The sequence below is a fragment of the Podarcis gaigeae genome (genome assembly GCF_964106915.1).
Source record: "Podarcis gaigeae genome assembly, chromosome: 16".
Lineage (NCBI taxonomy): Eukaryota > Metazoa > Chordata > Lepidosauria > Squamata > Lacertidae > Podarcis > Podarcis gaigeae.
Window position 1 is genome coordinate 21,596,106 of NC_139693.1, and position 237,231 is coordinate 21,833,336.

A 237,231-nucleotide genomic window follows, 5' to 3' on the forward strand; every position below is an offset into this window, starting at 1 on the left:
AATCCTGAAGTGGAGCCTGAGATGAATATTTGCTGCAAGGTAGGGTACATATCTAGGGATGCGGGTGGCGCTGTGAGTTAAACCACAGAGCCTAGGGCTTGCCGGTCAGAAGGTTCGAATCCCCATGGCAGGGTGAGCTCCCGTTGCTCAGTCCCTGCTCCTGCCAGCCTAGCAGTTCAAAAGCACATCAAAGTGCAAGTAGATAAATACCGTATTTTTTGCAAGATAACACTCACTTTTTTCCTTCTAAAAAGTAAGGGGAAATGTCTGTGCGTGTTATGGAGGGAATGCCTACGGGTGGCATGCCTACAGATTTTCCTCCTCTAAAAACTATGTGTGTGTTATGGTCGAGTGTGTGTTATAGAGCGAAAAATACGGTAGGTACCGCTCTGGCAGGAAGGTAAACAGCGTTTCCGTGCGCTGCTCTGGTTTGCCAGAAGTGGCTTAGTCATGCTGGCCACATGACCCCGAAGCTGTACGCCGGCTCCCTCGGCCAATAAAGCAAGATGAGCGCCGCAAACCCAGAGTCGGCCATGACTGGACCTAATGGTCAGGGGTCCCTTTACCTTTACAGTACATATCTATTATGGAAATGGGGAATCTCAGCCCCAGGAGCTGGATTGGGCCCTTGAAACTCTCACCTGGCCACACCTTCTCTCGCCAGGCCACACACCCTCACCAGTCCTGCTTCACAATGTCATTGAGTGTTATTTTTTGCCTGACTTGCCCAAGCCTACAGCCAGTAAGCTTCATGGCTGAGTGGAGGGATGTGAACCCTGGTCTCTCCCAGGCCTTCATTCAGTGCTCTAACCACTACACCACACAGCCTCTCCTGTTTTTAAATGTTAGAAGCTGCCTTGAATCCCAGCTTGGGAGAAAGGCAGTATTTTAAATATATATATATCAAATAAATGACTACCTAAATCCCCAGCTAGGTGTGGCAAGGAGAAATCTGGAATCAGAAACTGACGCAGGGGAGGAGAGAGGCCAAGAGGCAGAGTTAAGTCAGGCTGTTAAAGAAGTCAGGGTGTCTCCCCCTCCTGTTGGAACAAGCTCCCCTCTCCCCGGATCTCCTAGGACTAGGGGAGGTATGAAGTGAGAGGAGCAAAGACAGGCATGCCGGCATAGTCTCAGATTGCTTGGGAAGGATCTGGGAGAGGAACAGATGTAGGCAGCTATGGGAAGGTGGGGACCTTCAGCCTCCGCAACTGCCTCATGGGGCAAGACCTACCGAGAGAGTTGCTGGGCTCAATAGACCTGGCACAACTGAGAGACCTTGTTTCTTCTAATAAAGAGTTAACTTCACTTCCTCTGTGTGATTTATTGCTGGCTTGCTCCTGACACTAGGGCTGAGAAAGATGATTTCCCTTAAATTCTGGACAGCTGCTGTCAGTCAGTGTAGGCAATACTGAGATATCAAGTATCAAGGATCTGGGACTGTGTAATGCAGTTTCCTTTATTCCTGTGGCAGGGAAGCTTCTAGGAATGATGCGCTAATGTTCCTCCTTTTTTTCCAGAGAGAAAAACGAGACCTAGGGTGGACAGCAGCCCCCAACTCGTATTGAAAATGCAGGACCATTCCAGTAAAAAAGAAATAAACAGACCAAATTGCTTTTCCCTAAGTGGATTATCGGACAACCAGTCTCCTGACTGGAATGTTAACTTCCCAACCCACTCTGTGGCATTGTAAACCACTGGGTTTATGAAAACCTGGCTGCTGTTTTGAATATTAACTCTGTCCCTATGAAAAACTGCTTTTTACTGGGCCTAAGCCATCAGTCTAGCTCAGTCAGCGCTGTCCAGTTTGAATGGAAGACAGCACGGTGTAGTGGCTAGAGCAGCCTTCTGCAACCGCTGTGATGGGCTGAACTGATTGTAGTCCAAAACATCTGGAGGACACTAGGCTATGAAAGGCTGGGTTCCAGTAGGGTTTGCCAACCTTGATTCTGCTACTCCACCCCAAGAAAGTGAGAACAGGCCAGTACACAAGCTTTACTTTTTTATGTGGTGTCTGTGTAAAAGTCAGATCCAGTAGAATTAATCAGGGTCTTGGAAAGCACATAGAGCTGAAAGAGGAAATGGGAAAGAGCGGCACTCTTTCAACTTCCTTCTTCAGCTCAATGGACCTTTCAAGGGGAAAAGGGTTAACTACTCTGACCACCTCGCCACCAAATGGGCAGGGAGCAGGGAGAAGGACTGAAGGCTTTGTGGGCCTCAAGTGCGCCTTGAGATTCACAAGTGCCGTGCTGGGAAACGCCCTGAGGTAGAATCATAGAATTGTAAAGTTGGAAGTGTTCCTAAGGATCATTTAATACAACTCCTTGCAATGCAGGAATATGCAGCTGTCCAATACAAGGATCAAACATGTATGAAGGACAGAATACAAATTTCATTAATAATAATAATGACAGTGCTGGCAAACCCTGGGTTGCAGTGTTGGTCGAAAACTGAGGAAACCAAGACTTGTTTATTGTGAAGCTACAGGTTCTGAAGACGTGTAGGCTAAACATATAGTTACCCTTGAGTAGTTCCATTTCAGGTTACAGGCAGAGGACTGAGAGTCTGCAGTCCCTTCTTCCCTATGCGATGGTGTCAGTGGGGGGGGTTGTCAAATAACTGCTACTATTTCTGCAGCAGGGTCCCTTTCTCCAGCATGTTAGAGCCGCCCAATAAGCAAGGAAGTGGGGGGGGGGGTTTAGCCACTGAGAAGAAATCTTTCCACCCTTTGTGCTGACTGGTGCAAATCAGGTTGAAAGGAGGTGAGTCAGCCATTGAGGATCAGCACTGGAAGAACACCGAGTCGTTCTGTATGCTCCAAAGCTAAGCATTTAGGAACACAGAAAAGCACAAGGCACTTTGGTTTCAAGAGAATGGTGTGCAAGTTCTGTTTCGTACAATGGAATGTAATGGAAAACACAATTTAAGTCCCTCCAATATAAGATATTGGAGCACTCTGAATCATTTGCCCATGTATGCCTTCTTAGTAGTGGTGCCTGCCCTGTGGAACGCTCTCCCATCAGATTTCAAGGAAATAAACAACTATCTGACTTTTAGAAGACACCTGAAGGCAGCCCTGTATAGGGAAGTCTTTAATGTTTAATCTTTTATTGCTATGATGATGATGATGTTGGGAGCTGCCCGGAGTGGCTGGGGAAACCCAGCCAATGGAAAGGGTATAAATAATAAATTATTATTATTATTATTACACACGTAGAAAATAGTAGATCTAGCTGAAATGCAACACCTCAATATCTGCACTGAACATTGCAATGCATCTATTATTATTATTATTATTATTATTATTAAATAATAATAATTGTATCATCTTAGAATATTGTGGGACGCAGGTGGCGCTGTGGGTTAAAGCCTCAGCGCCTAGGACTTGCCGATCGAAAGCTCGGCGGTTCGAATCCCTGCGGTGGGGTGAGCTCCCGCTGCTCGGTCCCAGCGCCTGCCAACCTAGCAGTTCGAAAGCACCTCCGGGTGCAAGTAGATAAATAGGGACCGCTTACCAGCGGGAAGGTAAACGGCGTTTCCGTGTGCGGCTCTGGCCCTGGCCAGAGCAGCGATGTCACGCTGGCCACGTGACCCGGAAGTGTCTCCGGACAGCGCTGGCCCCTGGCCTCTTAAGTGAGATGGGCGCACAACCCCAGTCTGTCAAGACTGGCCCGTACGGGCAGGGGTACCTTTACCTTTACCTTTAGAATATTGTAATATATTAGAAGCAGATGTTTACTGTGTCTATCATGAAGGCTGCACTTCTGAAATTGCTGCTACACCACTACCCCCACATCAAAAACTACCCTGCCGTTTGAAAGCTAGCAATTCAGGGGTTAAAGATCCTGTGCCTAGCTGTCCTCCTGACACCCTAGTTTTCCATATACAATGAGTTTTTGACACAGGGTGGAGGGAAGCAATCAATCAAACCTGGAATCTCGTCCCTGTCCCCCTCTTGCATTCTGAAATGGTACAGCCCCAAAAGACTTTGTCGCATGCTTTCACCCGATCATGAAGATCTGTGCGGCTCAGCCTGAGCTTTCCCCCCTTGGCAACTCTTTCCCTTTTCTAAGTCTGGTGTTGCTTTATTCTTTCGAAGGTGAAGGGGTGGCGGAAGGCGGAAAGTAATCAGTTTTGAGACTTAAGATAAAAAATGGTCCAGACTATGTTCGGCTGACTGCCTTATAATTAATGGAGTTCGAGTAATAGGGTTCAGCAGCCCCCAACACTTCTTGGGAGTGCCTTTTTCTTTTTTAGGAACTGGGGGTGGATTGCCCAGAGTTTTGATTTATGAGATTCCATCTTCCTGAAAACATCTCCTGGGGTGGTTTGGCCACTGCAATTCATCAAGAACCAAAGAAAAAGAAAAACCCAAAGCGGCAGGAGGAAAATGTCCCTGGATGGACTTTGCCGCTTTCCCAAGATCACCCATAGAAAGGCTATTGTCAGCACATGGAGTCTGCCACTTGTGCCTTTGGCTTTCTTGGGAGGGGATTGGCTGGCCCATTGATCCTTTCTTGGTTCACAATACAGGGTGGTAACTTCTTCCAAACTGGAGCAGGCCCATAGCGTTTAAGGGTGCTCCTGGATCCTGGGTTGCTTCGAAAAACAATGCTAGCTCAGAGCAATAACCCTTCACCCCAGAAAGAAATAATATCGTCACGTTTTTATCAATCATAAGCAGGATTTTAAGAACTGTGTGGGGATGGATTACAACAGGAGAGAAGACTGGTGAACGGTGAGAAAGAGGAATTTTTTTATAACGCAGTTAAAAAATGGCGTCTCGCCAAGACAGGCTTGCCGGAGAAAGAAGGATAGGGGGGAGGAGAATCAGGATCGTTCAAAAGAGAAGGAGTGCTGGAATGCAAGTTTGACCTGACAGAGCCCCCTGATTTGTTTGATATATCTGGCTAGCCTGAGGAAAAATAAAGGACAGACCAAAGGTTAACTTTGTTTTTGGAAGCGTTGAACAGAGGCTGTCCCGGAGAGAGATAGTTTTTGAAGAGTACAAAACCCACACAGAGACGCCAGTTTTCAGTCTGCTTGTGAGAACCATCAGAGATCGCAAAGAAAGGAATATATGATAACAACAAGATGAGAAAGAAAGTAATAAAGGACTATCTGGATCGAACTGGATAGAACTGTCTAATTAAAGCAGTAAAATATGTGATGCCTGGAGTTATCCGGAATTTTGGACTCGTGCTGAGCTTGATGTATGGGTACCCTCAACAAAAAATTAAAATTTGGCTGTATAATTTGGAACTAATGTGATTTGACTAATGTGATGTGATTGGCCTGTTAATAAAAATTATTTATATTAAGAAAACAATGCTAGCTCACAGCAGCTCCTTCTCCTTTCAGTCTGAGGCTGAGGCAATGTCTCCTGCACATTCCTTGGGGCCACTTTCATCGTCTCGGATTGACCACTGCAATGCACTTCAAGTAGGGCTGCCCTTGGAGACTGCTTGGAAGCTGCCGCCAGCATGGAATGAAGGAAGAACATACAGGGCAAGGTTATATTTCACCACTAAAGCAGTGGCTGTGCTGGTTGGCAGTTTGCTTCCAGACTCAATTCAAGGTGGTGGTTTTAGTCTTTAAAGTGTGTGTGGGGGGGGGGGGTCATTCGTGGGTAATTTGACAAGGGCCACCCATTGGTGGTTGGCTCAAAATGGGCAGGGAACCCTCTTTTTCTCTCTTTCTGATACTCCTTCTCCCTCCTTGCCGCTTGCATGACATTAAGACAAAGGCCTGCATGTGCCCATAGGCTGCCCATACCTGCTTTATAACCTCAGAGGCCACCTCTCCTTTTAATTAGCATCTTCCCTCTGGTCTGGCACAATTAGTGTTTATTATTGCCTTTATATCTCACCTCTCCTCCAAAGACACGGCTTTCACCTGCTAGCCTTGCCATATTTCAAAAAGTGAACACCAGGACACAAAACTTGTTGAGCAGTCTTTTCTTTTTTTCTTTTTTTGGGGGGCCAAAGTTGTTGAGATGTGTTTTTTGGGGGGGTAAAGTTGTTGAGGGACGCGGGTGGCACTGTGAGTTAAACCACAGAGCCTAGGACTTGCCGATCAGAAGGTTGGCGGTTCGAATCCCCATGACGGGGTGAACTCCCATTGTTCGGTCCCTGCTCCTGCCAACCTAGCAGTTCGAAAGCACGTCAAAGTGCAAGTAGATAAATAGGTACCACTCCGGCAGGAAGGTAAACAGTATTTCCGTGTGTTGCTCTGATTCGCCAGAAGCGGCTTAGTCATGCTGGCCACATGACCCGGAAGCTGTACGCCGGCTCCCTCAGCCAATAAAGCGAGTTGAGCGCCGCAACCCTAGAGTCGGTCACACCTGGACCTAATGGTCAGGGGTCCCTTTACCTTTTAAAGTTGTTGAGCTTTTTCTAGTTTTGCCCAAAGTTGTTGATATTTCTTTGCAAACCCCCCCATTTTTTTGCCGTTTTTGACATATTTTAGGAATATTGGGGAAAAGCAACACGCTCAACATGGCTTGCCATACATCTGGATTTTCCAGAACATTTTTTCCCCATTTCTGACCAGACACTACTTCCAGGGTAGGTCAGGCTGTCAGGCCAAGACACACAGTGAACTCCATGGCCAAGTAGTAATTTGAACCCTGGTCTCCCTGGTCCTAGATCAACATGATAACCATAACAGCACCACTGATACTCACACTATCTGCAGGCCACACCTTTCCCCTAGCCACGCCCCCTCTCCCAGGCCCCTCCTCCTCCAGCCAGTCCCTGACACCCAATGAATAAGGCAAAAATACTGTGCAAAGGTAACATTTACATTTGTTGCTCCACCTACTTTTGCCTCTGGCCCCACCCACTGCTGGCATGTGGTCCATGGAAGGTTGTCCCAGAAGGAATGTGACTCTGGGGCTGAAGAAGGTTACTTACCACCAGAAGCATTTTTATTGGGCATTGTGGGGAGTGATATAAATAGAAAGGAATGTAAGCTTTTTTTATATGCAATAACAGCAGCAAGAATATTATTGGCCCAAAAATGGAAGCAAGAAGAGTTACCAAAGATTGAAGAATGGAGGATGAAGTTAATGGACTATGCAGAACTAGATAAACTAACAGGAAGGATTCGAAACCGGCGGGACCAGAAATTCACGGAAGACTGGAGTAAATTTATGGACTATTTGAAAAGTATTTGTGAAGATCAGACAACGTTTGTAGGGTTGCAAGAAGTTTTGTTAGGAGTATTATTGGAAGTATTGCAAAAATGGATAAGGGGAAGGATGATTTGTTAAGAGATGTAAAGGCAATATAAAGTTAAGAAATGCATAAGAAGTGGTTAAAACAGTGGATCATCAGAGGTGCTGACAGAAGTCCAAAAAGACTGTATAAGCGATAAGTTTTCGTGGTACATTTTATAATTTATATGTTAAAACCAATAAAAATTATTCTAAAAAAAGAAGGTTCCTTACCTGTGGTTTGTTTGTTTTTTATTGCAAACATTCTTGAGCACTAGAAGAAAGGCGGACTACAATACTACAAACCCAGTGTTTAAAATTAGCTGCCAGCCCATCACCACACAGCTCTAAACAGGGAGTATATGCCTGACAAAAGGAAGATTCTTTGCTTTCCATCGCTCTTCTAAGCAGGCGTGTGGGTTTGGAGTGCTTCCCTTACGACCCAGCGCCGAACGCAACAGCCGGCGGCGGAGGAGGACGGGCCGTAATTAAAAGTAATTATGACAATAATGCATGAAGACAGTAGCAAAGAAACAAGCCCGAGAAGGCGCGCTTGCTAATTAAAGCGCAGAGTTGCAGTCAAAACAATCTGACTGTGGATAAATATTGATGGGGATAAACAATAATAATATTCGCACCAGTGCATGAGCCAGGGGGCTGGCAGAACCGCTGGGACAGCGCATCAATTTAAATAAATAGAAATAAATGTAAATAGAAATTTCATTAAGTAAATAGGAAGGCGGGCTCATTTGGAAAGCACTGCATGGACCACCTCCGCTACTGTTGTCTCCTGAGTTTTCTTCAACTCAGGTCCCTCAAACTCACCCATCCAAATTCTCCCTGGCAGAGAATTTGGTCCTTTTGCCCCTTGATCTTTGACATCACCAAGAGCCACCCTTTTTATCTGCATCTGGTAGCAGATCCAGTGTCGCTGTTTACATAAAATTCACCTAGGGCTGTGCACCGGCACTCTGGCTGAATCCCAGATCCTGAACTGAAATGGACCCATTTGGTTTGACTTGGAGCAGGTTGAAGCAGACCTGAATTGCCATGGGTTGGCTCGGAGCTACCTGGGGGCAATATGGGGCTGGCAAAACAGTGGGCAGAAGAGAGCAGGGGAGAAGCAGATGGAGGCAAGAAACCTGTTGAGTCTCCTGTTTCTCGCCGCCTCCCACCCACAGGTTTTATTAGAGTTTTAAACCTTAATTAAAGACTGTGCAAGGCTCCCGATTCAGTTGGGGGCTCTGATTTAGGTCAGGGTTACCCTGGGTCATCCTGTATCAGAGTGCGGTGGATCAGGGCTTTAACTGGATTGGGGGAGCAGTAGGCAAAACGAAACAACAAAATTCAAACTTCCCTGAATTTTGAAATCCAGTTCTCTAACAAAGTACCGGTAATGTGTACAAAATTGCATACACTGTAACTAGGGCAATTGTTCTTTCTCTCTTTTTCCTATCTCTCTGGGTCACACTTTCAGAACAAAAGTTTGCTTGTGCCACACCAATTTCTTTTATTGATAAGAAATACCATATTTTTCGCTCTATAAGACGCACCAGACCACAAGACGCAACTAGTTTTTGGAGGAGGAAAACAAGAAAAAAAATATTCTGAATCTCAGAAGCCAGAACAGCAAGAGGGATCGCTGCGCAGTGAAAGCAGCAATCCCTTTTGAGTTCTGGCTTCTGGGATAGCTGCGCAGCCTGCATTCGCTCCATAAGACGCATACACATTCCCTCTTACTTTTTAGGAGGGAAAAAGTGAGTCTTATAGAGCAAAAAATACGGTATATCGGAAAACCAAACGAAACAACAACTAGCAGTGCTGGCTTTATAACACAGAACACAACTACTTTATAATATACTCATGGGACTTCCGGAAAGTATACAACAACGAAGAGCATGAATCGTTCCCAAAATGTAATTATAAGCGAGCCTCTTACACATGTACCTTAAGTATCTATAAAAACTCAAAGGGAGGCGTGAATTTGCTTTCCCCAGTTAATCTCATTTATATTAGGTCTAACTGGAGACAGACACACTCTCATCTCCTCATTAACACAAGAAGCCTTTCTCTTTTCTGCTCTTTCATATTTGTCAGAGCTTAAAATCCCTTTTGAGGGGACGCAGGTGGCGCTGTGGGTTAAAGCCTCAGCGCCTAGGACTTGCCGATCGAAAGGTCGGCGGTTCGAATCCCTGCGGCGGGGTGAGCTCCCGCTGCTCGGTCCCAGCGCCTGCCAACCTAGCAGTTCGAAAGCACCTCCGGGTGCAAGTAGATAAATAGGGACCGCTTACCAGCGGGAAGGTAAACGGCGTTTCCGTGTGCGGCTCTGGCCCTGGCCAGAGCAGCAATGTCACTCTGGCCACGTGACCCGGAAGTGTCTCCGGACAGCGCTGGCCCCTGGCCTCTTAAGTGAGATGGGCGCACAACCCCAGAGTCTGTCAAGACTGGCCCGTACGGGCAGGGGTACCTTTACCTTTACCTTTTAAAATCCCTTTTGACAACAATATGTCATGGAAAACTGCAGGAGAAAAGCCAACGGTCTTGAAGAGAGGCATGGATACTGTTTCTGGTTGTGTGTGTGTGTGTATACACATACACACACCATATTTTTTCGTGTATAACACACCCCCGTGTATAAGATGCCTCCTATTTGGGGGGAGATTGCCCAGAGTTGTTGAACTTTTGTGGGGGGTGCCGAAAAACGCTCAAACGCATGACCAGCGCTGCCACTTGCACACGCCGCAAAACCAGCCTGTCATCTGTCCCCTCGCCGGCAGAAGCCACCAATCACCTGGCCACCTGACACAGCGACAGCCAATCAACACCAGCCCTTGCCACCGCAAACAATAACACAGCCAATAGCCACTGACAATCTCCGGCTTGCAACAGCAACCAATCCCACGTCCTCCCTATGCCCTATCCATGTATAAGACGATCCCCAATTTTTAAATAAATTTTTTAAAATAAGAAATCCTCATCTAATACATAGGAAAGTACGGTGTGGGGGGTGAGTGGGGGTATGGGTGTATACTATATTATACTATACTGAAATGTTTATATGTTCCTTTCACTGTCCTTGAATCTTCCAGCTACACTTGCTCTCCTCTCCTGCCACACCAGTGTAGTGCATCACACCCTTCGAGAACAATGTCTGCATATGAACGTAAATATTAGGGAAACAGACATTTTAGCTATTCCTGAAGACTCACCCCTTTGACACTTGAAATGTATATTTTTGGTCCCATCTTATTTCTGTCATTGTAAGGTGCTTTAAACACACACATATAAACGCACATTGCTCTTCACCCTCACAGGCCTTCCAAGTGTCCCTATTTTCCAGGGATGTCCCTGGTTTACAGAAGCCATCCCAATTTCTAATTTGATCCAGGAATGTCCCACTCTTCCTTAGGATGTCCCTATTTTCATTGGAGAAATGTTGGAGGGTATGGAGTTATCCAACCCCCAAGTCATCTGAAGGCAATCCTGTATAGGGACAGGGTTTTTTTTTAATGTTTAATGTGTTCTTATGTTTTAATGTACAGTGGTACCTTGGGTTATGAACTTAATTCATTCTGGAGGTCTGTTCTTAACCTGAAATCATTCTTAACCTGAGGCGCATTTTTGCTAATGAGACCTCCCGCTGCAGGCGCACGATTTCCGTTCTCATCCTGGGGCAAAGTTTGCAACCCAGAGCAACTACTTCTGGGTTAGCGGAGTTTGTAACCCGAAGCTTTTTTAACCTGAGATACCACTGTATGTTGAAAGCTGCCCAGAGCGGCTGGGGCAACCCAGTCAGAGGGGTGGAGTATAAATAGTAAATTATCATTATAGAATGGGACATCCCTAGTTTCATTAGAGAAATGCTGAACTCAGCACTTGAGAGGGTCTGTAAGGGAAGGAAGGGATCTTTCAGATATTAGGGTCCTGAGTGACTTGGGGCTTTAAACACTAACAATGTGAGCACCTTGAACTAGGGTTGCATCTAGACACATCAAAGAAGCATGTTGCAAACTTTGTATGATAAATCAGGTTGGCAAAAATGGAACTCCACAGCGCCTTCTGGTGTCACAGTGTTATAATGCATATACAATGCATATAAAGTGTTTTTTCTTTGCCAATGTAGCTGAGGCTTGGGGCTGGGAACAAACTGGCAGCTGTGCTTTAATCATTTTGTAATTATTGTTGTAATTACTGGGACCTTAGGGTGAAGGGTGAGTTGTTGCTGTTGCGGCTGTTATCCTTGTTGTCGTTATTTTAGGGGGCAATTGCCTTGCAAAAAAATAAATGTGCATATTTGGCAACATTACACATACAAATGCAACTATCAGGAGAAATTTGCACTAAAAGCTTGATGTATTTCCACGAGGCCTTTTAAAATAAATAAATAAATAAATAAATAAATAAATAAATAAATTTGAAACTTAAGGTGCAAATGTGGAGAACTGAATTTAAGGCTGGGGAAATAAGAGGCGGAGAGAAATCGAAATGGACTGACTGACCCCTGGATGCGGCACGTTCTTTCTCCCTTGTTGCGCGCAAACACACACACATGCACTTTGTGTGCTTTTCCCTGCTAGCCTGTGTGAAAATGACATCTGCCTGGCCAAGCATGGCGCAACGAGGAACAACACCCGCCCGCCACCCCACGAGCTCTGCACCGAATGCGACGGGACGCAGCTGCTGGGCGGAGATCAGTTTCACACCCCTACACAATGGAGGGCTTGCAAACAGGTGAGAGTGAGCAAGCTGTGATTCATCCAGGGGAGGCAAAGATCCGGAAGGCAAGAGGGGAGGGGGAAGAGGAGCCGACCGAGCTTTCCTTGGAACAATGGGGAGCCCTGATGCTTCAACCTGAGAGGCTCTTCAGGGGTTCCTAATAAGAGGCACCTTATAGCAAAATTGTGCAGGTGTAGGGGTGAATTCCCCCCATGAAAGACAGCGAAGGAAAGAATTAATCAACCCAGAAACAGGGAGATGGCTTTCCTGAGTTGGTCCATCTGGCTCAGTGCTGTCTACACTGACTGGCAGAGTCAGTTTCAGGCAGGGAGTCTCAGTTCTACCTGGCGATGCCTGGAATGGGAACTTCTGCATGCAAAACAGAGAAGCTCCGATACTAAGCTTCCTTTAAAGGTAAAGGTACCCCTGACCATTAGGTCCAGTCGTGACCAACTCTGGGGTTGCGGCGCTCATCTCGCTCTATGGGCCGAGGGAGCCAGCATTTGTCCGCAGACAGCTTCTGGGTCACGTGGCCAGCATGACTAAGCCGCTTCTGGTGAACCAGAGCAGCGCACGGAAATGCTGTTTACCTTCCCGCCAGAGTGGTACCTATTTATCTACTTGCACTTTGGCGTGCTTTCAAACAGCTAGGTTGGCTGGAGCAGGGACTGAGCAACGGGAGCTCACCCCGTCACGGGGATTTAAACCACCGACCTTCTGATCGGCAAGTCCTAGGCTCTGTGGTTTAACCCACAGCACCACCCACGTCCCTAAGCTTCCTTTGGAAGCTGCCTTATACAGAGCCAGGCCACTGATTCATCTAGCTCAGTATTGTCTACTCTGACTGGCAGGAGCTCTCCAGGCTTTTCAGACAGGAGATGCTGCAGATTGAATTTGGGAATTTCTGCATGCAAGGCAGATGCTCTGCTAATGTGCCTCAGCCCTTCCCTTAAGGGAAGCCCTTGAAATAGGAAGCTAGCATAGCCAGGGAATTATTAGAATCACAGAATTGTAGTGTTGGAAGGGACCCTGCACATCGTCTAGTCCAACCCCTTGAACACAGGACTATGTAGCTGCCCCATACGAGGATCAAACATGTAACCTTGGTGTTTTCAAGCAGAAAGTTAGCACAGCTGCCTGGATGAAAATCCCCCTCTCTCTAACGTGTTGCAGTAAAGAAAGTAGTGCTAAGGGATGGCCTAAGATGTTTTGCTGCCTGAGGCACACAATACAGAAATTCACTGGACTGGAAGCTGACTCCAGCACTGGCAATGGGAGATCATCAGCCACCTCTATGCCTGAGGGCAGCAGGCTAGCTTAGGGGGTGCAAGGCACACACAATGGAAGAGAATGGGCAAGGGGTTGAGGAGGAACAGAGGACTGCAGTCCCCTGCTCACTAGGATATGCTGCCTGAGGCTAATGCCTCACTTTGCCTAATAGTTGAGCCGACCCTGATAAGGATAGTGGTAGTAGCAGTTTGGGTTATTGGGTTGTTATTTTTATTCTGATTATATATTTTGATTTTGTTCTGTGAACTGTTCTGAGACCTCCAGGTATAGGGTGGTATACAAATTCTAACAACAACAACAACAATTTGCAGGGAGCTTTGTCAAATCTCCCCACCCTGCCACACTCATGCAGTCTGAAGGGATCCAGAACGCCAGTGCTTCATTTTGCTGCATGTGGAGAGTGCATCTATACCCTGTTCAAACCATGCAAAAAGAAATTGTTACACCCCCCCCAAAAAAAAGGTCACATGCAGGACAGATTAGAAGTAGCTGGTTTTTATTTGCAGCAATGGTTTCTACAACATCTGGTCACCTTCTTCATCCTCACCCCAACCCTGCAAGGTAAGTCACTGGAATCATATACTTATGAAATAATTGTCAAGATGGAAGGGAGCCCTGCGGTGAGCTGGTCCACACACACACCAGCCCAATGCAGGGTCTGTGACGCAAGAAGCCACAACAGCAACTCTAACAGATCGCTTCCCAACCTCTTGAGCATGGATAGGCAAACTAAGGCCCACAGGCCGGATCCGGCCCAATCGCCTTCTAAATCCAGCCTGCAGATGGTCCAGGAATCAGCGTGTTTTTACATGAGCAGAATGTGTCCTTTTATTTCAAATGCATCTCTGGGTTATTTGTGGAGCCTGCCTGGTGTTTTTACATGAGTAGAATGTGTGTACTTTTATTTAAAATGCATGTCTGGGTTATTTGTGGGGCATAGGGATTTGTTCATATTTCCCCCCCCCCCAAAAAAAATATAGTCTGGCCCCCCACAAGGTCTGAGGGACAGTGGACCAGCCCCCTGCTGAAAAGGTTTGCTGACCCATGCTCTTGAGGCAAGCTGTTATACTTCTGCACATTTCCTACTGTTAAGGAAGCCTCCCCCAACGTTTAGCCAATATCTGCCATTTTGAACCATTCATGGGCATCCTCGGGAAGATTTATGGTGGGGTAGGTAGTGGGGGACTTAGAACACTGAAAGAGGGGAGCTGGCTGGTTTCTCACCTACACAGAGAATTGAAAAGAATGGTACTTGTACATTTTGCCTCTCAAGAGTCTGCACTAAAAGTAAAGGTAAAAGGTAAAGGACCCCAGGACAGTTAAGTCCGCTCAAAGGCGACTATGGGGTTGCAGCCATAGCTGTCAACTTTCAGATTTGAAAATAAGGGATCAGCAGCCTTGAAAATAAGGGATCAGCAGCCTCACCTGTCCTGGGGACAGTCTACGGGATATCTAACAATCTGGGATAACAGCGGGAAGCAGCAGGAAATGGCGCTAGAATAAGGGAATTTCTCGCAAAAAAAGGGAAGGTTGACAGCTATGGTTGCGGCACTCAACCAAGCCAAGGCAGCCGGCTTTTGTCCACAGACAGTTTTCCAGGTCATGTGGCCAGCATGACTAAACTACTACTGGCACACGGAGGACTGTGACGAGTGCCAGAGTGCACAGAAATGCCATTTACCTTCCCGCCGCAGCGGTACCTATTTATCTACTTGCACTGGTATGCTTTCGAACTGCTAGGTTGGCAGGAGCAGGGACAGAGCAATGGGAGCTCACCCCATTGTGGGGATTTGAACTGCCGACCTTCCTATCAGCAAACCCAAGAGGCTTGTCTGCACTATACATATAAAGGCAGGACCATACTGCTTTAAACAGTCAGGGCTTCCCCAGTCCTAAAGAATAATGGGAACTGTAGTTTGTTAAGGATGCCAAGAATTGTGAGAAGACCTCTATTGCTTTGTGTGGTTGTACAAACAAATCCTGCTTCACAGGGAACTCTAGGGATTGTAGCTCTGGGAGAGGGAAGACCACCACCCAATATACTTGGCATTGGTGGAAAATGCATTTGAGCACTAATAATGCCTTTTCCCTGCATGCCTGGATGGAGGATAGAGGTGTGTGTGTGTGCGTGTGCGTGCGTGCGTGTGTGTGTTTGTGTGCGTGTGCGTGTGTGTAGAAAATAGCCCCCTGTGCAAAGGGAACGTTTGCTTCCCTTGCTCTCCCCGATTTTGACTCTGCCACCACCACTGCTACGTGGCCCCTGCGAGGCTGCCCAGAAGGAAAGGTGGCCCTCAGGCTGGAAAAGCTTCCCCACTCCTGCTCTAAGCACACTAAAAAATATATCCTGGCCAGCGATATGTTCATTTGCCAGCATGTCAAGAGCTGTCCTCCTTCACTCCATCCCTAGCTTGTTCTTCAAGGCCCGGAGCTCCTTGGCGTGGATGGCACTCCCACCGCAGACAATAACGACAATGGAGTCCAGTTGCCGGCTCAGCCGCCCCTCTTCCTGCAGCTGCTGGAGGCAGCCTGAGTAGAGGAAAGCCAGGGTGGCAGCACAGGCAGGCTCCACCAACATGCGCTCGTCATCTGGAAAGGGATGAGAAATAAGGGAGCAAGTGAAAATGATGTATCGTTGGTATTTAACCCCCAGTAAATTAACAAAAATGTATAAAACAAGGTCAAATGTATGCTGGTAGAGTGAGGAAAAATAAGGCACCTTTTAGCATATGTGGTGGAAATGTAAGAATTTTGGGAAAAGATATACAGTGGTACCTCGGGATGCGAACGGGATCCGTTCCGGAGCACCATTCACATCCCGAATGGAACACAAGACAGGGGGTCTGCGCGTGCGTGGCTCGCATTTCGCCGCTTCCGCGCATGCGCACGATGTCTGCGCATGCGCGAGCGGCGAAACCCAGAAGTAACGTGCTCTGTTACTTCCGGGTTGCCGCGGAGCGCAACTCGATTGCGCTCAACCCGAAGCACATTCAACTCGAGGTATGACTGTATAATGAGTTGGAAAAAATGTTTAAAATAACCTTTTCTATAAAAAAAAAACCCGAAGGAATACTAGGTGCTGAAATCCCACGGGAGCAGAAAAGACTATTTATGTATGTGACCACAGCTGCGTGGATGTTATTGGCCCAGAGATGGAAAGAAGATAAACTCCCTTCCAGAGAAGAATAGCAGATGAAAATAATGGATTATGCCGAAATGGCTAAAATGACCGGAAGAATCAGAGACCAGGAAGACCAACATTTTAATAAGGAAAGGGGGGAAATTATAATTTATCTTAAAAACCATCGTAAACAGTTAAAATCATTAGTAGGATTGGAATGACACTTGTAGTTTAATTGTGAATTTTGGACACAATGGAGAGGTAAAAGATTTGGATTATCATAAAAGATGCAGGAGGAAATGATTAACAATAGAACTCACAAAGGGGAGGAAAGAAGTCCAGGAGATTCTTTGGAATCTTGTTTTTATGTTGTATGTTGAATATGTGACTGTAAAATTTTAATCTGAAAAACCAAATAAATAGCAGAAGCAGCTCCTGACCAGCTGCCCTGATCCCAAATCCCAGGAGGATCTGTTAATTGGTTTTATTTATTGTTATATCCATGAACATGAGTTTGACCAAACTGTGGGAGGCAGTGGAAGACAGGAGTGCCTGACGTGCTCTGGTCCATGGGGTCACGAAGAGTTGGACACGACTAAACGACTAAACAACAAAATTGTTATATCCACTCATTCTGTTCTGAATAATGCCTTTTTGTAGGGGAAGGTTGGGGGGCACTGGGGATGAGTTTATGAAAGCAAAGGGACAGTGGCCTGAAAAGGTTTGGGAACCTATGAATTATCTCTATGATCTTTACTGACAGAACAAAAAAAATTCCTTCCAGTAGCACCTTAAAGACCAACTAAGTTAGTTCTTGGTATGAGCTTTCGTGTGCATGCACACTTCTTCAGATAATTTTTTTTGTTTTAACTATGGCAGACCAACACTGACTATCTCTAATGACAGACTGTCTGATGCAGTATAAAATGAGAACTCCTACAAGCCACTAGAGGGAGCTGTCTGCCTACCAGTTGCCTGCCTTCACCACAGCTCTATGCTTCCAGTGTTTCAGGGTTAGCATTGCATTAAATGTGGAGCGTGCAAGTGTGGTCAGTGATTTAAAAATAAAATAAAGTTAATATGAATTGTCTGGGGTGGCAACTTTCATCAGAACCACAGGGGGGGGAATCACTGTCTGCGACACCCTTGAAAACTCACCCAGGAACTGCTCAATGGCTTTCACCGCTTCCACATCATCTAGCACATGAGAGACGATGCAACACTCGCGGGCACAATCCAGAGCCCTCTGTGCCACTGTCTTGGCTCCCAGGCACATGGCCACACTGCAGAATGGACAGTAAAGAGCAAGGTAGGTTTGCACCCATGCCCAGGGAAGGTGGGAGGGTAGGAGTCATGAGTTAGTCGGGGGGGGGGGGAGACTCTATGAATTGAAATTTGAGACACAATATGTACTTTCCCTTGTTTATTTGTTTGTACGTATTGTATCACAAAAAGCTTTAATAAAAACTTCTCAGGCCCTGAGATCATCATCTGAAGCCTGTCCTCGTGTGCCTCCTCCTCGAGAGGTCCAGAGGGTGGCAACACGAGAACAGGGCCTTTTCTGCAGTGGCTCCCTGTCTGTGGAATGCTCTCCCCAGGGAGGTCTGCCTGGCGCCTTCATTATACAACTTTAGGTGCCTGTCAGGCAAAAATGTTCCTCTTTGGTTGATTGGCATCCAATGTCCTTTAAAAATGTGTTGGTGAGGGGTTATTGGGTTGTTTTTGTTTCTGTTTTGATTATGTGTTTTGTGTTTTTATGTTGTGATTTTATGTTGTAACCACCCTGAGACCTACAGGTATGAGTGGTATACAAATCATTGCCATCACCACCACCATCATCATCATCTGTGATGTGACAGTGTGACGAGCCAGTGTAGTATAGTTAAGAGCAGTGGACTCGTAATCTGGTGAACCGGGTTCGCTTCCTCGCTCCTCCACATGCAGCTGCTGGGTGACCTTGGGCCAGTCACACTTCTTTGAAGTCTCTCAGCCCCACTCACCTCACAGAGTGTTTGTTGTGGGGGAGGAAGGGAAAGGAGATTGTTAGCCACTTTGAGACTCCTTCAGGTAGTGATAAAGCGGGATATCAAATCCAAACTCTTCTGACAGACCACTGGGACTCCAATCCCCTCAGCTGCCAGCTGAAGGCAGGCATTCCCTCATGCTGCCTCAGTGGGAAATGTGGGAAGTGGGGCTCATCCTATCAGCTTCACTAAAAGACCTGCTGCATTGGGTACCTCCTGCCCCTGAACTGCATCAGTTGCTCATTATAACAGGGGTCACCAAACTTTTTCAGCCATGGGCAGGTCCACCATCCCTCAGACCTTGTGGGGGGAGGCGGACTATATTTTGAAAAAATATATGAACAAATTCCTATGCCTCACAAATAACCCAGAGACGCATTTTAAATAAAAGCACACATTCTACTCATGTAAAACATGCTGATTCCCGGACCATCCATGGGCCAAACTGAGAAGGCGATTGGGCTGGATCCATTCCCCAGGCCTTAGTTTGCCTAAGGTAAAGGTAAAGGTACCCCTGCCTGTACGGGCCAGTCTTGCCAGACTCTGGGGTTGTGCGCCCATCTCACTCAAGAGGCCAGGGGCCAGCGCTGTCCGGAGACACTTCCGGGTCACGTGGCCAGCGTGACATCGCTGCTCTGGCCAGGGCCAGAGCCAGAGCCAGGGCCAGAGCCAGAGCCGCACACGGAAACGCCGTTTACCTTCCCGCTAGTAAGCAGTCCCTATTTATCTACTTGCACCCAGGGGTGCTTTCGAACTGCTAGGTTGGCAGGCGCTGGGACCGAACGACGGGAGCGCACCCCGCCACAGGGATTCGAACCACCGACCTTTCGATCGGCAAGCCCTAGGCGCTGAGGTTTTACCCACAGCGCCACCTGCGTCCCCCTTTAGTTTGCCTACCCATACATTATAACAACTGTTCAAGAATTGTTGCCCAAGTTTGATTCCAGCCCCCTCTCCACACACCCTGCCCCTTTCCCCTTGTGTGATGTGGGTTGTTGTTGTTTTAATTGTAAGTTTGTGGGCAGAGAGAGCTGTCTCGTTTAACTGATTGTCATATAGCTCAGTTGGTAGAGCACAAGACTCTTAAACTGAGGATCATGGGTTCGAACCCCACACTGGGCAAAAGATTCCTGCATTGCAGGGAGTTGGACTAGATGACCCCTGTGGTCCCTTCCAACTTTGCAGCTCTGTGATTCTACATTCTGGGAGACTTTTTGGCTGGGTATGGATGCTAGAAACAAACAAGCAAGCAAGCAAACAAACAAACAAACAAACAAACAACCCTTTTCCAGGATGGAACTCTAGATAGTATAACAAGGGTTTCCAGGAGGTCTCCACTGAGGCACTGAAGAGACACAGATCCTGCTTTGCTTCAGCAAGGTAACTTATTGGAACCAGCTCTACATTTTGTACCACAGCTAGAAAAACAGGAGGAGGTAGAGGAGGAAGATTAGCTTAGATAGCTCAGTTGGTTAGAGCATGGTGCTGAGAATGCCAAGATTGCAGGTTTGATCCCTGTACGGGACAACTGCATATTCCTGCATTGCAGGGGGCTAGACTAGATGATCCTCAGGGACCCTTCCAACTCTGAAATTCTATGAAGTGAGATGGAGAAGTCCCTTTACTGGCAAACTTAGGTGGGGAGTGCTAACAGGTAAACCCAAAACAGGGACCCCGGGGGACAACAAGGAAGCACCAGCATGCTCAGGATAACCCTGAAGTTTTCAGGAGTCCAAACTCATTTTTTTTAAGGGAGGAGAAGAAAGAAGGAGAACATTTCGTCTCAATACCGAAGCTCTTTCCTTCAAGCTGGGGTTGCTGCCATCTCCAGTGCACACAACTCACCTGGTTATGTCAGGCAGAGTGACGAGCCGTCCTGCTTTGAGGGCTGCGTTGTAGCTGTCAGCACCTCTTGTCTCCACGGCGATGACGGGCACATCCTGCCAGCCCACCTCTTGCAGACCAGACACCACCCCACACAGCAGCCCACCTCCGCCCACAGCGAGCACAATAGCTCCTGGCTTGGAATCCAGGGAGTCCTTCAGCTCCTTGATAATAGTGCTATGGCCCTTCCTGTGTGGAGAAGAGACATCTTTGAGAGACTGACATTTGTGGGAAGGATGCTCTGAGTCATGGGCGGCCCAAGACATTTTGCTGTTGGAGGCAAGGAGAAGAGGGCTTTGTGCAGGCAGAAGCTGACTAGACTGGTAGATAAATCTTGTTTGGTGATGGGACAGCTAAGAACAAAAGAGGAGCCTACTGGATGAAGCCAATGAGCCATCTTGTCTAGCATCCTGTTCTCAGAGTGGCCAACCAGATGTCTGTGAGAATCCCACAAGACAGGTTTGAGCACAAGAATACTCTCATCTCCTGTGGTTTCAAGCAACTGATATTCAGAAGCATTATTGTCTCTGACAGTAGAGACAAAGCACACCACCAACACTAATACCCATTTATAGCCTTCTCCATTAACTGGTCCAATCCTCTTTTAAAACCATCCAAGTTGATGGCCATCACTGCTTCTGTGTGAGCCAGCTCCATAGCTTAACTATGCTCTACATAAAGAGGTACTATCCTGAATCTTCCAACATTCAGTTTCATTGGATGTCCAGGAGTTCTAGTGTTATGAGACAGGCAGAAAAATTCTCTGTCCACTTTCTATCTTCTAACATGTTGCATCTTACTTGCCTTTCCTTCAAACTAAAAAGTCCTAAAGGCTTCATAGGGGACTTGCTGCATCCCTGAGGACAGAAACGTATTTAAGGGAGTGCAGTGGAATCCACATGGCACACACAGTTCCATCCTCAGACACCTTGCCACTGCTCCCTGTCCCCAAGTATCTTCCGCCCAAGGCAGGTTATAAAAATCTTCCTGGTGTTCCAGGGCAGTGCTGAGACAACTTGTATCTTGTACCTTAGCTTAAGGATCGCTGTCCATGGTCCTGAAACTTGCCCCTAGGTCCCTCTCCAAGGTGCTGATCACAACAAAATATAGCATTTAGGGGAAATGAAGAATGAATGAGCTCAAACAGCAAGGACATAAAGCACGACCCTTTCTACCCATTTGTTCCTCATTTGTTTTGGAACCAATGGAAATTGGACCAACTGGGCCCCAGCAGTAGGTGGAAAGGGCACAACTCTATGTCCCCAACAAGGACTCTTGAGTTAGATGGGTGTGGAGAGCCCCATCTACTTGACAGAGAGCCCAGTACACAACAACCTCTTATGGATTCTGAGGTGGAAATTCTGCAAAACACATTATCGGTGAGGTCAGTTTCAGGTACACAAGAGTGCATCCTAAATACAAAACGGGTAAGAACCAGTTTAGGAGGAACCTATCTGACAGAGTGAAAATCAAGTCCAAATAAGGTACAAGGAGGACTCTTCATGCAAAGCAAAAAACTTGGGTTGCGCAAGTGTTTTTAAGGACTGTGGTTGGATGAAGAGATGATGAGGTGCTGGGGTGGCAGAAGGGGATTGGCTAGAGAATAAACAGCCAATATGATGTATTTATTCCTATGCAGAGTGTGTGCTAATGGGACTGCTCTCACAGACTCCTTTGGACTCTTTCCAGGAATGAGTTACAGTGGTACCTTGGTTCTCAAACACCTTGGAACTCAAACAACTTGGAACCCACCCTCCCCACCCTCTCACTATATATAAGGGTCTGGTGACTTCTGTTTCAGTGCATTTGAAGAAGTGTGCACGCACACAAAAGCTCATACCAATAACAAACTTAGTTGATCTCTAAGGTGCTACTAGAAGGAATTTTTTTATTTTGTTTCGACTATAGCAGACCAACACGGCTACCTACCTGTAACTAGAACTTGGAACCCAAACACTGCAAACCAGGAAGTAAGCGTTCTGGTTTGCGAACTTTTTTGGGAAACCGAACGTGCTCCTTTTTGAGTGTTACACTTCCAATTTGAGTGCCACAATTCTGTTTTGAGTACCACACTTCCGTTTCAAGTGTTACGCTGGGGTCTGTCTGTTTTTGCTATTTATTTTGTGTTCTTGTTTTTGTGGCTCTTTTTTGTTTTGTTTTGTTTCTGTGACTGTGTGAAATCCAGTTGAGCTACTGATTGATTGATTGATTGATTGATTGATTGTGTGACTGCAATACATTGTTTATTGCTTTCATTTTATGGATCAATGGTCTCGTTAGATAGTAAACTTCATGTTAAATTGCTGTTTTAGGGGTTGTTTTTAAAAGTTTGGAACGGATTAATCCGTTTTGCATTACTTTCTACGGGAAAGCACACTTGGTTTTTGGAAAGCTTTGGTTTTCGAACGGACTTCCAGAACAGATTAAGTTTAGAACCAAGGGACCACTGTACTGAATAAAGTCTGACTAATTAGGAATCTGGCGTGAGCCTCTGTATTGGGCCCCCAAAGGGGATTTTCTCCCAAAATTTACTTCCCAAGGACCTTACCACACCAATGGGTGGTCAAAAGGGTGGATCTTGACCCAGCCGTCAGCTTCAGCAAGCTTCTTGGCTCTTTCTTCAGTATCATCCCACACCTGCTGGAACAAGAAACAGGAAGACCTCCACTGAAATGAGAGGAGACCTTGACCTGGCCACAGTGATCCATGCGACGGTCACCTCTAGGCTTGACTGCTGCAATTCGCTCTACGCGGGGCTGCCCTTAAAGCTGTCCCAGAAACTCCAGCGGGTGCAGAATGATGCAGCGAGGCTCCTCACGGGGTCTCTGCCATAGGAGCATATCCACCCAGTGCTTTTCCAGCTGCACTGACTCCCGGTGGAGTACAGGGTCAGATTTAAGGTGCTGGTTTTGACCTTTAAAGCCCTTCACGGCCTAGGACCCTCGTACCTCCGGGACCGCCTCTCCCGGTATGCCCCACGGAGGACCTTAAGGTCCATAAATAGCAACATCCTAGAGGTCCCGGGCCCTAAGGAAGTTAGATTAGCCTCAACCAGAGCCAGGGCCTTTTCAACTCTGGCTCTGGCCTGGTGGAACACTCTGTCTCATGAGACCAGGGCCCTGCAGGATCTGATTTCTTTCCGCAGGGCCTGTAAGACAGAGTTGTTCCACCTGGCCTTTGGCTTGGAGCCAATTTGATTCCCTCCCCCTCTTTCTTTTTTCTTTTCCTTTCTCCTCCTGCGATGAGGCTACATTTTAATATTTTAATGTTTCAATATTTTAATGTTGTATTTTAATTTTGTTTTTAAATTGTATTCATTCAACTTGTTTTTATTATTGCTTGTTAGCCGCCCTGAGCCCGGCCTTGGCTAGGGAGGGCGGGGTATAAATAAAAAATATTATTATTATCTTCATCATCATCATCCAATTCAGAACCAGCTCCGTGGATGAGGGGACCTATGGCCATTGTCCTGGATGGCTTCTTCCTTCACTGGGTCCCCCTGTCACCCAGGTTAGGCATCAGGGATGGGCCCTCTCAGTGTGCCTGGGCACTGGCAACTGCCCAAGTGTGCCCGGCGGTGGCACCAGGTCTGCTCCAACCTTATCCGTGATTCAGAAGCATTCGGCACACATTCCTCCACTCACCTTTCCAAAGATCTCCACCTCTGCACCAAACTTCTTTAGTTTATTCACCGTTGACAGTGGAGTACTTCCATGGACGATGATGGTGGCAGGTATGCCAAGTTTTTGGGCAGCATACGCTGCAGCAAGTCCAGCGTTGCCACCTGCGAGGAATGAGTGGCAGCAGGGAAGAGGAAAACATTTCTGCCAGAGTTGAAGTACAGTGCAACACAGGGTACCTTCAATACTGGCCACAGGAGAGAAGCCTATGTTGTCCCTGAGGACCCCAGACTAGCTTAGGGGGCATGTGGCACACACATTGCTGCCCATTCCTCACCCTTCATCATGCCAAGGGAGGATATGACCCCATTTTACACTAAGATATACCTCTTTTTTATTTTTTGACAAAGTAATAATAATAAATAAATAAATAAATAAGAATAAAAATGTGCACCCCGTCACCGAGACCATGCCATTGTAACTATCCAACCTCCCAAAATTTCAACACCTCTTGCGATGGTTTGACCCCTTTCCATTTTAACAGTACAAATTCTACAAACTCCTTCCATATCTCCTCAAAATCATTTCTCCTGCGTATTCCCCGTCTTACATCAATGGCACATGTTAATTTATCATTTACTAGCTATACCCCACACCTCTTTATACCATTCTTCCATTTTATATTCTGCTTGCCCCTTTGACTTCCTAGCTATCATAATTTGTGCAGCTGTCAATAAATTTGTGAGCAAGTCCTTCATAGGCTGCAAACCTTTCACCCCAATGTAAATTGATAATAATGCTACCTCTGGACTTTTGGTCCAGCTTTAACTCAGTGATTTCTGTTATAAGATCTCTCTTTGAATAGTGATGGCTTCCCTCAAAGAATTACGGGAACTCTCTCACGGAGCTGCAATTCCCAGAGTTCTCTGGGAAGAGGGATTGGCTGTTAAACCACTTTGGGAATTGTACCTCTGGGTGGGGAATATGGCTTCCTAATGACTCTCAGCGCACTTAACAAACTACAGTTCCCAGGATTCTTTGGGGGAAGCCATGACTGTTTATTGTGAGGTGATACTGCCTTAAATGTATAGTGCAGATGGGTCAGGGTGATTGGGAGGAATATACAGGGGGCTGCACAACCACCACCACATCTGCATCTGCCACCTGAGTTTGGAGTCATCTCATTTTGCCTAATGGCAGGGCAGGCCCTCTGAATACACCATACAAACTGAATCAAGGTCAAGAGGAATAACTAAGTCACACACAGGGCGTTGTTTGGGCTTTCCTGACAATTACAAGAAAAACATTGGAAGTTGAAAGAAGGACCGTGGACTATGCAGAATTAGATAAATTAACAGGAAGAATTCGAAACTGGTGGGATCAGAGATTCACAGAAGACTGGTGTAAATTTACAGACTATTTGAAAAGTAATTGTGATGATCAGATTACATTTGTAGGTTTGCAAGAAGTTTTGTGAGGTGAATTATTTGAATTATTGCAACAATGGATAAAAAGGAGAATTGTTAGTTAAGATAATTAAAGGCAATATGAATTTAAGAAATGATAAGAATGGTGGATCATCAGAAGTGCTGATGGAAGCCCAAAAAGATTGTATAAGATGTGAAGTTTTGTTGTATGTATGATAATTAATATGTTAAAATTAATAAAAATTATTATTAAAAAAAGGATGTTGAAAGAAGGACCGAAAAGGCACATGGATATTTACTTACCTGACGAACAAACCAGGTGTTGGCAGCCCTTTTTGGCAACCTGAAATGAACAGGAGAGGGAGTTCAGGCTGAGAGAGGGGAAGGTGTGAGAATGCATTGATCTGGAGGAGAATGCCATATGGAAACTTGGAGAGTATTATTAGAAGCACAGGGAGCTCCCTATTTAGATGAAATGACAGCAGTGATCCCTGCACTGCAGAGGGTTGGACTAGATGACCCTTGGGTCCCTTACAGCTCCACAGTTTCTGTGGTTCTAGGGCTGAGCCCAGTTTCTCCTCCTGGGTGACTTAAACGACCTTCCTCTGGTTTCTTTTTTCACCTTTCCCCCCTTTTTTTTCTTCCCCTGGTTTCTGAATGTTGCCATTTCTGAGCCAAAAATGTGTCCTTTTATTTTATTTTATTTTGGCATGTTCTGTTTGTGTTATGCAGATAGGACATTGTGTTACTGTGATAATATACATCAGGTTGGAAGATATGCTTGCAAATGAGCACAGTGTGCCGTGTGTTATTAAGCCCTGTAACAGTGTTGCCTGAGCAGATATGGGTCAGAGTTTGTTATCCTGGACCATTACAGGGTTAGATCCCCATATTTGTGACTCTCTTACGTAGTTTATTATTTATTTCTGCACTTATTTGGTACCTTTTTATCCCCTCTTTCCTGTGGCATGTGGTTCTCTACCTGCCAACACACAGTCCCCCATTTTATCCTGTTTAGGGAAGCTTTTAATGTTTGATGCATTATTGTATTTTAATATTTTGTTGGAAGCCGCCCAGAGTGGCTGGGGAAGTCCAGCCAGATGGGCGGGGTATAAATAATAAATGAGTTGTTCACCCAGTGAGCTTCATGGCTGAGTGAGAATTTGAACCCTGGTCTCCCAGCTTGTAGCCAAAAACTCTAACCACTACACCACATTGCCTTGTTGGTTGATTTTTTTAAAGATCAGCTGTTTTGTATTGGGGAGCTGCCCATGGTCCAAGCTGCTGTTCTTCCACAAAGGAACCTCCAGGGTACTTGGCAGCCACTCACCTGTTGGCAAAAGTAGCCAATGCCCCGGATTTTGAAGGAACCCGCGGGTTGGACATTCTCCATCTTCATATAGACTTTGGTGCCTGCAGCTTCGGAAAGGGCGATGCTCTCCAGGACAGGCGTCACAACGTGGAATGGTTTTCCATCCCTGCCACCAAAATGGTCCCCTGCTGCTGTCATGGAGATTGCCTAAAACACAGAAGTGGAGAGATGGAGGTTAGCTGGAATGTTTGGTGATGGAAATAAAAGACCTAGTGCATTGGTTCCCGGTACGTTTCCAAGCACAATTCAAAATGTTGGTGCTGACTTTTAAAGCCCTAAACGGCCTCGGCCCAGTATACCTGAAGGAGAATCTCCACCCCCATTGTTCAGCCCAGACACTGAGGTCCAGCTCCAAGGGCCTTCTGGAGGCTCCTTCACCGTGAGAAGCGAAGTTATAGGGAACCAGGCAGAGGGCCTTCTTGGTGGTGGCGTCTGCCCTGTGAAACGCCCTCCCATCAGATGTCAAGGAAATAAACAACTATCTGACTTTTAGAAGACATCTGAAGGCAGCCTTGTTTAGGGAAGTTTTTAATGCTTTATTTTTTATCATGTTTTTAATTTTAATATTCTGTTGGGAGCTGCCCAGAGTAGCTGGGGAAACCCAGCCAGATGGGCAGAGTATAAATAATAAATTGTTGTTGTTGTTGTTGTTTGCCAAGCACAGTTGAGTGTGTGACGATCTCCACCAATGGAGAGCTTACTACACCATTGGTGAATTGGACTCATTGTTGAAACTGCTCTGGCCTTCAAACATAAGATCAAAGGAAGATCCCTCCTGGATCAGGCCAGTGCCCACCTAGTCCAGCATCCTGTTCTCACAGGGGCCACCCAAATACCTCTTGGGAAGCCTGCAAGCAAGACCTGAGCACAAGAGCCCTCTCCCCTCCTGTGGCTTCTGATAACTGATGTTCAAAAGCGTTACTGCCTGCAACCGTGGAGGCAGAGCAAAACCACAGCAGCCGGGCTAAGGACTGTGAATAGATCTGCAAGCTCTTATCAAGGTCTGGTCTTTACGCACTGAGAGAGACACAGCTGTGTCAGCCTGTGCAACTAACAACCCAAGAAGAAATCCTGGAAAGCCAATGGCCTGGTTCAGTATAAGACACCTTCGGATTGTCCTAGCCAGAATTCCAATGCACTCCTTCCCAATATTGATTGATTTATTTTAAAAACTGAATTTAAATTTATTAAAACAACAAAACAATCCCTGTTATTTGCAAATTCAAAAGATCTAGATTACTAAAGGCAGGAAAGTAACTAAGGTCACATCTATGCAATATGTTTAAAGCACTATTTAATAGTCATGGTTCCCCACCACCACCCAAGAATTCTGGGATCTGTAGTTTGTTACGGGTGCTGACCTCACAGACCTTACAGTTCCCAGGACCTGCAACAAACTACAGTTCCCGGGATTCTCTGTGACTGTTAAAGTAGCCTAATAGTGCTTTAAATATATGGCATAGATCATGTGTCCTTAGATAGCGATGAAAGTAGCAGTGGCAATAAATCTTTCCCAAAAGACTTCTGGGACTCCAGAGGTATTAAATTGCCACTTTGTCTAACGCTAAATGTTATAAAAGGCTCCCAGGTTGCCATAAGGTTCTCATATCCTGCACCTCCTCCAAGCACTTTGCTGCATAAGCTTCTCAGCTGCTGCAATGAACCACTTTTGCCCACCAGCCTTCCATTGTCAACGAAGATGAAAGACAGTGATGGGAAAGTTCCCAGGTTAAATCCCAAGCATCTCCAGGAGAGACCCCCTTCTTGAAACCTTGGAGAACCACTGCCAGTCCGTGCAGGCAATACTAAGCTATCTGGACCAACGCTCAGGATCTGCATAGGACAGCTTCCCGTGTTCCGGCACTCTGCAAGCACACATCCAATGCAAATTTGGAAGGGGCCACCAATTTGGACAGCTTTAAAAGAGGACGCTGGTGGCACTGTGGTCTAAACCACAGAGCCTAAGGCTCGCCGATCAGAAGGTCGGCGGTTCGAATCCCCACAATGGGGTGAGCTACCGTTGTTTGGTCCCAGTTCCTGCCAACCTAGCAGTTCGAAAGCACGTCAAGTGCAAGTAGATAAATACAGTGGTACCTCAGGTTAAGAACTTAATTCGTTCCAGAGGTCCGTTCTTAACCTGAAACTGTTCTTAACCTGAGGTACCACTTTAGCTAATGGGGCCTCCTGCTGCTGTGCTGCACAGCCGCCGAGCGATTTCTGTTCTCATCCTGAAGCAAAGTTCTTAACCCGAGGTACTATTTCTGGGTTAGTGGAGTCTGTAACCTGAAGTGTCTGTAACCTGAAGCGTCTGTAACCTGAGGTACCACTGTGGGTACCGCTCCGGTGGGAAGGTCAACGGCATTTCAGTGGGCTGCTCTGGTTCACCAGAAGCGGCTTAGTCATGCTGGCCACATGACCCAGAAGCTGTACGCTGGCTCCCTTGGCCAATAAAGCGAGATGAGCGCCACAACCCCAGAGGCGTCCGCAATGGACCTAGCGGTCAGGGGTCCCTTTACCTTTACCTTAAAAGAGGATTAAACAAATGCATGGAGGACAAGGCTATTGACGGCTACTAGTCAAAGTGGCTCTGTTCTGCCTCCATGGTCAGAGGCAGCAATGCTTCTGAATGCCAGTTGCTGGCAGCCACAGGAGGGAAGAGGGCTATTGTACTCAGGTGCTGTTTACAGTTTCCCACAGGCGTCTGTTTGGCCACTGTGAGAACAGGATGCTGGACTAGATGAGCCATTGGCCTGATCCTGCAGGCCCTTCTTACAATCTCAAGTAAATGCTATAATTTAACAATACAGTGGTACCTCGGGTTAAGAACTTATTTCCTTCCAGAGGTCCGTTCTTAACCTGAGGACCACATTAGCTAATGGGGCCTCCCACTGCCATCATGCAATTTCTGTTCTCATCCTGAAGGAAAGTTCTTAACCGGAAGCACTATTTCTGGGTTAGTGGAGTCTGTAACCTGAAGCGTCTGTAACCTGAAGCGTCTGTAACCCGAGGTACCACTGTACATCACACCACAGTGGGGAAGACTTGTGACCAGATAGATGCCCCATGTGTCAGAGTGATGAGTCTGTTGCTCTGGTGGGGCTAACTATTGATGGGAGACATCAAGCAGGTCTACCCTGCCTGATCTCCTCCTAAGGGTTCTCTACCTTTAAACCAGCCTTGGACCACAGTCCTTCTAGCAAAGGACTCTTGCAAGTAGAGGACAGGCCTCTAAAAAGCCAGACACGCCACCACCTAATGTTAGACTCATACTGCGTACAAGTCATACGTTTCAAGCACATTACTTGCCCGTCTAAAGAATCCTGGGAACCGTAGCTTGCCCCAAACAGAGCTACAATTCCCCCAAGGCCCCAAGAAACTACAATTCCTAGGATTCTTTGGGGGAAGTCACATGCTTTAAATTTTATGGTTCATATGCAGCCTGGAACTTCTATCCTCACCTGGCACCCTGGACATAGCTGTCAACTTTTCCCTTTTTTAAGGGAAATTCCCTTATTCCGAACAGTGGCATAGCGTGGGGGGTGCAGGGGGGGCTGGGCGCACCGGGCGCAACATCTGGGGGTTAGGGTTAGGGGGCGCAAATCCATGGGTTAGGGGGCGCAAATCCACGGGTTAGGGGGTGCAAATTATTTGCCTTGCCCCGGGTGCTGACAACCCACGCTACGCCACTGATTCCGAATAAGATTCCTCGAAAGGAAAGGGAAAAGTTGACAGCTATGATCCTGGACCTTGGGGAACATAATTCCTTCCACAGCATTTAGTATCTGCCTGGCACTCCCTTTTCAAGCCAAACAACATTTCCCTGCAAATCTTTTGTTTCCCTACTAAGGAAATGAGTTCTCCACTTCTCTAAAATCAGTTGTTTTAAAATTCTGGCCACATCAGTACACAAATAACTAGAAGCACAGGCTATTCTTCCCTCACCCACTGCCCAGCTAGGAAATTCAGCCCATGAGGATCCCCCGTCCCCACATCCATCCCAAGTGGCCACGTCCACCACTGAAGAGGTACCTCACAATCTGGACTCCCCAGGAAACAATGAGCTTCTCTCTCCCGTTCCAGAGGAGTTTCTCTCTCGCAGAAAGTTCCTGCCACCCTCAGCTGTGCGAGCAAAGTTTATTTGGAGGAGGGAACCAGGAAGAGTGCCAAGGGGCAGTGCTCAAGGAACCTTAGCAACCGGCTCTCGTCAGTCCTGCGTTGCAAAGTTGCAGAGTTGCTCCTCAGAAGGCTGGGAATGATGACTGTTAGGATAGAGAGAGTGGGGGGAGAGCTTTATTGTCACCCCCAGCTTTCTTCAAAAGATGGCAACATTGAACATTGCCATCTCTTGCTTGGCCTTCAAGAATTTGCACTGCTCATTTCATTTATCACACTTGCAACTGTGAGTCTTGATCCCAGCCCCTTTGGAAAGCACTTTGAGCCTTGGAATCTAAGCAGATCTGGGGCTAGTAAGAGCCTTTTTAATATTTAACATACACACACACACCTACAATGTCACAGTCCATCCACAGAAACTGCAAGTCATCCATTTGAAGTGACAGAAATCATTAATAAGAATATTTTCTGGGGTGGGAGAGTGCTGTGTAGTTAATAAGAACATGCAGTGATACAAATATGATATATCAGTGATATAGTGATATTAGGGACGTGTGTAGCACTGTGGTCTAAACCACTGAGCCTCTTGGACATGCCAATCAGAAGGTTAGCAGTTTGAATCCCTGCAATGGGGTGAGCTCCCGTTGCTCAGTCCCAGCTCCTGCCAACCTAACAGTTCACAAGCATGCCAGTGCAACTAGATAAATAGGTACTACTGTGGCGGAAAAGTAAATGGTGTTTCTGTGCACTCTGGCTTCCGTCATGGCATTCTGTTGCACCAGAAACAGTTTAGTCAGATGGGCAGGGTAGAAATAAACCATTATTATTATTATTATTATTATTATTATTATTATTATTATTATTATTTAATTAGTCCTGTTGGCCACATGACCCAGAAAGCTGTCTGTGGACAAACAACAGCTCCCTCAGCCTGAAGCGAGATGAGCGCTGCAACCCCATAGTCGCCTTTGATTGGACTTAACCATCCAGGGATCCTTTACCTTTTACCTTTACCCGCTGTGATACAAGTGTTAGTTGCACCCTGCTTGGACTATTGTGATGTGCTCTGGGTGAGGCTACTTTTGAAAAATGGGACTTCAAAGTGCCATGTGGTGCTTGCAGATGCTTTAAAATGCTCAAGGTGCTTTTGGAGGCGTTGACGTTCCTGAGGTTTCAGTTTCATTGCCCATCAGTTGATAGAGCCAGCTCTTGCCAGTGCACAGCTAGGAGTGCACTTTAAGGCTCCTGCCTCTCTCCTGGCCCCACGCCTGACATCACCTATGACATGCAGGTGGGCATGATCTGGGCCAGAGGATCCCCATCCCTGCTCTGAACAAATGCATCCATCTAGCAAATGCGCATGAAGAGAAGAAATTGGGCTATCAGCCTGAGCCTGAGACATTTGGCAAGGGTTACACACACACACACACACACACACACACACAGGTCAGCCAAGTGGCAGGCTGTTGTGTAATGTCACGTTCCGCTCTGATTGCCCATGTGATGCACTCTCTTAGGCAATCCATCCAAAAGCAATTATGCGGCTTTTGGACTTGTCCGTGTTGCCGTCTCATTAAGCCTTTTCAAAGGGAAAGAACCGGGAGAAATATTTCCCGGAATCACAGGCACAGGGCTCGATCATTTGCATTCTGTTTCCGGACTTAGTACAGTAGCAATATTGATTATGCCTCTCTCTCTCTCTCTCTCTCTCTCTCTCTCTCTCTGTTTATCTCCCGGGTCTTAGATGAGGCAGCTATGGAGTGGAGGGAAGCAAGCTCAAAGAGGTCAGCTGAGTCATGAAAAGGGGCTCAGAAAAGGCGAGCCCAAACGATCGGGGGGTGCAAAGACCCTCCACATAAGGAAAGGTAGCAGCATTTGGGACTTTCTACCAAACTTTTAGAAGACATCTGAAGGCAGCCCTGTTAGGGATGCTTTTAATGTTTAATAGGTTATTGTATTTTAGTGTTCTGTTGGAAGCCGCCCAGAGTGGCTGGGGAAACCCAGCCAGATGGGCGGGGTATTATTATTATTATTATTATTATTATTATTATTATTTCTAGCTTAGAGAAAAGGCGGGGAAGAGGTGGCACCATAGTAGTGTATCAAATGAGGCATGGTGCAGAGAAATTGGATAGAGGAAGGCTCTTATCCCACAGCACTAGAACTTGTGGGTGTCCAACGAAGTTGAACGTTGGAAGAATCAGGACAGATAAAAGACAGGCTTCTGGCATATAGTTAAAGTATGAAACACTTTCCCACAGGAGGCAGGAATGGCCACCAATGTGGGTGGCTTTCAAAGAGGATTGGACAAATTCATGGAGGAGGGGGCTATTGAGGGCTACAAGGCAGCAATGCTTCTGAATATCAGTCGCTGGAAACCTCAAGAGGAGGGGAGAGGGCTCTCGTGCTCTGGCACTGCTCCTGCAAGTTTCCCACAGGCATTTGGTTGGCCACTGTGAGAACAGGATGCCGGACTAGATGGGCCACTGGCCTGATCCAGCAGGGTCTTATTATGTTCAAAAGAGGACCTCAAGGGCCAAGAAGCCCCAGCCTTCTAACGACAAAAAGGGACAACACAAAGGATGCTCATAATTACTTTCGGCCGCTTTTTGGCCAATGCAGGGAACTGTCTTGCATTCTGAGGACAATGTGGAGGGAATGACCCTGCTTCTAAGGGCAACTAAGTCTTTGCTCCAGTGATGCCAAGTTGAAGAAAGGATGCCCATTGGCACCAGCGGTCCATCCTCTTTCTTGCACCAGGCTGTGCTGGGACTCCTCCCACCGTGTGGCATCACGTGCCCCAGGTCCATGATGTCACACTCACACTCCAGGCCCCCTCAATGTTGGGCAGAACCCGACGTGCCTGCTGGTGCTGGAGGTATGGCCTCGGGAGAATCCCGAGAGCCAGAAAGAGAGACTTGGAGAGCCACATTTCACTCTTGGGCTTGAGGTTCTCCATACCTGACACGGGGGGGGGACCCCCCAATGTCAAGGAGAAAATGAGGATGCACTCATAGTCCTGGGCCTCGCTGCTGGATGAAGAACTCAAACTCAGATCTCTGTTTCTACCAGATTCTTTAATGCATACATAGATCTGAGCAACACAAGGTTAATTGCACCAGTAGCTAAGATGTTGATTCAACATGCTACACACACAAACCTCTTCCTTTTGAAAAGAGGGGCAGGCACAAGCCTCTGTGCTGCAAATGGCAGGCATTTCCGCTCTGGGCAGGAAAATGTGCCCTTCTCTGGGAGTGGGCTGGGCCTGTGAGGTTTGAGGGACTGGCCTCAGGATGGTCAGCAGTGGCCCTTTAGGAGGAACCTGTCTAGAAGTGTCCACCATCCCACCATCACAGGGGCAGGAGACCTCTCTGAATCTTCCCCAGGTTCCAGCCTGTGATTCTCCCAACCTCTGGCCACCTCTTCAAACTCTGACATTTCCTGAGGCCTCAATTCCGCCCCCTCATCTTGCAGGGACCCTCCTGCAAGGTGTCTAATGCCAGCTTCCTGATCTCTTCTCCCTCCCCCCCCCCCGCACCTCAGAATCTGCCCACCCCCTTCATGACATCTCCACAGAACTCATAATACAGTACCCATTATCCTGAAATGCTCAATTGTGTCCAGTGTTTGTTCCCTTGTGCTTGACCTGGAAGCTGCTGTTGGTGCAGAATGCTGCAGTGTGATTGCTGATAAGAGACCCTCTCAGAGTAGAACATTTGTGCTCAGAGGTTGCCAATTTGCTCCCAGGCCAAGTTCAAGGTGTTACCTTCTGCATGCATAATGCCCTAGGTTTAATCCCCAGCGACATTTCCCAGTAGGGTTGGGAATGTTCCCTGTCCCAACCACTCTGGGCGGCTTCCAACAGGATATTAAAAACACAATAAAACATCAAACATTAAAAAGTTCCCTAAACAGGGCTGCCTGAAGATGTCATCTAAAAGTCAGATAGATGTTTATTTTCTTGACGTCTGATGGGACGGTGTTCCACAGGGAGGGGATCACTACCGAGAAGGCCCTCTGCCTGGTTCCCTGTAACCTCACTTCACTACCGAGAAGGCCCTCTGCCTGGTTCCCTGTAACCTCACTTCTCGCAGTGAGTGAACTGCCAGAAAGCCCTCGGAGCTGGACCTCAGTGTCCGGGTTAGATGATGGGGGTGGAGACAATACAGAGCAAAATATTCCTATGAAAACTGGCTTAGAGGGGTCACAGGGCTCCCTAGATTGCTGATCTGGCTCCCCTGTGTGTGCCTGGCTCTGTTGCCTTGGTATCAGTGGATGTCACAATCTCTGGAGTTTGACCTTTCACCTCCAGCCAACCAGAAGTCAGGGGATTCTGGAATCTCCTTTGCAGTAACAGACACCTGAAGCCCAGAGACACTGGGAGTCTCTAGGGGCTCCTGCCTTATTCTCCTAGATGCACTAAGAACAGCCTCTGGGTGATCGTACTGTCCGTTCAGACCTCCAAGGGGACACTGCCCCGTCTCAGGTAATTCAAGTTTACAGCCTTTGCTAATCAACCTAAAGAAAGCCTCCTGGACTTTAGAAATGAATGTACTAAACTTGGGACAGCCACCACCACCGAACACCACAAGCACCCCCAAGTTTACAGCCTTGCAAAGAGCCAGCAGCTGGCTGTTCCATGATTCCACCAGGGCTGTGCGTAGACGTGATTCCACTGGATTCTGGAAACCCTATGAAAATTCAGTGTTTTCTGAGAACGGTAATGGCTGCCCTTTCCTAACCGGGAGAGGGAAGCTCCGCTGGAAAAGGGTCGTCCGCTACGGCGAAGCGGAGACCCATTCTGGAAAACCGCAGGCAGCGGAAGCCTGCGGTCTCGGGACCCGGCGGGCGCCAGGAGCTACCCCCGAAACGTTGAGGGAACCCCGTAAGGGGCTCCGGATCGCAGAGGGGGCAGCGGCGCTGTGGGTCTATGCGCATTCAGCGGAGCGAAGCCGCGCTGCCGTTGCCGGTGAGCGCCGACCTTTCTTCCTTCAACACAAGATTCTAAAACGCAACAACCCGTGAGTAATTGAGGACTTTACTAAATTTCGGGACTAAAAATATTGAAAATAAGCTGAAAGCGGAGAGACGAGGAAAAGGAAGTCCGTCTTCCGCAGCCATTGACTTTTAAAGCAAAGAGCAGGAGGAGTGGAGGCATAGAGAGAACTTTTGACAGCTCAGATTGAGCACCCGCAGAAATTACTTTTAATCCCTTTAAAGACTGTAAGCAATTGTTTTTTGGACTTTTATTAGGACTTATATACTCTCTTCTTTGTGGATTACAATTCTATTTAAGAAGCCCAGGTGTCAGAACTGCCTGAGCAGTAGAACTGTCAGACTGCAAATTTGGATACATTCTATTTAAACTTTGAGACAGTCTGAGGGAGTTCAGAATGGTTACGTTCTTGCATTATGGAACTCCAGTAAGCACAACTTGAAATATTGTGGCAAACCTAAAACCAACTCTGCTAAAACTACTTTTGTGAAGATCTCTAAGTATTGGTTCAGATTTCGTATGTGGAATGGACTCTTCTTCCTAGGACATTTTATGCTCCCCCTAGAGGATTGAGGATTTATAACAAAAACATTGTTTTACTTTCTATTTCCCGGCCCTCTGTTTGATTGCTACCACCTGGGCCGTAGCTTTCCCATGGGAACAACTCAGCTTGACCTTGACTGCTAGATAACTTTGGAATGAGTGGCGCAAAAAGAAAGGGATTAAGAACCAGACAAACAACTCTGACAACCGTAACTGCAGCCTCACAAGCACGCAGATCATCTGTGCCTACTTTGCCCTCGGAGGAAAAAGCTACCTCCCTGTCACAGACAGGGGAGGAAGAAACTGAGGATTTACAACTAGAAGAGATGGCCTCAGGAGGATCTGGTTCTGTATTAGAGAGAATTCTTGAGAAATTGGAGTCTTTGGACAGGAAAGTTGACCAACAAACTGCGAAAATTGACCTTAATACAGAAACTTTAAACAAATTATCTGGGCAAGTTGCACAGAATGCACAAGCAATCGGACAACTGAAGGAGGCTGCAGGTGAAAATCAGAAACTGGCCGAAGAGACCAGCCAAAGAGTGGGAGAGTTGGAAAAAGAAGTAAGGCCGCTCAGTAAGCAGGTTGGGGAACACCAGACCTACCTCTCCATGTTGGAACTTCGGAACAGGGAGATTAATTTAAGGATAAGATCGATACCAGAAGTGGAAGAAGGTAATCTAGCTGAGTTTCTGACCAAAGAATTCTCCAAGTTCTGGGGTCTAGAGGAGGAAGACTTTAAAATTGTGTCAGCCTTCAGACTTGGAAGACTCACAAAGAGAGAAAAGCCCAGAGACTGTTTGATTACGTTGAGATCAAAGGAGGAAAGGGACAAGATTTTGGGCCTGCACTACGGAAGCTCCCTGAACATTTCGGACAAAAGAATTGAGATTTTTAAGGACATTCCTAAACAGCTGTTGGATCTTAGATCTGAATATTTGGACTTAGTAAAACTGCTGAGAAGCAACTCAATCATCTTTAGGTGGGACTTTCCCCAAGGATTATCTTTTACCTTTAGAGGGAAGAAGATTAAAATTAGAACTTTGGAAGATAGGGATAAGTTTTTGACTGCCTACGGAGAGGACCTTCATAAAGGACTTGAACTACCCTCAGGGCCTGAACCACCACAGGTGCCTGTACCTCAGAACCCTGAAGACTCACAGAACAAAATACCACCCCAAGGAAACTAAACAGATCCATCCAGGATGTCTCTGCAACTTTTAAGCTGGAATATAAATGGCTGCAACAGCCCGGAAAAAAGGAAGAAAATCTTTCACATATTAAAAAAGGAGCAACTAGACATTACTTGCTTACAAGAAACACATGTGACTAGGCTCCACAGAAAAATATTGGTAAATAAAAGGTTAGGCCAAGAATTTATATCTTCGGACTCAGTTAAGAAGAGAGGAGTGGTGATATATGCAAAGGAGAGCCTCTCACCAAAATTTCTATTTAAAGATGAACATGGAAGAATTTTGGCAATTGAAATACAGCATCAAGGAGAGAAAATTTTGATATTAGGAATTTACGCTCCAAATGAAGGGAAATCAGAATTCTACAAGAAGTTGCATGAGATTATGCTGGATTATCTGGACTATGATAACATCATCATGATGGGAGATATGAATGGGATCGTTTCAACGAACATGGATAGGTCACAAAGCCAAAAGGTTACTAAAGATGGCAGACTACCAAAGACCTTTTTTGAAATGACAGACAACATGGACTGGATTGATATATGGAGGACAAAGAACCCCTTGGGGAAAGAAGGAACATTTTTCTCTGAAGCCCAACTGACTTGGACAAGAATTGACCAAATATGGATTTCTAGAGGTCTGGCTCCTAAGGTGAAGAAAGTGGAAATCTGCCCAAAGACCTGCTCCGATCATAACGCGTTGAAAATGGACATGACATTATTACCAACCGGCTCCTTTAGATGGAAGATGAATGACAACTTGTTTAGAGATCAGGAGATTATTAAGAAGGCCAAAAAAACAATAAAGGACTATTTTGAGATAAATTTGAACACTGCTGTGGAAAAAAGAACAATCTGGGACGCAAGCAAAGCTGTGATGAGAGGGTTCTTGATACAACAGAACGCTATAAAGAAAAGACTACAAAATGAGAAAAAGGATAAGATTTTGGGGAAAATTAAAGAGTTAGAGAAGAAACTAAGAGTAAACCCGAAGTCACAGCCGATCTTGAGAGAAATTAAACTTCATCAGGCACAATATTCCAAACTGATAAATCAGGAAATAGAATGGAAGATTAAATTAATGAAACAAAAAACATTTGAATCGGCTAATAAATGTGGGAAACTGCTGGCTTGGCAGTTGAAGAAGAGACAAAAGCTGAACATAGTAACAAATTTGGAAATAGAAGGAAGGAATATTCAGAACCCGGTGGAAATTAGAAAATGTTTCCAGAAATATTTTAAGAAATTATACACTCAAGGGCCACAAAATGAGGAAGAGATTGCAAAATTTTTGGAGAAAAATGGACTTAAAAAACTATCACAAGAAAATAGATCACTCCTGAATAGTAAAATAACACGATTAGAGATAGAACAGGCCATTCAGAATATGAAGTTGGGCAAGTCTCCAGGGCCAGATGGCTTGACCTCCAAGTACTATAAGATATTAAGTGACTATTTGATTCAACCACTGATGGAGGTCAGCAATGAAATTATGGAGGGAAAGAAGGCGCCTGAATCGTGGAAGGAAGCTTTCATCACATTGATACCAAAATCAGAAACTGAAAAGACACAACTTAAGAACTACCGTCCCATTTCCCTTTTAAATGTGGATTACAAAATATTTGCTGACGTTTTGGCAGGAAGACTCAAAAGGGTTTTAAATGAGACAATTCATAAAGACCAGGCAGGCTTTCTCCCAGGAAGATATTTGTTTGCTAATACAAGGAACATTATTGACATTTTGGAACTTTTGCAAACAAATATTAACACTAAAGCAGTTCTAATTTTTATAGACGCGGAGAAGGCCTTTGATAACATTTCTTGGAAATTTATGAAGGGGAATTTAAAAGAAATGGGAGTGGGGCGGGGTTTTGAAAATGGGATTGACGCGATTTACTCAGAACAAAAGGCAAAACTGATAGTCAACAATGTGGTTACAGAAGAGTTTAAGATTGAAAAAGGGACACGACAAGGCTGCCCGATTTCCCCCTTGCTGTTTATCTCTGTCCTGGAGGTGCTCTTGAACTTGATTAGAGGGGACCGGTTGGTGCAAGGGATTCAGATCGGAGCGAAACAATATAAACTTAAAGCTTTTGCAGATGACCTTGTTTTGACATTGCAAGAGCCAGAATCTAGCACAAAAAGAGTGTTACAATTGATTCAGGACTTTGGTCGGGTAGCGGGCTTTAAACTAAACAAACAGAAAACTAAGGTGTTGGGAAAAAACTTGACAGATGCAGAGTCAGAACGGTTTCAGAGAGAAACAGAACTAACTGTGGTTAAAAAAGTAAAGTACCTAGGGGTAAACATAACAGCAAAAAATCTGAGTCTATTTAAGGACAATTATGAAAAATGTTGGTCTGAAATTAAGAGAGACTTGGACAGTTGGTCAAAATTGAAGCTTTCTTTGTTAGGCCGAATTGCTGCTATTAAGATGAATGTATTGCCTAAGATGTTGTTTTTGTTTCAAACATTGCAAATTGTGGATAAGACGGAGTGCTTCAGGAAGTGGCAGAGAGATATTTCTAAATTTGTCTGGCAGGGCAAAAAGCCCAGAATTAAGTTTAAGATATTAACTGATGCGAAAGAAAGAGGGGGCTTTGCCCTGCCAGACTTAAGGTTGTACTATGAAGCCGCAGCTTTCTGCTGGCTAAAAGACTGGCTACTCCTAGAGGACACTGATGTGTTAGATTTAGAAGGTTTTAACAATGCATTTGGTTGGCATGCATACTTATGGTATGACAAAGTTAAGATCAATAAGGCCTTTAAGAACCATATTGTCAGGAAAGCAGTGTTTAATGTCTGGACAAAATATAAAGACCTATTGGAAAATAAAACTCCAAGATGGCTATCACCTCTGGAGGCTAAGGCCCGAAAAAGACCCAATATGGAGGCCAAATGGCCGAAATATTGGGAAATAATAGAGAAAGAGGGCAATAATTGGAAATTGCAGAGTTTGGAAAAAATGAAAGACAAAGTGCGAGACTGGTTACATTACGCTCAGATTCAAGAAATTTTTAAAAAGGATAAAAAGTTAGGATTCCAGGTGGAGAAATCGAAGTTGGAAACAGAATTGTTAGAACCTAAGACTAAAGTACTCTCAAGAATGTATAACTTGCTGTTGAAATGGAATACACAAGATGAAATGGTTAAGTCGGCCATGATAAAGTGGGCACAGGATATTGGGCATAATATTATGTTTGAGGATTGGGAAAGGTTGTGGACCACGGGGATGAACTTCACGGCATGTAATGCTCTGAAGGAAAATGTAATGAAAATGATATATAGGTGGTACATGACCCCAGTTAAACTTGCCAAAATATGCCATGTGCCAGACAATAAATGTTGGAAATGTAAGGAAAATGAAGGAACATTCTTTCACATCTGGTGGACTTGTCCCAGGGTGAAGGTCTTCTGGGAAATGATATATAATGAGCTGAAAAAGGTATTTAAGTATACCTTCCTTAAGAAACCAGAGGCCTTCCTCCTGGGCATTGTCGGCCAGATGGTGCCAAAGAAGGACCGAACATTCTTTTTGTACGCAACAGCAGCAGCAAGGATACTTATCGCCAAGAAGTGGAAAACTCAAGATCTACCCACTCTGGAAGAATGGCAGATGCAGCTGATGGACTATATGCAACTGGCTGAGATGACTGGCAGAATTCGAGACCTGGGAGAAGAGAGGGTTGAAGAAGATTGGAGGAAATTTAAGACTTATTTACAAAAATATTGTGATTTGGTGGAAAGTTAAGTAGGATGTTTGATCATAAATAATTGGCCACCACAAAATCGGATCGGAATGGGATGTAAAGTGAGATTAAGAGAAATTAATTTACAGAGGATTATATTTAAATAAGTGGTTATAAAATTTGCAAATTAGATGATAAATTGCATGGAAAAATCTATGATGATGAAAATGGCAGCGGGAGATGTGAGGAAGTCCAAAGAAGTTATGAAACTCTGTTGAGATAAAAGAAAGGTTGTTTATCTTTGTACTTTATTTTGTAAAAACCCCTAATAAAAATTTTATTAAAAAAAAAAAAAAATAGATTGCTGATCTGGCTCCCCTGTGTGTGCCTGGCTCTGTTGCCTTGGTATCAGTGGATGTCACAATCTCTGGAGTTTGACCTTTCACCTCCAGCCAACCAGAAGTCAGGGGATTCTGGAATCTCCTTTGCAGTAACAGACACCTGAAGCCCAGAGACACTGGGAGTCTCTAGGGGCTCCTGCCTTATTCTCCTAGATGCACTAAGAACAGCCTCTGGGTGATCGTACTGTCCGTTCAGACCTCCAAGGGGACACTGCCCCGTCTCAGGTAATTCAAGTTTACAGCCTTTGCTAATCAACCTAAAGAAAGCCTCCTGGACTTTAGAAATGAATGTACTAAACTTGGGACAGCCACCACCACCGAACACCACAAGCACCCCCAAGTTTACAGCCTTGCAAAGAGCCAGCAGCTGGCTGTTCCATGATTCCACCAGGGCTGTGCGTAGACGTGATTCCACTGGATTCTGGAAACCCTATGAAAATTCAGTGTTTTCTGAGAATCTGTGCTTTTCGTTTCAGTTTCAGTTTCCAGATCTCAAGGAGATGCACAATCATAGACTTGCAGAATTGGAAGGAGGGACCAAAAGGGTCATCTAGTCCAACAATCCTCAATGCAGGAATATTTTGCTCAGCGTGGGACTCAAACCCACAACACTGAGAGCTCTTTGATGTTGGGCGGGTGACCTCAGAAGGTGGTGGAACCTCTTTCACTGGAAGCTTTTAAGCAGATGTTGTAAGGCCATCTTTTGGGTATTCTTTAGCCGTGAGTGGGGGTTGGACTAGATGCCTCTGGGGTCCCTTCCAACTCTACAATTATTTGATCCGATGTCTGACTAATTAAGCACCGTGGTTAGCAGAACCAGAGAAGTTGTTCTGTGGCCATAGAAGAAATGGGTGGGCCTTCCCTCATCTCCAGCACCTAGTTGCTTGGTGGAAGTGTGAGAGAGTGGAATTGGAAGCAGGCTGGAAGCTGGAGACAAAAACCTGCTCGCTCTGTGCTGGATCCAAACTTGTAATGAACATAGACACAAGATCTGTCGGAGTATTAATGTTGTGAGCCCCCCGCCCCACCCCAGCAACATCTTATGCTCAGGTTGTACAGGTTAAGTACTTAATTCGTTCCAGAGATCCATACTTAACCTGAAACTGTTCTTAACCTGAAGCACCACTTTAGCTAATGGGGCCTCCTGCTGCCGCTGCACCACTGGAGCACAATTTCTGTTCTCATCCTGAAGCAAAGTTCTTAACCGGAAGCACTATTTCTGGGTTAGCGGAGTCTGTAACCTGAAGCGTATGTAACCTGAGGTACCACTGTATATAAGTGAAAATAGAACCATATTTCCTAAAGATACCTCAGTCTCTGCTGACCTTCATTCTAAGCAAACGTAACTCTGAGCATGAGCTGGAATCTCTCACTGCTTGGAGATTTCACTGCTTGGAGATATCTCATAACAGCCAAGTGTTGTTTCATAGGGGAAGCACCGAAACCAAGGAAAACGGGTGACCCAGCCAGTCAGTGGATGGAACATGAACAGAAGAGGCTTTTGCGGAGGGGGGGTCATGCTATACCCTGTGAACAAAGAGACCATTCTCCCTGGGGACTGGAACAGAAACCACACTTGCTTTATGGATGGGGATGGGGAGTCACAGAGAAAAGGCTGCAGCTCAGTGGGGAAGCATCTGCATTACATGCAGTGGGGTCCCAGGTTCAATCCTCAGCATCTCCTGTCTGAAACCGTGGGGAGCTCCTGCCAGTCAGAGTAGACAATACTGAACTAGATGGATCAGTGGCTTGGCTCCGTATAAGGCAGCTTCCAAAGGAAGGGCCATAGCTTAGTGGTGGAGCAACTGCTTTGCATGCAGAAATTCCCATTCCCGGCATCTCCAGGTAGAACTGAGACTCCCTGCCTGAAGCCTCTGCCAGTCAGTGTAGACAGCACTGAGCCGGATGGACCAACTCAGGAAAAGCCATCTCCCTGTGTTTCTGTGTTCGTGAATTCTCTCCCTTTCTCCCTTTCATAGTTCACTCTCCCTGCAGAAGCTGCAGCCCTTCATTCTGCTGATCCTACAAAATGCCCCTTATTAGGAGCTTGGAACGTCCCCCTCCCCCGAATCCTGGGAATTGTAGTTGACCCCCTCATAGAGCTACCATCGCCAGCAGCCTTTACAAAGTACAGTGGTACCTTGGATTACATATGCTTCAGGTTACAGACTCCGCTAACCCAGAAATAGTACCTCAGGTTAAGAACTTTGCTTCAGGATGAGAACAGAAATTGTGCTCTGGCAGCACGGCAGCAGCAGGAGGCCCCATTAGTTAAAGTGGTGCTTCAGGTTAAGAACAGTTTCAGGTTAAGAACGGACCTCCGGAACAAATTAAGTACTTAACCTGAGGTACCCAGGATTCTTTGGGTGTGAGGGAATTTGCTTGCAACGCCTGGTGTGTACACAGCTATCTGCTGGGTTCAATGTGTTTCCCTGCGCCTCACTCCTAATGCTGCCTCATCATCATTCCAGACCCAGCTCACCAACCTGGTTTGAGCCGGTTCTGGACCGTTTGAGTGAAGGGGCCCTTTGTCTGAAGCAGCCACCCCAGACTGTCCCCCCAGCCCCTCCTTCCTCCACCAGCTAGCCTTGTCTGTCTCTCATTTGCTCCTCTTCTTTTGGTAGTGGAGCGACTGAAATAGGCTTCCCCCCTTTTGCAACAAATCACACACACCCCTTCCCTGTTTCCCCTCGGGTTGACATCCTTTTAAGCATTGATTCTGCTCCTTTCCCTTAGGTCGGATCTCTGGTTGGAGGAGAGGAAGGGAGATGACCTCAGAGGCGAGGGCAGTGGTTATGGGGAGTGCACCACGCCTCCCATAAGTGGCCAGCACCAAGCCAAGACCACCGGCTTATAAAGTGGGGCCAAGAGAAACCAACATTCTCCCAATGAGACCAGAGTCGTGAAGATAAGCACAGCACCCAGGCAGCCCACCCCCAGGAGGAGGAGAGCCCCCCTCTGAGTCCACCAGCGGCTTCCTCCAAAACACCATCGCAAGCACCCAGCTCTGCTGTCCGACCACTTTGCAAGCCAAGCTCCAAAGCCTCTTCTAAGACCCTCGACAAGTAAGTGCGCCTCATTGTCTGGCTGGAGGTCTGCTAGACAATATGCATCGTGATGTAATGCACACCTTTAGCCTTCAAATAAGCAAGGTATAGGCCATTTGCACTGCAAATTTGGATCCTTGGGAGAGTTGGATAATTGAGGTTTAGGTAAAGACGGAAAATTTGCTTGCAGGGATAGTCTGTTTGTTTATATACTGCCCTATACTCAGAGGTCTTAGCAGTGCTGTAGACAGGAATGTTAAAGCACTGCCTTGGGTTGATTTGGAGCACAATGGGGTGCTAGGGAAAGATGGTTATCCAGTGGAGAGTCAGTGTGGCATAGTGGTTCAAGTGTCTGACTAGGACCTTGGAGACCAGGGTTCAAATCCCGACTTGGCCATGAAGCTCACTGGGTGATCTGGGGCCAGGCCCTGCCTCTCAGCCAAATCTACCTCACAGGGCTGTTGTGGGGAAGGGATGAGGAAAGGGAGCACCATGTACACTGCATCCCTTGAGTTCCTTGGAGAAAAAAATTGGGGTATAAATGCAATAAATTAAAAAAGGTTCCATGTAGGGATGGGAGGGGGACAAATTCAATTCATCCAAAGGCAAACGTATCTAATTCATTCTTTTTGAAACAATATGCCAGGCAAAAGGCAGCCATCCGTGGAAATTTGTCACTTCTCTGAATATTGTGATGCGTCTCCAAATGCACATGCTAAAGTGTGCCTATTAATAAAGCACGTATTAGAGGAACAATATACAAAATGCATTAGATTAGGGGAGATTTCTCTGCTGAAAAAGATATATGCACATGAAGTAAGTAAAATGGTATACAAATATTTAGATGAGGAGAAAATTAGCACTAAAATGCTGATGAATTTAAAAAGGACTTTTTTTAAAATGCAAAGTGTGGAGAGCTGAACTTATTACTGGAAAAATGAGAAACCAGGAGGAACAGATTTGCCCATCCCTAGTTCCAGGTTCAGTCTCTTGTCAACTCTGGTTAAAAGGGTCAAGTGATGGGAAAGACCACCTGATGCTGCCAGTCAGAGTGGACAATACTGGGTCAAGAGGAGCAAATCCTCTGACCTGATATAAGGCAACACCCTCTGCCCAGGGCTGCCTTCTCAAGCCTAGAATAACTTCCCAGGATTTCAACCAGACGTGTTTCTCAGCCTGGCTATGTAAGTCCGTTTCTGAACTAGAGAAGCCAGCTGGGAACTCCCAACGATGACTTCAAGCTATGGGAACGGAAGTACCCCTGGGCCGTGTGCTGAAGTTGCCTTGAATTCTTCTTGGTCATGGTTGGAATCCTGTGGCCAAATTGCAACCTGGAAAACCGACACGCACAGAGCACCCGGAGAGCTGCATGTGTCTGTAGCCTTTTAAATGTGAAAGACAAATAAAATCCACTGTCTGGCAGTGAAGGAAGGAAGGGGCTGATCACAGCTCCCCACTGTCCCCAAGCCTGAACAGCCGTGAAGGGTAGAATGTCAGCTTTCTTTAAAGAGCTATGCATGTGTGCAAACCCAGCTGTTAAGACAGGAAGCTTCAGGCACATCACCCATTAATATAGTATATATATCACCCATTAATATAGGTGATATGGGGAGCAGTAGAGAGCCTTCCCCTTACACCCTGCAGTTTCCCCACCTCAATCACCCAAAATGAGCTTGGCAGGGACCCAGACGGAGAGATGGGCACTGCCAGGGTGAAAGTGAGCAGAACGGGTAGGGAGAAGGGTGCGAAAAAGCAATTCACTAGCAGCAGGTTGAGAGTTCAGCTGTCTGTCTGCAGGGTTGTACACACTTTATTTAAATTAAAAGTAAAACCCCATCAAAATTTCAGATGAATTCTGAGACGCATCTAAATTATGCAAATTGATGATTTGCACAATGTCCCGTTTTGCCATAATCTTCCTCACTCCTGCCTTTAAAAAAAAGAAAGATTTTATTAAAGATTTTTCATAAGAAGATAAAATAAAGCAGCAAGATTATTGTACTCAGATGCTCAAACATATGTTTTTAGCCACAAGGCCCAGGAACATGCTTGTTTTCTTTTTTTAAAAAAATAATGAAACTTCAGTTTCTAAATTTGCAGCACTAAGAGCCAATCACAAAGAGGGGACAAGGAGTTAAGCAGTGAAGCTTCATTGCAGTCGCAGGACAGCTTACACCATGGGTAGGCAAACTATGGTCCGCGGGCCGGATCAGGCCCAATTGCCTTCTGGATCTGGCCCACTGAGGGTCCAGGAAAACGCGTGGATCGTCAGCGTGTGTGTGTTCTTTCCCTCTCCCTCACACGGCGGTGCCTCCTCCCTCCCTCCTCCTGGCTTCTCCCCGCCCTGCCTAGAGGAGGAAGGGGGCTGGGCTTTGTTGGTGCCAGCAGCAGCAGCAGTGCTCAAGCGGCCACCATTTTAAGCAGCCCCTCTCTGGAGCCCTTTTGAGCGCCGCTCATCATCCCCCCGCCGCCACCAGCCCCTGCGGTTGCAAGACACAGGTAAGCAGCTACCAGGGCTCGTGGTGCACTTGTATAATTTCCCGCCCCCTCCAAAATATAGTCCGGCCCCCCACAAGGGCTGAGGGCTGACCCCTGGCTTACCCCACCAGCAAGCTTGACTTGCCTGCACTAGCAGCCAGTTACAAAGAGGGACAAGGAATTAAGCAGTGAAGCCTTATCGCAGTTGCAGGACAGCTTACTGCATCAGCAACCATGACTGCCTGCACATTTGAGAATATATTTGTAGCATGAGGACTAGAAACTTGATTGATTTAAATAGAATGAGACTTGAGATTCTAAGATCTCAGCACTCACAGCCTTGGCTGTTTGTGACTGTATCAATGGACTTCAACTACACAGCCATGAAGAAAGAGTCAAAATGAGGTTTTGAGGAAGCAAAACAGTCTTTCCCCTCCTATTCTTCCACTGTGCTTATTCTGTACCTAATCCCCATTCTACCCTCAGCTTTCCGCAATGGCCTCCTCCAAGCCCTTCCATGTGGTCACTCCGCTGCGGGTCAGCGCCCACCTCTCCAAATTGGCTGGTACCAAGGTCTACCTGAAGCTCGAAAACTCCCAACCCACTGGCTCCTTTAAGATACGAGGCATAGGGAACTTCTGCAAAGCGGTAAGGAAAGGAGAAAGTTATATGGGGAAGGCTTGTAGCTCAGTGGCAGAGCAGCTGCCTTGAGTGCAAAAGGTCCCAGGTTCAATCCCCAGCCTGTTCAGGTGGGGCTGGCAGCAACTCCTGCCTAAAACCCTAGAGAGCTGTTGCCAGTCAGTGCAGAGAAAACACTGTAGACAGTGTAAACAACAAGCCAGTTCTCTGGCTTACTAGATGGTCCATTCCCATGGAAGACGAAAAAGAATGGCAAAAGTTATCACTGATTTTCTCTACTGCCCTAGGATATGCTGTAGCTCAGGTTAAGGCAGATTTCTGTGTTCCTATGATGGGAACCTTCTGGTGGGAAGTGATTTTGCACATAACGGATATTGTTTAATCAGCTTAGGGAACTCATTGCCACAAGCTTGAAGCCTCCTCCTCAGTCTGGCTGGTGCCATCTTTTTTATTTTTTTATTTTATTTATTTCTAATTTTTCATTTAGAGCAAATAAACATTTCGGCAATAATTTAACATTTCAAACCCCAACTCCCCCCCCCTCTTCCTGCGGTTCCATAAATTTATTTTCATCTTTACCTGCACATCCCAATTATCTTAAGTTATTCTTTTCTTCATCTATTTTCATATATGCTTTAGAAACTGTGAGGGGTTTTTTGTAATCCTTCTAATGTCTTAATCTGTTTACAATTTGTTTGTAAAAAAAATTTGATAAACCATTTCTATTCCTTAATAAAAAAATTGTTGTCTTGATTTCTTATTCTTCCTGTAAATTTTGCCATTTCTGCATAGTCCATTAATTTCTGTAGCCATTATTCTGTCGCCGGGACTTCTTCTTTCCATTTTTGGGCAAATATCATTCTTGCAGCTGTTGTTGCATACATAAATAAATTTCTATGTTATTTAGGTAACTCTGATCCCATAACCCCTAAAATGAAAGATTCTGGGTTGTTGTTTTTTACAAATGTTACCTTAAACATCTTTTTCATTTCATTATATATCATTTCCCAGTAAGTTTTAACCTTATTGCATGACCACCACATATGAGAAAAGGTACCTTCTTTCTCCTTACATTTCTAACACTTATTCAATTTTGATTTATACATTTTTGCCAATCTGCTTGGTGTTAAGTACCATCTGTATAACATTTTCAAATAATTTTCTCTTAAAGCATAACGTGCTGTAAATTTTATATCTGTAAATTTTATATCTATATTCCACAATCGTTCCCATGCCTCCATTTCTATGTTATGACCAATATCTATTGCCCAATGTATCATTGAAGATGTCACTTGTTCTTCTTTTGTCTCCCATTCCAATAACATCTTATGCATTTGAGACATCACTTTAACATTACAGTCTCTTTCTCTAACTGAGATACTTGTCTCCCAAATGCTCATTTCATATTTTTTTGAATACTTCATTCAAATGATGATATTGTATCCATGTTGTTACCATTTCTTGCTTTCTTTGAATTCTCTGAATTCTTTGAATCTTTCTTTGAATTTGAATTCTCCACCTTCCTCACTATAAATTACCCAATTTTCCACCACCTCCTTCTTCTTCACTGCTACGGCTTCCAGTGGCGAAAGCCAAAGTGGTGTTTTTGACTCAAATACATTTTTATAATTGTCCCATACTTTACACAATTTTTTCCTAATTGTATGATTTGTAAATACTTTATATACTTTCACCTTTTCATACCACAAGTACATGTGCCGGCCAAAATATATTATCATGACCTTCCAAGTTAAAAATATGTGGATTCTTCAGACAACCATTCCTTCAACCAGCACAGACAGGAAGCTTCATAATATGATCTCATACCTGGCAGGGAAAAACCTCCTCTCTCTTTCACATCTATCAATATTTTATATTGTATTCTCGGTTTTTTCCCCTGGCAAGATATATTTAGAAATATATTTTTGCCATTTATTGAAACAACCTGTCTTGCTGATCACCAGTATTTATTGAAACAAAAAAAAAAACATCATTGGTAATACATTCATTTTTATGGTTGACACTGCCCAACAATGAAAGTTTTGTTCTACCCGATATTTGAAAATTTCTTTTCATATCCTCCCAGGTGTTTTAAAATAATTATCTTTGTACAAATTTATATTTTTTGCTGTTAACCATACACCTAGATATCTAACTCCCCCCCCCAAAAAAAATCCTTAGGCCAGGTATATCGTGTCATGTGTTCTTCCTCTCATTATTCATATTTTTTACTAGGAGCTTGATTTTATCTTTGTTAATTTTAAGACCTGCTACTTCTCTATATTTTTTAATCTCTTCTAGTGCTTTTGGAATTGTCTCTATTGGTTCTTCTACAGATATCACCGCAGCCTCTGCAAATGTTTTTAATTTATATTGTCTTTGTCCCATCCTTATTCCTTTAATTTCTTGGTTACCTCTTATTCTTTGCGCCAAAACTTCTAAAACTAATATAAACGATAAAGGTGGCAGTGGACAGCCTTGTCTAGTTCCTTTGTTTATTTTGCAGTTCTCTGTTAACACATTCTTTACTATCAATTTTGCTGACTGCTCTATGTATATTGCCTTACCTCCTTTTATAAAAATGTCTCCACAGCTCATATATTCCAACATAAAGTCCCAGGAGACATTATCAAATGCTTTCTCTGCATCTAAAAACATTAAGGCCGCTTGCTTTTCATTTCATTTCTAAATATTCAATTACATCAATTATATTCAGGCAGGTGCCATCTTTGTTTGGGGGAAAGACTCCTTCTGGGAAGAATCAAATCGGGCACTAAACATGCATGATTCACCCTTCCTCAACTGCCTGACTTAAATGGGGGTTTTAAAAGCTGAGGTCTTCATGAAGAACTAACAGATTTATAGCATGCTTGGGGGGATCTTAGGGACCTAGTCAGTGCTGGAAGCAGGATGTTGGACTAGATGGGCCTTTGCTCTGATCTAGCAGAGTTCTTTGGGCATTCTGCAAAGGTTCATAATGAGGTCAGGAGGGCAGAATCTGGTCTAGACCTGCCTGGAAAGAACCGTGGGTGGTGGGGTTGTTTTTGCTGTGGGGTTAAGATGGCTTCTTTTTCACACATTCCTCTTCTTTTGCTTTCACAGATGGCCGAAAAAGGCAGCAAGGAGTTTGTCTCTGCCTCAGGTAATAGAGTTTTCTGTGGACAATGTCAGGGTTCCAGGGGTAGGGGGAGCCTTCGCCAGCTTTGTAGGATGATATTCTTGCAACACCCCTGCAAGCTAGCTCCAGGTTGGTGAATGGCGAGATGAGATGAGGGCTGGAGGAGAACTGCAACTGAGTTTGCATATAAAGGGGAATCTCCAAATTTCGCTTTCACTTTCCAAAATAATACGAGAACAAAACCAGAGCCACCCTCTGGAATTTGCACTTTTCTGAATTTTGCTACGCAGTTCTTAAGGAATGGGCATAAAAATGCATGTCTGTGTGTGTGAGAGTGAAAATAACATACAAAAATGCATTAGGCGAAAGTGCTTTGCAAAAAAAAAATAATGAAGCCACAATGGCTGTACTCTAGCTCCACAGTTAGAGGCAGCAATGTGCCTGAATTCCAGTTACTGGAAACCTCAGGTGGGGAGAGGGCTCAATTGCCTGTGCCCTGCTTGTGGGTTTCCCTTTGATGCATCTGATTGGCCACTGTGAGAACAGGATGCTGGACTAGAAGGGCTACTAGCCCGATTCAACCCTACTGTGCCTATACAGATGCGAACAACAGCCTTGGGGACCAAACTACTGGCATTCTAAATGCAAAAGTGGTGCAGGGAATTATTGGGTTGTTCTTATTTTTATTATGTATTTTGTGTTTTTAGATTGTGATTTTATATTGTGAACTGCCCTGAGACCTGTGGGTATAGGGCGGTATACAAATTTAATTAACAACAGTCTGGTGGCTTAGAGGCTGAGCTGCAAATCAGAAAGTCCCCAGTTCGGATTTTACCTCTCCCACAAACTAGATGACCTTAGGCAGGACGCCCTAGATTATATGCAGAAGTAGTCATACTCCAAGGAAACCCATTGAATTTAATGGACATGACTGACTTCATATTATTATAAATGCTGTTGCTCTGGGTCTCTTTATATTCCTGGGTTTTTTGCTCAAACACACATAAGGTGTTGTACGCCTTTGGTGGCTGAGGAATGGGGACAACCCTCATGAGGTCTAGCATCATGCGGTGTCAAATGGGCTTTCTTCCAGCGGGAAATGCCGGCCTCGCAACTGCCTACTGTGCCAAACTGTTGGAGATCCCGGCTACAATCTACGTGCCCCAATCCACGCCAGCTTTCACAGTGGAGCGCATGAAAGACGAGGGAGCCACGGTGTGCTTTGGGCAGGTAGGTCTGGGAGGTTATCACAGGAGAAAAAATGTTGGAAGCCTTAAGCAAACCCAACACCAAATCTGTCTTAGAATCCTAGTCTAATAACATGACTTCCTTTCCTCTAGACGCTGGACGAATGCAAGAACAAAGCCCAGGAGATGGTAAAGAGAAACTCTGATTGGACCTTTGTGCCTCCCTTCGGTGACCCTCTCATCAGGTATGTGATGTATGAGTGAGTGAGAGAGCTAGTGGACATCTGTTTAGGAAGATTCGGGAAGGATGAAAAAAAAGACTTGTTCACACTGCACTTAAATTATGGAACTCCATCCCTCAGGAAGCAGCCATGGCTGCCAGCATAGATGTCTTAAAAAGGGGATTAGACTTACATATACAGTGGTACCTCAGTTTTTGAATACCTCCGTAGTCGAACGTTTCAGAACTCAAAGGCTGAAAACCCAGAAGCAAATGCCTCGGTTTTCGAATGCGGCTTGGAAGTCGAACAAGAAACGCGGCTTCCGTTTTGAGTTTTCCGTATTGAGGCTTCTGCTTTCTGTTTTTGGTTTTTGAACGTTTCGGAACTTGAATGGACTCTAGAATGGATTACATTCTAGAACCAAAGTACCACTGAAAGCTATATAGTTTTGTTACCTTAATTTAATTTTACTGTCATTTCATTGTTATTGTTTTCCTCTGCTTTCTTTTGTGTTTTTTTTTAATAGACCTTATTTTCTTCTCTTTTTCATTCGAATTCCTTCAAAACTATCAATAAAATATAAATATGAAACAGTAAAAAATAAAATAAGGGATCAGGCAAATCCACAGAGGAGGAGCCTATCAGTGGCTACTATGCATTCTTCCTCTATGGCCAGAGGCATTAATGCTTCTGAATACTGGTTGCAGGAAACCACAGGAGCGAAGAGTTGCTGTTGAGCTCATGTCCCGTTTGTGGGTTTTTCACAGGCATCTGGTTGGCTGCTGTGAGAACAAGATGCTGAACTAAATGTGCCATTGGCTTGATCCAGCAAGCTCTTCTCATCTTATATTCTTTACCCTGAACTTTGACACTTTATATGTACCGTATTGGCCTGAATATAAGCTGCACCCTTAAAATTGGAGGGGGGGGAGAGAAAAAAAAAATACCTGAATATAAGCCGCTCCCTTCCTTGCTGCTCCTGGCTGCATCTCTCCCTTCCCGGCCTTTGGGGGAGAGGATGGGGGACCATGTACTGAGTGGGCACCGATTTGCCGTGCTTCTGGTCATTGTTTGCCCCACGCTCCTGGCTGCATACCGTAAGGTTGCAAATATAAACCACACTTTTGGGGGTTGGAATTTGGGCAGAAGGTGAGGCTTATATTCAGGCCAACAGTGTATATTTTCAGAACCCACCTTAGATTTTTGTTGTTGTAATTCAAATATTTAAACATTGTTTTTAATGTGCTTTATATTGTTGTAACCTGCCCAGACACCTTAGGGTGAAGGGCAGGTAATAAACTAAAATAATAATATTTTTTTAAATAAGAGACACACATCTTTTGTAAATAAGAGGAATATTAAGAAGGGGAAGAGAGGAGATAAGGGCTTTTAAAAACAAGAGACAGAAATATTCCCTTTCTGCCCTCAGCCACTTGGAATGGTGGAGAAATTCAGCTCCATTCAGCTTCAAAACAGTACCAAATTAGCAATTTTGAAGTAATACCTGAACCAAAGTCCAGCCATTTTGGCTACCTGGTGGCCATTTTTTTCCTCCCACAATGCCCTGAAATTTCAACTGGGGCCTGGGGGGCAGGGAGCAGAGAATATGGCAGGGATTTCCTGCAACAAAAGAAAAGACCAGATTTCTCCCTCTCCCCGCAAATAAAAATGATGAGACATTTTGAGTGCACTCTTCTCTCAGCGCCCCCCACCCCCCCAACTCTCTCTTTCCCACCCCTGACATTTGGTTTTGATATTCTGTGTCCCCTCTGCTTTGCAGTGAAGGGCACAAGACCATGGTCGCAGAGATAAAGGAGCAGATGGAGTCCAAACCTGGAGTGATAGTTCTCTCTGTCGGTGGGGGCGGCATGCTCTGTGGGGTGATCCAGGGCCTCCGCGAGGCAGGCTGGGACGACGTACCCATCATCGCCATGGAGACCTGGGGAGCTCACAGCTTCCATGCTGCCTTGAAACAGGGGGAGCTGGTGACACTTCCCAAAATTACCAGGTAAGCACATGGCACATTTGGTGGTGCTGTGGGTTAAACCACAGAGCCTAGGGCTTGCAGATCAGAAGGTCAGTGGTTCAAATCCCCGCGACGGGGTGAGCTCCTGTTGCTCGGTCCCTGCTCCTGCCAACCTAGCAGTTCGAAAGCACAAAGTCCAAGTAGATAAATAGGTACCACTCCGGCAGGAAGGTAAATGGCATTTCCATGCACTGCTCTGGTTCGCCAGAAGTGGCTTAGTCATGCTGGCCCCATGACCCGGAAGCTGTATGCTGGCTCCCTTGGCCAGTAAAGCGAGATGAGCGCCGCAACCCCAGAGTCGTCCGCGACTGGACCTAAAGGTCAGAGGTCCCTTTACCTTTACCTTTTAGGAGGGTAAAAGACTACCCCTTACCTCAGGGCAGGAGCCACTACTGGTAGCATGACAGCTGATGTGGACTGGTACCCATTGGGTCTGGTAGGGCGGAAGACAGGGAGCCCAACAGGAGGTGGCGCCAGAGCCAATGACAGGCAGAGCCAACCTTCTCCTAGTTTTGTCCCCATCCTCTTCCCTGTGGAGTTCTATAAGCAGCAACGCTGAGACGGAGGAGGAGGCTGATACTCCCTGGGTTGGTTAAAGCAAGCAAGCGAGGGCTGACTGAGGCCAGAGCAAATGACCAATATAATACTGGGAGCTAGTGCAGTGGTTAGAGTGTCAGACTTGGACCTGGGGCAGCAGAGTTCAAATCCCCACTTGACCATGAAGCACACTGGATGAGGCCAGTCACTGGCTGTCAGCCTAACATGCCTCACAGGGTTCTTTGGGGGATTCAGATAATAATAATAATAATAATAATAATAATAATAATAATAATAATAATAATAGATAAATAAAAATAATATAGCCTCATTGTCATTACACACTGTTCACCTGAGCCAAATCCAACCAACAAAATCCAGCCCACTGATCTTCCTTTTCCTGTTCTGGGTCCAGCATTGCTACCACGCTTGGGGCAGCTACTGTGGCAGAGGAAGCTTTGAAGCTGGCGCAGGAACACTGCGTCATATCACAGGTCGTCACCGACCCGGAGGCAGTGGCAGGCATTCCGAGGTTTTTGGGTATGTATTCACAGGACATACATCCTGTATGAATGCACTAACAGCGAATTCGTTCTCCAAGTCTGGATAGTCAATGCAGTTGAGTCTGTGATCTATATGAATTGTCTGCTGAATTTGTCTGTTCTGCCTTATACAACAGTGTTTTTGATATGATGGCATTTGTTGACATGTTTGCTAAGGTTTAATGCAGCTGCAAGATTAACCCGGGTGATGGGAGAAGCGGAATGCAAATAATTAAATTGAATCAAATCCATATGTATCCGGCATTATCCAGTCACAAGTGGGGAGGCACCAGCAGGTTTAGACGAATCCCTAGGTTCTCAGAAATACAACATTTTTAAATGTGTGGGGCAGGGGGAGATTAGGAGTAACTCCAGAAAACAGCCCACTTAGGACTGAACACGCTCAGTGGGCCTGGAATGTTGGTGGGGGACCTCACAGAACTACAATTCCCAGAATTCCCTTGGAAGAAGGGTTGTTTGTTAAACCACTCTAGGAACTAGGAGGGGGAAAGGGGTTTCCTAACAACCCTCAGCACCCTCAACAAAGTACAGCTCCTAGGATTCTTTGGGGGAAATCAAAGAATTGTAGAGTTGGAAGGGACCACGAGGATCATCTAGTCCAACCCCAATCAAAGCAGGAATCAAGCATGGGGTTCAGACCCATGACCCTGAGATAAAGAGTCTCATACTCTATCAATGGAGCTATCCCAAGTCATGACTGTTTAAAGGGAACATAGAAATCTAAGAAGAGGCTGTGGATCAGGCCAAAGGCCCATCTAGTCCAGCATCCTGTTCTCACTTTGGCCAACCAGATGCTCCAATGGGAAACCAGCAAGCTGGTCCCAAGCCCAAGAGCAGTCTCCTCTTCTGTGGCTCCCAGCAACTGGTATTCAGAAGCATTGCTTCCTCTGACCGAGGAGGCAGAGAATAGTCATTGTGGCAGGTAGTCATTGATTTGTTCAATCCTCTTATTTGTCCAATCCTCTTTTGAGGATCAAGTGGTATATTGCACTTCAAACACATGGTGTGAATTATTTCTACTACTGATTATTCATGCCCTAATGGTGAGAAGGAGAAATAGCTCAGTTGCTTAGAGCATGGTGCGATAATGCCAAGGTTGCAGGTTCGATTCCCGTAAGGGACAGCTGCATATTCTTGCATTACACAGGGTTGGACCAAATGATCCTCAGGGTCCCTTCCAGCTCTAGGATGCTATGATTCAACATCCAGGGAACTTAAATGACCCTTTTTGCCTGCAGACGCGGAGAAGATCCTGGTGGAGCCGGCCTGCGGGGCGACCTTGGCAGTCATCTACAGCGGGCTGATCAAAACGCTGCAAAAGGAGTGCAAACTCCCCCGCAATCTGGAGTCCATTGTCATCATTGTGTGCGGGGGCAACAACATCACCCTGGAGGAACTGGATCGCCTCAAGGATGACCTGTGCATGAACCATAGAATGAAAGAATATGTGGAGTGCAAGGTTACCCTGGCAAAATGGAACCATGCAAGCAACTCAGGCTCATTCACAGCTTCGCTCCAAAAATCCTTGGGGGCGTGTGGTCATTAAAACTCACGGCTGCTTCACACACCCTGCTGTCCCTGAGCTTTGTGTCACCCCCAGGTGGGAGCAGAGGAGTGGGCGGATGGGAAAACTGGGTTGCGTAGGCCCTGGTGCCTCGGGATTTGGTTGGATTGCACACAAATATCTGAGAGTGCTAGATCCCAGGGCTGGTGGGATTGCCAGGGGAAGGTGGGAGGGCTTTGGGTTTCTGTGCAGCTGCCCATTGTGGCCAGTCACTGAACTTTGAGGCCGTGTATGTTTGCTTTTACACTCAAGCGGCAGATAATATTTATAAAATAAATGTGGTAAAATAAATAAACGATCTAGAGGGCCCCGGACCCAAGGGATAGCTCAGTTGGTAGAGCATGACTCTTAACATCAGGATCCATCAGTTTGTGACCCACACTAGACGAAAAGATTCCTGCGTTACAGCTGGTTGGAGTTGATGATCCTCGTGGTCCCTCCCAACTCTATGATTCTATGATCGATTATCTAGGTTGGCAAAAGGGCCATAGCTCAGGGGTATAAGTATCTGCTCTGCATGCAGAAGGTCCCAGGTTTAATCCCTAGTGCCATCTCCCAGTAGGGTTGGGAACGTTCCCTGCATGAATCCCTGGAGAGCTGCTGCCAATCAGTGTAGACAATAATGAGCAAAATGGACCAATGGTCTGATTTAGTATAAGGTAGCTTCCTATATTCCTATGAAAACTGGTTTAGAGGGGTCAAGGGGCTCCCCAGGTTGCTGATCAGGCTCCCCTGTGTGTGCCTGGCTCTGTTGCCTTGGTGTCAGTGGATGTCACAATCCCTGGAGTTTGACCTTTGCCCTCCAGCCAACCAGAAGCCGGGGGATTCTGGAATCTCCTTTGCAGTAACAGACACCTGAAGCCCAGAGACACTGGGAGTCTCTAGGGGCTCCTGCCTTTTTCTCCTAGATGCACTAAGAACAGCCTCTGGGTGATTGTACTGTCGGTTCAGACCTCCAAGGGAACACTGCCCCCCTCCCAGGTAATTCAAACTTACAGCCTTTGCTAATCAACCTAAAAAAAGCCTCCTGGACTTTAGCAACAAGTTTCCTAAACTTGGGACCACCACCACCAAATACCACAAAGAAGTACCACCAATTCATAAAGTGCCTCGAGCCTTGGAAACAGCCAGCTGGCTGTTTGATTATTTCTCCAGGACTGTGCATAGATTATGGAAACTATGAAAACCCAGCTTTCTGAGAATCTGTGCTCTTTGTTTTAAGTTCCCAGACCCCAAGGAGGTGCAAAATATGCATATGTCTGGCCGACACCTGCTAAAATTCCAGCAGCTAGAACATCTTGGGCTTAATGAACTGTTCTCAGTGAGCTGATTCACTGGGAAAGGGAGGAGGGATACAAGATTTTGTTTCAGATCCCACCTTGTGTTTGTACACTGTTCCCCAGCCCCACCTCCCAGCATGAGACTTAAGAATGTAAGAAAAGTCCTGCTGGATCAGGCCTGTGGCCCATCTAGTCCAGCATCCTGTTCTCACACTGGCCAGCCAGATGTCCACAAGAAACCTATTGGTCTATGGCATGTGCCAAATGTGTGCAGCTCATAGCTGTCAACCTTCCTCTTTTTTGTGGGAAATTCCCAGCGCCATTTCCCGCTGCTTCCCACTTTGTTAGATATCCCGTAGACTGTCCACAGGACACGTGAGGCTGCTGATCCCTTATTTTTGAGGCTGCTGATCCCTTATTTTCAAATCTGAAAGGTGACAGCTACAGTGCAGCTCCCCAAGCATGTACATTCGTGGCAGTGCAGTTTTGTGCCAGAAGAAATTCAGTCAGACACTCAACTCTTCCGTCAGCTCAGCCCATTACTGACAGGTCCAAAGCATTAAGGCAGTTTCACTATATACAAGCTTCCATTAGATCCCTAGTAGAAGGTGCAGGCTTCAAATGCAAAGCAAGTACAACTCACAGCATACAAACAGCACAGAGTTCAGCATCAATTTGGCAGAGCTTCCTTGCAGCGAAGCAGAGGCAATGTGCAGCCCCCTCTTAATATACCCAAGAATGACCACACCTGTGGCCAGTTGCCAGGTCACAGTGACCTATTTGGCTGGTTGCCAGGTCACAGTCACCTTCAAACACTAATCACAAGACCTGCAGGTGCAAGATAAGAGAGGCACATGCACCAGATTTTCCTTAACAGCAATTAAAGGAACCTCAATACCCCTTCTTAATTCTAAGAAAAAACATGCATCAGAGCATGTGTGAAGTGTTTATAAAGTATGCTTCACTAATCCCAACTTTTCAACTATTACTTTGTGTCTTTCGAAGTTATTGGGTTTTCTCATTACATCAGCAATGTTTTGGCTTGACTCACAATATACAAGTTTCGTTAATCCTTGTTCCACATTGTCCCTGACATGTCTATATTTGATATCCACGTGTTTTGTCCTAGACTTGAATTGTTCAGGCCCTGCCATGGAAATGCAGGCCTGATTGTCCTCCATAAACTGTCACAGGTACCTTGGATTCAACATTCATATCAGTAAGAACCTGCATGAAATAGGGACGCTCGTTGCTCAATTCAGACAGAGCAGCATATTCCGCTTCGGATTTAGACACAGATACCAACCCCTGTTTCCGGGATTTCCAAACCACCAAAGACTATCCAAATTCTACTACTATTCCAGTAGTAGACCTTCTTGTTCGTACATCATTTCCAAAGTCTGAGTCACAGTAACATGTTAGCTCTTCTGCCCCAGAGGATGACTGTTTTAAACAGTAGTCCTGTGTTGCTTTTAAATAGTGAAACACTCTGCTGTGGTTGGCTTTGAAACTAACCTGCTAAGAACACCCACAGCATTGCTTACATCTGGTCTGGACCTACTGTGAACTGTACAACAAACTGCCAATGGCAGAGTGGCATAGCTCCTGGTGTTCAAACTCCACATTACTCTCTGTTTTTTGAAAGTCTGTCACCATAGGAGTTTGAACGCCTTTACAATTCTGCATACCAAAACATTCTAACAGTTGTGTAATTTTCTTTTTCTGGCTTAGTAGAAAAACTCCCATCATTTACTTTCTGTACTTCAACTCCCAGGTAACTCTTTATAGTAGCTCCTAAATCTTTGAGCTGGAACTCTTGCCCCAAGTGCTGGGCAAACTCCTGAATTTGTTTGTTTGTACCAAATGAGAAAAAAACATGACTTTTATTAGAGGCTTGAAGAAATCCTATTTGAATATATGAAAAAAAAAGATAATTTGATGGGAGATATGGACGGTGTAGCTTCCCTGGAATGGGATAGGACTATAAGAAGATGTGACACAAAAGCAAGGGAAGCTACCCAAGGCTTTTTTTCAGATGACAGAAAATTTCAGTTTAGTTGATATATGGAGAGAAAAACACCCACTGGATAGACAATTTACATTTTATTCACCCACAAATAATTAGGTGAGCTGAATGGACTCTGTATGGACCTTTAGAAATTTGTACATTAAGGTAAAAAATGTAGCAATAAAAAGGAAAGAAAAGGAATTGATAAATTCCTGTAGAAAAGAGATAGTTAAACAAGATATTAAATTATTGCAAACACAGTTTTTAATGATAATAAATCAAAAAATAGAGTGGTAAATTAAAGATTTAAAACATAAACAATTTGAGCAAGCTAATAAAACCAGGGAAAGTATTAGCATGGGAAATTTAAAAAAGGCAAGAGAAAGCCTGCATAAATACAATTAACATAGGAGGTAGAGTTGTGGAAAGAAATAGGAGATCAATTCATGAGGTTTTAAAAAATATATATAAGCCACCTCTTTTAACCCTGCATTTAAATATGCTGTCACAATATGCTGCAAGGGTTAAAAGCATTCTCATACTTAATCTAAACCCCTTCTCTGCATGAATCCTTTTGCAACAAAGCCTTGCTTTAAACTTTACTTCTCCAGATGCTATGGTTTTTCTTTTATGGACCCAAAGGTACCCTCAGATTTCTCCCCTTCAGGCAAATCAACAAGTGAGAAAAACTTGTGATCAGCTAGAGACTGCATTTCTTGTTCCACTGCAGCAAACCACAGCTCCTTCTGTTGTGGCGGCAGCTGCAGGATTTCCTCAAAAGTCTGAGGTTCATAATTTACGCTGCAAACCTTAACCTGCCCCACAGAGTATTCTTCGGACTATCTTAAGAGGTGGGATTTCCTGGGTAGCCCCTTCTGATCATCTTAGTCAGGGGTCAGCAAACCTTTTCAGTAGGGGATGGTCCACTGTCCCTCAGACCTTGTGGGAGGCTGGACTATATTTTGGGGGAGAAAATATGAACGAATTCCTATGCCCCACAAATAACCCAGAGACACATTTTAAATAAAAGCACATATTCTACTCATGTAAAAACACCAGGCAGGCCCCACAAATAACCCAGAGATGCATTTTAAATAAAAGGACACATTGTACTCATGTAAAAACATGCAGATTCCCGGACTGTTCGCGGGCCAGATTTAGAAGGTGATTGGGCCGGATCCAGCGCCCGGGCCTTAGTTTGCCTACCCATTGTCTTAGTTATGTAACTGCCTGTCCCTCTCTTCCTCCCCTTCAGCTTTGGCAGAAAGAGTCTCCTGTTTCACCGGACTTTGCAGTTGGTTGCCGTGGTAACGGCTGGGCCTGTGGTTCTGGGACTGGCTCAATGAGAGGCAAAGCTACTTCAGAATTCGCATGGATTCCGGACCAGTTATTTTGCTCTGAGAACACAGCGCTGCAGCTCAGGACCACTTTTCCATTGCCAAGAGAAAACCCGGAACTTTTACAGTCCGGCTGATAACCCACAAAAATCAGTTTCACTCTTTCTCTGTGCTTTGGGGATATTAACCCAGGCATAGCTGCCAAAAGTTCTCAAATGGGAGACGCTAGGCTTTTTACCATGGAGCAGATAGGAGTATTATTTACCACAGCCTATTTTGAATATAGCATGCTGCCAGCATGGCCTCCCCACCCCACACCCCCTGAATTTTACAGGCAAACCAGCATCATGAAGCAATGAATCTTTCATTGTCTGCAAAGTCCTACCTTCACAAACTACAGTGCTCAGGATTCTTTGGGTGTGAGGGAATTTCCTTTCAACGCCTGGTGTGTACACAGCTATCTGCTGGGGTCAATGTGTTTCCCTGCCCCTCACTCCCAGGGCCAGATTTAGGTTTAATGAGGCCCTAAGCTACTGAAGGTAATGGGGCCCTTTATATGTCCAGTCCATGCAGAATGTAGGCACCCTATATATAGAAATGAACAAACTAGTGATATTTTAGGGAGCAGGCTAGCGGACGGGGCCCATTACTTACATCATAGGTGTTATGTACTAAGGTTATCATCCTGGGCCAGCAGGGGAATACTGTAGATAGTTATGCAAATGAAGGATCGAAAGTGACATTCAGTGATTGGATAGTTTTAGAAAGTTGTTACAGTAACAAGGTACTGGAGCTCTATATAAGCAGGCTGACTGAGCCCTTCAGTTCAGTTCAGTTCTGGCCTCAGAATAAAGAAGAGCTGTTGAAGAATCGCTGTGTCGTCTGATATGTTTGCCCACAACTTAACAATAGGAGCCTACACAACACAAAACACGGTTGCTGTATGTAGGTTTTATTTTATTTGTTTTTTATCTTATATTTTGGAAATGTACATACATGTTTTTTCCTTTATTTTTTTGGGGGGGCCCCAACAGAGTGGGGCTCTAAACTATAGCTTGTTTGGCTTATACGTAAATCTGGCACTGCTCACTCCTAACACTGCCTCATCGTCATTCCAGGCCCAGCCTGCCAACCTGGTTTGAGCCTGCTTTGGACCATTTCAGTGAAGGGGCCCTTTGTCTGAAGCAGCCACCCCACACTGTCCCCCCACCCCTTCCTTCCTCCACCAGCTAGCCTTGTCAGTTCCTCGTTTGCTCCATCAGAGCGACTGAAATAGGTCGTCCCCCCCACTATTCCCTTTTCCCCCTCTCCTCTGCTTGACATCCTTTTAAGCATTGATTCTGCTCCTTTCCCTTAGGTCGGATCTCTGGTTGGAGGAAAGGAAGGGAGATGACCTCAGAGGCGAGGGCAGTGGTTGTGGGGAGTGCACCACGCCTCCCATAAGTGGCCAGCACCAAGCCAAGACTATCGGCTTATAAAGTGGGGCCAAGAGAAACCAACGTTCCCCCAATGAGACCAGAGTCGTGAAGATAAGCACAGCACCCAGGCAGCCCACCCCCAGGAGAAGGAGGAGAACCCCCTCTGAGTCCACCAGCGGCTTCCTCAGAAAAACCCCCGCAAACACCCAGCTCTGCCGTCCAACCGCTTTGCAAGCCAAGCTCCAAAGCCTCTTCTAAGACCCTCGACAAGTAAGTGGAGGTCTACTAGACAATGTGCATCATGATGTAATGCACACCTTTAGCCTTCAGATAAGCAAGGTATAGGCCGTTTGCATTGTAAATTTGGATCCTTTGGAGAGTTGGATAATTGAGGTTCAGGTAAAGACAGAAAATTCGCTTGCAGGGAGAGTCTGGTTTTTAATGCAATAAAATAAAGAAACTTTATTAAAGTTAATAAAGGATTACAGTACTGTACTCACATTTTCAAACATACATTTTTAGCCATGAGGCCCTGGAACCTGCTTGTTTTCTTTTCTTTTCTTTTAAATGAAACTTCATTCTTTTCTTTTCTTTTAAATGAAACTTCAGTTTCTAAATTCACATACTAGTAGCCAATTACAAAGAGGGACAAGGAATTAAGCAGTGAAGCCTTATTGAGGTCGCAGGACAGCTTACTGCATCAGCAACCATGACCGCCTGCACTTTCGAGAATGTATATGTAGCATGAGGACTAGAAACCTGATTGATTTAAATAGAATGAGACTTGAGATTCTAAGATCACAGCACTCACAGCCTTGGCTGTTTGTGACTGTATCAATGGACTTCAACTACACAGCCATGAAGAAAAAGTCAAAACGAAGTTTTGAGGAAGCAAAACAGTCTTTCCCCCCTTATTCTTCCACTGTGCTTATTCTGTACCTAATCCCCATTCTACCCGCAGCTTTCTACAATGGCCTCCTCCAAGCCCTTCCATGTGGTCACTCCGCTGCGGGTCAGCGCCCACCTCTCCAAATTGGCTGGTACCAAGGTCTACCTGAAGCTCGAAAATACCCAACCCACTTGCTCCTTTAAGATACGAGGCATAGGGAACTTCTGCAAATCGGTAAGAAGAAAGCTATATGGGGAAGGCTCGTAGCTCAGTGGCAGAGCAGCTGCCTTGAGTGCAGAAGGTCCCAGGTTCAATGCCCAGCCTGTCCAGGTGGGGCTGGTGGCGACTCCTGCCTAAAACCCTAGAGAGCTGCTGCCAGTGAGTGTAGGGAACACTGATCCTCTTGTCGGCTTACTATAAGGTACATTCCCATATAAGACAAGAAAGAATGGCGAAGGTTGCTTCTGGTTTTCTCTACTGCCCTAGGATAGGCTGTAGCTCAGGTTAAGGCAGCTTTCGGTGTTCCTACGATGGGAACCTTCTGGGGGGAAGTGATATTGCACGTAATGGATCTTGTTTAATCAGCTTAGGGAAAGAGCTTGAAGCAAGCTGCTCCTCAGTCTGGCAGGTGCCATCCTTGTTTGGGGGAAAGGCTCCTTCTGGGAAGAATCAAATCAGGCAGTGAGCAGGCACGAAGTATTCAACAGAAGTATAGTGACCAGATCAAAGGAAGTAATAGTACCTCTCTAGTCCGCCTTGGTCAGACCACACCTGGAATACTGTGTCCAGTTCTGGGCGCCACAATTTAAGAAGGATGTTGACAAGCTGAAATGTGTGCAGAGGAGGGTGACTAGGATGATCAAGGGTCTAGGAGCCTTATGAGGAATGGTTGAAGCAGCTAGGTATGTTTAGCCTGGAAAAGAGGAGATATGATAACCATCTTCAAACAACTAAAGGGCTGTCACATGGAAGATAGGGCTCGAACCCAACAGCTTCAAGTTACATGAAAGCAGATTCCAACCAAACATATGAAAAAAACTTCCTTAATGTAAGAGCTGTTCTTTGGGCATTCTGCAAAGGTTTCGTTATGAGGTCAAGAGGACAGAATCTGGTCCAGACCTGCCTGGAATGAACAGCGGGTGGTGGGGTTAAGATGGCTCCTGTTCACACATTCCTATTATTTTGCTTTCACAGTGGGCCGAAAAACACTGCCAGCAGTTTGTCTGTGCCTCAGGTAATGTGGTTTTCTGTGGACACTGTCAGTGTTCCAGGGGTGGGGGGGGGGGGAACCTGCTTGTGGAAGTTTCCCTTTGGGGCATCTTGGTTGGCCACTGTGAGAACAGGATGCTGGGCTGGAAGGACTACTAGCCTGATTCAGCAGGCTCATCTCATGTTCTTATGTGTACATCAGGGGAAAGAATTACACTAAAATGCTGGTAATTTTTGCTAGGATTTGGAAAAATGTTTCCACAAGCCAACATGGAAATAGAGCTGAATTTAAGTTTGGAAAAATGAGAGAAACTGAAGTAGTGCAGGGAATAATTTGTTTTTTCCCCTTATTTTTCTTATGTATTTTGTGTTTTTAGATTGTGATTTTATATTGTGAACTGCCCTGAGACCTGTGGGTATAGGGCAGTATACAAATTAAATTAACAACAACAATATGGTGGCTTAGAGGCTGAGCTGCAAATCAGAAAGTCCCCAGTTCAGATTTCACCTCTCCCACAAACTAGATGACCTTAGGTAGGACATCCTAGATTATATCCAGAAGTCTAGTATGACTTGGGTTGGCCTGGGAGGGAAGGCAACCGTCATAAGGTCTAGCATCATAGTGGTGTCAAATGGGCTTTCTTCCAGCGGGAAATGCCGGCCTCGCAGCTGCCTACTCTGCAAAACAGTTGGGGATCCCGGCTATCATTTTTGTGCCCCAATCCACACCAGCTATAACTATGGAGCGCATGGAAGATGAGGGAGCCACGGTATGCATGCAACAGGTAAGTTTGGAAGGAAGGTCAGCCTTAACCCTTTCCCTGGCTTATCACAGAAGAACAAAAGTTGGAAGCCTTTAAAAATCACCACCATCATCAAATAAATATTTCTTAGAATCCTAGCCTAATAACAAACTTCCTTTCCTCTAGACACTGGAGGAATGCCAAAACATAGCCAAGGAAATGACAAAGGGAAGCTGTAACTCGACCTACGTGCCTCCGTTCGATGACCCTCTTATCTGGTATGTGATGTAATTTTTCCTCTAGTAGAGAAATTCAGCTCCATTCAGCTTCGAAACAGTACCAAATTAGCAATTTTGAAGCAATACCTGAACTGAAGTGCGGCCATTTTGGCCACCTGGTGGCCATTTTATTTTTCCCCACAATGCCCCGGAATTTCAGCTGGGGCTTGGTGTGCAGGAAGCAGGGAATATGGCAGGGATTTCCTGCCAAAATGGACTTCTGCAAAGGAAAAAACCAGACCAGATTTCTCCCCCTCCCCACAAATGAAAATGAGAAGTTTTGAATGTGCTCTTCTCTCAGCACCCCCACCCCCAACTCTCTCTTTTCCACCCCTGAGATTTGGTTTTTATGTTCTGGGTCCCCTCTGCTTCACAGGGAAGGGCACAAGACCATGGTCACAGAGATGAAGGAGCAGATGGAGTCCAAACCTGGAGCAATTATTCTCTCTGTTGGAGGGGGCGGCATGCTCTGTGGGGTGATCCAGGGCCTCCGGGAGGTGGGCTGGGACATGGTACCCATCATCGCCATGGAGACCCGCGGAGCCCACAGTCTGAATGCTTCCTTGGAAGAAAAGAAGCTGGTGACACTGCCCGAAATTACCAGGTGAGCTCGCAGCACATTTGGTGGAGGACTAGGAGGGTAAAAGACTACCGCTTACCTCAGGGCAGAAGCCACTACTGGTAGTGTGACTGCTGATGCGGGCTGGTGCCCATTGGGTCTGGTAGGGCAGAAGACAGGGAGCCCAACAGTAGGGGGCGTGAGAGCCAATGACAGGCAGAGCCAACCTTCTCCTAGTTTTGTCCCCATCCTTCTCCCTTTGGAGTTCTATAAGCAGCAACACTGAGACGAAGGAGGAGGTGGCAGATAGCCAGGCAAGTGAGGGCTGATGGAGGGCAGAAGAAACAATGCAATGCAATGCAATGCAATGCAATGCAATGCAATGCAATGCAATGCAATGCAATGCAATACAATACAATACTGGGAGACAGTGCAGTGGTTATAGTGTCAGACAGCAGGATTCAAATTCCCACTTGATCATGAAGCTCAGTGGCTGAGACCAGTCACTGGCTGCCAGACTTATCTACCTCACAGGGTTGTTGTGGGGATTCAAGGAGGAAAGGGAGAACCACATGTCCCACCTTGAGGGGAAGACTGGAGGGGTATAAATGCAACAGATAAATAAAACGGCCTCATTGTTCGCCTGAGCCAAATCCAACAAGCAAAATCCAGCCCACTGATCTTCCTTTTCCTGTTCTGGGTCCAGCATTGCTACCACGCTTGGGGCAGCTACTGTGGCAGAGGAAGCTTTGAAGCTGGCGCAGGAACACCCCGTCATATCACAGGTTGTCAACGACTGTGACGCAGTGGCAGCCATCGGGAAGTTTCTGGGTATGTATTCGCAAGACAGCCGTCCTGTATTAATGCACTAATTGTGAACTCTTTCTCCATGTCTGGATAGTCAGTGCAATTACATGGTGAACTAGAGTTCCCATCTTCTCTGACCATCGGCCATACTGGCTGGGGCTGATGGGTGCTGGAGTCAAATAAACTCTACAAGGCGCCACACTGGCTCTTGTGCTCCAAGTGCTATTATGAGTTTGTGCAGAACTGTATTGCAGGGGATTGCACGAGATGAGCCTTTGTGTCCCTTCCAACTGTGCAATACCAGTAGTCATTGATTTGTCCAATTCTCTTATTTGTTCAATCCTCTTTTGAGGATCAAGTGGTATATTGCACTTCAAATGCATGGCATGAATTACTTCTACTACTGATTACGTGGATGGCACTGTAGTCTAAACCTAGGGCTTGCCGATCTGATGTTGGGCAGTTCGAATCCCTGCAACGGGGCGAGTTCCCATTGCTCAGTCCCTGCTCCTGCCAACCTAGCAGTTTGAAAGCACATCAAAGTGCAAGTAGATAATTAGGTACCGCTCCGGTAGGAAGGTAAACGGCGTTTCCATGCGCTGCTCTGGTTTCACCAAAAGTGGCTAAGCCATGCTGGCCACATGACCTGGAAAAACTGTCTGAGGACAAAATGTCTCCCTTGGCCAGTAAAGCAAGATGAGCGCCACAACCCCAGAATCGTTCCTGACTGGACTTAACTGTCAGGGGTCCTTTACCTTTTCTTTCTTTTTTTCCTACTGATTAAAAGGTAAAGGGACCCCTGACCATTAGGTCCAGTCGTGGCCGACTCTGGGGTTGCAGCGCTCATCTTGCTTTATTGGCCGAGGGAGCCGGCGTACAGCTTCCGGGTCATGTGGCCAGCATGACTAAGCCGCTTCTGGCGAACCAGAGCAGCGCATGGAAACGCCGTTTACCTTCCCGCCAGAGTGGTATCTATTTATCTATTTGCACTTTGATGTGCTTTCAAACTGCTAGCTTGGCAGGAGCAGGGACCGAGCAACGGGAGCTCACCCTGTCGCGGGGATTCGAATTTCCGACTTTCTGATCAACAAGTCCTAGGCTCTGTGGTTTAACCCACAGATTACTCTTGCCTTAATGGCAAGGAGAAACAGCACAGTTGGTTAGAGCATGGTGGTGATAATGCCAAAGTTGCAGGTTTGATCCCTGTATTGGATAGCTGCATATTTCTGCATTACAAAGGACTGGACCGTATGATCCTCAGGGTCCCTTCCAGCTCTAGGATGCTATGATTCAACATCTATAAAACTTAAACAACCCTTTTGCCTGCAGACGAGGAGAGGATGCTGGTGGAGCCGGCGTGCGGGGCATCCTTGGCAGCCATTTACTGCGAGCTGACCAAAACGCTGCAAAAGGATGGTAAACTCCCCAACGAGCTGGAATCCATAGTCATCATTGTGTGCGGCGGCAACAACATCACCATGGAGGAACTGGATTGCTTGAAGGAGCAGCTGTGCTCGGATAATGGTGATCTCGTGGAGTGCGAGCTTGCCATGGCAACATGGAACAATCCATGCAACATTTTTGCGGCTTCGCTCCAAAAATCCATGGGGGCGTGTGCTCATTAAAACTCACGGCTGCCTCACCCACCCTGCTCTCCCAGAGCCCTGTGTCACCCCCCAGGTGGGAGCAGAAGAGTTGGGTGGACGGGAAAACTGGGTTGCAATATACCTTGGTGCCTCAGGATTTGGTTGGATCGCAAGCAGATACCCGAGAGTACTAGATCCCAGGAGGGATCGCTAGATTTGCAGGAGGTGGTTTGGGTTTCTGTGCAGCTGCCCCTTGTGGCGAGTCACTGAACTGCACATTTTGGCCTCTACATGGGCGGTATGGGATGCCCAGGCTGTGTGTGGGCTGGCTCCTGAATAGGAAAGAGTGCCATGGAATCATAGAACTGTAGAGTTGGAAGACCGGGTAATCTAGTCAAACCACCTGCGATGCAGGAATCTTTTGCCCGATGTGGGGCTCCAAGCCACAATCCTGAGATTAAGAGTCTCATGATCTGTCAATTGATCTAAGGGCATAGAAAAAGAGGGCTTCAATGCAGTTTTGAGAAGTGTGGTCTTCCTCAGCTCTAAGTTTACTGCAGCATCTTTTGCTCCTGAATTCCACCACCTGGTTTGACCTTCATCCCTGACTTCTGGCTTATTCCTGCCTCCCGGTTTGACCTTTGTCCTTGATGCTACCTCCTAGCTTCTTTCCACAATGACTTCTGGCTTCCTCCTGTCTTGCCCTCATGTACCTTTCAACCCTAACTTCTGGCTTGCCTTTCAGCTTGCTCTACAGTCTTTCTAGAAAGCCAGTTCAGGTGACTTCTAGATAGCCAACGATGTTCAGCTGTGGGGATCTTGTACTTCTTTTTCTTTCAATGATTTATATCTTACAGGATTTATTATTTGAACTGTTATTCTCTGGGAGTGCTGTTCTATAACAGCTGATGTAGTTTTAACCAGTAAACCACCCTGGAGAACTTATCCAGTATGGTGGCATATAATTTTTAAATATTTTTTTAGTAATAATAAACTTATGTGGGTGGTTTTTAAAATGTTAAACAGCTGCTTCAAAGAGGGGGATGAATTTCAGTACAAAGGGATTAGCCCTCTTGTCCCCTACCATAGTCCTGACAAATATCACCCCACCCCCTGACCCCCAGCAACAGATTATCTCCATAAAGCAGGCATGTCCAAAGTGCGTTTCGGGGGCCTAATCTGGCCCACTGGTCGGTTTAAGCTGGCCCCTGCGGCAGTTCATTTCCTGGGGAAAATCCTTTTTAAAAAATCAACAACTTCAATCCTAAAAAAAAAAAGGTTAACAACTTTGGTTGGCCCTTTGGTCAGCTCTCATGGCCCTTCACTTCATCAAATCTGGCTCTCTTTGAAAAAAGTTTGGACAGCAATAATCCAGAGATTGGGAGGGTGCGCATGGCTCTCGCTGCCCTGGAATTCTTCGCAGCACCACTTCAGCCTTTCCAACTTCTAAACATTCTCCTAGGAAATCAGGACTGAAGTCAGTTCCCCAGTCAGCGTCAGGCAGCCGAGGAACCAACCCCCATGGCTGGTTGTCACAAATAGACAAGGAAAAGTTACTACCAACTGCTTTTTATTCAATATTCACAGAGGCCTGGGAATGCAGCATTGTGGAATAATGGTGTTGCCCTGAGTGAGTTTCCACCCCCTCCCTCTCTCCTCTTCATGTGTCATCACTATGCTTGCTGAAAAGTGCCCTCTGCCTTTGAGCTGTCTGCTCTCCTACTTTTAATGTCCGCCGGGTTCAGGGAGAGGTGAGGTCTGGAATGTTTTCTAAAGACACTGAGTCCGTCAGCTGGTGCTGCTTCTTCTTCATCTCCTATTATTTCCCAGCTTTTCCTATCATCTGCCTCTGAGCCGTGATCTCCCTCAAACCCCTGTTGTGATTCTGAACTGTCATCTTCTTCTTCTCTGGAAGGGTCAGGCTAGGGAGGCAGTCTCCACCATTCCTCCTCTGTTCAGTCCCTGACAGTCAGAATCGGATTGATGGGACAATGAAACAATACTACGAGATCCCAGCTCATGGAAACAAAAAGCTCTGATCCCGAGAATCTTAAAATTGCACAGTCAACTTCCTCTAGATTGGTGCACCTGTTTCTGCCAGCATAACCTGAGATGACACTGGCCTGAAGGTGTGTGAGTGATGGAAACAGGTAAAATGTGTGAGCAAAAGAGGGAAGCAAGGGTGTGTGTGAGAGAGAAGTGTGTGTGCATGTGTGTGTGATAGAGGGGATGTGACTGTATACACCTAACTGGTGATTTCAAACAATTCCCACCTTGTTTCCTCTGGGAAAATATCAAAGACCTTGAAGCAGAACATGGGATGTCAAGTTAGTGTTGATATTTATTAAAACCAAAAATAAATCATAACAATAACTTTTGATCATACAAGGCAAGACCGAATTCCCTTCATATAGCTGACCAATACACTCATATACCCTGATCCACAGGGACAGAGTTTATGCTACCAACAGACTGATTCATATCCTTTTTGGCTCAAGTATAAGGAAAAAAGGAGGAAAGACGTCCCTTGCAACTCCTAAGCATTGAAGGCAAATTGCTTTTTCGGGTTTTCCTTTGCGTTTTTCATGCTTGTAATTAGAATATAAAGCCCACATTGGCTCAAGCAGGGGGGTGGGCAAGCTTTGTTTAAATAGACACCCCTTCCCCCTTTCTAAACCACCAACTGGAGACTAGTGCAAAAGACAGAGACTGGGGGGAAATAAATTTGAGCCCTGGAAGTTTTTTGGGAGCATCCACACAGAACTGAATTTACAGTCCTTCCACACAAAAATGCAACTCCTGGTTGCTCCAAGCTTTCTTCAACTGAGCAATATATTTAGGGGAGGAAGGAGTTGTTTGGTTGTTGCTATGGTTAAACAACTGGAGAGGTGGAGATCCCTCAGTAGTTCCAGATCCACTTTCTTCTGCTCATCTTTGAGCTGGAACAAGTAAGCTCTACGTCAGCACTTTCTGCTCCCATGTTGCACTGTGCGCTGAAAAGCCTGCCCCCCCCCCCGATGCCCGTGCATAGAAAATACCAACTCTGTGCTTTATACGGAGAGAGGTCTCTGTACCCATACACTGCATTCACACAACGGGGGATTCTATTTTTCTGACATTTCCCTAAATGTTAATTCCTGCATTATTGTTCAGCTTCCACATGACATAAAAAGCACTTCCGGAGTGGTTTATACCATTTCCCCAACATTCCCATAACTGACAATTTCCATGTTATACCTTGAGTTTTCACATGACCTAGAAGCCCCTTCCTAGAATATATAGCACAAGTTTTCTTCCAGGGGAGAAAAAGAAATCCATCTGCAGATTAACATGAAAACAAGCTCCAAACTTGTGCTATATTTCACTACAGTTCTGAAAGCTCAAATATAATGCAGAAATTAACAGGGAAGTGTCTGGAAAACGGAACCAAAACTGCAGTGTGAATGCAGCCAGTTGGAAACAGCCAAGAGGCAGATTATCTATCAGAATGCCTGTTAATCGCCTACAGATATTTGGGTTGCGGGGGGAATTTGTGGCTACTCGATGATGATAGGAAAGGCACTTTGCGCATGCTCGGCAGAATTTGCTTCAATTCTGTAACAAGGTTGAGACACATGTGCCTCTCTGGAAGTCGCTGGGAGCGCCAGCCAGCATGGACAATGGGCAGGGTTGATAGGGAGCTGCAAATCAACAAGATCTTGGAGGATCCCTGCTCTGCAACGAAGTCCAAGGATTTGATAGAGGAAGCAGATTCAAGGCAACAGTAGCAAAACGAACCGTTAGCAAACGCTTCCTGTCATGCCAAGGGGTTGCTTTTAAGGCAGGAAGCCAACTACCTCGCTTTCACACATGCACGTAAACGCAGGAGAGAAATAGCAATACGAAGAAGGGCAGGATCTCATCGTTACAATGGTCTATGCAGCCGAGATCTACAGCAAGAAGCGAGCAGCTCTTTCTATACAAAGGACTGTATTCCCTCCTGGGCAATCTTCCGGGGGCCAGATGCTAGCGTTGGATGGGGCCAGAGGCAAGAGTGGGCAGGGCACAGAGTGTAGATTTTGCCCCTGGGCAGTGGGCTAGTTTCTACATGCTCTCAGATATACCCCTCTGTATCCAGGCAAACAAAAAAGGGGTATTATCAGACACTAAGGGCACATTCTGGCCAGGCAAAAACACAAAAGGAGGGCTGGTGAGGGATGTGTCCTGGGGACAGCTTAGGGGACATAAGGAGAGGTCCAGGGGCTACATTCAGGGCCCCCGTGGTGGCTTGAGGTTCTCCACCCTGACTTTCAACCATGTGTATGTACACACAACAATCAGAGAGAAATTGCAATATGAAAATCGGGAAGTCGTTCAGCATGGGAGAGAGATGCTTAGCCCAGGAAGAGCATCCATATAAATAGGTAACGGACTATATAAATAGGAAATGGCTTAGATTTTGCCCAGGTCTTCCCAGAACGATCCTGGGAATCCAAGCCTCTTGTGCGTGTGCCAGGGATCACAGGATAAATGGCTTTGTTCTGAATCACACCATTGGTCCATCTAGCTCATACTGTCTATGCTGACTGGAAGCAACTATTCATGGGTTTAGATGGAGGCGTTTCCTAGTCCTACTTGGGAGATGCCAGGAAGTGAACCTGAGGCCTTCTGCACACAAAGCACATGCTTCATCCGTGCCCCCCTTCCTGTTGTAGGAAGACAGGAAATGGCATTACACTGAGTCACACCATTGCTCCATGTAGCTCAGTATTGTCTGCACTGATTGGCAGCGGCTCTCTAGGGCTTCAGCCTGTTTTCTGCCAGCCCTACCTGGAGAGACCATTGGGGATTGAAGCTGGGCCCTTCTACATGCCAAGCATCTGCTTTACCACTAAGCTACAACCCTTCCCTGCTATGTCCATCTCTGCATGGGAGATTTCGGCGTTGTCTGGGAAAGCCATGCTGGTTGGAGTGAGTTAAGTGTGCAGACCTCAGGCACCCACACCTTTGGTATACGACCCGCAAAAGGAGGAAAATCCCCAGGAGTCAGGGCTGCACATCTTCCCTCTACAAAGCTCTTGTGAGCTCAAGACTCACCTATGAGTGTAACAACATCAGCAGCTGTGACCTCAAGATTCCCTCCCTATTATCTTACCCACACACTCAAGTCCTGAGCTGCAGTGTATCTTGTGCTAAAACAAGCTAAATATTCTTTAGCATGGCGAACAGAATCTTGCAACTAGCGCTGGTTATGATACAAGCTGTTCCACCTTAATCTTAGCGGCTGATGCTGCAATTTTGAGTAATTTTTGAAAGTTCTTATAGAAATAGCAAGGAATTATGCATGGTGTAATTAATGGAGGGGTACGAGATGGAATAATGCCCCCCTTTTACTTTTTGTGAAACTCCCTTATCTCTTATTTTTAGGCTGTTCTAGGGGGAAGTGTGATTTGGCTAAAACGGGGCGGGGGGGGAGTACAGTTCAGCAGGTGAGGTTTGTGGATTTCACACTCCCCTCCCTCTTCTTCCCCCCACCCCCAATAATTCACTTTACTCGCGAACACCAGCAATCTTAATTCAGCCACCCATCTGGCTGGAAGCAGGCGTTTGGCTGGACTCTTTCAAGGCTTATTGTTGCGTCCATATGGATTAGAAACTTTGAAAAGCAAACAAGCAAACTAACAGAAAGTTGGGATTTGCAGGCAGTCAAATCCAGCACTTCCCCCCCCCTCCCAGTGTCTCTGTGGAATCGAATAATCCCGATTGCATTCATTCATAATCAAGCACCTTTGCTCTTTCGAGAATAAAAAGCGACACGCCCACTCACAAAGCCCCACAGCACCAGCTGGGGTCTTGTCGAGCATGATGGGAAAAGTTTGAGACACACACACACAGAGCCCCTGAGGCATCAGCCCCAGCGGACCTGGATGGGCGAGAATTTCCAGAGGTCAGGATGGCCCATATGTATCAGATTGCAATAGGGAGAGGTGGTCCATTGGAAAGGAGGTAGGTTGTCCCAGGTTGGCCCGCTGGTGGCAATGAAACTGTAGTTCTTGGCCATCTCAAAGGAAGTGACCTGGCAAAAGGAAGAAGGTGAGGTAGAGTCAGGGACGCAATGACCTGTGCTAGCGTTTCCCAAAATTGCTGCCTCCAACCACCTGAAAACCAAATCTGGCAGGATGGTTCCTCAGATGAAGGAGCAGGATTTTGTCTACGTTTCAATACAATCCGCCGCCATCTTGATTCATGGTTTATTCTTATTGTGAACATGAGCAGACATTATTTTTTCCTTGCTGTTACATTTGCAATGGAAATATCTATCAAAGAATAGCTGTTTAAAACTGACTCCCCTGCAATTACCTTGGGGTGCCCCCAAACCATTTGGCCTTAACTATCACACTTTAACCTCAGTTATCTTAGCAACCAAGCCACCAGTGGGGGCTGCTGACATTCTTTTCCCATCTGTGTCCCTGGAACATCTCAAGGAGATGCTCGGCTTCACCCTGGTGTTAACTCAAAATACAGACATAGCAAAACATCCCAAAGGACCAGTTGTGCCAATTTCAGGGTCAGACAGGGAAGGAATGCAGCGTAGGAGTCATAAAAATGCAGGCACACAAAATCAAGCCTAATATATTCTATCCAAGGGTCCTTCTGGCAGTTCCCTCATTGTGAGAAGTGAAGTTACAGGGAACCAGGCAGAGGGCCTTCTCGGCAGTGGCACCCAACTTGTGGAACGCACTCCCATCAGATGTCAAGGAGATAAAGAACTACACAACTTTTAGAAGACATCTGAAGGCAGCCCTGTATTGGGAAGTTTTTAACGTTTTATGTTTTATTATGTTTATATGTGTGTTGGAAGCCCCCCAGGGTATGAATAATTAAAATATTGTTTGTTTGTTTGTTTGTTTGTTTGTTTGTTTGTTTGTTTATCAATCAATATCATAATCATCAAGGTTAAATTACTAGCTCGTACGCAGGCTGTGACCCTACCTGCCTGCAGACTGTCTCGTCAGAGTGGTGCATGCTCTGGTTACCTCCTGCTTGGACTACTGTAATGTGCTCTACGTGGGGCTGCCTTTGAAGTGACCTGGAAACTGCAACTAATCCAGAATGCGGCAGCTAGACTGGTGACTGGGAGTGGCTGCTGAGACCGTATAACACCGGTCCTGAAAGACCTACACTGGCTCCCAGTACGTTTCTGAGCACATTTCAAAGTGTTGGTGCTCACCTTTAAAGCCCTAAATGGCCTTGGCCCAGTGTACCTGAAGGAGTGTCTCCACCTCTATCGTTCTGCCCAGACACTGAGGTCCAGCTCCAAGGGCCTTCTGGTGGTTCCCTCACTGTGAGGAGTGAGGTTACAGGGAACCAGGCAGAGGGCCTTCTTGGCAGTGGCACCCAACCTGTGGATGCCAAGGAAATAAACAACTATCTGACTTTTAGAAGACATCTGAAGGCAGCCCTGTTTAGGGAAGGTTTTTAATGTTTGATGTTTTATCGTATTTTTAATATTCTGTTGTGGGCTGCGCAGAGTGGCTGGGGAAACCCAGCCAGATGGGTGGGGTATAAATAATACAGTGGTACCTCGCGTTAAGTACTTAATTCGTTCCGGAGGTCCGTATTTAACCTGAAACTGTTCTTAACCTGAAGCACCACTTTAGCTAATGGGGCCTCCTGCTGCTGCCACGCCATCAGAGCCCGATTTCTGTTCTTATCCTGAAACAAAGTTCTTAACCTGAAGCACTATTTCTGGGTTAGCGGAGTGTGTAACCTGAAACGTATGTAACCTGAAGCGTATGTAACCTGAGGTACCACTGTACAGTACTTTATTATTCTTATTAATAATAAAAAATATTGTTTGTTTGTCAATCAATCAATATCAACACCATCAACATTAAGTGTAATTAATATTGAAACATGATTAAAATCAAAAATTTCTACGTCAACTGTGAGAAGAGGATGCTGGACTAGATGGGACCATCGGCCTGATCCAACAGGCTCTTTTGATACAGTGGTGCCTTGCAAGACGAAATTAATTCGTTCTGCGAGTTTTTTCGTCTTGCGAAGCACCCAAAATCCAAAACCCCCCAAAAAAGTTTTACAAGTTTAACTTACCAAATGGCTGCAAAAGAAGTTTTGGAAAAGCTTCAAGAATCACCAAAGTCTTCAAAAACCTCAAAAAAGGCTTTTAAGAAAAAGGAAACAAACTTGCAAGACGTTTTCGTCTTGCGAAGCAAGCCCATAGGGAAATTTGTCTTGCGAAGCAACTCAAAAAACGAAAAACTCTTTCGTCTTGCGAGTTTTTCGTCTTACGAGGCATTCGTCTTGCGAGGTACCACTGTATTATGATATTCATAACCCCATACCTTCATATCGGTGCCTCCGTGTGGCCTCTGACGCAGGGCCCCAAAGGGGTAGGTGCCATTAGCAGGGTTCAGATCTGAGCGGGCGGCAATTGCGTTTTCGCCATTCTGTGGTGGATCACAGCCTTGGCACCGGGACAGTGGGTCCTTTGGGAAGTTGTTGTACCTGCACGGAGAGCACAGGGAGGATGTGAATAGGGACAGGGCAGTCAGGGCTTCAAGCGATGGCATAGTGGGAGATGCAGAAATGCAAGGGCTCACTGTGATGGTCCTCTTAGCTACTCACCCAAAACGTTGGCCACTATGTTGGTCCATATACACACATAGAGCTCCAAAGGAGATGGAGCAGGTGGAATTATACCAAATTCATTAGGATCAGCCTAAGGCCTGGATGGTTTTGGAAGATACTTAACTTGCAAAACACAGTGCAAAACACAAAAGGTTTTCGGCCCACTGAAACGCAACCTTTTGCTTTTAATTGGAAACGCAAGCCATCTTGTAAAGAAGGGTGAGCATCTATATACCACTAGCATGAAGCGGGAACCCTGTGCAAGAAAAAGAAAGAAGTACCTAGCCTCTGCTTGACTGTATTGCTTGTTCTCCTTATCAACTCCTTCAGTTGACAGAGCAAGGAGGAGACATCAATTATCCTGGCGTTCTAGCAAAAAAAAATGACAGGGCTGCTCCTTTTCTGAACATTTCCTGGAGCTGTGCTTCCCCACAGGATGAGTTTCGGGGTGAAAACCCCCCGTTTTTGTTGGGGGAAACACTTGTGTGGACTTGGAAGAGCAAACTAAGGAGCTGCTACAGCAGAGAGACCCGGCGTGAATCCGTATATGGACTAGTATAATATTGGAAGAGCATTATCTTTTTGGCATCTGAGCCAAAGGAAGTAGGGGTTGGTGGATTGGTCAATTTCCATTCTGTGTCAGTTTCACACGCACTCCATCACAGGCCCCTCCGCTCCCATTTTCCCCAATTTAAAAAGACAGAAAAATGCAACCTCCAACCACCAGTGACAGAACACCTGCTTTGCATGCAAAAGGTCCTGAGTTCAATCCCTGGTATTGCCGGCTATAGCTGGGAATGTCCTTTGTCCAAAACCCTGGAGAGCCTGGTCTGCTGGTCAGTGCAGTGAATACTGAGCTAGATAGAGCAATGGTCTGACTCATACAGTGGTACCTCGGGTTAAGAACTTTGCTTCAGGATGAGAACAGAAATCGTGCTCCGGCAGCGCAGCAGCAGCAGGAGGCCCCATTAGCTAAAGTGGTGCTTCAGGTTAAGAACAGTTTCAGGTTAAGTACGGACCTCCGGAACGAATTAAGTACTTAACCCGAGGTACAACTGTATAAGGCAGTTTCCTGTGGCTTCTAAAGCATTCATTTTGAATGCATTTTAAATACACATTCCTGCATGTTTTCAATGCCTTTCGCCTCTTCTAAAATATACATGTTTGTCTGCTTTTTCCTGATAAAGGCATTTAAAAAACAACAACCTGAAACTGCACTGCAGTAACTCGGAGCGGGGCTTTTAGTATAGCTGCCCCTGTTCTGTGGAATAGTATTCCTGTCACAATACTACCCCACAATCTGCACTTTCGGGAAAGAGTTGGTTTTTTCTTCTTCCGACAGGCTTCCCAGCTGGATAAATGGGCCTTTACCATGAAGGTTCAATCGTTATGGTTTTAGTCTGGTTTTAAATATGTTTTCATGTGTTTTTGTTTTCAATTACTTTATATGAAAATTGTGTTGAGATGGTGGTATAGAAGGCGATTAATAACAGCAACAGCAATAATAACAACAGCAATAACAGTAGCAATGGCAATAATATTGATATAATTAAATAAATAAATAAATAAATAAGTAGTAGTAGTAATAATAATAATAATAATAATAGAAAATTTGGGCAATCCAACCAATGGCTATGATTCGATTTGCAAATAAGCATGGGACTGACAAATTAAATGGATTCAATTTACAGTGCAGAGTGAGCAAAGATCTTCTCCATCCCAACCAGGGACAGTGTTTCACACGAGCCGGTGAACACCCAGTCCAATTTCTAAGTCAACGTTTTCTCCAATTCATGCCTTGCTCCAAAAAACGTGCTGTCCAGCTTGCAACCCAACCCCATTTCAACAGCAAGGAGACAGCCGTGTGGTATCCATTATTTGTTCATGCAACTCCCAGCCTGCAGGGGGCAGCACGGCTGGCGTCTTACCTCATGAGCTGGATCATTGAGCCCATGTCCCGGACCAGCGTCTGGTTGCGCCGGAAAATCTGGGCTCGGGGGTTCTTCTCATAGGTGAACCAGTCGCCATATTTCTGAACCAGCTGAGGAATGCCGCTGGTGTTGAAGATTTCTTTAAAATACCTGGGTGTGGGGAAAAAGCCATTGAGCAATGTTGGGGGGCTAGAGGGGAGTCTATTCTTTATTTGTTGCATTTACAGCCTGACTTTCCTCCAGGGAGTTCAAGGTGGCACACATAGTTCTCCTCCCCATTTAATCCTCACAACAACCCTGTGAGGTAGGTTAGGCTAAGAGAGAAAGCAACTGGCCCCAGGTCACCCAGTGAGCTTCACGGCCGAGTGGGGACCTGAATTCAGGTTTCTCCAAGTCCTAGTTTGGCACTATAACACATTGGCTGGTGTGGGACTAGATCATGGCTCAATCCAGAGGTTGTCACTTAGCTCCTGAAGGAGGGTTTCTCAGCGGCAGGACAAATTGTAAGGCAAAGCTTTCAGCCAGCATATACCATATTTTTCGCTCTATAAGACACAGCAGACCACAAGACGCACCTACTTTTTGGAGGAGGAAAACAAGAAAAAAAATATTCTGAATCTCAGAAGCCAGAACAGCCAGAGGGATCACTGCGCAGTGAGAGCAGCAATCCCTCTTACTGTTCTGGCTTCTGGGATAGCTGCGCAGCCTCCATTCGCTCCATAAGACGCACACACATTTCCCCTTACTTTTTAGGAGGGAAAAAGTGAGTCATAGAGCAAAAAATATGGTAAACCCTTGCTCATGGGATTTGTACTGGCTGTCAGATACCGGGCCAAATTAAAGGAGCTGGCACGGATCTAAGAGCCCCCATACAGCTTAGGACCAGGTTACCTGAGAGACCGCCTTATCCCTTACACACCCAGTAGATTCCTGTAGTCTGTGGGAGAGTCTCTGTTGCAATTTCAAAAGATCTCAGAAGTCCACTCTGCAGTAACTTAAAACGGCTCAGGACCTCAATACCTCAAGGACTGCCTCTTTCCATATGAACCTACGTGGACCCTGAGATCATCTTCTGAGGCCCTCCTTTGTGTGCCTCCTCCTCAAGAAGGGTGGCAACAAGAGAACGGGGCCTTCTCTGCAGTGGCTCTCCGTCTGTGGAATGCTCTCCCCAAGTAAGTTCGCCTGGCACCTTCATTATACATCCTGAGGCAAAAGCTTTCCTTTTTCACCAGGCCTTTGGCTGATTGACATCCAATGCCCTTTTAAAATGTGTTGTGGAAGGGGGGATTTATTGGGTTGTTTTTGGTTGTGAACCGCCCTGAGATCTACAGGTATTTAATAAATTAATAATAATAATAATAACAATATAAATAAACAAATCAGAGGAGTAGGGCTTTTAGCGTGGCTTGTGGAATAAGCCTTGTGGAATAAGCCAGGCACCTACTATCTGCACTGTCTTGAAACAACTGAAGATGTTTTTTTTCCAACAGGCTTTCTCAGCTTGCTGGATGTATCTTTTCCATTTGTCCCTGCTTATTAGGGTTTTAGTCTTGTTTTAAAGGCATTTGTCGTTTTCGACACAGATGCCTTTTGCCTCCCAAGGGAGCAAGACAGAGATCAGGCAGTGGAAGGAGCCAGGATAGCGAGAGGCAAAGAGAAACATGATTTTGCATGTATGTATAGTGGTCTTTTAAGCACTGTGACGTGCACTTGTTTTTATAAATCGTAGTTTAGCAATTATTTATTGCTAAGAGTTAATTTCTGTTTAATTATGATCTGCTGATATTTTGAGAGTTAATTTTATTGTGTGCTATTATATTCTAACAGATTATAGAATATTACTTCATTTGATATAAGTCGATCCATTGGATCGGATTATGACAAGGTGTGCGTTCTTTGTTGTATATTTTGCTGCTATAAACCGTGTCGTGTGTAGCAACAGAGAAAGGTGGTATACTAAATAAAAGTGAAATGAAAATGAAATGTAATCCTTACGGCACATTGTAGCTCGCCCAGTAGCCTTCTTGGTAAAGCAGTTCGGTCTTGTCATCAAAAACCACCATCCCCCTGGAGAGATCAAAATATTGTTATTTAGAGAACAGGGGGAAAGTCAGGCACTCAAGTCTCAGTGCTGGGAAGACCCCGCAAAGCTCTCATCTCCTCCCAGGTGCTGTGGGAAGCTGCCTTATACCAAATCAAATCACTGGTCCATCCAGTTCAGTATTGACAGGCAGCTGCCCTCCAGGATTTCAGGCAGGGGGTCTCGCCTATCTGGAGACCCCCCTGGGGATTGGCCTAAGGCTGTCTGCATGCAAAGCAAGTGCTGGAACCATTGAGCTACTGCCGAATTAAATAGTTGAATTAAATAGTAAACTGTCTAATAATAGTGAATCAAACGACTGCCCTATCTAGTTCAGTACTGTCTGCCCTGAGGGACGCGGTCTAAACCACTGAGCCTCTTGGGCCTGCTGATCAGGTCGGCGGTTCGAATCCCTGCAACGGGGTGAGCTCCTGTCTCTCTGTCCCAGCTCCTGCCAACCTAGCAGTTCGAAAGCACGCCAGTGCAAGTAGATAAATAGGTACTGCTCCGGCAGGAAGGTAAACGGCATTTCCGTGTGCTCTGGTTTCCATCACGGTGCTCCGTTGCGCCAGAAGTGGTTTAGTCATGCTGGCCACATGACTAGGAAAGCTGTCTGTAGACAAACACTGGCTCCCTCGGCCTGAAAGCGAGATGATCGCCACAACCCCATAGTTGCCTTTGACTGGACTTAACCGCCCAGGGGTCCTTTACCTTTACCTGTCTGCCCTGACTGGCAACAGCTCTCCAGGGCTTCAGCCAGGGTTTTCTCCCCTAGCCATACCTGGAATTCAACTAGGGGGCAAAGCAGATGTTCGCCCACTGAGCTATACTGAGTCAGACCACTGATTCATGTAGCTCAGTATTGTCTACTGACAGGCAAGGTTTCAGGCAGCAGGTCTGGAGGTCCTGGGAATTGAAACCTTCTGCATTCAAAGCAGATGATCTGCCACTGAGCTATGTTTTTTCATCTCCACTTTGTGACAAAGTGTGGGCTATAAAATCGATGCAAAGCTAATAATAATATAGTTTCTTGGTTCACAGCTGCTTGCACTTATCCTAGCTCAGTAAGCCAGGATGCTGGGCTCAGTGTTACCTGCGAACCTGGCCTCTATTAAGCAGGGAAAGCGCAATATTTAAAGGTGTGTGGAGATGAGGGCGAAGCTGGGCATCCCTGCTTGTCCAACGAGGTACAGTTTAGAGCACTTACGGGATCTGCTCCAGCACCGTGAGGACACCCTTCTGGAGGCTGGCCTTCCCTGGGACGAAAGATTTATAATCCACAATCATCCATTGGTTATTGTACCTGTGGCAAAGAAGCAGAACAGGTGAGTGCCAACATGCACAATGCTTTTGGAATTAAGAGTGGTGTGAAAGTTGCCTAGGGGCCCCTGAATCAAGCTGCTCCCTCTCAGCCTAATCCACATCTTCTATCTGCAAACAGGGATAACAGCACTAGTCTACCTTGCAGGATTGTTGTAAAGGTTTTAAAGATGAAACACGCATGAGCATGATTTGTCCATCTTGCTTCATTTCCCGTGGTCTATCCCGGGCAGCAAAAAGCTACTCCCACCAGCTTCTTCTCTCTTTTTCTTATAATATTTATTATTAATTTTCAATTACCATCCAATAGCCTCATTACAACAATTCCAAATTATAATACAATTACTAATACCTATCATTCAAATACTGAATTATATAATTTAGGTGCCCCCCACCGCGTGCTAGAATCGATGGTTTGATGTTTTTCTTTATTTCTGCGTTCCGAACTCTTATTAATTTCAATTACCTTCCTGTCAAAATAATAATCCCTTACGCAACAACTGCAATATTAATAACTTCTATTCGTGTTGACACATTAAATGATTTCTAGAAATACAAGTGAGGCACTCAGACTATATCCTTGTTCTTCCTGTGTGTGGCAATTATTCTGCCTGTGGTGTTTCTCCCTGTCCTTGTAAAATGTTATGTCTCTCTTTCCCCCAGTTGTTGCTGGTCTACACCATGCCTTGGACGGAACTGATAGCCCATTCTGGTTTCAGAAATATCTCCATTGCTCCATCCCATGCTTCGTTGTTTCGCAACTTTAACAACGCCAGCTTCTACCTGACCCCGTAAAACTGGAGACGCCATTGGGGCTTGAACCCGGGACCTTCTGCATGCAGGACCTGTGCTCTACCTACGGAGCTATGGCTCCTCCACTCACGTGCCGCTGTTGAACTTCTGGAAAATGGCCGCCCACTCCATTCCGCTTGTTGCCAGCCGGTTGGCCACGATGTTGCGCAGCCACTCTAAGACGCTCTCCTCGGGTTGGATGAACGTCCACAGGCTGCTGTTGCTGTTCCCAAGGGTGGTTTCCAGAGATACCTGCAGAGGGAAAAGGCCCTGAGCAAGCCTTGCATCTGGGAACCCCAAGATGTCTGATGGGGGGTTCCCAGATGCAAAGCTCAGTGGGAGGACACCTGCTTTGCATGCAGAAGGTGCCAGGTTCAACCCTTACGCCAGCCTTTCTCAACCTCTCAACCTCCCCAGATGTTGGACTACAACTCCCATCATCCCTCACCACTAGTCCTGCGAGCTAAGAATTATGGGAGTTGTAGGCCAACAACAACTTGGGACCCAAGGTTGAGAAAGGCTGCCCTATGGCATCTCCTAATAAGGCCAAGAGAAGACCCTGTGTGAAACCCTGGAGAGCCCCTGCCAGTCAGTGTTGACGATACTGAGTCAAATGGACTGATGGGTCTGACCCCATACAATACAGTTTCCTGTGTTCCTATGAGTTTATCTGCAAAAATTCAGTGATTTCCAGAAGCGCAGAAATAAAGCCATTTGCTTGATGTTTTCCTAAACAGGAGGAATTTTCAAAGGTCATCAAGGCAGCTTCTGTGCCCTTCAACAGGGCCAATGATAGCTCAGTTGGTTAAAGCATGGTGCTGATAATGCCAGAGTTGCAGGTTCGATCCCCGTATGGGGCAGCTGCATATTCCTGCATTGCAGAGGGTCGGACGCAATGATCCTCAGGGTCCCTTCCAACTCTGCAATTCTATGACTGTCCCAGTAGCACCAATTTGATTCTCGACCTGGGATCTGGAAGTGGGGATTGTGTCCATGGTTCAATCTCTAGCATTGAAGAAGAAGAAGAGGAGGAGGTTTGGATTTGATATCCTGCTTTATCAATACCCTAAGGAGTCTCAAAGCAGCTAACATTCTCCTTTCCCTTCCTTCCCCACAACAAACACTCTGTGAGGTGAGTGGGGCTGAGAGACTTCAGAGAAGTGTGACTAGCCCAAGGTCACCCAGCAGCTGCATGTGGAGGAGCGGGGAAGCGAACCCGGTTCACCAGATTACAAGTCTATTGCTCTTAACCACTACACCACACTGGCTCTCTTTGGGCTGGAAAAGACTCCCTGTCTGAAATCCTGGAAAGCTGCTGCCAGTCTGTGTAGAGAATACTGAGGTAGATAGACCAAAGGCCTGAATCAATAGATATTTTATATTCCTACTGAATTGTGTTTGCCCTGAGTGCAGGGCCTAATAATAATAATAATAATAATAATAATTTATTTGTATCCCGCCCTTCCCGGTTCAAAAACCGGGCTCTGGGCTGCTAACAACAAATTTAAAACACTTAATTGTAAAAGCAGCATAAAATACAGTATAAAAACATGAATAACAATAAAATTCAAAGTTCAGAAATCAATTTAGAGGAAATCCATCTAATAAGCATTAGATAATCCCCAGGGCTAGCTGGCTGAATTAGTCCTACAGGGGCCAGCGAGGAGGCCAGGGGAGAATTAGCTGTGGGGTCTCAGAGCGGGTAATCTTCATAAAAGGGGAAGGGGAGGGAAGAGAAGGGAAATAAAAGGTCAGGCTGAATTCAAATTAAAGGCCAGGCAGAATAGCTCTGTCTTACAGGCCCGACAGAAGGCAGATAAATCCTGAAGGGCCCTAGTCTCATGGGACAGAGCATTCCACCAGGTTGGAGTGCAGGACCTACTATTCTGCATGCTACTAGCTATATTTAGCCAAGTCTCTTTAGGTTCCAGTTTGAACCCATCTCAGATGACATCTGCATCAGAGGAAGGTTCTGTATGCTGGCTGTAGGTCAAACAACTCTTTATCTAGGACAGCAGTGGAAGAGACAGGGGCCACTCACCAAGCCGCTACTCAAGATGTAGAAGTCATCGCCAGAGAAGATGGCGCCTGGGTAGGAGGAGAAAGACTGGACGTACCCAGGGATCAAGCTGTCACCTGGGGAGCCCAATTGCAAGCAGTCGTCAGCGCTTCGATGGCAACAGACACCACCCCCCACCCCACTCCAGTAAAGACCTTCGATTCTTATAAGAATAAAAGATAATCATTATAAATTATTTGGAGATGGTATTGTTATAAGAATTCTAAGGTCCCAAATAGAAAATAAATGTTCATAAATGTACATGGCAAACACATACCTAAGTATATAAACCACGTGTCTGAAATAGTACAGGAGAGCAATCCTGAAGCCAGTTTGACTTCCCCAGTGACTTCAAATATTCCTCTGCAGTACGGGAGGCAAATGGGGAAAACCCCGCTATTGTCTCTTTGCTCACAAATCCTGTCTTAAGGGTGTATTTGTGTATGAATAGGGTGAGCCTGTGACTGGATTCAGGAACTGAGTATTTACCATCACAAAAGAATGGCCAGGCTGCCCCGGCGGAGCAATCAGTGGCCATTATCAGGTATCCCGACAAACAGGATTTTTGTTGGAGACCGCCTCCTTCTGTGATGTATGTATGATGTTTTGGGGGGTGGTCTAGAGCTACAGGGTGGGCAATTTCAAAAGTCTATTATAAGGGCTTGGACACGATTGTTTGCGGTTTCTCTCCTCCCTCCCTGTGTGTGGTGAGTGGGGACCCTGTTGCAATAGTTTAATAAAGATCAGGCTTATTAGCTGCTTTGATTCTCAATATTCTCTGGTTGGCCTCTGTTATTTTCTCCTACTTAAGGACTCTATATGGGCTCATGGATACTCCATATGGGCTCATGGATACTCCATAAGGGAAAAGGAACAGTTTTTCCCTATAACAGTATTTAACACCAGTTGGATTAAATCATATAAACAAGGAATATTTGGTGTTATGTTGGAGGGGATGCCAAGAAACTGGGAATTACATTCACATGTGGTGCAGGTGTAAATATGTACAATTTTTTCTGGCAAATATTGTAAATATTTGTAAATATGTACAATTTTTTCTGGCAAAGGAGATAACAAAATCATCGGATTAAAGCTGGACCGAAAGTCCAGAGGTAGCATTATTACCAATTTACATTGGGGTGGAAGGTTCGCAGGCTATGAAGGACTTGCTTACAAATTTATTGACAGCTGCAAGAATTATGATAGCTAGAAAGTGTTAGGGGCAAGCAGAATATAAAATGGAAGAATGGTATAAAGAGGCGCAGGATATAGCTATTAAATGATAAATTAACATGTGCCATTGAGGTAAGATGGGGAATACGCAGAAGAAATGATTTTGAGGAGATATGGAAGGCGTTTGTAGAATTTGTACTGTTAAAACGGAAAGGGGTCAAACCATCGCAAGAGGTGTTGACATTTTGGGAGGTTGGATAGTTACAATGGAACGGTCTCCATTATTCTTATTTATTTATGATTATTACTTTGTCACAAAAAAGAAAAAAAGAAAAGACATTTGAAAAGCCTGCTAGATCATCTCTGAACACTGGCCATGCTGACTGGGGCTTATGAGCACTGTAGTTCAACAACATCTGGAGGTCAATGGTCCCTTGCTCCACCCCACATCCTTTTCCTGCTACTCACTGCGGGCTGAAGTCCGGAATGGCAAAGTATACTTCTTGAGGATGCGTAGCATGGACTGGTATGTATTCCAGGTATCGTGGGAGACAAGGAGGTCCTGGTTGCCAGGCAACAGCTTGATGAATGCCGAGCAGGACCCAGAGCCAAGGACCCGGTGGTTTCCAGATTTGTTGAAGGCCGATTCCAGGTCTTCCAAATCACCCCCCAGCTGGAACAAACTAGCAGAGGCGATTCACATGACAATGATTTTAGTTGTTATTTATTTCACAAAATTTACATGCTGCTTGATTGTAAAAGAAAAAAAAGAATAACCTCAATGTGTTTTACAACAAGAATTTAAAAAATCATTTTTTTTTAAGAATTCAAGATAATTAAAAGCAACGACCAGACTAAATCACGTGTCAACGTTCCACACGTCTGCATAGGATGAACTAAACAGGTGCCGAAAATGAACGTGCCTGCCTTATGTCAGTATGCAAGGAGTTCCAAAATATGATGTTGATTATGTATTAGATTTCTTACCTGCCTTTTACCATAAGACCTGAGGGCAGGTTAAATCCTCTTTTAAAGCCATCTAAGTTGGTTGCCACCACTACCTCTTCCAGGAGGGCTTATTATTAAGGTGGGGCATCCCACACCCAAACCGTGTACGGTAGTTCTTTTTTGGGAAATAGGCAGCTTCAGCCAGCATGGCCAATGGCCAGGGATGATGGGAGTTGTAGTCCAACAACATCCAAATACAGTGGTACCTTGATTTATGAATTTAATCCGTTCCGGAAGTCCGTTCTTAAACCAAGGTGTGCTTTCTCATAGCAGGGGGACTCAATTTACCAATGGAACACACACAACAGGAAGCGGAACATGTTCTACTTCCAAGGCAAAGTTCACAAACCAAAACACCTACTTCCGGGTTTGCAGCGCTCTTAATCCAAGCTGTTCATAAACTAAGCTGTTCTTAAACCGGTACCACTGTACTGGGAATTGTTAAGTAGGGAGGGATGCAGTTGCACAAATCCTGCTTGCAGGGATGGGGCATCTGGTTGGCCACAGTGAGAACAGGAAGCTAAGTCACATGGTCATGTTGTGTGGATGCCTGACGATCGTCTTCCAAAGCAACTACTCTATTCTGAACTTAAAAAATGGAAAGCGTAATGCTGGTGGTCAACAAAAGAGGTTTAAAGACTGTCTCAAGGCAAATCTAAAAAAATGTAGTATCAACACTGACAACTGGGAAGCACTGGCCTGCGAGCGCTCCAGTTGGAGAACAGCCTTTATCAAAGGCGTCATGCGCTTTGAAGACACTCGAACTCAGGATGAAAGGGAGGAATGAGCTAAGAGGAAGGCACGCTTGGCAAACCCTCACCATTATTAACTCCCATCCAGAAACCTATGTCTCCGCAGTGGAAGGCTGTGTGGATTCAGAACTGGCCTCCACAGTCACTTATGGACTCACTGTTAAAACCGTGTTCATGGAAGACAATCTTACTCGGCTACGAGTGATCGCCAAAGAAGAAAGAAGAGGTCAGATGGGCTACTGACCTATGTTCCTATGTCTTTTTACCTATGCCTGTATTATTATTATTATTATTATTATTATTATTATTATTATTAATTATTATTATTACAATTAATTTACCAACCCCTTTCTTAACCCTAGTCTCAAGGATATTTACATGTCAGAAACAGTTAAAAACCTCAAAAGCAGCAAATACATTTAAAAACAAGACTTAAACCCTAATAACTTATGGTAAAGACCCAAACGGTTCCATTCCTTACACTCTAGCTGCTTCTTAATGAGGGATAGCGGCTTAAAATTCATCGTAGCCAATGAAACAAAAAAGAAACATGTCACACATTACACAGGAACAAACTCAAATATTCCCCAGCTGCAGTCTCCAGGAAAATCAGCTTGTCAAAAAAAGTAGGCTTCCCAACTGGTTGTTGTTTTTTAAAAAGCGAAAACTTTTTTTCTCAAAATGGAGTGTAGCCGATGGCTGTAGGACTTTATGTGTGTACTTGTATCTGTGTTGCGGGTGTGTTGCGTGCAGTTGTCGTGAGCGCATGTGTGCACACTAGTGATATGTCCACGGTGCCCAGGACAGTTTAAATATGGGCCCAAAAAGGTTGATGACCCCAGACTTAAACATCATGTGTCACTGTCAGTCCTGTGCGGAATCCGGGCACCCGTGAAATGTCCCCCCTCCTGCATTGTCTCACAGGTGCAAAAGAACCACAGACTTACAGAAAGCCAAAGGGTGCGATGGAGAACTTGCCGATCGGGAAGGCCACCCGGCCGTTATAGCCATCCTCAAGGCCCTTCAGCTGCAGCAGGGTGAGGCGTACCTGGGCATTTTGATGGAGAACACACAGGAATCACTCCCAGAGTCAAACCTTAAAAGCAGCCAAGAAACAATCCGAGACGTAGTTTGGTCCTCGGATCAGGAGAAAAGAAAAAGCTAAGAGCAATTACGCTGCCATATGGAAGGCAATGAACCCGCCAGCTTGCAGACTGAATATTAATTCATTCAAACAATTGCACAAGACCAAACTGACCAAAATTAGCAACCATTAATGTTCATGTTATAAGGTGTTATATCCCAGGGTCTTGGGACTTGAAGGAGGGACCCTGCAGCTGGATACTATGCGCTAAGCGACTGGTTTTTCCGGAGGTGGAAGGAGTCCTCAGGTAGCTGGTAGGACCCTTTCTTCTCATGCAGCATACAAAAAAAGGGACTTTTGCTCAGAGGTGCAAAGAGCACAATTATTCTGAGTTCTGGGGTTATTTGTGTGGTATGCATGTCATGTGAACTCCACTAGAGCCTTCCCAATGTCACAATTAAAATGTGCGCCTTGTACCCACCAGATGTCAGAGAGAAAAATAACTACCAAACTTTTAGAAAACATCTAAAGGCAGCCCTGTTTAGGGAAGCTTTTAATGTTTAATATGTTATCGTATTTTAGTGTTTTGTTGGAAGCCGCCCAGAGTGGCTGGGGAAACCCAGCCAGATGGGCGAGGTATAAATAAATTATTATTAATTATTATTATTATCTTTAAACCTAGTGTTAGTGGGTTGGCAACCCTAAAAAGAAGCACTTTTGGCAACCTAGTAAGTTACTGTTTGTTAAGAGGCATTTGTGCTTATGATATACAGTAGTCACACACAATGCTTGTAAAAACACAGCACCACATCTCTTTCTATTATATCCTTGTAAAAGTTAAGTTGCGTTTTTAAATCTGGCTTGTTGTTTAAAAGTTCACTGCACAGTTCCACCCACAAAGTGGGCCTTGAAACCACCACTCAACCCCCTCTCCTCCTTCTGATTCGTGGTTTTCATCACACAGTGCCTGCTTCTGCAAAATGGTATCAGAAACCGACACACTTTTGCTGGCATGTTTTCGTTTCCCTTTATTGTGGTTTAACCAGGGAATGATGGGAATTGTAGCCCAGTGAGGGGAACAGGGTGTGTGTGTGTGTGTGGATCTCCTAACAACTCTCAGCACTCTATAACAAACTACAGTTCCCAGGATGCTTTGGGGGAAGCCATGCCTGTTTATAAAGCGGAATGATACCGATTTAAAGGTACGATGCGGGTGGCACCCCAGCCTCAGAACAGAATGCCGCACCTGGTACCAGTATTCAGAATCGTCCGCTGCCTCCATCAGCTGCATCATCCAGGCGAGGTTGGCTTCAATGTATTTCTTCAGCTTTTGGCAGTAGTTGGTCTGGTACTTGAACGGCCCACAGTAGCCCACCATCGTGTTCATCCAGTGCATGTAGATGAGCTGCAAAGGCACAAACATTTAAGTCGGCTGAGCTAGATCCAGAGCGAAAGGCGGCTGTAGCTCAGCAGTAGGACATGCTTTGCATGCAGAAGGTCCCCGGTTCATGTCGGACTTGTGTTGGACCAAGCTCCTCCAATGTGATCAAAGACCTGAGCCTTTGAGGAGGCTCCAGGCACATTCCCCCATTACGCAGAGTATCCAGCATGCAGGGAAGGACGAGAAATATGACTCCAAGCACTGCACAGTGGCATAAACAGAAACTAACAGTTCAATCCCCAATGGCATCTCCAGGTAGGACAGGAAATGTCTGAAACCCTGAAGAGCTGCTGCCAGTCAGTGTAGACAATACTGAACTGGATAGACGAGTGGTATGACTCAGAGTAAGGCAGCTTCCTATGTTTAATTCACCCCCATTGGCCAGGATTGGGACCTATAACTTAAGTTAGGTACAGTGGTACCTCGGGTTACATACACTTCAGGTTACATACGCTTCAGGTTACAGACTCCGCTAATCCAGAAATAGTACCTCGAGTTAAGAACTTTGCTTCAGGATGAGAACGGAAATCGTGTGGTAGCAGTGGGAGGCCCCATTAGCTAAAGTGGTGCTTCAGGTTAAAAACAGTTTCAGGTTAAGAATGGACCTCCAGAACGAATTAAGTACGTAACCAGAGGTACCACTGTATGTTAATTTTAATATCCTCCCGAGTAAAACCTTCCATATTCGGTGGGAGTTTGGAAGCCCTTCCTGAATCTTTCAAATTCATTCAGAACAGGCAGGGGGTAGCTCCTTGCTGCTCCAGGTAACATGTAACAATGGCTTCCGGGTCCGGCACTCTGCCTGTGTTCAGAGACCACTGCATCTGTATTCATCCTCCATAAGTGCCATCATGGAAGGTGAATTTCTAGGTTAATGCTTGCCTCAAATGGTTTTGTCCTGAGAGAGCTGAAGCAATGGGATAAGGGTCTTCAATAAAGCTGGAAAACGTGGAGGGTGGAGGCCGTACGCCAACACTTACCTCCTGAGACACAGCTGCTTCTGCCAGCCCTGCCGCGTAGGCCTGGAGGCTGTCATTATACTTCTCATTGGTGGTTAGTTCCAGGGAGGCCCATCTATAAATGAGACAGAAAGAGAGAGAATAAAAAGTATTGAGAAGGCCAGCGAACGAATCCATCTGTCAAGTTTCCCCTCCTTGCACTACAGCACCCTTCTGCTTGAGTCCTTAAATGAGCTCCCCTGTCACACTTCAAATCAGCTTCAAGCTTCTAGTCCAGGCTTCCTCAACCTCGGCCCTCCAGATGTTTTGAGACTACAATTCCCATCATCCCTGACCACTGGTCCTGCTAGCTAGGGATCATGGGAGTTGTAGTCCCAAAGCATCTGGAGGGCTGAGGTTGAGGAAGCCTATTCTAGTCCTCAGTATGAAGGCTTCCTACCAACTCCATGACCCGGGGTCATCAGCTGTAAAGTTTGCCAAGTGTGGAAAATTCAAATGCAAACTCAAGACCCATCACGTGAACTTTAGTGTGAAAGAACTTCAGGCCTGGAGGAGCCCAATCCTGCCCTCTAGGAATCTCTAACTGGCCCTTGGGACTGTCCCCAGGTCATACCATCTTCACAAACACACCTTCTCTCCTCCGTCCCCAGGCTGCATCATCGCTCCCCAGATTTGCTTCACAACCTCCTGGAGTGTTTTGTTTTGCCCGCCTGGTATATGTCCTTAAAATCTGATTGTGCCTCTTGCTTGCCTGAATAGAGTGGGGTGTGTAAGCGTGCTGTGCCCGATTTGGCCTCCAGCACACGGTTTACAAACGCTTCAGGTTGTGTTTTTTTGGGTTATGGACGCACCAAAACCCGGAAGTACTGGAACGGGTACTTCCGAGTTTCGGCAGTCGCGCATGCGCAGAAGCGGTAAATCACGCTTTGCACATAAGCATCGAATCGCAACCTGCGCCTCCCGCACGGATCACGTTCGCAACCCAAGCGTCCACTGTACTGAAATTTAACCAGATGGTTTGGTACTCAATCCATCTTCCCAGGGAACTCTGGGAATTGGTAGTTCTGCGAGGGGAAGGGAGGGAGATGGTGTGTGTGTGTGTCCTAACAACTCTGAGACCTTAGCAAACAACCGTTTTTAAAAATAGCCAGGGATCTGGTAGAACAGTTCCAACTACATATTAAATGGTTTGGTCTTTTTTAAGGGGAAATAGGATCAACTGAAGAAGGGTGAGATGAATTAAGAAAAATGAAATGTGGATCTAGCTAATGGAGTCAGTTGTGTTGATAACAGGTTATTTAAAAAAATGAACACTGTAAAGGAAAAATTAGTCCATTATTATATATTATAGGAGACTGAAGAGTATGTTGAATAGAAGATTCTTAATCCCATTGTAACACAACTTGCCCTGTATTGAATTGGTGTGGGTGTTTATAGGAACAGTATGTTGTGTCGAATTCGAGGTAATCAATGTGTGCCAGCATAGCCAATAAGAGTTTCTCAGTAGTCCTACTGGGGTCAGCAAACCGCACTCCTCCCTGCTGCGTCCTGCTTTCGAATAAATGCTGCACATAACTTACTTAAGACTCTGGACTTCATGTTAAGTCCCTTCTGAGTCTTGTGACTGTTTACTTTGAAATGTCGCAATCCGACCCTTTCGCGTTAGTGGCGCCTCCCTGCTCATTCTACCCAACGCCGCCCTGGATTCCTGCCCCCGAGGGCACCGCTTTTTGCAGCGCAGCGTGGCACGCACGAACTTCAACCCCACTGCTTTCATTTTGCACCTGCTCCGGGTCTGCGCGCTTTTGCAACGCGGCCCCTTTGCGCGTTTACTCGGAAGTAACCCCCTCCAACAAAACAAAAACACCCGGTGTTCATTTGAGCTTGCACTCGGTAAAAACGTGCACGAGAATCGGACGCTTGCAATGCGCGTTTACTCGGAAGCAAACCCTACTGCCTTCCTCTGGGTTTGCTCATCACAACACGCGCGCCTTGCAAGGCAGTCCTAGCAGCCTGTTTACTCGCAAGTAAGCCCACCTACGCCCAACAGGGCGTGGTCCCAACAAGAAAGGAAACCGGTCTAGGACCGCAGCCTTGCCCCAGACACCGATTTGACCCGCTGCAGTGGGCGGACACCCGTCTGCCTGCCTACCTACCCGGTCTCCTTGATGCCCTCGGTCAGGTTAGCCCAGGCGACAGCCGCGGGGACCCAGCCAGTCACAGTCTCCAGCTGTCCGGATACGGGATCCAGCACTACGGAGCAGCTGCGGGTCGGTTCCGAGCCGGCGGCGGGGAAGAAGGGAGGCGGCCGGGCGGCCTGCTGCGCGATACCGGGCAGGATCAGGGTCAGCAAGAGCGCAAGTCGTGCCATGGTCGGATCGAGGGACGTCCCCACCGGCCCAGGACGGAGGCGCGTCCAAGTCCCACGTGAACCGCTGATGCAGCCGGAGGAGGAGGAGCGCCGAGGAGAGACGGCCCCTCGCCGCGACCGGCGCACTGTCCCCGCGACGGCCCCAGGGGGGAGCCCCAGGCCCGCGATGGCGAAGGATCGGAGCGCGCGTCTACATGCCTACCTCCCGTCCCAAGGTGAGTTGAGTGGAAACTTAGGCACTTGGTGACCTTAAGGTTGTGGCCGCTGAACCTGGGTGTCAATCCCGCGCAGGAAGCCGCCTTCGTTCTGAGCCAGCTTGGTATTGCCCGCACGGACCGGCAGCAGTTAGTCAGGGTTCCATACCCGGGCGTTTTCCCTAGAGCTTCCTGGAGATTGAACCCGGAGCCCTCTGCGTGCAAAGCAGGTGCTCTAACCAGGGCCGGATTTAGGTTTGATGAAGCCCTAAGCTACTGAAGGTAATGGGGTACTTTATAGGTCCAGTTGTCCTTTGTCAACAACAAATTGTCGCCGTTTTTTGTGTTGAATATATGCTCTATGGTAATTTATGGACCTAATAGGTATCTATTGGGTGCTGGAGGAGACTCTTGAGAGTCCCATGGACTGCAAGAAGATCAAACCTCTCCATTCTCAAGAAAATCAGCCCTGAGTGCTCACTGGAAGGACAGATTCTGAAGCTGAGGCTCCAATACTTTGGCCACCTCATGAGAAGAGAAGACTCCCTGGAAAAGACCCTGATGTTGGGAAAGATGGAGGGCAGAAGGAGAAGGGAACGACAGAGGACGAGATGGTTGGACAGTGTTCTCGAAGCTACCAGCATGACTTTGACCAAACTGCAGGAGGCAGTACTCTGGTCCATGGGGTCACGAAGAGTCGGATACCGACTAAACGACTAAACAACAAATATGTATCTAAAGCCATTTGCACATAACAAAATATGTACATCATAGGAGCCTACACAACACAAAACACTGTTTCTGTATGTAGGTTTTATTTTATTTGTTTTTTATCTTATATTTTGGAAATGTACATCCAGTGTTTTTTTACTTTAATTTTTTGGGGGGCCCCAAGAGAGTGGGGCCCTAAGCTATAGCCTGCTTAGCTTATACGTAAATCTGGCACTGGCTCTAACCACTGCACTACTGTGCTTCCCTTGTCATCATAGGACACTTCCTTATACTGAGTTGGGCCATTGGCCCATCTAGTTCAGGGCTTCCCAAACGTGGGTCTCCAGCTATTTTTTTTGGACTACAGTTCCCATCATCCCTGAACACTGGTCCTACTCGCTAGGGATGATGGGATTGTAGTCCAAAATACAGCTGGCGACCCAAGTTTGGAAACCCTGATCTAGTTCCTTACTGTCGACTCTACACTGACCAGCAGTGTCTCTCCAGGGTTTCAGACAGGCAGAGCAGATGCTCTAACCACTGAGCTGCAGCCTTCCCCCAAATTCACTGAGACTAGATGGCTTTTTGAGAACCCTTCTGTAAAGAGAGGGCTCTGAATTTAGGTGATTAAGCCCCTGCCTGGGAACAAACATTCTTGTCTTGTGCCTAACATATTTTTTCCATCTCAGTTCATTTCTCCTGGATTATTTTGAGAGAATTCAGACTTTGGGGATTAGGACTGTCTGAGGGGGATCTACTGGACTCTCTGACCCAAGTTGGCTGATGACCATTGGAACTGATGAAGCAGAAGGGTGGGAGGGCCAGCAGTAGGGAGTGCCAGAGCCAGGGACAAGGGGAGCCAGCCTGTTTCTGACCCCATCGTCCTCCCTGCTGAGTTCAACAAGGCCATCAAGTGAGATTTAGGACACATTCACACCATCCACTTAAGAGCTCCCTAGGAAGAGGGATTGCTTGTTAAACCACTCTGGAAATGGTAGCTCTGGGAGGGGGAAAAGGTTCTCTGACAAACTGCAACTCCCAGAATTCTTTGGGGGAAGCCCTAACTTCTCTGTTGTTGTTTAGTCGTTTAGTCATGTCCGACCAGAGCACGCCAGGCACTTCTGTCTTCCACTGCCTCCCACAGCTTGGTCAAACTCATGTTCGTAGCTTCGAGAACACTGTCCAACCATCTCATCCTCTGTCATCTCCTTCTCCTTGTACCCTCCATCTTTCCCAACAGCAGGGTCTTTTCTAGGGAGTCTTCTCTTCTCATGAGGTGGCCAAAGTATTGGAGCCTCAGCTTCAGGATCTGTCCTTCCAGTGAGCACTCAGGGCTGATTTCCTTCAGAATGGAGAGGTTTGATCTTCTTGCAGTCCATGGGACTCTCAAGAGTCTCCTCCAGCACCAGAATTCAAAAGCATCAATTCTTTGGCGATCAGCCTTCTTTCTAACTGCTCATAGTGCTTTAAATCTCTGGTGCGAAGTGGGGCTGGCAGAGGGTAAGCTGGGCTTGCATTGAGGCAGTGCGATGGCTGGCTTGGAGCTGACATTTAAATTTCCCATAATGCCTTGGAGAAACCCTACACCAGAGGCATTGTGGGAAACTTAAATGGTGTCTTTAAGCAGCATGGAGCAGTACAGTGGTACCTTGGTTCTCATACATAATCCATTCTGCAAGTCCGTAGGACTTCAAAAACATTAGAAAACCAAGGTGCGGCTTCCGATTGGCACAGGCTCCCCGAAAACAATAGCCGACAGCCACATTGGATGTTCGGCTTCCGAAAAACGTTAGAAAACCGGAACACTTCTGGGTATTTGCCGTTCGGGAGCTGAAATGATCGAGTACCAAGGCGTTCGAGAACCAAGGTTTCACTGTAGTTCCCATTTACAAGCAAGTTTTAGTTATTCTTTTTATATTTATCATTTTATATTTATTATTTTTTATATTTATTTGGGGGAGTGATGCTTTTTATATAAACAGCAAATCTTTATATGGTGACCATAGGAAAACTATGTTTAAGTGTGTGCACGTATTCCATTTCGAACTGATATGCTAGAATAAAAATTGATGTCTTACGATATGCTAGGATATTATGGTATCCAAAGTTGCGCCAAGTTGCTCATGCTATTGGCTCAAGGATTTCTGCTCCCACAACAGAACTTTTCCTGCTCTTTGGAACTCGCTCCCATAGGAGACAGTGATGGCCATCAACCTAGATGGCTGTAAGGGAGGACTGGGCAAATTCATGGCTGTCTACCAGCCATGATGGCTATGCTCTGCCTCCACAGTTGGCTTCTCAATAACAGTTGCTGGAAACTGCAGGAGGGGAGAGGGTTCTTGCTCATAGCTCCTGCTTGCAGACTTCCCATTGGGGCACCCGGGTGGCCACTGTGAGAACAAGATGCTGCCAATGAGACTGGATGAGCCAATGGCCCTGATCCAGCAGGCTCTCATGTCATTATGTGAAGGGGAGCTCCCGCTGTACAAGTGTAAATCCTTGCAGTAACAAGAGAGAGAGGAAAAACTTTATTTGCATTAGCCAATGGCTATAGCAACAGTAAAACATTACAGTATACACAGAAAATGAAATTTGATTTTTTTAAATAAATATTTATTAGAGTTTCCAATTTAATACAAAAAACTGAAATACAAAAATACAGAAATACAAAAAATACACAATCAAAAAAGAAAAAACAAAACAAGTATAGTTTCCAAAACTTATTTCTATTACTTTGTTTCTCAAACCTCCTCTCACCTCCCCCTTTTGTACAGTATTCCAGTTCGAATCTTAATTCAGCAAGTCCTTATTATAACTTATTTGTAACTTATTTTAGCTTATTACTCCACTTTTACTTTACAGCTGGTAACCACTTAATTTCTGTCCAACAACATTCTAACATTCATTAGTTTTGCAATATTTCTGCAAATAAACTTTAAATTTCCTCCAATCCTCTTCCGCCGACTCTTTTCCCTGGTCTCGGATTCTGCCAGTCATTTCTGCCAATCCCATATAGTCAATCATCTTCATCTGCCATTCTTCCTGAAAATGAAATTTGATATAAAAGCACAATTTAAAGTCCTGAATCAGCAGTCAGTTAGTGGCCCTTATTCTGATTGCCCCTGCTATAAACCTAGCAACCTTTGCTGTTATCTGCTCATTTTGAACTGATAGAAGAAAGGAGATTGTGACAGTGGTTGAGCGCCCTGGGATGCTTAGTACGAGTGGGGTGATGATCTCATTCCTCAGGTCTTTGTAGAGAGTACAGGGCAGGAGGACGTGTGCCGCTGTTTTGGTGCTACCATCACCACAGGGGCAAAGACGTTTTTCAGGTGGGATCTTTTGGAATCGACCCTCAAGTGCCGCAGATGGCAAAACATCCAGTCTTGCAAGTGTAAAAGCACGTCCGTATTTTGGGATAATGAGTTTGTGCAGATATGGGGCCGCAGAATCAAAATGGAGAGGTGGAAACTGAACATACGAAGGGCAGAATTTCCTTATAGTGGCCAGGTTGTTCTGATGCTTGATATCTTTTAGACGTTGACCAATTAGACTGTTTGCTTTAGTGGGGCCCATACTGAGTAGGTGTTGTGGGGATAGGCCACAAGAGTGAAGTTTTTGATAGACGGTTTTAAGCCAGGCACTTTTATGGGAGTCTTGAAGTACTAGGGATAGTAAACCGGGGGGATTTGAGTTTAGGCAGAGCCAGAAGTTAAGAGTTCTTTGCCAAGTCTGTACTTCTACTGAAGTGAGACTTGCCTCCAGTCTCAATGATGCGTTTGGGATGCATGGCGGTACAGAAAAAAATCTTGCAGTAACAAGGATTTGGATGCCACCCAATGACTTCAGATTCCCACCCACCCCCATCTACGTTAACTATAAGAGAGAGAGAAATAGCAGTTTTGACTCCAAAGTTCATGCTTTCAGGAAAAGAGTGACTTTTGTTCAGAGGAGGACGGATTTGCCGTTGCAGAGAGAAACTCTGTGGCCCACCCACGTGGCCCCAAGTGAACAGTACAGTTTCCAAAGGAGACCTGCACTCAGAGACCCCGGTCTTGCCAAAGTACACAGGACTCTTGAGTTTTGAAGGGGCCTTGGCTATTTCAGCAAAAAAATTAAAAAGTCTGCAGCTTTCCTGAGCTGTGATAGGCCACGGCGATGGGAACGTGGGTGGCTGAGTTCAGTGGGTCTCATGTGATCCTGGTGGGGCAATTTCACAAGATGCCGTGTTGATCTTTTAAGCTCTTAAGGCTGTTATGTCACCAGCCCCCAGGTAACAGGGCCCCTGCTCTCCCAGGAGTTTTTGGCCTATCAGGTGGAATGCAGCGTGGGAGAGACTGGTAGGATATAGCTGAACAGAGCAGGGCTTCCCCCGACGTCTGAGTTCATCCACCATTTTGATGGACTTATAAAGTTGACATTGAACCCCCCCCCCATCTTAATTCTTAAGAATGTGATGTAAAATTAAGAAATAAACAACGTTTATTAATCATCAATCACCATTACTAGGAATGGTAAAACATAAAAAAGGGAAATAAACAAGTGAAAATGGTTCCAAATTATTATTTTTTGTACTATGTCTGGTAAATTATTATTATTATTATTATTATTATTATTATTATTATTACCACCCCACCCTTTTCCCTGATGGGACTTAAGGCAGATTACAGATAAAACTAATAGCCATAATTAAAAAACATTGATAGAAATAAAACTATATACAGTGGAACCTCTGGCTGCAGACGTAATCCGTGACGGAGGAACGTTGGCAACCCGCAGCGTTCATAACCTGCAGTGCCCCATCTGTGCACGCACATGATGCGATTTGCTGCTGTGCATGCGCAAGCGGCGAAACCCGGAAGTAACCCTTTCCGGTACTTCCGGGTTTCCCTTGGTCCACAACCTGAAAATACGTAACCTGAAGCATTTGTAACCCGAGGTACCACTGTGGTACAGTGCTACCTTGGTTGTCGAACTTAATCCATTCCACAGTTCGAAAATCAAGGCACAGCTTCCGATTGGCTGCAGGAGCTTCCTGCACTCAATCGGAAGCCGCAGAAGCCATGTCGGACGTTCGGCTTCCAAAAAACGTTCACAAACCTGAACACTCACTTCCGGGTTTACAGCGTTCAGGAGCCAGTTGGGTCCGACTACCAAGGCATTCAACAACCAAGGTACAACTGTACACATGGTATTTAAAATCTATTAAAACTATACCAGTAATGACAATAAAAACAGCACGACACCAGTTCCCAAAAGTGTGTTGGAACAAATTTTCACCTGTTGAACGAAAGGCAACAAAGAGGGAGCCGGTATAATTTCCTAGGAGAGAGAGTTCCAAATTCTGGGAGCAACCGAGAAGGCCTTTCTTAGTTCCCTTTCAACCCCTGTACAGTGACTCCATGGGGGCCAGTATTCAGTGGCGTAGCGTGGGTTGTCAGCACCCGGGGCAAGGCAAGTAATTTGCGCCCCCTAACCTGTGGATTTGCGCCCCTAACCCTAAGCCCCAGGTGTTGTGCCCGGTGCGGCTGGCCCCCCCTGCACCCCCCACACTACGCCACTGCCAATATTGACCACTTTGGGAAACTGTGATATTAAAGCCATTTCTTTTACATCCACGATTTAACAGCTCCATTCAGTATGATGGATAGCCTTTATCTTCAGGGCCAGGGAGAGACTGTGTTCCGTGGGAACAGGGGTGTTTGGCCAATATAAACCGGATTAAGCTCAAGGCCTATCTAGTCCAGCCTCCTGTTCTCACAATGGTCCACCAGATGCTCTTAAAATTGTGCAAGTTGCTTGAAATTTCATATGTTGGCAAGGGACTAATGAATCGAAAGAACAACAAAAAAAGTTATTATAATTAAGATATTATAATAATTATACTAGTATTACTAAATATTATAATATTTATAATTGCAATAATCCCTCAGAGTCAATACAGCTAGTTAAGTTTTAACCAGCCCCGTTTAACTCCGAAAAAATTACATCTTGGTAAACACGAGATAGGGGCTGCCCAAGCGCTGCAACAAGACTGCTGGGATATGAGGCTCTCAATTTCAGGGGCCTGAGTTCGAGTCTTCGAGCTCCACGTTGGCCTGCTTTGCAGCGGACTGCGCTAGGCGTCCCTCGTGGTCCGGATTTTTGGACGCAAGAGAAATACGGCTGTTCGCCTTTAAGGGGGAAAGGCAAGTTGTCTCTTTAAGCCGCTGGCGAGGGAAGGAGGGCTGAGCTGGCAAGGGAGGGCGGAGTTGCGGCTTGTTTGGCCGGCTAAAGGCAGGGGATCGGCGGTGCTTCTGCTGCTGCCGAAGCGGGTGGGCTGTCTGCTTCTGCCACTGAGTTGCAGCGGAGGCCGGTGGCTTGAAGCGCACAGGTGCGGCGGGTAAGGGCTTTTGCAAGGGAGCAGCGCCTTCCGCGCCCGGCTGCAAAGGGCGATCGCCCGGGAGCGGGGGATCTTGCTAACCGAGCCTCGCAGCTTCTGGCGTGGAGACGGAGGGCGCGATCCCGCGCGGCGCTTCCTCGCCTCTTCGCTCCCCTTTTGCGCGCTCAGGTCGGAGGCGCCCCGCGCGTCGTGCCAAGGCGAGCGGAGCGGGAGGGAAGAGAAGACGGCGGGCAAAGGACTCCGCCTGGCTGCTACTTGGCAAGAGCCGGAGAAATGGATGCCAATCCGAATCGGGGCAGGGTTTGTTTACTTGCTGAGGCTGCGTGTTGGCCTTCCGGGACCGTGGAGATGGGCGCGGGTGGGCATTGAGAAGAAAACGGTGGGTGGGAAATTGCGCGCGCGCGCATGGCACTTGGCTTTGTTTGCAGGATCAGACCAACGGCCTCATCCCGTTAGGCTTTCTCTAGAGTAGAGGCCACTGGGTCGTTTGCTACTAGCTCTGCCTGTTTGGGGGAAGGGAAACAAAACAGATGGGGAATGCCCCCTTTGTGCCTGGGATCAGACATTCGGAAGAGGTAAACTGCTTTTGCCCATGGAGGTTCTATTGTGGCCAGATCGCTTTATTTATTTTCGTTTTGTAGCTCACCTTTCCTCTCTCCTCCCCAAAGGTACAGTTGGAATTTAGCTGGTATTTCAGGCCAGAGTGTTTGATATTTTGATGGTGGGAGAAAGTTCACAACCTAGGCAGTGGATGGGAGCTACTGCTGCCAGGAGACAAAAACTATAGGGAATATTGCTTTGTACCGAGTTAGATCCACCCTGCTCAATATTGTCTGCACTGACTGGCAGTGGTGGATGGTCTTACTATTGACCATTTTACCTCTCCCCACCCCAACTTGGCATCTCCCAGCTGTTTTGGGCCATAACTCCCTATTGCTGCCTGGGTCTGGTGAGTCCATATACCAAAACTTTTGGAAGACACCAAATTTGGGGAAGACTGAACTAGCCTATTATTAGAAGGGTTTAGGTGACCCCCCCCCCCCACTGCATGTTAAAAGCGGGTGCAAATGGTGGCAGCAAAGCAACATTAAGTCATTAAAAGCCTAATGGACCATGCCAAGTCCTGTGATTGTGAATTACGTAAAAGAATTATGGGGTGTGTTTAGAGATAATGCATTTCCTTTGTGTCGGGAAACCTACATTACTGCGGACTCAGGCTGCTGACCCATCAATGAATGGATGTATTTTTCCAGCCAATGGTATGAAGGGCGGTGATGCAAGCTTTGCAAGCTGCATAGGATTGTTTTTTGGCTTTCATGTCTCTGAGTTCTGTCTAACTTGAAGGGGGTTTGGTGGGTGTGAAGGTACATTGTCCTTCTAGTTGTAGAGGCAATTATAGATCATTTTCATTCTTTTATTTTGCAAAATAAAATATATACCACTTGATTGCAATAAAGCCCTGGAGCGGTTTGCAAAAAGAATAAAAATATTGGTTAAAAAAGAGAGAGAGAGTTTAAAATGTCTCTTTCAAACACTCAAAAAATAATTAAAGCAACAATCAGCCAAAAACCAGATTAAAATGCATTCTACATGTTAAGTACAGTGGTACCTCTGGTTACGTACTTAATTCGTTCCGGAGGTCCATTCTTAACCTGAAACTGTTCTTAACCTGAAGCACCACTTTAGCTAATGGGGCCTCCTGCTGCCGCCACACGATTTCTATTCTCATCCTGAAGCAAAGTTCTTAACCTGAGGTAATATTTCTGGGTTAGCAGAGTCTGTAACCTGAAGCGTATGTAACCCGAGGTACCACTGTATAGGTATGCCTGAATAAAAAAAGGTTTTTAGTAGGCACCAAAAAAATACAGTGAAGGTGCCAGCCTGGTGTCAACAGGCAGGGAGTTCCACAGTGTGGGTGCGGCTACACTGAAAGATCAATTTCTTGTATCTTTCTCCTTACCTGGTGTTTTCTCTTCTGCCTCTAGTAATTTAGGTGCAGCAGCCCACTAGTCCTCAGCCTTTTTAGGCCCAGGACCCACCATTAACCCCAACATGCATTTGGGGGGACCCAATTCTGATTTTTTGTTATTTAAATATACATGAAGGAGCATTTCCACCCCCATCTTTCAACCCGGACACTGAGGTCCAGTTCCGAGGGTCTTCTGGAGGTTCCATCACTGCGAGAAGTTACAGGGAACCAGGCAGAGGGCCTTCTCGATAGTGGTGCCCGCCCTGTGGAACGCCCTCCCATCAGATGTCAAGGAAATAAACAACTATCTGACTTTTAGAAGACATCTGAAGGCAGCCCTGTTGATGGAAGTTTTAATGTTTTATGGTGTTTTTGATATTCTGTTGGAAGCTGCCCAAAGTGGCTGGGGAGGCCCAGCCAGATAGACAGGGTATATGTAAATAATAATAATAATAATAATAGCAACTGCAATGCCTGCAGAATGATGGAAGGGAGGGCTAACCCTTTCTTCCCATATCGTGGTCCTGTCAGGAGCTGCTCCCCTCTGATGCAGTTTGCTCTGAGTATTTGGCCCCAATGGAAGATTCCCTGCCAGAACTCATTTCCTCGGGGGAGACTTTCATCAGGACAGCAGTATGGGAGGAAGTGGTTAAACCCACCACGACTTCCTGAAAGGGGTCATGTGATTCCAATTCTCTCTCCTCTTACAATCACACCTACACTGTCAAAATCAAACTTTGCACATGTGCATTTTAACCCATTACCTACTCCAGTCCTTGTTAACTGCTGCATTGAAAACCTAACATATAGGGTAACGGTCCTGGCTCAGTGGTAGAGCATCCTTGCAGGCAGAACGTGCTGGGTTCAATCTCCAGGTATGGCTAGGGAAAGACTCCTTATTTTGAATCCTAGAGAGCCACTGTCAGTCAGTGTAGACAGTACTGAGCTAGATACACCCACTAAGGTGGCACTGTGGTCTAAACCACTGAGCTGCTTGGGCTTGCTGAACGGTTCGAATCCCTGCGATGGGGTGAGCTCCCGTTGCTCTGTCCCAGCTCCTGCCAACCTAGCAGTTCGAAAGCACACCAGTGCAAGTAGATAAATAGGTACCTCTGCGACGAGAAGGTAAACAGCGTTTCCATGTGCTCTGGCACTCGTCACGGTTTCCCGTTGTGCCAGAAGCGGTTTAGTCATGCCGGCCACATGACCCGGAAAGCTGTCTTGGACAAACGCTGGCTCCCTCGGCCTGAAAGCGAAATGAGCACCACAACCCCAAAGGCAATTTTGACTGGACATAACTGTCCAGGGGTCCTTTATCTTTTACCTTTACCCATCCTGGATGGACTCAGTAGTCTGACTTTGTATGTAAGGCAGCTTCCAGCCAAATGTGGCCCTCATAAGCCTCTCTAGCAGGCCCCTGGGCATCTTTCCCCAGTCCACACACTTTTCTCCTTGCTTGAACACAGAGGGAAAATCCATATGAACTAAGGCAATCCCAACAGGTGGTGATAGGGGACCAGTGGCCTTTCTGATGTGTCTCTGTTCCAGTTCCCATCAGCCCCAGCCAGCATGACCAATAGTCAGGGGGCAACTGGGGCCGCTTCACATCACCAGGTGAAGATGGGTAGCTCAGTTGGTTAGAGCAGGGTGCTGGCAATGCCAAAGTTGCAGGTTTGATCCCCGTAGGCATATCCCTGCATTGCAGGGGTTTGGACCAGATGATCCTTAGGGTCCCTTTCGACTCTATATATCTATGATTCAATGAACTACCCCTGTTTTTATTAAAGCATTAGGAAGTTCTTTTGCATTTCCTTAATTCCTCAACAGGGGGGAAAACAACCAGCATTTCTACTGAGGTTTCAGCCATCTGCACATTTTATCTAAAAATATAATTGACCGGCTGGAGAAAAAGCAGATGTGATTCATCAACTCAAGAAATTGTTATAAAATCCAAGGTGTACACTCAGTGGCGTAGCGTGGGTTGTCAGCACCCGGGGCAAGGCAAGTAATTTGCGCCCCCTAACCCCTGGATTTGCGCCCCTAACCCCTGGATTTGCGCCCCCTAACCCCCAGATGTTGCGCCCGGTGCAGCCGGCCCCCCCTGCACCCCCCACGCTACGCCACTGTGTACACAGGACTCCTTGCCCCGGCTGTAAACAGAGGTCTGGGCAGAAGACGGTGTTTTAAAAATAGTGTTAGGAGCAGAAGGGCTGATGCGCTGAACTCCTTCTTCTGGGGAAAGGTTTTCAGGTTTTCAAATCCCCTCCCTTTGTTATCTTGGAACAGGCAGCCTGGGTAAACAAAGTGGCTGATAAGAATTCTCTCTCTCTTTTTAAAAAAAGAAATCCTCCAGAATTTCTAGGATCATTTGACTTTGTGACCTCTGTCACTCTGCTTCCACACCACCTGGTTTCATGCTAATTTGTACCTTGCTAGCTAGGTGGTGGTGAAAGGAATTCCCCGAGAAAAGATGCTTTTTAGTGTCAACAGAGTTTGATTGCATCTGGGTGAAATGTTGCAGCTAAACCTGTCTCACTGCATAGCGATGAGCTAGGTGGACCAATGATCTGATTCGGGACAATTCAACCTCCTGTGTTCCTTTTTAAATCAGCCCTTTTTATGAGGAACGATGAGGACTGGAATCTTTTTTTTTAGGGGAAGGGATAGGTTTTTCCACATTACCTGGCCCTCAGAACTGTCTGCAGGCCACGCCCCTCTCTCTCCTCAAGCCACACCCCTTTTAACCTCGCCCTCTTAGAGAAGCCAGCCTTCTGTGTTGGTTTACACCTGTTGCTCCTCCCACTTTTGCCTCTGGCCCCGCCCACCGCATGCATGCAGCCCCTGGCAGGTCACCCAGAAGAGAATGCGGCCCTTGGGCAGAACATTTTTTTAACCCTTCCTACTCCAGAGGGTGTCTCCTGATCCACCGGAGAAGAAGCTTTGTGCTAAAATAGCCTGTAAGCACCAGTTGGAACCGTGGAATGGTATTCACAGTGATGGAACAGAAAGGGCAATTCTTACTTGTAAGGAGTCCTTCCTTTGATGTTGTAGCACCTGCACTTTGGAACTCCCTGCCGATTGACATTAGGCAGACACCATCACCGTACTGTACACCTGCTGAAAGCTTTCCTGTTTCAGCAGGGCCTATCCAGACACCTGCTTTGGTTACATCTGTTTGTAAATTTGTTTTAGATGTTTTACTGTGTCCTTTAACAGCTTTCAGATGCATTTTTTATTTTTTTAAATCGCGTAGGTGTTTGCCATCCTGGCTCCTTTTGAAATGCACATTTACTAAAATAAATGAAATAGATGAGTTATTTATGCCTTGCTTTTCAGCAGAGGATTAGACCAGGAAGCAGCTCATAATTAAAATCCATATAAAGATATAATTAGGGGAATGGCAGTGTGTGTAGTGAGGGGCAGTTCCTTTTAGCCTCTGTTGACACCCTCCAAATTCCAGCCTCTTTGCTCCAGGGGGAGAAAGGTACAGGAACAAGTGGAACTGGCCACCTGCTGACCCTCAGAAACAGCCCTTCTGCGTAGTCTTCCTTCTGTAACTCCTATGATTTCTCTTTCTTCCTCTCCTTTTTCTCCCCAATTTTTAATTCATTCATTTTTTGAAATGTTCATATCTGTTCCACCCTGGTGGTTGAGAAGGAGCTTGAATCTCTTTTTAAAAAACAACAACAACAAAAACCCGACTCACTGTAATGTGAAAAAAGGGGTTTAGCTTTTCACCTTCTCTGATGAAATCGATTCTCCCCTTAGTAGTTGCGAAAACCTTTTTGGTGGTTTGATCTGCTGGTTTTAAAGCGGGTTTTTTTTGCCCTTTTGCTTCTCCCCAGGTCCCAGTTCTCTCCACAAAGGGAAACCGCTGCAAGAGAATTCTCCAGCCTGAACGGAGAGGGGGCTACTTCTCCATTTCCATCAACGGCTGCAGTTTGTGAAATTTCCTGCTGGTTGGAGCAGGGGGGCTTCTCTTACTCCCCTCCCCTCTCTCCGTACCCCCGGCTCCCGGACAGGTGATGCCGTAAAGCGTGGACAAAGTGTGGACATCTTCACTTTCTAAGGGGCTGGCCTCTTCGGTTCTGGGGGGAGACACATTTGGCCAGCTGCCATGTGGACTTTCTGGGTCTTTGGAGTGGCCTGCATGGCAGCCGAGGGGGCCAGCGCAGTAGGATATCCCAATAGCTCAGAGGACCCCAGGATCTCATCTTCTCTTCACTTGGACACCAGTGGGCAGCTCAACAGGATCCTGAGCTCAGGACGAGCTGTGGACGTGAGTAGCCGAAGGGGCAGAAAGAAGCCACCAAAATTGCTGTTTGGTTGACTATTTGCATTTATTAATTGCTTGCCCCCACAGGGAGTCTCCAAGCAAAAGGATCAGAGTTTCCTGGGAAGAGGCATTGATTGTTAAACCACTCTGGGAATTGTAGTTCTGTGAGGGGGGAATAGCCTCTTAACAACTCTCAGCGTGACTTTCCATAATTCTTTGGGGAAGCCGCAACTTTAAAGCACTGGTATTACCGTGGTTTAAAGGGAGGATGTGAATGTGACTTGGGTTTCTTCAGCAAGCCTCCCAGAAGTCTTCCAGATGCCAAGGAGATTGCCTTCCTTGCCATTGTGTTATGACTGGAATGGGGCTCAGCCCTTGCCTAGCAAGGACACCTAGATGAGCTCAAGCCTGCTCAGCCAGTGAAAATGCTTCTGAAGGGAGCCAAGAATGCCTGTTTGTGGCAGAGCCGGTTATTTCACTCTGCAGCAGGAGGGCCTGCCCCACAGATCTCCCTCCACCCTTATTTTGCAGCTGCTTTCAAGCCCAGATCCGAATTAGTCCTGACTCCTGGCCTCTCTCTACTCGGAGCCAAGCTGGGGGCTAGTTCTGCATGTGTATTATAGTAACCCTTTTCAGGGATGGTATGAGAAGGAATTCATTGAAGAAGACCTCTGTGGTCCTCTTTCATCCCAGGGCTGAACTACTGCATTGCACTTTTATGTGGGCGTCCCTTGGAGACTGTTTAGAAGCTTCAGCTGGTGTAGAATGCAGCAGCCTGCCTCATAATGGGGCTGGGCAGCCAGGAACACAGCATGCCAGCGTTCTGGGGTCTGGCAGCTGCTCCTCCTGTGCTCTCCTGGGAACAATCTGAGGTGGTGGTTTAGCTTTTTTGCAATACTGTGGGACCCAAATGCTAACTTGGTTTCCTAACTGTTGGTGCTCGCTGTTAACACCTTTCCCTCTGTTCCTAGTTCCTGTTGTAGTTTCATCTGGCATTCTTTTACAGCTCTGGCATTGAGTGGAGGGTTGGGCTGGATGGCCTCTAAGATCCCAAATGATCTAAAATTATCAAATCACCTGTGAAATGTGCAAAAGTCTTGGGGAAGAGAGGTTGGCACTCCCTTCATTTTCTTCCTTGAGAGCCTCTCCCAAGCAGGGCAAAAGGATCCTTTGATTTCTTATATAAGGGAGATTCAGATTCCCCTTTGTCTTAGGCCCTCCTATGGGCCTTTTTAATTTATTCGTTATTATTTTTTGATTGATTGATATCTCACCTTTTTCTCCAAGGAGCCCAAGATGGCATACATAGTTCTCCCCTTCCTCACTTAATCCCAACAATAACAACAACAACAGCCCTGTGCAGTAGATTTGGCTGAGAACACAGCAGGAGCGTAGGAAGCTGCTATAAACCGAGTCAGACCGTTGCTCCATCTACACCAGCTGTCAGCAGCTTCAGACAGGGTTCTCTCCCAGCCATACCTGGAGATGAGAGATTTAAACCTGGGACTTTCTGCCTGTAAGGCAGATTCCCTAACAAATATAAAATCAGACAACTTTTATTTATCTGTACGTTTACGTTTCCCGTTTTCCTCCAGCACACTCAAGGCAGTATGCATCCATCTCTCTCCCCTGTTATATCCTCACAGCAACTTTGTGAGGTAGGCTTGAGAGGCAGAGACGGGTCACTGAGTTAGCTTCACTTCCAAGTGGGGACTGGAAACCTGGTCTCCCAGGTCCAAAATCTGACTCTTCAACCACTGCACCATGTTGGCCCTCCATAAATAAATGATTGGCAGCGACTGGACCCCCACGGTGGGATTTCTGGTCTCTTAATTTTATTTATTTTTGTCCCTCCAGTGCAGAGAGGTGGGGAAGGAAAACATCTCCAGACGTTGCTTCTTCATCCGGAACAACCCAGACTGCCAGATGGATGGCGGGTTTCTCAACTACCTCAATGGAGCTTTCTGCGTTTTCCCTGCTGCTCTCCAACCTCTTGCAGTGACCCTCTATGTAAGGACCAAAGTAGAGGAATCTGGGTGGGTGGGAAGGAATTTTAGGAGCCCCCTTAATTGCGTTGCTGGTTGACTGCAGAGCCTGGGAGATGTCATGAGGGCCTCCTGACTCCTCTGAATACCAGTTGCCGCAGGAGGGGAGAGTGATCTTCTGCTCAATTCAAAAGTGTTGGTGCTCACCTTTAAAGTCCTAAACGACATCGGCCCAGTATATCTGAAGGAGCGTCTCCACCCCTGTTGTTCAGCGCAAACACTGAGGTTCAGAGCTGAGGGCCTTCTGGCAGTTCCCTCACTGAGAGAACTGAGGTTACAGGGAACCAGGCAGAGGGCCTTCTCAATAGTGGCACCCGCCCTGTGGAACGTCCTCCCATCAGGTGTCAAGGAAATACAGTGGTACTTTGGTTCTCAAACTTAATCCATTCTGGAAGTCCCTTCCAAACCAAAGCGTTCCAAAAGCAAGGCACGCTTTCCCATAGAAAGTAATGCAAAATGGATTAATGAATTTTACTCTCTAACGAGATCATTGAGCCATAAAATGAAAGCAATAAACAATGTACTGCAGTCACACAATCAATCAATCAATCAATCAATCAGTAGCTGAACTGGGTTTCACACAGTCACACAAAAAATGAGCCGCAAAAACAAAACACAAAATGAATAGCAAAACCAGACAGACCTCAGCGTAACACTCAAAATGGAAGTGTGGCACTCAAAACGAAGCACATTTGGCTTCCAAAAAATGTTCGCAAACCGGAACACTTATTTCCAGGTTTGAAGTGTTTGGGTTCCAAGTTGTTTGAGTACCAAGGCGTTTGAGAACCAAGGTACCACTGTAAGCAACTATCTGACTTTTAGAAGACATCTGAAGGCAGCCCTGTTTAGGGAAGTTTTTAATGTTTGATTCTATTTTTAATAATCTGTTGGGAGCCGCCCAGAGTGGCTGGGGAAACCCAGCCAGATGGGTGGGGTATAAATAATAAATTATTGTTATTAATAATAATTATTCCGGCTTTTGGTCTGATCCAGCAAGCATTGTATTAGCTGTATCTTGCACGTGGTGCTGACAGATTGCATGTGGCGCTGGGGGATTTTGAGCAAGAACAAGCAAACGTGAGCTGGTTCAGCTCGGCTGTGCAACAGGCGCCAGCTACTTAGGGGGAAGGAATGGCAGCCACATGTGGTGGAGCTGCGGGAAGGCAGATTGATCAAGCGCAAGGAACCGGCTCCATTTAAGAAAGAGGATCTGCCTTTTTTTTTCTGGGAAGAGGGACCAGGAAGGGATGACGCTGCAGCTAAGGGTGTTTGCTGGGTCAGGGCAAGGGCAGCTTTAGGAATGAGGAAGGTGGAGCAGGAGAACTTGCATTTTGGTATCTTTTCAGAGAATCTCCTCTTGTGAGTTTAGCCCAAGGCAAATTGCCTGATTTGCATTTGCCTTTGCAGGATCTGTACTGAGTTCTCCTCAGGCATCTTTGAATAAGGAAGTGAAAAGGCTGCGAAGTACGCAAGCCCCGTCTCTGCCCACCTGCTCTCTGCCCACCTGCGCACCCCAGAAGGTGCATATGTGGCTCCAGAGACCACAAGACTCTTAATCCCAGGGTCTGGGGTTCAAGCCCCACATTGCTCAAAAATATATATATCCTGTGTTGCAGGGGGTTGGATGAAACAATCCTTGGGGTCCTTTCTAACAAATCTATGATTCTATCTAATCAAGAATGGGAACTGTTATTGACCAGGATTCCTATCCCCATGGTGGGGATACATAGGCGCCCCTTTGGGCTAGTAATTGATCAGTTGTATGACAATTGGACAAGCCTGCCAAGATATGTAGAATGCATGCATGTTTTGATCTCTCTTCAGCTTTATCATTTTATTAAATAGTTATTTTATTTTTTTGTAAACCACTTTAAGGGGTCTCCCCCATTAAGTGGAGAGTGTGTGTATGTGTTGTGTGTGTATGTATGTATATATATTAAATAAATAAAAATCTGGAGGAGCATGCTGAGCACATTGGTCAACAGCTTAGCAGACAGAGTTAGCCTGCATATTCTTGGCATCTGCATGTTCAATACCAAATGTCTGAAGAAGGATCAGAAGTTGAGTTTATTTGTGATGACCACAGCTTGGTGCTTGGAACACCTGCTTTGCATGCAGAAGGTCCCAGATTTTAATTCCTGGCATCTCTAGGTAGGACTGGGGGAGAGTCACATCTAATCAGTGCAGATAATCCTGAGCTAGATGGCCTGATGGTCTGATTCTGTATAAAACAGCTTCCTGCACTCCCAGAAGTTGACCCAGGGCTGTAGGTTCTGCAACAAGTTAAATTAGTATTCTGCAATTAAATATAAGATAAAGGGAAAGGACTGACACCTGTTCTGAGAATTTAGGGTACAGCTGAGTTCTAAGAGTGTTTAAGTTCAGTAGCAGATTGATTGATTTATTGAGACTTTGGATTATCAGAACTATGTACAGTTTTTGGAAAAACATTTTGTTCAAGCCACAGAATGTTTTGGAGTCCTTCACTTTCCCTCCCCTTTTCACGACCGGAATTGTCTCTGGGTTTCCCGCAGGCTCTGTGGCTGGTTTATCTCTTTGTCATCCTTGGGGTCACAGCCGAGAAATTGTAAGTAACTATAATGCTAGGTGTCTCTCACTTCCTCTTCCGCCGCAAATTTTTAAAAGGTGGCTTCCTGGCCTTCAAATGGGGGGAAGGGCCATAACAGGATATAAGCTTGTTTGGAAATGGGATGCTGTCATTCAGAAATGGTTCTCTCTACTTCCTCTCCAGTTTGTCATTCATTCATATTTTATTATTATTAAGTGCATGCTGCTAAAAAATAGTCGCAAGACTCATCTGCACCGTGCATTTAAAAGCAGTCTTCTGCCACGTTAACAAGCATGGCTCCACCTGCAAAAAAATAATAAACCTGGGAACTGTAGTTTGCTGCTCATGTAGACTGCGCCTGACTGCCCTCCTGAACAGCAATTCCCCTTGTCACAGGAACATGACTCAGTGGCAAAAGTCCATTCCCCATGGCATCTCCAGGTTGTGTTGGGAGGGACCTCAGTCTGAAATCCTGCAGTGTAGACAATACAGAACCAATAATAGGGCTCTGAAAAAAAGCAGCTTCCTATATTCTTCATATGGGGGGAGGGGCAATGCATCAAACTTGTAACCTTTTTTTCTTTCCTTCCACCCTTAAGCTTCTGCCCCAACTTATCTGCCATCTCCACCAAGCTGAAGCTGGCGCACAATGTTGCAGTATCCTTTGCTGAATTTGTTCTGGGTCCTCAGAGGCACCAGAGAAGGGTGGAAAAGTGGGGAAGCTCATTGGGTCTTTTTCAGTCTCCTGTTATCTAACCCAGGGGTGGTCTGTTGCTAACAGGTGGAGGAACATGGTGAATTGAACCCCCCTCCCCGGCCCAGATTGCGATGGTTTAATCCAGAGGTGGAAGAATCCTTTTTTTCACATGGGCAACTTCCCAAGGGCCACATGCCAGGGGTGGGCGTGGCCAGAGGCAAAAAGAAGGCGGAGCATCAGGTGGGACCCTTAGCCCAAGGGTGTAGCCAACATGGTGCTCTGTAGTTTTTAAATTTGCACTACAACTCCCATCATCCCTGGTTATTGGCCATGCTGACCGAGGCTAATGGAAGCTGGAGTCCCAACAGCATCCAGAGGGGACCATGCTGGCTACCCCTGCTCCCAACCTTTCTACAGTATGCCCCATACCAGCCAGGGAGATTTCTACACCAGCACATTCTTCTCCATTCACCAGACAGACAGGCACCAAAGTTTTGGCCAGGCACAAAATCCTTTGGCAGGGAGGGTGGGGCACACAATAGAGCTGGTGGTGCGGTTCCTGGGAGAGTCCCGAAGGCCAGATGATGCCTGAAGGACTTCCTTTGCCCCCCTTGGCCTGAGATTTCCCACCCCAAGTTTAATCTTTTAGAAGGCGTTTTTTTAATCCACTGCAAAGCCCTGCGCTGGGTGCTGAAGGGCATCGCAACTGTGGCGTACAGTGGACGCTCGTGTTGCGAACGTGATCCGTGCGGGATGCACATTCTCAACCCGCATCTGCGCACGCGTGGGTTGCAATTCGGTGCTTCTGCGCAAAGCACGATATAGCGCTTCTGGCATGCACGACCGCCGAAACCTGGAAGTATGATGGACATTGGTTTGGGGCGAAACCGGGAAAGGGAGGGTGGGGTTTGGGAATCCAAAGGCTGTATAAATATTTTTTGATACTTTTTATTTCTGTTTTGGTATTAGTATAAAATTGGGAAATTCGTGGAAGGGAATCTGTGTCGACCTTAGAAAAAGGGTTTAAGTATAAGGATTGAGGTAAATAAGTTAAAATTTGATATATAAAATGAATTAAATATAATAATGAAATAAGGTTAAAAATTGGGGATAAGAACTTGTTGAATTAACATTTGGAATTGGAATACAAGAAGGGGAGGCGAGGGGAAGTCGTGGGAAATAAGGTACAAGAAAATAAGGACTGAAAGTATACTTGTTTTTGTTTTTTCTGTCTTTTTGTTTATCTGTCTTATTTGAAACTTCAATAAATATTATGTTTAAAAAAAAGAAAAAAGAAAGCTGGAAGTAACCCATTCCAGTACTTCTGGGTTTCGGCGGTCTGTAACCTGAAAAAACGCAACCTGAAGCGCCTGTAACCCAAGGTATGACTGTACAGTCATGCCTCGGGTTGAATGTGCTTCGGGATGAGCGTGTTCGAGTCGCACTCCACGGCAACCCGAAAGTAACGAAGCGTGTTACTTCCGGGTTTCACCGCATGCGCAGACGCTCAGAATGTCATCATGCACAGAAGCGCCGAAACATGACGCGCAGACACAGGTTACGTTTGCTTCTAGATGCGAACGGGGCTCTGGAACGGATCCCGTTCGCATCTAAAGGTACCACTGTACTGAGTTGAGCAGAACAAAAGGCGAGAGGCGTTGGCCACACCGAATTTTGGCCTCGCGCAAAATCTGAAAGAACAAAGCCACCGTCCTGGAATGAGGCCCATTCCCTCCACTGGGCCTGCTGTCTCCATTTCTTCCTTAGCCCTTTCCTTCATGGTGTCACCTTCCTGGCTTTTGGGAATGGCGCACCTGATGTCTTCAGCGCCGTCGTGGCTTTCTCCGACCCGCGGACAGCGGGCTTAGCTGTTGGAGCGCTCTTCGGTACGTGTCGCCAGGGTTTCCCCTCTGCAAACCCCCACGTGCCTTAGTGTGTGGGGCAAGGCCTGCTTCTGCTTGATGCCTCCCTTTCCAGGGAGGCGCAGGTTACAGCAACAGCCAAGGCGACATTTTTCCACCTTCACCGCATCAAGCAGTTGGTCCCTTACCTTTCCCGCCCCAACCTGTCCACAGTGATCCATGCAATGGTCACCTCCAGGCTTGACTACTGTAATTTGCTCTATGTGGGGCTGCCCTTGAAGCTGTCCCAGAAACTCCAGCGGGTGCAGAATGCTGCAGCGAGGCTCCTCACAGGGTCTCTGCCATGGGAGCATATTCACCCAGTGCTTTTCAAGCTGCACTGGCTCCCGGTGGAGTACAGGGTCAGATTTAAGGTGCTGCTTTTGACCTTTAAAGCCCTTCACGGCCTACGGAGGACCTTAAGATCCATAAATAGCAACACCCTAGTGGTCCCGGGCCTAAGGAAGTTAGATTAGCCTCAACCAGAGCCAGGGCCTTCCCTACACTGGCTCCGGTCTGGTGGAATGCTCTGTCTCATGAGACCAGGGCCCTGCGGGATTTGATTTCTTTCCGCAGGGCCTGTAAGACAGAGTTGTTCCGCCTGGCCTTTGGCTTGGAGCCAATTTGATTCCCTCCCCCTCTTTCTTTTTCCTTTCTCCTCCTGTGATGAGGCTGCATTTTAATATTTTAATGTTGTATTTTAATCTTGTTTTTAAGTTGTATTCATTCAACTTGTTTTTATTGTTGTTTGTTTGCCGCCCTGAGCCCGGCCTTGGCTGGGGAGGGCGGGAAATAAATAAAAATTATTATTATTCTGTGCCATCGCTGGATGGAAATCCGCCAGCAGACCAGCAGAGCCTTGTCCAACGATCATAAAGATTGCCTGGCTCTGTATGGCAGAAGGCCATTTACCAAGTATCTTGGCCCTAAGTGGTTCAGGGCTTTCTGTGCTAACAACAGACTCTGATCGTGGCTCCCTGATTGCTTGGCAGTCATGCCTTGCCAGTCTTCCAGCTATGTGGGAACTTACCCTTCCTTTCCTTTTCTCCAGGTGCCGGTATCTTTGTCACCACCGTCGTAGCCGGTGGCATAGCCCTGGTGAGGCCGTTCACTGCGGCCTCCAGGCCGTTCCTCAGGGATGCCATCTTCTACATGGTCGCTGTCTTCCTCACTTTCGTGGCCCTCTACTTTGAGGAGGTCAGCCTGGCAGAGGCCCTGAGTGAGTATATATGAAGGGCCAAGGGAAGCGAGTGCCATCATAGCTCGGGCAAAAGGTCCCTCTAAGTCCCAGGACGTTTGGGAACCTGTGGCTTTCTCCAGTGTCATCCCATCAGCCTGGCTGATAATCAGGAAATGACCGGAGTCTCAGGATTATATATGTACATCTAGGGGTTGGGCAGCATGTGGCTTGACAGCAGTACATGCGGAAAGGATCTAGGCGTCTTAATAGACCTCAAGCTTAACGTAAGTGAACAGTGTGATCCAACAGCAAAAAGCAGCTAAGGCAATTCTAGGTTGCATTAACATGTTTCTAGTGTCCAAGGGAAGTAATAGTCCTACTCTAGTCTGTTTTGGTCAGACTTACCTGGACTTCTCTGTCCAGTTCTGGGCACCCCATTTTAAGAAGGATATTGACAAGCTGGGACGTGTGCAGAGGAGGGCAACCAAGATGATCAAGGGTCTGGAAACTAAGCCTTATGAGGAACAGTTGAGGGAGTTGGGTATATTTAGCATAGAGAATAGAGGACTGAGAGGTGTTTTTTATATTGTGATTTTTTGTTGTGAACTTCCCTGAGATCTATGGCAGTACAGTGGTGCCCCGCAAGACGAACGCCTCACAAGACGGAAAACCCGCTAGACGAAAGGGTTTTCCGTTTTGGAGGCGCTTCGCAAAACGAATTTCCCTATGGGCTTGCTTCGCAAGACGAAAATGTATTGCGAGTTCCTGCGGGTTCCCCCCCCTTTTTCTAAGCAGCTAAGCCGCTTATCAGCTGATCCTCCGCTAAAAGCCGCTAAACCGCTAATAGCGCTAATCCGCTAAGCTGTCAATGGGCTTGCTTCGCAAGACGAAAAAACCGCTAGACGAAGAGCCTCACGGAAGAGCCTCACGGAACGGATTAATTTCGTCTTGCGAGGCACCACTGTATACAAATTGTTGTTGCTAATTAATTAATTAATTAATTAATAGCTGTCTATTTGAAGACCTATCAAATGGAAGATAAAGCAAGCTGGTTTTCTGCTGCTCCAAAGGGTGGGATCCGAACCAATGGATTCAAAGGGAGATTATGACTAAACATTAGGCAAAAAATTTTGATGCTAAGAGCTGTTCAACAGTGGAATGAACTACCCTGGAAGGTTTTGGACTCTCCTTCACTGAAGGATTTTAAACAAGTTGGATGGCCATCTGCCAGGGATTTTTTGGCAGTGGTTGCAAGAGCAATGGGCAAGATGACTGTTCCAACTCTCTCTGAGCTGTGAATTGTAGTTTATTGCACATGCTGAGAGTTACTCCTCTCTCAGAGCTACAATTCCCAGAGGTCCCTTGGAAAGAAGGATTGACTGTTAAACCTCTCTTGAGAACTGTAGCTTTGTGAGGGTAATAAGAATATCTTGGCACCCTAAACGCACTACAGCTCCCAGGATTCTTGGGGGTGGGGAGCTATGACCGTTCAAAGTATTATCATAGGGCTTTTAATATAGGTAGGATTGGGACCTCTACATTGAAAACACATCCTTTCCCTCAAAGAATTCTGGGCACTGTAGTTTGTTTAAGGATTGCTGTGGATTACCCTTACTCTGCCGGGTAAACTACAGTGCTCACAACTCTTTGAGGGAAAGGATGTTCTTCGGATGTGCTCTAAAAGTAACAGTGGGTACGCAGACAGGGGCCTGTGTTAAATTGTGTGGTGGTGCAGGATGAGCAGGGCAAACGGGCTGTTGTGAAGGGTTGGCTTCTCCTGCAGGTTACCTCTGTCTCTACATCTTCTACGTCCTGACGGTTGTCGTCTCTACGTGGCTCCACAAGAGGCAGCGGAGGGAGAGGCCGGGACCTTCTAGCCCTGCAGAGCCAGGTGAGGGGTGCAAAGACATGTAGGGAAATCCTTCTCTTGCTTTGCATGCAGACCCTCCCAACCCTTATACAGTGGTACCTCAAATGCCTTAGTACTCAAACAACTTGGAACCCAAAAACTGCAAACCTGAAGTAAGTGTTCCGGTTTGCGAACTTTTTTCGGAAGCCGAATGTGCTCTGTTTTGAGTGTTATGCTTCCGATTTGAGTGTTACGCTGGGATCTGTCTGTTTTTGCTATTTATTTTGTGGTGTGTTTTTTTGGCGGCTCTTTTGTTTTTGTGACTGCGACTGTGCGGAACCCAGTTCAGCTACTGATTGATTGATTGTGTGACTGCAGTACATTGTTTATTGCTTTCATTTTATGGCTCAATGGTCTCATTAGATAGTAAAATTCATGTTTAATTCATGTTTTGGGGGTTGTTTTTAAAAGTCTGGAACGGATTAATCCATTTTGCATTACTTTCTATGGGAAAGCATGCCTTGGTTTTGGAATGCTTTAGTTTTGGAATGGGCTTCCGGAACAGATTAAGTTTGAGAACCAAGGTAGCACTGGTAACTATTCTTTCCTCTCCTCGTCTTGCTGCAGAGCTGCCAACAGACTCTGAAGATGGGGACACTTCAAGTGCCAATGGAGGCGAATACGGTGAGTCGCATTTGAGCCCGTTTCTCCCGAGGGCTGAACAGATAACACACCAACTCTTACGACAAGTGATGCAACCCTTTGATCAGAAAATCAAAACTAAGTCAGGTTTTAAAAAAATTAAAAATAAAATTATTTGGTTTTTCAGATTAAAATTTTAAGGTCATATATCAAACATAGATCCATAAAAACAAGATTCCAATGAATCTCCTGGACTTCCATCCTCCCCTTTGTGGGTCCTGTTATTAATCATTTCCTCCTGCATCTTTCATGATGATCCAAATCTTTTACATCTCCATTGTATCTAGAATTCACCCTTAAACGACAAGTGATATTCCAACTCTACTGACAATTTTAACGGTTTACAACTGTTTACTAACAGGTCTTAGTTAATGCATTGGTTGGAGGATATGATAATAATTAAGGGACCTGTGTATTAAGAAAACACTAGCTTATTGCTTGAAGCTTTTTTTTATTCTGGTGTGTTACTGTAATAGGGGATGGTGCCAAAAACGTGTTGGTCTGGCGCAGTAGAAATATATATTAAAAAAAAAAATTGTCCAGTGGCACACAAAAGCTTATACCAAGAACAAACTAAGGTGCCACTGGACAAATTTTTATATATATTTCTATTTGATGATGATGATGATGATGATTTTAAAAGTATGGTTTTCGTTTGTGGACCATCTTTGCTCTTTACTATTTCGCAGCCTATATTAAGGTGTTTGGCACTGCAAATTTTGTTTTAAATTTCATGCGTCAAGAGGCGGGTGATAAAACAGCCCTCCATGCATAGAAAGAATTGGGGGGGGGGCGGAGTGTGTACTGTTCCCATTGCCCCATGATCCAATAATCTCCCAGTGCCTGCCATTTCAACATCTGTCGGAAGGAGTTCTGTGCATGCATCCTGACTGAGGCTTTACAACCATTTGCACATAGAGCAACTCCTGGTGTGCGTTGAATGTGTGTGACTGGGGGGAGCGGCTTCGATAGCCTTGCAACCTCCTCCACACATAAATAATATTTCTGTGCCACCCTCCCTGCAAACATTTTCCAGTTGGCTGACAGCTCTGTCAGTTTCTCCTTTCTGGGCCGGCTCTATCTATCTCACTTTACCCTCTCTCTGCGCATAGGGGAAGAATACCGACCTTTGCTGCCTTCGGAAGAGAGCACCCTCCAGATTCTGACACACTCCTTGAATCCTCTGGATTACCGAAAATGGAGGAGGAAGCCCTGCTATTGGCGGCTGCTCAAGATCTGCAAGGTTACTCTCTTTAAATGCATTTTTATTTTCTATTTTTTTACTTCCATCAATTTATTTTTTTCAGCCAGCAACAGGCATTCAGGAACGGACTTTGCACATTATGTACAATATGTACAATAATGCCAAACAAAACAACTCAAATAGGAGTCACCCTATTCCCCTTGGAATGCTGCTAACAACTCTCAGAGCACCTAACAAACAACAGCTCCCAGAATCCTTTGGGGAGAGCCATGTTTAAAGTGGTATCATGGCACTTTAAATGTTTGATGTGTGAATGTGGTGTCCACATTTAAAGCACCTCCGAAGGATACGCTCTTTCCCTCAAAGAATTCTGGGAACTGTAGTATTACCCCTCGCAGTGTTACAATCTCCAGAAACTCTTGACAAATAGCAGCTCCCAGAATCCTTTGGAGGAAGCCATGACTGTTTAAAGTGATATCATAGTGTGAATGTGGCCTGAGCCTCATGTCCCTCACACTGGGACATTTCTACTTCCACTATTCTCCCTTCTTCCCCCCCCCCCCACCCCAGTCTGGGAAGCTCTTGTCTGAGGAGAAGGTTGCTTCATGGCTGGCGGCAATGAACAACCACCTAAAGCCCAACTTTCACACCCGTGGTCTCTGAGGTGTAAAAGGTCTGCAGACGGTGTCACAGCCACTTCACTTTTCTGGTGGCTTTTGCATGTCCCTTGTGACATGCATGAAACAGCACAGAAGTTACCTCAGCACAAAATAACAGTCTAGACATTGATGATGACAGTTGTGTGGGAACCTTGGCCAGAGATGGAGGAACCTGCGGCCCTTCCCTGTCTTTTGGCCGTAACTGGAAAGGGCTGGTGGGGATTGTGTCCTCTACTCAGTATATTTTTGGACTCCTCAAGTCCTCCATCTTTGCCCCTAGGCCAGAAGTGGGTAGACTCCAGGCGTGACAGATTACTTGGGCCACCGTTGGGTCGATACATATGAATTTTAAATCGTGTTTGTATTTCCTCCCCCTACCTTTATTGTTATAGACCTCTGAAGGCAGCCCTTTTCAGGGAAGTTTTTTTTATGGTTGATGTATTTTTAGTATTCTGTTGGGAGCCACCCAGAATGGCTGGGGCAACTCAGATAGGCATATTATTATTATTATTATTATTATTATTATTATTATTATTATTTAATTAATCAGTGCTTTTTTTCTTTAAAAAATGTTTAGGGGTATTCTCATTTTCCTACTCATATTGAAATACTGCCCCTCAATGAGGTCAAACTTAGATTCACAAAATGTTTAGGGGTATGCGTAGCCCCAGAAAAAAACACTGATCATTATTATTATTATTAAAAACATTGTTTAAAAAACATTAATTTTTGCCTATTTGTATCAAGCAGGCACCTTCACTCTACTCTTTTAGGCACCTGCTAAAAAACATTTCAAGGCAAGCCTATCTAGCTATCTAGAATGCTGACATGTGGTTTAGCCTGTCTTTTGCTGATTTTAATTCTTTGAATGTTTAAATTGTTGTTGTTTTACTAAATTGTTGCTTTCAAGTGTTTTTATTGTTCTAGTCGTTATTTTTTTAAAAACCGCTTTGAGGTTTATTAATTTTTTAACAGTCAATTTAATGAAATAATTAAATAACAAATTCGAATTTTTAAAAAGGCACCTAAGAGTCCCTGCTGTTGATATGCCCGTTCGTGCAGATGTGGCAATCGCCTCCACATGTTATAGCACTTTCACCCACCCCCTGTTTTCTCTCCTCCCCAGCTGCCAGTGGAGTTTGTGCTGCTGCTGACTGTGCCCATTGTGGACCCTGACAGGGAAGATCAGAACTGGAGGCGGCCCTTGAACTGCCTTCACCTCATCACTGGGCCCCTTGTCTGCATCCTCACACTGAAGTCTGGCACATGTAAGCACCCGCCTTTCCTCCCAAGGGCAGTGTGGCCCTTTGATCCCCTTTTTGCCCTATGTGTATTTGTAGAGAATGCTTGAACAAGGCTACAGTCCAATCTGGTGTAAGGCTGCTTCCTAAGCGTTTTGGGCCACTTAAAGTGATGTACGAATGCATGTTGTTACTCCTTCATTACTCCATTGTTCATCGTTACTCCATCAGCCATGGGTAGGCAAACTAAGGCCTGGGAGCCAGGTGTGGCCCAGTCGCCTTCTATTTTTTATTTTATTATTTATTATTATTATTATTATTATTATTATTATTATTATTATTATTATTTTTATAACAAAACATATTATCCAAAAACATATCCTTATTCCCCCCCCCCATTTTTCCTCCCTCCCCCCTCCCCCCACAGAACCCCCCCAACTTCCCTCAGTTCCAGTCTTTGGTTTCTCCAATAATGCTATTTTCTGCATGTTACAAAGTTGTATAGATCCTCAAACTGTTTAGCTGATTATTATCAGTAAAAAAATTGTGAATGTTTATTCAAAACCTACCAATGAGTCCAGTTTGCTTTGTGGCCCAGTCGCCTTCTAAATCCAGCCCGCGGACGGTCCAGGAATCAGTGTGTTTGTACATGAGTGGAATGTGTCCTTTTATTTAAAATGCATCTCTGTGTTATTTGTGGGGCCTGCCTTGTGTTTTTACATGAGTAGAATGTGTGCTTTTATTTAAAATGCATCTCTGGGTTGTTTGTGGGGCATAAGAATTCATCCCCCCCCCATAGATAGATAGATAGATAGATAGATAGATAGATAGATAGATAGTCCGGCCTCCCACAAGGTCTGAGGGACAGTGAACCGGCCCCCTGCTGAAAAAGTTTGCTGACCCCAACACCACCCTCCCCATTTCAAATTACGGGAATGAATCAACCTCGTTGAATATAAGAAGGCTAACTTAGTGTCTCCATTCTCTTGCTGTCTTGCAGATGGGTTTCATAAAATCCACGGGGTCTTCCCAGTTTGGGGCCTGGTGGTCCTTCTGGCGGCTGCCTTGGCTGTTGTCGTCTTCTGCACTACGAAGAACGAAGAGCCACCCCGATATCACTGGGTGAGCACCGTTGCTCAAATCTCTCTCGTGAACCTTTTCATCCTGCACCGAGAGCTGTTTAGCAATCAGTCCCTTTTCACAGGGAGCTCTGGGAATTGTAGCTCTGTGAGGGGGGGGATAGGGGGGGTGTCTCCTAATAACTCTCAGCACCCTGAACAAACTGCAGCTCCCAGTATTGTTGGGGGGAAGAAGCCATGATTGTGTAAAGTGGCATCATAGTGTTTTATAAACACTTGGTACAAATGTGGCTCTTGTCATGTTCATTCATTTCAATGGGTCTTCTCTGAGTAAATCGTAGTTTAATACAGCAAGCCCACAACTTATGTGTATTTGATTTGTGCGCATTCAGCTTTTACACACTTGACCAAAAAACTTTATTTTTTTAAGAGAAAGAGGGCTGAAAGGGGGCAGGCGTCCAGAAAATAGCAATCACACCTGCCACTGAACTCAATATGTTTTGGGAATACAGTGGTGCCTCTAGATATGAACTTAATTTGTTCCGGAGGTCCGTTCTTAACCAGAAAACCGTTCTTAACTTGAGATACCACTTTAGCTAATGGGGCCTCCTGCTGCCGCCGTGCCTCCAGCGCACGATTTCTGTTCTCATCCTAAGGTAAAGTTTTTAACCCGAGGTACTACTTCCGGGTTAGCGGAGTCTGTAACCCGAAATGTTTGTAACCCAAGGTGTTTTTAACCTGAGGTACTACAGTAGTAGTGATAATAATAATAATAATAATAATAATAATAATAATAATAATAATAATAATAATAAATTTAAAAAAAATATTATTTATACCCCACTCATCTGGCTGGGTTTCCCTAGCCACTCTGGGTGGCTTCCAACAGTATATTAAAAAGACCATAAAGCATCAAATATTAAAAAGTTCCCTAAACAGGGCTGCCTTCAGATGTCTTCTAAAAGTCAGATAGTTGTTTATTTCCTTGACATCTGATGGGAGGGCGTTCCACAGAGCGTTCCACCGAGAAGCCCCTCTGCCTGGTTCCCTATAACCTCACTTCTTGCAGTGAGGGAACCGCCAGAAGGCCCTTGGAGCTGGACCTCAGTTTCTGGGCTGAATGATGGGGGTGGAGACACTCCTTCAGGTATACTGGGCCAGTATATGCAGTTTTGGCTTCAGGCATGATCCCTGGAATGCAAACCCCACGTAAATTGTGGGCTTATTGTACCACGTATTCTGTGGGTTTACAGATAGCATAAAACAGGTGATGCAGGTTTACTGTCACATATACGGCAGCAGCCCATTTAACAGCCAGACACAACCAAGGGGCAAGGAGAAGTTTGTTTCCCCCTGACAACAAAGGAAAGTAGCTTTGTGAAGGCCCTTGTTGATAATTCTCTACTCCTCCCCCCCCCCCCGGATCTTTTTCTCATGGTGCCACAACAGTTATTTGCCTTCCTGGGCTTCCTGGTCAGCGCCTTGTGGATCAACGCTGCTGCCACAGAGGTGGTGAATGTCTTGAGGACTTTGGGGGTGATCTTCCGACTGAGCAACACTGTCTTGGGGCTGACGCTGCTGGCCTGGGGGAACAGCATTGGAGGTGAGGGAAAGAGGCCTTGGGCATTTATGTATGTATTGCATTTATATCCTGCCCCACCCCCGAGGAGACCCGCAGTCACTTACAAGCAGTGGAGGCCCCCAGAGCAGGAAAAAGGAACAATAGCCCCCTCCTGCTGCTTTTATACCCAGCAAATAGGTGAATACCTGTGAATACCTGGCTTGGCTGCCAAAGTAAACTTTATCTGTCCGGAGCGCCACTCACCCGTGGCCAACTCAATCGCTGGCAGAATCTGTGAGTGGGCGTTTCTTAAACTTCCCCCAGCAAAGAAGCTCCTTGATGCCCAGTCTGCGCCTCCCCTCTCTGCGCGAATGCCTTCTGCGCAAAGAGGGCGTGGGCAGTGGAGGACCCCTTCCCTCCCCGCTTCTCCTGAGCAAGGAGTCCTGGGACCGCCTCGCCACTTCCGACTCCTGGAGCTGCGTTTATTCTCTTCCCCAGAAGATGAGCTACTTCTCCCAATCCCTGGAGGCTCTCTATAATCCATCTGGCTTTTGCTCTCCCCCTCCGGCATTGATGGCAGCTCCCTGACAGATATAAATATAAACATACCCGACAGCCTGTTTCCTCTGTGAGTTTGTCTAATCCCTGCACCACCATTTCATTTAAAAAAAGAAACCTAAGTTAGCGACCCATCACCACTTCAGAATAGCTCTGCTTTGGTTATGATGGGCTGCATGACAGATCAGTCAAGCAGCCTATGCAGTCCCAGCATCCTTTTCACCCAGTTGGCCAATCGGATGCCTTTGGGAGGCCCCACAAACAGACCACATGTATAGCACAGCTTTCTGATGGGAAAACACCGTGGTGCAGTGGCAGGGCATCTGCTTTGCATGCAGAAGGTCCCGGGTTCAACCCCCGATCTCTCCAGCTTAAAAGGGTTAGACAGTGTGGGTGAGAGGAAAAGGCTCTCCTCTGACCGAGGCTGTGTTAGAGCTGCTGCCAGTCAGCGTAGACAATACTAGGCTCAGATGGTGAAAACTCGCCTGGTTGAAAACCGTTTCCTAAGCCTATGAGGCACTCATCCCTAGCTAGCAGGACCAGTGGTCAGGGATGATGGGAATTGTAGTCCAAAAACAGCCGAAGACCCAAGTTTGGGAACCCCCCCTGACACTGTTTCCTCCCCACAAAATGAACCTGCATCAACAAATCCAATCTGTGGGGGCTAACGTTAATATATATTGATGTGTGTGCCCCCCCTTTTCCCTTACTTTTCTTTCAGACACCTTCTCAGACCTCACGATGGCTCGGCAGGGATACCCCCGCATGGCCTTTTCTGCCTGCTTTGGTGGCATCATCTTCAGTATCCTTGTGTCATTGAAATTCTACTCAATATCGATCCAGAGTAGATTCCAGATGTATAGTTAGCAGAGTAAAAACTTAAACAGGTTGCGGGATTCCCAAAAAATAGACTAGAGGCAATTAATATTTCATCCAGCAGAGCTTTACTGAAGGCAAATGAGCATAATGGTCACAAATCCAATACATTCAGGATTGGCACAGTCCATAAGAAATCCAGTTGCAGCAGACTTAACTTAAACTTACAATAATTTATAATAAGTCTAAACCTTAACACTAAGCATACTGTGTACAAAACACCACACCAGAAGGAAAGAGAGATAGAGATAGAGACTTTTATAGTCAGCATGACCTTGACACAGTTGAGATAGCAGAGCCAGTTTTAAGCCAGCTGTACTCAGCTTCTCTGAAGGAATAACCCAAACATCATGAACCTTCTGCTTGCTTCTTTCACACAGAGAAGCTTCCAGAACCCTCTTGAATTAAGTTGAATTCGGAAAGATCTCTACACATCAGATCAGTGGAATTTGCTGCCAAGGAGTGTGGTGGAGTCTCCTTCTTTGGAGGTCTTTAAGCAGAGGCTTGACAACCATATGTCAGGAGTGCTCTGATGGTGTTTCCTGCTTGGCAGGGGGTTGGACTCGATGGCCCTTGTGGTCTCTTCCAACTCTATGATTCTATGAGACCCAAAGTGAGACTTTGCAGGTGATCTCCTGATGGGTTGCAGTCTGCCTTGCCAGACTGGGGCTGCACTCCCTGGAAGGCCTTCATAGGCATCCTGTGTTGGTCCTCAAGACTGACCTGGGATGCGTAGCAGTAGTGGTAATAATTTTTAAAACGTGAGTGCACACACACCTTCTGCAAACTTGGCATTAAGGTCTGAATGCACCTAGAACCCTAACCCTCAAGACCTCCCCACTTAACCCAGGAAAGTTGGGTGGAGCAGGTACACTTGCCACATGCTGAGAAGTTGGGGGTGGGACTGGCCTCTGCACCAGGTGTGGGGAAGCATTTGCCCTCCCAGTGTTGCTGGACTACAACTCCCATTGGCCCCCACGGACAGGGATGATGGGAGTTGTAGTCCAACGACGACTGGTGGACCAATGGTTCCCAACACCTACTCTGCATGTTTCCTCCTTTTGCCCTTGTTTTATTGATCAGCCATATCCCTCTGGGAAGCTCATGAGCAGAACAGTGGAGGCAGTACCCCCCCAGTCTCCTGTTTGCAGGAGAGTAAATGTGCTCAAAAGGTATGCTGCTTCTGGATGGAGAGGCTCCATTGAAGCTGCCCTGGACAAACTGTTGCACGTAGATCCTAGCTCTGTGTGCCTTCGTCAGAGAAAGTCAGTGGATTTTGCTTGCTGTGTTACAAACCAGTGCCTGGGGCTTCCAGCAGCGAGAAGCCAGCTGGCTCTATTTCACATCCACTCCTTGCGTGACTTTGCTCTCAGCCTGGGTTTGCTGGCTAGGTCCATGGCCTCTGTGGGACTGGGGAGGGAAGGGAGGACAGTCGGTCACTGATTGAGTGCTTTTCCTGGCCAGATTGTCTCCTGAACTTTGCCGGCAGATATGCTCGTTGGTGTTGGACTCGGCTGCCTCCTTCAGATGACGAGCAGCAAGCTAGTCGTGAGGGTACAGGCGCGCTCATTGCCATTTCTCCTTCCACTCGGGGGGTGGGGGGGGGAACCTGCAGTCCTCCAAATGCTGTCAGACTCCCAACTCCCAGTCAGGGACAATTGATGGTTCAAAGGCAGCCCTAAGTACAGTGCTTTGCAATAGTCTTTACCAGAGCATAGACAACTGAAGCCAGGCTGGCCATGTTCATGTCCAACAGTCAGGGATGATGAGGGATGTAGCCCAACAACATCTGGAGGGCACAGCATAGATAGCTGCTTTACCCTGAGCCAGCCCATCTATTCCAGCAATGTCTACACTGGCTTGCAGCATCTCTCCAGGAATTCAGACAAGGAAGTATTTCCCAGCTCAACCTGGAGATGCCAGGCTTTGAACCTGGGACCTTCGGCGTGCACGGCAGATGTTCTACCACTGAGCCACAGCCCTTGCCCACTTTGGCTGTCCTGTGTGAGGTCTAGTCCTCCATGGCATCGGGTGTGCTCACTCCCCTTTTCCGGTCTCCCCTTTGCAGCTGGAATCCGAGGGCCTTCTGGTGTGGATCCTGGCCGGTGCGCTGGGCCTCAGCCTGATCTTCTCCTTCCTCTCTGTGCCCGCTCAGTGCTTTCATCTGGGGCACGGCTACGGCTGCTGCCTCATCGTCTACTACCTGGTCTTCTTGACCGTTGCACTGCTGACGGAGTTCAGGGTGATCCGGCTGGCCTCCATCTGAAGAAGACATCTCTCATCGTGGACCTCCTTCTGACGTTGTCACGGAATGGTGATGGGGTTGCAAATGTCCCCCTCTTGCGACCGAGCTGCTCTACTTGAAGACATTGCCTTGCAACAAGCACACACCCCCGGCGAGTGCCCAAAGGGACCTGGTTGTCAGGTTTGACTGTTACCCGCTGCTCGGAGGGAAGACCACAACTCAAACCTCGGGAACTTATGCAGAGCCCCAGGCAAGCTCGTGTTAGGTTGCTGCGGTCATTCAAGGCACAAAGGTGCCACCTGCTTTTAAAGACCTATATTATAAGTCAGGGATCATTTGGCCTTGGGGACAGGCCATCGGTTCCCCCAATCAGTATTAACTTTTCATATAAGGAAAGGCATTATTTAGGTTTTAAACAAAAGCTTTTTTTAAAAAAAAGAAAAGCACATTGTCAGGTTTTTTGGGGATGGGTTTTGCAAGGAGTGGTTTTTAGATCCTGTCTGTGTTGAAAGATGGTAAAGCATACTGCTCCCAGTATGTACTTCTCGTGGCTCTTAGTTTTCTCAAGTTTCGGTTGGAAACTGCAAATTTACAACTAAGAGGTATTGCATTAAAAAAAAAACAACCATTCACACAACACCCTTTTATTTCCAGTATTCAGCAGTGAGTGCCAGGGGCGGATCTACAGTCATACAGTGGCGTAGCGTCGGGGGTGCCGGCCGCACCGGGCGCAACATCTGGGGGTTAGGGTTAGGGGGCGCAAATCCACGGGTTAGGGGGCACAAATTACTTGCCCTGCCCCGGGTGCTGACAACCCACGCTACGCCACTGCAGTCGTACCTTGGTTTTCAAACAGCTTAGTTCTTGAACGTTTTGGATCTTCAATGCCGCAAACCCGGAAGTGAGTGTTCCAGTTTGCAAACTATGTTTGGAAGCCGAACGTCCAGCAGGGCTTCCACAGCTTCCCATTGGCTGCAGGAGCTTCCTGCAGCCAATCAGAAGCCACACTTTGGTTTTCAAACGTTTTGGAAGTTGAACGGAGTTCCAGAACAGATTCCATTCGCCTTCCAAGGTATGACTGTACTATTAAATGAGTGAAGCTTAAGCTCCCTGAGGGGCCCCTGAAATGACTTTAATCCACATTGCTTAACATTTTCGGGTTTAAAGACCCAATTTGAGTCGCCCAACTCAAATGGATTAATTTTTTGTTGTATATATTTCAACAGTTCCAAAGTTTGAGAGTCGGTAGCACAGATTTTGTACAGTTGGAGTGAAAGGGTACATCAATTTTAAGCAAAACAGAGATTTAGCAGTTAATATATTTTTTCCCCCTTTAATGTGGTGATCTGTCATGGACCAACCCCATTGAAGAGATAACAGTGGTTACCCAGACCTCCTTGCTGGTTGCGAAGGGGTCCCTATGACTGCAAGCAGCCCAGCTGAATGTCATTGGTGGTCACTGAGTGCTGCAAGTTTTTTGGAAGTGGGATGGAAAACATGGGAATGGACTAAAGGCTGGGACAGGAGCAATCCCAGGCTGCAAAGTTGTAGTGGATTCAGCAGAAATGCTCCCATTCGTTACCCAAATTCACACACCACACATTTAAAAGCACTATGGTGGCACTTCTAAGCAGTCATGGCTTCCCCAAGAATTCTGGGAGCTGTAGTTTCTTAATAGTGCCGAAAGTTCTTAGGAGAACCCCTTATTCCCTTCCGAGAGCAACAATTCTGAGAGCGGTTTAACAGTCAATTCCTCTTCACAGGGAAGCTTGGGAATTGTAGCTCTGGGAGTGGAATAAGGGCCTCCCCACAACTTTCAGTACCCTTAATAAAATTCTTTTTTTGGAGGGGGAGCTCCATAACTGTTTAAAGTGGTATCATAGTGCTTTAAATGAATGGTGCCAATGTGGTCATCGTCTGGCAAATGGGTTTGGTCAGTATTTCGTGCCCCCCCCCCCTCTTTTGCTAGATGTGGTCTAAATGCAAGGGCGCCATAGCTATTCCAATTTCCATGCTCATAAGTTACTGGCCTCCAACCTTGTGTGTCGTTTCTGGTTTCTGTCAAAACTCTCACTAGGAACATTGGATGTCTTTTTCTGCCTTTCAGAAAACGTATTTATTCTTGGCCTCTCCCCCCCACCCCACCCCCTTCACCATTGTGCCAGGAAACTTCTTGGCTTTCATATCCAAGGCTGCTTCTGCCCAGAAGTAGACCCATTGAAGTCATCAAACAGAACTCACAGCTCCATTCATTTCAATGGGGCTGCTTTCAGTAGAGCTGGTGTTGGATGTAGCTGCTTATATCTTTTAACGTGCTCAGAGGCATTCCTTTAAGAATATCTGGGCTGAGTGGGGCGTCTGTATCATCCCAGCCTTTGATCATTTCCATTCAAAAAGCGGGGAGGAATGCTGGCTGAATCATTAAGGCTGCAATCCTAACCTCATTTTACCTAGGAGCAAGCCCCATTGAATTAAGACTTACTTCTACGTAGACGTGGATCGGATTGCACTATTAACTGCTTTGTTCTCTGGAGGGTTTTTTGGGAGGTGGAAATGATGCCCTTTGAGAATTCAGACTATAGCCCAGGATACAACTACAGACTGCAAAAGTTGTGGCATCATGAGCATGTTTGCACAACCTGAGGCACTTGTGTGTGTTGTGGCCTGCTGTGTTATTGTCACTTCCCACACACACACACACACACACACACACACTTTTTTTGCAGCAAACCGGTTTTATTTTGTTTCATTCCGGGCCGGCAAAATTGTAAGCTGAGTTTGCACAAGTGCATCTTGTTGCATGTGATTTGATGACTCGCTGCTGATTTCCAGTCACTTTCATCCTGGGAGCTAGAGGCATGACGAGGCAGTTTTATTCCTGGGATCAGCTCTTGACCAATGCGCCGCAGGATCACACAAGCTTTTCAGCACCCGTGTTGAGCAACAGGAAGTCTGGGAGCCTTGCACAGTTGGCCAGTTTGGTTAATCCACCCAGACGGTGGGACTGGACAAAGACGTCCCAAAAAGCTTTCCCCTGTCCCGTTGTTCCTCAAAAAAAGGGCCCTGCCGGTTTCTCTCCATTGGGCAATTCTGTCTGCTGGTATCCGATCTCAGAATGTTTCATTCATCAGTGTTTGGAAACCTAGAACTTTTCCCACTACCTTGTTTTAACTTGCCTCATTCAGAGTGACGCAATGGGAAAACCACAGAGAATGTCTCAATGGTTACAGCTAGTAGGTTCTTTGGAGGTGGAGAACTGGACATGGGCAGCGCTTTAAGTCCTGCTGTGCAACACAAGAACCCCAAGGCAAAAGGAAAACTGGATAGCAAACTCCATCCAGCTAACTTAGGGTGCTTCTGAATACCAGTTGCTAGGAAACCACAGGACAGAAAGTGCTTTCATGCTCAGGTCCTGGCTGCCAGTGTCGCACTGGGACATCTGGGCGGCCCTTGATGCTATACTAGATATGCCACTGGTCTCATCCAGCAGGCTTCTCTTATGCTATTTTACTCATAAGTATCTTCCTTGGCATTCAATTATTATTTATGGCCTGTGGTTTGGGAATACAGTCATACCTTGGTTCTGTTTGACTCCGAAACTGTTCAAAAACTAAGGTGCAGCTTCCGATTGGATGCAGGAGCTTCCGGCACTGAAGTCGAAGCCACATCAGATGTTCAGCTTCCCAAAAACGTTCGAAAACTGGACCACTTACTTCCAGGTTTTCAGCGCTCCGGAGCCAATTTGTTCAACAACAAAGCCATTTGAGAACTAAGGTATGACTGTATCCATTTCCAAGTGTTTCTCTGTGATGGGGAACCTGTGGGCCCTCCAGGTGTTTCTGGACCTCAACTCCCATCATTCTTCTCTGCTGGCCGTGATGTGAGGGCCTGATGGGAGTTGAAGTCCCAACAGCCTCTGGAAGGCCACTGGTTTCCTCCATCCCTGCCCTAGGAAGTCATCTCACTAATATCGCCATTAGGTTTAATAACCAGAAGCAATAGACCCAGGTGGTGGGGTGGTGGATGACCTCTGGTCCTCCAGCTATTTGCTGAACTACAACTCCCATCAGCCCCTAGCCCATTGACCATGCTTGCCAGGGCTGATGGGAGCTATAGTTCAGGTATGTCTGAAGAGCTAAAGGTTCCTCACATCTGCAGTAGACAAACTCATATATTGGGAAGAAGCTCTTAGCGGTCTCACACTCCATTTATTCCTTACATTGGTGTACCTGCAAACTACAAATTTTATCACTTGATGAAACGTCAGCAATTTTAAAGATGTTTTAAAATGTTTTTAGGTGTTTTTAAAAAAGGATTCTGAGAGTTAAGGGGGAGCATAGATTAAATACATAAATCTTTATTACAGTAAAATTTATCATATTTAGGAAACATCCAATAATGAACTTAGTAGGGCAAATCATATAAAGTCTTCTTCAACATGTGCCAAATACATTTCAGAACAAAAGGTCTGCAAAGGCCTAAGATAGCATCAGGGAAACTAAATTACTTTTAGGGTCCACCTTATTTTTATGATTGCAAGTTGTTTAAATATGTTTTTAATTGTGTTTTAATATTGTAACCCTCCCAGGGACCTTAGGGTGAAGGTTGGGAAGGAAATGAATAAATAAATGTGATTTAGCTCTCTTTAAAAATGTCAGCGCGTCTTGGATAAATAATGACAAGCTGATACCAGTAGGCTTTGATTCAGATTTAACCTTCTCAAGACTTTGCAAGTTAATGCAGACATTTGGTAAGGCTGAAGTTTGCATTAGCATAATTAGGACTTATTGAAATTGACAGTTTTCTTCAAGATTGATGTTTTCAATGGAAGTTTTGAAGTGTTTTGTTCTCTAAAGTTTTGTATGCAGGAGCCAAAACCAAGGTTCGGTTTTGTTTGCTTGTTTGTTTATCCTGGATTGGTAGGTGTTTTTTTGTTTGTTTTTAAAATGTTTTTAGCTATTTGTCATTTTCTTTGTTTTACATGACACCATTGATGGAAGACATTTGTGGTGGAAAGTATTTGGCATATTCAAAACGTATACCATACAGGATTTATTACTGGAGTGTTTATCTGCATGGTGATGATTTTATTGTAACAAAGACATCTGTATTTTTATAATATTTCCTCCCCCTGTGATTTTCATTGCCAATTTGTTTTATAGCAACCGTTTTGTACCTCAGTTGTTCTGTGCTCTTAAGCTCTGTGCACCTTCAAGTAGAACCATTCTCCATTCTGAGGAGTTTTGCCAAGGAATCCTTCTGTGTCTGTGCAAACCCTATGCAGAAATTATCACATATAACCATTACCCAGAAGCAAAGTCACTACAGGGTTGGCAAAGTGCTCTACGATAGGGTCCCTACTATGCCCACACTGTAGCACCATGGGAAATTAAAATGGCTGCCTACCCATCTGGTTTCTCAGGGCAGACATTAGTGCTGACAGATGCTGATGGAGCCCTGATAGCTGCTCCAGGGTACCAGCTGGTGCAAATGGCAGCCTGTAGTTGAAGGACAGAAAGCCGGAAGGGTTTGCTGCTTTTATGTCAGTGTATACAAAGGCTGTTAAATCTGTCAGCTGGGAGAATCCCAAAATAATGGTAGTAGAAATCCTGAAGGAATCCCGATTGCTGCTCTCCACGCAATTTATTGTTTTTGGTGGGAGGTTTGTATTCAATTAAGTTCCTGTTCAGAGTAGGCCCAATGAAATTAACCTAAGTTAGGTATGTTCATTAACTTTAGTGGTTCTGCTTTCTGCCACCCAATGTTTCATCCCTACTGCATTCTGCTGTATCCCAAAATGGCAAATAGAGAGAGGACACATTTCTAAGTTGGAAGCTAAGCGACAGCAAACTTCTGTTTCAGGTCACATGTCCTCACCACTAATTGTAATGGATCCCAAACAACAGAGCAAGGTAGACTTCTTTTATGCTTAGGAGATTATACTTTTAAAACCCCTCTCGTCTTATGTAGCAAAGTGTAGCTTCGGACAAGTGTTGTCTCTATTTAACAAATCTACCTCAGAACGATAACACTGAAGAGAGAACTCACCCTGAGCCATCGCTATGAATAATAATGGGTATAAGCTGTTACAGGGCTAGTTTGAGTGGTCAATTCTATTTGTATGTTATTAAAAACCTACTGGAGGCAACTAAGCAGATTTTGGCCAGCTCTTTTTGTTCTTTCCCTTACAGCTGTGAGAAAGCTGTGCTTGAGGAATCTCCTTGGGGAGTGGGTTGTAAAAATTGCTTTGTTATATGAATTGTTGGTGCTGGGAGCTAGAGATTAGGGTTGTTATATGAAGCCAAGAGTTGCTGCAATCAACTTCTGGACCATGAACCCAAATGGATATGAGTTGTGTGCATCATTAAAAGTATACACAGCCAGGTTTTTTGAAGGAAAGTAGCCAGTGCTTTCTTGAATGTTGCTTGCTATTCTAAGGAATCTCCTTCAACCTTAAGACTTAACTGCATATCAGGCATTTGCATCAGGTGCCAATACATGCAGTACTCTCCCTTCCTGTTAAACCCTTTTCTCTGCTCAGCACAGCATAACATCTGGTATGTTAATAAAGGCAAAACACAATTACTACTTCTTGTCTTCAGTGCTGTACTGGGGCTGGGGAACTTCAATGCTAGAGGCCAAATCAAACCTGTCTCCGGTCCACAGGAGTTTGTCCAGGCCACGCACCTCACTTTTACCACAGTTCCAGTGGCGTAGTGTGGGGGGTGCAGGGGGGGCCAGCTGCACCAGGCGCAACATCTGGGGGGGTGCGCTCACCGCCTCCGGAGTCGCCGAAGAGCCTCGGGCGCAGGCTGTAGCAGAGCCCCATGTCTCGCGGAACCGACGAGCTGTGCATGCGTCCGGGCTGAAGGCGTCCGGCAGGCAGCGGCTCTCAGCGCTCACCACGGTCCCCACGCGTCAGGGCCGCGGAGGGCGCGCCAGGCAGCCCCTCCTCACAGCCCGGCCGCCACTGCCGCTGCAGCCGCTGGGCCATGTTGCATTTTCCTCGCCTCTCTGCCCTCCTCCTCCGGGCAAGCGGCGTCGTTTGGGTGGCAGTGCCAGTGGCAACTCGCCTCAGATCACCTGACATGGACCCGCCGCCGCCGTGGCTACCTTACCATAAATACCCCAGCCTAGGCAGCAGCAAGAAGCTGGCAGCGGCGGCAGGTTAGGGGTTAGGGGCGCAAATTACTTGCCTTGGTTAGGGGGCGCAAATTACTTGCCTTGCCCCGGGTGCTGACAACCCACGCTACGCCACTGCACAGTTCCAACGTTGAAAGAGGATTTATGTGCAAGGAGTATGCAAACCATCAATAGTGTGTTGTGCATCAGCATACTGTCCAGAATTTCTCTGATGAAAATAAGGATGTCCTATTCCATAATTTTTTTATTTAAACCCTGTCCATCTGGGTTGTTGCAGACACTCTGGGTGGCTTCCAACATATATAAAAACCATAATAAAACTATACAGGGCTGCCTTCAGATGACTTATCTCCTTGGCTCGGGGGTAGCATAACTCCATACCCTCCAACATTTCTCTGATGAAAATAGGAACTTCCTAAGGGGGAAATGGGACATTCTGGAATCGAATCAGAAACCAGGATGGCTTCTGTAAATCCGGGACTGTCCCTGGAAAATAGGGACACTTGGAGGGTCTGCATGAGCACTGTAGAGGAAGAGTTACTCTCCATAAAATGCCTAAGCTTGCTTAGTAGTGCTACTGTACAAAAGAAGAATTGAACAGCCCTTGCTTTTGACTTACAAACTAAATATAGGCAATGACCAAAAACCACTTCCAAGTTAGGAAAAGGGAGAAGGGTGGGGGAAACAGGTTCCCTAAGGAAGAGCTTCAAATGTAAGCAGACATGTAAGCAGATGGAAGGTGAAGGGAGACAAAGGCTTCTTAACACTTAGGTCTCTATTTTATTTTTTCTACGAGTAGACGGCATGTGCAGTTGTGAAAACATGAAAGCTCTACATTTGGCTTGCATACTTCTTTGAAAAGAAGCACTCTTGCCACAGGAAGTGGTCTGTGCAGTTCAGTGGCTGTTTCACCTACCCCAACGCCCTTCGCAAATAAATGCAGAAAACAAAGACGAAAGGAACGCTTTAAAAGGTTTATTAAATGTGCCTGTAAATATCTCTATAACACTGTTTCAGACGTAATCATTACAGTTGCCATACAAACTCGCAGCGAACAAAACCTCCCATCGTGTTACGTTCCTGCAAGTGATTGTCTTTGGAGTTAAGTGTTGGAGGAAGCCAAGGAGAAAAGACAAGTTAGAAGGTAGACTCGCTGAGGTTTGTTTTTCCTTCCATCCTGCAAGAAGCAGTTTCTGGAATTATCACTAGCTTATTCTGGTAAGGAGTTGGGGAGGGGGCATATACAGTGCAAGTTGAGTGACAGGTCAGTTAGTTAGCAGTACAGCTCAGGAAGCATGTCTCGGTTCTGAAACCACAACAGCAATATTCTACAGAGAGCAATTGTGTTCCCTCAAAAGCCTCAGACTCCAGCTTTGTAGAGCAGCAGAAACTGTACTCGGCTATTAGGAGAAAAACACTTTTTAAGAATAGCGGCCCCAAGTGTCTATAATCAGTGTTGGCCCAGATATATGCTGCACACAGGTTTGATCCTTAGTCTAGTTCAAGGGGTAGCCAACACGGCGCCCTCCATCTGTGGATGGGCTCCATTTCCCATCATCTCTGGCCATGCAGGGATGATGGAGCTCACCAAAAACTGGAGGCCGACACACTGGCTAGCCTTGGGCTAGTTAGTGGTCTGATACACGAAGGGGCACAAAACTTCCATTTCACCATCACGAGGTCGGAATTTGCCTTCCATCAGCAAATAAGTTACATGCACCCCAAAAAAGGCAGGAGCAACAATCACTGCTGGTTGATGTTTTCTGCAGTGCTTGAACCCCAAACTTCCACAGAACTCTCACCCTCATCTTAGGCAGCACTTGGTACTGCTTTACATATCCAATCTCTCCTTAAGGAAGGCTGGAACTGAGTTAAACAGGCATGGCTTCCCTGAGCAGGCCACTATCTGGGGTTTTAGAATCTGCCTAGAGGCAGGTGCTGCAGGACCAATGCTTGCTTCTGCCAACAGCATCTGTCTCAAGGGAATATCTTCCCTGACCACCATAGGGAAAGCTCCTCCTCTGTCTTCAGGACAGATCAGGTCAGCTGGGATTCTGCAAACACACGCTACGCTGTCTTACTTGTGGTAACACAGATTTGCTCAGAATAAGCCCTTATTCTTTTTTTAAAAAACAACAAAAAAACCACCTGGGAAATAGCTTGGCTTATTATGAGCCTACTAAAGTTAAAATTGGACAAATAAAAGCACCTTCACACTTGTTTATCTTGCAGCAGGAAATTCTGTCTCTTCCCCTTTGCCTTCACTTTGTGCTGCTATGGCATACAGTCAAGAGGAGAAGGAAAGCTCCATTTCCCAGTGCTCCTGGGAATATTAACAGTTCACGGGGAGAAAGACCTTTCCCCCCTGCTTATAAGCAACAGAGTTTAGGTAGGTAGGTGGGAGGCATGGAATTCTTTTCCAGCTCAGAGTAACATTCTAAGGCCGGGTAAGAATTTGGGAAGGCTGCAGTACCGTCATATTTGCGGCAAGCATTACATGTTATCAAATGTTTGTATTGCAAACCAAAGGAGAACTCTGCTGCATCTCTGTTTACCTCTAGCTTGTGTGGTGGAGGGCTGTCAGACAGAGCCAACGGCTAATAAGGAGCTGGTAATTTAAAAAAAATAAATAAATTGCAGCAAGTGATGAGGATCAACCTGGACCCTGCTGTGCAGTGACTGCAGGATTACACCTTGGTCAGTTTTCCTTCTTTGAAAGTTATTGCTTTTAACACATGCCCGCAGGCTGAGCTGCTTCCACCACGACAAGCAGCCCTCTGCTAGTTGCAGCGGTAGGATTCCTTCATTCACCAGTTTCCAGGTTTCAGCCAGTTTGTGAGTAGAGGACTTCTGCCCAACAGGGAACAAACCTTGTTGGAGAAGGGAAAATGCTGTAGAGCCACAGCAGCTTATTGAACCATTATGGAGATGATGAGGACAGAACTGAACCTCAAAAGGGCAGTCCTGCTGAAAACTGGGCAGCCTAGTAACAGTTACAGACAGGCAAATTGTGGCAGTAAATGGTGGTGTTTTGTTTTTTCTGCTGATGCCAGCCACCCACTTCTGGGAGGCTGGAATGCCCGGGGGAAAGCAGCCTGATTGTATAACTTCCGCTGACTATTTTATCCAGATGTACTGGGGAAAGATAGCCAAATTAACCCCAGGCTGCTTTACACTAGACAAATCCCAGAAGCATTCACTGTGGCTACCCTGTTAACCAGCCCCAGTCCCTTGCATAATGCCCAGCCATCTTGCAGTACTCTGGTTATGCCTTAAAGGCCCTAGTACAGGGATGAGCTTTTGCAAAAGGGAGAGCCGAAACTCTCTTACACAAGCGCGCTAGGAGACCTCCTTCTGCCAGGCTACGCTATGCATTAATCTGAGACGTACTTTGCAAAGTAAGTAAACGGGGTGGTTAATGCATAGCAGACAAAGCAGCTTAAGTTAGCTGGGCTTAGATAATGGTCTGAGAGCGCTGGCGGAGGCCTGGAAATGGTGAGGGCTGATGGAGCGACTGGTCATCCTGCCAGGGAAACTGCCTTTCTTCTTTCCTGGAGTGCTCTTCATACCACTCCTGTGGGAAGAGGCAACAATACTGGGATCATTTCATTTCCCACACCCACAGTCTGCCCTCAAATCGTGAAGGTCTGCAATGAATTGTGCACGAGCCCAATATTCTGCTTGTAATAATAATAATAATAATAATAATAATAATAATAGTGTTGTTGTTAATCACCATCATCACAAGGCAAGGCACATCACAACAAAAAATGACATTATTAAAACACACACACAAAACACATAATAAAAATAAGAACAAAAACAAACCAATAATTCCGACCCCCCTCCACAACAAATTTAAAAGATACCGTACTTTTCCATGTAGAGTGGTACCTCCAGTTGCAGACGAGATCCGTTCCGGAGCTCCAGTCGGATCCCAAGGTTTCCGCAACCAGAGGGACTGCTTCTGCACATGTGCATGCAGCGAAACACTTCCGGGTTTGCCGCTTTCGCAACCCAACATTTACATTACCCAAGGGTAACGCAAGCTGAGGAGCTACTGTGTAAGACTAGGGTTTTTTTTACTAAAAAATAATGTTAAAAAAGGGGAATAGTCTTATACACTGGGGCAATCTCCCCCCATTTTCTTAATTTTTAGTCCCCCAAAATAGGTGGCCTCTTATACACGGTATGTCAATCAGCCAAAGTCCTGGTTAAAGAGGAATGTCTTCTTCTGGCGCCTAAAAGTGTATAATGAAGGCTTCAGTTGAACTTCCCTAGGAAGAGCATTCAACAAGTGTGGAGCCACTGCAGAAAAGGCCTGTTCTTGTGTTACCACCTTCCAGACCTCTCATGAAGGGGGTCCTCAGAATATGATCTGAGTGTCCAGGTAGGTTCATATGGAGAGAGGCAGTCCTTGAGGTATTATGGTTCTGAGCCCGTCCTTTACCTTAAGGTCCTAGGGCGCATTATACCACATTAAAAACAGCTGGCTAGACTCCAACTCCCATCAGCCCCAGTGAGCATAGCCAATGGTCTGGAAAGATAGAAAGGAAGCGTAGCCCCAACAGCATCTGGCGAAGACAGAGTCCCCACCTCTGCTTTAAAGGCGTGAGGCTAAGAAAAATTGCCCACTCTCCTAGACAGTATTTGGCACTGTGGTCTAAACCACTGAGCCTCTTGGGCTTGCCGGTCTGAAGGTCGGTGGTTCGAATCCCCATGACGGGGTGAGCTCCCGTTGCTCTGTCCCAGCTCCTGCCAACCTAGCAGTTCGAAAGCACCCAAAAAAATGCAAGTAGATAAATAGGTAAAATAGGGAAGGTAAACGGCCTGTAAAGCGAGATGAGCGCCGCAACCCCAGAGTTGTCTGTGACTGGACTTAACTTTCAGGGGTCCTTTACTTTTACCTTTTTTGGGGCTGGCAGCACCTCCGAGAAGATCCCTGAGTCCACCAAGCTACAGGGACCATTGCATAACCATAACTAGGATGCGAGCAGTTTCACACATCTTACCTGTATCTCTTCCTCATACATTCTCATGCTTAAATCGCTTTTGGTCCTCGATCGCCGCCCCAGGAACAGCATGGATGTTTGCTAAAGTGATGGAAGAGAAGCAGTTAGCGGAAGGAAGAAGGCAATTGCCTCTGAAGGGTGCCAGAGTTGAATCATAGCTAATACAGGTGCTGCTAGGAGCACACAGGGATCTCGCCACCAAAAGAGACCTGAGCACATCTCTAACTTTATCTACAGGGAACTCAAGACAAATGCGCAACTGCGACCACTGCAGGCTTTCTATCAGATAAGAGGAGATAAATTCTTGGAAACGGGGGGCATTTACGTCTTACACGATTTTATTCGGATTTGCATAAATTCATTTAATTTTAATATTAGTTAAAGCAAGTACAATCCTTTTAATTAAATGGAAACATTGCTGTGATTTGCTTAAAATTCAGCATTTAAACTTGTTCATGTCGTACCTTATTAAGATCAGGGTTAACTCCCTTGTGCTATTTCCCTTCTGTTAAATGTTAGTTTTGGAATTTTCTGATGACTAGATACAAATAAATGAAACTGATGGTTGGAATCCGCAGGCCAAACAGGGGGACAGGTTTGGGTTTTTTCCTATGCAGCTCTGTGTGCATTTGGGGGCAGGGCATGTACACACTGTTAAGATGTGAATATTACACACCTACATGAGTTTGTCAGGAAGCTGAAGTTATGGGAACCTGGTGCCTGTAGTGGGAATTATAGTATATGCTTGATAGATAGCCTACATGTGAAGCGATCAGTGTTCAAAACTGAGATATGAAAGCTAGGAGCTAAATGGCACCTGAAACCTAGGTTATGGGCGCAGCAATGAAATGTCTAGGTGCACTTTTAAGTAAAATATTATGTTCATTCTTCACATGGTCTAGTCTTTCCCCTGCCTACCCCCCCTAATATTCTTAAGAGGGTCTCTTCTCCAGTCTTCAGAGAGTAGCTGGAAGTGGGGAGGCCAAAAAAGGTCCTCCTTTCCTTCCACTCGGCAGTTTTAACCAGAAATCTGAGGCACAGTACTGTGCTCAGAGCTCAGAAACTGCTTGTGGTAATCAAATTCCCTGTCTCTAAATTTGCCTAGAACAATGGAGGTTTCGAATGCTGGAAGGGATGTAAAAACAAGTACGTGAAATTATATTGTTAGGAGAATCTGCTTACTCCAACTGTAAAATGGTGTTGAGAACATTTGTGGAAGAAAAACTCAGCCTCGGGCTAGTTTAATAGAGGATGAATCCTGTTCTTCTGAACCAGGCATCTAGCCTGTATAATGCAGGCATGATTTTCCTCTGATAATGGGACTTAATTTCTACACCTGTGTAAAGCTAAGGCGAGGGAATGCCTCTCTATATAATCCTGCGTAAAATAAAGGTTTGGGGACTCCACTTTTGTGAGTCCCCAAGCAGCCACTGCTATGACTAAGGGCAAACGAAGTTGCCATAAACATCACAATGGTGTGGTTATTTGAAGAAATCTACTACAGTGGTACTTCAGGTTAAGTATTTAATTTGTTCCGGAGGTCCGTTCTTAACCTGAAACTGTTCTTAACCTGAAGCACCACTTTAGCTAATGGGGCCTCCTGCTGCCGCTGCACCGTCGGAACACGATTTCTGTTCTCATCCTGAAGCAAAGTTCTTAACCCGAGGTACTATTTCCAGGTTAGCGGAGTCTGTAACCTGAAGCATATGTGTCAGAGCCCCTGACAATATGTAACCTGAAGCATATGTAACCTGAGGTACCATTGTACATGCTTATTGTGGCATTCCAGTGTGTGCATCTCCACCCCCCCACCCCCCAATAATCTGTGCTGGAAAAATATGCAACATGTGAAGCATGGGGGAATCTGAATTGCTCTGTTACCTTCCTCTTCAAGGACCAGTGGCCACAGAGGGATACCCTCTAGCATTCTAAATCAGAAGTAACTTAAGTCTTATCATTCTGAACAAGACCAGCCAAGTGGTGGCGAGGTGAGAGAAGATGCCTGGAAAGTAGCGAACAGAAGATGCTGGAATTCCAGTCCCCATTACTCACCCTGTGCCTGTCCATCTGGGAAATGACCTTGAGCAGCTGGCTGGCAGCCGAGGCAATGCAGTTCCTTCCATATAGCTCTGCGACAGCTGTCAGTTCTTCCTTGGAGACTTCTCTCTCGAAAACAATGCCCATGTCTTCTGCAGAGGAGAAAGGCAAGGACAAGGCTTGTCTGGGTAACGGAAGGGGAAAGTGGCAAGGAAACGTCAGGCAAAATCAGGCCTGCCCAAGCCTCTTTGACTTGGCCCACAGGGCCATTTTGGGCAAGCCACGCACACCCACCGGGCCATACACATGACGTCATCACACAGCGCCCAGCGGGGGGAGGCGGAATTCAAAACGTGGCTGCAGAGGAAGAATGGGGGAGCTCGCTCACAAGGCATCCACACTGTGATGCTTCATTGCTGAAGAATTTTGGCTTGACATTTGGGGGACCTGATATATGATGACATCAGGCGACTGCTAGTCCTGCCTGCCTGTCCCGTGTGGCCCATAGAAGGCCAATGGCTGTTGGATTAAAAAAAAAAAAAAGCTCAAAAGTGCTTCCACACCCATTCAATGCCCCTAGAGTGGTACCTAGGGTTAAGTATTTAATTCGTTCCGGAGGTCTGTTCTTAACCTGAAACTGTTCTTAACCTGAAGCACCACTTTAGCTAATGGGACCTCCCGCTACCACCGCGCTGCCAGAGCATGATTTCCGTTCTAATCCTGAAGCAAAGTTCTTACTATTTCTGGGTTAGCAGAGTCTGTAACCTGAAGCATATGTAACCTGAAGTGTATGTGTCAGGGAACTGACATCGGAGCCAGAGGTGGAGGCAAGGCTCCCAAGCGATGCTGGAGAAGGGCCCAGCAGGGAGAGAGGGAGCTCATCGGCTGGGGAAGGAAATCAGCGTAACACCAGGGATAAAGGGGGGCAGATGGGGGAATCAGCGAGAGGGCTCCAGGACTCCTCGCCTGAGACCAGCGGGGAGAGCACGGGTCCTCCGCTACCCACACCCACCCTGTGCAGAAGACTTCCGCGCAGGGAAAGTAGGCGTAGACTTGGCGTCAAAGAACTTCTTTGCTGGAAGAAGTTCAAGAAACGCCCACTGACGGATTCTGCTAGCGACTGAACAGCCACGAAGTGAAGGGCTGTCCAGCCAGAGAAGGTTTAACCAGGCTACCTAGCCAGGAGTGGCGGCAACTTACGCACGAGCAACCCCATATAACCATTACAGTATGTAACCCGAGGTACCACTGTAGTCCCAATCTTTCAGCAGGCACTGTTGCTTTTAATGTACAGAATCTTTTGAATGCACTTTTAAAAAGTTGATTCCTGCTGTGACTTCTGCAACACAGGAGGTTGGACGATAAAACTTGGGATTCCCTTTCAGCTCTACAGGTCTATGATTCTATGACAGGCCTGTTCATTTGTTTCCACTCTCTTAGGATGAGCCAGCCCCTTTAACGATTATTCTGCATTGTTTTTACAGTTTTTTATGCTTTTTGCACTCACACGTTTATTTATTTTTTGTGCACCATTTTGATATGGTGCCTGGGAGGTGGTCTGAAAACATTATTATAAATAAGGAAGGGAACAAACAGGTTGCAAGGGTGACCCCACTGACCTCCTGAATCTTGGTTCTTCCGGCTATAGTTCATACGGAACACAAACGCCTCCAATATAAAGGCTACAATTATTGTCATCACCACCTGTGGGGGAAGGAAAAGGTCGGTGCAATGCAAAAAAGCTCACCTAAATTATTTATTTCGCTGCTCTACTCAAGCTGATTTATGGAGTAGGGTAAGGTGACAGTTCAGTTACTGGAGGTTAGCACAATGTAGCCCACTCTGAGCTCTGGGAACAAACCAAGCTATAGATCATGGTTTCCCAAACTTGGGTCTCCAGCTGTTTTTGGACTACAGTTCCCATCATCCCTGGGCCAATGGTCCTACTAGTCAAGGATTAATAATAATAATAATAATAATAATAATAATAATAATAATACTAATAATAATTACCCTGCACATCTGGCTGGGTTTCCCCAGCCACTCTGAGTGGTTCCCAACAGAGGACTAAAAACAGAATGAAACTTCAAACATTAAAAACTTCCCTAAACAGGGCTGCCTTCAGATGTCTTCTAAATAATAAGAATGGGAGCTGTAGTCCAAAAACAGCTGGAGACCCAAGTTTGCTCTAGGATCAACCATAAATGATGCTACAACCCTTCATCAGATGACCATGCATCAAAAAGGAAAGTTTGACTGCTTTGCTGGCAAACTATATTTCTGGTCCTTGGGAGTGACTGTGAAGGCTACAGAACAGGGCAGGGAGCATGTGGCCCTGTTGAATTTGCTGGACTACGGCTCCCATCAACCCTGACCATTGGGGCTGATGGGAGTTGGAGTCCAACAACGCCTGGAGGCCCCACCCCTGCACTACAACATACAGACTGTAGCCACAGGACTGCTTCACAAAATAGCGCAGTTGGCAACTCCACTTACCATGGTCACAATATAGAAAATCATGAAATAGAGGCGGCTCCAGTGCGAAGTCTCTGATGTCACCCCTTCCTGAAAAGGAAAATATTGCCAGTTTTAATTTCTTAGTGCAGAAAGCATTGATCCAATGTGCAGAGAGCTTTCCTATTCTGATTGGTTCAGGAGGATTCTAGAAGGTTTATTTCTATGTGAGAGAAACAGGAAAGAGGTTTCTGATGTTTCGGTTATTCCTTCTGGGAAGCTGAGTACAGCTGGTTTAAACTGGCTCTGTTATGTTTCTGTCAAGGTCGTACTGACTATAATAGTCAGGCCAGTAGGAGGAGCCTGGGTCTCACTCACTTAACTTTCTCTTTCTATCTCTTCTCACACTCATTTCATCCCCTCTGGGGGACACTAATTCAAGTTCGCCCAGTGGACTTTAGGCTTGAGAGTGGCGGGTTTGAACCCAGGTCTTCCCAGCATTAGTATAGCGTTCCTACCAGCATCATATTGCGCTGGCTCCCTCAACTTTTCACTTCCATGTGCCCATTTGTTTGGCATATTCCCTGTAATGACCAATGGCCAGTGATGAACCGGCGCAGACACCAAGGAATCACAAGCCACATTATTACAGAAGAAATCTCCTGGCAGGGAGCGGCAGAGTGCTACTTACCATGATGATGTACCAGTCATTGACGACTGTCAACTCAAACAGGGTAACTGCAAAAAGGAAAAAAAGACGGAAAGAACAAACACTTGTATGGTCACTGCTGTGGCTCAGTTCCCCCTCAGCAGTCATGAATTTGGGGGCTATGTGAAACTGGAACACTGGGTCACTTCCTGCGAATGGACCTTCTTGGGCGAAAGTGAGCCAATCGCACGTGGTGAATCGGGGCTCACTGCCCAGCTGAGAACTGAGCACTAGGCCATTATCTCTGATTGGCCATGTGTGGCTGGCTCACTAGCCAATCAAGGAAAGCAACAGGGGCAGCCATCATGGAGATGGTCCATGTTTCTGAACAATTCCCAGGCTGGGCCTGTTTTGCAGGAATCATGTACAGTCGTCCCTTGGTTCTCGAATTTAATCCATTCCGGGAGTCCGTTCGACTCCCAAAACAATTAGAAAACCAAGGCGCAGCCAATCGGAAGCCACGTCAGACGTTCAGCTTCCAAAAAACGTTCACAAACTGGAACACAAAAAATGTTCGCAAACCAGGTTTGGGACATTTGGGAGCCGATTTGTTCAACAACTAAGACGTTCGACTTCCAAGGTACGACTGTATAGACTCCTGCTGCCAAGTAATCTATGTAGATTAGCCTTCTCCAACCAGATGTGTCCCAGATGTATTGAGACTACAATTCCCATCAGACCTAGGCAGCACAGTTGATGGGAGAAGGAATCTAAGTCTAGACTAGGGGTGGACCGAGCAGAGCTCAATCATAGGTCTGCTCCATCCCACTTTCTGCATTTTTTTAAAGAATGTATGAAAATCCTACATTTAAATTATAATGCATCTTGTCTGCATTGTTTTATGAGAAGATAAAATCTGCACTCCTGCTTGGAGCTGCATTCCGAACTGCAATTCAGGTTGGGAGTGCTGGATTGGGCCGATCCACTGCAAAAAGCAGACTAAACAAATTCTCCCTCCATCCTGAGCTGGTATTGGTTTATCCTACTTAACCAGAAGCTGGTGGTGGGAAAGGCCAAAGGAAAATCGTACGCCAGCACAACACAATCTGTACCTCACAGGCAGGGTGGATTTGATTTAAATCAAATCGATTTAAATCACTAGTCAGCAAGACTTTATCTAAATCATTTTTTTTAGACAAAGACTCATTCTTGCTCGTATAATCTTAATATTTACAACCAGACAAAGGTTTCATTTTTGGAATAATAAATTTTCAGAGTAGTTTTTACAGCTATATCAAAAATTACTGATTTGGTTATACTATTCGAAATACATTGACTGATAATTATGAAATTATTGTGAGGTTTAATAAGTTAACTGTTTATATTTGGATAACTTTTCTGCTGTACTTTATTGGAAGGATAAAAATAATCATTTCCTTAATAACAATTTAAACAATTTATTTAACTAAAACAATAACATTAGACATATAACAATAACATATGTATCCATGTTTGCTAACTGATGTGGTTAAACGATTTTTTAAAAAGAAAAACCTAAGTTTTAGCACACATGAAAAACTTAAAACAAATCCTTATTTCCTGATGAATAGCCTTTGGACTATAATGAACTTAAACAGAAAACTGTATTCAGAAAGATTTTTCCTCCAAAAACATTTTATTTTAAAAATCTAATTTAAATAAAAAAAACCCTGACTTAAATAAAAAAATCTGATTTAATTTTTTTAAAATCCGATTTTAAATTTTTTTTTTAATCGTTGACTTTTATTCACCCTGCTCACTGGCAGCAACAGTCTCTTGCAGAAGTCCCTACCAAATTCCCCAGCGGCATTTCCTGGCTACATCAGCAGAGGGCGCTTGGATTTGTGCTCTTACCAAAACTGTTCAAAACATTGTCGAAGTTGTTGAGATAGTAGTAGCCTTCTTCCATCACCGTCCTGTTTCCCATGGTGTGGTTGACCCAGCGATAGGAATCTGCCACCGTGCTGGCGCTGAACGGAGAAGCAGGTACAAAATGTTTTTGTGGACTATTTTTTTTTTTAAAAAAATACTATAGTCAAATGAAATCACAGGCAGGATTTGAGATAAAAGCAGGGGGAGAAAAATGATAAAATGATTGCAACAGAGAAACTTTGTGTAGTAGATAAAAGATACAATGCAGTAGAAAGGGTCTGAGTAAAAACACTGCGGAAATGGGGGCAGGAAGCGAATTGATGAAACAATGCAACTATTTGGTATGAAGGTTATTGTGAAAATGTTTGAAATAATAATAATAAATAATATTACAAAATGGCTCACAGTAGCTTGAAAATATACCCTTATCCATTTATTTATGAATCACTTTCCATGAAACATTTCAAAGCAATTTCACAAGACAATAAAAACTTATATAAAACAAGCACCTATATAAACACAATTGAAAAAACATTGTGCCACTTATGGGGGGACGACTCACATCTGATATAAATGCCCACTGGTATTTTTTAAAAAATCTCCATTTAGAAGGCTTGTTGAAAGAGGAAAGCCTTCTAAAGACAGAAAGAGACGGTGCCAGACTTATATGCAAAGGGAGGACGTTCCAAAGAATAGGTGCCACCACACTAAGGGCCCTGTTTATGACATCACACAAAATGGACCTCCTGATACGACGGTACCTGCAGGAGGCCCTCTCCAGTGTCTTCTGAATGTCAGGTAGTTATTTATCTCTTTGACATCTGATGGGAGGGCCTTCCACAGGGCGGGTGCCATGACCAAGAAGGCCCTCTGCCTGGTTCCCTGTAACCTTACTTCTTGCAGTGAGTGTCGAGGGCCAGTGTGCCTTCCGCAGTGGCTGGAAGCTGTTTAGTGAAGGTGCCAGTGGAGAGTGAATTCTACTGCTTAGGGGCTCCCACAGAGAAGGCCCTCTCCCAGGCCCTCCCCTGTGGGCCCTCCCCAAACATCAGGGGCAGGTGGAACTACCAAGAGGGGTCCCCTCTGCATATCTCAACACCTGATAGGTTCTGCAGGGAAAGAGGTGGTCTTCAGATATTTGGGGCCCAAGTTTAGGGCTTTAAACACCAATGTGAGTATCTTGAATTGGGCCCAGAAACAAATGGACAACTAATGATATTTTTATCACCCTTTTCCGAAAAGTGCTTAGGATGCTGTATAAAGTTCTTCCCATTCCACCCACCCATCTCTGCCCTGCCCAGCCCAGCCCACTTGAATCCTCAAAACAATCCTTCAAGATAAACAATGCAGAATTTGAACCTCTCTCTCCCCACTTCCATTCAGACACATCTTAAAGGCTCCTAACTTTAAGGCACGGTAAATACTTTCCAGACGGAAGGAAAATGCTGGGCACTCACTTGCAGCAATTTGGGAAGAGCTTTCCTGAGAAGAACTCCATGCCAATGATGGCGAAACAGTAATAGAAGATAAGCAATGTTAAACCTAGGCTAAAGGAGAAAAAAGCCAAGGTTAAGCGAAGCTAAAATCATGGGCAGCTAGGCTTTTCTGTTAGGGAGCTTATGGTGATCTAAGGAAATCTGCTCTTTTCCTATGCCTTCAGCAGAGAAGCCCGAGGACTCTAAAGCTCGACCGTGCAAGACATGGAAGGGATCCCAGGAGAAAAAGAGGGAGCCAACAAGAAAGGCTTCGGAGCCCTCTTGACCTAGAGCCACCTGCCATCAGAAGGGCCTGGTGAGTTTTTGTATGTTGACATTGTTTATTGTAGTCTTTAAGAACGTAGGAAGAGCCAAAGGCCTATCTAGTCCGACTTCCTGTTCTCACGTGGTCAACAAGACGCTCCAATCAGAAGCCTGAAAGTAAGACCCAAGTGCAACAGAGGTGTTCACACCTGATTCGAGCAACTGGTATTCAGAGGCAGAAGATGGCCATCATGGCTAGTAGCCTACGATAGCATAATCCTCCACAAATCTTTTTTCAAGCCAATGTAAAGTTTGTGGCCATAACTACCTCTTGAGCACAGCCATCACGGCTAGTAGCCACCAATAGCCTTATCTTCCATGAATTTGTCCAGTCCTCTTTTAAAGCCATCCAAGTTGGTGGCCATCACTGTCTCCTGAGCCTTCCGCTCTCAGTTACCTGGCCATTCTGGGAAACAGCTCAAACATGGTATCCAAGACATTCCGGTAGCGTTTCTTCAGCTTAAACAGCCTGCAACAACAACAAAAAGGGAGTGGGCAGCAACATGCATGAGTTGCAGAAGGATGCAATTGTTGCAATATAGAATTGTGGAGTCAGAAGGCATCCATCTCAAGGGTCCTCTCTCCTGAAAAGCAGGAATCTCAGCTAAAGCATCCCTGACAGACGGCCGCCCAACCTCTGCTTAAAGACCTCCAAGGAAGGAGAGTCCACCACCTCCCAAGGGAGGTTTGTTCTACTGTCAAACAGCTCTTACTGTCAGAAAGTTCTTCCTGATGTTTAGTCGGAATCCTCTTTCTTGCAACTTGAAGCCATCAATTCGAGTCCTACCCTCCAGAGCAGGAGAAATCAAGCTTGTTCCCTCTTCTATGTGACAGCCCTTGAGATATTTGAAGATGGCTATCCTATCTCCTCTCAGTCTCCTCTTTTCCAGGCTAAACATACCCAGCTCCTTCAACCATTCCTCATAAGGCTTGGTTTCCAGAGCCTTGATCGTCGTGGTTGCCCTCCTCTGCACACCATCCCAGCTTGTCAACATCCTCTTTAAATTGTGGTGCCCAGAACTGGGACGCAATATGATTATTAACATTCTTTATTCTATACCACTTACATGCCAAAATGGCTTCTAAACCATTTGCAGGCAACAACGGCGCCCATACACAATTAAAATGAACAACAATACAACTGCTCTCCCCTTTCTCCTGACCCCAGACTGGCCTCTCAGCATCCTGTCAGCCAAGGCCTTCATCAAACCTCAGTTAGGAACGAATCATTCCAGCTCTTTGGTTTGCCATTCCCTCTGTACAAATTCAACCAATTACTCACCTCAATAACTGCAGAGGCCGCAGGACTACAATGAAGTAGAATGGCTCCATGTTTAACGCCAATGCCAGGAGGCCCAAGAATGCAAACAAGGTGACGGAAAAATCAAAGCTGGAAAAGAGAGAGGGGGAAAAGAAGAAACATCTTCAGGGATGAACTTATAAGCCTGTGACCCTGGGAGAACCTTTTTCAGTCCAAGAGCTGCATTTCCCTATAGGCAACACCCCCCCCCCCCCGGGGCAACAGGGAGTTGGTGGGTGGGGCCGGAAGGAAAAATGGGTGCAGCAACTAATGTTTATGGACTCTATACGCCATTCAGGCAAGGAAGGAGCATTACCAGAATTTGCAAACATTCTAGCCGGGCAAAAATGCTCAAGGAGGGTGTGAAGCAGGAGGTGTGATGGGTGTGGCTTGGGAGAGACTCTCGAGGGCCAAATAGAGAGACTCAAAGGGCCACATCCAGCCCCTGCCTCAGGCCTGAGGTTCCCTATCCCTGATTTAGTCTCTGACGCATAAACTACATACAGTTTGTACCTTGGATCCCAAATGCCTTGTGAGTCGAATGTTTTGGCTCCCGAACGCTGCAAACCCGGAAGTGAGTGTTCCGATTTGCGAACGTTCTTTGGAAACCGAACATCCAAAGCGGGTTCTGCGGCTTCCGATCCCGCAGCCAATCAGAAGCCGCACCTATGTTTCCAAATGTTTTGGAAGTTGAACGTATTCTGTTCGACTTCAGAGGTATGACTGCACCTAATATATAGGGCTTGACATTTGGATTCTCTATCCCCTCACATCGGCAAAAAAATTGATACTGGTACAATGGAAGGACAAAAATATAGCTCCCTTCAATCAATGGATAGATGACACAACAGCTCTTGCAGCCCATGAACGAATCACTTTCAGATGAAGAACATGCCTGGACAAATGTAATGGTATTTGGAATGTATTTGCCAAAACAGTTAGTTTATTCATCTACATATATGTTTTGTAAACTTACATTTCTTAAGTTTATATTTTTGTAAACTTACATTTTATGTAAGTTATTTTATTATTGCTGTTTTCTTCTGCTTTTTAAAATGTATTTTTATATATTCTATTTTTTTCCCTTTCTCTATTCTTTTTTTAAAAAAATTACTACAATAATCTCAATAAAATATAAACTTTTTTTTAAAAAAAGTTTATGACGCAGAATGATGACACATACTTACAGGTTCCAGCCAGACGACAGGTATTCAATAGGCCCCAATCCAGTGATCTTCAGTAGCACTTCAACCCCATAGACTGTGGACACAAGAGAACATAATATCTTTCACATGCAGGCTGAAGATCAGATGTGACCTTTGGCATTAAGTTCAACAACACACAGCTTCACTGGCTCAGGAAAGCAATCCATGTCTGAGGGGAAAGTGGACCAGCAGCCAACATGGAAGAATCTGGAGCTCCTTTAATAGAGACCTCTATTAAAGCTCTTCTAGGACTCAGTGAAAGCAAAGAGCTGTCATTTAACATCCTCTCCCAAAGACTGATCTAGAAGTGTTTTCTTACAACCTAGTTATCCTGCCTTTCAACCCACCTCCCCTCAGAAGAGGAGGGCATCAAGAATTGGGCCTCTAACAGGGACCTTCTAATATAGTGTAATAAATAATAATAATTATTATTTTATTTTATTTTATTTTTATCACACCCATCTAACCAGCTTCCCCAGCCACTTTGGGCGGCTTCCAGCACATACAAAAACACAAAAGCACTGTATAAGCAGGAAAACCCCTCCACTTGACCATAAGAAACTGCCTTATGCAGAGTCGAGTCCATCTAATTTGGTGCTGTCCACACTGACTGGCAGCAGCTCTCCAGAGTTTCGGGCAAAAGTCTTTTCCTAGTCCTTACTGGAGATGCTGCACATTGAACTTGGGACCTTCTGCATGCAAAGCAGATGCTCTACCACTGAGCTGCAGCCCTTCCCCAGAGGAGCTTTGCTTGGATAGTTTCAAGCAACAAACTGCATCTGTTGACCAACGCAGATACCGCCACTGAGACAACAGGCTTAAGAAGCTGGGTTGTTCCCCGAGTTGGCAAGGCTCATTTGAAAACAACAAGAAACTAAGCCTTTCACATAACTGGCCCAGTATCATGTGATGCTCTGCCAATAGAGATTCAGCAAACACCTTCCATGCAAACTTTTAAAGGTCTGCTGAACACTTTCTATTGCGAGCAATTAAGAATATATCTTTCCATAACAGTATCCACACTTACCTTCCCTCTGTGTTTCCAGGTACGGTTCACAGTTTAAAACTCTGTGTCCTAGCACCTTGTTTTTACTCCGGAGCTTTTCCCGTGAAAATCCGCTCTTTAAAGCTGAATCGGAGCAAACAACTATCGGCAGAAAACCCTAATTATCATTGGTTGTGCTGCAGCTTTAAAGAGCTCGTTTTTATGGGGAAAGCCCTGGGACAAAAAGAAAGGCGCTTTAGAGAGTGGGCCTTTGTAGGGCAAAAGGTTGTGCAGATTTAAACTTTTTTATAGGGTTTTTGTTCTACGGTTTTAAGCACAATTGTTGTAAACCACTCTGGGGTTGTTGTTTTTTAAATGAATACTGTTATATGCATATTTTAAATAAATGAATACAAATATCCCAACAAGCACAAATGTTTGGAAGGAATATATTCAGAGATCATAACAGGGAGCACCAAGACTTACTTGTAAGGAAGACAATGTAACTCCAAGGGACATCTCGCGAGAAGATCCCATCTGAAAAAGCAGAGAGAGGGGGAGGGAAAATACCATTATCAGATGGGGGCACTGAAACCTTGATAGGGAAGAGGGTCAGCAAACAGAAGAGAGCCGTGTTATTCCATACCTCGCAACATAAAGGTTTCCACTAGGATCCAGAGGCCATTCACTGCCAACAGAGTATCTACAAAACGCAACAAAACTCCATCAGCCCATCTTTCAGAACATCCAAACACATGGATTCAGCTAAGATGTCACCTTTAGGTAGCTTCACACAGGAACCAAAATTTGGACTGGTTTTAAGCACTTTTAACCTAGCTTTTAAGCTTTTTAAAAGCACTTCAGCCCCCCCCCCCCCCGGGACCCCAGAGCAGCATACGTAAGATCAGCACAGTGGTACCTTGGTTCTCAAACACCTTGGTTCCCAAATGCCGAAAACCCAGAAGTGTTCCAGTTTTCGAACATTTTTCAGAAGCCAAACGTCCAATGCGGTTGTCGGCTATTGTTTCCTGGGCGCCTGCACCAATCAGAAGTTGTGTCTTGGTTTTCGAACAGTTTGGAAATGTAACGAACTTCCGGAACAGATTAAGTTTGGTGCTTTTGTTTTTGCTATTTCTTTTGCATTTTTGTTTTTGAGGCTTTTTCAGTTAATTTGTTTTTGTGACTGTCTGGAACCCAGTTCAGCTACTGATTGATTGATTGAGTGAGTGAGTGAATGCGGAAATGGATAAAAGCACCACATCCAAACGACGACTATCATCAGTGCAGGTAATAAAAAAAAATTTTTTTTAATTTTTATCATCTACAAAGCTGTCTTATTTATTTTATAGTATAGGACATTGACTATTGCTTTCATTTCAGGGATCAATGATCTCGTTAGATAGGAAAATTAATGTTAAACTATTGTTTTATGGGTTTTTAAAGTCTAGAATGGATTAATCCATTTTGCATTACTTTCTATGGGAAAGCACGCCTTGATTTTGGAACGCTTTGGTTTTGGAACAGACTTCTGGAACAGATTAAGTTTGAGAACCAAGGTACCACTGTATAGCAAAACAAGGCAGTCCCTACCCTCTAAGGCTTACAGTCGAAAGAGCATGACACAAAAGGAAAGAGTGATGGGGAGGGAAGAGGTGCAGCAAACACCACCCTGAAATAATTTGACAATAGGTGGTTAATAATTTTTTTCAAACAAACACAGTCAGGCAACAGTTCTTAAAAGATCTTTTACTGATCTTCTACGTGCTGAGCTGATTCTCACTAGCCCTGAAGCTCTGGAACAGTAGTTCCCAATCTATTTTCCTCCATGGGCCACTTGGAAAATTCTGAGGGCCTTGACAGGTCCCTTTGTGATTTTTATCCCTGTCATAGCAATGGTAATGCACTGTGCTCGACGCTATATAATTTTCAATTGCATCTTATTTCTTATATATTGTATTTTATTGCATTACCATTCCCACACTCCTTAGTGACATCTGAAGGACATAGCTCCACAAGCAGGTTTAGGATATTTAATTTTCCTGGAAAACACCCTGTTTCTGGGCAGCTAATGGGGGGAAATGAAGAGAGTTTGCATCAGACTTACACATGGCATACTGGAAGGCCCGGGAATTCACAAGTATATTAATGCCTGTTGAAAGAAGGAACGTGTTAAGGGGAAAACATGTTTAGAATCCTGATTTCAGACCCTTCCTTCCCACTACGACTTTCCATACATACATAGGGTTTAAAAAACAACAACCTTAGTCTGCAGCACTGCTAAATCTATTGTACCTGCAAGCACTTCCCAAACTTGGGTCTCTAGCTGTTTTTGAACTACAATTCCCATCATCCCTGACCACTGGTCCTGCCAGCTAGTGATGATGGGAGTTGTAGTCCAAAATACAGCTGGAGATCCAAGTTTGGGAAAGCCTGGCATAAGCCATCTCAAGCTGAAGTGAACATTCAAAAGGGCTCAGAGCTTATCCTTATGACATTTTGGGGCTGCATCCAGGAACCCACTAGACCTTGCAATCATACAAAGACTTGGAAGCATGCTAGCTGCTGGGTGAGGGAAACACCTGTACTGACACCCAATTGGGATGTGAATCCATCTTGGTCCTGAATGGGGTAACTGTGCCCCTGAAGGACCAGGTGCGCAGCCTGGAAGTCATTTTGGACTCACAGCTGTCCATGGAGGGCAGGTCAGTTCTGTGTCCAGGACAGCTGTCTACCAGCTTTATCTGGTACGCAGGCTGAAACCCTACCTGCCCACAGACTGTCTCACCAGAGTGGCGCGTGCTCTAGATATCTCCCGCTTGAACTACTGCAATGTGCTCTACGTGGGGCTACCTTTGAAAGTGACCTGGAAACTAATCCAGAATGCGGTAGCTAGACTGGTGACTGGGACCAGCTGCTGAGACCATATAACAACAAGTCCTGAAAGACCTACATTGGCTCCCAGTATGTTTCAGAGAACAATTCAAAGTGTTAGTACTGACCTTTAAAGCCCTAAACGGCCTCAGCCCTGTATACCTGAAGGAGCGTTCACACCCCCACCATTCAGCCTGGACACTGAGGTCCAGCGCCTTCTGGTGGTTCCCTCACTGCAAGAAGTGAAGTTTCAGGGAACCAGGCAGAGGGCCTTCTCGGTAGTGGTGCCCGCCCTGTGGAAGGCCCTCCCATCAGACGTCAAGGAAATAAACAACTATCTGACGTTTATAAGACATCTGAAGGCAGCCCTGTTTAGGGAAGTTTTTAATGGCTGATGTTTTAATGTATTTTTAATCTCTTGTCTTTGGAAATTTCTTTATTTATTACATTTTTATCTCTCCGCATTTCCTCCAAGGTGCTCATAGTTCTCCCCCCTCCTCTTTTTTGTCCTCACAACAACCTTGTGAGGTAGGTTAGGCGGAGAGCGAGAGGCTAGGCCAAGGTCACCCACTTCAACATGGCTGAGTGGGGGCTTGAGGCCCAGGTCCTAGTCCAAGACTCTAGCCACGCTAGGGCCTCCAGCTGCATCAGCTCTGAAACCCCAGGCCTTTACCTTTAAAAATAAGGAACGCTGTCCGTGGAAGATCATCAAACCAATGTTCCCGGTTCCTTTTAGCCTGGAAATGGAACAGCCCACAGAACAGCCTTTATTTAAGATTCCACACAGTAGCATTACTGGCAGTAACAAGAGCTAAAACAAAACTGCACAAGGAGTTTCCGCTATCTCCACCAACACAACTCTTCTTTGACAGTATATAAATCAATGCCCTCATCCTTCCCTTTTCCTAAGAATGGGCAAATCTGTCAATTTCTTTCTCTCTCGGTTCCTCATTTTTCAGCTCTCCTCATTTCCACATCAGTCTGCTATGGGGTTTTTTTTTTAAAGTCCTAGTGAAAATTAACCAGCAATTTGGTGTTAATTTCCCCTAAAATATATTTTTGCATGCGATTTTTGCCTCACGTAGACGTTTTTGCAAAGCAATTCCTTTTAATACCATGCATTTTGTGTGCTATTTTCAGTGCCCACCTGGTATATGCGTTTTTGTACACGTTTTACTCAGCACTGTGAAATTCAGAGAAGTGTGAATTTCAAAGGATGGCTGTGTTTTCAATTTGCGTATGGTTTCAGGATGATCAATTACGGTAGGTTTCACCTTCAAATGAGAACTGCATAGAATGTCTCCCCCATCCTTAGCTACCCCACATCCATAAACAATAACAATAATACTTACCTTCCATTTTAAACCAACAACTTCATAGAAATTGTACATATCCTTTAGACTGAAAAAGAAGATTGACCTCTATAAGAGTTGGATTTTACAATCAGGGCATCGCTCCTGTGAAATCACATTGCAGTACGTTTCTGAGCACAATTCAAAGTGTTGGTGCTGACCTTTAAAGCCCTAAATGGCCTTGGCCCTGTGTACCTGAAGGAGCATCTCCACCCCCATCATCCAGCCTGGACAAAGATCCAGCACCAACGGCCTTCTGCCAATTCACTCACTGAGAGAGGTGAAAATACAGGAAACCAGGCAGAGGGCCTTCTTAGTAGCAGCACCCACCCTGTAGAACACCCTTCCATTTGTTGTTGTTTATCTGAAACAGATAAACAACTATGTGACTTTAAGAAGACATCTGAAGGCAGCCCCGTACAGGGAAGTTTTTAATGTTTGAGGTTTTATTGTGTTTTTAATATTTTGTTGGGAGCTGCCTAGCGTGGCTTGGGCAACCCAGTTAGATGGGTATTATTATTATTATTATTATTATTATTATGATGATGATGATTACTATTATTATTACTCTTTATTCACTAAGTTATCCAGTCCAAAGACCTGAGAGTTCTCGGCTGAAGCTCCCTCAAGTTTTCATTAAGACTTTGCAAAAGCCAGGTTCTACCCTACCTCAATGAAAGCTTCTACTGTGTAATCGCATAGGCCATCTGCATATTAACATTACTGCTCAGAAACCTGAACTCGTTGCCGATTTGCCACCAGGCCAAGTAAAGCTGAGTTGAACACCATCCTTTGTTTCAGAATTAGGGGTGTTTGATGCTCTTTTAATTCTTCATGGCATCCATTTCTCTTCTCAGTTAACCCCCACCCCTACCACCCAACACAAATAGAGGGGTCCCCACCTGACTAAAGGGGTATTGCTTTGATTCAGTGCTTTGAAGGTAAGGTAACGGTCTCGAGCGCTCATCCGAGGTTTATAAAACCGCATAAGCCCATCAAACTGCTTGAAGGAGATTCCAGAGGGTCTCTAGAAGGGAGAAAAGGGATTTCACTAAGTGAGTTGCCCACAGAAACTTCTCAATCTGCCTTCCTTTTAGAGCCAGGGAAAGAAACTGGAGGATAATATGTGCAAGTCAATATGCCCTCCGTGTTCAGAATCAGGTTGGGTAATAGGAGCAGTTGTCAGGAGCAGGTCCGCAAGGACTCACACATCTTCAGTGAAGTTAACTCTTTATTCAAAGAAACAAGGCAGCTCAGGGAGCACAGCAAACCTTCCCAGTAGCTCTTGTCCCAATGAGGCAGTTGCAAGGACTGAAGGTCCCTGCCTTCCCAGTGCTCCCAAAGTCTCCTTCTCCCCCAGTTCCTTCCCAAGCAATCTGAGGCTCCTTCCTCTAGCCTGTCTTTGCTCCACCCTCTTCATACCTCTTTTGGTTCTGGGGGACCAGGGAAGATGGAAGATGGTTGCAGCAGAAGGGGGGGGGTCCCTGGCTTCTCCAGCAGCCTTCCTCATCTCTGCCTCTTGGCCTCCCTCCTCTCCAGCCTCCTCTTCTGCCTCTGATTCTGGATTGCTCTCTGCCCCAGACTCTGCCTGCTCACTAAACCCTGTTGCCTCTTTGGTGTCCGACATCTCCTCCTCCTCCCTGTCTGCTATCTCTTGTCCCTCTGACCACTCATCGTTGTCCCACCACCAATCCCCTGGTTCTGAGTCTTTTTCCCCCCAGCTGGTTCCTCCCATCATTCCACAGCATCCAACCAGTCAATGACAGTACCTAAACACTCTGCTCACAGAGGACTGCATGTGCAATTGAGACCAACAATAAAAGACACTGTTTATCAAACATAAAGGGAGCTTTTTGCTTCAACATACTACCTTCCATTTCTTTCCCAGATCTAAATACATAATTCCTTGCGCTACCTTACTGTAATGACCCTGTGCATATATCATTATATTGATTTCTTGTAATTGCCTATCAGACTGATCAGTTACGCTTACTGTTTGAATGCTTATAAAAGCTAAATAAATATGTGCTCTTTCTCTCTTTTTTAAGTATAAATGAAGCGGAACATTATCAGACGCTCAACAGAAGTGCACATAAAGAGACCAAATCTAGCAAGAAATCCAATGGCTGTTTGTATATTTTGGTAACACAACTGATATGCCAGTTACAACAGTTTTTCTATCAACAGCACATTCACCTGCATGTTTTCTAATAAGTTTTGGTTTTTTTTTCATTTGCTGCACAATGTGACAACCTTTTTTTATTTTCGAAGGCCAGGATTTTAATGCAGATTTTTCTGCAATGGATTAAAAAACATTTTTTTAGTAATCTTGGCTGTAGTGACACTTTTAAAAACTGCTCTGATTTTATCTTTTATTGATGTTACTGTTTTTATTGATTATATTGCCTCAATGTCAGCCTCATCAGTCGATGAGCATCATCAGCAGGGTAAAATATACCCTTCTGTATATATTGAGATCCATGAGGACCCTGGAGCTTCAGACCCACTGAAAGCACCAGATTCCTGGAACACTCAAAGCTTATAAGAGCAGTGGTACTTAGCAAGAATGCTGACTGCCACGGACAAAGAATGGCTACCTCGTTCACATGCACACGCGTGCAAACATGCAGAGAGCCACATACCTGTTTGCTGACAAGCAGTTGGTAGGCGTGTTGTATGGCTGTGCGCTTGTGAAGCAGCAGTGATCTGAACTTCTTCTTTTCAATATCATTGAAAGTATCAAACACAACGGCGAGTAGCTAAACAAAGGGGGGGGGGCGGGAGGAGAAGTCTAACTACAGTCTGCTACTGGCAGCTGTCAAGTTCTACACAGCACCAGAATGTGATGGAAAGAGCACCCTAAGAAGGAACTTTTCCCCATTATTCAGCAACGAGCCATTGATCAACAGAACAGGAAGCACTTTGAGCAGGGTGGATAGAAATCAATGTTTTTTTTAAAAAAATCAAATCAGGCAATTGGTTGGCTGAAGAATATTTGAAGGGGAATCTCCCAGAGAAGCCCCATGATGGAAAGCCACCGTTATCCCAGGAAGGAAGGAAGGAAGGAAGGAAGGAAGGAAGGAAGGAAGGAAGGAAGGAAAGCATGCTGGATTCTGAGGGCACCCGGTAAATCAGCAGTGTCTGATGACAGACTTTGCTGGAATATTTGCATGAAATAAAAAGTAAAAAAATGAGGAAATGAGCCCTATCCATAAAACAAAAATCCAGGAGTAGCTAGATGGCAAAGCGTCTTGTGGCACCATACAAGGCCTGCAAATTCATTACAGCATAACCCCTCATGGACTAGATACTTGGAAGTGAATCAAGTTCGCAAAAGCATAGGCCAAACGAAGTATGGTCATCTTTATGATGCTACAAAACGCCCTCATTTTCGCTTCTGCAGATGAACACAGCTCCCCCTTTGGAAGTTGCAGCTATTCCAAAGATCAAAGGCTGCCCCCGACTTTTGCAGTTAAGCACCAAGAAATCACGGCAAGTCTGGAAAGAACAGTTGTTCTAAAGGAGGTGTGGTGAGCTTTTGGCCCTCCAGAAGTTGCTGAACTACAACACCCATCATGCCTGACCATTAGCCATTCTTGGTGTGGGGGGAGGCACAGATGGGAATTGTAGTTCAGCAACATGTGATGGGCCAAAATGTCCCTCACCCCTGTTCTAAAGAGAGTGGCCAACTAGAAGCTCAACAGTGATGGACAAAGAAGTTGGACTTACCAAATTCATAATGAAGTACAGCTCAATGGAAAGATACACAATAAAAAAGACACAGGACCAGGAGCTTCTGGCATAAGAGGGCATCATCACATCTGGGAAACTGAAACCCAAAAGAGAGATAATCTAGTTTATTCAGGATAAGTCATGGAAGGTGTAGCTTGTTCCTTCGCAGAGCTACAATTCCCAGCACGCTTAACAAACAACCCCTTTAGTTTACGATAGACGTTTGTTAAGATTATACATAGCATGAAGAAAGTGGGAAGAAAAAGGGTTTTCTACCTCTCTCATAATGTTAGAACTCGTGGACTCCCAATGAAATTGAGCATTGGAAGATTCAGGTTGGATAAAAGAAAGGACTTATTTTGATGGAGCTTATTCCATCATTATGCGTGACTTGGGAATCGTTTGCTGGGAGATTCACGGCAGTGCAAAGTTAAACTATGGAACTCACTGCCACAGGAGGTACTGATAGTCACCGACTTGGCTGGCTTTAAAAGAATATTCAGTTCCCAGGATTATATTTTTTTGGGGGGGTGAGCTGCAACTGTTAGTCATGTGCTTTAAATAACATGTGACTTAAGAAACATTTCTCGAGCTCAAGCAACTTACTTCGCTGTAGTCAGTAGAACGAAAAGATTCACAAGGCTGTTCTCTAAGGTGCTGAAATACTGCAGAAGAAGAACATCTATGAGATGACGGAACTACTGCTGATTGTTGTCGCACAACACGTCCTGAATCATAAAACAACACAGTGCTTCCAAGGGCTCCCTTAGAGGCTGTGTTTATAATAATCCCCATGGCGTTTGTTTCCAATACAAACTGCAGGGAAGTCCCCTACAAAAATGCAAGAGCAGCAGCGAGAGCTTCCTTCCCTAATTAGAAGACCCTCTGACCACAAAAGGGGCAGCTGCTGCCACCTAGTTTCAGGCAGGATGGCAACCCTGCCCTTCCCCATCCACGGAGGCCGCAGCCAAGAGTTGCAGACAGTTGCCAATTGACGCGCGCCCGTCATGCTTTGCAAAGGACCCCCAAAGATCAAACCTTCAAGAGCCCATGAATTGATGCTTTACTTACAGGATCAGACTTGTTAGGAGAGAACAAATAAAAGCCTAGGGAGAAAGGGGGAGAAGAGAGAGAGAGGGGAAAAAATAAGCATCAAAATGATAAAGGCATAAATGGGACATTCAACCAGCTGGCAAGTAGAAGCAATGTTGCACCATCATTTTAACGAGTCTCATCTAGCTGGCCTGCGTTAAGTTTATTTTGACACCTTGTTAGCGGTGCCACCCACCAGGGGTGGCCCGGTTGGTTCTGGCCCACAATAGGAGAGTCCTTGCCAATCAGCACACATTTTGTGGAATCTATTTCCCATGCAGGCCCACGACAGGGTTCCTTGGCCTGTGGAAATGCCCTTCTCTCTCAGGGAGGTGCCCTGTCTCCTGTGGGATGCTATCCATGAGAAGCAGTCAAGTACAACATTCCTGGTAATGCTAGAGAAGACATGCACGGGAATGTTTGGTCCAGCCAGCTGAAACTTCCTGTTCCTCCTGGGCTGGAGCATCCTTCCTGTTGCATGTGATAGAAGGTGGGTGTGACCTAACCTGTCCAGGTAACAAAAGGACGAGTCACGCAGCACATCTCTCTCTTTTTGACTTCCTTCTTCGTTTGACCAGCTTCTAGCTAGGACTGCTCTGCTAGCTCTCAGCTAGCAGAAGCACTGGGATTATTCCCCCATATGAGGTAGATATATACATATTTGTAACTAAGTCTGCCTTCAGGGATCCAACTGTGAACTGATGTGAGTAAACTTCTTTTATTGACTTTGAATAAGATTGTCGCGTCTCTATTCTTTTAAGAGGGATTCAAGGGAATTTACCAGGAATATATAATTCAATCTGAGACAGACTGAATGGTATAATAGTGAGCGGTTCACACGAGCCTGGAACCAGTTATCTGCTGTGCATGTAAAAAGGGGGATGTAACTATGCTACATAAAGGAACTTGCTAGTGCAAGTTAGGAAGCATTTTTATAAACAATACATCCTCTCCTGCCATCCTGAACATTCCCACATCTCCATCATTACTAACCTTCAGGAGGAATTAGAAAACACGCCTGTTTACCCAGGCATTTGGTGGCTCAAGAATACCGCCGCTGGCCACCCTGAAATCGTTGGATGGAAGCCTGCTTTTAACTGTACAGTGGTACCTCGGGTTACATACGCTTCAGGTTACATACGCTTCAGGTTGCAGACTCCGCTAACCCAGAAATAGTGCTTCAGGTTAAGAACTTTGCTTCAGGATGAGAACAGAAATCATGCTCTGTCGGTGCAGCGGCAGCAGGAGGCCCCATTAGCTAAAGTGGTGCTTCAGGTTAAGAACAGTTTCAGGTTAAGAACAGACCTCTGGAACGAATTAAGTACTTAACCCGAGGTACCACTGTAATTGCTTTTAGAATATTTTTATCTGAAACTGATTTTAGATGCTTTTAAAGGTAATGGTTTTTAGACTGTTTAACTGTTCTAGAATGTTTTTTAAAAAGCAACATTTATCTGTTTGCTGACCTGAGCTCCTTAGCTTCAGCCTCTTACACCATCTTCTGTCCCCATCCCCAAACCTGTTTTCACCTTGGCAAAGACGCTATTTGCTTGGCAGCCTGTGCCTGTCTGACACAGTGCTGCCTTCTTTGCTGAAAGCGTCTGCGAGGGTGAAACTGCTCGTGAACAGATAACTCTTAAAGGTACACACCAAGGATAGCAAAGATGACCATGAAGAAAAGCAGCAGCAGGAGGATGTCAATGAACGGAGGAAGAGACTGGAAAATCTGCCGTAGGTTCCTGAAATGAAAGTTGAATCAGGAGTTGTCTCAAAGGAAAACGTTCTTCCTTAATATTCCTTCCCAATGCTTGTACGACAAGCGCAGCCAGTGGGGTGCCTCCAGATGTGGTTGGACTCTGACACTCATCAACCCAAGTCCACACAGCAAATAGACAGGGATAGTGGGAGTTGTAGTTCAACAATGTCTGCAAGACCCCTGGTTTTTCCCTTTGTGCCTCAACATAGCCCCATCCTTCTTTCAGACATCGTGAAATATTGGTACATCGCAATTTTTAGCTGGTGATATATTGTGAAGCTGAAAACAAGATTATGGGAAGACCTGGAGAAAAACCAGAAAAATGGGGGGGGAGGTTCCCCCCCATTCTTTTTCCAAAGCCGTTTTCCCCCAGAAAAATGGGGGGGGGGGTTGGAATATTCAAACTATATCAAACTGATTTTTTTCAGTTTTTCTGGGGGAAAAGGCACGGGGGGACAGAAAAAAACAGGAAGAAACCTGTCCCCCCCCCCCAATTTTTCCGGGGTTTTTCCAGGCCTTCCCATCTCTATGCCCAACCCTAGCTGTCAACGGTTCCCTTCTTTTAAAGGAAATTTCCTTATTCCAAATAGGATTCCTCGCAAGAAAAGGGAAAAGTTGACAGCTATGGCCAGGAGTGCTACACAGAGTTCAATGGAGGCCGTCCAGCCCACTACCTTCTGACAGCTCCACAGTAACGGCAGTCCACCAGAAAGATGCATCGCAAGGCTCTCGTGATCCTGACATGGGATGTCTGACGCACCAACACTACAATTGCCTCTATAAACTGCAGCAGCAGAACACAGCTCTGCAAGGAAACAAGACAAGAGATGGTGGCAATAAAATTTATTACCTGCCCTTCACAAGCAGGTACCATGCTAGGCTATAACAAGTCAAAGTTCAGCGGGGGGGGGGGCGGGGGGAAGGTTTAAACAAATTAGTATCGCAGGAATAGGGTGGGTTCTGAAAACACACATATAACCTAGAACGTCTACAGAGTAAAAGTCTACAGCATAAAAAATTATGACATAATTTTTTTGAATTACAATGCATTAACGTAACTGGAGCGAAGCTTCTTAGCTGCCAGAGAAAATTTGGCTACCAGATGCATAATTTGTGGATATTTATCAGCGAAGAGGTCAACTATCACTTCCTGGCGGGATTGGTCTGAGAACCAATTAAGAATAGGAGATTAAAAAAATTCTCTGGGCACCATATATGTGGGCAAATCAACAAATACTGTGTGATATTCTCAACCTGATTACACTCATAAATGCATTTCCGTTCCATAGGAGCTATTCCAAGGTTTCTCTCCTCTAAGTACTCTGAAGGCATCTGTTGAAACCTAAGTCCAACAAAGACCCTACTCAGGGGTGCCCAAACGTTTTCAAAAGAGGGCCAGATTTGATGAGGTGAACCAAAGTTGTTGAGCTTTTTTTTACAATTTTACCCCAAAGTTTTTTAGGACATATACTGCTGCAGGGACCAACATAATTGCGGAAAGGTCAGCGTCTCCAGGTTCAATCCCTGGCATTGTGGAGAGACTCCCTATCTGAAAACCTGGAGAGCAGCTGCCAGCCAGTGTAGACAATATCTGAGCTAGGTGGACCAATGGTCTGCCTCAGTATAAGTTCCTCTGATCCAGTAATAAACAAAGTCAGAGAAAAAAGTAGCATCTATTGAAAATAATTGGCCAAAAGTAAGGTTGCAATTACGCAGGTGGCGCTGTGGGTTAAAGCCTCAGCGCCTAGGACTTGCCGATCGAAAGGTCGGCGGTTCGAATCCCTGCGGCGGGGTGCGCTCCCGCTGCTTGGTCCCAGCGCCTGCCAACCTAGCAGTTTGAAAGCACCTCCGGGTGCAAGTAGATAAATAGGGACCGCTTACCAGCGGGAAGGTAAACGGCGTTTCCGTGTGCGGCTCTGGCTCGCCAGAGCAGCGATGTCACGCTGGCCACGTGACCCGGAAGTGTCTCCGGACAGCGCTGGCCCCTGGCCTCTTGAGTGAGATGGGCGCACAACCCCAGAGTCTGTCAAGACTGGCCCGTACGGGCAGGGGTACCTTTACCTTTACCTAAGGTTGCAATTGTTTGGGAGGGTTGGTATGCACGATAACAAAGAGTCCCTAAAGATGACAGTAAAAGGCTGGACCTAAAACTGATAATCGTAATCAGAAACCAGCTTTTGCTCTGCAGAGTAACCCATCAACGTCAGTAGGAACAGAAAGAGCTGCAGGTGCAAATGGCTAGTTCAGATAAGCCAAGATTCAGAAGGACGGGGCATGGGACATCTTGCCAACACACACACCCCTCCCCAAATTGCCAAACCACATGGCTCAGAAGCAACTGACAGTTCCAGGCTACAGGAACGGTATTCCTATCAAGATACAACAAGCTCCCGCTAGCTGCACTTTCCAGAAACAGTTGAAGACATTTTTTGTTCCAACAGGCTTTTCAAGCTGAATAAATGGGTCTTTACCACTGTTGGGGTTTTAGTCTTGTTTTAAAGGTATTTCTTATTCTCATGTTTAACTGATACAGTGGTCCCTTGGTTCTCAAACTTAATCCGTTCCAGAAGTCTGTTCCAAAACCAAAGCATTCCAAAACCAAGGCACGCTTTCCCATAGAAAGTAATGCAAAACAGATTAATCCGTTCCAGACTTTTAAAAACAATTCCTAAAACAGCCATTTAACATGAATTTTACTATCTAACGGGACCATTGATCCATAAAATGAGAGCAATAAACAATGTACTGCAGTCACACCATCAATCAGTAGCTCAGCTGGGTTCCACACAGTCACAGAAACCAAACAAAAAAGCCACAAAAATAAAAACGCAAAATAAATAGCAAAAACAGACAGACCTCAGCGAAACACTCAAAACAGAAGCGTGGCACTCAAAACGGAGCACATTCAGCTTACGAAAAAAGTTTGCAAACAGGAACACTTACTTGCGGGTTTGCAATGTTTGGGTTCCAAGTTGTCTGAGTACCAAGGCGTTTGAGAACCAAGGTACCACTGTACTGGTTTAGAAGGTGATACATTATTTAAATTAAAAGGGAAGGTGGGGGAAGAGTGGGGTTTGCTTTTGAGTTAAAAAATAAATAAAATGTTGCAGAGGGTTGCACTCTGGTTCCTGCAACAGTGCAGATCAGTTAGGCGAGAAGGTTACCAGCAGTCTACCTTGACCATGGTCCTTTTGTGTCGAATGTAGGTGTGCAGGCCCAGCCATCGCATCTTCATAGAGAGCTCAAACACCACGACAGTCAGGGCAAGCAGCTCCAAGGTCGCGTGGATCTGTAACCAGGCAGGCAAAGGACAACAACATCAGTTCAACAAAATGGCTTTGTTGTTTCACCAATTTAAATTTGTCAAAACCTAGTGCTCAAGTAGAAATCCATCATTCTGAGGAAATCTGTTCTTCTTCCCCACCCCCACCACCAGAACTGGAAAACATGGATATATATATTAGCAATGTGAATTATCCTTTCCATTTTTAAAAGGCCAAACTACAGTGGTACCTCGGGTTAAATACCTAATTCGTTCCAGAGGTCCGTTCTTAACCTGAAACTGTTCTTCACCAGAAGCACCACTTTAGCTAATGGGGCCTCCCGCTGCTGCCGTGCCACCGCCGCGCGGTTTCTGTTCTCATCCTGAAGCAAAGTTCTTAACCCGAGGTACTATTTCTGGGTTAGTGGAGTCTGTAACCTGAAGTGTATGTACTGGTAACCTGAAGCGTATGTAACCCGAGGTACCATTGTATATGCAATGTTAAATGCAACCCTGTATACTTGAAGGAGCATCTCTACTCCCGTCATTCAGCCCGGACACTGAGGTCCAGCTCCGAGGGCCTTCTGGAGGTTCCCTCACTGTGAGAAGTGAAGTTATAGGGAACCAGGCAGAGGGGCTTCTTGGTAGTGGCACCCACCCTGCGGAACGCCCTCCCATCAGATATCAAGGAAACAACTACGCAGCTTTCCAAAGACATCTGAAAGCAGCCCTGCACTGGGAAGCTTTTAATGTTTGATGTATTACTGTCTTTTTATATTATGCTGGGAGCCACACAGAGTGGCTGGGGCAACCCAGTCGGGTGAGTGGGGCATCATTGTTGTTAAATGTTGTCCTGCATTTAACACGCCAATTATTATTTTTTATTCAAACAGCAGCTGTTGGCAGATGGGAAGCTGATAATAATTAGAAAGGAGGTGAGTCGGCCACAGAGGATGGGCTCCTAGGGTCGCTCTGGAGAAGATATGTGGAAATAACACCAAGAAGGAGTTGTTCTCTATGCTTCGGAGCTAAATATTTGGGAACACTTTAGTTTCACTGTACCCCTGTATATTACCCAAATTTTACGAATAAACATTGTTCGAAGATAGACAGAGCAGACTCAGCTATACAGCTGCAAATAAAAACACTTGTGCATTACACAAATGTGACACTAGATGGCGACGGTGAGCTATGGCAAATTCAATATATTTTTCAAAACGTGGGGTTTTTTAAAAACATTTTCACAACTTTTTTTTAATGTGTCTAGATTCCACCAGCGGCTGCATAGGCCCATCAATTGCATTGCATAGCCAATCTTCAATTTCCTGCCCACGTCCACTAAAGCCCTTCCCCTCCGCCTGATTCTTAAGATACTTACATAGATGCCGAGGCGAAGCATAGGGACCGCAGGCGCCTCGCAGAGGGAGAGCATCAGGAGCATCAGTGCTGTGGTCAGTTCCATTAGGTAGAAGGGATGGTTGTGTACAAAGAGGTAGGCAGAGAGCGCTTTGGCATCCTTGGGGTGCGTGAAGAATTTGTCGTTGTTTTCTCCTTCCTGATTTAGGGTTTTAATCAACAAAATACACACACACATAAATACACTAGAGACAGCAAGCCCAATGTAGTAGGTAAGTCAGCAGTTCCCAAAACCTTTCTTCCACATGGACCACATGAGGGTCTTGGCAGACCACTTTGTGAAGTGAACAGAAAAAAAGCTTTTCTCCTGAACTCATAATGCTAAAACTTGTAGGCAGACCGTGAAGATGAACATTGGAAGATAAAATAAAATACTTCCTTTATGAATAAAATGTGCTCAAATGTATGCTGGAAATGAAAAGAGAAAGAAGGCACCTTTGATCATAGGTGGTGGAATTGTAAGGTGGTAAAAGGATTTTGGGAAATGATATATAATGAGCTGGGGGGGGTGTTGAAAGTAACTTTTGTTAAAAAGCCTGAAGCCTTCCTTTCAGGAATTCTAGGTGCCGAAATCCCACAGGAGCAGAAAAAACTATTTATGTATGCGACCACGGCTGCAGGGATGTTACTGACCCAGAGATGGAAAGAAGATAAAGTTACTACCAGAGAAAAATGGCAGATGAATTTAATGGATGATGCTGAAATGGTTTATATGACCAGAAGAGTCAGAAATTAGGAAGACCAAAATTTTAATAAGGAATGGGGAAAATTTATACCTTATCTTAAAGACCACTGTAAACTGTTAAAATCGTTAGTAGGATTGGAACAGATCTATGGGGCGAAAAAAAGGGAAGTCCAGCTGGCAAAGCACAAGTTTGCAAGTGCAGCACTGGATACAACTCTCTAAGAATGACAAATACAGCATGACATTCTCCTTGCAGGGACAGGAATAAGGAGCAAGGGGGAAACAAACAGCAAGCAGGTTGGGTGAGGACCACTGAAAGTAGCTGGAATCTGTAGCGCTTCAAGGAATTCAGTTTGTCAGCCATACACCCTTAATTTACACCCTCTCCTTTCTCTGCCAGCTAATGCAAAGAAAAGGGCCCACCTGGAGGTAAATTGCCGACTCCTGGTAGTTCATTTCCCAATTTTGTCCTCCGCAGCTCCGTCGAGGGTGGCAGTCCCCAGCAGCTGGGCTGGACGTGTCACTGACCAAGTCATAGTTGCCTCCATCTGGGTCAAAGGGGGGGGGGGAGAGAGGAAAGGTCTCTTTACTGTCACACTTTAAGCCTAATAGGGCTTAAACAGCCTCAGCCCAGTATACCTGAAGGAGCATCTCCACCCCCATCATTCAGCCTGGACACTGAGGTCCAGCACCGAGGGCCTTCTGGTGGTCCCCTCACAGCGAGAAGCAAAGTTACAGGGGACCAGGCAGAGGGCCTTCTCGGTCGTGGCACCCTCCATGTGGAATGCCCTACTGTCCAATGTCAAGGAGATAAACAAATATTTTACTTTTAGAAGACATCTGAAGGCAGCCATGTATAGGGAAGTTTTTAATGTTTTAATGGCTTTATTGTGGTTTTATAATTACCATATTTTTTGCACCATAACACTCACTTTTTTCCTCCTAGAAAGTAAGGGGAAAGTCTGTGCATGTTATGGAGCGAATGCCTGCGGGTGGTGGGGGAGATCTGCTGCAGTCGTGAGCAGAGGATCCATGGTTCCCCTTCCTTCCCTCCTCCGTGGTTACAAAGCATGGATCTACATGGATCCTCAGGATTTTTGCATTGGGCTACTCCAAACTCACTGTCAGATCACATGTCTGTGGCCACAGCATGAACCACAAAAATCATATATCCACTATTTCGTTTAGAATTTTTTTTCTTGTTTTCCTCCTCTAAAAACTATGTGCGTGTTATGGTCTGGTGCGTGTTATAGAGCGAAAAATACGGTAAATGGAAGCCGCCCAGAGTGGCTGGGGAAACCCAGTCAGATGGGCAGCAAGCAAGCAAGCAAATTATTATTTTTAGGTGGAATTGCCAATCTTCATTCACTCACTTTTTATAAAGGCATCCACAATGACACCAGCCTGCATCCTTGAACGCTGAGAATGCAGCTTGCTAGCCAGGGTGGAGGAAAGCCCTAAACAGCCTCGGCCCAGTATACCTGAAGGAGCATCTCCACCCCCATTGTTCTGCCCGGATGCTGAGGTCCAGCGCCGAGGGCCTTCTGGCGGTTCCCTCATTGCGAGAAGCAAAGCTACAGGGAACCAGGCAGAGGGCCTTCTCGGTAGTAGCGCCCGCCCTGTGGAACGCCCTCCCATCAGATGTCAAAGAGATAAACAACTACCTGACATTCAGAAGGCATCTTAAGGCAACCCTGTTCAGGGATGTTTTTAATGTATGACATATTAGTGTATTTTTGGTCTTTGTGGAAGCCGCCCAGAGTGGCTGGGGAAACCCAGCCAGATGGGCGGGGTACAAATAAATTATTATTATTATTTATTATTATTATTATTATTATTATTATTATTATTATTATTATGTGTGTGTGTAAACCAGCCTAACGTACAAAGGTGAAATTTACACTCGTTCTTCTGTCCACTTTTGCCTCTGGCCACATCCACCCCACACACAAAAAACTATTTCCCACCCCCGAGCTAAACCCTTGCAAAGTTTGTGGAACACAGAGAGAGAAGCTGCGAGGAAACGCGGAACGATCCGCCGCACAGATGGCAACGCTGCCTTCACGCCCCCGTGACTTATCCCAAGAGGTCCATCCAAGACAGCTGTCTCGCTTACGCCAGGCCTGTGGAATGATAGTAGAGGGATGCAAGCATCTCCATTCATCTGAGCGTTGGAAGCTGTTCTGGCAGGCCTCTAGATAGGAACAGCTTCCATATGCCGTCATAAAAAAGGAAGGGAAAAGCAAATGTTTACTAACTCACGATGTTCAGCTGGCTAACAGGCTGAACAAACCCCTGCCTTTGAGATTCAAACAAAACGTTACAGCACTGTTCCCAATTTAGGTCTCGGCGCCTAGCCACGTAGACCGTGCAATAAATTTGAATACTAAAATAAAATAAACCGTCCATATGACGGAGCACGAGATGGAGTAATCGGTGGAGGACAAAGACAAAATTATCATGTCACTGGGCACTGCTTCTTTCACAGTCCCTGTACAGAAACCTTTTCCAATTGTGTTCTGAGACTTTCAGATACCTCATCGCTCCCAGTTAGGACTACTGCACTTTATTAATAGGCAAAGCAATCTTTGATCAACTTAGGTATTACATAACACTACTTGATTGTAAAAAAAAAAGCTCCAAAGCAGTTGCCAAAGAGGAGCAGGAAAGACAAAATCATGAAGAGAACCAAGCCTTGCTGAATATCTGGTATGGTTATTGTGGCACAACCCTTCTAGCAAGTGAAAATACAGTGGTACCTCGGGTTAAGTACTTAATTCGTTCTGGAGATCCGTACTTAACCTGAAACTGTTCTTAACCTGAAGCACCACTTTAGCTAATGGGGCCTCCTGCTGCTGCCGCGCCGCTGCCACATGATTTCTGTTCTCATCATGAAGCAAAGTTCTTAACCTGAAGCAATATCTCTGGGTTAGCGGAGTCTGTAACCTGAAGCGTATGTAACCTGAAGCGTATGTAAGCCAAGGTACCACTGTACATGCAAACAGATGGGGAGTACTTGTAGCTCGCAGTCAGAATTTGGCGGCCAAAGTAAGCAGGAATTCTTCAAACCTATGCAGAAACGATTGCCAAAGGGAAAATATAATAGTTCCTGCTTTCCAAATGCAATCAATTCTGTCCAGCATACACATTCTCTTTCTCTCTCTCTCTCTCTCTCTCTCTCTCTCTCTCTCTCTCTCCACCCTGTACTAAATGGGCCAAGATTGGGCGGGTCTGTCAAAGAGAGATCATGCAACAGGCTTGCTTGTCTCTGACACTGCAGAGTCAGGATTTCTTCTTCAGAACACACACAGAGGAAAGACAAGATGACAGAAGCAGATCGACCTGTTTGAAAGCAGTTGTTTGGCTGACAGAACCACAACACAGAGATTTATTTTGGAAAACTCCCATGGCATCTTTCAGGATTTAAACTTTCAGGGAGGCAGACACCAAAAAGGTAGCTATAGATATAGATATTTTAAAACAGTTTGCATCTCTTGAGGCATTAATCCAAGACCTCCCAGTTTTTTGCTCTGTCCTAAAATCATGTGGTCTAAACCACTGAGCCTCTTGGGCTTGCCAATCAGAAGGTCAGTGGTTCAAATCCCCGCAATCTGGTAAGGTCCTGTTGCTCGGTCCCAGCTAGTAGTTCGAAAGCACGCCTAAAAGTGCAAGTACATAAATAGGTACCGCTCCAGCGGGAAGGTAAATGGCGTTTCCATGCGCTACTCTGGTTTCACCAGAAGCAGCTTAGTCATGCTGGCCGTGACCCGGAAAAACTGTCTGCGGACAAACGCCGGCTCACTCGGCCTGTAAAGCGAGATGAGCGCCGCAACCCCAGAGTCGTCTGTGACTGGACTTAACTGTCAGGGGTCCTTTTCCTTTACCTTTTAAATTCATGTGAAGATGCTTATGTTGTTTATATGGAATTCCCAGTTCATTTACTCAAACACCACTCTAAAGATCTATCCCAGCTACAACAGTACACTTCCAAGGCACATCTTTCTGTGGGGATGTTTGCAATTACAGTGGTATCTTGGTTCTCAAACTTAATCTGTTCCAGAAGTCTGTTCCAAAACCAAAGCATTCCAAAACCAAGGCGCGCTTTCACATAGAAAGTAGTGCAAAATGGATTAATCTGTTCCAGACAAACAACCCCTAAAACAGCAATTTAACATGAATTTTACTATCTAACGAGACCATTGATCCATAAAATGAAAGCAATAAACAATGTACTGCAGTCACACAATCAGTCAATCAGTAGCTGAACTGGGTTCCACACAGTCACAAAAACAAAACAAAAAAGAGCCACAAAAACAAAAATGCAAAACAAATAGCAAAAACAGACAGACCTCAGAGTAACAGTCAAAATGGAGCATGTTCGGCTTCCAAAAAATTTCGCAAACCGGAACGCTTACTTCCAGGTTTGCAGTGTTTGGGTTCAAAGTTGTTTGAGTACCAAGGCGTTTGAGAACCAAGGTACCACTGTACAGACAACTTGATTCCTTTGCAAGTCTATTTTTATTTCATTTATTGTCGGCCTAGTTTAAATTCTAGTACAGCAAGCCATTTAAGACTCTACGCACCCGCTTCTTTGAAAAGGTGAAAACTCCCTGGTGATTCAGCACATGTGTTGCGTTTATAGGACTATGAAGTAAGGCTATAATATGCAATACAGAGCGAATGCGTGAAAAAAAGCCCTTCTCCACACAGGAACCCAAAATGCTTTTTCTGTGCAGCCTGAGTAGGAGCAGTGAAGAACGTTATCATTAATTGTTGTAGCTTGTCTTCATTTACCCGACCTCACTGCCCTGCTCACAGTTGTGAAGAATATCCCTACATTATGAATGGTCTGTGTCACCATTAAGAAAAAAAGAGGTTAGAATAATAGGCCAATAGATAGGTGGACAGGATAAACTAGTTTTTCTTCTTTGAGTTTCCAAAATTCTAACCTAGCTCAAGTCTACCATCTAAACTAGCCAGATATTTAACTGCAAATCAATCACAGTCAATCATTTGAAAAATAAGACTTTAGAGCTGTCTTGCCCACCCTCCAGTGGCAACCAACCATAACCTTGGTTTCAGGAGCCATTTGGTGCCTTAGCTTATACAATTGTACCTCGGGTTAAGTACTTAATTCGTTCCGGAGGTTCTTTCTTAAACTGAAACTGTTATTAAACTGAAGCACCACTTTAGCTAATGGGGCCTCCCGCTGCTGCCATGCCGCCGGAGCACAATTTCTGTTCTCATCCTGAAGCAAAGTTCTTAACCTGAAGCACTATTTCTGGGTTAGCAGGATCTGTAACCTGAAGCATATGTAACCCGAAGCGTATGTAACCCGAGGTACCACTGTATATCTGAGTTTCTAACACTGGTATGACTAGATGGGCTGTTGCTTTCATACAAGAGACCAAAATTCTTATTCAGCTGTCCTTGAGAACTTTATCCAGAATACTTGGAAAAGGATCCTTGCGTACAGAGGCAGCATGACTTGGGCGCTTTCAAAACACTATACTTCAGTGCATTCCATTGCTATAGTTGAAAAATAAAAATAAAAGGAATTTCCCCTTTTCTGTTTTGCACTGAGGGATGGGCGGGTAGCAATGTTAATATACGCCTGCTATCGTTAAACTGCTCCGTGTTGTGGGAACAGGTGGCTGTGAGACGATAAAAGGTTTTCAAAGCACTAGGAGACATTCAAACTGCAGTTCTGAGATGACAACGTGTTTTGTTTTTTTAACTGCGTCTGGCTGCTTTTCGCTCGTCGACGCTGACTCGGAACATTTGACGCACAGAGCGGAACAACGGCTGGAAAACAAACAGAGATTAGATTTTCATGGCCTCCCAGGGAACGCATCCGTTTGGCAAGGTTTGATTGCCATGTTTCTGCTTCTTGTCAGTTTTCAGGGCGTTTTGGATTTATTTTATTTATTTTTTTAAAAAAGAAAAAAACGATGGGTTTGGCCAGCATGAAAGCAAAACATGGGCCTGCTGGATTTAGTAGCCTTAGTCACTCTGGCGCTCGTAAGAAACTCCTTTGCCCAAGGAGGTGCAGGCAGAAGATTCATCCTGCTGTTGGTAGCCCCCCTGCCTTGAAATCTCATTTTGCCCATCCCAGTTCCATACGTAGTATTGTATAAAAACCAAACAGAAACATCTGTCCAGTGGTTAGAGCTGTGGCTGATTGCTGCTGCCTTCTCTTTTATCCTTCCACTTTCAGTGCCTGAGGGGTTCCAAGCTCAAGCTCCTTCCAAGTCGAGCTTATGAGCCAGAACACTGCATTTCTGTGCTTTTTGAACAGGAAGGACATGAAATTAGTTTGGGAAGCCTCGGTACTTAGAATCCACGCCTCACTCTTTTGTGTTTGCATGTGTGGTGAATACTTCTAAAAAACAGCTGATAGTCTGAACGAAAGCTAATAATAGGTGTACCTTTTGGAAGTTAGCCAAGAGGGGATAATCCAGGCTAGTCCCTAGAATGTCTCTTTCTTCTTCTTCTTCTTCTTCTTCTTCTTCTTCTTCTTCTTCTTCTTCTTCTTCTTCTTCTCCTCCTCCTCCTCCTCCTCCTCCTCCTCCTCCTCCTCCTCCTCCTCTCTTGCACTCCATTCATATTGGAACAGGGCCTCCTCGGTATTGGCTCCCCATGTGTGCAACCAGGGCCAGATTTAGGTTTGATGAGGCCCTAAGCTACTGAAGATAATGGGGCCCTTTATATGTCCAGCTGTCCTTTGTCAACAACAAATTGTTGCTGTTTTTTCTGTTGAAAATATGCTATATGTCGAAACAAAATAAAAAAAAAATCCTTCCAGTAGCACCTTAGAGAGCAACTAAGTTTGTTACTACCTACCTGTAACTACCTACCAGACAAACACGGCTACCTACCTGTAACTAGAAATATATGCTATATGGTAAGGTCCTCGGTGGGACATACCAGGAGAGGCGGTCCCATAGGAACAAGGGTCTAGGCCGTACAGGGCTTTAAAGGTCAAATCCAGCACCTTAAACCTGCCCCTATATTCCACCAGGAGCCAGTGCAACTGGTAAAGCACTGAGTGAATATGCTCCCATGGTAGGGACCCCGTAAGGAGTCTCGCCGCAGCATTCTGCACCCGCTAGAGTTTCTGGGTCAGTCTCAAGAGCAGCCCCATTTAGAGGAGTTACAATAATCAAGCCTGGAGGTGACCATCATGTGGATCACAGTGGCTAGGTCAAGGCGACAGAGGTAAGGAGGCAACTGCTTAGCTTGGCGGAGATGAAAAACTGCCGCCTTTGTTATAGCTGCAATCTGCGCCTCCATAGAAAGGGGGGTGTCGAAGATTACACCCAAATTCTTAATAGACAGCACTGGCACTAATTGTGCCCCCACAAGAGATGGGAGTTGGGCCCCCAATCCCATATCGTCCTGACCCAGCCGAAGGACCTCTGTCTTCGAAGGATTTAACTTCAACCGGCTCTCATGTGACCATCCAGCCACAGCTTCCAAACATCTGATCAGTGTGTCTGGGGCCGAGTCAGGATGGCCGTCCATCAACAGATAGAGTTGGGTGTCATCGGCATACTGATGGCAACCCAAACCAAAGCTCCAGACAATCTGGGTGAGGGGGTGCATAAAGATGTTGAAAAGCATCGGGGAGAGTATTGCTTATTGTTTATTTTACATGTATTTAGTAAACAAAACTAAAAAAGAAAAGAAAAGTACCACATGATATATTTTTAAAAAAATCCCAATACATCACAAGTATTAGACTCAAAATATCTGAGAGGAAAAATTAAAGCATGCTTAATGTGGTTTACATATTACATTATAGGGAAGCATTTACTGTAATATTTGTAAAATATTAAATGCTTCCCTCACATTGTTTAAATTTAAGGGGGACATGCAATGGAGCCAAGTTCCTTCCTGTGTTTTCTTGCCTCTTAAAACTACCCACCTCAAACACACACACTTGCAATTGTATTCCTAGTTTCCCACGTCCACAGCTTTAGAAGGGAGGGGAAGATAGTTTTTTTATTTCTCTCTTCTTCCATATTCAGTCTTTTCCACATCTCACCTCATTTCCAAAATCCATTCTTTTCTTACAAAACATTGTTCCACTGGTTTCTCTTCTGCATACAATCCCTATTGAGAATGCTACTGAGAATTTATCGCTACCCTTCCTGCAATCATGTCCCTGTGATTCTTCTGAACCTGGATCTTCGGCATGTCTAGACCCCCACTGCTAATAGGCCTGATAAGCGAAGATATCTGTTGACAGCAGCATCAGCTGGTCCCTATCTTAATTGCAACCAAATGCTCCAAGGCCCTCAGGTACTTGCCACACACTCGATTCTGTTTACATTTTGTGTCACTCCTAGAAAAGTGGAGTCCTTCATTCATCACAGTGAGCATGGTAAAAAGGTAAAAAAGATAAAGGACCACTGGATGGTTAAGTCCAGTCAAAGGCGACTGGCGTTGCAGCTCTCATCTCGCTTTCAGGCTGTGGGAGCTGGCGCTTGTCCACAGACAGCTTTCTGGGTCATGTGGGCAGCAGGACTAAACCACCTCTGGTTCACAGAGGACCGTGACAAGTGCCAGAGTGCACGGAAACGCTGGTCTACCTGCCCGCCACAGCAGTACCTATTTATCTACTTGCACTGGTGTGCTTTCGAACTGCTAGGTTGGCAGAAGCTGGGACAGAGCAATGGGAGCTCAATACATTGGTACCTCGGGTTATATACGCTTCAGGTTACATACGCTTCAGGTTACAGACTCCGCTAACCCAGAAATAGTGCTTCAGGTTAAGAACTGCTTCAGGATGAGAACAGAAATCAGGCTCCGGCAGCAGCAGGAGGCCCCATTAGCTAAAGTGGTGCTTCAGGTTAAGAACAGTTTCAGGTTAAGTATGGACCTCCAGAACAAATTAAGTACTTAACCCGAGGTACCACTGTATTGCAATCTAAGAACATAGGAAGAGCCTATTGCATCAGGTCAATGGTCCATCTAGTCTAGCATCCTGCTCTCAACACTGGCCAAGCAGATGGTTGTGGGAAACCTACAAGCAGGACTCGAGCACAAGAGCCAGCTGCCTGGAAGATCATTCCATCAAAAGGCAGAATAGAAAGCTTCTGAAAGGTAAATCAAGAACGAGCACACACAAACCTATCTATTGTGCAGGCCCACGCCAATGTGAAGTTAGGATTCACTTGCTATGACTCCCTGACATGTAAACACAAAAAGCGGTAAGTGTGCAGCGTCTACTCTCTATGGGCCTCCCCATAAGGCAGCTCACCATCAGTGGCCAATCTCGGCATAGCACAGGAAGATACAAAGCTTTGGCCCATCTAACTCAGTACAGTGGTACCTTGGTACTCACAACACCTTCGTTCTCAAACACCTGGGTTCTCAAACTCCAAACACCCGGAAGTAAGTGTTCCGGTTTCCAAACCTTTTTCGGAAGCCAAACATCCGATGCGGCTGTCAGCTATTATTTCCAGGGCGCCTGCACCAATCAGAAGCTGTGCCTTGGTTTTCAAACATTTCGGAAGTCAAATGGGCTTCTGGAACTGATTAAGTTTGGGGCTTGTGTTTTTGATATTTATTTTGCATTTTTGTTTTTGAGGCTTTATCGATTAATTTGTTTTTGTGATTGTGTGGAACCCAGTTCAGCTACTGATTGATTGAGTGACTGCAGAAATGGATGAAAGCCCCCCACCCAAATAATAACTATAATCAGTGCCGTTATCATCATCATCATCATCATCTACAAAACTGTCTTATTTATTTTATAGTACAGTACATTGATTATTGCTTTCATTTTATGGATCATGGTCTCATTAGATAGTAAAATTCATTTTAAATTGCTGTTTTGGTGGTTGTTTTTAAAAGTCTGGAACAGATTAATGTGTTTTGCATTACTTTCTATAGAAAAGCACGCCTTGGTTTTGGAACGCTTTGGTTTTGGAACATACCTGCAGAACAGATAAGTTTGAGAACCAAGGGACCACTGTACTGTTTACACTGACTGGCTGCAGCTCTCTGGGGTTTTTGACTGGGGTCCCCTTCCCATCCCTACCCGGAGACACCAGGGATTGAAGCTGGGACCAGAATTCTGAATGCAAAACAGACAGTGAAGGCTAGAAAGGTAGAAGGCCGAGAGACCAACAATGAGTGAAGCCAGAGCAACTAATGGCAGGCAAAACCACCCCCTTGACTGGTTGTAAGAGGGCAGGAAGGTGAGGGCTGGCTGAAGGCAAACTCAGGCTGGTGGGGCTGTGTCCTATTTGCCTTAAAGTACCAGTCTCTATGGAGTAAGCAGATGTTCTACCATGGAGCTGCAGAACTTTCCCCAAGCTATGGGCCTTTGGGTGCCCCCATCGAGATGTACACCATTGGGGAAAGGGCCTTTCTTGGAGCAGTGCCTTGAATTTGGAACACGCTCCGCAAAACTGTTTACCTGGCATCTAGTCTATTACACTTGAGCCAAGGGGCCAATAATTCCCTTCTTCCCCCTGCCCTGCCCAGGCTTTTAACTGGTAAGGAAACATCAATTCTGCTCATCATTAGTGTGGTTCTGCATGCTTTTAATTTTGATTTGCCCTTGCTCAAATTGTTTTCGGTTGCCCTTGCATCCTGAGATCTCAGCAAAATCTTGATATAAAGCTTCGTTTAAAAAGTAACTGTTGTGACGTGGGGTTTGTGATTTCAGCTCTCTTGACATAATATGCTGGAGACAGTTCTCTAGTAACACTTCTTTATTAAAGCAACAAGACTGAAGACCTGAAGAGGGGAGAGCTACATTTATAGGGACAGGGAACTAGCTAGAAAGGATACATTTTGGAGGGAACAATATCAGGCAATCACAGTCCTGCCTTTTGGAGGAAGCCAATAAGACAGAGGATCCAAATACAGCAGCTTAAATGAACCAATAGTAGCTGTACCCTCTGGAACCAAAAGGCAGTTACTTTACCCTAATGCAAATACAGACAATAATAATACAGATATAAAATCCTTTGACTCAATACACAACAGTAACAACTTGTCATACATATCTGCCCTACCGCTAAGCTGTGTACGCACCAGAAAGTTATGCTTCACCGGCCCCCAAAGATTCCAGGGAACTGTAGTTTGTCAAGGGCGCTGGGAAATGCAGCTCTGAAGATGGAGAAACCACAATTCCCAGGATCCTTTGGTGGAGAAAATGGGCTTTAAAAAGTACGGTGTGTTTACGCAACTGCCAAAGGACACCAGCCTCGTTGCAGGGGATGCAAACTGTGCAGCAAGTAAATGAAGGGAGGGAGTCGAACTTACTTTCGCTGGGTAGCCCCTCCGGATCGGGACCATGACTTCTGCCCTCATCCAAGGTGAGAATGAGGGGGACGTCGTCATCTTCCGGATTCACAGCCATCCCCAAGAAGACTTTTGCTCTGCTCCAGGAAATCCCTTTAAACCCCGGCTCTCGTCGCCGCTTCCTCCAAGATCAGGCGCATCTTGCAGACCTGAGACTGTCCCGGCTGCGTGGAGGAAACGGCACCCATCTCGGCGGAACCCTGGCCCGCATCAATGGAGCCCCACCAGGTCCCCCGCCTGACTTTTTGGGTGCTCTTGTTGCCAAAGGAGCGTCAACTCTCGACTTGCGCCGTCATTCACTTTCCGCGCAAAAACGCCTCCGCCGTCGCTGCTGCGTCCCAAACTCAGCTGGCGTCTGTCTCTGACCTCAGCAGCCCTTCCGACTTAGGAGGAGGATCATCCCTGGAGGGAAAGGGAGGGAGGCGGGGAGAGAGTGAGCGGAGGCCGAGCGGAGGCGAACCAAAGAGATGGTGCTCGGCTTTAGCCGGCCCGGGGCCAGCCAGCATCGCTAGGCGCCTCTCTTCGGAATAGCGCCTCGGTGGTCCATCGCTGCGCGCAAAAAGCAGGGAGATCCGTTTCAAAACTTGGGGAAGGGAAAGAGGGGGAGGCCTCTCGCAATTGCAGCGGGACTATCTTGATCTCGGAAATGTTTCCGCCCACCCTGTTTTCAGGGCTCGATCGGTTTTGCAACGAGATCCCTTTCTCTCCCCCCCCCCCTTAATCCAGTATAATAAAAGCGCAGGGGTCTTTTATTTTGCACGCGTTACTCTTAAAACAGTAAAAGGTGGGCAACTGTTGTTGCCGGGCTGGGTTTTTTTTGGGGGGGTACCCTTCTCGCCAACACTGTTTGGTTTCGATTTTGCACGCCCTCAACCCCCTCCTTCCTTAACCAGATGTTAAAAGCCACTTTTGGTAGCCACTGTTCAGTTTTTGATTTTGCACCCCCAGCTCTTCCTCCTCTGGGCGTCCTCTTTTATTAAGACGGAATTGCTTCTTAAGAGGCTCTTTTTTCCTTTACCTGCCAAACGATGCCCTCTTAATAAAGAAGAACGCCCTCTAGGCATGGGCAGAGTGCCGCCCAGCCTTCGGCACTTTAACACCTGGATCGTGTCGCCACCACTTCAACTCCAACCTCTGAACCCCGTTTGGTATATACGCCATTCTGTCCCGTCCCCCCAACTATATGATTGCCATTTATTCTTACTATCAGTTATGGAAGGTCGGAACTTATACGAGGGATAATGCGGCTCAGCCTTCCTTGCCTGCAAGGCCGCTGAAGGGGAAGGGGCTCTCTTTACCTTCCCCCTCCCCGCTGTCCTACTTCTTGCTACCGGCGGAAGCAATTCCTAGGCCTTTGTGGAAGGCGGGAATATTGGGACGACGACGACACGGGACACGATTGTTGTCTGAAACCGCCCCCTTCCCTCGCTTGTCGCTGCCGCCCCTCACCTGGCCTCAGGGCGGCCCCTTAGGCCTGAATACCGCTCTTCTAAAGACAGCGTCACATGCACATAAAATACGCAAATAAAACAAAACACGCCATTAGGAGGAACATCTTCCTAATTGCCCTAATTTTTGGGGTTTTTTCTCGTGGTGCCTTTATGAAAGTTGAAAGCTTAAAAAATCATCTTATAGTGTATATGAAACAGAGAGAGCAATTATAACAGAGGTGGGAAACAAAACTCTAAAATAGGCACGTGGAGTGAGTACAGTTACACATGGGTTAAAATAAGAAAAGTTCAAGTAAAGGTTATAATTATCAATGATTTTATATTTTTTGTGTTATTTCTTTGCTGGACCATCTTCCTTGTAGTGGATCGGTGGCAAATCATTTGTTTTGCATGCAGAAGGCTTCGGGTTCAATCCCTGGCGTCTCCGGATATGGCAGGGAGCAAGAGGGATCAATGGTCTGACATAATAATAATAATAATAATAATAATAATAATAATAATAATAATAATAACAACAACAACAACAACAAACTTAGTTGGTCTCTAAGGTGCTGCTGGACAGGTTTTTTTATTTATTTCGACTGCGTCAGACCAACACGGCTACCTACCTGAATCTAGAATAATGATAATAATAAAAGGCAGCATCCTACGTTTCTACGTAAGTGGAGTAAGGCTAACTTCACGTGCCGGGCACTGCGATCCTATATATGACAACTAGGAAGAAGACGCCATTAGTTTCACTGGCGCGTACTCCCAAGTGAGTGTTTTTCAGGATTGCAGCCTCCGTCTAGAATTGCTGCCCCAATCATCATAGGGCGGGATATAAGTAGAAACCGGAAGTTGCTTATGCACTTCATGATGGTTTACCTCTAAATCCCTCGCCCGTGCCCTCTACGTACAAGGAAAAACAACCCGTGCGCACGCACCATCCGCTTACACGCCCGCAAACTTTTTAGCTCCGCCCTACACGCGTGCGCAAAACCCAACCGAGCTCTTCTGCGATAGGCGAGAGGTGGCCCTATTGAGCCACCCCTGAGTTCTTAAAGAGCTGGTATAGAGGTAAGACACAAATTTTCAGACTTCCGGTCCTCATATGTTGAACTCCACCATATGAGTGGCAAGGAGCGTCCAAAGCAAACTTTTCACCCTGTGAAGACTAAGCAGGGGAGCTACTCTGCCCCCACCTGCGTAGTGTCCTTTTCCCAATCTCTGAACTGGTTGCTTCCAAAGTCTCTAAGTCTATGGCATACGGTCAGGGAAAATTTGAGAGCCACCAGCGCCGTCTTTAGGGCACTTCCGTTCTAAAATCGAACTTCCTTCGAAGTAAAGGTGTCACCACAGAGATTGTACGGGGTAGAGCAGTACCATCCTGAGAGCATAGAGAGTTTCTTCTCTTTTCCTCCCCACCCCCCACAGTAGCTCCTTTGCTATGATAAGAGAATCATAAACCTCAAGTCCCACCCCCGCCCGCCCATGGACGCTCAAGCGTATGTGTGTCGTTCTAGAATTTTCACCTCTATGGTTGCCCTCCCCATACGGTCAAGACTCAAGAAGGAACCTGAACCGCAAAACGCCGCTCTATTGCGTCTATGACCCCTTGGTAGCGAGTGGAATGTCGAAGGAGGGTTGGGGGCGGGCTTAGAATACTCTCATATGGTTTCCGCACTGCTATTGGACAGCCCTTTTATATGATGCCAACCATAGGCAAAGAAGCGTCGGCGAATGTTATTGGTGGCTTCTCCCACCACCACGCTAATTGGAGTTGCCAAGCAACAAGCAAGCTGGGCCTTGTTTGAAAAAACGAGGCGGTGGTAGCGGTGACCCATTTGGGGGCGGGGGGTGGGGTGCAAGGCTTGTTTTGGGGTGAGTTTAAGGAAAGTCTAAATTATTTTAATAATAGATTATTCTATTTTGTACTGCATATTATATTGTTATTATAGGTTATGTTTTATATTTAAATATTATCTCTGAAATCTATGGATGGGCATCTGTACAAACTTAATAAGCAACATGCATAAATTTAGGAAGCTCTCTGTATTTCTTAGCCTAACCTCCCTGGCAAGGTTGTTGCTTGGAGGAGGTTGCAACTGTGAGCCGCCTTGAGTGTGCTGACCAGAAAAAACTCTATACAGTATATATATATATAGATATAGATATATATAGATATAGATATAGATATAGATGAAAGAAAGTTAAGGTGTGGAACTGCTGCTGTGCACTGTGACAATATCTACAAGCTTTAATGGTTTCAAAAGACGATTAGACAAATCTATGGAGAGAGGTCTGTTAGGGGTTATTAGCTGTGATGAAACCTCCATGTTCAAGCAGCAGTATAGCACCAGTTTGTGGGGATGGGGAGCAACAGCAAGAGAGGGCTTATCCTTTTATGCCTTGCTTGCTGGATTCCTGGATGCATCAGACTGTGTCGGGAACTGCCTGGACCCTATGGGACTTCTGAATAAATGTAATTTGTATAGGACTGGGGGTTTTGTTTGTTTTTTTAACAAGGGTGGTGTGTGTGAAGAGCCACAGAAGTGTGAGGAGAAAGGAAGGAGCAAGAGATGAATAATGCAGTTACTTTGGCTTTGTTTCAGTAGTGGCTCAGTAGTGAAGTTTGGGGTGTGGCACCCCAGGAAAACAGATGCCATACCACAGAACTGGACTAGTTTTAAGTAAGAAGGCCAGCAGGTGGAGGGAGGGGGAGAGCTGGCTGAGGGTAAAGCCTGAGGTTTCTAGGATAGTGCCCCATATACCCAGTAAATGTTTTTTTACCTCTCATGGACCCTGTTCAGGGAAGTTTTTAATATGTAATGCTGTACGGTTTTTAACACTGATTGGGAGCCGCCCAGAGTGGCTTGGGAAAACTCAGCCAGATGGGCGGGGTATAAATAATAAATTATTATTATTATTATTACTAAATCATCCCTTTACCTATTACAGCTCTTCTGCTTTCCCATTCTTCAGTTTCTCTCCTCACTTTCCCCCTTCTAAGTTGTCTGTTCTAGGGCATATAAAGCACCATATTTCCTCATTATTCTGTCCTGGATTGCATGAGGACCACAAATGGCAAATAGTATCCTCATCTTCTTTTTTGGCGTCAAGTAGAACTAGGCGATATATCAATATATTGTCCGAGACTAGTTTGAAGTCCGTATTGAGATACTGGTTTCATAATTTTTGACCTAGCAATATATTGTGAATCATAATGTGTGTTTGTTTGTGTGTGCTGTGCAGCAGTCACGATGCAGGGAAAACCATGAAGCCAGCCAATGCCTCTACATAGCTCCATACATTGTGATATACCAACATATTGCAATGTTTAGCTGGAGATATATTGCGATGTTGAAAACCAGATATCCAGCCCTAGAGTCAAGTCTCTTTTTTATGTATTCTGTATTTGTGATTCTGGGACCAACATGTGTGCATGTGCGGGTTTTTTATAGTCCATTTCCCCACAGAAATTGAAGCGTCAGATGCGCCGGAGCACCTGCTTACTTGGTACTGAAGACTAAAGCTACTTGTGGATCTGAAAGCACACCCTGTGAGGATACCTGGCTGAAAACATGGCAACCCAAGTAGTCCAACTGTCCAACCAATCAGATGTCAACCTGCCCAGAAAGGTGAACCTCAGAATGCCCCTGAAGATCCTAGAGCCTGGTCGGTCAAAGCTATCCACTGTTGAGACCAAGAGAATTATATCTGTGATGGACGATACCATCTTTAAGGTGGAGCTGGTCAGCGCATTCTCTTACATCATCAAGAACCTTGAGGATATGAGTGCAGTGTTGGGACCTGAACTTACAGGGGCTCTTAAGGAACATCTGCGGCTTTCAAACGTTATGGAGGCTACACTCACCCGCCTTGAAGAGGAAGGGGTTTTGCAAAAGGGCACTGCCAGGGGGTGGCTCATTGACACTGAGGATCCAAGTGGCTACCTTGTCTTGCACATACAAGGCTTAAGGTCTTCTGTCCGAAATATTGTACGCCTGTTTTTTGCTCATCCCTTAGCTTATCAGGCAATACAAGATATTGCCAATTTCAGGCAGCTGGCTGTCTCACAGTTCATTAAAGGCCTTGTGGAGCTCAGGGGGTTCCTGCTTGAGAAGCTTCTGACTACCCCGTTAGAAGAAAGAGAAAGAAATCGGTTTATACATGAAATAAGTCAGCGAGACAAGAAAAACACGGAGATGATTGCAGCTTTGGAGGAGGAACTGGCAGCGGAGATCAAGAGTCGTGATGATGAGGTACAATGGGGTGGCAGCAGTGGGGCAGGCAGTTTGGGATTTGACTGGCCCAGAGCAGTCGTCCAGCCCAAAACTGTATCAAAAGAATTGCAAAGTATCACACAACCAGAAAGGCTGCTGGCAGAAAAAAAAGATGTTGTTGGACTACAACTCCGAGCTGCTCTAGCATGGCCAGTGGTGAGGGATGATGGGAATTGTAGACCAGCGACTTCTGTAGAGTACCATATTGGCTACCCACTGTTAGAACAGGAGTTATCGCCTAGCTTCAGCTTTCAGCTGTGCCTTTTGCAAGGCTATAGAATTGGTAGACAGCTCCAGTACAGTGGTGCCTCGCAAGACAAAATTAATCCGTTCCGTCAGGCTCTTCGTCTAGCGGTTTTTTCATCTTGCGAAGCAAGCCCATTGACAGCTTAGCGGATTAGCGCTATTAGCAGTTTAGCGGCTTTTAGGGATCAGCTGTTAAGCGGCTTATCAGCAGATCAGCGGCTTAGCGGTTTAGGAAAAGGGAGGGGGGAAGGAAAAAAAACCCGCAGGAACTCGCAAGACATTTTTGTCTTGCGAAGCAAGCCCATAGGGAAATTCATTTTGCGAAGCGCCTCCAAAACGGAAAACCCTTTCGTCTAGCGGGTTTTCCGTCTTGCGAGGCGTTCGTCTTGCGGGGCACCACTGTATAATAAAGACTGGAGGTGCCATTGTTTGATATTGTTGATTTACTAAAACTTATGCAGCTGCCCATCAATAATTATATAATATATCCTAATTAAAGTCAAGGAAATAAAATAGATTTAAAACACAGCTTGAGTGAATAAAGAGGTGCCAGAAAGACAGAGAAGGCACTAAGTAAGCCTCTTTAGGGAGGTTCTCCATACTTGGGGTGCCGATACCAAAAAGGCCCTCCATGTTACTTCCTGTAGGCTTCTGCCATGTCTGGTCTCTACTTCCCAGATCCTCAGCAGCATTATTTTAAATTGTTCTCTTGACTTGTGTTGTCATTTGAAATGAATTGGTGTTTGTGCCTTGGATTGCAAAGTCCTGCTGACCCAGCTTGGTGCCATTCAGATCTCCAGGAAGAACGCCACAATCAAGGACCTCAAAACCCACTTGCACAGCCTCTCCAAGGTCTCCGAAAACCAAATCCTGCGCACCCGAACAGAAGCAGAGAAGGCACAGAAGACAGAGCTACGTGGGTCTCAGGGCAAGTGTGCCAAGTTGCAGCAGGAGCTGAATCAGCTCAGAGCCGCACTAAATGCCCTCATTGTGGAGGACCGGGAGTCTGAACTTGCTCTCCGGAAGGTAAGCAGAGGTGATCAAAGCAATTATTCTCAGAAGAGAATAATTCACAAGGCTGCCAGTCCGAGCGTTCTTACTAGAACAACAGCCCGATGCCTTCCAGATATCTTGGACTGCAAGTCCCATGAGCCCCAGCCAATGCAGTTGGGAATCACAGTCCAAACATAGCCCAACCAGGAGACCAGGTTGGCAAAAACAGCACTAGACCAGAGTTTCCCAAACCTGGGTCTCCAGCTGCTTTTGGACTACAACTCCCATCATCCCTAGCTAGCAGGACCTGTCAGGAATGATGGGAATCACAGTCCGAAATCAGCCAGGGACCCAAGTTTGGGGAACCCAGCCCTAGAAAATGAGCTCCTCTGTAGTTAATATAGAGATGTGTTTCCAAGTGATGCTGGAAGAAAGGGCATCATTTAGCATAAGCATGCCCAGCTCCCAAGAGACTCTGATCTACTCCCAGTATAAAAAAAACTGGCAGTGATCTACCCATTTTCATTGGAGGGAGCAGCCTGCGTGGGTGAATTGCCCAGAGTTGTTGAGCTTTTTGGCAGAGTTTTTTAGCTTTCCCCCCTTAAATTTTTGTACACGATAAGGATCCCGCGATCTACCAGGATCAGCCGGGATCTACTGGTAGATCGTGATCTACTAGTTGGACATCCCTGATTCTAGCACATGGCAGGTTGTAGCATACATCTGGTGGACTGATTTGGCCACGGTGGCTTAGAAGTGCAAGCCTGGGATAGAGCTGGAATCAAACAGCCACCTGGGCCAATCCCCTTCCTCCATTGCAACCAATGTTATCAAACTGGTAAACTGTACATTCTTCCAGGGGTGGTGGTACTCAGTATCTGAATTAAGAATACTTTCTGATTTTTAAATTGTCTCCCAGCCAAACGTAAAAGACAACAATTTCTTTGTGACTGGAAAGGATTGTTGTGCATTTAAACTCCATACCTATTGAACAAGTTGATTTACTCTGAAGGTGGCTAGGCTTAATGAGTTAAAAAGAAGAAGCAGCTTTCCCTTGGGAGGCCTACATGCATTTTCAGAACACATTGGGTTTTGTGCACCTGCATGAACACTTCAACTGCAAAACCATTTCTGGCTCTAGAGAAGTCTTGCAGGAGTCAGTTTATGCCAGAAAAGACCCAGCCATGGCCTGCTGCTGGCTGTAGAATGGAAACCACAAGTGTACAGAAGATGGGCATCTCTGGTGCATGTAAATGGGATAGACAGCATCTATCAGGTTAATAAACTCAGCTGGTTGCCATTGTTGTAGTTAAATGACTATGCAACTGGAGCCAGCCACTTACTTGACTTAGCAAGGCTACACAAATGTGCTGAGTTTGACTGAGTGTGTTGTCAGAATCGTAGCTCTCTCCTCACTAACCACAAGTTGTAACTGAGGAGGGAGCTTTAACCATGAGTTTCTGCTCAGACAACCTGCTAAGCCCAAACCTTGGTTTACTCAGCCTAGTAAACTCTGGCCCCCAAAAGGTTGGGGTGGGGAGCCAAGTAATTGTGAGCTGAGCTCATCCCCAGGAGCCTGCAATTTCACGCAGTCTCATGGTGCCAAAGTTTGGTTCAGTGTGGTTGTGTGAACCAGCTGACTGTGTTACCAGGCCCAGAATATCTGAACACTTAAAGCTGTCCAGAGGCTGTTGGTTGCCTTCAATGGAAATGTCATCTTCTAGTATAGCCAGCCGCCCCAGCTTAACCCTGAAACTTTGGAAATGATTTTCTTCTCTTATTTATTCTAGAAAAAATACAAAGTGGAGATGGAAATAGAGAACTGGGTCCAGAAGTATGATATTGAGATGCTAGAAAAGCAGGTACTGTTGTCAACCCAAGTCTGAGCCTTTTCTCTGCCAATTCTTTTTGCCCATAAGAGGTCATTTCACAAACGTTAAGCAGCAAAACCTCCCAGGGCACTGATGTAGGATAACTCCCAATTTCCTTACATCAGCCGGGTTTCCTTTCCTACCTCCATGATTGCAACATTACCTAGGAAACTGAGCTGTTTCAGCCTCCTCACAAATTATTTGAAATTGCTCAGCCAGATGGTCCGGCATTGCTGTTTTGGTTAATTGGACCACAACAAAAGCATCCTTCGGTTCATGTTTTGTTTTCTTTTCAAGCCGGAATGTGAGCTTGTACAGGTGTGCAAAAAAAGAAGTATGGTGCCGTCCAGATGTTTTGGACTCTAGCATGGTCAAGGATGATGGGAGTAGTAATCCACAACATCTGGAGGGCACCATGTTGCCTGTCCTTGCCTTTTTCATTGATGGCTAACAAGGAAACCAAATACAGGGTCCTGTTGCGCTAATGCGTCATTGGCAAATTGCTACCTTCTAGGGAGCATGCTCGGGCTACAAAAGGAGATTTGCCAAGGCCCTTTCTGCTGCTCAGATTGGGTAAGAGGGGCTTAAAAAACTCTATTTGCCCTATTCGGGCTTGTAAGAGAACAGGTCGGTGGGCAGAACCACTGGTTCCCCATCTCTTTCTTGGTTCACAATTCAGAAATCTTGTAGCAACTTAAAGGAGAGGTCTCCAACCCTTTGGGGACATGAATTGAGAATCTGAGAACCTGCCGTGGTCGCCACATAATACTGCTTTTAAAGCACAGTGCAGATGGGGCTATCGTCTTTAAGCACCACAAGACACTTTGCTGCCAGGGGCATCACATCCTGCCACCTCCTATAGCTCACAATATGTCCAAATTGGTTCAGAATATGTCAGAGATCAGTTCCATTAGATGTAGAGGCAGTTGTTTAAATGCCAGGCCTTTGTCCACCCCCAGGAGGAGATCGAGGAGATTGACGTGGTCTATGTGGTAGAGAAGGAACAGCTGGCAGAACTGAGAGAGAAGTTTGCGCTGCTGGATCAGGAATACAGCCAGATCAAGGAGGAGAGGAGGGTGAAGCAGGAGCAGAAGGAGAAGGCCGAGAAGGAGCTGGCCATCCTGGTCCGAGCTGCCACCCTCATCCAAGCCTTGTGGAAGGGCTACCTGGTCAGATCACTGCTACGGTCCAAGAGGAAGAAGAAGGGCAAAGGGAGGAGAGGGAGGAAGTGAGCCTTCACCGCTTCCTCCCCTGCCCCGTCCCCAGTCACAGGCAACCAAGTCCATTCCAGATCGTCCAGAATGGGTATTTTAACACTCCCAAGGGAGGTTTGTTGTTCCTCAATAAATACTATCAGCCAGGTAGGCAAAGTTGTAAAATAGCTGTTCTCTCCTTTCTCCAGGTTTGAAAGGACACTGCAGGGGAAGCTTTGCACAGAACTTGTTCTAACCGTGCTCAAGAATTGCAGGGGCAAAACTCATATTTCACGGGTGGGGAACCCAAGGTCTCTCTCTGGCCCACAGAAATCTTAGAATTGTTGAGTTGGAAGGGATCATCTAGTCCAACCCCCTGCAATGCAGGAATCTTCCCCAAGCCGCATTCGTTAGGGTCCCTGCTTTGCACTCCCAAATGTTTTTGCCTGACTGTACTGTCTTCTTGAACTCTGGGATATGCCTCCTGGTTGCATGGATGGAGGAGAGGGGTGTGTGTGAGAAACTAGGCCACTGTAAAAAGTAAAATTTGCATTCATCGCTCCACCCACTTTTGCTTGTCGCCCTGCCCACCCCTGGCATGTGCCCCCCCCCCAGAAGCAAATATGGTCCTTGGATGAAAAAAAAAACTTCTCTCCTACTTCCTCTTATTTCTTCGTTCATACCCTTTTCACCTCTCCAAGAAGTTCAGCTTTTTATGCCCAGAACAAGTTGAACAGAAACATGGATCTGCCTGAGACCATCCCAATAAGCAACACGCATGAGGCAGGGATCTGAACCAGTCTCCTTGGCCAACATGGTGTCCTCCAGAAGTTGCTGGACTACAACTCCCATCATCCTCTCTGACCCATGGCAGGGCCTTTTCAGTGACAGTTCCCCATTTGTGGAATACCTTTCTTGGTGAGGTGCGTCTGTCGTCCTTATTACTGACTTTCAGGAGAAATCTAAGAGCATTCCTGTTTACCCAGGTATTTGATGGCCAAAAAACACTGTTCCTGGCAAGCGTTTTGAGAGAAGGTTTTAAACAGTTATGCTGCCCTGGGCTCCTTTGGGATTATTATCATTATTATTGCGGGAATACGATTGATATAAGAGGTCATTTACTGTTTGGGTTAATATTTTAAATTATGAACCACCTTGAAATCTACGAATGAAGGGCAGTACTGCTGTCACAACCACTCTCAGCACCAAAGGAACAGGCAAAGACTGTTATGGCTAGCTAGTCCACCGGCTAAGATTCCTTACGGAACATGGGCAAACAGCATAGCCCTTTCGGCGGTCATTTTGCATGCAGAACATGTGAGAAAAGCAATCTTTTTATTTATTTATTTCCAGGGCGGCCTGGGCTTACATGAGCTTGTAGCTCTTATGACCCTGGCAGACGACAACCCGGACATATTATTCGAATGTGGTCTAGGCAGAGACCCTGGGGAAGCCACTGAGCATTGGTGATCCTGCTCCACACTTGTCCTTGGCTTGCTTAGGTGGGCCTGGGAACCCTCAGAAGTTTTATACAGACGGATAATGGGCTGGGGGGGCGGCCGCCCCAGAAATTCCTGGCTGTCTGCATCTAAGCAGTTCTCAGGGTGCCCCCAAGAAGAACTTTCTCCTCCACGCCAGGTTCCAAATGCCTCTTTGCCCTGGGTGTCTGGTGTCTCCCGATGGAAGGCTCTCAGGGGCGTGTCCTTCGGACGAGGGGAAAGGACTGGCCGGTCCCTTGCAGCAGAAGGTGGAGTCAAAAGCAAAGGGCGGAGCTTAGCCACTTCCCCCTTCACCATCCAGGGAGTCGCCTGCTCCCAGCCCCCTGGCTTTGGCCCAAACAAAGTCTCATCGCAGTAGGATGGGGTGTGACTTTTCAGCCTTCATTGAAAGATGAGGGGAGAGAGAAAGAGAGAGAGATGTTTACTGGAAACAGGAGTCACGCCTAGAGAAATCATTCTAAGTACCACAAAGTTATTACCATGCATAAAGTGTGGCTGGGGCAACCCAGCCAGATGGGTGGGGTATTAACAGTACAGTGGTACACGCTTCAGGTTACAGACTCCGCTAACCCAGAAATAGTACCTCGGGTTAAGAACTTTGCTTCAGGATGAGAACAAATCACTCAGCGGCAGCGGGAGGCCCCATTAGCTAAAGTGGTGCTTCAGGCTAAGAACAGTTTCAGGTTAAGAACGGACCTCCAGAACGAATTAATTTTTTAACCCGAGGTACCATTGTAGTCGGGACGCAGGTGGCGCTGTGGGTTAAAGCCTCAGCGCCTAGGACTTGCCGATCGAAAGGTCGGCGGTTCGAATCCCTGCGGCGGGGTGCGCTCCCGCTGCTCGGTCCCAGCGCCTGCCAACCTAGCAGTTTGAAAGCACCTCCGGGTGCAAGTAGATAAATAGGGACCGCTTACCAGCGGGAAGGTAAACGGCGTTTCTGTGTGCGGCTCTGGCTCGCCAGAGCAGCGATGTCACGCTGGCCACGTGACCCGGAAGTGTCTTCGGACAGCGCTGGCCCCTGGCCTCTTGAGTGAGATGGGCGCACAACCCCAGAGTCTGGCAAGACTGGCCTGTACGGGCAGGGGTACCTTTACCTTTACCATTGTAGTAGTAGTATAGTGCCCTATACCCGTAAGTCTCAGGCCGGTTCACAACATAAAATCACAAAATACATAATAAAAAACCCCAAGAATAACCCAATAATCCCTCCCTCCCCAACACATTTTTAAAGAGCACTGGATGTCAGTCAGCCAAAGGCCTAGTTTAAAGAGGAATGTTTTCGCCTATCACCTAAAGGTGTATAATGAAGGCGCCTGGTGAATCTCCCTGGGGAGAGCATTCCACAAACGGGGAGCCACTGCAGAAAAGGCCCGTTCTGGTTTTGCAACCCTCATGGGGGCCTCAGAAGTCAATATTGGGACAAATCTTAAGAGAAATTACTCATGTATTAAATCAGGTGGGGAACATCAACATTTTCTTTTTCTTTTCTTTTTTTTCTTTTTCTTTTTCTGCAGTGTTGCATGACCTTGAGCCAGCCACAGTCTCTCAGCCTAACCAAGCATTCTTCAACCTTGGTTTTCCAGCTGTTACTGTACTAGAACTCCCATTACCCCCAATGTTCAGGGATGATGGGGAGTTTGCTACTTATTTATTGCATTTTTATCCCAGGAGCTCAAGGTGGCATGAGTGGTTCTCCCCACCCACTCCTCATTTAGTTCCCCACAACGACCCTGCCAGGTAGATTAGGCTGAGACCCTATCTGGCCCAAGACCACACCTAGCGAGCTTCTGGGCCGAGTGCGGGATTCAAACCCTGATCTCCCAGGTTCTTGTCTGACACCTCTAACCGCTACACCACTGCTAGCTCCATTCCATCACGGACATCTGGAGGCCCAAGGTTGAAGAAAATTAGCCTGACCCGCCAATTGTTGGGAGGGTAAAATGAGGGGGCAGACACAACTGTTGTGCCAAATTGAGCTCCTTGGAGGAAAGGCAGGATATAAATATAATAATAACCTGGCAGGGCAATCTCACTTTTGCGGACTGTCACAGCTCCTTCAAAACCTCCCCTGTTGTTGTTGTTGTTTAGTCATTTAGTCTTGTCGACTCTTCGTGACCCCATGGACCAGAGCACGCCAGGCACTTCTGTCTTCCACTGCCTCCTGCAGTTTGGTCAAACTCATGCTGATAGCTTCGAGAGCACTGTCCAAGCATCTCGTCCTCTGTCGTCCCCTTCTCCTTGTGCCCTCCATCTTTCCCAACATCAGGGTCTTTTCCAGGGAGTCTTCTCTTCTCATGAGGTGGCCAAAGTCTTGGAGCCTCAGCTTCATGATCTGTCCTTCCAGTGAGCACTCAGGGCTGATTTCCTTAAGAATGGAGAGGTTTGATCTTCTTGCAGTCCATGGGACTCTCAAGAGTCTCCTCCAGCACCATAATTCAAAAGCATCAATTCTTCGGTGATCAGCCTTCTTTATGGTCCAGCTCTCATTTCCATACATCACTACTGGGAAAACCATGGCTTTAACTATACGGATCTTCATGGATCACTGCCTTGCCGTGGCGAAGGGGCTTGAATAACTCAGAGAAGCTATGAACTATGTCGTGCAGGGCACCCAAGATGGACAGGTCATAGTGGAGAGTTTTGACCAAACGTGATCCACCTGGAGGAGGAACCGGCAAGCCACTCCAGTATCCCTGCCAAGAAAACTCCATGGACAAAGACAACAGGCATATAAAAACCTCCCCTACCTGTATTTATTTCCCTTTCTCGGAGTGCTGGTTGGTGGAGCGGCTGTCGAGGGGCTGGTGTCCACCTCCCATTGTGTCGTCTTGGGACTCCACAAAAGGGGTCTCGGAGAACTAGCTTTCTTACACACCCACGGAGGGTCAAACTCTGCTCTGGCGTTCAGTCGTCCTGCGGGGCTGCCGAAGAGCGACTCGTCTACGTAGGAGGCTTTGGCCGTGACCCTGTAGCCTCTCCTCCCACTGCGTTGGAACTGGCGGGGCTGGATCCCCAGCTCAGCAGATGCCTTCATGGATCCGGTTAAGCCACGCCGGCCGGGTCAGGCCCTGCCATCCAGGTCTGCAGGAGACTTAGAGGTTCATAAGCAAGATCTGAATGAAGCAAGAAGTCACTGGTGAATGCCAAGTCAGACTGATAGGGTACAGCAGAAGTGAGGACACATTTCGCCATTTTGGCATTTTATTTTGCTTTCAATTTGTATACCGCCTTTCTATATTACACTACACAAGCGGTTCACAAGCTGAACAAACAACAAAATCGACAGCAGAGATCTCACCCGTTATAGCAATCTGATCCAATACCGAAAAGAAAGTCACAATAACTTTAAGCTTATATCAAATAAAGCAATATTCCAACAATCTGTTAGATTATATTAGTAAATTGTAAAATTTAATATCAGCGAATAGTAATTAAACAGCTTACAATGAAGAATTACTCAACTATAATCAATAAAAATGACGGCAAGTCACGATGCATAAAATACCACACGTGCAAAACCATGTAAAAGGATCAAACTGAGAAACAAGGACACACAACTTGCGAAAAATAAATAAATAAATATCCCTGAACCTCCAGGGGCCACATGGCAGTGGTGGGCAGGGCCAGAGCCAAAAATGGGTTGGGGCAATGGATGTCAATGTCAGTAGGCTGGCTCCCACTCACCTCTTGATCTTCCATCCTGGTAAAAAATTGGCCTGATCAGAGTTGAAGAACACAATTTCGACCAGGGCAAATGCAGGATGTGGCCTGGGGAAAGTCCTGAGGGCCGAAATAGAGAGGTCTTATAGAATTTAGACACAAATTACACTTTGCTTGCGAGCGAAAAGGCTCCTTAAAAGCCTCACAAGAGGCAGAAATTCAAATTCAACCCTCTGGCTTGATATGAAGAGTTGCTTAGAATCGGTTTTCGGCAGAGATTTGTTGTGCTTATTCTTTTGTGCCCCACCTTTCCTCCAAGGAGGTCAAAGTGGTAGAACATTGTTCTGTTCCTCCCGATTAATCCTCACAACAACCCTGTGAGGTAGGTTAGACAGAGAAGACTGTGGCCCACCCAGGTTTTGTGGCTGAGCAGGGATTTGAACCCCAGTCTCACAAGTCCTAGTCTGACACGCTTTAACTACTACACTACACTGAACGTAAGAAGAGCCTGCTGGATCAGGCCAAGCGCCCATCTAGTCCAGCATCCTGTTCTCACAGCGGCCACAACTAGATGCCTCTATGGGAAACCCACAAGTGGGACCTTAGTGCAAGACCAACTCATCCTTTCTGGGTTTCCCAGCAATTGGTATTTGGAAGCATTGCTAGTAGCATTGCCCGGTTTCCATCAATAGCCTTCTCCTCTCGTTGAATTTGTCCAATTCTCTTCTAAAGCCTTCCAAGTTGGTGACCATCACTGCCTCCTTTGGGAGGGAGTTCCATAGTTTAACTCTGCACTGCCTGGAGAGGCGTTTTCTTTCATCTGCCCTGAATCTTCCAGCAAAATAATAATAATAATAATAATAATAATAATAATAATAATAATAATAATAATAATTTATTTGTACTCCACCCATCTGGCTGGGCTTCCCCAGTCTGGGCGGCTTCCAACAACGATTAAAAATACATAAAAATGTCACACATTAAAACTTCCCTGAACCGGGCTGCCTTCAGATGTCTTCTAAATGTCAGGTAGTTGTTTTATCTCTTTGACATCTGATTTATGATTTATTGATTCCCAAGTCACTCACGCTTGGAAGTACGCCCCGTCAAAATCAAGCGGGGCTTGCTCTCCGATAAGCAGACGTAGGATCTGTCTAACTGCCCTCTGCTGTCTGCGTTGTTTGGATCTCGCTTCCCTGGGAGACGCAAGCATCACAGCCCGCTCTGAATGCAAAATGCAGTTGCAGAAGACGAAGCGGCAATTTGCATGAAGGAATGCACATTTCTGCAACCGGGCACGGGCCCCGCAAACCTGGTCGCCTCCCCTCCTAGACTTACGGATTTGCAGCTTTCCTCCTCGTTCTGCCTGCCGTTCCTTTCTCCTCCCCAGCACATTAAACTACCAAAGAAATGCCTTAGCAAAGAGGTCAATACGGACCTCCTTTCCGGTGCCCATTCGCAGCCAGAAACGCAAACGTAGAGCCCAACCACCGTTGGTGTAGAAATATTATTCCAAAGCACTGCAGCGAGAAACTGCCTTTGGTTCCGCCCCAAAATATTGATGAATATAATCGCCTCCTATCACCAATAATACTTCCTCTCCAGTACTTACGAGTTTTACTTCGGAACCCGAAATGTAGGATGAAAACTGTGGAGACTGCGCCGCCTTGCGGGGCTGGGGAAAAAAAAGAGAGGACTGGGCGAAACCATTCTACGGAGGGGACAAGGACTCCCAAGAGGAGAATGAATCGATTGACTCACATAGTCTAAGTGGCTTCCGGTTGCTCAAGACTCCCCCCTCTTTTAAACAGGAAGGAAGAACGTCCCATAGAAATCCCTGGAGAAATGTAGGGCTTTAGAGTTTGATGGGCGTGTGGACAGGATTTGCCGCCGTCCCATCCACTTTCTTGTTGCAGTACCATCAGGAGTTCCCAGTTTTTCTCCTGTCTTCTGAAACGTGGAGTTTTATTTTTTATTTTTAAGTTAACCTGCAATATTAAAACATGCAGACCAATAGCGCAGAAAGAAGCCTTATACATGCAATACTCGCCGGGTTTGGGCTAGGAGCAAATCAATTGGCTTTGGCTGCAACGTGGGGCAGGATTATTTGAGCATCGTCAGCCTCAAATCCTGACCATGTCTACTCAGAAGTAATCCCTAGTGAATTCAATATGGGTTTACGTATGGGTAAACGGGATTAGGATTTGCAGCCTTGGTCTGTTGCAGAAAAGCAAACAATAAAGTTTTGTGTATGTGGTTCATAAAGACCACAGTGGACATTTATAGCGCATCTAACGCACATTTAAAGCGCCTGATTTCTCCTAAAGAATTATGGGGACTGTAGTTCGTTAAGGATGCTGAAATTCTAGCTCCGTGAGGTGAAAACTACAGTCCCCATGCTGGGGATTATATATGTTTTGGAGATTGTAGATCCGTGTGAGAAAAACTACGCTTCTATAATTTATTTTTATAATAATAATAATAACAATAATGGAAGGCATGCGCTTCAAATGTCTGCTGGATCTTCCATGTACTTTCAATATATGGTGTGGATCTGCGCTGACACACTATTATGGCGAAAGCTTTCATGGATAGGAGCCCATTTCATCAAATGCTTGCGTTTAAAACCAACAAATAAACGCGGCGCTCTAACTGAACCCGGAGGTCCTTCCTCAAGACACGAAATCAGCTGATCTAGTTTTTTATCTCTAAAGAGCCTGGCGTCCAAGCCGTGAGTGGCAGAGAAAAGCCAGCCACTCCTGGAGCGCTTGCTAGGGAGAAGAGGCAGGGCTTAATGGATGTCCCGCCTCCGATCACCGGGGCCCCGCCCATTCGACGCACGTGGCTCCCTGCCTTCCTGGATTCGGAGTGACTTCTTCGGCCGGCAGGTTGTTTGCGGCGCTTCTGCCATGGCTCCTGCCCAGGCCACGGGGCGGCGGAGGAAAAGGCAGCGGCGGTGCAAGGATCGGGACGTGGACGAGCAGCAGGTCAGTGGGAGACCCCCTCCCTTCACAGGTGCCGGAGCTTAAGGCAAGGATCGGGAGCCTGGGGCTAGTATAGTAGTACCTCGGGTTACATACGCTTCAGGTTAAATACGCTTCAGGTTACAGACTTCGCTAACCCAGAAATAGTACCTCGGGTTAAGAACTTTGCTTCAGGATGAGAACAGAAATCGTGCAGTGGCAGCGCAGCGGTAGCAGGAGGTCCCATTAGCTAAAGTGGTTCTTCAGGTTAAGAACAGTTTCAGGTTAAGAAGGGAACCTCCGGAACGAATTAAGTTCTTAACCCGAAGTACTACTGTATAGTGGCTTGTCGGACTAGGACCTGGTAGGGCAGGGTTCAAATCCCCACTCAGCCTAGCCTGCCTCGCTGGGTTGTTGTAAGGATGAAATGAGGTGAGGTAGAGCCATCCTTGGAGGAGAAGTTGGGACATGAATGGTAAGAAAATGGCAAAGCAACCCTTTGCCCAAAACAAAGAAAACAGCTCTTCAGCCTAACCTACCAGCCCTGAGTGCTCACTGGAAGGACAGATCCTGAAGCTGAGGCTCCAATACTTTGGCCACCTCATGAGAAGAGAAGACTCCCTGGAAAAGACCCTGATGTTGGGAAAGATGGAGGGCACAAGGAGAAGGGGACGACAGAGGACGAGATGGTTGGACAGTGTTTTCGAAGCTACCAACATGAGTTTGACCAAACTGCGGGAGGCAGTGGAAGACAGGAGGGCCTGGCGTGCTCTGGTCCATGGGCTCACGAAGAGTCAGATGCGACTAAATGACTCAACAACAACAACAACAACAACAACAACAACAGCCACCTCTCAGGGTTGTTGTGAGGATAATAAAGGGTAGAGAAAACACTGACTTACAACAACAACAACAACAGCCACCTCTCAGGGTTGTTGTGAGGATAATAAAGGGTAGAGAAAACACTGACTTACAACAACAACAACAACAGCCACCTCTCAGGGTTGTTGTGAGGATAATAAAGGGTAGAGAAAACACTGACTTATAGCCCACTCGGGGTTGGTTCTTCTTGTTGCTGTTCCCTATTCAAACACTCATTCTTTCTTTTTTTGGTGTGGTTCAAAGGACTATGAGATGCCAGTTCCATCTTTTCCGGCAGCGGATTGCACTTCTGATGTCGAGCTAGACACCCAGGAAATGGTTCGGGCCCAGAACAAGAAAAAGAAGAAATCAGGAGGCTTTCAGTCCATGGGTGAGTGAGGGAGAGCTTTTTTAATGTTACAAAACTGGCTGTTCTTGTATGCTAGCAGGGGCCAGAACAAGGTTTGTGGTGGCCTGCAGCAAAGTGCCCTCCACTCTCCTAGGTGGGTTGGCCTATTTATTGATTTAATTTCTATGCCGCTTTACATTTTTAAGAAAAATCTCAAAGCGGGTTACAGCATATTAAATAAATAAAACATAAACAAAACAATCTTAAGAAGGTCAAATATAAAATATACAGTCAAAGCAATATAACGGAAAACTAAAATATTAAAGATTTCAAAATAAAACAAATGCAGTTGTGGCGATGCAGTGAGGAAGGGATTTTGCCTCAACACTAATGTTAATTAATTCGGTTCTTTATAATTATTGTGCTTTGAGGGCTGTTGAAAGAGAAGGCAAATGAGGGGCAATGCTAGTGAATGAGAGATCATTTGCTGAAATGCACCGAAATTAGGTAAGCAGTTCTCGGCACTGCTGAAAATGTTCATTTAAAAACTGAATAGTTTTAGTTCTGATGAGCTGAAAACACTATATCTAATCTCTGTAGCTGATTATCATCCACTCAGTCCTCACCTGATGATTAGAGCACCTTATTCTATGGGGTCTTGCTGATAGTGATCAAAGGCTATGCCCAAACGCCAGAGGCAAATGTGTACACCAGATTCTTTTGGAGTGTTGACCTCCAGTGAGCCATATTCAGAAGTATTACTTGGCAAGACATGTTATAGATGCAGATAAGAGATTGCATTATAAGGTTTTTGTACGGGTCGTGGGCAGCAGGTTTCTGGATCAGGCCAAGGGCCCATCTGGTCCAGCGTCCTCCCTGCCCTGCGCTCCAGATTTGAAAATAATGGTGAATTTCAGTTAACTGTTTTCTCCCTTAGGTCTGGGCTACCCTGTGTTCAAAGGGATCATGAAGAAAGGGTACAAAATACCAACTCCCATCCAGAGGAAGGTGAGGACCCAGGAAATGCCCTGCTGGATCGGAAATCAAGGGTCCATCTAAGCCGGTCTCTTCATTTTTGCTTTAGAAATATTCTGTTCGTGCATTTCAGGGGGTTGGACTAGATGACCCTCAGGGTCCCTTTCAACGCTACAATTCTACGATTTTATGAAAGGTCCCCAAGGGTCATCTTCTCCCAACCCCCTACAATGCAGGAATGTCAACTAAAGCATCTGTGATAAATGGCTATCCAACCTCTGTTTAAAAATGAAGGAGAGTCCACTACTTTCCAAGGGAGGCTGTTCCGCTGTCAAAGAGCTCTTAGTGTCAGAAAGTTCTTCCTGATGTTTAGGGGCAACCCAGCCAGATGGGCGGGGTATAAATATTTGACACCTCCCTTTCCATGGAGGCGCAGATTGCAGCTATAACAAAGGCAGCATTTTTTCACCTCCGCCAAGCTAAGCAGGTGCTTATTGTAACTCACTCTGCACGGGGCTGTCCTTGAGACTGACCCAGAAACTCCAGCAGGTGCAGAATGCCGAAGTGAGACTCCTTACGGGGTCTTCACTGCAGGATCATATTCACCCAGTGCTATACCAGCTGCACTGGCTCCCGGTGGAGTACAGGATCAGGACCCTCGTACCTACGGGACTGCCTCTCCTGGTATGTCCCACGGAGGACCTTACGGTCTTCAAATAAAAACATATTGGAGGTCCCAGGCCACAGGGACGTTAGGCTGGCCTCAGCCAGAGCCAGGGCTTTTTCGGCTATGGCCCCGATCTGGTGGAACGCTCTCCAAGAGACTAGGGCCCCGCAGGACTTGACATCTTTCCGCAGGGCCTGCAAGACAGAGCTGTTCCACCAGGCCTTTGGCCAAGGCACAGCCTGCCTGACCCCCTCTTTTGGTAATCCTCATAGAACCTTAGCCCAATGGTTGCCATTAATTTGATTTTGAATTGATTTTAGAATGCTGTGTTACTTTTATTGTTGTTAGCTTCTCTGAGCCCGGCTTCGGCTGGGGGGGGGGGGGCAGCATATAAATAAAATGATGTTGTTGTTGTTGTTGGTTGGAATCTCCTTTCTTACAACATGACCTCATTGGTACCAGTCCTATCCTACGGAGCAGGAGTAAAAGAAAGCCTGTTCCACCTTCCAACTCTACAATATTATGAAATTTTATTCAGATCTCTCTCTCTCAGTCTAGCCTCCTTCCCCTCACCCCAAAATCTGCAATATGTGGACAATCAAATTGTTTTTTTCATCATCATCATCACATTTTGCGTGTAAACTTGGTTGTGTGTTTCCTAGGCCTCATCCTAACTCTACATTGTAGTTAAGGGTTCTGAGAGTTGTGAGGAGATTCCTCATCCTCTTGGATGAGTTCGCATAGTCCCTGACTTCAGGTTTGCTGCTGTCGTTTGATTTCCCCTGCCTCCACTCTGAATCAGTTTTGTTTTGCAGACCATCCCCGTGATCCTGGACGGCAAGGATGTGGTGGCGATGGCGAGGACGGGCAGCGGAAAGACGGCCTGTTTCCTCATCCCCATGTTTGAGAAGCTGAAGGTGCACAGTGCCAAAACGGGGGCACGGGCTCTTATCCTCTCTCCGACTAGAGAGCTTGCCTTGCAGACACTCAAGTTCACTAAGGAGGTAAGCCAAAGATGGGACTTTAAAGACTAAAGGGTCTTTAAAGCAGCGGTTCTCAACCTGTGGGTCCCCAGATGTTGTTGGACTACAAGTCCCATCATCCCTGAGCTCTGGCCTTGCTAGCTAGGGATGATGGGAGTTGTAGTCCAACAACGTCTGGGGACCCGCAGGTTGAGAAAGGCTGCTTTAAAGCCTTTAAATCGTTCTGCTTATGGAATAGTTACGTGACTCTTCTTTTGTTTGTGACTCCCTGCACATATTACATGTTTTCTGTTAATGAATTTTGAAACAGTTTGATAGTGTTATATGAATATTGTCAATATATTATTAGCCTTCGTGTTGCTTGATGTGGTTAAGATGGGACTCAAGAGTGGCAGAAACAGTTTTGGTCACATAGAAGCCTTTGTGCTAGCTGTATTTAGGCAGTGCTTTATCCCATTTCCCCCACATTTCCTTACTTGTTAATTCCCACATATAGGTACGCACCAGGCAAAAACATTCCACTTCTCCCAGGCCTTTGGTTAATAGGCCAATCTATGGTCTTCTAAATAGTGGTTTTTGGGGTTGTTGTTTTTGTTTGTTACTGTGCTATTTATTTTTGCGTTTTTATAATGTTAACTGCCCTGGGATCCTCGGCTGAAGAGTGGTATAGAAATTTAATAAATAATAATAATACCAATGTAAAATGAATGTTCATATCCGTGCTGTTTCCCAGGGGAAAAAAAATCTGCTTGCAACCCTGTTCGCTTGAGAAATTGTGGGAGTTTTTTCGAGTTGCAGTTTCATTAAAAAACATTTAAAAAATTGGAGCAGTTATCCCAGCATATGAGGGTCTTTGTTTAAACCGCGCTATATGGCAGTATATTAATCGAAAAGCCACAGTTCTATAACTCAACAGGTGCGGCAGTGCAAAAGGGTTAGAAGACGGGAGATGTTCTTGCAGTATGAATGCTATAAGCCTGATGTCTGGATGCAGCCGCTGAAGCTCTCTGAGGCTGCAGAGATCGATGGACAATGTGCAGTTGACCAGAGGAACATACCGCCACAGGATTTTGTTGCGAGTTTAGCAGGGCTTGGGGTCAAGTGAAGGTGGGCTTGTTCAAGCATGAGGCTCATCAAGCCCCTGGCTTTCTTTTGGTTATTAGATAGCTGGAAGGATATCTTGGGACCAAATGCAAGTTTTTGACTGGTTTTTTTTTCACTCTTCCCCTACTTTCCACTACAGCTTGGCCGATACACAGGCCTGAAAACCGCCCTGATCCTTGGAGGAGACAAGTAAGTTTGACATTAAAAAACACACGGAGAGATTGTTGACCTGCCCCATGTTTAGGCCTCACAGGAAGTCACATTGTTGAAGAACTAAGGCCACATTCACAAGATATGTTTGAAGCACTATAATGCCACTTGAAACATTCACGGCTTCCCCCAAGGAATCCTGGGAACTGTAGTTCGTAATGGGTGCTGAGTAGTTAAGAGGTCGCCTATTCCCTAACACAGAGCTACAGTTTCCAGAGAAGAAGGATTGATTGTCAAACCATTCTGGGAATTGTAGCTCTGGGAAGGGGAATAAGGGTTTCCTAACAACTCTTGGCCTGAGCAAACTACAACTCCCAGAATCCTTGGGGGCGAGAAGTAACAACTGTTTAAAGTAGTATCATATACTTTAAACTTTTGGTGTGACTGTGGCCTTGAGGTCCATCTGATTCAGCATTGTAACTCATCCCCCTGCCTTTCCAGGGAATGAGCCTGCCATAAAGTTGATTGCTGACAAGGAAATCTAAATAAATAAATAAAAATAAATATCCAGCGCTGATGCTTAAAAGTGCCATTGAAGCAATACATTTTGTTTCTGAAGTTGTGGACCATATGATGTTAAGCGGGCAAGCCATTGTCCTTTCTAACATTCCTATTGTTATATGTAATAAAAATTTATTTTTTAAAAAAAGACGTGACGTAAGATCTGAGCGCGGCAGTCAAAGTTAGGCACAAAGGGGGGCGGGGAGGTTTTCCTGCTTTCTCTAAAACTAAATTTGCCTTCTGCCTCTCCGCTCCTCCAGGATGGAAGACCAGTTTGCAGCTCTGCATGAAAACCCTGATATGTAAGTCCAATTATTTTTTTCTGGGGGGACACATACCCTTAAACATTTTGCGAATCTTCGTACAGTGGTGCCTCGCAAGATGAAATTAATTCGTTCCGCAAGTCTTTTCGTCTTGCGAGTTTTTCGTCTTGCGAAGCACGGTTTCCCATAGGAATGCATTGAAAATCAATCAATGCGTTCCTATGGAAACCGCCTTCAGACCAGGTCCGGGGACAGTCTGTCCCCCGACCTCTTCTGAAGGCCGGCGGGGGGCAAAAGTTTTTGCTCCCCCCCGTCTGCCTTCAAAAGCCGTCCGGGATAGCAGGAAGCGCTTCCCTGCTATCCCGGACCGCTTTTAAAATGCTGGCGGTGGGGAGCAAAGCCTTTCGGCCCCCGCCGGCCTTCCTGGACCTCTTCTGAATGCTCCACACCGCCAGCATTTAAAAGAGGTCCCCGGAGATTTCCCTATGGGCTTTCTTCTTGCGAAGCAAGCCCATAGGGAAAATCATCTAGCGAAGCGACGCAAAAACCGAAAAACCCTTTCGTCTTGCGGGTTTTTCGTCTTGCGAGGCATTCGTCTTGCGGGGCACCACTGTACTTTTGTTCATTTACTGTGTTTAGTTTTCCCGGTTTCAACTATAAAATGGTGATTTTCTTGAGTCAAAATGAGAGTACCCCTAAACATTTTTTAAAGCAAAAAAGCCCTGTGTAAGTCTAAAAACTTGGGCTGGTGGCTAGGAAACAAGGGGCTCATTTTAACAGGCTTCCTGGGTGCCCCTTGCATTCATCCTGATGCCTCTCCCATAACAAGGTGTGTATATGCCCATTTCGATCTGCTGGGCTGGCACAGGTACAATGCAGTATTCTTTCTGAACTTGTAAGAAAACCCTGCAGCCACTGTGTCCTTTGCTTGCCTCCCACAGAATCATTGCAACTCCTGGCCGGCTGATGCACGTGGCCATAGAGATGAAGCTCAAGCTGCAGAGTGTGGAATACGTGGTCTTTGACGAAGCAGACAGGTGAGTTCCTGGCCCCCTGGGGAGAGCACCTATTTTCCCAGGCAGGAGATCAGGCCACAGCATTCAGAAACGGGAACATAGGAAGCCAGCTTCTGCTGAGGCAGGCCTAGAACTAGGGATCCTCTGCATGCAAGGCAGATGCTCTAACCACTGAACTTCCCTTCCCTTATGCTGAGTCAGCCTCCTGGTCCATCTAGCTCAGTATTCTCCACACTGACTGGCAGCAGCTCTCCTGGATTTGTAGAGTTGGAAGGGACCACGAGGGTCATCTAGCCCAACCCCATGGAAGCTTTTTGCCCAATGTGAGGCTCGAACCTACAGGCCTGGGATTAAGAGTCTCACACTCTACTGACTGAGCTATCAAGAATTTCAAAGAAGGATTTCTTCTAGTCCTGCCTGGAGATGACGGGGATTGAACCTGGGACCTTCTGTATGCAAAGCAGATGTCCTGCCTCTGAGCAGTGTTGCTTGGTTCTTCCATTTAGGGAAGAGAAGCCTGGTGACAGTTTTGGCTTTTTTTCAGTTGTGAATTCTTGGTGGTGTGTGTACTCCATGTGGAAAAGGAACTTCTGAGCCAAAACCATTCAAATTCCAGGATTAGCTGGCTGGGGTTGATGGGACTTGTAGTCCAAAATATCTGTACATTTGATGAAGGCTACCTTTTAAAACTGGGATGCTTGGTCTAAACCACAGAGCATAGGACTTGCCAATCAGAAGGTCGGCAGTTCGAATCCCCACAACGGGGTGAGCTCCCGTTGCTCGGTCCCTGCTCCTGCCAACCTAGCAGTTCGAAAGCACGTCAAAGTGCAAATAGATAAATAGGTACCACTCCGGCGGGAAGGTAAACGGCGTTTCTGTGCACTGCTCTGGTTCGCCAGAAGCGGCTTAGTTATGCTGGCCACATGACCCGGAAGCTGTCTGCAGACAAATGCCGGCTCCCTCGGCCTATAGAGCAAGATGAGCGCCGCAACCCCAGAGTTGTCCACTACTGGACCTAATGGTCAGGGGTACCTTTACCTTTACCTTTTACCCTTTAAAACTATATAGGTTTTCTTTTTAATGAAGTGCCTTTTGACTTTGTGAGATGTATGTGTTGCCGTGGAATTCCTTCCATAGCATGTGGCTTTTTAAAAATGAAACTTCGGTTTGCAAGATATTCTTACAGCTTCGCATCCCAACCCTGTCCCTGTTCTTCAACCATCTTTGTATAGGAAACCAGAAACTTCTTCTAGGGTGGCGCCACTCTGGAATTCTAAGAACCCCCTCCCCCCCCCCAAAAAAAATCTGTTTTAATGTTGCTGTAAACTGCTCTGGTGGTTTGTGAGTGGAAGATGTAGAAATACTTTGATCAATAAACACATAGCAAACAACTTTACAAAATAGGTAGCAGAAGAACACTTGGCTTAAAAAAATAAAAAGGATTCCCTGTGGGTGCTCTGAAGTGCTACAGTCCTGGGGAGGGGGCTGTACCACGTACGTGGAGAGGGCTGTACCACATCTGTAAGCCAGGCATTTGCTTGGCTGAATCTTGTTGCATATTTTTTCAGATCCTCTGCCCTGCCGCTTGTTCTTCTCCTGTTTGCTTTCTGTGTCTCCTCAAAACGCCTTTTCCCACTTACCTTGCCAGGCTCTTTGAAATGGGCTTTGCAGAGCAGCTGCAGGAGATCATCTCGAGGCTGCCCGAGAACCGCCAGACCGTTCTCTTCTCTGCCACCCTGCCGAAACTTCTTGTGGAGTTTGCTCGAGCCGGTAAGGAGACAGACCTGGTCTCGGGCGCCACCTTTGCGTACCGGAGGCCCGATCTCACAGTTCCCTGGAGAGAGGGATTGACCGTGAAAACACTCTGGGAACCATAGCTCTGTGACGGGAAGAGGGGAGGTCTCTTAGCACCCCTAGCAAACAGCGTTTCCTGGGATTCATGACTGTTTTTAGTGGTCGGAGAGTCCTTTTAAATAAATCCCCCGGTCTCATTGATCTAGATTGCTGGGAGCATCTGGAAAACACCTTTATCCTCATTCTAGAGTGAGATGTAACCAGGGTGGATAAAAATCAATAATTAAAATTAAAATTAAAAAAGCAGATTCTTTTTTATTTAAATCGGATTTTTTTTTATTTAAATCGGATTAAAAAAAATGCTTTGGGAGGAAAAATCTTTCTAAAGATAGCTTTCTATTTAAGTTGCATTATACTCCAAAGGCTATTCATCAGGAAACAAGGGTTTGTTTTAAGATTTTCATGTCTGCTAAAACTCAGTCTGGTGTTGTTGTTTTTTTAAAAAAGTTTAACTACATCAGTTAACAAACATGGATACATATGTTCTAATGTTATTGTTTTAGTTAAATATTTTTTAAAAAAATGTTACTAAGGAAATGATTACCATATTTTTCGCTCTATAAGATGCACCAGACCACAAGACGCACCTAGTTTTTGGAGGAGGAAAACAAGAAAAAAAAAATTCTGAATCTCAGAAGCCAGAACAGCAAGAGGGATCGCTGCGCAATGAAAGCAGCAAATCCCTCTTGCTGTTCTGGCTTCTGTGATAGCTGCACACCCTGCATTCGCTCCATAAGACGCACACACATTTCCCCTCACTTTTTAGGAGGGGAAAAGTGAGTCTTATAGAGCAAAAAATACGGTATTTTTCTCCTTCCAATAAAGTACAGCAGAAAAGTTGTCCAAATATAAACAGTTAACATTAAACCTCACAATAATTTCATAATTGTCGGTCTGTGTATATCTAATAGTATAACCAATCAGTAATTTTTGATATAACTGTAAAAATTACTCTGAATTTTTTTTTCCAAAAATGAAACCGTCTGGTTGTAAATATTAAGATTATACCAGCAAGAAGGAGGCTTTCTGTAAAAAAAATAAAAATGATTTAAATCTTACTGACTAGTGATTTAAATCAAGTCTTACTGACTAGTGATTTAAATTGATTTGATTTAAATAAAATCCACCCTGCTGAGAGCATCTGGAAAATCCAGAGCGAGCTGTAGCTTCATATTCTCTCCCCTCTGCCCAAACTTCCTTTCCACAGGTCTTACAGAGCCGGTGTTGATCCGATTGGATGTGGAATCCAAGCTGAGCGAGCAGCTCAAGGTAAGCAGGAAGTATGGATATCTTGGAAGGGGCAGTTTGGGGAAGGGGGAAGGAGTTTGGCATTGGGATCTGCCGAAATTGGGGAGCGCGGCACACGTGGCCGTTTGTATGGCTTCCCTGTTGCTGCTCCTCTAGTCTGCTTGAGCCAGCTTGGCAGTTCTGCTAACTCAGGGGTGGGGAACCTCTGCCTCAGTGACCAACTGCGGCCCTTGAGAGCTCTCTCAGGTATTATTTGCTTGGCTGGAGTGTGCCCTTAATATTGCTCCTCCCTTGTCTGAATGGAGGATAGAGAGGAAGCTATATTTTTGTGTGTCTGCCCAGTATCAATGGGCAGGGAATTCCAAAAATGCAGGCTTTGCTGTACTGACAGATCATTATTATATTTTCTGGCACTTGTAAAAAATGCCAGTTTTTATCCCTGAGTTTGGTGTGTGTGTGTGTGTGTAGGGAACAAATGAGGATTTAAAATGGCGCTTTAAATAACAGTGGGGGTCTTAAGAAAGCAGAGATGGAGGAGCACAGAAGATAATACAGGGGCTTGAAGTAGCTGTGAGGAGATGGTAGGTTTGGGGGGAATGTAATGGGGCAGGGTGGGGGGCTGACAAGCAGTGAGTAATTGGGGGTCATAGCTGTCAACTTTTACCTTTTCTTGCGAGGAATACTATTTGGAATAAGGGAATTTCCCTTTAAAAAAAGGGAAACGTTGGCCGCTGTGGTAGGGATTGGTGAGCAGGGGTAGCAGCCATAGTGTGTGTATCTAACTACAGTGGTACCTCGGGTTAAATACGCTTCAGGTTACATACGCTTCAGGTTACAGACTCCGCTAACCCAGAAATAGTACCTCGGGTTAAGAACTTTGCTTCAGGATGAGAACAGAAATCGTGCTCCGGTGGCAGCGGGAGGCCTCATTAGCTAAAGTGGTGCTTCAGGTTGAGAACAGTTTCAGGTTAAGAACGGACCTCCGGAACGAATTCGGTACTTAGCCCGAGGTACCACTGTATATCCTAAGCTGCAAGGAGGCATAAAAAGCTGCCTTATACCAGATTAGGTTGACTTTGAGTGGTTAGTCTCATGGCAATTTTTCTAGCAAAAAGGCTCACCGTGAATGCCTCCCTTGTTCTCTTATCATGGCAATGATCCTGGAACTGAGTTTCGGTGAGTTCTGGCTGGGGAAAAAAGCCCTGGTTCAGCCAATCTGTCACCCTGCAGTTGTCAAAAATGTCTTATTGTGGGGAGGGTGTCAGACTGGCAAAGACTGAACTAGACCCTTCCAAGCTGGGAGAAAACTCAGCAGGCACCAACGCTGACAATTAAACACCTAATCATCCTCACAGCTGTCTTTCTATCACGTGCGTGCTGATGACAAGCCAGCCCTCCTGTTGTACCTGCTGAGGACGGTCGTAAGACCGCAGGACCAGACGATTGTCTTTGTGGCCACGAAACATCATACAGAATACCTGAAAGAGGTATGGAGCTTGTTGTATGGAGTTTTGTGTCATTGGCAGCACTCACATGGCGATTCACACCATTTTTGCTGCTGTCGGCAAGATTTCAGGTCGGTAGGCATATTATCCCCTAATAAACAGGACTAACCTGGGACTGAGTCTCCACATAACCCCCATCCTATTTGATGGCTATGTTTTTAAGGTTTCCTTTAAAAGTTGGATTGTCTACACAGGACAGGGACAGGTTGTTGTTGTTGTTGTTGTTGTTGTTGTTGTTGTCTCCCGCCTTTTCCCCAGACTCAAGGCGGCTTACAGATAAAATAGAAACAAGTCAAAACTTGGGGGGGGGGGAGTCATTAAAAAGTTATTAAACACTAATAAAATTAAAACTCTGTCTCTTTATATACACACAATAGGCCCACAACTTACACACATGTGCTTTAGGCACATGGCCAAAAAAAGGAAAGAATAGAAAAGGGATGGAGAGTTTCAGGAAAAATGACTTTGGCAATCCTCACCCATCATTGAAACCAAGGTGTTTTGACTACACACGATTTTGGCTTTAGGCACAGTCCCCAAAACGTAGCCCCCACCTAAGTTGCAGGCTTATTGTGTGTACAAGCAAAATATCTATTAAAAACACATTTACAATAAAAACATCACAGCAGCAAAATGAATTTTCTTCGAAACGATGAGGACTAGAAACTTACCGGGTTTTAAAAGAAAAGGGTGAAGAAGTTCTAAAGCTCCATTCCCAATTCAGTCCCCATGGACACCTGGGGAACTCGAGTGGTACTTTTGATTTCTCCTTACTTACTGACCTTCAGTTTGCTTCCTCTCACTGATGCCCCTGCAGCTGTTGACAGCCCAGGGTGTGAACTGCACGCATGTCTACAGCTCCCTGGACCAGACGGCCCGGAAGATCAACGTGGGCAAGTTCATCCATGGCAAGTGCTCAGTGCTGATCGTCACCGACTTGGCCGCCCGGGGCATCGACATCCCTCTTCTGGACAATGTCATCAACTACAGCTTCCCGGCCAAGGCCAAGCTCTTCCTCCACCGTGTCGGTGAGTTCTTGAGGTCCGGCACCTTGTACAGCTTAACTTGTGAAAGCTGCCTTAAGTCGGTTCATCTAGGCCCGCGTCTATGGGGCCTGGGTGCAGAGGTGGGAGGAACTACAGCTTAGGGAGTAAAGCACACACTTTGCATGGCGTTTTATGAGTGTTCCACCCCCCATTGGCTACTGTCAACCAGGAACTGGAAGCGCTTGTCAAACGGCATAGAGACTGGGACCCTTTGACTGCAACCCATGTGGCTCTGTAGCTGTTCAGCTTTGCCCAAATGGTCACTCTTTTTTACAGCAAGGGTTGGAGATTCAATCTTAGAAGACAGATTAAACAAACCTTTTGTTCCATCCAACATTAATCTTCTCTGTTTTGCTCTCTCCAGGCAGAGTGGCCCGGGCAGGAAGAAGTGGTACGGCTTACTCCTTGGTGGCGCCGGATGAGACCCCCTATGTTTTTGACTTGCACCTCTTCTTAGGCCGGCCCCTCGTCCTTGCCAACCCTCACGAGAAGCCCACAGGTAGGTCTGCCCTCGTTAGGTGGCAATAATTAGCAGGCGTGCCCTTGGGAATTGTTTTTTCTTTATTGCAAGAATTGGTCAAAAAAGGTTGCTGCCGCAATTTCTCACAGGGCTGTCATTCAATGTGTTGCATGCTTTATTCCTTTGTTCTGTTACATTTTGCAAGTTTATAAACCTCTTTATCCCCTGAGGCCGTCAAAGCAGTATACCACACAGTTAAAAGAAGACAGAATGCAAATTCTCACAATTGAAAGCGCTTCTACAAATTCTAAAAACAGTAGAACCATCCTTACAGCTGTGCAGTTAATATTTCATAAATGACTAGGTCACATTTTTAAACAAAAACGTCTTCAGTAGACTCCTCAATATGGTGATGTTGGGTGCCTTCTTAATTTCTGTGGGAAGCTCATTCCAGAGGGCTGGAGCTGCAACATTAAAAGCCTGATTCCCGGATGGGGCGAGGTGGTCCCTTAGGTAACCTAGTCCCGAGGTTACAAAAGCTGCTGGATCAGGTCGGTCGCCCATCTAGTCCAGAATCCTGTTCTCACAGTGGCCACCCAGATGCCTGAGGAAAATCTGCATGCATCAGGACCTGAACACAAGAGCGCTTTCTTTGCCTGCTGTTCCAGCAGCTGCTATTCAGAAGCATTAGTGCCCTTAACCTTCATGGTTAGTAGCCATCAAAAGTTCTCTCCTCCACAAATTTGCCCAATGCTCTTTCAAAGGTTGATGGCCATCACTTTGGGAGAGAGTTTTAGCTATGCAGGAAGAAGTTTACCTGCCTTTAACCTGTCCTGAATCTTCCCACATTAGTTGGAAGTCCTTGAGTTTCTAGTACAGTGGTACCTCTGGTTACGTACTAAATTCGTTCCGGAGGTCCGTTCTTAACCTGAAACTGTTCTTAACCTGAAGCACCACTTTAGCTAATGGGGTCTCCCACTGCTGCCGCACCACCGCCATGCAATTTCTGTTCTCATCCTGAAGCAAAGTTCTTAACCCGAGGTACTATTTCTGGGTTAGTGGAGTCTGCAACCTGAAGCATCTGTAACCTGAAGCGTATGTAACCCGAGGTACCACTGTAGTATGAAAGCGAGAGAGAACCTTTTCCTCTCCCCTCCCAATTTTATACACCATTTTTCTCCTTTTTATGACTCCTGCACTTAATGAACGACCTCATTTTACCCTCACATTACATTTTTGGTTGCATGCTACACAAAATCAGCAGGGTGTATGCATAAATTTTTGGGATGGTTAAAAAAAAAAGATTTCTCTCTCTCTCTCTCTCTCTCTCTCTCTCTCTCTCTCTCTCCCCCCCCCCCCCATATCAAGGTGAATACCTGGGGAAAGAGCATTCCACAGCTGTGGCACCACCACCAATAAGGCCCTTCTATGGTAGCCACCCATTCCTCTGGCAGGGGCCCTGAAACAGCTCCCTGACTGCTTCACTTTCCCCCCTTTCAGACACAGACGGCATCTTTGGCCGTGTCCCCCAGAGCATCATCGACGACGAGGAGAGCCTGCTGCAGACGGACCACGAGCGCTCGCTGGAACTGCAGAGCCTCCGGCGAGTCTCTGACAATGCCCAGAAGCAGTACCTGAAGTCGCGGCCTGCTCCGTCACCCGAGTCCATCAAGAGGGTCAAGGAAATGGACTTCAGCCTGCTGGGCATCCACCCCTTGTTCAGTGAGTGGCTTACTAAAAAAATAATAAATTTATTATTTAAACATCCTGAAGGTCCCAGGCCACAGAGAGGTTAGGCTGGCCTCAGCCAGAGCCAGGGCTTTTTCGGCTGTGGCTCCAATCTGGTGGAATGCTCTGTCACAAGAGACTAGGGCCCTGTGGGACTTGACATCTTTCCGCAGGGCCTACAAGACAGAGCTGTTCCACCAGGCCTTTGGCCAGGGCACAGCCTGACTCCCTCCTTTGGCAATCTTCACAGAACTTTAGTCTAATGGTTGCCATCAATTTGATTTGAATTAATTTTATAATGAAATGATTTTAGAATGTTGTATTATTTTATTGATGGTAGCCGCCCAGAGCCCGGCTTCAGCTGGGGAGGGCGGGATATAAATAAACATTATTTATTATTATTATTATTATTATTATTATTATTATTACCCTACCCATCTGGCTGAGTTGCCTCATTCCTAATCTGCTGCTGCTCCACCACACGGGGGTAACCTTTCCCTCCCTGCTTTGCTTCCCCGAAGGTCTTCGCTTTGAGGGGGAAGAGATGGAGCGGCTGAAATTCGTGGACAGCATCAAAAGTTACCGTTCCAAGGCGGTGAGTGTCGCGAGGGACCCCTAGCAGCAGACCCCCTGCCTCTTGGCATTAAGGGAACCCTGGCATGTGCCCAGTGGAGCTGCACGCCGGCGCCAGGGCAGGGTTCGATTCTGCTTTGCCCTGACGAACGTCGCCACCCCCCTCCCCTGCTGCTGTTTCTAGACCATATTTGAAATAAACGCCACCAACAAGACTCTGGCCAGCGACGTCATGCGGGCCAAACGTAACCGGGACCGCCAGCTCATTGACCGGCACCAGCGGAAGCAGCAGGAGAGGCTCTCCTTGGCAGCAGAGAAGGTCCAACGTCTTGCTGTGCCGGCGACCACAGAGCAAGACCCAGAGGAAGATGAGGAACGCATTCAGGTAGGGATGCGGTTGGGGCTGGTGGGCTTCCTCTCGGCTTCAGGACAGACTGGGGAACCCGTATCCTTGCAGTGCTACCCTTGGACATCTGTGGCTACCCTTGGACGCCTGTTCTGGAGGCTCCAACTGGAGCAAAACACTGGACTACTGGTGTGGACAGACATATGGCCAGCACGTGACTCTGGTGCCCCAAAATCTGCACTGGCTGCCCATAGGCTACTGGGACAGGTTCAGGGTTCTTGCATTCTTTTTCAAGGCCCTTAGCAATTCTGGTCCAGGACACCTGAGGGACCTTAAATCCATGCCAGATCATGGAGGTCATTGGGGGAGCTGCTGTTAGTAGTCTCCCAAGGCTTGGATGCATGGCTTATATCCACCAGGATCCGAGCTTGTGGTCAAGCAGTATATAAATTGTTTAAATAAATTTCACAGTAGGAAAATCTGGATCTCGTAACTTCTGAGCCTTAATGCTAATCTGCTGACCGTGGCGAGGGTCTGAGAGCTACTTTAAGATGGTGACAGTCCCACCACCATCATCACCACACCTCCTCCTCCAGTGGTTGGAAATCAGAGACTACACCTGACGTTGACTTTTGAAAATTATTTTTAAAGGTGGTGGGGGTTATTGTTGTTGTTGTTGTATAAACGGCCTAGGTCCAGTATACCTGAAGGAGCGGTTCCACCCCCATCGTTCTGCCCGGACACTGAGGTCCATTGCCAAGGGTCTTCTGGCGGTTCCCTCGCGAGAAGCCAAGTTATAGGGAACCAGGCAGAGGGCCTTCTCAGTAGTGGCACCTGCCCTGTGGAATGCCCTCCCATCAGATGCCAAAGAGAAAAACAACTACCAGACTTTTAGAAGACATCTGAAGGCAGCCCTGTTTAGGGAAGCTTTTACTGTTTAATAGGTTATTGTATTTTAATATTTTGTTGGGAGCCGCCCAGAGTGGCTGGGGAAACCCAACCAGATGGGTGGGGTATAAACAATAAATTGTTATTATTATTTTACCAACACAATTTTAACAGGACAAAACAATCCTTTCCCACCCCTTAGAGGAAACAAGGGGAGTTTATAGTAAAATTTTAAAAACAAGAAATCCAAAAACATTAATTGGTCAGTATAGCCCATCAAGAAGCATCATGGTTCTAGTCCTCAAAATGTTCGTAGCAGGCGGAGAGTTTTGTAAGCTGCTGGGAGATGTGTTTGTGTTTCTCTCGAGCGTGGATGGTGATGTTTGCCTTCTGTGTGGCACACAAGCATACACCTGGAGACGGGGGAGCCCCCTCAATATTGGGGGGTGGGCTCAGACCCCTGTCCCAAAATATTGAGGGGGCCGAAGCCCCTTCATCCCCCTATAGTTGGCGCCCCTGGTGGTGTGTTTAGGGAAAGTGCAGGCCCGATGGCACCCTCCCTAGGAGTAATGCAGAACCACAGAGAACCATGAACCCAGTGGAACTGGCCCGCCTTCCTGAATATCGAGGGTTGCTAACCGTTCTTAACATTTTCACACGCACCCAGGATGTTTTCTCCAGCGTGGTGGGAAGGAAGCGGAAGCAGCCCCTGGATGGAAAGGACAACGGGAAGAAGCAGAGACTGGCGATGCAGCAGGAAGGAGAGTTCTACATCCCATACCGGCCGAAGGACTTTGAGAGCGAACGAGGGTATGTGGCAGCAGTGGGAGAACGCTAGCGGCCAAAATTGTGGAAACCTTTTGGGGAAAGTGTATTTCCGAGGTTTGATGGCTCATAACACCTGATCGGCTCTCTAAACACCCATGCTCACCGGCTACATTCAAATGAAGGAAATCTCCTGCATATCATCAACGTAAGCAAGCTGTGCTTCCTTTTTCTGGTTATTTGGCTATAACTTTTGATAGAATACAGATAATTGAACAAACTTTGTTGCAATATATTTATTTATTTATTTTTCTTCATTTTTTTTACCAACAACCAAAACCCAACAGTGAAACCCCCCAGGCGGCTGATACATTGAGTATACATAATCAATAATAACATACTCAAATCAACCATATGTACAACTCTATATACATTCACGCTTTTCGCTCCACAAGGTTTATTTAACTTTGTTGCATTACATTGTTCATTAAATTATCTTTCCATTGATATATAATTTTATGGTGTTACTCATAATATGAAAAAAGTGGTGTTATGAGCCATCAAACCTCAGAAATACACTTTTCCCAAAAGGTTTCCACAATTTTGGCCGCTAGTGTAGTCTCCAGTCCGAAGGGTCCTAGCTCAGTGGTAAAGCATGAGAACATAGGGCAGGATTTCTAGCTTAGAGACCAGGAGAGTTAAGAGGCGAAAGAATACAAATTATGCATAGCGTGCAGAAAGGGGATAGAGAAACGTGTTCTTCCTCCTCTCTTGTCCTGGGGTCAAGATTCCTATTTGGGCATCTGGCTTGGCTGGTGTGAGAATAGGATGCTGGACTAGATGGGCCATTGGCCTGATCCTGCGGGGCTCTGCTCTGCTTGCGTTCTCACAGGATGCTGTCTCTCTATACTGAACTTGGTATTGTCTACACAGACTGGGAGCAGCTGCCCAAGGTTTCAGACAGGGGAGCCTTTCCCTGTCCTTACCTGGAGATGCCAAGGATTGAACCTCTGGCCTTCTGCATTCAAAGCAGGTGTTCTGCTGCAGAGCTGCGGCTCTTCTCCCAAGCAGAAGACCTTCGGCTGCAGAAAGTCCTAGGTTCGACCCCTGCCCTCTCCCGTTAAAAGGGTCCAGGTGATGGGGAGAGACCTGTCTCCACCTGGGACCCTAGAGAGCTCCTGGCAGTCAGAGCAGACAGCTTTGAGGAGAACGGGCGAGTGGTTTGACCCGGGGTACAGCTGGCGGCTTTTCTTCCTGACCTTTGCCTCCTCTCAATGCCCAGGTTGTGCATCGGTGGGGAAGGCACGGCGTTCGAGCAACAGGCTTCCGGAGCCGTCCTTGACTTGATGGGCGATGAGAATCGGAACATGAGCAAGAGTAAGCAGCTCTTGAAATGGTGAGTGGGGCTCATAATCAAAGGGGTTTGTGTGGCTGTGTTGTTTTGTTTTTGTAAGTGGGGCAGGGCGGCAGAAATGTAACCGTTCAAAAACCTTTCTCGTCAACGGAGGGCTCCTGATAATTGATATTTGATGGACTGAATTTGTGCATGGTGAATTTATGTCTCTCCACCTCCTGCCCCCAGAAGCCCAGGGTGGAAAATGCACCCACAACTGAAAACCAAATCAGTCATTCTAGAACGTTCTAGAAACATTCCTTCATCCCTTCAAATACACAAATTTGATGCCTCCCCCTCCCACATTGAATGTGGTTGTGCAGGGGTTGGTTATGGAGGTTTGCCTGTTTTTTGGGGGGGGGGTTAGTCTTACCTTTTTTATTTATTTCATTTATATCCCACCTTTCCTCTGTGGAGCTCAAGGTAGTCTACATACTTCTCCCCCCCACCTCTAATTTTATCCTCACAACAACGTCCCTGTGAGGTAGGTTAGGCTGAGACATGACTGGCCCAAGGTCACCCAGTGAGTTTCATGCCTGAGTGGGGATTCGAACCCTGCTCTCCCAGAGTCCTAGTCCGACACTCTAACCACTACACCATACTGGCTCTTGGAAGGGGGGGGAGATGTAGGTATTCTGCCTGTTTGTGAGGAGGAGAGCGGTGGCGATTCTGAGCACTTCCAGTTTCTGTGCCATGAAAGGGGTATTTTGTGATGCCCACAACAGTTCCTTAGATTTTCAAATGGGACTTTGGGCACCAAACAGCTTGGAGTAGGAGCTGTGCTGTACAGCGAGCTTATTCTACATAAGATCATTATGTAGCCCAAACAGCACCATCTGGATGGTATTGGCAGGTTTCGAAGATTTTCATAAATAAATTTTTTAGCTGGGGGAAATCCTGACAAAACAGCTTACTTGAGGACTTCACTTGCTTATGGAAAACGTCTGGCTGTTCGGAGGGTAGGGGGAGAAAAACAGGGTTTTTAACGTGTGTGTGTGTGTGTGTGTGTGTGTGTGTGTATGTAAGTAATGGAGTATTCTGGATAAGGGCCTGTCTGGCTGCAGGAGAACCCCCACAATGCACCTTCCTGTCTCAGATCTCATTTGGTAATCTCTACAGTGAAGTCGGTGCTATCTAGCAGCAAGGACATCACAATGTGTGTGTGTGTGCGCGCGCGCACGCGCACGCACAATTACCACTATTCTCAAATGACCTTGAATGGTTTTATCGTTTATCATCATTAGGTTCCCAAGGTTTGGCATGGGCGGGTAACCTTTAACAGTAACCTATTACTTCAGTGAAAGCTTGATTAACAACAAACATCGTCTTATACTTCCCACAATGAGCTGCTAATAATAAATTTGGTGGGCTGTTGGGGGGGGGGGACACAAGGCCATCTGTTGATACATAAAACATTAGCCTGGGTTTCCAGTCAGCCTTTGCTAGGTTGCTCTGAAGCTGCTTGTGTGCCATTTTGCGTTTGTAGCCGGGATTGTGACAGCCTAAGCACTCTCAGTAGCCTGAACAAACAGCTCCCACAATTCTTTGGGGGGAAGCCATGACTGTTTAGAGTGATATTGCACCGCTTTCAATGTATGGCATGAATGGGGCCTATCTTAAGATGCACGTTAACTGATAGTTAGTGTATAGATAATGGAAACTGATGGTGGCTTCTTTTTTCTTATTATTATTCATAGATAATTATTTTCTTTTTAAAATTTCCCTTGCTTTTTTAATTTGCAAGTACAAATTTTTCTTTCAAAGGGGTGAGCAGTTCCAAAGTTCACTCCTTTGAATGACAGGAATGGGACCCGAAAGCAAGGGTTGGGGAGACCCTTCAGATATTGCAATTGCCCTCATAGCTGTCAACGTTTTCCTTTTTTTAAGGGAAATTTCCTTATTCCGAATAGGATTCCTCGCAAGAAAAGGGAAAAGTTGACAGCTATGATTGCCCTCCCAATGCCCGCTGAGGCTGCTGGGAGTTGGAGTCCCAGCGACATCTTGAGGGAGCACCAGGCGTAACTGTTCCTGCCCTAAAAGACTTTCCATCAGTTCAACCAACAGGTGGTGGTGAATTTTTTTAATTAACTCTGTAAACCGCCGTTCATCCACAGATCTCTGGGTGGCTCACGACACAAAGGTACAAGATGAAAACAAAAAATACATAATCAAAACAAGAAGCAACAAAAAACCCCACAATCCAATAAAATCTGCTCCCCACCTCCAAACAGTCCCTTCCCCACAAACACATTTAAAGGGCATCAGATGTCAATTAGCCAAAGGCCTGGTTGAAGAGGAATGTTTTCGCCTGGCGCCTAAAAGTGTATAATGAAGGTGCCAGCCCAACTTCCTTGGGGAGAGCGTTTTGCTCTACAGTGGTGCCTCGGGTTACAGACACTTCAGGTTACATGCGCTTCAGGTTACAGACTCCGCTAACCCAGAAATAGTACCTCAGGTTAAGAACTTTGCTTCAGGATGAGAACAGAAATCGTGCAGCGGGAGGCCCCATTAACTAAAGTGGTACCTCAGGTTAAGAACGGACCTCCGGAACAATTTAAGTTCTTAACCCGAGGCACCACTGTATTTGTATTTGTCTCTCTCCTCTTCTCCAGGGATCGCAAAAGGAAGAGGTTTGTGGGGCAGACGGGCCAGGAGAATAAGAAGAAGATCCGAACGGAAAGTGGTGCCTACATCAGCAGCTCCTACAAAGGGAACCTGTATCCTTCCAGCTGAAAATGGTTCCATGGTAGAGCATGCAGTAGATGCCAGGTCCATCCCTGGCAGGGCCAGGGGAAGAATCCATGTCTGAAATCCTGGGCAGCTGCTGCCAGTCACTGAAGAGAACACTGATCTAGAGTGACCAATGGCCCGAATCAGTATAAGGCAGCTTCCTATAGAATTCCTGTGTCGTACAGAAGGGTGGAGAGGGCGAGCAGATAGGGGCCACGTAGCTGTTGGTTTGGGGATAGAGGAAATGAGCCTGGAGAATAGATTATGGAGGACAGGAGGTGATATTATTATTCTTCGGAAGCCGAAGCGCTGTCATATCAAAGAGGGCAATGGCTTGTTCTGTACAGTGGTACCTCAGGTTACAGACGCTTCAGGTTACAGACTTCGCTAACCCAGAAATAGTGCTTCAGGTTAAGAACTTTGCTTCAGGATGAGAACAGAAATCGTGCTCCAGCGGCAGCAGGAGGCCCCATTAGCTAAAGTAGTGCTTCAGGTTAAGAACAGTTTCAGGTTAAGAACGGACCTCCAGAACGAATTAAGTACTTAACCCGAGGTACCACTGTACTAGATTATAGCAGGGTAGATTTCAGTTGAACGAGAGGAGAAGCTTCTTAATGTCGAGAGAAGTTTGACAGGGGCAGCAGTTCCCCACAAGACTTGCTAAAGAGTTGCTGCTGCCCTCTTGAACTCCTCAAGCACCCACTGGGAAGCCGCCTACTCTTTTGATGAAGTTGGGGAGAAAGGGTGCCTGGTGAGCAAGCAGCCTACGGTCCATATTGATGCGCTGTGTGGAAAGAGTATTGATTGTGTGGTTTCCTGACCTCGCGTACCCCAGCTATGATAAATGGAAAAAGAAGAACAAGATAGACGATCAGGATTCGGACTCAGATCGGGAAGGAGAGCGCAGAGCTGGGAAGAAGCGGAAAGGCAGGGGTGAGTGTTTTCCCAGGGAGGGGACATGGTATATGAGTGGTTTCCCCTGGCTGCCTCTGAAGTGGTGCACAGGTCAAAGGGGGACGGATTGTGTGTCTGTGTAGTTTCCTCTGGCTCCCTCTTACAACTTAAGAGTCTATTTCAGCATCCCTAAAGAAAAGGCATTATGGACCATATTTCCACCACCCTATCACTTTTGGCAGGAGGTGGAAAATAGGCCCATCTTTTAAGGTAGAAGTCAAAACATTTTGCTCTTGGGAGAGGTTGTCATGTTGGCGTATGGAGAAACATGTTTGAGGCAGGGTAGTTCTTCAAGCTTTCAAGTCTTCTGGGAATCCTAACAGCAGCTTGTGGACCTAATAATGATAATAATTTATTATTTATACCTCACCCATCTGGCTGAGTTTCCCCAGCCACTCTGGGCAGCTCCCAACGGAATTAAAATCACATTAAAACATCAAACATTAAAAACTTCCCTATATAAGACTACCTACAGATGTCTTCTAAAGGTTATGTAGTTACTCATCTCCATGAAATCTGAAGGGAGGGCGTTCCACAGGGCGGGTGCCACTACTGAGAAGGCCCTCTGCCTGGTTCCCTGTAGCTTCACTTCCTGCAGTGAGGGAACCACCAGAAGGCCCTTGGCGTTGGAGCTCAGTGTCTGGGCTGAACGATGAGGGTGGAGACGCTCCTTCAGGTATACTGGGCTGAGGCCGTTTAGAGCTTTAAAGGTCAGCGCCAACTCTTTGAATTGTGCTCAGACACGTACTGGGAGCCAATGTAGGTCTTTCAGGACCGATGTTATATGGTCTCGGCGGCCACTCCACGCCTACAGTGACCAGAACGTCACATATACACACGTTGCATTCTTACTGTGCTTCAATGAAATAATAATGCGCACACTTGTGATTCCTTCTGAAGGTGCCCACCCTGCCCCATCTTCCCACGGCAGCCGCGGCCCCCAGCAGGGGAAGGTCCGCTCCGAGCTGAAAACCAAGCAGCAGATCTTGAGGCAACGGAAGAAGGCAGCTAAACAGCGCTTCCTGCAGAGCGGCAGCTTGAAGCGCCTGAAGTCGCGCAACCGGCAGCGGGTGCAAGAGATGCGCCAGACGGCCTTTGGGCGAGGGGCAGCCAAGAAGGGCAAGATGCGGAAGAGGATGTAGGCGGGGGCAAAGCCGGTATGAGCTGGCTTCCGAGAGCTCCGCCAACAACCATCATTTATTTGCTGTGTAAACTCTGGGGAAGATTAAAAGCACCCTTTTACCAACCTTCTACGAGTGTTCCTCTCTCCCTCCTACCTTTTCTGTTAATCAGTTTGGATCGATGCCATCTTCCACCCCCAAACCTTCCTCTACTGTACCCACAGCTGCTGCCCTGAATTTGAATCTGGGCTGGGCTGAACATTTATCTTGTGAGTCTCCCCCATCCTCACCTGTTCTCCATCAGTTACTGAGCCCCCCCCCCCCAAAAAAAAATCACTACTGAAAAATTAACAAAGAGGAGACAGTGGGCTGCATCTGACGTGCATTTTCACATGTGCAATTTCAACCATGCACCGGGCTGGAACGGCACAAATTGGATCTGTGCAAAGTGGAGAGCTTAAAAGCTCTGTTTGCACTGGGGCCCGTTTGGAGCTACCTGGAGCAGAAAGAGCTTTTAAGCTCTCCGCCTCACTCGGGGACAGGGGGGAAGGCCTGCTCAGTGTACCAGCTCTTGGATGCATATGTGAAACCTGGTACGAGCATCCATAGCCCAAGGGTTTTGCGCACCTTGCCCCTGCAAGCTACCCTCAGCAGACCCAGCTCAAAGAGAGCTTTGAAGCTCTCAGCCTCGCTTGCTTTGGGCAAGGCCTGCTTAGCAGGCTGGCTCTGGGTGTTCTCTCTTTCTGCCCCTCGCCCACAGTCCACTGGGACAGCTCCAGGGGTTTGGGTATACGTGATTTTCACCTATGTGCAGAACCCTTAGGAGCAAACTGCTGTGGAGGAAGTGCTCATCCTGTATATGTTTAGTTCTAATCAGAATGCACCTGTTGCAGAACGCAGGTGGCGCTGTGGTCTAAACCATTGAGCCTCTTGGGCTTGCCGATCAGAAGGTCGGCGGTTCAAATCCCTGTGACAGGGTGAGTTCCTGTTGCTCTGTCCCTGCTCCTGCCAACCAAGCAGTTCGAAAGCACGCCAGTGCAAGCAGATAAATAGGTACTGCTGCGGCAGGAAGGTAAACAGTGTTTCTGTGCACTCGGGCTTTCGTCACGGTGTGATTGCGCTAGAAGCGGTTTTGTCATGCCGGCCACATGACCCGGAAAGCTGTCTGTGGACAAATGCCGGCTCCCTCTGCCTGAAAAGCGACAAGAGAGCCACAACCCCATAATTCCCTTTGACTGGACTTAACCATCCAGGGGTCCTTTACCTTTTTACCTTAGTACCACTCAAAATGCACCTGTTGGAATTGCTGGAGCTCGCCATCTGGCGTCTATTAATGTCAGTGGGTTGTCTCCAATGTAGCGCCACAGCAAAGTCGCCTAGCTTTATACTTTCTCTGCTGGCAAAATGGTTTTGTGCCAACAGAACGGAGACCGCCTAAGCAAGAGGACCAGCGATTTTGCTTGAGCAACGGGTTATGCAATCCATTGTACAGCGAGCTCCCACCAGCACAGCTGCTCTGCGTGGTTCGTCAGTTGCACAACATTAACACTCGCCCACCTGCTGGTCCAATAGCTCTTTGTGCCAGTGGACAGAAAACGTTGGGGACAGACTAGGGGGTTTACTCTGATTAGAAGGGTGCATTTAGACATGGGGAAGAGTGCATCAGTTTTCCTGGTTATAATGCTACTGGCTGCTGTCCTGCTGTTTGGAGCGGGGGCCTCAAGGCAACAGACATTAAAATAAAGCAAATGGGACTTGCGTCAAACTGTCCCTTCTTCAGGATTCTGACCATTCAGTCCCATTCTCCTTCTTTTTAGGTCTTCTCCCTGGCCTTTGGCACCCGAGATCTGAGGATTCAGGGCCCCCCCTTATTCCTGTGACACTAACCTGTTTAAACTTTTCTTAATTCTGAATTTTAAAGGGCTGTAACCTGTCCTGAGGGATACGGGTGGCGCTGTGGGTTAAACCACAGAGCCTAGGACTTGCCGATCAGAAGGTCGGCGGTTCAAATCCCCGTGACGGGGTGAGCTCCCGTTGCTCGGTCCCTGCTCCTGCCAACCTAGCAGTTTGAAAGCATGTCAAAGTGCAAGTAAATAAATAGGTACCACTCCGGCAGGAAGGTAAACAGTGTTTCTGTGCGCTGTTCTGGTTCGCCAGAAGCGGCTTAGTCATGCTGGCCACATGACCTGGAATAAAGCGAGGTGAGTGCCGCAACCCCCGAGTCAGTCAAGTCTGGACCTAATGGTCAGGGGTCCCTTTACCTTTTTAACCTGCCCTGGGAACTGCTGATTGAAAGATTGGTAATAAATTTGATGGTGATGATAATAAACTCACCCCAGGCGGTCGAAGTGGTTAGCTGGGGTCAGTCTCGGAGCGAGATGCTGCTGCTGTTTCTGGCTGAGGGACTGGTGTGGGTTCCCCTTTGCGGAAATTGGCCAGGATGTCGTTCAAGTCCACAACACAAAGCTCAACCTGGTGGCATCAGAGCAACAGAGATTCGTAAAAAGATTCAGTCTGGGGCAAACATTTATTTCATGATTGTAAAACGAAACACAAACTCAAATTGGTTTACTAAAGAGATAAAAGAATAAAATTATCAATAAGAACAAATAAGAATAACGGAAAGAGCTTTGGAAAGTTAAATAACAATAGACTAAATTTTGCCAATTTGCTGCCAGGCCAACTTTAAGGCGTTTGCTATTCATAAAAGCAACCCTTAACAGCTTGGAACCAGTTTACTTGTGGAATCGCCTTGCTCCTTATGCACCCACCTGACAGCTCCAGTCTGCAGAAGTGAATGATTCTGTAGATTGCTCATCACAATAAATTGAAATCTTAGTGCGGCAGCACCCCAACTTGGGAACTCCCTGCCTTTTGACACCAGGCAGGTGCTTCGCTATACTCTGCTATAAATATTTTTGGTTAGGCAAGCGTACCCAGACACGTAGAACACCAGCAAGCTTTTTAAACTAGCTTTTTTTGTTTAGCTTATTGTCAATTATTTTTAAATGTTTACCATAGTTGTTGTTTAAACGTATATATACTGACCATTTTGTTGTTTTATTCTTTTTGTAAACCACTCTGAGGGTGGGTTTCTGGGGTTCTTTTAAAAAATCAACTGAGATACCAATTTTTGTGAAATGAAATAATTTGAATAAATCCCGCCCCCTGCTGACAAACCCTATTGCCATGCTGAGGGAACAGGTTTTTTTTGTGGAGGGTGGTAAACGCAACCCCCTTACCCCACCCCATTCTGAAGGAGATTCATACAAACAAGACCTCTTTTCGTCTAATTCTTGGGGAAGGCTTTGGGTTCTTTGGGTAAGGAGCAGAGGGTGGGGTAAAGAAGGAAATTAAAGAGGAAAGGAGAAAATGTAAGCGCTCTGCTGAATCAGACCAAAGGCTCAGGCAGCTGGAAAGCTGCCATTTTAAACTGCCAACAGAGCAGGCACAGTGCCGGGCATTCAAGGACAGTGTGGGAATTTAAAACGGCAGCAGTCCAGGCCCATCAACCTCAGAGAGGTCCAAGATTGGTGTCTGAACTGATGGGCCTTTCCGGGGCCCTGTTAAGTTGCCCACTGCTTGCAAAGCTCCCAATAAGCCACTTAAAAGGAGGGGCCTTCCCACTGACCGCATCGAGTTGGGCTGCCGTGTCTTCCATAGGCACGTCGGCTGGCAGCTTCCTGTGCTTGGCAACCATCTGGAAGAGGTTCAAAGCTGCCAGCTTGATCCGCCCAAGCTCCAACGTCTTATCGGCAGCGGTGTTCTGGATGCAAACCCAGTTAGACTCCTGCAGTAGGCCAGTGTGATAGGAATTTTATGGTCTTAGATATATGGTAATGTTCATAAGTGCACATGCATAGATCAGCACAGGAAGACCAACCTGGAACCATTTTGATTCCAAAACTGAGCAAATGTTTTCTCTGCAAGGTCAAAGTGGGAAACCTCTCATTGTCTCTTTCCTCACAAATCCTGTCTTAAGGGCACATTTAAGATATGAATAGGGTGTGAGCCTGTGACCTGGCCCAGGAACTAAGTATTTATCATTGCAAAAGACTAGCCAGGCTCCCCAGGAAATCTAATCAAGTAACCTGCCAGACAGGAGATAAACACCGGCAGGAGAAAAACAACATTCAAATTTCTGTTTAGACTGCCTTCTGTGATGTAGGTATGATGTATCTCAGGGGTGGTCTTAGGTTACACCCCTTCTGTGATGTATGTATGATGTTTCTGGGGGTGCTCTTGATCTACAGGGTAGCAATTTCAAAAGTCTTTATAAGGCCTTGCGTGCCATTTTTCTGGGTTCCTCCTCTCTCCTGTGGGTGAGGGGAGCACCCTGTTGCAACAGATCAATAAAGATCAAGCTTACTAGCAAGAAGAGAGTTAGAGGTGCCTCTCGCCTCTTTCATGCATGTGTGAGGAACTTTGGGCCCTGCGGGTGTTGCTGAACTACGACTCCCATCAGCCCCAGCAAGCGTGGCCCATGAGCAGGGATTGTGGGAGCTGTAGTTCAGCAAAACATCTGGAGGGCCAAAGGCACCCCACATCTGCCCTGCATGTGCCTAGGCTTTGAGTATTTTGTTTATTTCCCACCTTTTTCTCTATAAAGAGCTCGAGGCAGCATGCTGGGTTCTCCCCTTCCTCATTTTAATCCCCACAACAACCCTGTGAGGTAGGTTAGGCTGAGGGGCCTTGACTGACCCAAGGTCACTCCCAGTGAGTTTCATGGCTGAGTGGGGATTTGAACCCTGGTCTCTCACAGGTGCTAATCTGACCCTCTAACCGCTCTACCCAAATGGCCACATTACTTTCATGCACAGAGTTTCTGAGTACAGGGTGGGGGCAAACTACCCCAGAAGGAGCACGACATGTCCCCCACCAGAGTTACTACCCCTCCCCAACATCCCCATATGCATAAAAATTCTAGAAATCAGCTATTATGGGAAGATGTGTTCTACACTGCCTAGGGATGCCACGTCCCCAAAGTGAAAAGAGGGACAGCGTTGTTCAGCTTTTGAGGGGGTAAATCTCACCCCCCCAAAAAAAGATTTGGGGCTTTTCTTTGATTTTCAATGAATTTTAAAAAAAACAAAACAAAAATGGCCCAATTTGACATAGGGTTTCCCCAGACATTTTGCCGATTAGGCAAAAACACATCCAAACGCCATTTTTCTGACGTATCCAGGGAAACCCAGATGTATGGTAGCCTGCCGATCTCTGACGGAATAGAAAGGTTTTTGACCATTTTTCCTGGATCCCATCGTTTTACCAGCTCCAGGACTCTGGTCTGGGCTTGCTCCAGCTGCGCCTGCAGTTCGGCCACCCGGTTGTTTTGCTGCAAGATCTGGTTGCTGCTTTCCTCCGTGTAGCGTTGCAGGCGGGCACGCTCCTCCTCCACGGCTTCCTGGCCAAAGAGCTCCCTCTGGGCCAAGGTGGCCTGGGTGGCCATCAGAGCCTGGAACTGGGCAATCAGCTCTGGGATGCCGTGAAACTGGGATGGATAAGAGGATGGAGAGTAAAGGCATCCTTGAATAGTCTGTACAGGACTACAACTCCCATTATCCCTGACCATTAGCCATTGCTGATGGAGCTTCCTGCAGCCACACCGAAGCTGTACTTCGGTTTCCGAACATTTTGGAAGTCGAACAGATTTCAAGAACAGATTCCATTCGACTTCCGAGGTATGACTGTACTAGCCATGGGAAAGTGAAATATACTTGGAGTAGAGAGTGGATTTCATGCCCTTTATTCAGCTCATAGTGGTGAAGAGGAATGGAAGTTCCCCCAGAATGTCTGCCTTATATACATTATTTACACCATGGGCCCCACGTGATTGGCTAATTCCGGGATTCTCCTGTAGGCCAATCAGCTTGTGGATTCCCTTCCACCTGAAGCTGGACTGGGTGGCTCCTGTGGACCAATCAGACTGCTGCATTGTGGATCCTATTGTTCTAGGACCAACCAGACTGCTGCATTCTGAATCCTACTGTTCTAGGACCAATCTGACTGCTGCATTTTGGATCCTATACAACTCAGTACATAACAGAAAGCATCCAGGGACACACAGCACAGTGCCGGAGGATCTGCTTTGTGTGCAGAAGGCCCCAGATCCAATCCCCAGCAGGTAGACCCGTGAATGTCTGAAACCATGGAGAAAAGCTGCCATTCAGCACAGACAATACAGTGCAGGCAGTGTTCTGACTTGGTAAAAGACAGCCACCTATGTCATGATGGCCACAGCTTTGTCGTAGAGCTTCTTGCATGCAGAAAGTCGCAGGTTCAATCCCTGGCAACTCCAGGCAGGACTTGGGCAGCTGCTGCCAGTCAGTGCAGGCAGTACTGAGCTAGATGGACCAATGGATCCAATGCAGTATAGCACAGCTTCCTATGTTCTGGCTGAAGGCCTTGACTTGTGCCACAAACTTCACATGGGGAGGGTTTTGGGGGGTCCTCCTAGCGTCTCCTCTCAGGCTTCTGCTCTCTCAATCTCCCCACCTTCTCACCTGCTCCGTCTTTTCCAGAACTTTCTGCAAATACTCTGGGAAGGCCTTGTGTCTCTCCAGCTGCCACTGCAGCTTGTCCTTCACGGCCAGCAGGTGTGCAATCTCCTCCTTGAGGCGCTGGGCTTCCGCCACTCTCTGGGCCGCTTGTTGCTTCTCCTCGCCAGCCTTCCGCAGAGCCCGGCTCCGCTTGGCATCATTGTCCTACGGGAGATGGGCCCACGGATCACGAGAGCAGCACAGAGAGGTCTAGCTGCGCCCCTGCCGACCACACCACCACATCACTCATCCCCTGAGCGCTTACAGACCTTCAGGAACTTGTCAAACTTTAAAATGGACTTTTTGAGCTGGCCTTCTTTGAGCTCCAGTTCCTTCCGCCGTTGCTGCAGCTCTTCCATTTTCAACTGGAATTCCTTGGAAGGGGGGGGGGCAAAGGAATGTCAGTCGGGGAGGAGTCAGGCAGGAGAGATTTCTCTTTCTCTTTTTCCTATTGGCTTACTACCTCAGTAGACGGTGGGAATGCTTTGGATGTAATTTATCTTGGTTACAGCACAACATTTCTCAAAGTTCCCTGTGTTGTTGTCACAGTTAGCCAACTGGACACATTCAAGCTAAACGTTAGACAGAGGGGCCTGGAAGACAGAGTTGTTCCACCTGGCCTTTGGCTTAGAATCAGTTTGATTCCCTCTCCCTCTTTCTTTTTCCTTTCTCCTCCTGTGAAGAGGCTGCATCCTAATGTTTTAATGTTGTATTTTAATCTTGTTTTTTTAAATTGTATTTTAATCAACTTGTTTTTATGATTGGTTGTTAGCCGCCCTGAGCCCGGTCTTGGCTGGGGAGGGTGGGGTATAAATAAAGTTGTTGTTGTTGTTGTTATATAATAACACCATCACGTGGAGCTGCAGCTGGTTGGAAAACCACCCTCATCGAGGGCTCCCGATCAGTGTAGACCACACTGAGGTACATGGACCAGTGGCATGACTTGGTATAAGGCAGGTTCCTATGCTTGTTCCAAAGTCTAAGACAGGCATAGGCAAACTCTGCTCTCCAGATGTTTGGGGACTACAACTCCCATCATCCCTAGCTAACAGGACCAGTGGTCAGGGATGATGGGAGTTGTAGTCCCAAAACGTCTGGAGGGCTGAGTTTGTCTATGCCTGATGTAAAGGTAAAGGTAAAGGGACCCTTGACCATTAGGTCCAGTTGTGACCGACTCTGGGGTTGCGGAGCTCATCTCGCTTTATTGGCTGAGGGAGCCGGCGTACAGCCGCTTCTGGCGAACCAGAGCAACACACGGAAACGCCGTTTACCTTCCCGCTGGAGCGGTACCTATTTATCTACTTGCACTTTGACGTGCTTTCACACTGCTGGGTTGGCAGGAGGAGGGACTGAGCAATGGGAGCTCACCCCGTTGCAGGAATTCGAACAGCCGACCTTCTGAACGGCAAGCCCTAGGCTCTGTGGTTTAACCCACAGAGCCACCCGCGTCCCTAATGCCTGATGTAGGTCTTATATGAAGCCAAACAGTGAGGGCTGGTGCATGAGATGAAGGAGCAACTGCCTCACTAACCTCATCATCCCTCTCCCCTGACTACCTTCTTTCTTACAACCAGTCCAAAAGTTAGCCCTGGCTGTCATCTTCTTCCTTCTCCTCTATCTCTGTGTTGCCCTTCTAGAACTCAGCAGAGAGGAGGAGGAGGAGGACAAAATAGGATCAGTCAGACCTGCCTGTCAGTGGCTGTGGCGCCATCTACTGTTGGACTCCCTGCCTTCTTCCCAACCACTCCCAACTGGCGCACCAGCCACCACTTGGTCCAACAGAGGGTTTGGAGTGGTTCTCCAAAGAGTTTGCATTACCTCTTTCTGAGCCAACAGAGCTTGTTCCACCTCTGCCAGTTCCCTTTGTTTCTCCAGCAGACAGCAAGCAGGGGGCAAAAAGTCCTCTTCTCTTTCAGGAATTTTCCTGAAACAGGCACACAGAAGGGTGTCAAAAGCCCCGTCCAAACTTCGTCCAGGAAATGCATCAAGGGAGACAGGCTAGTCTAGCGTCACACCACTGCATCTGCTGTTACATATCCTGCAGGCTGCAATGTCTAAGGTCACATCTACTATACACAGGAAGCGCATGGCTTCCCCCAGAGAATCCTGGGAATTGTGGTTTGTTAAGGATGCTGGGAACTGTACCTCTGTACGTTTGCAAGCACAATTCAGAGTGTTGGTGCTGACCTTTAAAGCCCTGAACGGCCTCGGCCCTGTACAGTCATACCTCCGGTTAAGTTGCTTTGGGTTAAATCTTTTCAGGTTGCATCCTGTGGCGACCCAGAAGTAACGGAACGGGTTACTTCCAGGTTTTGCCACTTGCGCATGCGCAGGCGCTTAAAATGACATCATGCGCATGCGCAGACACGGCGAATCATGACCCGCAGACGCACAGACACGGGTTGCGTTCTGCTCAGGATGTGAACGAGGTTCTGGAACGGATCCCGTTCGCATCCAGAGGTACCACTGTATACCTGAAGGAACATCTCCACCCACATCATTCAGCCCGGACAGTGAGGTTCCGCTCCGAGGGCCTTCTGGCAGTTCCCTCACTGTGGGAAGTGAGGTTACAGGGAACCAGACAGAGGGCCTTCTGGAACGCCCTCCCATCAGATGTCAAAGAAATAAACAACTATCTGACTTTTAGAAGACATCTGAAGGCAGCCCTACTTAAGGAGGTTTTTAATGTTTGATGTTTTATCGTGGTTTTAATATTCTGTTGGGATCTGCCCAGGGTGGCTGGGGTATAAATAATAAAAATTATTATTTTATTATCATCTGTCAAAGTTGTAGGCTACATTCACTTTATACACTTAATGCACTATGACACTTAAACAGTCATGGCTTCCCCCAGAGAATCCTGAGAACTGTGGTTTGTTAAGGATGCTGTGACACACACACACACTATTCCCCTCACAGAGCTACAGTTCCAGAGCTTCCTGAGAAAGCAGATTGATTGCAAAACTTTCTGGAAATTGTAGCTCTGTGAGGGGAATAGTGAGGATCTCCAAATAACTCTCTGCACCCTTAACAAACTTCAGTTCCCATCATTCTTTGAGCGAAGCCCTGCTTGTTAAAGTGGTACAGATGCACAATACCCAAATCACCCCTAGTCTGCAAGTGTTTTGGGGGGGGATTTTTTCCATGGGCGTAGCCAGGATTTTTGTTGGGGGTGCAAGCTTTTGTTGGGGGGGGGGGGGCAGAACCTTAGATTTGTATTGATTTGTATCCCCCCCCCTGATTTAGGGGGGGCAGCTTCCCCCTGCCCCTCCCCCTTGGCTACGCCCATGATTATTTCCATGCCCCCCTTGAAAGTGCTGGGAATCGATGCTGCGTCCTGGGACTTTTTGCACTAGCAAAGCGCGTTGCTCTACTCCTGAGCTAAGGCCCTTCCTTTTAACCCTTGCGGGACCTTCGTCCGCTACTGTACAGTCAGTACAGTCTCCAAGCTAGTGTCCTCTTCTCTCTTTGACCCTTCCCCCCAAAAAAACCCCAACCCCCACTTACATCATTTGCAGTTTGTCTAGCAAAGCCGCGCGCACTCTCTCCTCCAAATCCGAAGCCATCGCCGCTTGCCCAAAGCCTCCCTTTCCTCTCCTGCGGCCGAACTTGCAGCCCGCGAAAGAAGAGGAACAAAACAATAATAGGCGAAGCAGACTTTTTTTTTTTGATTGCCGGAGCAGCGCGAGACCCAGCTGCCCGTTGCTAAGGAGACGGCCAGCACAACGTTCTGTTGCCATGGCGACGCGTCCGCCAGAGCTGAGCTGCGCGTGGAAGTCTTTTTTCCCCCCTCTCGCTTGTGCAACATAGTAAAATAGCTGAATGGCGAAAGAAGGCGCGCCTTTCTCGCACTCTCCCCCCCACCCCCATTATGCATTACACTTTTTAAACATCTATTCATTTATTTTTCTATTATAAATGCGGAGTGTTTTTTTCCTGCACCGCTGCCCAAACTGGCTTCATTCTAACACAGCCTTTCTCAACCTGTGTGTCCCCAGATGTTGCTGAACTACAACTCCCATCACCCCTAGCTAGCAAGGCCAGGGCTCAGGGATGATGGGAGTTGTAGTCCAACAACATCTGGGGACAGACAGGTTGAGAACCGCTGTTTCGCTCTAGAACAGGGGTGGGTGGCCTTTTGGTCTGCAGAACTACAGCTCCCATTAGCCCCATCAAGTGTGGCCAATAGCTAGGGGTGATGGGAGTTGTAGCTTGGTAGCATTTGTAAACGGCTTTGAGGTCCGTCCCCACCCCCAGTGCAGCGGTGTATAAATCTGGTGAAATAAAACAAACACCTAGAGGGAATTCTGGATGCTAAATACACACTGTTCACGAAAAGCACACACACCCTCCAAAGAATCATGGGAACTGTAGTTTATCCCTCACAGAGCTATCCTTCCCAGCACTCTTGAAAACTACGGTTCTCAGGATTGGGGGGGGGGTGCTTTAAAATTGACACACACCAAACTGAAGCTCCTCAGATTCCTTTGGGGCTTGTTAGGGAAATGTAAAGCGTGCAAAATGTTTATAGCTCAGAATGTAGGGGAACGGCTGTGGCTCAGTGGTCAGAGCATCTGCTTTGCATGCAGAAGTTGAGGTTCAAGTTGCAAGTTCAATCCCCAGTATTTCCAGTTAGGCTGGGGAAGTGTCTGAAAACCTTTGGAGAGCTACTGCCAGTCTGTGTAGACAATACTGAGCTAGATGAACCATGGGTCTGACTCAATATAAGGCTTAGATTAGAATGATTTGCTTACCGTAACAGCAAACATGTGTCCTTTTTTTGATCACTCTAGTGGTGTCATCAATACATTCTTTAAGTAACTTAAAATAATTTGGAAATTGCAGGTTGCTATTATCTGGCCTACTCCCACTTCAGGTAGGGTGATTTTTTTTTAATAAAATCAAATCAAATCCAAAATAATAATCAAAATATTTTTTGCACCAGACTTTTGAAAGCAGAGATAATTGGGAGAGAAACCCAGCCGAGAGATCCGGGCTGGCTGGATCGTGTCAGAAATTAATAAGTCTCCTGTTAGACACAAGTCTCAAGCCTGAGTGCGTCTTCTAAAGTTTCTCACCCACGCACTGCAATTAAGAATGCCACTAATGATGAGTGAGAAATGGATTCCGGGGCCCAGGAAGAAAACAGGATGTTTGTCCTTTCAATTCCTCCTCCTGCAAAAGATCACAGGGCCAAACACAGAGTTGGAAGGGAAGCAAGGGTAGTTTAACTCTTCACGTCTTCTTTTTGTAGCAAAATGGTTTTGTGAAAGTTAACACAAGGGCCACATTTCCCCCCACGGGCAACTATTTGGGGGCCGCATGGCAGGTCTGGCGGGAACTGAGCCACAGGCATAGAATCATAGAATTGTAGAGTTGGAAGGGGACCCCAAAGGTCATTTAGTCCAACCCCCTGCAATGCAGGAATCTTTCACCCAAAAAGCTTGCACCCTCAACCTTGAGATTAAGAGTCTCATGCTCTACCAATGGAGCTGTCCTTCAGACATGACACCTTTCTGGAGTCAGCTGTATTCCAACCACATGAAAGCCAGAGGTTTACACACACACACACACACACACACACACACACACACACATACACACACACCATCCCTCCATCCTCCATCTAGGCAAGCAAAAGCCATTATCACAGTTCCAGGAGATACTTCAGAATCCAGCCAGACAATAGGACTCCAGAAAGCAGAGGAGGACTGGGGAGGGGTGTGGCTTGTGGGGAGACATGGCTCTTAGAGTCCCTGGAGGGCTGTGTTTGGCCCCTACACCTGGGATTCGCCAGCTCTGATATAAGTCAAGAGAACAACAGCTATAGGAGAAAATACCACAATTAGCAGTCCATTAGACCTCATGGATAAAAGTAAAGGGACCCCTGACCATGAGGTCCAGTCGTGGCCGACTCTGGGGTTGCGGCGCTCATCTCGCTTTATTGGCCAAGGGAGCCAGCGTACATGTGGCCAGCATGACTAAGCCGCTTCTGGCGAACCAGAGCAGCGCACCGAAACACCGTTTACCTTCCCGCCAGAACGGTACCTATTGATCTACTTGCACTTTGATGTGCTTTCAAACTGCTAGGTTGGCAGGAGCAGGGACCGAGCAATGGGAGCTCACCCCGTTGTGGGGATTTGAGCCACCGACCTTCTGATCGGCAAGTCCTAGGCTCTGTGGTTTAACCCACAGTACCACCCGCGTCCCTGACCTCATGCAAAGACCTCATCTATTCATAATAATACTAATAATCAAAGGAATGCAACATACCACCAAGTTTAAGTCTGTTAATGGTGTACTAGTTACAGATAGGTAGCCGTGTAACTTCTGTTTCAGCGTATCTGAAGAAGTGTGCATGCACACGAAAGCTCATACTAAGAACTAACTTAGTTGGTCTTTAAGGTGCTACTGATTGGTGTACTAGTTGCACTAGTCCTGCCAACCTAGCAGTTCGAAAGCATGTCAAAGGGCAAGTAGATAAATAGGTACCACTCCAGCGGGAAGGTAAACGGCGTTTCCGTGTGCTGCTATTGTTCGCCAGAAGCGGCTTAGTCATGCTGGCCACATGACTCCCTCGGCCAATAAAGCGAGATGAGCGCTGCAACCCCAGAGTCGGTCACGACTGGACCTAATGGTCAGGGTTCCCTTTACCTTTTTTCAGTTGCACTAGACTAGGAGAATGGCTTGTGCAAGAGAAAGCAGAAGAACAAGGCTCTTGTGGGTGGTTACACATCAGATTGCTGTTTCCTAGATATTCCCTGTTGCATAACTGGTTGTACAACACACTTCCACTGATTAGGTTTTCCCCTAACGTTTTGCATGGCTGTTGCACTAGCACAAGGGCAAGAGGAATGTTGCAATAAGAAATCTAGTGCTAGATTTCATATTGCAACACCATTCCTCTTGCCCTTGCGCTAGTGCAACAGCCATACAAAATGTTAGGGGGAAAACAAAACGGGGGACACTGCCCCCAAAGCAGCCTAGTGAGCATTGAGAATTCTTAGCAGACCCAGAACACTGAATATCTGTTGGCAGAAGTCATTGGAAAATTGATTTTTCAGACTGGCTGGATGCACGAAAATGGTGGGGGTCATCAGCTGAGGAACCCCCCCAGGGGAAGGAGGCTCAGAGCCTGGGGAATGCTGGTGGAACGACTATTAATGGTCAGAGGGAGAAGAAGGAGCAGACGGGGAGGAGGAGATGTTGGAAGTTGAAGAAGCGACAGGGTTTAGTGAGCAGGTAGATGCTGGGGAAGAGAGCAGTCTAGGATCAGAGACAGGAGAGGATGGGGGCCAAGAGACAAAGATGAGGCAGGCTGCTGAAGAAGCCAGGGAGCAAAGAGAGACAAGAAAAAGGAGCCTTAGACTGCTGAGAGGGGAACCGCAACTGCCTCATTGGGGCAAGACCTACAGGGAAGAATTGCTGTCATCACTGGGCTTGCACTGTTTTGGTTTCTTTAAATTAACTTCACTGAGACCGGTTTGTTTTCTATTGCTGACATATTTCTGACCTTATGTCTAGGTCCAGCGGCTTAGCTGAACAGGGATGGGGAACCTGCTAACCTTCAGATGTTATTGGATTCCAGTTCCCATCAGCCTCCGCCACCATGGTCAATGGTCAGGGGATGATGGGAGTTGTAGTCCAAAAACATATGGAGAAGCACAGGTTTTCCCCAAACCCCAGTTCGGGGCTTTAAAGGCCACAACCAGCACCTTGAATCAAGCTTGGAAACGAACTGGTAGCCAGTGTAGTTTCCAGTACCCTTACTGGTCTTCGGCACATACTTCCTCATAACTGTTCAGATCTAGCTTTTCAAGGGCAGCCCCTCTGGCGACACATTACAGCAGCAGCCTCTAACTTGGACCCTGTGATCATCGTCTGAAGGCCTTCTCTGTGAACATCTTCTATAATGGGAGCAGGGAGTTTTTTCAGCCGGAACTCAGTTCCAGCATCTCTCAGGTGTGCACCATTGCCATTATAAGAAAACAAGGGAGGCATTCACCGTGAGTTCCAGCACCTTTTTTTTCCCCTAGAAAAATAGCACTGTATGGAAGGCTCCGCAGGACAGCGACACAAAGACCTTTTCAGTGGTGGCCCCCTTCTTGAGGAATGCTATTTTCAGGGAGGCATGTCTGGCGCCATCATTAGTTATCTTTAAGCACCAAGCAAAACTGTTTCTTTTCTGTCGTTTGGCTTCTAATCTGGCCTCTTTTGGTTGGGGGTTGGCGGGATGCCTGAGGCTTGCCTTTTTTTAAAAAATATGAAGGCTTTTTTGATTTTTCTGTGTTTTGCTTCCATGCCAGCCCTAGTCCATGGCTGGGGGCATCCTGCTACCCCTTGCTGGAAGCAGAACACTGGGGCTGGGAGATCAGATCCAGCAGGGCAGTTTCTTAACACTCCGGAGAACTTTGCTGCTTCTTCTTCTTCTTCTTCT

General features: G+C 46.1%; 9 protein-coding genes across 22 annotated transcripts; 4 read left to right on the top strand and 5 right to left on the bottom strand.

Moving 5' to 3' along the window:
* Positions 1–13,698: 13,698 nt before the first annotated feature.
* Positions 13,699–30,870, bottom strand: SDSL (serine dehydratase like). Its single transcript, XM_083717590.1, has 8 exons — positions 30,694–30,870; positions 26,623–26,811; positions 25,596–25,635; positions 23,890–24,029; positions 22,794–22,882; positions 20,207–20,434; positions 17,496–17,620; positions 13,699–15,805 (listed from the first exon to the last, which is right to left on the bottom strand). The coding sequence occupies exons 2-8, from the start codon at positions 26,800–26,802 to the stop codon at positions 15,612–15,614; spliced, it is 996 nt and encodes a 331-aa protein (XP_083573716.1). The 5' UTR covers positions 26,803–26,811; positions 30,694–30,870; the 3' UTR covers positions 13,699–15,611.
* Positions 30,871–41,666: 10,796 nt separating this feature from the next.
* On the top strand, positions 41,667–69,155 carry LOC310834428 (uncharacterized protein). The gene is made up of 17 exons (XM_083717918.1): positions 41,667–41,826; positions 44,338–44,666; positions 47,613–47,774; positions 50,868–50,907; positions 51,977–52,113; positions 52,224–52,315; positions 54,072–54,299; positions 55,270–55,394; positions 56,656–56,959; positions 57,890–57,962; positions 63,986–64,147; positions 65,108–65,147; positions 65,771–65,907; positions 66,052–66,143; positions 66,520–66,747; positions 67,409–67,533; positions 68,839–69,155. The coding sequence occupies exons 3-17, from the start codon at positions 47,622–47,624 to the stop codon at positions 69,132–69,134; spliced, it is 2,232 nt and encodes a 743-aa protein (XP_083574044.1). The 5' UTR covers positions 41,667–41,826; positions 44,338–44,666; positions 47,613–47,621; the 3' UTR covers positions 69,135–69,155.
* A 2,256-nt stretch (positions 69,156–71,411) lies between these two features.
* On the bottom strand, positions 71,412–94,766 carry PLBD2 (phospholipase B domain containing 2). Its single transcript, XM_083717349.1, has 12 exons — positions 94,482–94,766; positions 92,347–92,440; positions 91,172–91,330; positions 89,789–89,889; positions 87,550–87,764; positions 85,891–85,985; positions 83,941–84,101; positions 82,945–83,040; positions 81,653–81,724; positions 79,655–79,807; positions 77,441–77,603; positions 71,412–75,150 (listed from the first exon to the last, which is right to left on the bottom strand). Exons 1-12 carry the CDS (start codon positions 94,694–94,696, stop codon positions 74,983–74,985), a joined length of 1,692 nt encoding a protein of 563 aa, XP_083573475.1. The 5' UTR covers positions 94,697–94,766; the 3' UTR covers positions 71,412–74,982.
* A 12,462-nt stretch (positions 94,767–107,228) lies between these two features.
* On the top strand, positions 107,229–137,860 carry SLC8B1 (solute carrier family 8 member B1). Its single transcript, XM_083717837.1, has 17 exons — positions 107,229–108,231; positions 110,086–110,238; positions 112,808–112,860; positions 113,442–113,499; positions 115,320–115,425; positions 116,492–116,659; positions 118,404–118,511; positions 119,097–119,153; positions 120,284–120,414; positions 122,161–122,302; positions 123,276–123,397; positions 124,804–124,957; positions 126,195–126,275; positions 127,839–127,903; positions 128,418–129,281; positions 129,429–135,312; positions 135,875–137,860. Exons 1-15 carry the CDS (start codon positions 108,070–108,072, stop codon positions 128,613–128,615), a joined length of 1,758 nt encoding a protein of 585 aa, XP_083573963.1. The 5' UTR covers positions 107,229–108,069; the 3' UTR covers positions 128,616–129,281; positions 129,429–135,312; positions 135,875–137,860.
* TPCN1 (two pore segment channel 1) lies at positions 136,698–182,863 on the bottom strand. Of its 5 annotated transcripts, none has more exons than XM_083717129.1 (28): positions 182,634–182,863; positions 180,536–180,976; positions 169,676–169,800; positions 168,530–168,706; positions 167,065–167,178; positions 164,564–164,694; positions 163,784–163,872; positions 162,113–162,147; positions 161,648–161,706; positions 161,039–161,138; positions 159,952–160,068; positions 158,212–158,336; positions 157,310–157,358; positions 156,631–156,694; positions 155,191–155,235; positions 153,733–153,789; positions 153,573–153,623; positions 152,084–152,156; positions 150,879–150,986; positions 149,994–150,065; positions 149,255–149,344; positions 147,783–147,898; positions 145,932–145,978; positions 145,283–145,351; positions 144,406–144,490; positions 142,802–142,938; positions 140,750–140,830; positions 136,698–139,311 (listed from the first exon to the last, which is right to left on the bottom strand). In XM_083717129.1, the coding sequence occupies exons 2-28, from the start codon at positions 180,630–180,632 to the stop codon at positions 139,192–139,194; spliced, it is 2,433 nt and encodes an 810-aa protein (XP_083573255.1). In that variant the 5' UTR covers positions 180,633–180,976; positions 182,634–182,863; the 3' UTR covers positions 136,698–139,191. The 5 variants fall into 5 exon arrangements, with proteins under 5 accessions (XP_083573255.1, XP_083573259.1, XP_083573257.1 ...); XM_083717133.1 differs by having other exon boundaries at positions 182,676–182,777; XM_083717131.1 differs by lacking the exon at positions 182,634–182,863 and adding an exon at positions 181,873–182,036.
* Positions 182,864–183,009: 146 nt separating this feature from the next.
* On the top strand, positions 183,010–190,779 carry DRC10 (dynein regulatory complex subunit 10). Of its 4 annotated transcripts, none has more exons than XM_083717440.1 (5): positions 183,010–183,084; positions 185,484–186,269; positions 187,329–187,562; positions 189,320–189,391; positions 190,360–190,779. In XM_083717440.1, exons 2-5 carry the CDS (start codon positions 185,589–185,591, stop codon positions 190,630–190,632), a joined length of 1,260 nt encoding a protein of 419 aa, XP_083573566.1. In that variant the 5' UTR covers positions 183,010–183,084; positions 185,484–185,588; the 3' UTR covers positions 190,633–190,779. The 4 variants fall into 4 exon arrangements, with proteins under 4 accessions (XP_083573566.1, XP_083573568.1, XP_083573565.1 ...); XM_083717442.1 differs by lacking the exon at positions 183,010–183,084 and adding an exon at positions 183,544–183,801; XM_083717439.1 differs by lacking the exon at positions 183,010–183,084 and adding an exon at positions 183,676–183,888 and having other exon boundaries at positions 185,469–186,269.
* A 1,130-nt stretch (positions 190,780–191,909) lies between these two features.
* On the bottom strand, positions 191,910–197,368 carry RITA1 (RBPJ interacting and tubulin associated 1). Of its 2 annotated transcripts, XM_083717646.1 has the most exons (4): positions 197,091–197,368; positions 195,777–195,872; positions 194,840–195,205; positions 191,910–192,471 (listed from the first exon to the last, which is right to left on the bottom strand). In XM_083717646.1, exons 3-4 carry the CDS (start codon positions 195,124–195,126, stop codon positions 191,937–191,939), a joined length of 822 nt encoding a protein of 273 aa, XP_083573772.1. In that variant the 5' UTR covers positions 195,127–195,205; positions 195,777–195,872; positions 197,091–197,368; the 3' UTR covers positions 191,910–191,936. The 2 variants fall into 2 exon arrangements, with proteins under 2 accessions (XP_083573772.1, XP_083573773.1); XM_083717647.1 differs by lacking the exon at positions 195,777–195,872.
* Positions 197,369–198,471: 1,103 nt separating this feature from the next.
* On the top strand, positions 198,472–222,380 carry DDX54 (DEAD-box helicase 54). The gene is made up of 20 exons (XM_083717112.1): positions 198,472–198,739; positions 199,841–199,967; positions 200,863–200,933; positions 202,383–202,571; positions 203,794–203,843; positions 204,626–204,667; positions 205,570–205,665; positions 207,293–207,414; positions 208,706–208,767; positions 210,102–210,233; positions 211,069–211,279; positions 211,662–211,796; positions 213,258–213,479; positions 214,007–214,080; positions 214,243–214,443; positions 215,960–216,102; positions 217,340–217,453; positions 220,063–220,167; positions 221,016–221,113; positions 222,035–222,380. The coding sequence occupies exons 1-20, from the start codon at positions 198,551–198,553 to the stop codon at positions 222,274–222,276; spliced, it is 2,625 nt and encodes an 874-aa protein (XP_083573238.1). The 5' UTR covers positions 198,472–198,550; the 3' UTR covers positions 222,277–222,380.
* Positions 217,814–232,519, bottom strand: CFAP73 (cilia and flagella associated protein 73). 6 transcript variants are annotated; one of them, XR_014559095.1, is made up of 9 exons: positions 232,302–232,516; positions 230,613–230,718; positions 229,064–229,168; positions 228,759–228,959; positions 227,525–227,746; positions 225,887–226,045; positions 224,590–224,727; positions 221,229–221,460; positions 220,534–221,163 (listed from the first exon to the last, which is right to left on the bottom strand). XR_014559095.1 is itself a non-coding variant. In XM_083717524.1 (8 exons), the coding sequence occupies exons 1-7, from the start codon at positions 232,358–232,360 to the stop codon at positions 224,608–224,610; spliced, it is 972 nt and encodes a 323-aa protein (XP_083573650.1). In that variant the 5' UTR covers positions 232,361–232,516; the 3' UTR covers positions 221,120–221,460; positions 224,590–224,607. The 6 variants fall into 6 exon arrangements, 3 of the variants coding, with proteins under 3 accessions (XP_083573650.1, XP_083573649.1, XP_083573651.1); XR_014559094.1 differs by lacking the exon at positions 225,887–226,045 and having other exon boundaries at positions 217,814–221,163; positions 232,302–232,519; XM_083717524.1 differs by having other exon boundaries at positions 221,120–221,460.
* Between the last annotated feature and the right edge of the window lie 4,712 nt (positions 232,520–237,231).

Coding starts and splice junctions, on each gene's coding strand:
- SDSL (XM_083717590.1), bottom strand. CDS start 26,802: ATGACAGCAGCAGGGGACCATTTTGGTGGCAGGGATGGAAAACCATTC. Junction 20,435..22,793: donor TTTGACCACCCATTGGTGTG/GTAAGGTCCTTG, acceptor TTCTCCACACAG/GAAGGGCCATAGCACTATTA. Junction 17,621..20,206: donor ACTCTGCCTGACATAACCAG/GTGAGTTGTGTG, acceptor TCCATTCTGCAG/TGTGGCCATGTGCCTGGGAG.
- LOC310834428 (XM_083717918.1), top strand. CDS start 47,622: ATGGCCTCCTCCAAGCCCTTCCATGTGGTCACTCCGCTGCGGGTCAGC. Junction 57,963..63,985: donor GAACACTGCCCCCCTCCCAG/GTAATTCAAACT, acceptor TTCTACCCGCAG/CTTTCTACAATGGCCTCCTC. Junction 65,148..65,770: donor GCAGTTTGTCTGTGCCTCAG/GTAATGTGGTTT, acceptor GCTTTCTTCCAG/CGGGAAATGCCGGCCTCGCA.
- PLBD2 (XM_083717349.1), bottom strand. CDS start 94,696: ATGGCACGACTTGCGCTCTTGCTGACCCTGATCCTGCCCGGTATCGCG. Junction 79,808..81,652: donor TGGGCGAGCTACAATGTGCC/GTAAGGATTACA, acceptor CCCCACACCCAG/GTATTTTAAAGAAATCTTCA. Junction 77,604..79,654: donor TCAATGATCCAGCTCATGAG/GTAAGACGCCAG, acceptor CTCTCCGTGCAG/GTACAACAACTTCCCAAAGG.
- SLC8B1 (XM_083717837.1), top strand. CDS start 108,070: ATGTGGACTTTCTGGGTCTTTGGAGTGGCCTGCATGGCAGCCGAGGGG. Junction 113,500..115,319: donor AGCTGGCGCACAATGTTGCA/GTATCCTTTGCT, acceptor CCTTTCCTTCAT/GGTGTCACCTTCCTGGCTTT. Junction 123,398..124,803: donor AGCCACCCCGATATCACTGG/GTGAGCACCGTT, acceptor GTGCCACAACAG/TTATTTGCCTTCCTGGGCTT.
- TPCN1 (XM_083717129.1), bottom strand. CDS start 180,632: ATGGCTGTGAATCCGGAAGATGACGACGTCCCCCTCATTCTCACCTTG. Junction 169,801..180,535: donor GGAGGGGCTACCCAGCGAAA/GTAAGTTCGACT, acceptor CCTTTGACCCAG/ATGGAGGCAACTATGACTTG. Junction 139,312..140,749: donor TGTATGAGGAAGAGATACAG/GTAAGATGTGTG, acceptor CTCTTCCCACAG/GAGTGGTATGAAGAGCACTC.
- DRC10 (XM_083717440.1), top strand. CDS start 185,589: ATGGCAACCCAAGTAGTCCAACTGTCCAACCAATCAGATGTCAACCTG. Junction 186,270..187,328: donor TCAAGAGTCGTGATGATGAG/GTACAATGGGGT, acceptor GGTGCCATTCAG/ATCTCCAGGAAGAACGCCAC. Junction 189,392..190,359: donor TTGAGATGCTAGAAAAGCAG/GTACTGTTGTCA, acceptor GTCCACCCCCAG/GAGGAGATCGAGGAGATTGA.
- RITA1 (XM_083717647.1), bottom strand. CDS start 195,126: ATGAAGGCATCTGCTGAGCTGGGGATCCAGCCCCGCCAGTTCCAACGC. Junction 192,472..194,839: donor AGAAAGGGAAATAAATACAG/GTAGGGGAGGTT, acceptor CTTTCAATGAAG/GCTGAAAAGTCACACCCCAT.
- DDX54 (XM_083717112.1), top strand. CDS start 198,551: ATGTCCCGCCTCCGATCACCGGGGCCCCGCCCATTCGACGCACGTGGC. Junction 199,968..200,862: donor AGGAGGCTTTCAGTCCATGG/GTGAGTGAGGGA, acceptor TTTCTCCCTTAG/GTCTGGGCTACCCTGTGTTC. Junction 204,668..205,569: donor CTGCATGAAAACCCTGATAT/GTAAGTCCAATT, acceptor TGCCTCCCACAG/AATCATTGCAACTCCTGGCC.
- CFAP73 (XM_083717524.1), bottom strand. CDS start 232,360: ATGGCTTCGGATTTGGAGGAGAGAGTGCGCGCGGCTTTGCTAGACAAA. Junction 230,719..232,301: donor CTAGACAAACTGCAAATGAT/GTAAGTGGGGGT, acceptor TGCCTGTTTCAG/GAAAATTCCTGAAAGAGAAG. Junction 227,747..228,758: donor TTCTGGAAAAGACGGAGCAG/GTGAGAAGGTGG, acceptor TATCCATCCCAG/TTTCACGGCATCCCAGAGCT.